The sequence below is a fragment of the Tachypleus tridentatus genome, chromosome 13, assembly GCF_004210375.1.
Source record: "Tachypleus tridentatus isolate NWPU-2018 chromosome 13, ASM421037v1, whole genome shotgun sequence".
NCBI classification, from domain to species: Eukaryota; Metazoa; Arthropoda; class Merostomata; order Xiphosura; family Limulidae; genus Tachypleus; species Tachypleus tridentatus.
This window is the reverse complement of record NC_134837.1, coordinates 256570439-256772929: the sequence shown is the minus strand read 5'-3', so window position 1 is coordinate 256772929 and position 202491 is coordinate 256570439. Positions and strand designations below refer to the sequence as shown.

Sequence of the window (202491 nt, the reverse complement as noted above, 5' to 3'; positions counted from 1 at the left end):
AACAAGGAACACGAATAGAAACAGGGTCAATTAAAGATGGAAGATGTACAATGAGAGAAGCATAAACAATTTGGAAAACATTTAAATACAGAATGTGCAAAGAGAATAAAACGAACAAAAGTAATAACAAATATATCTTACAAACTAAAATAAATAAAAGTAATAACAAATATATCTTACTAACTAAAATAAACAAAAGTAAGAAAAATATATCTTACTAACTAAAATAAATAAAAGTAATAAAAATATATCTTACTAACTAAAATAAACAAAAGTAATAACAATTATATCTTACAAACTAAAATAAATAAAAGTAATCAAAAAACAAAAGTAATAACTTGTTATGACTTTTGTTTGTCTCAGATAGTAAGGTGTATTTTTTATTACTTTTGTTAGTAAGATATATTTTTATTACTTTTGTTTACTTTAGTTAGTAAAGTATATTTTTCTTACTTTGTTTATTTTAGTTTGTAAATATATTTTATTACTTTATTTATTTTAGTTTGTAAGATATATTTGTTATTACTTTTGTTTATTTCAGTTAGTAAGATATATTTTTCTTACTTTTGTTTATTTCAGTTGGTAAGATATATTTTTCTTACTTTTGTTTATTTTAGTTAGTAAGATATATTTCTTATTACTTTTATTTATTTTAATTAGTAAGATATATTTTTCTTACTTTTCTTTACTTTAGTTTGTAAGATATATTTGTTATTATTTTTTTATCTTAGATAGTAAGGTGTATTTTTTATTACTTTTGTTAGTAAGATATATTTTATTACTTAAATATATTAAAGTAAACAAAGTAATAAAAATATATCTTACTAACTAAAATAAATAAAAGTAATAAGAAATATATCCTACTAACTAAAATAAAAAAAGTAAGAAAAATATATCTTACTAACTGAAATAAACAAAAGTAATAACAAATATATCTTACAAACTAAAATAAATAAAAGTAATAAAAATATATTTTACAAACTAAAATAAACAAAAGTAAGAAAAATATACCTTACAAACTAAAGTAAACAAAAGTAATAAAAATATATCTTACTAACAAAAGTAATAAAAATACACCTTACACTCTAGGATAAACAAAAGTAATAACAAATATATCTTACAAATTAAAGTAAACAAAAGTTATAAAAATACACCTTACTATCTAAGACAAACAAAAATAATAACAAATATATCTTACAAACTAAAGTAAATAAAAGTAATAACAAATATATCTTACCAACTAAAGTAATAAAAATACACCTTACTATCTAAGATAAACAAAAGTAATAACAAATATATCTTACTAACTAAAATAAACAAAAGTAAGAAAAATACATCTTACTAACTAAATTAAAAACACAAGTAATAAAAATATATCTTACTAACTAAATTAAAAACACAAGTAATAAAAATATATCTTACTAACTAAATTAAAAACACAAATAATAAAAATATATCTTACTAACTAACATAAATAAAAGAAAAATATACCTTACTAACTAAAATAAATAAAAGTAAGAAAAATATACCTTACTAACTAAAATAAACAAAAGTAATAACAAATTGAAAAATGCAGTTAATATTTTGAAACAAAACCGAAAAACAAGGAAAGTAATGACATTAACCTGATCAAACCATCCATTTGTCAGTTTAAGTTTCTGACATTGATTTGTGAAAACTACATTTCAACTGTACATGGCCCAGCATGGCTAGGTGGTTATAGCGATCAACTCGTATTCAGCGTCACGACAAACATACTCGCCGTTTTAGCCGTGGAGGAGTTATAAAGTGACACTCAATCCCACTAGGGTTGGCAATGGGTAGTGATGATTAGCTGCCTTCTCTCTAATGTTACACTGCTAAATTAGGGGCGGCTATCACAATAAATCTTGAGTAGCTTTACGCGAAATTCAAAATAAACAAACAACTATACATTAAAGTTTTCCACAATTTAATTCGTTAACCAAACGTATAAATTTTATAGTTGCTACCTAAAAGTAAGTACATTTTACTTTAGCAATCCAGAAAGGTTTCTATTGTGAACTAAAATTAAATAACACTATCTGTACGTGTTTTGACACAGAATGGTTAAATATATTTTCCCTGCAAGCGAATTGTTTGTTTCTCAAATATTATGAGAACATCACAAAACGTGTTAATTTTTGAAGTGGTACAATAAATTAAAAACAAAAGAAAAATACATTTGTAGAATTCTTGTAAAACGCCAACAATTCTTTCTTGCAAAAAACAACAACAAACAAACTGAAGAAAATAGAAGAACACTAATGTCAAACGAAAATGAATCCTCATTCGTCCTGATTTTTGCGTGAAATCTACGTCTTTCAGTTTCAAAACTGTGCATTGTGGTTTTTTTTTTCTTTTATGTATTGCGCTATGATGTTTTGTGAAAAATCTGTTCGTGATGGAGAAAAATGGACATCATTTTTGGATTCAGTGTACGGAAATTACTGTAGAACATGTAAACATTTCAAGGCAATGAAACCACCACAGGTCTGAGTAATTAGATTTAGGAGACTGTATAGGTTACTAAGTAAGACAATGAAACAGGATTGAAATAGAAATCGATATTTCATGAATGGGAACAGTGTGTCTATAGATCCTGCTAACATTCGAAGAAGTATTAGATGCTAAATTGACCCAAACCTACAAATAAGACAAATAAAAAAAAAAGACCAAAGCTTTCTTGGAATTACGTCGTATTATATTATAGATATTTTGTGGTAAAAATTGTATTAACATTAACCAAAGAGGGCTGTAAACTCTAGACAGTTATTCCGTTCCTAAAAATGTTCGTTGGCGCTCTAAAATTTAGTTTATTTGAGGAGAGAAGCCCCACGTACCGTGGATATAGAAGCCAGTGAAGGCAGAGTAATGATATATTAAGTGTAAAACAACGTGGAGTTTGTTTTAGCATGTAAGAGCTATATTTTCATTTCTATGAAGCACATATGCTATCGAATAAAATAAAACAACAAAAAACTACTCAGATTAATAGCATTTACTCAGCCTTTTAAACCATTATTTTTTATGACTATGAATTCAACTTTGTGGTAGATCACAAACTGTTAAATTGTTTATGATCTTTAAAGAACTAGAATGAACAATCTCTCATTGTATTACAATGTTGGAAAATTGTAACTGTAGAATAACGACCAGCCGGAAATGTAGACAGGCTTTCTTCTTAGCAAAAGAGCTTGTAGGGTGTCCGGACCTTGAGTATAATGATAGCCTGAAACCTAAAGTCTTGGCCATGATGAAAAACCTGATGACAAATAAAGATTTCATATATGATTGGATATCAAATGTGACAAAAATTTATAAGAACATCTAAATGATCTGGACTTAACTTTGATACTTTGTCACGATAGAGGGAGCACACTATTTCTTAATGATGCCGAAGCGTCTATAACGCTAATGAAATTAAGCGTTTTGTATGTATAAATAAGACAATAATATATATATTACATTTTGTAGACTATTAAGTTAATGAGTTTAGTAGTTCAGTATCCGTTAGTGACGTATACACTTAGAGCTACTGTATCTGTTTTCCTACGATCCAATCAGCCGGTGTGTTTGTTATCAATCCAGCCAGTAACAGAACATGTTACAACACTGGTTTCAAAGGTAAATAAACTTTAATTTTTTCAAGATGATAACACAATCATAACTCGAGATTGAAAGTTTGCTAAAAATACAAAACAGTTTTAAAGAAGTCAAGAACAAAGAGACACAATATACAAAGGCGAAAGAGAAGGGTTTTTAAAATAGATAGACACAACATGAAAAATTGAGAACAGAAATAAATCTGACTGAAAAAAATGTTAGCAAAGTAATTGAAGATATACAGAGGAAGTACAGAAATACATCTCCAAAATACAGAATGGCTGTAATGATAAAATTGACGACGTACGAAAACAAAAATAAATGAGGTGGAAAACAATGCCAATGAGAGTGTAAAACATTTGGGAAATGAATTAGTAAATGCAAGGATTAATTGTGCTACACTTTTTTTTTTCTACATTTTCCAAGAATTCCAAACTAAAACCATTTACTTTATTGTATGGAATTGGAGAAAGTATTTGATATACACTTGTTACCACGACTGCTATGACATATGTGATTGATGGACCTTCCTGGAAACTTAGCTGAAAATGCCATCATCAAATTCTATTCCACAATTTACTGGCTAGTTCAACAACGTTGCCCGATTGAGGAACAAAAGGAAAGGTAACATGAGAGGTTTATTAGGTTCTATTTGAGATAATTTCCGAGTGAACATGTGAAATAATGAATAATATATTCATGCTGCTGCCCATGTTTATAACAACATTAAGCAAACTTCCATATGAGATGATTTGCAGCAGACATATCCAACAGATACAATACAGAAAAAAAAAGTAATTCCTACTATAACAAAACATTTAATGATACAGAAAGAAGGTATTGTACAACTTGAGAAGATCTATTAAGTGTTGTTCGAGCCTTAAGTAAACTTGATTATTATCGATGTGTAAAAAGGTTTATTCTCTATATAGATCATGTGGCATGAAAGTGGCTGTTAAATTTTTACAGTTGGAAAGGTCAGATGAAGCCAGTATAACTTTAACATCCTGCCTTATCTTGGACAGAACCGTGAAAATGTTGGCACATTTTCCCACAACCATGTATTAATGAAGGGCATAAACTTTGTGAAAATATGAAGGCATAAGGTAGTAAAGTAAACCAACATAAAGTACAACAGCATATAGCCAAGATGAGGCACTCACAAATAATGATGGACTAAAGTTGTTCAAAACTTAACAGGCAAAAGATACAAGCTTGATACCAATTACACAATGGATCAAGAACAGTACAAAAAACTCATTGCATACAGATTCTCTATAGATCACTTTCAAAAATTTATTGAAGAAGTAAGAGATTCACAATGCCTACAAGAGGGCTTGTTATATTAGGAATAGGAAGATGTCAGAAGACAAAAACAGGTACCACAGTTGCTACTTCCACAGCCTACATTTCAAAGCACTCCATAAATTCCTCAACCTTCCAATAGCTGGATACTCAGGTGTTAAAAAAGTAATAGAATACTGCTATTCAGTTGGGTACTGGGGATATGTAAAAATGGGTGTAACTCATGAGTATGATGGGAGAAATGGTCTACAAAAGAAAAGAATGAGCAAGTACAACAGAATTTTGTTTGAGCATCATTTGAAAGAGTTGGTATCAAGGTGCATGGTCCTCTGTTACAGAGTAACAGTGGGAATAAATAAGTGATAGTTGTGACAGGTTATATGACCAAATATCAAGAAACTTGTGTTGTTCTGAACCACGAAGCTAAAACTTTAACAAAGAAACTCATCAAAAAATTTATTTCTAGGTTTCAAGTGTCTGTAGAACTTTAATCAAATCAGGGATGGAACTTTGAATCAGCCTTGTTTCAGAAATGTCAGATGCTTGGAATAAAAGTAAGTCCAGGACAACATCCTTTTGTGCATCTTGCACAGAATATAAAGATAATAAGGAAGGAAAATCATACGTGGGTTTATCTAGAAGAAGATTTAAGTTAACTAATTACAAATTAAGCATCACTATGATGACATTGGAGATACAACTGAATTTCACTGAAGTGATATGATATAGCTAAACAATCTTTATGGCAAGAGAGGTCAAACTTCCGTGTCAAGCAGATGTTGAGAAGAACTGAATAGAATCAATGATGTTGTTTATAGAATTCAGAAGGGCAGATATTTCAAGACAAAGGTTACCCACCAAATAAATACAGAACATAGCTCACATGATATGATCAGTGAGGTACTACAGTTTCATGTATTACGAACTTTATCAACATAACTAGGTAAATGAGATAATTTGGTCTGGTTTGTTTTGAATTTCTAGCAAAGCTACATGAGGGCTATCTGTGTTAACTGTCCCTAATTTTGCAGTGCAAGACTAGAGGGAAGGCAGTTAGTCATCAACAACTCTTGGGCTACTCTTTTACCAACAAATAGTGGGATTGACCATCACATTATAATGCTCCCATGGTTGAAAGGGTGAGCATGTTTGGTGTGATGGGGATAGAAACCCATGACCCTTGGATTATGAGTTGAGTGCCTTATCTGCCTGGCCATGCTGGACCAAATGAGATAATATCTGGGTTTTTACTTGTACACCAATATGAAACATTCTTGAAGCTGTTTTCAAGTTTACAATGAACTATAGCACCTTAGTTGGAAGAAAATACAATTTTATGTTAGCTAAAAGTCATAGTGTTACTAAGCAAAAACAACAGTGTTGGCCAGTTGGGGCATGATAGCTATGGTTTAAAACTGAAAAACCAAACGTTACAACCACTCACATGCATAGGGCAAAAAAAGATGTTTTAATGAGTATGATAAGCTGGCATATCATGGGTTTTGCACCTTCTAGGTAACATAGAATTATTTCAAATTATTGATTATTTGATATCCACATTGTCATGGCAGTAATACAAGATTCAGACTTGCTAACGTTACCTTATTTATAGTTGTCACACCCTTTATTCTCTAGTAGGTGACGTTTCTCCTGCTCACAAGGATGTTTCAGTATTGTATATAGAAAGTGGGTTGAATGAGACTGACAGCCAAACAGTGCAATCAGGAAACACAGGTCACAAGGTAATGTCATACACTGGATAAAGAAAGCAAGTTTACATTATTGACTTCAGCACACTTTGTTCAGGTCTACTTTAGTGATGTCGAGAAAACCCACTTGTAGAGAAATATATATGCAAAAACAACTCGTTTGGGTTGAGAAAATATTTTACATAGAAGAGCGAACAAAGGACTCAACTTTGCAATAGCACCTAGGTACATTCCAACCATAGAAATCAAAACATGTTTAGAAGATCTAGCCAGGAGACTTGTGATACTTTCTACAGAAAACAAAACAAAGAAACAACCAAAAACAACCAACAGAAAGAAGACAACTTAGATAATTTTATTGACATCCAACAACCAAACTTCCCAGGTAAAATTACAAATTTATTTTTTCCAGAAACACCTAAAACAACATCTTAAACGATTTTTCAAAGAATTTTTCAAAGAATTAATTCTCACAAAACAGAAAACTAAAAAACAACCTTACAAAAAGAGACATTAATTCCATTAAAAACCTAAAACAAGACAAAAACATAAAAATTCTAAAAGCAGATAAAGGTAATGCTACAGTCATAATGAACACAAATGAATACATCCAAAAAATGAAGAACATCCTATCAGACACGAACAAATTTAAATCAATACACACAAATCCAACAAAGACACACGAGACACAACTGAACAAATTACAACTACAGATGAAAAAAGCCAACACAATTTCACAAACACTTTATTCCTACCTACGTAAAACTGACTCATGCACACCACAAATATACGGCATCCCCAAACCTCATAAACCAGATTGTCCATTACGACCAATAATGTCCACATATGAATCGTTTAATTACAATCTTGGTAAATACATAGCATGGGTATTCTCCAAATATGTAACATCAGCCAGCTCATTCATCAAAGCTCTTTTAATTTCAAGTCTAATCTAAATCAACTTAATCATAAAGCCTTAATGGCCAGTTTCGATATTATATCCCTATTTACAGAAGTTCCAACCACTGAAGCCTGCAAGATAGCCTTAGAACTCTATATCCTAGACCCTAACCCAACTACAGACATTCCCAGTAACCAATTAGCAACCCTCATAGAATTCACCACGATAAAGACAATCTTCATATTCAACAACCAAAACTATATACAAACAAATGGCCTAAGCATGGGCAACCCAGTATTACTAGTTCTAGCCAATATTTTTATGACACAAGTTGAAACACAAGCAATTAACACAGCATTACATCCACCACTATACTGGTACAGATATGTAGATGATACTGTTGCAGGATTCAAATCTACAGAACACATTCTTAATTTTTTCAATGACATTAACTCTATACATCCCAACATTAACTTTACATGTGAACAGGAAGAAAGCAATCAAATATCATTTCTTAACCTCAAAATTACAAGAACCGACACACAATTCAAAACAGAAATTACCGAAAAATCACCCATACTGGACTATACATTCCTTGGGACTCAGCACATGAAACAAAGCAAAAACTCAACATACTAAGAAACCAAATAAACACAGCCATAAAACTATGCTCACCAGATAAAATTAATGATGAATTAGACAAAATAAAACAATACTTCATCAAGATCAATAAGTTTCCTCCACAAACCGTAGAAAACATTATACGCACACACCTAGACAGAAAGCAAAATCAACCAACAAAAGTAAATATATCTCACGAATCAAAAAATCACGAAACCATATACTGCTGCATACCATATATTCCTGACATCAGCAGACAAATAACCAACATTTGGCAAAAACTAGTAACAAAATATGACATTCCAGTTAATACCAAATGTATTCAAAAACCAGGAACAAAACTGAGGTCTATACTATGTAAAAACTACACTGACAAACACCACACCAACATTATTTATAAAATACAATGTGATAACTGCCACGACTTCTATACTGGAGAAACAAGTAGAAAAATGGAAACCAGATTCAAAGAACATAAAAAGTCACCTTCACACGTTTTTGAACATTGCAAGTCAAATAAACACAACATAACCATTGAAAACATTCAAATACTAAATAAAGAAACAAACATAAACAAACACAAAATTAAAGAAGCCTTACTTATACAACTTAAACCCAAAATAAACCAATACAAAGGAACACCTTTATACCTATATTAATGTAATAAAATAAAATTATATATTCAAACATCTAACACCGCCCTCTACGTTCCGACACTCAGTTGCACAACTCCTTTCAAACATGTGGTCAGCTTCCGGTCAGTTACCTCTTTCTTTGTGAACCTGACGATGACCGAAGAAGGTCAAAACATTGTTTGCTCTTCTGTGTAAAATATTTTCTCAACCCAAACGAGCCGTTTTTGCATATATATTTCAAGTCTACTTTGTTTTTGTCATTACTAATTTGGCAGAGATTCACCTTAAGAAATGGAAAGCTAACATGCTATTTATTGTTCTAGTCAAGGCACATGTCTACTTGTTTATGGAGGTATCCACACTGTTTATTTAGATGTGCCCAATCTGTTTATTTATAATGTAATTTATGATTCAGTCAAATTATCAAATACTGAACATCTCCTTGTTTCTCCTTGTTACTGTTTACCTGTCTGGTACTTTTTGGAAAATTAATTTTATTCAAAAATACTATAACAGTTTACCATTGTATGAAATCAAAGATTTAAGATACACAGTACAGAAATTTGGCCACTTTTCATTTGTTTCATCCATACAGTTTACTCATTATGATAAAATATAAAATAAAAATTAATTATTACTTCATTTACATGTTAAATACTGCCATCGTTCCAATATATTAAAACTTTACAATACACTTCAAATGGTTTTTACATATAAGATTATATTAAGCATCTAAACCCATTAATAGGTAATCAAAATGAAAGTTTTTGACTATATGTGGTGAAACATTTTAGACAGTATTTTCTGAATTGCTTAATAAGAAATGCAAAAAAAATAATTAGAAAACAACTAATGAAACTGTCTAACCAATACATTCTCTGTACACAACAGAATTCCTGTGAAATTTCACCAAAACAGTAATTTCTAGAAACCAATTTCCATCTGCACTGTCCAAGTGAAAAGATTTAATGAATATTTGTATATTGGATTTGGTTGTCTGGAGTAGAAAAGAAATAACCGACACAGCATCGTAGTTGGAAAATCTAGGTGGCAAAACCATCTTAGAATAAAATGAGGGTTAGGAACCATTTTAAATTATGATATGAGACATCTGGATACTAATGAATCATAATGGGATAAATCACTAACAACCTTTTAATGGTGAGACTTGTGGGCTTGCATGTAGCTAAATTAATTTAATTTTAAAGCAGTATAGTCTAATAACATTTGATGGAAAAGAACCTTATGTTTTTTGATCTTGTGTAACACTTTAAAAGTTTGGGGGGCCAGAATCATAAATTTTAATATAAAACAACATACATACAGAGAGACACCAAAGAAAACAACAGTGTTTTCAATTTCAAATTTATAAAGTTCAATAACCCTTATGATAAATTCAGAAAAAAAAATTAATTTCCAAAACTATAAAAACATAATAATAAAAAATAAACTTTTTTTTGGCTCAATTCTCAAATGATTTTTCTTGATTATTCTTATAGAACTACTTATTAAAAAAATATTGAGAATCTGCCATAATTGTGAAATTTAGATTATTTTACTCCAGTATAAAAGTGAAGAATACAATACATTTGATAACCTGTACCATGCCACAAACTTTTATTCCACGAATGGATTTTACACTACACAGAATATAATGTATGGGTAGAGTACAAGTAGCCCATTTACTGCTTAAATAACACACAGAATCTATCAAAAATTGGCTCATAGTACTCACATACATACAGACAAGTAACTTTTCATCACACCAGCTAAGTTAGATGTTTATATAAGACTACAAAGAAAACATTTTAACTCAATTGCTACAAAATGCTTGGTCTGCAGAAATGATAATTCTACTCAAATAAGCTCTTTCTGAATTAAAACCTACAATAAATGTGGAAATATTCAGAATATTTGATTCAATGCTAGGGTAAGAAAAGAAAGGAACTTTTGTGATTTATGTAAAAACCTAATTCGTAAAGCAGTTTCCAATTTCAAGTTGACTGCTGTTATAGATTAATCAGGTTTTACAATATTGAAAAATTCCTCACATTTCATTTCGGGTATTGAACACAAAGTTACACAGTGGCTATCTGTGCTAGTTACCCTTATTTAAAAAAAAAAAAAAACTAGATGGAAGTCAGTAACACACATCTCCAGCTCTTGGGCTACTCTAACTGAAGAGTGGGATTTGAAAGTCGTTCTTTTAATATACACAAGGACCCAAAGTGTATAGAGTGATTTTTGTTTAGAACCAGGATATGAACCCTCCAATTTACAATCAGGGATACTGTCCACTAGCATGATTTTACAGGAAACTGATACAGACAATATTAATCTTGAAAAATATTTGGGGAATTACATACTTTAACAACAGGACCTTCTCAAATTCTGGAATGTTCTTTTCAGATAGTACAAGATTTTTACTAACAGCCAAAACCCCATAACTTTTTTTTGCACTTAATTTACAGGAAAGTAGCAAATGACATTGTTAATGCTAAGTGCCACTACGACAACTCAAGTCAGATGATTTAGGTGATATTGCAAGTACTAAATGATTTAGTAAATTATAATTTTATTTCAAAAAAATTCCTCAAGTTTTTTGATGTTGTAACTGAGTAAATCAGTTGTTCTATTTAATCAACTTAAGAAACAAAGTAAAATACATATCAAGATTTTTATAATTGTTTATCCACACAGTTTCTTTAGCCTGAAAACAAACATAAAAACATACTGTACAAAACTGCATGACTAGTTAATATTACAAACTAAAATGCAGATTTGGTATGGTTGTTGTTAAGTAACTAGCTACAGAATGGATTATCTTGGCTTTACCTACCAAACGTATCAAAACCAGATTTGTACTGTTGTAAGCCTGTAGACTTATTGCTGAGCCAGTGGGCAGTTAATAAGGTTTTAACTTCTCTTGCACACTGTAAACAAACCTGTATTTAGTATTTAAAGTAATACACATGACAAAATGTGCTTCAACTAAACCTTCTCTTCCTGTCCAAATGAGATTTTCTTCTCCATTAAAATATTTTTGAGAAAAGAAAAGCACTTCTAATTATTCCAATATTTAATTCACTTTCAGATGACACTGTGAAAAGCTACACATACGTTTTTTGTATCTTTCACATAAGTACAAGATAAAATTGTAACAAATATTCAAACTATACATGAATGTAAAAGCTTAAAATTTTTTAACTATAAAAAGACTATTTCTTACTTTTTAGAGAGTTCAGTGTTTCATACTCCATTGTGGGTATGCACAGTTCTTACATACTAACCTGATAAGATAATAAATCTACTTAAGGATTTACACTGGTAGCAGTACCTTGTTTAGGTACTAACATCACCATTTTAAACAATCATTTAAGCTTTAGATATAATTAAAACAGTCTAAATTTCTACATAAAATTACATCATAATTGTGAGTTAAACAGAAAGTATTTTTTTTTTTTTTGCAATTAATTATTCATTATTAGTTGGATTTTTATGAGTATTTGATAGGTTAATGACCAAATGATTGTATCTACTCAAGAGGATCATGACTAATCAATCAATAAAAGTTAATAAAATTTAAAATACACATTATACATTTTAAATACTCTTTAGAAGATATAATTATATAACTACTTGAAGAAAGTATTGATTTTTTAGGAGAATTTCCTAATGGAAATAACGAAAAAATGCATGAACATCTTAACATTACAAGTAATGACACCAACAACTGCATGTCCATTTCATTAATTAATCAATACAACTTTTGAAATCATAATAATATTAATATTATAATTTGTTTCATGACTTAGAGAAACTGGAGATTTGAAATATTTTAAATTTTAAAAAATGCTCTCATCAAAAGAACTTATCTTAAAACCATTTATCAAAGTGTTTCTGAATGTATGATTAATCAACACTGAATATAATCAAAATATCATATTTTTATTTTAGGAACATAATAACAGGTAGAATATTATAGCTTAAAAACATTAATGTACATTTGTTTCTTTTTTGACAAATAACTATTGTCAAAAAATTATGTAATTAATTAAATATGAATTAATTTTTAAATTTTGAGTTGGTTTTAAGTATTTATATAAGAAAAACTAAGTCACCCTCCATAAAATTAATCTCACCAATTCTTTTATCATTATATTACTATATTAAGATAAAAGATTCATATTTACCAAATAAATGTAGGATAAAAAGTTATTTTGTTTTATAAGTTTCTTTAGAATAAGCAAAAATGCTTTACTGCATGTTACAGTATCACATTAAAAAAGGTTCAACAAACAATTAAATGTACAATATAATCAATATATTAAATCAAAAATCAATTTAAAAGCATGAAATAGAAAAAATCTTTAGAGTCATTAACTCGTATTTTTCAGTTAATTACATAATCTTGAAATGCGAACAAAATACAGAAATGCCAGTCACTAACATCTCTCATCACAAGTTAATAATAAGGCCTTATAATAATAGTGGAATATTTTTGACAGACGAAAATATTATTCATATGAAAAATAACACACACACACATACAAATCCATTCACTTTGACACTGGCAAGCATTATTTGTGTTGACTGTTTAGGTTTTTTCTATTGCATATTTTACAAGAAAAGGAAGGAAAAAAAATTTATATACATATGAAACCACTGGCGACTTTTGCGACCTTTCTTAAAAATCACAGATGCATAAAACAAATATTGAAGCTTAAGACTGGAGAAGAAAAAATATATAATATTAAGTAACTACTGGAATGTGGCAGAGGAAGCAGGAGATCCTGGAGTGCTTCTGCCGCTACTTTGATTACGTTTGATGTACAAATTCAATAGTTTCATCTGAAAATGTAAAACAATGATTAAATTTTAACATATCTGAATATAGTAATCTGGTTCTGCAAAAAAAAGGGGTATTTTTAACTGAACCAAAATTTACAAAATATATGTATCAGTAAAAATTACATTCAGGCACATTACAAATAGCAGCAATAAGTTGTAAAATATGGATCACAAGTATGTTTAACTCTTTCAGAATGGGCTCATAACCATTTGGTAAGCGTACCTTCAAGAAGTTTTACAGTACCAGTACAAATTACAGGGCTTTTGTATGAAAAATATCACTTTTTTTTCTAATTAAGTTTAAGTTGTTTCTCTTTGAGTAACGGGTTACTTATGCCTTTTTTTCTTTTCATATACTGACTATCTATATGCCAAATAATTTTGATTTTAAAATTAAAAATACGTTTATGCATTGGAAACTTTTTATGTTTCACACACACAATCTTTATAACATCCAGATAGTTATCAAACCTTTTTTTTAGAAAAAAATTTATATTTTATCTATTATTTTTACAATCATATCTCTGTATTGGTTTTGTCAATTTGACCACTCCTTTAATTATAAAAAAATATGAAAATAAATATAACTTAGGTTTTTTTTTGTTTTAGAATAGATATAAATTATAACACAAATGTTTAGCCTAAATAGTTAACATTTCCTAAAGTTATACATTTATATATATGTTTATTATATTGATCTTCCAGCCATATCTAACTAACATTACAGAAGTTGCAATGCTGTGGTGTACATGCATTCATGTTATTATACGTGTATTCAAGAATATAAAACTTGTCTTTACAAAGTGACCTGTCTTGTTTATGTTTTAGTGGACTAGTATTTTGTAAAATAGTCATATTTAAGTTATAATACATTATTATTATTTACAAACAAGTTCCTTAACTTACTTTTCTGAAAACATAAAACAGTAAATAAAGAATTATCTCTTCCAGTTACAAACTTTGTACATTTACTTTTTGCCACACATTTCTAAGTTCTATCAAAGTTCATACATGTAGAATGTGAAACAGTTATTTTTTTGAAATAACCAAAAATCATAAATTAGTATATCAATACCAACAAATTCCACTATAATTTATCAAAACTAGTAACTAAGCTGTATTTGGATAAAAAAAAATGAAATTTCAAGATTTAACTTACCAGCTTCAAATCTAATACAAAAAGAATGAAATGAAACCCTAATAATTCTACAATGCCAGTAGGGGGACATTCAAAGCTTTCAAATGGTTATTCAAGTCATTCACAGAAGCAAGTGTACATTAGGAAGTGTTTCTAAAATTGGAAAGAGGTGGGTGGGGCTACTATGTTTGATCATTCAGCAAGCCTAGCAATATCTCAGCAAACAGAAAAAAAAAGTGTTCTTTTTTAATATTATAGCTTGTTAATATTGGCAATTTGAGTTTCTAATTCATACAAAACTATAGACTATATTTGGACATCACAACCACCAAATTCGAGTTAGTGCTGCATTTAAACATACCACAATGACTCACAAAAATCAATATTTATGTGTTTTTTAATATTTACTTTAAAATGAATAAAATAACTAATACCTAATGCTAAAAATCATAAAATGGCCATTAAATAAAATTTTTAATGTAAGTCAATAAACATGATGACATGGCCTTTGACATGTGATGACAAGGTTAATAAAGAATTTGTCTGCATTAACAATTTTACACAGATTAGTTTGTATGTTGTTAAGTACAAAGCTAAATAATGGATTATCTGTGTTCTGTGAACAACAGGTATTAAAACGTTAATTTTACCATTGTATGTCTTTAGATTTTTTGCTGAGACAAGGAAGCTTTACAGCAAGTACTAGAATAATGAAATACCTTGTATATACTGAAATAAAATATCCTTATAAATATTATACCACTGTGTAGGTTAGTGTTCACTTAGAAAATTATATTTATGAATCTAACAACAACAACAAAAATACAATCAAACTGAGAATGATACTTTAAAGTCTCAATCCTAACCAACACTTTATATTTTACTTTACATTGTGTCTGGTGTACTTTGTTTAAAATGTCTCATATAGTGATCTCTTCAAAGAATTTTAAGATTCTATAAAGAAAAGAAATGTTTAAATACTTTTCTAAACTTACATTCCTTATAGTTTATCTTAAAAACATTGGCACAGAGCAACATAACAACTTACCTTACTTCCATTAAGTGATGACAGATATGGCTTCATGGAATCACTCACTACACTGTGTATAGCTACCATACAAAACACAGCTGCCTTTCTCACAGAGCTTTCTGTGTTGTCATATGCCTGAAAATAAGAAACTGAACTCCTGACATAACTTGTTTCTCATCAAACTCAAATCATTGGAAAAATTTAGATTTCTTCATGACAACTGAAATTCATTTTTTAAAGAATCATCTTTTTGGTGTTCTTTTTATCATGCTATAAAGTTTGTTTTGTTTTTATGAACAAAAGTTTTGCATCAAATTCCAATTAAAGCTAAAATGTTAAACTCTTTTAACCCTATTGTAATCAGCTGATGTAGTTTACATGACCCAATATCCAAAATGAAACCATAATGGTATAAATACTATGACTCTGAAAGTAGTTAATGTGACTTCATTAAATTTGTCGAGCTGTCAGTAAAAATCTTTTGTTGACAGTAAATGAACAATTTTAATTAATTATTTGTACTAAAGCTTTGCCCATAATTACAAAGTGTCAGAGTGTTGACTGCTCTGAGTGCAAAATAATTTTTATGTTAAGATTAAAGATACTTTTCTTCATCTAAAACATTTTAAAATTTCATTTCATAGCATCTATAACCTCCTAAATAAATATCAAATTTTTTTTGATAAAAACTTTATTTTTTCAGTTATTTTCTATACTAAATCTGTGTACAGGGTTGGTCAGTTTAACCATACAGAAGATAGAAAATAATCCTGAGTTACCCTTTCTTCTTTTTTGGAATGATTGTAAATTGTAATAGGAAATTACAATAGTTTATCTTAAATGGATTGAACCTTGTAACAGTATACAACTGTTTATACTTCAATTTTATTATTTATTTCCCTTTGAATTGTTTTTAAATAATAATCCTGCCATACAAATTGTAAATCACTTGTTGAATCTTCAAACTCACATTACCACATAGAATTACATAAAGCACAAGCTGCTCACAAGCATACTTTGTGAAAAAGCTTTATCACTATTATTCTTTATTTTTCTTCATCTAACCAACAATATTTCTAATTTTTACATTTTAGTTACTTTGATTATAATAAATACAGAATACACATGAAAAATAATAAATATGGTACTTATCTGATACTTCCTTTTTTTGCCCTTAATGAAACTTAATTCTACTTTAAATAATGCACCAAAAAACACAGAATAATAACACATAAAGTACAGACAATGTTTTATAACTATTACATTTTTCTTTCAAACTATGCCACAAGAGCCAATAAAAATTCAACTAAGCTCATTGGTGTACTTCTTGTGGGTATGAAGTTTGAACTAGAAGTGAAATAAATAATTTTGTATACATAAAACAAGGTAATATAATGCATTATTTGATGCACTAAAACCTTGGCCTACTGGTTATAAACTTGTGAAAGAGAGAGAATATGACAAGTGGGCATGGTAACAGAAAACTGTTTTTCTAGTTTATGGCTCCCTAAATAAGTATGATTGAAGGCTATAAAAATTGTAATTTGCCTGAGTAAGGCAATATAATATTAAGTAATTTTCATTAAAGTTCATACTTCTTAAAGAAGTGGTGAATAAATTAGAAAAGAGGGAAGACCCAGAGAGCAAATGTAATCATCATATTAGGGGAGATTGAGGATTTGAAAAAGTTTTCTCTTATAAAATTAAAACTTAAAAAAATATATATAACATTAAAATCTCATTTATTAGTTATGTTTTGATGCCAACCCTATTTGTATACATTGAAAATTAGGTAGTTTAATTAAATTTTGAATGTAACCCTACAAAAGGTTGCAATGTGCATTGTGACCAATCTAATCCAAAAGGATTAAAATAGCCATACATATTTATTTTTTCAAACTCTTAAAAAGACAAATGATAAAAAGTTTGTCACACAGATGGTGCTACAGAGAACATAACATTAGAGTGTTGAGCAAAACGTTTGCTAACTTATCACTAAAATGAAAGTGACATAATGACTCCCGTGAGGTGTCATGCTAAACTGACATGGCTAGGATTTGAGTTTGTTTAGAAAACTGTTCACTTATATCAACAAAGAATGCAGTCCAGAATTTGTTTTGACTAAAATTTGGTATTTTTTCTATGTCAAGATGCAGCTTTTGGGTACATCACATGGTCTATATAAATAAGTGCATTACCTGTACAAGTGCAGGCATCATATTGGGTAACAGCTGCAATATTATATTCTTCTGCTGTTGCTCAACCAACTATAATAAAAATACATGCATACACAGTGATTACCTTTAGAATAAAAAACATACACTGCATCAGAACAGATCTATAGCTTATGAAATAATCTGTCATAAACATTAAGTATTAACTTAAACTATATGTTGGTCCTCGATTCTCTGAACTGAAAATATAATTCAACCAACCTAGTACACAGTTTCAAAAATCTTGTAAAAAATATGAAAAGTTTAAAATAGTTTTCAATTTCAATATTGATTAAATTTTAAAAAATCTCAAGACATTTGATATAAACAAAGCCTAGTAAAACTGTACTTTTATAATATGCTTACACTTTAAGTTCAGTAAATGTTTATGGTGATATATATTACTACACATATAATAAGAACGTGAGAAAATACAGTAATGACTTGCTAGAAATAACTGGTGGGTTAATTTGTAGTTTAGTTACATTATGGAACTTGCATAATGTGCAAGAAATCAAGTTTGATCAATTTTTAGGCTTAGATTTAAAATTAGATTTAGCCCACATACACGTACAGTATAAAAGTTACTATTTTTAAAAGTATATCGATAAACATAGTTAAATTTTACCATAATAACAAATTTTTATCTTTGTCACATTTTTCTAAACACCATCATTGATTCACAATGTTTTTTGTGGTTACCTTGGTGAGCATCTTGATAGCAGCATGATTTGAAGGATATTCACCATTTTTTATCATTGGACACAGAGTTCGTACACACAACTCTGCTGGTAGGACTGTAGCTGCCACCTCTGAACACATTTCAGCTGTTCTCTGAACCTGAAACATAACATCCACATCACAACCAGTCCTGTTTTTCTAAACACTTACGATGCATAAGACCCCATTATTAATTTTTTACTACCATATCACAAGATAAAGCTATATTAACACCTATTTTTTCTTCTACACTTACAACTAAAGTCTTGAGACTAAAAACAAATTTATTTCCTCCCAATTCAAGTTCATTTTATTTCAAGCTTGGAACATTAGGGTGAGGCTTTTCTATAAAATATAACAAAATGACTTTCTTATTTTCATTACTACTTTATTAGAACACCTCAACAATAGTCATATCACAATAAACATTAGTTTAAATTATTATACTTTAGTGTTTAATGTTACTACGTTTGGTATCAATAAAAACTTGGCACCTTTGTGGTATTGTATCTGTGCCTCTGGTGTAACCTGATTACATTTTTCTTAAGGTTGTTGTTGGAAGTGTTCTTCACTACAGCTGGTATGACTCCAACGATGGAGTCTGGCAAATGCCTGACTTGTTCTATAAAGTTAAGGTCTGAACTTTGTGGTGAACATTCTTTTTCTGATTATCTCCCAAGTTTTATTTTTTTGTCTGAACAAGTTTATTATTTCTTGGCAGTTTGAAAAATGAAAGCCTGCCCAATTAGGTTCTTTCTCAAGGGTACAGCATGATGAAATAATGATGATGTGTATTTGTTACACATTGTGAAGATGGACAACACCCACAACCTCCAAATATTGTGTTCATGTTGAACTGTTGATACTCCTGCACCCTCTTATTGACTATTCAGTAAACAGGTACATGCTTATTAGAACCTGATAGTGCATAGTCTGTTCAAATTACTTTGTGCCATTGTTCTAAAATCTGAGATGTACATTTTTTTTCTAAAAGCCAGGTTCTTTACATGATAAAACCTTTCTCTTCCTCAAAGGCCACATTTCTACATTTTTGAAACTTGATCAGTGTATAAATTCTTAGTATCATCAAGGGTTTTTTTTCATAATTTCCATCAGTTTTATGAGCAACTTATTTTTAGATTTCTAACACCTCTCTAGGTGAGTTTTCTTCCATGTTTCTTTACTTGTCTGGTATAATAGATCTAAGTTTCCTTACATACATCCAACGTGTATTTCACAATACTTGATAAACAGTCAAATTTTTATTGTCATTTTTCTTAAACTCCATTTAGCATCACTCTGACTCTATCAAAGTGATGTTAATTCCATTTGTTCTGTTAACACCACACAGTATCTATATGAAAAGCTTGTAATGTGAAAATCTCCAAATCTTGTATTTAGATATATTGTAAACAAATTTTAAAAACTACTGCACTGAATCATTTATAGTTGTGTGCTACTTTTGGGTTAAAGTTTTAAATTAATTAAATGTGTGGGATAATAAAATAACGAATAAAGTCAGACAACAAATAATTTTTTTCAAAATTGGTTTTCTTACGTAGGCACAACAAACTGAAACTTGGGAAGCAACGGTATATTATAATAGATTTGTGCAGTACTATTAGTCTCTTGGAAAAAACTCTTACAATATTTTACTTTCAAGATATTAACTGAATACTTATAAGAAATACAAGTATAATCTTAAAACCTTCTCTAGATTCCCAAAACATAAAAGATTACTTTCCTGCTATAACTACACTGTCTTCTCTTAATTCAACACAGAGCAAGATGTTCCTCACAGAACTCTGTGTTTTTTCATCCTTCCTAAGATACACACACAAAAAATACTATCACATCCAACTTTCATCATTCTTTCCTATTTTCAAGATACAAATCAAACATTTCATGTTAATAATTTCATCGTTTATTTTTGGCTTCAGGACATGAAACCTCATTTGGAACTTCATCATCCACCTTCAACACAGTATCATTTATAATCGAATGTAGGGAATACTTACCCACTAATGTGTTTTAGAATTGGTTATTTGTTTGAGTGAACAGTATGTGGAGTTGCAGTTTAAAATATTCCAAATGAAACTCTTATGTAACTATTCCTTAAACTAAATTTGAGCTTCCATCTGAAATTAATACTGCATTTAAAAAAAAGGTTAGATCTACTACAAGGGAACAAAAAGGTTCTGACATTTTCATGTGTAAACTAATGTTTAAGTTTCTGAACCAAAGTTTGGCTAAAGGGAACATGTGAAAATACCAAAATTTGTATCTGTAGTAACTTATTATTCCATAATAATAAATCTAAACTTTATATTAGATTAGTTTTATAGAGTATTGTTATTTACCTACTAATACTTTATTCTTATATTAACTTATAAATAAGTTCTGGGGAAGTTTTTAGTAATTTTCTAACTCATAGTATGACAACAAATGTATACAATTTTATGAAAGTTTTTTTCCAAACAAGTTTCCTTTCATCCAAAACATTAAGCCTTGAATAGAGTGCATTAAAAGCTGACAGTGAAGTACATGTATATTTAACAACATATAACAAAAGCACTGATGAACCAATTTCTAAAGTATAAAGGACATACTATTTACAGCAAGGTTTAAAAATGAATGGAACATGTGAGGGGTGATAAAAATCTATCAAGTTTTTTGCTTCTTTTGAAATTCAGACCTAAATAAAACACAGTTATGCCTGCTTAAGAAATCAAAACTGTCATTTGGTTAAAATCCTAATCAGGAAACAACAATAAACATGAAAATGTTTATAAGACTTCATCATACTTCTTTTTCTGGGTCCTTATGAGCATCAAGGATCTTTAGAATTGTTAATTCTCCATAACCATGGAATCTTTGTGCTTGCATTTTCAGAAGTTCACAAAGTGTTTTTAAAGCAAGAGTTCGAACTGAGCCCTATTAAAATAGAAATTTATTAAAACTTTATAAAAACAACAGATTATCAATTAGTTTGCAATTTAATCTGTTTAATGAAAGTATTACAAATATAACAAAAAACCCTAGCAAGCCAAGGTACCCAATAATAGATTTGCAATTATGGATAGAACTATGGTAAACTGTGTATTGTTTTAATAACCCTAAACAATGCATACTATTGCTTCTATTTGATTACATTTTAGTATAACCCAGCATAACCTAAGCTTACAGCTCTTTTTTTTTCCAAAACAGTAGATATGTATAAGTGATTAAATTGTTTTTAATGGAAATGTTGTCTTTTCTTGTATTATTTATTTGTTAAATTTTTATCTTAGTAAAAACACAATTAGTGGATTGTCTTATGTAGTTTTATAATAACAGGCAGATTGTGCACCACAACTTGGTAATTGCCATAAGAATTTAATTAATGACCCATATAGTACTGTTACTTATTTCACTGGGTTTCAAAATTTAAAAAAATATTACAGACTACATTTTTAAATATTCATAATTTATTCTTGGTGTAAAACAGAACAACCTGTATGTAATATTTTGGTATGTACATGTGCATCAATCCTCTATGGTAGAAATATGTTGCTAGCACTGTAAACAAATAACTGTATATATAGAATATTACTTCTGAACAGTCAAGTAAAATCAAATCAAAAGGAATGACTGCATTAAAAACAGAAAATCCAAAACAAGTCCAAAGAAAAATAAAAAATGCTGCATTAATCAAAAGAACCCCCAAAGTACAAGCCATAATGTAGGGTATAAAACTTATCCTGTAAAAGCAAGTCATACATACACTTATATCATAAACTGTACATGTGCCGGTTAGTTGTTTATTTCCACTTCTAATGCCTGAATTAAAATTTTCAGACATCTACACTATTTTAAACATCCAAAAGCTTATAAAAATGAACTGTTATATTTGAAAAACAACAGACAAAATAAGCATCTTTACATCTGCATCTGTCATTGTTGCAATCAAGAGTCGAAGAATGTTTCTGAAGTGGTCTTCCCACCCAGGATGGTCTTCTTTTGCTAAATATATCAGTCTTGTAAGTGCCTGTTTTCTTGGTTCATTTCTGTCTCCCCCCCAGAAAAAAACAAGTAAAAGTTATTAAAAAATTATTTAAAAAAAATGGTTATTTCATTATACTTAAAGCCTTCTCTTGTAACCAAAAACGAAATAAATTTTTGCAGGGTTTAAAAATAATCACTACAGGGTGACTCTTTTTGCAAGCTTCTCTTCTGATGTCAAAATGCACAAAACAAAGAAAATAAAATGAACTTGTTAAAAGTCATGGTGTTTTTTTTATCAAAATATTTATCTTATCAGAATCACCACAACGAAAATATAAGAAGGATGCCTTTCTAAGTAAACGAATATTGCAATCGTTTAATAAACAGTGTTTATAATGTTTATGTATGACATTAAACACATGAGATGTTGAATATAATTACTTGACTGACATACATTCAACAGTTTTTATGTTATATTAAGTCACCTTACAGTTATGTTTTTAAAGATCTAACCTTTTACTGACAAAATATAATATACACATAATCTATTTCAGTGGCTCTACAAGTCAGTAATACAATGCAACTAATGTGCCAGGAAGGTAATACAGTCAACTAATTTATTAAAAATAGAATTCCATAAGCAAACTTATAAATCAAGTAAAAAACTTAAAAAGATATAAAATTTATGGAATCTGTTATAGGACCTATACAATACAACTAAGAAACAATATCAATTACATAATCATATAATTTCATTTCTAACAACACTTTACCTGGTGTTATGATTGTTGAGTTCTGTGACAATGTCACCAAAAACAGAGTCTGAAAATAAGTCTGAAATCACTCTTTTTATCTATGTGTTATACAAAAACAAAATCAGATGTTTATTAGTCAAAACATACAGATAAATGAACTGAATGATCCTATACATATGAAAATTCTGTTAGAAATGGAAAATAAAACTTAAAAATGATAATTGATGTTTAGATTTTAAATAGTTAAAAACTGGAATGATTTATTTTGTATACAGCAATTTTTGAATTAGTACATAAATAAAACTCTTAGACATAATTTAAAAATGCTCAGCATCATGTTCAATACAACAAAAAATGAAACAGTTCCCCTATAACTCCTTACCAAAATTAACACAAGTAATAAAATAACACCATAACAATAAAGATAAAGACAGTTGATGAAACACAAAACATTTTTATCTACAGAAGGTTCAAATACACTTGTATAATCTTCAGTGAAATATAAAAATAATATAACAGTGATATTCATTAACTAATGCTATATCATCACCCATCGTTAATTTACTTAAATATCACTGTTATCTTCAGTAAAATATAAAAATAATATAACAGTGATATTCATTAACTAATGTTATATCATCACCCATCGTTAATTTACTTAAATATCACTGTTATCTTCAGTAAAATATAAAAATAATATAACAGTGATATTCATTAACTAATGCTATATCATCATCCATCATTAATTTACTTAAATATCACTGTTATCTTTTTCAGTAAAATATAAAAATAATATAACAGTGATATTTATTAACTAATGCTATATCATCACCCATCGTTAATTTACTTAAATATCAGTTATCTTTTTCAGTAAAATATAAAAATAATATAACAGTGATATTTATTAACTAATGTTATATTATCACCCATCGTTAATTTACTTAAATATTCAGTAAAGTAGTAAATGGAAGAATAAACAGATTATACAATGCATTACAAATGTATCATGAATTACAAGTTGTATAAGACAATTATAAGTATTTGTAACAAACTGTTTAGTTTTTAATTGTATAAATCTAAAATGATTTTAGGTCTAAAGAGGTTTGTAAGTTGTTAAGAGCAGGCCAGTCTTTAGCTATGAGCAAATTTTCTTTAAAGTACAGTTCAAGGTCTGAAAATTTTGTAGTAACAATAGAGAAATTATCATATGAAATACTGTGACCTGTGGTTTCAACATGTGAATGAATGGTTTAGTGGTTGGGTTTAAGTAATGAATTTTGTTTGATATTTTTAAATGTGTTGTCTAGTTTACACACGATGTTTGGTTTCACCAATGTACATACTTATACATGAGCCATGAATGTAGAAGTGTAAGTATTTGATCTTTATAATGAAATAAGTGTTTTATGTGGAAGCTAGGCCTATATATTAGTCTGAGCACCACAAAACTCAGTATCTCTTCCTTTGTTAAATAACACAGTTCAATACTACAAGTCATGTTACAGGGAAGTTGTTTTCTGGACAAATCATATATAACAAATAAGCATATATAATAAAATTTGCACTGTTATTTGAATGCATTTCAAAATTTTTCCAAAACTACACAAGTGGAACAGTTGTATTCAATAGACTGTCATGATTTTGCTTATTATAAAGGAAAACTTCAAATTAAAAATGAAGGGATATTTTACTATTATGATTGCTCATAATTAAATAATTTAATATAACTTAATATAATTTAATATAATATATTAGCAAAAAAAATTGATAGAGGATATCTCAATAAAAATACCAAAATGTCATTCACATTAAAAAAACAACACTAACTATTATATGAATAGTATGAAACAAAGTTGAGTGATTGTTTATTGTTAAGAACAAAGTGCCATCTGTGTTGTGCCTACATGAGTATCAACACCTGGCATCTGAAGTACTGAGAACAATTTTTAGTACAGAACATGCCAGAATTATTCACTTCTACACACTAAAGTACATGTCTGTGTGAGCATACTTTCATGTATGTGTACGGCTGGGTTTATCAGCATTAGATAAAAATATTTTTGAAACAGAATGATCGATTGAAAAAGTTTCTTGAAGAATCATTCTGACTTGATAAGGTGTTGCCTGCTTTCATGAAAAATAAGTTATTATATCTTTGTACAGCATTAAACTTGTAAAATATGAGATATTGATGTTGTACACATACATTACAGATTAAAGAAAGTTCACGGAAAAAATAAGTTATTCTCCACAGTCTAAAACTAAACAACTTTTCACAGAAATATTAGACTCACCATCTTCAAGTTCCCTCTGATCAAAATAAGGTTCTGGATAAGCATCTCTATCTACACCATCCTCTCTGTCCTAAAATTACACGTTTAATTTTTTTACACAGAAATATAGGAATGTAGTCTGAAACATAAAATAATTTGAAATTCATATTTATTTAATTAAATATAATTACATTATTAATGATATAATAAACAGTAAATACCTTTTATTCTATCTCTTGGGAAACTGAAAGGACAATGAAAACTAACCCTTGTTTTCCATTTAAGTTTTTCATTAGCATGCTTGAAATATTATGAATTTTATCCCCTACATATTGTATGACCTGATGGATAATTTTAAAGTATACTAATCTTTCTATTCACACTAGATACTTTTATGTTTTGCAGCACCATTGCATACACATATTGTAGAAAAAATTCAAACACTTATTAAAGTACTGCAGGATTTAGGTCTTTAGGTTTCCATCAAAGGAGCAGTAGTCAAATTAATAATTAATAAGCAACATTAAATGGACAGTTTTCTGTCAAAAACTCTCTTTGGAATATTGACTTTCAGAATCTGAAAGTGTATTTACCAATTTTGTGTTGTAAGTAATGGTAACATTATTTAGTATCTAATAAAAGTAATTAATTTTGTAGTTGTTATCAAACAGATGAAATTATATATGCAGTAAATAATATTTGTGTTCTAAAATTTTTTTTAAAATGTTTAATTATTGAATCTATTATTATTCATGATATAATATATTACAGTAAGATAAAATGAACAAGTAACCACATATTAAATATCTATGCCCTAAAAACAATAAATCATAATAAATAAGATAACAGATATTTCTAATATTCTTAAAAATAATATCCAATCCCCACCTGTTCTTTATAGTAATTTGAAGAATATTTGGGAGATTGAATTCTGAGGAGCTTCAAGCGTTCATGCACTGAATCTTGCCTACCATCTGGAGATGAAGAGTAGCTATTACCTGAGTCTTGAGGGCCAGAATCTCTTATTACATTATCTTTCAATTTTTGTCTTTCATCTTTCGAATTATATTCCTTCTCATACGTAGTCTCGCTGTATTTCTGAATTTCTGCTGAGGTCATTTTCAGTGAGTTAAAAATCTCTTCAGAATTTAAATTTTCAGTGTCATCGTACTCAAGCGAGTGATCCTGTGGTGTTTCTGAACGACTTTTGGTAAAACAAAATAATATAGTTAAAGTGTACAAGAATAAATTTACTAGCAAAGAAAATAATTTCACCTTAATCGTATACTACATAAATTATTTGTATTTGACATTTTGAACATATATCACTCTTTTACTCAGACTGAATGAAAAAAAAAACAGCTTGGTACAAATACATCGTTCATTGACTCAATATCAAGAAAAAAAAATGTAACACTTAGTTCATCCCTCGCACTGACAAATGTACAATTAACTAAATTTTTAACTGCTTTAGAATCTTCCTGAACATGAAACTGTTCATTTTAAACACACTCAAGTCACCATTAGTGACAAATATTCCATTGGTTAAAGCACATTAATGTTCACCATTATGCATAATGAAAAAAAAAAAAAGTATATCGGAGAGTGAATATCTACAAATCAATTGCACACATTGCACAAGTGTATCATAATTACTGTGTGCAGCTGCAGGCTGTATCAATACAAATACTACACAATACAAACAATAATAAAGTTTTAGTGTGTACAAGTCTGTTATTGGGTGACAAACAATATATGGTACCTAAAAATGCTATAAAAAAAATACTGAGGCATACAGACACCACAATGTACAGTTCTTACAAACAAATATTTGGGCTGTGCCACTATTCAGGTAAACATGAATTTATAAAACATTTTAACTCAACTATTGCAGCAGTGAATTTTATACATTGCTACATGAACAAAAGCCAGTTGTGTTCATAATTATTTATGTAGATATATTACCAACTAATAGTGATTAGTTGAAAAACAAATTTGTACTTTATTGTGCAAGTATTTCCACACCTAGCACCGCACACAAGTAAAAAAAAAAACAACAACAGAATTCTTCCACCTCTCATGACAAGTATCTTTATCTGACACTGTACTTAATCAGTGATGTCGAGAAACCCACTTGTTGAGAAATATATATGCAAAAACGGCTCGTTTAGGTTGAGAAAATATTTTACATAGAAGAGTGAACAACTTTTCGACCTTCTTCGGTCGTCGTATATATATATATGACACTGTACTTGCATTAATGTAACTCTTAACTGTATTGTAACTTTCAGTTAAAAAGTACAGTTTCTTTTCTGGCATACTTCTTGTTACATGGTATATGTCTCTTGGCTGTTGATAGTTTTCTCTCAGTATCCAATCTGAATACTGGCTATTAAGAATCAAATATTAACTCTGGCACGATCAAGTAATATTGTTTAAAACCATAACAAGAAAGTAAACATTGTAACAATTCTTATGAAACTAAAAATATTGATTTAATTATTTTTTATGTCTGTATAAAGCCACACAAGAGTAACCTGCACAAGCTGTCTGTAATTTTCAACTGACAGACTAGAAGGAAGCCAGCTAATTAACCACATTCACTGCTAATTTGAGGGCCACTTTAATCAAATAGTGGGATTTAGCCATCAGTCACTCAAGTGCACCCATGACCCTAACTGCAAAGCATCATCTTATTTTTTGTAGTAACATAGCATGAACGACAATCCCTCATAGCCACAAAAAATAAATGCTATTAAAATACACAGTACTTTAAATTTGATTAATTTTCAAGACAGTCGAGATCCATTACTTAGAAAATAGGTTTTGCAATTCTGTGTTTTGGTTGTAATGTATTTAATTTTGTTATTCTGGTTGCAATGTGTTTTATTGTGTTCAAAACTACTTAAAAACAACAACAAGAAAAGAGAGTCATGACATTTAAATAAAAACATTAGAAACTGTTTTATCTTACATGGCTTTAAATGTAGTTAAATAATGTGCTATTTGTAATATAAAATATAATGTGACAGATTAAAGTGTTAAAAAAACACAGTTGACAGAGTAAGTTGTACAATTTTAACAATACAATCATTATTTAAACATATTTGAATGATAGAAAAAGTGGCAAAACCAGCACATGATTAGCCAATCCATATTAATGTAGTAAAAACAGGCTATCAAGGTGAGTTCCTATGAATAGTGAATTTGATATTTTTGAAGTGTAAGCCACGAAATTTGAGTCTCTGATTTTCCCATGCAGTTAATATGACAAATGCTCTAAAAATGTGATTGTGAAAAGTAAGATAAAATTAATTATTTGGAAAAAAAGACTCGTCAGTCTTTGTTTCCCAAAACACATAATGAGCTGTTTGTTTTTACCAACCTTGATGTTGCACTGGATGAGTGAAGGTTTGATGTTACAGGGCTGGGAGGGTTTCTCACTCCAAGAGAAATATTACTATCTGTACTGCTACGTCTTCTTGAACTAAGAAGCTTAAATGCACTATCCTGATGAAACCACCAATGAAAATAAATTAATCTGAGCATATCAGTGACATAGTTTTAAATATTTTTCACTTTAAAGAGATAAATCTAATTATAAGATGTCACATATTTGGTTAAATGTTTGTATAAATTTGCTAATAAGCTAATTTCAGAGCAAACAAGAATATATTAACTACTTAAAGTCTAATAAAACAATTAAAAACAATTACAAATGTAAAAGTTTTTTTTTGTCTTATTGATACTGTATATTGAAAATTCTATTTCAGTACAGCTGTAACTTTGGAGTTTTGTAATTTTGTTATATTTCACAAGGCTGATGTAACATTGTATTCTTTCATGGCAATAAGAAATTGCTATTATCTGTGGCTATACACATACAAGTTCTTGGAGTGTAAACAGTCAAAACGTACAATAACTAAATTCAGAGTGTAACCACTACTTTTCACATATAGAAATTTCTAAATTGATCCAGCATATGTCATTTAAAATACATATGCATAAACCTTCTGTTATCATAAGATACTACAATACTTTTATGTGGCAATACCCAGAAATATTCTTGAAAGTTTAATTCAAAGATTTTAAGTTTCAGATCTGTAGAAAAACCTGAGTAAAATCATTAACATGTCAGCAAGTACAACCAGAAACAAAAATAGCATAGCTTTACAAACAATGATTACTGATTGTGTTTTTTATCAACAAAAACCTTGTATGCTTCTCTATCAATACTGCTTAATTTTTAAAAGAGTTTGAAGCTAATTATAGTGTTTGTCACTTCTAAGTGGAATCAACAATAAACAATAAAACTTTAAATATAACGACACTCAGCAGTATAAAAGTAATTTATCACTTGCACACAAAAAAAAGCAAAAAAAAAAAAAAACATCTAACAAGATCCTTCATTTATCAAAAGTTTTATAGCTTTTCACATTAGTAGAAGATATGTTACTGGTGATGATTCATCACCACCAGGAGCAAAGGTAATAGGAAAAGTTAATAATTTGTCAATAGTAATAAAAAAACTTGACTGTAACATTCCAGTTAGTAAATGAATACGAAGGTTGCTCATCACATAAAGAAAAGTTGGTAAGACCAAACTAGATTAAATGTTTTGTTTTCCATTTTTATGTATGTATGTATATATATATCAAAATTATTTAACGTTTTTAATAAATTCTATTCTACTGGATACATTTGGTGCTTTAATTCATCTTATATAATGTGATCTGAGTCGATCAACCAAAACTGTATCTGTCTGTTGCAAGCTGTGAGTTCATTTGTATAAAGTGGTGCAAATAAATACTTAACATAATAACAAATCCATTGTTAAAGAAAAACTTTTTAGAAAATATCTTGTAGTTTATAGTGACAAGTTTATAATGAAGTTTCACAAACACATACAGATATATATATATATGTATGTATATATATACATACACACATATGCTTCATGGTTCCAAACTTAAATCCAACAAAACAGCATATGATTTGCACAACTATAAAATTACCACAATATTTAGTTCACTGCATTATAGAGAAAGAGCTAATGAGGCTATGTTCTGTTCATATCAGTTAGAATGATACTTTTACCTATTTCTACCCACTGGCCAGATAATTAGAGAATCACATTTAGGCTTGAATGACAGCTTTGCCAAGTTATATGATTTTGATAAGGTTCTGATAAAAATCTTGTAGTATTTGGATTAACTTGTTCATAAGAAAGAATGGTAGGTGTAGCTGAGTTCTGATTCACTCTTTCACAACCTCTGACAACAACTGAGATCAGAGAATGCCTTGTCTAATGTTGAAAAATTGTATGATACGTCACATTTATAGACTGTGATGATATCAATGGTGTATAGACCTTCAGACATTGAGTCATCACAGCTTATTTGGTTTTATGAAAGTTGTGCCATTCTTAGAACACTTGGAATGCTATTCTGAAAGTCACACAATAAATGTAATTACTGCATTGTAGAATGAACTGAGTAAGAAACACCCACTACTATGTTCCCTGTGAAGATTCTAACACCCACTTGCTTTTCTTTCATTGTTAATGAATAACTACACACACCTTTTACACAACTAATGACAACTTAGTGGACTTGAATTAACATCATATGGCCATATGTATTTGCATATGCTGTTGATGTAATGGTTGGTCATTTTTACTTGTAATTTCTAATTATATGGCTATAGTCAACATATAATATCCATTATAAAGTTAACAAAGTTTCTTATGGCATCCTCACCTGATAACTCTTTGGTAGTTGGTTTAATAACATAGAAAATTCAGGTGTGTTCACATTAAACAGACCCATGATAATATCTTGAGAGAACTGAAACAAACACATACTTTTAATAACATAGAAAATTCAGGTGTGTTCACATTAAACAGACCCATGATAATATCTTGAGAGAACTGAAACAAACACATACTTTTAATAACATAGAAAATTCAGGTGTGTTCACATTAAACAGACCCATGATAATATCTTGAGAGAACTGAAACAAACACATACTTTTAATAACATAGAAAATTCAGGTGTGTTCACATTAAACAGACCCATGATAATATCTTGAGAGAACTGAAACAAACACATACTTTTAATAACATAGAAAATTCAGGTGTGTTCACATTAAACAGACCCATGATAATATCTTGAGAGAACTGAAACAAACACATACTTTTAATAACATAGAAAATTCAGGTGTGTTCACATTAAACAGACCCATGATAATATCTTGAGAGAACTGAAACAAACACATACTTTTATTCTTTAATTTGAACTAGTGTAATAACATAAAATACAAGAAATATGTTTTTGAACTTCTAACAAGATAACACACAGAATCACACCATCTACAAAACACTAGTATAACCAAATATATTACACCATGGTTTGAACAAGTTCTATTTGAATCAAAACTAATAACTCTTCTAGAAAATGTCCACTAACACGTGTTGAGTGTTAAGTTTGATTTAAATTAAACCTCTTTTATTTCACAATAATTATTGACAAGAAAACAGAAGATATATTTCCTAAGTAAAATATAGAGTGTTCGGAAAGTCACTGTGCAGTTTTGTAATCATATTTTATTCAGTCTATTTCAAGCCAGCAACTGATGGCGGTGTTTAAAACAAAATAAGAAGGATCCAGGCCTGTATTGATGCCAATGGGGTTCACTTTCAACATTGTTTATAATTATAATTCATACTTACCTCCTGTATTCTATATTGAAACATGTCTGTTAATAAATATATAAGAGCACAGTGACTTTCCGAACACCTGTATAATTTAACCAATAAAACAATACATTCAAATAACATATTGGTATATTGTATATACAGTTCACATTGTATATATCTGTAATGCTATTTATTTTGTTATTAATTAATTAATTAAGAACATTTGTTATTAATTAATGTTACTGAAATGCAAAAGTTCTTTTCTAATAGTATAAGTAAACATTTTCTTTATTTACTTTCTTATTTCCTTGTGTTCACTAATGAGAAATAGAAAAATACTTAGAACACTCAGATGCCTGTACTTGACAACTTACAACTTTAAAATGTGAAAATTCATTTCGAACAACATGTTAATATTTTAATTCAGAAAATATGAATTTTTGTCTCACACAAAATTATACTTAACATTTATTATAACAATCTGGGTTTGGCAGTACTAAAGTAAGTTGGTTTGGCTACAAATACTTTAGTTTTAAAATAGTTGTACATACCCTTCTTAAGTCACTATTCTTGGTGTCAGTAGTCCAAGAGATTACCTTAGTAACAGCCTGTTTAGTTTCACTGTTGGACCCCAAAAATTCACTTGGGTCCATTACCTTTAGTACTGAATTTAGGTATTGTAACATGGTCAGTTTGGCCTGGAGAAAATTATATGAAAATGTAAAGTTTTTCTATCTGGATTAACCTGAATTTCGTTGTTTTTGTTTCAAATAAAAGAAGGGTTAAAAACCATAAATAAGATATCTGAAAGAGTAATAAGACACTTTATTATATATATATTACAATGTCTACTTTTATGTTTATATGTATGATGCATCAACAGACTTAGTATATGGAGTAATCAACTTGAATTAGTATTGATTTAATTTATTCATAGCAGTTTTTTGAAGTGTATTTGTATGTATGACAATGGATACCTGCTGTCATCCATAATTTTCAACAAATGACCATATAGAAGCCAGCCAATTAAGAGCAATCTATTGTCCACCATTCACACTAAGGTATTCACTGTCATACTTATTATGCAACCACAGATAAATGTTTGGGGACTAAACTGTGGCATTACATGAATCTGGACCATGCTCCCCAGCGATACCAAAAGGTCAGTCCATGACCAAGTATTATTAAGCATTAAGATTGTGTTACTTCATACAAATTATAAACTTAAATATAATTTTAACTGAATAAAAAAAGACATTTCTATCACTGTTACAAACTCATATAATTTTTTAAATCTGTTATTAGCCTCTTTTGCCTTACAACCTGTTTCTAATAGAAGAACTCAGTCACTAGCTGTTTTGAAAATGCTCTACATGGAAGTTATCTGGGAAGCCCATGTATCATCCTTCTCTCTTTCTTGCATTCACTCCCTAACACAGCATAGCCTATTTGATGATTCCTTGATCACTCAAAACTAAATAATCTCAAAACCAGGACTTCTTAAATTCTGTGATGCACATGTTCTATAATTATTTTTTGTTTCTGAAACATATATATATTGCTATTAAAAAAACTGAATGCAGATGAGTATTAAAACAGTAAAACAACTTCACAACATTGGACATTTTAAAATGGATAAAAAAACAACTAACAAGCCACCAAAATACAGAAGAAATAGATCTACTTTGCTCTACCATTAAAACTAAAAAATCTGTCTAAACATATTACAGCTGCTTTGGGTTTGCTAAAGCTTCTACGAACATCAAGTTATGAATGTCCCAAATGAATTAAATCTTACCTTGTTATTGGGTGTTTGGGTAGGATCGTTTAGAAAACGAATGATAACATGGAATAATTTGTCACTTGAAAAACAGTCCCTTTGAATGAAAGAGGAAATATATTAAGTTTTACTCTCTATTACTTCAAGATGCTAGTCAGTTCAACATAATCGTATATGATGTCAAAAATGAAATTTATCTTTATTATTTAATAAATACTATAAAAATTGTCCTTTTTTTAAATGGATTAAAAATTTTATAATTCAACATGAAAAGCTCTTTACAGGTAAGTAATTTTATAATCAAGAAAACGTGATGAAGAAAAACATTAAGTAATTCACATGTTAAAAAAATAATTTCAAGAAAAAAAACTATTACTTTAAGGTCCATTTCTGTAATTCATTTGAGGGTCATAGTGCAAAGAAATGTTTGAATAACAATTTAAGATAATGTTAATAAAATGTTAGTAAGAATTAAAATCTAATATTCTTCCTTTCTTTTAGTTTATAACTACTGTGTACCTGAAGCAAACTTACACATTTAAATCTAGGCTAAAGGCTAACTACTCTGCTGTACTCTAATTCTTTGATCTCATATTTCCTACCTCAGGTTTTTCTCATTTTCACTTTTGTTTTCTTAAATATTTTGTTTATTCACAAAAAACATTCATGATACCATCATACATGTGAATCACTGAAGCAACAACTGTACTTTATTACTATTCAGATTCACTTTTGAAGGTACAATGCGTGTGTGTGTGTATGTGTGGAAATGTTTATCAATGCAATTTTCTATTAATTTTAGTGAATTTTCCTCCTATCATTCATTGTCTATTTACTTTGTTGTATTTTCTATCTGATTCTCAATATTTAATAACTTTGTTGTAATTTCCACCTGAAGCTCACTGTTTAATCACTTTGTTGTATTTTCCATCTGATGCTCATTGTTTAATCACTTTGTTATATTTTCCATCTGATGCTCATTGTTTAATCACTTTGTTGTATTTTCCATCTGATGCTCATTGTTTAATCACTTTGTTATATTTTCCATCTGATGCTCATTATTTACTTGCTTTGTTGTATTTTCCATCTGATGCTCATTGTTTAATCACTTTGTTATATTTTCCATCTGATGCTCATTGTTTAATCACTTTTTGTATTTTCCATCTGATGCTCATTGTTTAATCACTTTGTTGTATTTTCCATCTGATGCTCATTGTTTAATCACTTTTTGTATTTTCCATCTGATGCTCATTATTTACTTGCTTTGTTGTATTTTCCATCTGATGCTCATTATTTACTTGCTTTGTTGTATTTTCCATCTGATGCTCATTGTTTAATCACTTTTTGTATTTTCCATCTGATGCTCATTATTTACTTGCTTTGTTGTATTTTCCATCTGATGCTCATTGTTTAATCACTTTGTTATATTTTCCATCTGATGCTCATTGTTTAATCACTTTGTTATATTTTCCATTTGATGCTCATTGTTTAATCACTTTTTGTATTTTCCATCTGATGCTCATTGTTTAATCACTTTGTTATATTTTCCATCTGATGCTCATTGTTTAATCACTTTGTTATATTTTCCATCTGATGCTCATTATTTACTTGCTTTGTTGTATTTTCCATCTGATGCTCATTGTTTAATCACTTTGTTATATTTTCCATCTGATGCTCATTGTTTAATCACTTTTTGTATTTTCCATCTGATGCTCATTGTTTAATCACTTTGTTGTATTTTCCATCTGATGCTCATTGTTTAATCACTTTTTGTATTTTCCATCTGATGCTCATTGTTTAATCACTTTTTGTATTTTCCATCTGATGCTCATTGTTTAATCACTTTGTTATATTTTCCATCTGATGCTCATTGTTTAATCACTTTTTTGTATTTTCCATCTGATGCTCATTGTTTAATCACTTTGTTATATTTTCCATCTGATGCTCATTGTTTAATCACTTTTTGTATTTTCCATCTGATGCTCATTGTTTAATCACTTTGTTGTATTTTCCATCTGATGCTCATTGTTTAATCACTTTTTGTATTTTCCATCTGATGCTCATTGTTTAATCACTTTGTTGTATTTTCCATCTGATGCTCATTGTTTAATCACTTTTTGTATTTTCCATCTGATGCTCATTGTTTAATCACTTTTTGTATTTTCCATCTGATGCTCATTGTTTAATCACTTTGTTATATTTTCCATCTGATGCTCATTGTTTAATCACTTTGTTATATTTTCCATCTGATGCTCATTATTTACTTGCTTTGTTGTATTTTCCATCTGATGCTCATTGTTTAATCACTTTGTTATATTTTCCATCTGATGCTCATTATTTACTTGCTTTGTTGTATTTTCCATCTGATGCTCATTGTTTAATCACTTTTTGTATTTTCAATCTGATGCTCATTGTTTAATCACTTTGTTGTATTTTCCATCTGATGCTCATTGTTTAATCACTTTGTTATATTTTCCATCTGATGCTCATTATTTAATCACTTTGTTGTATTTTCCATCTGATGCTCATTGTTTAATCACTTTTTGTATTTTCCATCTGATGCTCATTGTTTAATCACTTTGTTGTATTTTCCATCTGATGCTCATTGTTTAATCACTTTGTTGTATTTTCCATCTGATGCTCATTATTTACTTGCTTTGTTGTATTTTCCATCTGATGCTCATTGTTTAATCACTTTGTTGTAATTTCCACCTGAAGCTCACTGTTTAATCACTTTGTTGTATTTTCCACCTGATGCTCATTGTTTAATCACTTTGTTGTATTTTCTATCTGATTCTCATTATTTAATCACTTTGTTGTATTTTCCATCTGATGCTCATTATTTACTTGCTTTGTTGTATTTTCCATCTGATGCTCATTGTTTAATCACTTTGTTGTATTTTCTATCTGATTCTCAATATTTAATCACTTTGTTGTAATTTCCACCTGAAACTCACTGTTTAATCACTTTGTTGTATTTTCCACCTGATGCTCATTGTTTAATCACTTTGTTGTATTTTCCATCTGATGCTCATTATTTACTTGCTTTGTTGTATTTTCCATCTGATGCTCATTGTTTAATCACTTTGTTATATTTTCCATCTGATGCTCATTGTTTAATCACTTTGTTATATTTTCCATCTGATGCTCATTGTTTAATCACTTTGTTGTATTTTCCATCTGATGCTCATTGTTTAATCACTTTTTGTAATTTCTTCTTAATGCTCATTGTTTAATCACTTTGTTGTATTTTTCTTAATGCTCATTGTTTAATCACTTTGTTGTATTTTCTTCTTAATGCTCATTGTTTAATCACTTTGTTGTATTTTCCATCTGATGCTCATTGTTTAATCACATTGTTATATTTTCCATCTGATGCTCATTGTTTAATCACTTTGTTGTATTTTCCATCTGATGCTCATTGTTTATTCACTTTGTTATATTTTCCATTTGATGCTCATTGTTTAATCACTTTGTTGTATTTTTTCTTAATGCTCATTGTTCAATCACTTTGTTGTATTTTCTTCTTAATGCTCATTGTTTAATCACTTTGTTGTATTTTCTTCTTAATGCTCATTGTTTAATCACTTTGTTGTATTTTCCATCTGATGCTCACTGTTTAATCACTTTGTTGTATTTTCTTCTCAATGCTTATTGTTTAATCACTTTGTTGTATTTTCTTCTTAATGCTCATTGTTTAATCACTTTGTTGTATTTTCCATCTGATGCTCACTGTTTAATCACTTTGTTGTATTTTCTTCTCAATGCTTATTGTTTAATCACTTTGTTGTATTTTCTTCTTAATGCTCATTGTTTAATCACTTTGTTGTATTTTCCATCTGATGCTCACTGTTTAATCACTTTGTTGTATTTTCTTCTCAATGCTTATTGTTTAATCACTTTGTTGTATTTTCTTCTTAATGCTCATTGTTTAATCACTTTGTTGTATTTTCCATCTGATGCTCACTGTTTAATCACTTTGTTGTATTTTCTTCTCAATGCTTATTGTTTAATCACTTTGTTGTATTTTCTTCTTAATGCTCATTGTTTAATCACTTTGTTGTATTTTCTTCTTAATGCTCATTGTTTAATCACTTTGTTGTATTTTCCATCTGATGCTCATTGTTTAATCACTTTGTTGTATTTTCTTCTTAATGCTCATTGTTTAATCACTTTGTTGTATTTTCTTCTTAATGCTTATTGTTTAATCACTTTGTTGTATTTTCTTCTTAATGCTCATTGTTTAATCACTTTGTTGTATTTTCTTCTTAATGCTCATTGTTTAATCACTTTGTTGTATTTTCCATCTGATGCTCATTGTTTAATCACTTTGTTGTATTTTCCATCTGATGCTCATTGCATAGGATATTTTCCTTAACCCTCAAATTATCAACTTGTTTTTATCTCTTTCACTACTAATGACTTTTACACATAATTTTGTAATGAGTAATATCATGCTTTGGACTCTTGGCTCATTGTAAAGATTTGGTGAAATACCTCGTTTTCTACATAAAACACCAGGAATCTTAAGAGTAATCTGTGGGATCAAGTGAGACACTAATTATATCATTTTTAACACAGTTTTTGTGTTACTCGCATGTTGTTGTTTGGGGCCCTTTAAACAACAATGCCAAGTACTAACAAGCAAGTTGGTGCAAAAATATGTTTAAAAACCAATCATGTGGACTCCACTGACAATCAAAGATTAAAATAATATTTTGTATATATCCTATGCATAAAAAGATCATTAAAAGTACTAGATATACATATAGTAACATTGTAAAAAACGCCAGAACATGTACAGTTATTGTAGGTCTGGATTAAACAACAAAATACATGCAGGACAATAAAATATAAAAATTCCTTTTTATTAATAAAAATGGTGAACTGTAAGATTAATACACTGCAATAATTACAATACCAGTTATATAACATCCTGTAAGTAAACTGTATCTTTTATACATTTGAACATGTTTAACAGCACTATGTCATTACTTAAATTTGAAAACTTTAGACCTAAAAATAAATCAATTGTTACACATTCTTTACTTCCAAAGTTACATAATTCTCATAATTTTTACAGAATATCATAAAAAAATTAAAACTTATTATTATTATTTTTTTGTTTTCCACTGTTTTAATTATAAATAGTATCAAAGATTGGTTCTATAAGGTTTTTTAATTGGTTAATCTTACCTAACTTTAGTATTAAATTCATAAAATTCGTCTTTTTTGTGCATGTATTTTAATAACAGTAGTTATTTTTCTACATGATTAATAACAATTACATTATGTTCCTTACTACTTTATAACAATTACATTGTGTTCCTTACTACTTGGTACATTTCAATAAATTGCAAACTGTTCAGCTGAAAGATACACATACATTAAACACAATAATTAAGCCTAAGTTTATTGCTTGACTGAAGACCAAGTCCAACTAGTTTCTAGTTTTTAGTGTTGTCTTTAATTTCAAAATATGAAGTACAGATTTCATGATATAAGTTATAGATAAACCGTACAAGTCAATAACACTCAGTGAGTATTATTAGAGAACTAAGGTTTTATAACAGTATATCTATATCATTAAAATATGAGTAAATGAAACATAAAAACATTACCTAATGAAGTAACAATAAACATTACATAATGAAGTAACAATAAACATTACCTAATGAAGTAACAATAAACATTACCTAATGAAGTAACAATAAACATTACCTAATGAAGTAACAATAAACATTACCTAATGAAGTAACAATAAACATTACATAATGAAGTAACAATAAACATTACATAATGAAGTAACAATAAACATTACCTAATGAAGTAACAATAAACATTACATAATGAAGTAACAATAAACATTACCTAATCAAATCCAAAGTTTTTTTAATTTTCGTCTGCACAGAAGTTACAATGTCTGTACCGGACTTGATGAAAAGACGTGTCAAAAGAACGTACAACCAACCATAAAGGTCCACATGGTGAACACGAATCAGTTCATTTAGAGTATCCAGAAATAGAGTAAACACCTAAAGAGGGAACAGAATAAAAGATTTACCATAAGATCTAAGGAAGTTGTATTGAGAAATTTATGAATGCTTGAAGCCCCAGTGTTTTGACCAAAGTTATTCATTACTAGCTAGAGTAGCCTTAGTAATTCTGTTATTTATATATACAGATATATTATAAACTAGATGGAGTACCCATCCACTGGTTGGAAGTTATATAAATTCTTGATTGATGAAAGGTTATCTTAGGATGTGAAAAGTTACTTCCCTTATACGTAATTGTAAAAAAACTCAAAGATGTTCCATAAAAACTACAAAACAAAACAAAAAATGTGAAACCACAATCTTCCCATCAAATTAGATGAAGATCCACCAACAGAATGCAAAGAAGTGGTAAAAATAGCAAAAATGCAAATAAAACCCACAAAATGCAAAACCGAAAATTTGTATGCATCTTTTCATGGACTCAGTGATCCTCCAAATCAAATTTGGTGAAGATCCATTCACAGGATGTGAGGTGGTATTAAAAAACACCCATTAGAACTGCAAAATGTGAAACTGAAAATCTGGGTGTATCTCCCTATGAGCCCAATAAATTTCAACATAAATTTGGTGAAGATTCCAAAACTGAAAATCTGTATGTACCCCCTACATGCATGGACCCAATGAACTTGCATACCAAATTTGATGAAGATCCATCCACATCCTGCAAAGCAGTTACATGGACACACAACAGGCATTACTGTTATATTTATATAGATAAGTAGTCACACAAACATACAACAGACAGTACTGTTATATTTATATAGATATGTAGTCACATGGACATACAACAGACAATACTATTTATATAGATTATTTTAATTTGTATCAAGCAAGTGAAGTTACAAATTTATTCTAATTTTACTGGTCATGTGATGGATATAATGATACTTTCAGTTATTGTAATTGTACTAAACTTTAAAAGGTCAGTCCCCCAAACATTATTATTATTAGTATTATTTTTGCTTGAAAATGAGATAAAAATATTTAAATATTCTGATGGAATATTTCTAAAAATACATGAAGTTTTTAAATTGAATAGGAAACTCGGAACGTCTTTTATAATTACAATAATGACTAGTTCATATACAGTCAAAATAGAACTTCCCGAGTGTTTTAATAACCGAATAATTAAGAAAAATTATTAGATTATTTCTTTAAAAATTTAAGATTTGATTAAATATACAACTTTGGCTGCAACTGCTTTAAATGCACATGGAAGTTTTGGGAACCATGCACGATATACTACCAATTCCTAAACAATTGTCTGAGGCATACCATACCCAATATGATGAATCACCAGTCAGTGGGTTAAATCTGAGATGTAGTTGTAGCAGGTAACAGTTATGTTTATCTTATAAACATGTTTCATTCTTATCCTTAATAATAAAGCTTAATAAATAACATTTAAAAATGGTAGAAACAATAAAATACAACTTTTTTGTTACACTTTAATGATTCTTCTAAAAACTATAGCCATTCTAAATAACAAGACCTCTTATTACAAAGTAAATAAAATATAACAGTAGTGCATTATTTGAAGGTCATTTACTATTTTATTCTTCTACCTTTGTATGTGGATCCATAAACAATTTGGTGAAAGTATCTGTGACACGTTTAAGTTCCCCAGGTGAAAGCATACGTGATGAGCGAAGTAGAGCACACAGTCCCAAAAGTCCCTCCTTTCTCTCGGACCAATGAATGGACCCTAGGTTATGGATTATTTCAGGCACATCCTGTTTAAGAAAAGTGTTTGCTTGATATGCCCATTAAAACCTCAAATAAATAAAACCAAACTGTCTTTTCCAATAAATAATTTTTTTCCTAACATTAAAAATGGAACGTTTATGGCAATGAAGTTTATTATTAAAAAAATGAAATAAAATTATCAACTCATTTTAAATCAGACACACTATATTAAGTTAATACATGAACATGAGCATGCTAAAATTCAGATCTTAAAGCTGCAGATTCAAGCCTATCAAGGATGTTAAATGATTAAGAATATGTACATATATATATAAAAGACTCCCAGTCACCAGAAATTGATGCTTATCAAATAACAAACATCAACCAAAATCTTTAAAACTACATGAGAGTATTTCAAAACATATCTCACAATGCCTTTATTTCTTTAAAGCTTAGTGTAGATTATTCAAGACAAATCAGAAATGGTTGATTATACAATTACCTAATTAAAAATATTTCAAACACAATCTAGTAAAGTGACTCAAGATATATAATGTTATTGTGTTTAAATACACTAATATTTCACCAATCATTGAAATATGGTTCTTCCTCTTATATGTTGTTTATATTAAAAATAAAATGGATTACCATAGGTGAATCAATCTGGTGATTCCATAGAAAATAATTAAAGTAATTTCATGGAACTTAGAAAAAAAACACTAATGAACCCAAATAGTTTTTAGAAGGTCAATAGTTAATTACAAATTAATTCTGGAAGTTAAGTTATAACTTTATCAGTAAATAAAACCAATTTTATTACAACACAGAGAATAAATCAAATTTTCAAAAATTAATACAATTTTGCATATGAACCTTAAACAAATTATATTTCACTGATTTTTAGTTGTAAATGTGGAAGTATTCTAATTTTAAGTATGTCGATAAATATCTCAACATACATCTAAGTGACGTCCTCCATAAGAGCCAAACGATCGGTCTGAAGAAGCACTGGAGGTCTCACTCTCATCTGATTGGTCATCAAAGGCATTAAATCTTCGCCTGGGAGACTTCTGCAGTAGAAGAATATAAATCAATATTAAAATTAACTTTAGCATCCAAAAAAGTAAAGTTAGCAAAAAACACTGTTTCTTTGTACTAAGATTTAATTTTAGGTGTGTCTTATTTTTTACAATTCTACATAAAAATTGTAGACAGAACTTTCAACCATATTTTACTTATGTTTGCAGCATGCAAAAGAAAACTAGATGTACTGAAAACGTTTTTAGAATGACATATATACACTATTGAAAATAAAAGTACCATTATAACACTAGCTAAAAAGTAGGTATACAATTCCATAGATATAGGAGTCATGTTCCTAGATTAAATATTTGATTGATCAAGTTTTTACAGTAAAAGATTACACTACTCTGAAGAAAATTTACATGGTGTGAAATTTAAATAAAAGAATTTGCAAGTTAGAGAACGAACAGAAAAAGACTGACTACTGAGTAATAAGGGACTACCTATTTCACGTGCTTGAATTAGGACAAAAAGAGTGAACTTTTTTTTTAAATGAAAAGAGTAAATAAAGAAAACTGTGTTTAGTAAAAGATAAAATAAAGTGCACTTCATGCAAAATAAACAGGTATCGGAAGAAACAAAACAGTGAGACAGGACTTTACTGGATGTCAAACAGATCTCTGTTTGAAAAGTGTGATAAGTCTTTGTGGCTGACCAATCAGAAAACTGGATCACAAGAATATGGAAGTGCCTCTGCTCTATATGTCAGTCCTAGAGCAGTCCACTCATTTAAAGTATTACCCATAACAGATTCTGCCTCTTTATTCTGCTGAATAATTTTTGTTGTCATGATGCAGCTATCCAGTAAAATAATAAATAACTTCCACAATAAGGTAGTGTTGCAAAATGTATCCTCTAAGTCTGAACTTAGTACATGTTCTTGGCCAAGTTTAGTATGTTTCAGTTCAGACTTTTAAGGGAAAAAATTACACATAGGCATAAAATATGTGCTATAGGAGAATGATATACATAGTATCTGTATGGCACAATTATTTTACATTTCAATGAATGTATTACTTCCTGGAATACTAACCAGTACAAATTCAACTTCTTCCAAGAACATTTAGAAGTTGAATTCTCATGAATAATTTTGAGTATACTTACATTTACTATATATCACAATAATGTAATTGTAGTACAAACTATTTTCATACACAATTCACCCAACTAATAGGAGCTTCAGATACTTTTTGACTGAATAATGGTTATTATCAGTAACTTACTTACTTAACCCTCTCACTATGGGTAGGTCAAAGTGAGTATGTAATAATTTTTTGAAAATTTGCATTCAAAATTTAATTAGACTATTTTATTATTAATGCATACCAGTAAATTTGGTATCAAAATGTAGTTAATAAATCAAATTTTAATATTAAACAAAATTTACGTTCTTAGTTTTATAACAAAATACTAAAACAAATCCTCAATCTCTCCTAGTAGGAGAATTGTAACATTTGTTCTCTAGGTCTTCTAGAGTAGTGTGATTTTTAACATTAATCTCTTATTATTATATAGATATTAGTAATGTCTAATTTTTATACTTTTCAATCTTATTTGTTTAGGGAGTCAAAAACTAGAAAATAAAACACTTGCTATGTCAGTCTTTCACATCCGTTCTTTCTCGAATTGTCCATAGCTCTCTCTGATGTTTTATCCTATATTATTATTTATAAACTTACAGAAAGCCAAGCCAGAGTTTTATTTTATGAAAGAGTGTATTATATTATGTTATTTTCAATATAGAGTATTGTCTATTTCATTCTCAGTTTGAAATTTTCTCTTGTAATGTATCTCGGAATAACTGGTATGGGTATTAACACTTTTATTGGTAAGCAAAGAACGTTTTGACTTTCCTAGGTCATCTTCAGGTTAACAAAGAGAGTTTGCAACTGACCATTGCTGGACATGTCTTAGGGATGACATGTGTCTGGCAATGGTCAGTTGCAAATTTTGTTAGCTTGAAGATGACCTAGGAAGGTTGAAACATTGTTCTTTGCTTACCAATAAAAGTGTTAATACCTATACCAGCCATCCTGAGATACATTTTTATTTCAAGCGGGTTTCTCATCATCAAGAATTTCTCTTGCAATCTTAGGTCAACAAGATGTAAAGGCTGTTATGTCATAATTAGAAAGCCAAATAAATGATGATAGTTATAAGACACTGTTTGTTTTGACCATGCTGTTATTCTGTGTTTTTAGATGCATTATTTAAATATTTAAAAATTAGTATACTGGTATCATCTGTATAAACAAGTAGGCTTAAATTCCCTTAGCAATTGACAGGAAAAAGAACACAAAAGGTCACACGTTAGTTACATATTTCTTGTTTTTTCATCTATATTCTTCATTTATTATTATAAAACTAACTAAACTGTAAAAATTAGAAACTTGTTAGGCTGGATAATGAAATTTAAAAAATTCTTCATGAAGTACAACAGAGAAAAGCTAGTGTGTTATGTCATTCAATACAGTAATGTAAGCTACATGTTCACTGTGTGATTTACAACTTGTGGTGAGATTATTAGTTAGACATGGGTCAGAAAACATTAAGTATAAATATATGTATACTATTACAAGCTATAAACCATTTGGAATAAACAGTTGTGGTTTTCTATTACAATTTGCCATTGTTCTAGGAATAAAAAAGGGTGATTCTGATTTATTTCTTGTGGTTAGAAGATTGGTAAACTTGACAGAATGCATATAACTTAAGGGTAGAAAAATAACACACAAAATATAATGTTTTATTGAAAAGAATGTTTATTTCTATTTAGGAGATTTTAGAGATTATATAAATAAAATTTGATAATTTTCTGATAAAGAAAAGTATTTTTAATTTTAACATGAAAATCACTTTAACTTTGAACATATGGAATGAGAGCGTTGGCTGGTCCGAGACATATCTTCAGTGAAAATAATTAATAATCAATAAAAAAAATCAAGATTTTTTTTGTGTACGAAAGATTCGTAATGTTCATTGAAAACTTGACAGATTTTGTGAAGATACACAAAACATGTAAGGGCACTGGTAGTTATTTTGGAATCACAAGGTTGGTGCCCAAAGTGACAGGGTTAATACGATATGCAGAACAAGATAAAAACCGTGATTCTACTTCTACAGGTTATACAGTACAACTGTTATCCAGCCAAATCCATCACAAATAATCATAATGTAATTATTTTACACACAACAACTACAATAAACATTAGATCTGGCCAATTAAGATTACTGGAACAAATTTATTAATTAGAAACAACTGCTAAATAATAAAGCTGAATAACATATTAAAAATTAATAAAATCTGAACTTCTACTAATTTTCTCAGAGTTGAAAAAAGAACAATCACTAAGTAAATATGAGATGTAAGAAAATTTTTGTTGTTGGATTTAAAGTAAAATGATCATAAAATATGAAATGACTTACAAGGCAAGGGTCAAAGTTGAATCCATCACTCACTAAAGCATCAGCCATTGCAGCTTCTGCTTCTTTACTTTGCTGAAGAATTTTTTCTGCCATAACAGGTGTTGAAGCTATTCAAAAAATTAAAAAAAATATCAGTTTATCAGCATTCCTTTCAATAGATACTAAAGTCATAGCTTTTATTTTATTGATGATTAACAAACATGAACATATAATAAATGAAACACTCAGCATTATAAAGAACATTTAGTCCATTATACCAAAATTCTCTTGGAGCCTCACCTCATCATTACAATTCATGTCACTACATCTGGTCATGTTCTTTCAGATAACCAAGCATCTTGACAACATACATTGTTGTTTTCACTGCAAAAGAACCTGCTGTAAGTATTTTATATCCAATGCACGTTTCTCCTTTCAACACGGTTTTCTTAAACTATCTATTGGATGAAGATGATGGTTTCCCAGAGTCTATTTCAACAATCTGACCCAACAGGTATTCATATGAATACCTGTCTCATACTCAAATGTTTGAGGTATGTAACAGTTGAATGAAAGGTATGGCTAGAAGCCAATATCCTGTTAGTCTTGTTACAAAACAGAGATCCTTCTCCAATATCCTGTTAGTTTTGTTACAAAACAGAGATCCTTCTCCAATACCCTGTTAGTTTTGTTACAAAACAGAGATCCTTCTCCAATATCCTGTTAGTTTTGTTACAAAACAGAGATCCTTCTCCAATACCCTGTTAGTTTTGTTACAAAACAGAGATCCTTCTCCAATATCCTGTTAGTTTTGTTACAAAACAGAATCCTTCTCCAATATCCTGTTAGTCTTGTTACAAAACAGAGATCCTTCTCCAATATCCTGTTAGTCTTGTTACAAAACAGAGATCCTTCTCCAATATCCTGTTAGTCTTGTTACAAAACAGAGATCCTTCTCCAATATCCTGTTAGTTTTGTTACAAAACAGAGATCCTTCTCCAATACCCTGTTAGTTTTGTTACAAAACAGAGATCCTTCTCCAATATCCTGTTAGTTTTGTTACAAAACAGAGATCCTTCTCCAATATCCTGTTAGTCTTGTTACAAAACAGAGATCCTTCTCCAATATCCTGTTAGTCTTGTTACAAAACAGAGATCCTTCTCCAATATCCTGTTAGTCTTGTTACAAAACAGAGATCCTTCTCCAATATCCTGTTAGTTTTGTTACAAAACAGAGATCCTTCTCCAATATCCTGTTAGTCTTGTTACAAAACAGAGATCCTTCTTGATCGTGTTACTTGTTGTGATCTAAAACACATCAACAGGTATTACCATTGATCTTTGGATTTGTAGATTCTCACCTTTTAGAAGATGCTATACTTTGCTTATCACAACTTGGTTAAAACTTGTTGCAGATTGAATGGTTGTGATGCCCCATATTTTGCATATTTCCCCGTTTTGACTTTACATAAAAAGAGCATCTCCATTTTGAAAATTCTATATCTTGATCCAAACAGATATTTATGATCTGAGTGCACAAATGTTGGTGTTAAAGAGAGCTACTACATACCAATTTTTGGTGGCATCACACTATCTATGAAACACCAAACAATGTCAAAATGTAGTTATGATACATTCTCTTCCACCAAGACTATATCAGCTGTGGCTATCATTCAACTTGCACATTTGCAAGCTTAAAATTTTTTTAACATAAAGTACTCAACTCTCTGTAATAAAAAAAACACAGAGTTCTGAATTCACAAGTCTTGATATTTGTATGTTAGGAATGCAAAGTACTCTTTTAACCAGAATATTCACTTTTTTGATGCAAACCATACCTTCCAAATACATTTCTTAGTTGAGTTTGGTGCAAAGATTACATACTATCTGGTGAGTGTGTGTGTATTTTCTTATAGGAAAGCGACATCGGGCTATCTGCTGAGAGTCCTAATTTTTATGAGTTAAAGACATAAGTTTTCAAGCCTTTTTAATATATAATTAACTATATTTCATAAGACATTAGTATTAGGCCTATTATATATTTAACATTACATATTTTATTCAACCCCTTAGGGTTTTCCAAGAACAAGATGAGTGATTAATAGTATTACAAATCCATTCCTAACAATATGATTTCCTCATCAGGCTGACTGGGACATAATAAAGAGAGTAGAAACATCATTTATATAAACTGGTTGTTATAACAACAGTTGTTATGATGCTAATACCCTTACACCAAGATCAGAAATTTTATCTGGATGTTAGAATTTCTTTGGACCTCCACTAGTTTCCTCTGACTTAATCTTATCAAAACATGTTAATTTTCTTTTGGGTTTCAATGTGTACACTCTCTCTTCACCCCACTGACATGATTTGGAAAGGGCATTCACATTATAACATATTTTGATACACAATTTTTCAGAAGTGCATTATATGAGTATAATGGTTTTTCTTAGCAGCTTGCAGGTGAGGTAATGTAGAAAACCTATTTTAAGCTACCAAATAGATATAATATTACAACCAGGACAATGTTTTTGTAAGTTTTCATACAGATGTAACAAAGAAGTAAAACCAGTTTTTAATAGTACACAATAACTATTTAAGTAAGACTGTCATCTGTTTCAAAATACAATAAAAAATTGTTTTACTTAATACTTTTACTGTACAAAAATAAAATAATGTCAGACTGAGAACAGTCTCATACACTACACGTTTCAACATCTTACTGCACCATCATCAGAAGAGTGATACAGGTCCAGAACCCCATATATATGAAGTTCTGAAATTCAAAAAGCTCTGAAAACTGAAGTGTTTTTGTGGAGCATCAGTAAAACAGCTGACCCAACTCCACACCCACTTGACCCACGTCAGTCAGGTGTGATGTGGCCCAGCTGCCCAGCAGTCTGACAGATGCATCAGTTGTGTCTCAGTGCTTCTACTGGTCACACGTGTGTCTGCTGTTCACTGATATTTTTTTCTGCTTTTTATTTTGTGACTTTGTGTTTAATTTCATTATGAAAATGTCAAAAAGAGCTGCAGAGACCCCTATGGGTAACAGTGAGAAAAGGAAGCATCTGATGTTTATCAATAATACAGAAAGTGGGGTTATTGTAAAAGGTTGATCTGAATGTGTCTATGCTACATCTTACTGAAGAAAATGGTGTCGGAACTACCACTGTACATGATTATTAGGTGCTGTCCTGGACCATACTGGGGTGATACATTTCTTCTAAAATCTGAAAAATTCCAAATTAAGAAACACAACTGGCCCCAAGAGTTTTAAAAAAGGGATTGTGGACCTGTATTCTGCATGAGTTTAGACCTATCTATAATTTCAAAATTGACATACAATTTAAAAAATTTCACACCATCTATTAACTACACTTACCTTTGGTCCTTAAATAAGGATGAAGAATCACAGTATTTTATTTTTATACAGTAAAAGTATTAATAAAACAATATTTTATTGTTATTTTCATACTGAGGACACAGTCTCATTTAGATATTTATTATGTACTATTAAAACTTTTACTTATTTAATATTATATTTATATTTTAATTATTAACATTATATTTGTATAATGTTTTTCTTCTCAAAATTATACTCTACCTACTTGTGATTGTTGTAGGATGATATCTCTCTCCTGCACCTATAAATGGACGTGATCGATACGTTCCACTTGGTCTTCTTTCATGACCTGATACATCATAAATTATCAGAAACAGATGTAATACTTTTGGTACAAGTTATAAACTAACTTTTTATAAGTTTTACAAACAAATTTGTGAATGAAAAACAAACTGAGCAGACATAAATAATCTCAGTAAACAAAAATATTAAAGTAGTAATGCAAAACACACTTTAAAAACTTGAATAAACCGTTTCTCCAACAGAAATTACACCAGCATTACAGCTTTACATACTTAATCAACTTGAACAAATTACTTAGTTGAACATAAAATATAGCAGCACTTGTGCTATACTCACTTACAAAATTGAAAACCAGTTTTTCACGTATTTCCACTTGTATTTTTCTTTAACAGAAACGTTCATGCTATTAAACCTATGTAACAATACTAGATCTACAGCTTTATAGGTCATTAAATGTTGCATTTTCATATTTCAAAATAATGTTTTTCACACAAAATAAATGACAAATATTTCTGTATCCTTTTCAAAAACAGCATAACTTGAAAGTGTCCAGCTAAAGCAAAAAAGTGTTAATAAAAGAAAAGCAAAAATATTATAATTTCATTTTTATATTTAAAAAATTAATTACTTCACTTATATTTAATTAATGTAAGTTTTAAGTTGCAACACTTCATCACTGGATCTTCTTACCCAGTATCTTTTAAATGCTGTTTCAAGAAACATATTTAAAACATGCAATTTCTTTGACTGAAATATCTATTTTTAAAAGTAAATTATTATTTATATATATTGATGTTTAATTTTGTTTACAGTAACAAATTCCTTTTCTTTCAATATTAAATACAATCTACATGGTATTTCTATTTTCATTGCTGCATTAAATAGAGAAATGAAAAAATATATAAAATAAAGTATAATAACCAACAGAAAATAAGACAACTAAAGGAATAATACCTCCATGAAGTGATCGAGCAGGACTTGTTTCTCTGCTTGTACCTGTAGTCAGTGGGATTCCAGACTTTCTTCGTACTCGACCAGAAGAACTGATTTCTTGATAAGTGTTGTAACTGAGTCTGGAGGATGGAGACCCTGAACGACTGCTTGCTGGAATGTACAAAGTATGTTAATATGAGGAGTTTAGGTTCAATACTTGATAACGGAAGATAAGGGTATATATGTTTAAAAAATTAAGTACTAAATAATACTGCTTCAAAACTAAGTCTTGAATAAAAAAAATGTCTGGCCAACTGGATACAAGTTAATATGATTATATTTAAAATTATTTAGACATCCATGCATTTTCAAAAGTAATAGTGAATTTGTTTCCATACATTTCTTTACTAAAACTAAAACTCTTAGTTGTATAATTTCATTATATAATAAACACATTCCTCTCGCCTTTAGGCTCATAAACAACTTCTACCTTCTATTAGTTATTAAATGGTTATCAGACCTTTTCATGAAATAAATATTATACAGATTATTACATTAATCTGTAACTAATAACTGTACAAACAGATAACAATATGCATAATATCTAATAACTTAACATGAAATTCAACATTAATTAAATGCCTACCAGTAGCTATCACTTGATACTGTTGATGACTTACTTTTAGTTATATTTTGTCTGTTTGTTAAATTTTGTAAAAAGATATTTGATGGCTATCTGTGCTAACCATTCCAAATTTAGATGTTAGACTAAGGGGATGGCAGACAGTCCACACCAGCTACTGCTAACTTTTGGGTAACTTTTTATCAACAAAAAGTGGGATGGATTGTTACTTTATAATGCTCTCAAGACCACTGATTGTAAGTTGAGAGCAGTTGAGAGCCTTAGTTACCAAGCCCTTTTTTAGTTATAAAATAAGTAAATTTTGAAAGACATCAAAATATTTGTTATTTTTCTTGAGTACCTTACTTAATAGACAATCCTTACTAATATAATTTAATATACTTTTATATCTTTAATTACAGAAAATCAATGATGAAATACTAACTTTCAACAGTTTATACATTATTAGAAAGAGTTTCCTAAAATTTTATCAACATTTTTCTGATGTAAAAATTATTTCAACCTAATGCAAACATTTAAAGATTTTGCAAAATATGTAAAGAGAAAACATGAATGGATAATGGAGGTAACTTACTTTAAGAATCAGATTTATTAAAAACCAATTTAACTTTATCATGAATATTACATCTAACAGTGACTTGAGACAATAACTTACGCTGAGACTGAGAAACTCCTTTTGATTTTGGACGACCTAATCTTTCTGGTGAAGTTAGTGCTACAATGTTGTTATCACCTCCCCGAGAATTGTGCTTTGCTAAAAACAAACAAGCACATTCTTCAAGCACAGATTTCAATTAAATTAGATATTTTAATTAACAAAGTTGGGACATTCCATTTTGTACAATAACTAGTGCAATGTTTTAAAAACATGTTTAAAATTTGTTTTTTTAAACATTCACATCAGGTGCATGCATTTGTAAAGAAAAAGTAGTTTTATCTGTACGTCTTGACAACAAAAATGCATTTTAAAGATGTACATTAGTATGCCTGAGAACTTGTGTAAAAAAATCTAAACAAATTATAAGTATTCTCTATAAACAATGTGGACTCTGCAGATAGTCTGATGTCGCTTTACTATAACAACTCACACATACACAACTATAAACTATATTAAGATGCATTTGAAGGTTAACATGTAAGGAACATTTTTACATATGGATAAATAACATGCATATACACCCTTGAGATAACAATATTATCAGATTTAGTAAAAAGTAACACAAATCTTCATTTGTATTCTTAATTACCTAAAGAAACAGGAAAGTGTGTTTTACTGAAGAGGTCGATGACCTGAAACAATATATACTAAATATTCCTACAGTTGAATTTAATAAAATCTTAAAATATTGAAGACATTAGTTAGAAATGTTGAAACCAATTACTTAAACATTGTTTATGATGTAAATATTTTCTTACATTTCATGTTTTTCTCATTATACAAGTTTAGCTGATATAATATTAGTTGATCAAAGTGCTAAACACTCATATTTAAACATTATTATTTCAGGTTCTGATAAACCTTTTAATATTTTGTATGGAGGGTGTTTCTTTATTTAGGAATATAAGCAAATATTATAAAAGTGAAACTACAAACTTTACATGTAAAGTTCTTTGGTAAGTTAGTACACTATTTAAAACCTGAATTACATATATGTGCAACATCCAATAGTTTATGTTTGAATTTATTTTTTTTAAATAGCAATTTCATAGAAAAAAATAAACACAATATTATCAAAATAAAGACAGAAAAAGACAGATGTATTAAAAATTCACCAAGTCACATATCAACTGAGAAAGGAAACCGTGGAAGTAGTTGAGAAATGGGCACTGCATGCTATCTTCTATTTTGTGGCAAATAAAAGTTAAAAAAGTGATTACTAAAGTAATTTGTTTTAAGAAAGCTACAGAAGACCACATTATATACCAATACATATACTAATTTAGTGAATCAAAATTATAAAAATAAACTTGTATAAAACATATGTGTAATCATATTTTATTACAATTTACAGCATTAACAGTAAGTAAACTTAAAATAAAATTATTAATTCTTTAACCATGTTTTAATTCCCTGGATAAAAGGTACAATTTTTAATATCAGTCAAAACTGAAATGGCCTTACCTAGTGAGGCCGCAGAACCACGAACAGGTTGAGTTATTGTGCCATAGGCTCGAATCTTTGCTCGCTTTGCTGCTGCCACATCAATGGCACTGTTTGAACGGAAAGTGGAAGGAACATAGCCTTTTGGGAAGAAAGATAATCAAATATTCACAAATACAAAAAGAAATAAATTGCTAAGAGATATAAGTAAGTCCTACATGAAGTTAATTTAAAAGTAGAAGATAAAACCAGACCCATCATATTTATTGTGAATTTCTTTTTAAAGTTTCTTCTGAATTATTTTATCAAGTGGGAATATTATTATATCACTGCAATGTAATACTTTGTATTTTGTTTAAGTTTAATGTTTGTTTATAAAACAGAAATTCTTCATTAAAATAATTATTATAAGAAATATAATTAAAATTAATTTTATACAAATTACATCTAGATTGAACGTTTTTTCCCCCCCTCAAGTACTGCAATGAGGCATGTTAAAAAGGAAAAAATCCACCAAGTGTCTTACAAACAGATTACACCATTAGAAAGGTTATAATGCAATATAAATAGGTTTATTAATGAGAATGCATGGTTTATATTTCAAGACTCAAAATTAAATTTTGTGGGAAGTCCCTTTGGAATCAGTATGTACACCTTCAGACAAATTCACTCAACTAGACTAGCATAATTACATAACCATTTTAGAACAGAATGTCTTATTTTCTCAGTCGAAAAAAAAATCATGTATCTTTGCAATGTTTCTAAGGGAAGAGAAACTTCAGAAGAATAGCATAATGTTAACTGTAGAGAAAAATGAACCACTGTTTGAGGTCAATATCAAAATAGCTTCTTTTGGAAGATTGGCAAATTATGGAACCCAAATGAGATACAAAAAAATAAAAGGGTAATTTATTTCAGGCTATCTATGATATTATTTTACTTGTGAAACAATGGATTATGATGATTCATTTAGGTTGTTTTGGAAATAATTAAAAAGAAAAATACAATTCATCTTTGAGAAAATTGAAGAAATTATTAGACATTCTTTATTTTACAAAAGGGATATAAAACTATTTTATTTAACAATTTTGCAGGGAATATCAATAAGACCTAATAAATAATTTCAACTAAATGGTTTGTTTTGTTTTGAATTTCGTACAAAGCTATACGAGAGTTATTTACACTAGCCCTCCCTAAATTAGCAGCATAAAACTAAAGTGAAGGCACATAGTCATTACCACCCACTGCCAACTCTTTTACCAATAAAGAATGGGATTGACCACACCATAAAAATGGTCCCATGGTTGAAAGGGCAAGAATGTTTGATGGAACAAGGATTCAATGAGTGATTTGGAGTTAAGTGCCCCAGCCACTCGTATGTGCCAGGCTATCCAAATAATTGGTCTGTTGACAATGTGTAACATGGGTCAATGAGTTGAGAGGGGTAAGAAAGTGCAATGTGATGCTCACCACAAACTCTTAGATTCACAGTCAGGCACAAATAATTTCTTGTGTGGATTATAATACCACAGAATGTCTAGTTATGATAGAAAGTTTGCATCATGTCCCTAAACTGCCATTTTAAAATTTGTGCTTAGCTGATTTTCTGATTAAAACTATTAGATAAGCATACTTACTTAACATAAGAAAGTGGATAGGAGTTACTGAGGATTAACCTAACTTTCTAAGAACAGTGATTCAGATCCTGTGCAGTTTTAGAAAATACTGTTTCCAATATTGATTATAATCAATCTACTGATCACAATTATTGAGTCCTGACCAATCCCAAAATATCTTCTGTAACAGATTTTTTTTTTTAAAACAGTGATAGGTGAATCTTAGACTTAACATCCAGATAAACTAATATTAGGACTCTCATTAGACATGGACCATATAGTTAGTTAGTTATCACCATTAGATTCCATCTAGGAACATAGGGCCGCAATCACTTGCGGATTCTTCAACAAGTATTTAAGTGAGCAGGTTGTTAGCCCACTGCACCAAGCCGTCCCTAATTTAGCAGTGTAAGACTAGAGGGAAGGCAGCTAGTCACAACCATCCACTGCCAACTCTTGGGCTACTCTTTTACCAACAAATACTGGGATTGACCGTCACATTATAACACCCCCATGGCTGGGAGGGCGAGCAAAAAAAAAAAAAGTTACTCAAATTACTAGTCGCACGCCTTACGTGCTAGGCCATGCCAGACCCATGAACCATATAAGTAGACCAAAAGAACTAGCATTTACTAAAACTATCATAGTGCCAGACAGATATGTTGTTCCAATTACAGTTTACATAGCCATTTTTATCAGGAACACAACCATTAATTTCTAACTTTGGCTGAGAGCTTGTGAGCCCTTGTATTCTTGTTTAGGACTTTTTAATGATACCAGGAAATATGCTTACTCTGTTACAGTAGTTATTGAAGCCAAAGGAATCTCTTTTGCTCCAGCTTCACTTTGCTACAATATCCTGATCTGGATTAACACAGGATATGATTTCAGAGCTTAGTGCTGTTCCAAATGACCTACTGTGCACGTTTTTCCACATTCATAGAAAGCTTTTAGGGCTTTCTTTTTCAAACTGTTGTGTTTTTTTACTTTAAATTTTAACACATTGGCTCCCACACGACCCACTGGTGAGATGTGATAATCCACACAACCCACCAGTGAGTTGTGCTCTATTTTCTTTTCAAAGGGTCACTTATTGGCTGAGACACGATGCCTACATATATACTCTTTGTAAAAAAAAAGTAATTGTAAAATGACTTGTGGGACCCTGGAAAATATCAGCAAAATAGGCTTAGAAGTCAACATATTAAATATCATCATATAATTACTATTTCTTGATAAGAGCTGCAATATGTTTCTTCAGCTATAAAAGGGCCCATTGTGGTATTGTACTGAATGGTTGGGAATTTGCCATGAACAAAATATATGTTTATTACACTTGACACCTTTAGTGCCACAGCATATAGCACAGTGATGTCATTGCATTATTATATGCTAATTATTTTTGTATGGTATAATTAACCCTATTCATATACATGTGTAAAAACAAACTGTCAATTAGAACATCAAGTTCGCATATTGTTGAAAAGTAAATGTTTAATTTATAAATAAATAAAAAAAGGGTTTTAAACTCCCTATTATAAATGGTCAAGGGTTTAATCATTATGTATACATGCATGTGTATTTTAAAAAAAAAAGTTTAATCTGGGACTGTGTAATGTTATTCAACAGTAATGGTCATTCATAATCAGAATATATAATTTTTGTCTCGATGATTTACTTGTATGAAAAAATACAGGTGTAATTACAGTCATTGTATATGTTTAACGATATAAAATCTTGTTATCCATACACTATCAACTCACTTTACTACCTGTGGGATTTGAATACTGCATCATATTGAGTATTTTATATTTTTACTTGTTACAATATCTTCATTAAAATCCACATGCACAAGTGGGTTGGTGGAATCACTCATTTTCTCGATGTAAATACACGGGAGACTCGAGCAGTTATGAAGTGGGATCAACTGCAATGTTGACAATATTCTTTATTCACTTTTTTGTAACTATAAAAGTCCCATACATGTAAGTTGCTACAGAAAACATTTACAGAAATAACGTGTTTAAAAAGCCAATGGAATCCATAAATATGCCACTGAAAGTTCTAGGGGTTAAATCATGGCTGTGATGGAGAAATCTTAAGTTTTTCATACAGACAGATTTTGGTTTGATAATTGCATGCATGTGTTAGCCTTGAAGCATTGAGATCCTGAAATTCTGAATTTTATAAATTTGTCATTCCATAACTTTAACTTTTGTAAGCTCTTTTGACTACATACTGCTCTTCAAAAAAATCTGACAAATGAGCCACAGAGAAGAATTCTTTATCTATGAACTTTACATATGCTTTTTTCCTTACACTTTACTGTTTTTTAACCAGTTATGTAATTGAGCCAGGGCAAGCCTGGGTGTCCTTAGCCATTTTTTTAAAAGCTGGATTTCACCTGGTATTTTTCATCACGAGATACTGAATATATAGAAAACATGGATTGTTTAAATTTATACTAAAAAATGAAACATAGAGAGGACAAAGATGATGCCAGCATATATTTATGGTAGATTAATTCACCTTGTCTCATGACAATTTGATGATATTAATACAGTCCTTAATGTTATAAGCTTTCCAAAACACTGAAGTATATACTTGGGTTGCATGTTGATAGACATTTCTTGTATAGTAAGACTTTAATCTCTTTTTTACTCCTTGTTTCATTGGTTGCAGAATGGATGTGATATTAGGGATTAAAAATATTATCTCCACATTAGAATGGGAGACTACATCTGAGGCCTGATAAGTGAAAGTGATTTACATTACAGTTGCAAATCTCAAACAACTACTCACTTCTAAACATTTTTGTATAACTTTAGTATAAATACATGCTAATCTTGATTAATTTGTTGTTTTATTCAGACCTTATGTAAATGAAAATGTGTAAATTTGCCCATTTTTACATGGAAAATAGGTTAATTTCTAAATTTCATTATCCAGGTCACAAAAGCAAAGTTTGAAGGGAATAATGACCATTTTCTGCACTTTTACAACATAAGCAATTAAGAAATAACACACACTATCCAGGAACAAAATTTGTATAACATAGTGTTATTTACTCACCATAATATTTTTAGCCTTGAATTTTGTTTGGTTACAGAGTTATCATATAAAAAACCAGACCCCTCCACCAACACACACCTGTTACAACCTCTCCTTCAGGATGTATTAATAGTTCGCTAATGTTTCGTTATATATAGTCATTATTTAACAGAAAGTCAATGTTTGTATCTGTAAAATGATGAATATGTTGCATTGTGTTCTGAACAGATAGATATCAGTTTCACTTGTAATACATGCTTTATTCTTGTGGAAATGTTAACAACTAGCTTAGGTGAATTTTTAATAGCTGTGTTGCATGGTTATAAAGCGAGAAAAATTTTGAGAGTTTGGTGAAGCTTCTGCTCTTAGCATGTTATTAGTGTATGTTGTCAAGTCCTTTTGCTTGGAATACACACGAGCCAGAATAAAAAAACATTAAACTTTTAACTCTTCAAAAGTACTATACATAAATTTTCTTGTTTCGTGAGAGATAAACTTTATTATATTTTCACATGTTGAGAACTCAGACTCCCATCCATTTTCTCAGTCCTGTTACAGGCATGCTTTCTTTTGAAATCAATAAGGTAAGTAACACCGTCTTTAATTTCAACTATTAAGGATACTGACTTTGGTTCTCATGCTTCACCTACGTACAAAGACAAAACTTACTTGGATCACACTGTAGGGCATTAGAGATTGGAATACCAGATCTTCTGCTTGAGCCACCTGCTGGCATTTGACTAATTTCAAAAATAAAAAAGAACTTGAAATATTATAAGAATGCTTTAGAATTTTCAGCATTACTACATACAGTATGCTTCATGTCATATTTTCATCAAATACTAAGTTGATGTAATTTTATTTAGATTAAAAACTCGTTTTTAACCAACTGAACTCATAATTACAATTTTATAAAAGTTAACAATGGAAACTATTTTCTTTTTTAAAAATACAAGCTCTTTCATTGTAAGAAATATTTATGAAGGTTTTTAAATTGGTGCAGTAAAAATGTTTTTCCTGTTGCTGAACATCATTTTAAAAAATCATATATACAATGTTAACCAGGGGGAAAAAACATCAAGCACTGTTACCAAACTGGCTAAATCAGTAACATTATTCAAAACTTACAGTTTCTATACTGAACAAAAAGTAGAGTATAAGTCAGATGTTTACATTGATTCTAATCTAACATATTTTCAGTGTAAAAAGCACAATCCCACAGGTAATGGGAATATTATCCTGTTTAACACTCCTACGAAAAGTGGGGCCTAATAGGCCCCAGAGCAACTTGAAAGGTTATTAATATTAGGCTAATAATTTTGTATTTAAATGAAATTGCCATTTAAATCTATTAATGAATGGATTAACGAGATTCCCACTGTTCCTATCTACTATCTAGCAAAACCACAGCCAGGGGAACGGGCTTGGAGAAATTAGGACTAGAAACGTCTTTTCGTAGGAGTGTTAAGACTGGAACATAGGTGATTTAATATGTAGAACTATACACAGACTTTTTATGCTAAATACTTTTATTTTCAAACTTTTGCAATCTTACCAGAGCCTTCACTGAACAAAATGTACATTCATATTTGTCACTGAAATACTGAGGTGGCCTGATGTTTGTAAGTAAGCCAATATTTTTTAAAACATATTACGCAAAGCTGTGTGTTTAGAAATCAGGATAAAACTGTTGAAATATTATATACCACAAAAATTAAACTTACTAGTGGATTCCTGTAAAGGGTACATCACCTTATTAAATTTACAATTTGAATATTTCTTTGCAGGGTTTTTAGTTTTATAGGCACCTTGCTGGAAAAAAAACCAAAAACTGTACCAAAACAAAATTTCCACATAATTAAAAACTTCTGATAACAAAATAACAAATGGGTAATGAAAGGCTTATTAGTTACGTAATAAAAAAAACAAAAACTGAAACCTTTTTTGCCTCCAGTGATTATGTGTAATAACAAAATTAGAAATAATGGAAAATATTTGAGCTATATTACATGTGTATGGTTGTTAACCAATACCAAAACTCCTCTCATATTCATTATTTTATGGAGAGTACATACTGTGTACAAGTTAATTATCTCAATGCTATTGTTTTTTTAGTCCGGTCAGTTTTCTTTACAATATAAAACCTAGACATTGTACTATTAATTAATCATGAGCCTATTAAGTATTTTAACAAAAATTTAGGATAAAACATACAATAACAGCAGACTGTCAAATTTGTTTTTAACATTTGCTTTTATTTCCACTTATTATTTTACTGAAATTTTTTAATCAATAAGTAACTGTCACCAGTACTTAAGTTATCAAATCCTACATTTAGACTATATATGAGCCAGAATAAAACAGCATTAAGTTGTTAACTATTCAAAAGTATTTGTCACAATACATGTGCAGTCAAGTATCTTTAAATGCAGTATTTCTAGAATAATGAAAAAGAATTCTAATTATAGATACCAAAATCTGCAAGTTCACTTGTCTTAGGCCTAACGGTAGTTAAGTCCTGATTAATTAATTTCATATTCAATAAACAAATAAATTAACTCTAACTTGTAACAAGCTTTTAATATGTTGGTGTACAAAATATCTGCAAAAAGTATATTTACATCCACCTATTGTTTACTTATGTTAAAACAAAGTGTGTGCATGCACATTTTGGGAAAGACATATGTTGAGTATTATTATTATTATAACAATAGATAGAGGGTTTGTGTTGTACATGTATTTTGTGAAGCTAATATATCTGAGTTTGTAATTTTGTATTTTTATTCAGTACCAATACTGTCCATATATTATCAGTTGCACATGAAATGTTGCTAGTGTTGATTTGTTTCATAAATATTTTTAACAAAGAGTAAACAATTTAGTGATTTGCTTTCAAAGGAATATTAAAAAGATTTATCTTAAAGAAGTGTGAGAGAAAAGTACAAAACAAAAAAATAAATAAATGAAAAAATAATTTATTTACCAAATAATTGAAAATACACAACAACAAATAAACTAAAATACTACCTTTCAGAAACAACTTTATACAAAAGAAAATTTCAACTTAATAAACAAAACAGTTTCAATGCCAATGAATCAACAAATAAAAAAATGTTTTGAACAGAGTTAGTATATTGTTGCACAAGTAAATGAAACAACTCTGAATTACAAATCAAAATATCTGTTTAACTTATAAAGCCAGATTTTAATATCCCAGCCTTTTATCTATGAAAATCTCTACACATATCAAAGAACAGCAACATGAAGCACAATTATTTGATAGTGACATATCAAATATGTCCACGATATATAGCAAGTCGATGCATTTTCAATCACCCTAGTACCTAAACGTCTCTGGGCATATGGAAAAAGATGCTAGCCAGCTACATTCTGATTTCATTCACTTTGAATGATTATTTCACCATTAATCAATATGTATGTAAACTAACAAAGAAAGAAAATTCTTAACTGCAACTGCGTAATCTCTGCACTTTGTTGACTATCTTAGGATAAGTGTTAGATATATGATTATTTCACCATTAATCAATATGTATGTAAACTAACAAAGAAAGAAAATTCTTAACTGCAACTGCGTAATCTCTGCACTTTGTTGACTATCTTAGGATAAGTGTTAGATATACTCTAAGGATTATTTCACCATTAATCAATATGTATGTAAACTAACTTAACTGCAACTGCGTAATCTCTGCACTTTGTTGACTATCTTAGGATAAGTGTTAGATATACTCTAAGGATTATTTCACCATTAATCAATATGTATGTAAACTAACAAAGAAAGAAAATTCTTAACTGCAACTGCGTAATCTCTGCACTTTGTTGACTATCTTAGGATAAGTGTTAGATATACTCTAAGGATTATTTCAGTCTTATGCATAACAAAGCTAACAAAAGTTCATTAAGAAGGTAACCATCAACCATTTCATCACCTCTTTATTGTAAAGGAAATAGAACTGTCAGTTTGTGTCTACTGAGTAAAATTACAAGACCTGTGGGATGTATATTCTTGTTCAGATTCAACTGAAAGTGAAATTGCTCAACCCAACAACTTTTGCATTTTTGAAAAAAAACAACTGCATCCTGAAGATACAACATTAACAAATACATCAGTTGGAAATTACAAATTACACTATAGGGATATGATATTACAGCATTGAGCTCCTTACAACAATATACAGGAACTGGATCACTAAAATATTACTAGCAAAGTCTTAAGAGAGATGAACAATGATAGTTTTAATTATACAATAATCAGTTTTAATTTATAATAAAAATTATAACATAAAATGCTTATTTTTTTTCCATTGGTTGAATAAAGCTCTTTGAAAATGGATATAAAGTGAACAACTAAAAGCATACGAATGAAAAGAGAAACAACCAGACACAATGCAATCTAAAACAGAAGTATGGAAATTTATAACTTCCAAAGATTTTTTTAATAATCCAATAATGAAGTAAATAGTTTTCTAATAAATTGCTGAGAACACAGCTGATATATAAAATCCAAACATTAAATATTTTAATGGAGATGAATAGTAAAGTTTAGAGACACGACTTACATTACAACAGAAAAGAATTAATGAGACATAATATTAATTCCTTGTAAAATACTAAAAGGAATTTGCAAGTTTACTCTGTACTCACAAGAAAAAGAAATGCAAGCATATGAAATAATACAACAAAATTAAACAAAAATGCTTTGACTGATGTTTGTTCGTGCAATTTCATGAGTTACTTAAGGGTTATCTGCACTAGTCAATACAACACACAGCCAATTATTAAGCTGCTCTTTGAAAACAAATAATGGGATTGACTGATACATCATAATATTCCAACAGCTGAAAGTGTTAGCATGATGGGATTCTGATATAGTAACCTACAGGCCATACCAAACCTCTTACTTCTGCAGAAGTTTTTTTCCCATAAAGAGAGAACTTAAAAAAAATGACAAAACAGATTATATTTGCAAAAGTAAAAAAAACGTCACAAGATGGCGTCCACGAGACAGCGTGGATTTGATTATAATGACATTATGGCAACCAGGAAAGTAAGAATAATTAAAAAATAATCCAGATAAGTCTGCTAAATAAACAAAAAGTACAGACTATTTTATAAGTAGTACTAAAATACCATGTAATTTTAATGCATCTTACAATAAATGTATTCCAGAAATGGAGGTTTATGAATTACTTGCATTTTCCAGTCATTTATGCAACCTTCATTACCCTGAATATTCAAGATTTGACTGTAATATTTTTAATCATGAGATTTTGGTAAAGAACAGCATTGTAAGAATAACAACACATTTGCAAAACAAAACAATCTGCAACCAACATGAAATTTGAACACATAATAAGATTTAAAAAATAATTAACATATGGAACAATGAGTGGATAAAAGTTGAGAAAGTCCATGCAACCTGCTGATAACAGTAACTCAACAAGTTGTTCAGTTCAGTGAGGCATCACATTAGCAAACTTTTAACACGTGCGATTTTCATGGACAACAAAAACAGTTGGATATTCAAATTTTATTGATACAAACAGGCTACTGAAACAACAGACAAATTAAGTTTTTTCTTTGACATAAAACAGTAATTCATTTTCATATCAAACCTGCTGAAAATAATTTTTTTCCTTCTTGGACATATATTTTAAAACCAAATACTTCTTTCATATAACAAGAAAGGCTTACTAATATTTTACAGAAACAAAATAAGCTGGCTTTGAACAAAATTTGTAACTTTATTACAAAGTCACTAACGTGTAAAACTTGTTACGGACACAAAGTGAAAATGAACAAAAATACCTTGTAGCAAAACAAATATAATTAATTTACACAAGTGACAGCTATTTTTTAAAGTAAGCAACAGTTTCTGACGTTTGTTTGTTCATCGCTTTTATTAACCCTTCAACTGCAGTTAGCTTCACATGATGTTAATGTTCGCAACTGTGTTTGGTTTGAGAACACATTTTGCAAGCAATATCTTGAATGTTGCCTGCTGCAAAAATCTGATAATCTTTGTGCACTGGGTCATAGGTAGATGTACGCAAGCCACAAACAAAGGGTTAACTATTAAAAGTGAAGAGCAAACAAACAAAATCAGTTGAATGACATTTAAGTTCTGCTACGATTTCAGGATATCTCAGAGAACAGTTACTTCCCTTAATGAACAGAACAACATTCATAATACCCAATTATTACAGTCATTTAAAAGAATTAAGTTCAAATTTTTAAAAGGACTGGATAATTTCAGATATTTTACAAAATTACTTATAAATATTTTACTTTTTATCAAGATATATATATATAAAATCAATAACTAGCCTAGCTTTTTGTTTTAAGACAACAGAATATAGCTCTTTTACGCATTAAATTATATAAAAAGTAAACAATGTAAGACCATAGGGACAAATTAATTAATAATGACTGTAAAGAAATTTATTTACGATAAGCTGATAAAAAATAGTTTACTAAAGACATTTGGAATAATTTTTTTTTTAAATTTAAAACATAATTCTTTTAAGTATATTTAAACCAGTTGGTCCCAAAATTTTTTCTCTCCACTGAGCAGCAAAATCTTTGTAAAAAGCTTACTGACCATTGTCCAACTACCAACAACTGTGAAGGAAACGTTATCCTGGACAGACAGGCCAGTGGAAATGTTTTTTCTTCTTACTTGGGCTTCTTCAAGAAGCTTTGATATCAGAGTAATAAGGTTGAACTGATACAGAAATAATCCTTTTCACCTATTTCTTATGATATATACAAAATGCAAATTTTAAAATTGTTTCTTTAACATGGTTTTCCATCTTTAATGGATATTTCCACAGATTGGTGGAAAACATCTGTCAACCAGCAGTTAAGAATCACTGTTTTAAACTAACTGGAAGAGCTATGTAACAATCCTAAAGCCTCAAGCATGGGATGAATATAAATATATTTAAGATTTAAGAATATCAAATATTTAAAATAATCGACCCTGTATAAAACAATTAAAATTCTATTTATAAAAAAATGATTAGTGATCATAAAAGATACTCGCCATGTTTCAATACCATTGACATCGTCTTCAGAAGAGAACAAATACTGTGTGACATACGAAAAAAAACTGCTGTGTAACTGCTAGTTTGCATACTTAAAAAAAGTAAAATGTATTTTTTTTATTCACGAGTTGCACACCTTTTGTTTTTCACACTCCTGAGGATGACATTAACAACATTGAAACATGTATTGTCTCTCTTATGGTCACTGACTGGGTTTTTAAATAAAATCTGAACTGTTTTATTATACAACACTGATCATTTGAGAACCTTAAAATTTTAAACATTTACAGAAGTCCCTTGAACTTTTAAATGTAAGCAAGTTTAAACAAAAAATACTTTTTATAACTCATGAAATTTACAGCACTAAATAAAAACCTTTTACCCTGGCAAAATATGTAATATCTTTCTCTTTTATTTTACTGAAATAATGATAAAATACAATTTCATTACCCCTGAACTTCCAACATAGTTTCCAATGTAGTTTTTTATTTTTATTATGGGCATAGAGTCCTGTAAGATTACACAATGCTATATTCTGGTGTTTCCATGGCACAACATTTGGGTGATTCACATTTGTATATTAAGGAGCAGATACTTGGTGATCTTCAAGAATCATATGTTAAAACCAAAGATTCCTCCTCACCTGAGATTCTCTACAGAGCCGGAAGTACTAGGGCTACCAACACGAACATTTCCACCTTTACTGGCACCACTCAAGGAATTGTTACTAGATGAGCAAGTCAAGAATAAACCACCATCTTGAATCATACGTTGTTTGTTACTATCTAAAGAGCTGAGAAGGCTGTCTGCCTGTTCTCTGAAATGGTCTGCAAAACCCCAGAAGGCCCTAGAACCAATCATGGAGTTATTTAATTTTCACTTTGCAATTTATAGATTTTAGAAAAAAATTAATAAATCCTGATTTATTCAAGCCATGAAATTTTTTCCCACTCAAACTTTGAATATGTTTTAAAATACAAAACTGAAAATTCTACAATTAATTTCAATTGAATTATTGCTAACTTAAAAATCCAAGTGTTGAACTAGTGAACCATGAATAATGCTTCCTTCAAACTTTAGAAGGATTAAAATTAAAGACTGAAAAGTGATATAACCTGTTAGAAACCTCAGCAACTTAACCACTGGTGTGAAAATCTTTCATTAGTAATGCAAGCTTTCACACTGACAACATACTGCTTCAATAAAAACACTTATAATGCTTTAGAGAACCCATATAATAAAAGTTTATCAGAACACGTACAAAGAAGACTTCAACTGAAAAATATTGACAAAATTAGATATGTTAAGAAACCTCACCATACCTAAAAGCGTTATATGTACTTACTTCATACAACAGAGAGGTAGTGTTATATGTACTTACTTCATACAACAGAGAGATAGTGTTATATGTACTTACTTCATACAACAGAGAGATAGTGTTATATGTACTTACTTCATACAATAGAGAAGTAGTGTTATATGTACTTACTTCATACAACAGAGATAGTGTTATATATACTTACTTCATACAACAGAGAGATAGTGTTATATGTACTTACTTCATACAACAGAGAAGTAGTGTTATATGTACTTACTTCATACAACAGAGAGGTAGTGTTATATGTACTTACTTCATACAACAGAGAGGTAGTGTTATATGTACTTACTTCATACAACAGAGAGGTAGTGTTATATGTACTTATTTCATACAATAGAGAGATAGTGTTATATGTACTTACTTCATACAACAGAGAGGTAGTGTTATATGTACTTACTTCATACAACAGAGAGGTAGTGTTATATGTACTTATTTCATACAACAGAGAGGTAGTGTTATATGTACTTATTTCATACAATAGAGAGATAGTGTTATATGTACTTACTTCATACAATAGAGAGGTAGTGTTATATGTACTTACTTCATACAATAGAGAGGTAGTGTTATATGTACTTACTTCATACAATAGAGAAGTAGTGTTATATGTACTTACTTCAAACAATAGAGAAGTAGTGTTATATGTACTTACTTCATACAACAGAGAGGTAGTGTTATATGTACTTATTTCATACAATAGAGAGGTAGTGTTATATGTACTTACTTCATACAATAGAGAGAGAGAGTGTTATATGTACTTATTTCATAGAATAGAGAGGTAGTGTTATATGTACTTACTTCATACAATAGAGAGGTAGTGTTATATGTACTTACTTCATACAATAGAGAGATAGTGTTATATGTACTTACTTCATACAACAGAGAGGTAGTGTTATATGTACTTACTTCATACAACAGAGAGGTAGTGTTATATGTACTTATTTCATACAACAGAGAGGTAGTGTTATATGTACTTACTTCATACAATAGAGAGGTAGTGTTATATGTACTTACTTCATACAATAGAGAGATAGTGTTATATGTACTTACTTCATACAATAGAGAGGTAGTGTTATATGTACTTACTTCATACAATAGAGAGGTAGTGTTATATGTACTTACTTCATACAATAGAGAGGTAGTGTTATATGTACTTACTTCATACAATAGAGAGGTAGTGTTATATGTACTTACTTCATACAATAGAGAGGTAGTGTTATATGTACTTACTTCATACAATAGAGAGGTAGTGTTATATGTACTTACTTCATACAATAGAGAGGTAGTGTTATATGTACTTACTTCATACAATAGAGAGGTAGTGTTATATGTACTTACTTCATACAATAGAGAAGTAGTGTTATATGTACTTACTTCATACAATAGAGAGGTAGTGTTATATGTACTTCAAACAATAGAGAAGTGTGTAAAATAGGAACTCACTTTCTTGAACACACCCTTGCCTCAGGGTTAGCATCACTTATTCCTTTCCTGATAGCTTCTTGTAAAATACCAATGTGTTTCTCCAAAGTATGGGTGGGCCAGATGTGAAGTAGCTGGTCTAGAAATTCAACACAAACTCTGTAAAAGCACAAGAATAGTTTAATACTGACCTATGAACAAAATACATAAAATTCAGCAAATAATTATTATACCTTACTGCTATATATGTATATGTAAAGAAAATTTTGTTTTCTTAATTAGTGCAGTTATTTTCAAATTTATGTTCAAAAGAGTAGAAATAAAACAGTGATTTTCTCATCATAACAAAGATAATTATTAAAAAAACTAAAAAAATCGTTTTAAATGTGTTTATTTGTTAACCCATGTTTAGTAACATACATATACAACTTTCCATATAATTATAATGTTGCTTGAATAAACACACAGAAGTCAAAGTTAAAATATTTTTATTATTTGTATAAAAACTGCATCTTTTCTTAATGAACAGAAAGTAGAACATGCACATAATTAATTATATAGTTGTGTGTGTGTGTGTGTGTGTGTGTGTTTTCTTATAGTAAAGCCACATCAGGCTATCTGCTAAATCCACCAAGGAGAATCAAACCCTTGATTTCAGCATTTTAAATCCATAGACTTACCACTGTACTCATGGTAGACAGTTATATAGTGAACCATATTCATGTAGGAATGCTGAGCATGGTTTTATATAATGTTTTGTCCAATTAACATTAATACTCGAAATGCGGGATTATAAACAACATGGAACATTAGATAAGATGCGAGTGTCACAGTTTTTGATTAATTGCTTCTCCTAACAATAAAATATTCAAAATGTAATACTTAAGGCATATACATAAAATGTCCTAACCAAGAAATTAAGTATTCAGTTGGCTTCGAAAGTTTCTAAATAAGCAAGAACAAATTAACACATTGTGTTCTAGCACAAAGCTCATCAAATATGATGGGATAAGTACTATAAACCTCACTTAACAGTACATTTTAATACCACATTTCAGTAGTACCTGAAATAAATATATTTTGTAAAATCAAGCTTAACCAAAAGTACAGATGAAGCAGTCAAACATCAGTAGATTACTTTCTCAGCCAATCAAAATTATGATCATTCACAGAGTAATAATTGGTAAAAGTCAGTTAGATTAACAACTTCTAATATATAAAAAAGCTAGTGCATTTTGATAACAGTACATTCCAACAATGGCTTTTATGTTGTATCACTTTGCAACAAAACAAAACAAAATAAAACTGGAAAAATATTTGTTGATTTCTTAATTTAGTCTCTGTTGATTAAACTGGTTTGTTTTTTATTAAACACTTTGGGATATAACAGAAAATGGCTTAATTTAGAGCCAATTTAAGTTAATGAACCCTGTTTATACTTTCATGCTAAAGATTATGCTCTTGGGTCTAGGGCTAGGTGTTCCCACACTGCATCTTTATTTTAGGCTTATTAACGTCAACACTTACAACAATGTTTCATGGAATACCTCCCCCCTCATGAACCCCTTGCAACCCAATCAATAAAATCATAATGGCCACATAGTAATCAAACTATACTATTTAGATAAATGCATTTGAGTTTTTAGGCCTCTTCGTATTTCAAGAAATCAAGTGTGAGGTGACACACACCGGCTTTCACATACGTTAGATTAACAAACAAAGGATGACAGAACAGAAACTTATTTGAGCTCCTGAGGGATAAAACATATTCAAAGAATAATTTTAAAGAGTTGGCTATCAATTATCAAAGTGTTTCATTTGGAATCTACTAATTTCACTGCTAACACACTGAACATAATTTGTGACTATAAATAACTCAAAGAAATCATTTTAGTCTAATTGGTTTATTACAGAAACCTATGTTAAATTAGGTTAATTACCTTTTTAAATAATTCTGAAGAAATGAAGAATATTATTTGATTTACCTACAAGCTTTAAAAAATGAAGTGGTTATAAAGATGTTAATAATTGTGTAGAAAATGTAATTACTTTCTCCAGCTCTATTTAAATAAAAATACTTCTTATGAACCTTGCAAAGCAGCTGAACTAAACACTGATGAAAAGAAATACGTGCGTTAGCTAAATGGGCAACAGGAAAACTGATTTTTTTTAAACAGGGGTTATATGAACTGATGAACACGCCAACATAATTCTTATGTCATTTAAGGTATGAAAACATTAGGCATATTATTTAAGTCATCCAGTTATATATTCTGTTTTACTTTGCCTATAGAACATCAAATAAATATTACTTACTTCCTGATGTCTTTAGATTTGGAGGATAAATTAGAGACAATTACTGGAATCAGTCTTGAGCAATGGGTATGCTGTAAAGAAAAAAACAAGACTGACAAATTATATTTCTATTATTCAAGCCCTCAAATAATGTTTAAAAGATATAATTGTTTTAAAAAATAGGTTTTAACTGATACAATAAAAACGTTCTAAAGTAAATTTTGATTAGTTTTAGTTATAATTAATTTATACTGTATTTATAAAGAAATTTTTTAACAAAAGTAACACAATTAATAATAAATAGAACTAAGATAATTAAAAAATAGTGACAAAAATGTTGAACAAAATGTGTAGAAACACTTACTGTTGTAAAGTAACACAAGACAAAATTATAATTATCACAATTAAGAAATTGTTGAAAAATGATTTTAAGCATTATAGCTAATATAATTTAGTAAAAATAACTGAGAAAAAATGTATAAATTATTATAAACAAACACAAGGCATTTGTTGTTAGAATTGACACACTTTACCAAAACATAAATAAAAATATAATCATGATGTATATTTGAAAACTGCAATATGATATTTTATATATACATCAAAAAGCCAATAAGATTTCTAGGTTGGATTTGTTTAACTTTTCAATGATTTTGAATAGGTAGATATTTATAATCACTATATGGCTACATTTGTAGCTTGCAAGTTTTCTGACTGATGGAACTAAAAAAAGGTTAATCAAGAGAGCTGAGGTTTAGAAAAGAGAAAGGATGATTGTATAAATAAAAATAGCAAACACTCATAACATTCAAGTGATAAAACCAACAGAGCCTAATGACCATTATAATGGATAACTGAATGTTTAAAAAAGACTGAATGTACTGAAAAACAGTTTTTTTCAACCAACCATTCCCACTATTACTGTCAAGCTACTAATTTAAAAAGGATGTTACATTAATAACAGACATCAATCTCTGAACTAAAGACAACCTGCAAGTGTTTTTATGTAAATAATAGGAAGAAGTTACGGATATGAATTTCCTGTTGTTTTAGTTAATGTTTTATTTTCTCAAGTTAAGGACAATGTTCAGAAGCAACCAACATAACACAATGAATTAATTTCATCTTCACCACAAAAGAAACACCAGCTAATTACAAGGCCTCCATGAACTGATGAAAGCAAACACAATAATGTAGAAACTTTTAGGTTTAACAATTTTCAGAAGCAACCAACATAACACAATGAATCAATTTCATCTTCACCACAAAAGAAACACCAGCCAATTACAAGGCCTCCATGAACTGATGAAAGCAAACACAATAATGTAGAAACTTCTAGGTTTAACAATTTTCAGAAGCAACCAACATAACACAATGAATCAATTTCATCTTCACCACAAAAGAAACACCAGCCAATTACAAGGCCTCCATGAACTGATGAAAGCAAACACAATAAGTAGAAACTTCTAGGTTTAACAATTTTCAGAAGCAACCAACATAACACAATGAATCAATTTCATCTTCACCACAAAAGAAACACCAGCCAATTACAAGGCCTCCATGAACTGATGAAAGCAAACACAATAACGTAGAAACGTCTAGGTTTAACAATGTCCAGAAGCAACCGACGTAACACAATGAATTAATTTCATCTTCACCACAAAAGAAACACCAGCTAATTACAAGGCCTCCGTGAACTGATGAAAGCAAACACAATAACGTAGAAACGTCTAGGTTTAACAATGTTCAGAAGCAACCAACGTAACACAATGAATTAATTTCATCTTCACCACAAAAGAAACACCAGCCAATTACAAGGCCTCCGTGAACTGATGAAAGCAAACACAATAATGTAGAAACTTGCAGACAATTTATTCAAATGTTCATGCTAAGAATCAGTATTTGCAAGTGACATTTATTAGAAAATTGTGTCAAGTTTCAACTATCACTGTCCATCCTTAAGCAATGTGCTATTTCAAATAAGTCATTTTCAGTTCATTTTTAAATTTATTTTTCCTTAAAATAACAAGAACAAAAACTATATACAGATTACTTGTTAAGATTGTTTTTTATGTTTGTTTTTGAATTTCGAGCAAAGCTACACAAGGGCTATCTGCACTAGCCGTCCCTAATTTAGCAGTATAAGACTATAGGGAAGGCAGCTAGTCATCGCCACCCACTGCCAACTCTTGGGCTACTCTTTTACCAATGAATAGTAGGATTGACCATCACATTATAATGCCCCCACAACTGAAAGGGTGAGCATTTTTGGTGCGATGAGAATTCAAACCTGCGACCTTCAGTTTACAAGTTGAATGCCTTAACCCACCTGGCCATGCTGAGACATCTGTTAAGATACTTTTTCCTTATAAAACAAACTATACATAGGTTATTTTTAAGTTAAATTTTCATTAGAAACAACAACAAACTGTATACAGGTTATCAGATGAAAATTAATCACTATGAGGTCTCTAGTAATGTGATAAATCTGTATTCTACAGGTAACAAGCTTAAAATCAAAATGACTACAGTGTTGAAGATGACTTTAATATCACCTGTTAATACACTGTTAATGGATTCTTGCAACTAGACTAATCAGATAGGTTCAAATAATGACTAATCATAAGTAATACATAAAATTAGGTATAATTGTAAGGTTAATTAACAAAAAACTAAGAATATATATACACATATACCACACATATAACAAAAGTGCTAAACACATCAGCATTAAGATAAAAATAATATTACTTTCTGATAACTGATTACCTGTATAATGAAATGAACTGCAACTATACCAGCTGTTGACATGATTTTGGCACTGTTAGGAATAAGATTGATCAAACTTTGCAAAACAGCTTCTGAGAAATGATCAAGTTTACTTCCCAGCTGCTGAGAAAGGAATCTGTAAACATATGAAAAACAAATACAGTCACACTTGTACGGACAAACCAGGTAACAATTATACAAATTGTAATGAAACTCTGGAATTAACTTTCTGTTCACAGTTAAAGCATTTTGATTTTGATATTATTCAAAAAACTTCAATCAACTTCCAAACACAGGAGACACAAACCAATAATAAGACACACAACACATGTATCAAATATTATTTAAAGTAAGATGAAATTCACCAAAAGCATTCCTGTGACAGTTATTAACAGCTCTTAAGATGTATTTACTAGAGCTGCAAGTACATTAGTGACTACAGTAAAGGTCAACAATGTTAGAGAAAATAATTTTATTTTCTTATTTTCCATGCAAGTACAACTAACATGACTGTAATATGTACAGTTAACATTATGCCATTCCACACGAGAAAAAAAACACTGTGCAGAGTAACTGCTTTGTAAAACTGTGTTCACTTTCGGCCATATTTTCATACTGAAATTTAAGATCCTTGATATATCCATATATGTACTCTTTAGAGTGAATAAAGTTACTAATGCTTTCTTATTATTTTCACTCAGTTTCCCACAGATTGATACTTAATTTAAAAGTGTTATTCATAGAAACATTCCCAATTTTTTTAAAAAGATGTACATAATTTTACATTCCCAACCTGGCTTTCAGCTTTTCTTTTAAGGGAAATCTATATTTATTTAATTTAAGAGAATGTGTTATAAGTTATTATGGATCACAAACAAGCTCTCTATTGCTCAAATGAATGAAAATTGTTGGCAGGTTGATAAAAGATGTCTTCTCTTACGTGCAAGTCAACAGTCCTTAGATTTTCTATAAGAGTTATTTTAATTTCAGTATTTAACTGTGTTGTTAGTATTGTTTCTATATCTAAAGAAAAAGTTAAGTGACTGATACAAGAAAGAGTTGTAAGAAGAATATTCACTGATCTGTCAAACTGAAGGATATACACACACAAACACATCAGGATGCAATCAACACCCAGTCCAAACACTTCTGATGCCAAAGGCAAACAAACTGGATATGTCTTTAGTGGTGCTTAGAATGCATAATGCTTACTACAAACGTGTAGGGTTGTCTATTGAATCATTTTACCTACTCTTACTCAACAGTAACTTAAAAATGTGGAGAAACCCATAGAAGATATTTAACCTTACTAAAATTGTTCCAACAATGCACAGTGTTGGAGATACATTAATAGTAAGAAAAATGTTCCTATGATATGAATTGGTTCTCTGGAAAGACAAATAATATTGAGGGTGGACCTGAATGCTGTTCTCCAAGGAAGTCCAACTCAAGAGAGAGAGAGAGAGAGTTGGTTTCCAGCCCTTTTAAGGTTTTCAGTTTTTAATTTTATGCAAAGCCAATGTTTTTAACAACATTTTTGGCTAACAATTTTAAAGGAAGCATGATTCTAGACTCTCTTACCAATATTCATCTCACACCTGTAGACATCAAGTTTTAACTTGAGAACATTCTAGATATTCAACTTCCTCTCCCTAAGTATGTACTCCTACATCTGTGAGTGCAACACTTTCTAAGAACATGGCAGTAATTTTACTATTTCTTTCATCCAGTAAAAATAACCAAATCTTTACCTAACTGAGAAATAATGGGATGAGCTGTAACATGACCTTTACTTCTATTTTCTTCTTTTGATAAAAGTGAATTAATTTTGGTCCATATGCTTGAACAAATGGGCTACTAAAAAACAAGATACACTCAAGCATATTTTAGATATTTCAGTTCTGTTACTATACTTTGCAAAGGACAGAAAATTGGTGAGGATATCTGATTAAACAACTATTTTCTACATGATCTGACATGTAAGCATTTTATATTCTATTGTTTCTTTCATATCAATTTAATTAACTTTATAAGTTAAGTTTAAAACATGAGATGAAATTTATAATGTTATTTGAGAAAATATATTTTATATCTGACATTTATATCAATTCACAGCTCTGAAAATCTGAAAATATTTCATTTTCATAAATGTTTGTAAGAGGTGCTCAGAAGGTTTACCTGTTTGTTTTTTGAATTTCATGCAAAGCTACATGAGGGCTATCTGCGCTAGCTGTCCCTACTTTATCAGTGTAAAACTAGAGGGAAGGCAGCTAGTCATCACCACCCACTGCCAACTCTTGGGCTACTCTTTTACCAAAAAAAATAGTGAGATTGACTGTCACATTATAACACCCCCAAGGCTGAAAGGTCAAGCATGCTTGGTGTGATGGAGATTTAAGCCCGCAGCCCTCAGATTACGAGTCGAACCCCTTAACCCACCTAGCCATGCAGGGCCTAGGTTTACCTATATTGTATATTTAAATGACTGGTTTTACAGTTTCCTACATTCTTTTACGATTTTCTTATAAAGTTTATATTGACTAAAACTATACATTTTAACTTCGTTTTGATCTAAAAAGCACCACCTGCATTGTCCATGTGTTTATGGTTAATGGTGTACAATAAAAATAACATTTTTGCCATAGTAAACTTACACACAAACCTACCTTTTAAAAACTGTTGATTAGAATGTTTCATTTAATGTGTGTGATAACTATTAAATTAATATGCAAGCATTTAAAATTTTCTTTCAGTGATTTTTTCTGCCCATTCAAGAAATTAAAAATTAGACCTTATCAACCTATGAACACAGCCTTACAACAGTGAACTTGTCAATAAAACAAGACTTGATACAGCTGAGTGTAAAATGACCTAACTAAGTCTGATAAGGCCTAATATAATCATAGCCTTACACCAGCAGCCTTGTCAATAAAATAAGACTTGATATGGCCAGGTGCAAAATGACCTAACTAAGCCAACTCGTGTTGTTTCACAAAAATCATTTCTTTCTGTACTATTCAGCATTATAATACATACAAGGTTTAAAATAATAGAGCAAAAAGATTGGAATTGATGTTCCAGAACAACTTCCATCACTGTCTCCTACCACTATTGGCAATATATCACCAAGCTTAGCTTTTATTGTTTTACTGCAGTCTCTACAGTACTAGTGTATATTTAAGTTTAGATCATTATGATAAGACTCATCAAAGCTGAGATACAGAAGATAATTCAGGTTGAGAAACAATGGTTGACTTAAATTGATAAAATTATACTAGTAATGAGAATTGTTCAAGATCAGTGTTATTTTGTTAAAATTATTTACACTTTCTTCCTAGGGGTTACAAGTGTCATATTATGCTCAAAAAAGAGTTTTCACTTTGGATGCATTGAAATCAACTCAAAACCAAAACTTGATAAATATATTTATTTAGAAAATTAAAAAATAACTTTTTTTTTTATAAAACAAAATTTAACTCTGAAGTACATTTCAAAAATGTCTACAAATTATTTTCTACACTATGTTTAATTCAGTGGTGCAATTTTGCCTTTGGGACAAGATGATCACACTCAGATACCAAATAGTTAATTATTGGGTTAATTTATGTAAATAACCTTCTTTGTTCACAAAGTAAGGATAACTATGACAATAGGTTGTTCAACAAAATATTAGGTGGTAAGTGTTATAAAGTTGCCGGTCAGTGTGAGTTGCTTTAGACATTTATTTGTATTTTGTACTTATGGCAAAGTTACAAAGGTTATCTGTCAATGCCCCAAATTTGAACTACTGACCAGAGGGAAAGGGAAGAGAGCCATCTGTCATCTTCACTATGTGAATGACTTACCACCCTTCTAATGTACCCACAGCTTAAAGAGCAGGAAATATTTTGAGGTATCACATGGCCTTAAACTCTTGGTTTCCAGCTCCAAAATCCAGAGCTCTACCACACACCTCTTAGGCATACTTGTGGTTATCATAAAGTAATTAATTATCTGAACATTTTCTTAAAACAATATAACAAGTTCTTAAAATATTCAACAGTTTATTACCATAAGCTGAAGATGATTGACAGACCTCAATAAATGTTCACTTAGCTTGATTACAAGAAAGTTACAATAAACTGTATTTTAAAAAAGAATCTGATTTTCTCAAAATCATTACTGGCTAGCCGACTCAAAATTATTACTGGCTAGCCGACTCAAAATCATTACTGGCTAGCCGACTCAAAATCATTACTGGCTAGCCGACTCAAAATCATTACTGGCTATCCGACTCAAAATCATTACTGGCTAGCCGACTCAAAATCATTACTGGCTAGCCGACTCAAAATCATTACTAGCTAGCCAACTCAAAATCATTACTGGCTACCCAACTAAACTTCAAAATAACTAACTTGTATCATACAAAAATAATTCTCACTTGTTTTATTATCACAGATCACAGTCTAAGTGATATCTTGTACTGAAGTAAATACATGAAATTGTGAAATTTCTAGAACAAAATAACCTATATTTGTGTTATTCAGTTTTTCAAAGGTTTCTTACCAAATCTTATTAGATATTTTTGTTTCTTTTCATTATGTTATAATAATTGCATGATTATAAATGCACTCAAGCTAACAAATTTTTAACTTTCAATCACATTTTTTCTTGTTATAAGGTTAAAGAAGAAAACAGAAAAATTATGCTAAAAAGTACCTACGCTATTGTAATACAGGCTTCGCGAACAACTTGTGAACGAAGGTCTTTCAACGTAGTCTGAAATGGTACTTCTAACTGACGGAGGTTAAGATACAGCTCTTCATATTCTGTTGCACCAGCTATAATAAAACTTCTCAGCCTTTTCATCTTTAAAAATAACAGAATATTTAAATTATGTTTTACTGTGGAAAATATTTTATATAGAAAAACTGATTATACGAAACATTATATTTAATTTTTATTAATAATAATATTTTACCACTGAAAATGAATGCAAAATATTAATGCATTTTTAAATATTTAACTTAAACTTTGAAAATATTTTTTCTTTACAACTTAACAAAAAACACTTTGTTATTAATTATATTTGAAAACTAACAATGAGTTAAGAAAACTCACTGCTTCAATACGTTTCCCCCACTCATTGTTGGGATTAGACAATATTTCTTTTATTTTTCCAAGTTGATTTTCCAATTCTCGTCCCGAGTACAACTGGTGGGAGAAAATTCCTATCTTAATACATGTATGTCAGATGGGAATAAAACTCACTCATATTTATGATATTATCCTATTTAAATCTCATATGTAAATAACATTTGTTAGTTGTTTGCTTCCCATATTCAAATCTCAGTTTAAGCTACAATATTTAAGTATCAATAAATTCAAATAATTATTGTTGCACGTACTTCAGAACTTCAAGTTGAACTATATACATACTACCTGTGTTTGGAAACATGATGCGACTGATACAAGACAAGATCATGTCATACAACCCTGGTATTAAGACATCATTTGAGTCTAACACTGAAACAGTTATGACTTTGGAGGTTAATCTCCACATGCTAAATCTATGGTCTTTCAGAAAGCAGTTGTCAACAATCATTTTTCTTCTGGAGGTTAAAGTATACATACAGTATTCACATATTTGTCCTAAAACTCACCTATGGTGTTTAGTAGCCTTGACTCATCTGACAAATATTTTAAACTAAAGCAAAATCTATATGGATAAAGATGAAATGTGTCTTTGTAGCCTAACTCCTCTGATCCTACTGAGCCAACCTCAACCAACATTTGTATAGCTATATAGATAGAGATAAAATGTATCTTTGTTTGTATCCTAACTTCTCTGATCCTACAGAGCCAACCTCAACCAACATTTGTATAGCTATATAGATAGAGATAAAATGTATCTTTGTTTGTATCCTAACTCCTCTGATCTTATTGAGCCTACCTCAACCAAACTCTGTATGTAAACACTATGAACTATGGGTAATGTCCTATGGGGGTGGGTTTGTGTGTATGTATGACAAACTTGATCTAAATCTTATTTCTACTTTGTAAAGACTGTTGATTAATCATTCTCAATCTATTGAATCAATTGCAAACAATCTTAGCAGGTTGATGCTTTAGAAAATTTTAAATATTTTAAAGGGATTCAATGTCAAGGTATGAAAGTTGCTGAATTGTTTCTCAAACAACCTTGCTTTTCTCACACTGAATGAATGTTGGGAGTTGAAAAGTGGGATTAACTCAATCTTTATTCATTAGTAGATGAAAAGCAAACTGCAACTTTTGTTCCCGAAGAAGCTTTGTAAAATTTAAAATTGTTAAGACTAAGTTTACATTCAAGTTAATACTTTGAAATACATGATTGCTATTAAACTTACTGAACACTGGTTGATGTGTATTTCAGCTTATGTATCATGAAGTTGGGACTGACTAAATTAAGAATCACCCACTATCTACAGATTTATCTTTGTTTTAGACTGTGTATAGATTTTAATATACAACAAGTATTATGCTTTTAGGAAAGATAACCAAACTATAAGCACTGATTCTTAAGGAACAAGTTACGTGGCACTGATTCTTAAGGAACAAGTTATGTGGCACTGATTCTTAAGGAACAAGTTATGTGGCACTGATTCTTAAGGGACAAGTTATGTGGCAGCCTTGTTGATTAACCTACTTTCTTTTAAGTTTCATGTAAACAAACTTTGGCAGAAAATTAGCTAGTAATCGACCTATTGTAGATCAGATTTATTTTATCTACTATGTGCTGATCATTAGATAATTACCCACTGGTATATTTTATTACTTTATTCTATGTTATTAACTAAGTTAATATCAAATATCACTTCCATTCACTATTCTCTAACATAATGAACATCTTAGAAAACAAAGATAAAGAAAGAAAAGATCTTGGTCATAAATATTTGTACATTAAATTAATGTTTTCTTTGAATTTTTATGTAGCAAAATAAATCTACCATCTGTCAATTTCAACAGACATATTTAAAGACACACTGGAAACACCTGTTCCTCTTTCAAGTGTTAAAATCTTGTTTGAAAGCACAATTTTCACTACTAACGAACCAGCAAAAACAACTTATTAAATCAAATTACTGCAGATAGATATTTTTCTACAAATGTTTAATTAGTATTCATTCATAAGTTAAAAAATTCAACAGAATGTGTGGCAACTGCTCATGGAACCTTTTAGACTCAATTATGATCTAATAGTCTTATTATACAGAATATTTCAGTTTATTGTTACAAATAGTTTAATAATAGTCTTATTATACATAAAATTTCAGTTTATTGTTACAAATAGTTTAATAATAGTCTTATTATACAGAATATTTCAGTTTATTGGTACAAATAGTTTAATAATAGCATATGCCATGAACCAATGACTGTTTGAACTAACCAACACTTCTTCCTAGAAGGTAATGTAAATAACTAGATATTACAAAGATACCTGCACCCGAGGAACATCTTCAAATGCTTTCATGAACATCTCTTCATCAGCTGCTCCAGCTGGAACTAATATGTTACATAAAAAACACAATTTTCAAACCAAGCTTTTGCAAACAGTTACAAAATCAAAAAAATAAACACATACATTAAAAAGAAATTATCACTTTAAAGATGTTATAAATAAGAAATATGGACTGTTGAAACTAATTTACTTGAGTCAAAAAATGAAAGAATTGCACTTTAATTGAATATCAGTACTAAAAGTCAGAATAAAAATACCTAGGTAATGATGACAGTCATTAACAAGCCTTATGGGTCCAAAGGAGATAATGAGAAAAAGAGAAAAATAACTCATTTTTTTAATATATGTTTAAAATTTTGTTCTAGACACAAACCCCTCACAAAGTGATCAAATTAAGATACAATATAAACATGAATACTTAATAAAACCATCTTAATTATTATATTCAAAATATTGGAAAAAATATATAAATTTGGTCTTAAAAATTTACGTATGACTCAATTCTTTAACAGCAACAATAATCAAGTTAGATTGGAACTAATATTAGGATTGTGAGAAATGGAAGTATTAGAAACTATTACTTATTACCATAAAAATGTATAAATTAACAACTCCTACTAAGCGCAATCAATAAACCTACCTGCAGCAGAGACTGTTGTTTTTTCCGAGCCGTTCTTTGGGCTGCGCTTCTGCTGCAAGGCTTTTGGGAAGAAGGAAATTGAAAATGACACAAGTTAGACATGGCATAAACAAACACAGCAATGTTAAAACTTTTGAGAAATTTAACACTTAAAAAATCTTTTCAACATTTTTGTTAATTTCCCAAGCTACGTAACAGTTTAATAAACTACTGTATAATTATGGCACCTACTATACTCTTAGAGAATGTTTAAGCACTTGAAATTAAGTTTGTAGCTAAAGACAAACATTGAATCATGATTCAAATTGAAAGTTTAAAATATGAGACGAAAAACTACGTTTCTTAATATACATACAATTTAACCTTACAAGGCTCAAAATTTCATGAAAACATGTGATAGAAATGTGTACATTTACATAATTACTTCTTGTTGAAAATTTTAAACAAAGCTTTTAATAAATATTGTACAAACTATTTAATGTAATTATAAACACAGAAATACATTTGCAGTATATATTCTTAATTTAATATATACATATATACTAACAGTTATAAGAAATGCATGTATTTTCTTATAGCAAAACCACATCCAGCTACCTGCTGAGTCCACCGAGGGGAATCGAACTCCTGATATTAGCATTGTAAATCTGGAGACTTACAACTGTACTAGCAGGGAGCATTATAAGAAGTAAATAAATTATTTATTTGTTATCTAGCAGGATTGGTTGATGACTTATTTAGTGCAATTTCAATTTGAGAATGTGTTAACGTAAATATGAATATTAAAAACAAACAAACTTTACATACTGCTGAATGCATTTTCTATCACTTTAAATACATGTATACATATGTCTACCTTTCTCTATTTCTTTCAGGTTGTTTGAAAAATAATGGTGGATTTTTGTATTAAAAGTTTAGTCATTTATAAGGATAAGAAACCTGTCTCTTTATGGCTTCATATTGAAAAACTAAAGCTTTATTCTATTGATTAGTGTTTTTATTATTTTATAAAACTTTATTTCCAATGTTTCATAACCTTACAATTAATAATGGAGAAAAAAGTTGTTAATTTTTTGTATGAATTCAAACATGGTCAAAATGGATCATGAGCAGCTTGCAAATATCAACCAAGCATGGGGCAAAGAAACCACCTCCTAATATACACAGTACAGTGTTGGTTCCAAACATTTTGCAATGGACATGCGAGTCTTGAAGATAAGGAGGGCAGAGGACATCCTTTTTCTGTTGGAAACGACCAATTCAGAGCATTAATGGAAAAAAACCTGTGACAAATGTTCAAGAAATGACAGAAGAATTTAATTTTGGCATTTCAACAATTTTGATTAAATTGGAAAAATGAAAAAAAAAATTAACTGGTATGTTCCAAATGAACTCAGTGAAAATCACAAAAATCACCATTTTGAACTGTGCTCTGTGCTGATTTTGCACAACAGAAATGAACCATTTCTCTATCAAAATGTCAAATGATAAAAAGTGGATCCTTCACAACAGCAGAAAGTGGTCTGCATAATTGCTCAACTATGACGAAGCTCCAAAACACTTCCCAAAGCCAGTTTTGCACTAACAGACGATTATAGTCACTGTATAGCAGTCTGTGGCTGGTATTATCCACTACAGCCTGCTCAACTAGGGCCAGAATAGCATTGTAGAGGTTTACTGTCAGGAACTGGAAGAAATGCATGGAAAGTTGCAAATAAAACATCAGCATCAGTCAACTGAAGAGGTCCAATCTTACTTCATGATAATGCTTGGCCACACATTACTTAAATGAAATTCCAGAAACTCAACAAATTGGGCTGTGAAACACTGCCTTATCCTCCTTACTTCACAGACCTGTCACCACTTTTTACAGGAAAAAAAGATTCAACAACAGAGAATGGCTTTAAAGAACATTTTAGTTCTAGGACTTATTGCATAAAAAATCTTGTTCCTTGTTGGCATAATTGTATAAATTCACTAGGTTTCTATTTTGATTAATAAAGTTGCTTTTGAATCTTTTTTATTTCTTATAAAAGTTACAATTTAAAATTTACCATTATTTTTTGCACAACATAATGAAACACTATAAGTAAATTCAAGTTGAGGATTATATGCATGAATACACGTATTGATTGCTAGGCCTACTTTTAGGATCATTAAGAGAAATAATAATCAATTACAGAGTCATGAAATGATTGATTCTCTTTGTTACAATTACCTAATGCCATTACAGAGTAAGAAATACTGAATCAATGAAGTTTTACTACACACACTTATAAAAACAAAGTTTCAGCTTATTAGTAATACAAATGTATGTATGAATCATAAACATGCGATACCAAGAACCACATATCAAGGAAGGGTTTTAAAAAAAACCCAATAATAAATGTCACATGATACTGGAAATAAAATAACTACATTCTAGTCCTGTCATCCAACATACAAACTAACAAATTCACCTGATACAATAAAAAAAATAATGAGTTTGTTATTATATTTTATTAATTTGGACAAAAACATTTTTAATTAATCTTATGAGCTTCAAAAATTAGGATGATACAGCACTGTCAGATAGTAGGACTCAGAAAAAATAAACACATTATATTGTTTGTCAAAGCATGATCCAATGATAGCACATCAGCTGGATAAGTACTTACTACACACAATGAAGGCAAGGCACTTCTACCTTGATTTATCATACACACTATAGAAACATAAACATAGAATCATTAAGCATATACATACTGGAAGTGCGTTTTGGGGTTGATAACATTGTCTTTCTTGGAGGTGGGGCACTACTGGCCCGCTTGGCTGATGATTTGGAGGACTGTAAGAATAACAGTTTTAAATTAGATTTGGGATGTCACTATTTTACACACACAATTTTGTATTAATAAGATAAACAACAATAGCTACTGAAAAATAAATAACACTTGGTAAGGTAATTTTATTCATAAGTTGACCTTTCTTGTTTATATAAATGTTTTATTTTTACAAAAATAGTCAAAAAACATTTTGTTTGTTAGTACAAGAATCCAAACTGATAAAATTTCAAAATACTGCACTTTTTTTTTTATCAATTATTTCTAAATACGTAGAGTTGCAAAAACAGAAAGATCTATGACAGCCTTTGCTCATCTGCAATAGATAGAATGTACAAAACTTGTCAATTCTACAAAACTTACACAAGAGAAATGATGACCATCATGAATCATGGGCTACAGTTAATACACCTCACATGATTACCAAAATAATTAACAATCAGTTTCTCCCATCTTGTAGAAGCTGACTGACACCAACTGATATTCATATTAAATCTGAGATGGTGATGAATTGGAAGAGAAAATGAAAACCTGACAGAACTCTTCCGGAACATATTCCTGTTTTTATTTTTACTTGTTCGATATTAAACACTCAAGGTAGATATCCTCAAGAAAGATGAGATAAAGTGCTTAAACTAATTTACTTTAAAAACATAGTTCAAATTAGCACTGAAACTTTGGAAACTTCAGTATATTTAGTTTCTATATATATTAACCTACCACAGATCTAGCAAAACTTTCCTGTAGTACCATCATAACTTCTGTCAGTTATAACTGTTATCATTCATAAAAAGAACCATGAATATACTTCTGTCACTTAAGATAATGACATTATATATTCTGGTAGAATTAGAATTATAAATACTACATAGTGAAAAATGTAATTATGAAGAACAATAAGTAGAATAACCCACCATTCAATATTTAAAATATGATTATGGCAAATACATCTATTACTGTTGAAACAAAAAACCCACAAAATTTTATAAAACAAAAAAATATTTTTTTCGTTAAGTAAATAGTTTCTTTTTTCAGAATCTTTTCGTTTCCTTTTAAAGACCATTAACAAATATTTTGCTGTTATTATTATTTACTTTAAACATTAAGAACTTCCAGCCAATAAGAAGCAGGTAACAAATATCTGAAGTACTTACCGAGTCAACATCACTGCTGTCAGATTGCTAATAGCAAGTAAATTTGAAAATTAATTTAAAATCAGAAAAATGTGTAAAGATTTTTACCATGTATTGTATATGATATTAAAGTAACATAAAGATACATTTTTACTGTTTGTTATTACTGAATTTACTGAAGTAAAAATGATGTCATGTAAGATGTGCATGAATTTAACTGGCACAGAGAACCATATAAAATCATGCAATAATTGAATAACTTTCAGTACACAATAGTCTAACAGTAATTTACCTTAATTAGCTGGAAACTAATATTTTGATGAATTCGTTGATGAGAAACAAATGTTTACACTAGCACCTTACTACTGAAAAAGCCATTAAATTGTTTTATGACTTAGACATTGAGATTTTGTACCTAAAAATGATAATGATTTTTAAATATTGGAAACAAATGGAAGTAGCTAGTTGAAGCTTTTCATACAGTCCACTGAACTTGTAGATTCTACAATGTAGAACTTTTTGTTATTATTGTTTTTAACATACTAAAATAAATATGACATGTAAAAGTGTAGAACTTCATAATTTTATGGGTAAAAATGCAAGGAATAAATATTTATTATATTATTATTACACATATGAAATATAAATCTCAATACATGAATACAAAACCTTGCCATTTTATTTGCAAAAATAAGCATATTGAAATATTAAGCTTGAACTTTCGTACAACATTCACACTTCACAATTCCTTTTTATGACCAAAATCAGTAGAAAACAAATTTGCAACAAAGTTTGTGTGAAAGCACATCTATAGTTTAAAATAGCTTAAGTTCAAGAAAAGAACAACCAATCATGTATCATGAATGAACAAAAACTAAGGAAGTACAAGTGTTTAAAACTATGTTATGCATTCAGAAAGCTCATTACATTTGTGAAATGTACACACACACACCTTACTTTGCCCAAGAATAATATCTTATAATGTATGCATGTGTAATACATACATTTTTAGAACTGTTTTAGTTAATAATAATATAAATATGCTCATTTCAGTGCACAGCTACAGAACAGGCTATCTGTGCTTTCCCCTACCATGAGTGTTGGATCTCATATTTTAACATTGCAAATCTGTAAACTCACTGCTGACCTACTATCAGACAAGATGGAAAAAAGTGGGAAACTTACTTAACTTGACTTTATCAAGGATAATTATTACAAGCCCTTTAACTTTCTTGAACAATTTTCTATTTATTATTAAACATGGTGGGAAAACAACCCCACATGAAATTACTGGATTTCATAGTTTATATATGCTAGTGTTACAAAATTATTACATCACTTTAGGTGATGGATTTGTATATGTGCTACATACACTAGAGTAACAAAAGCAGATTACATAATAACAACAAATTAAATTAATTACGATAAATTATGAAAATCTATGAACTTTTATAAAAATACAAACAACTCATGCAACATATATTACTGACTGGACTAGTCAGTCTCTTAAACCCTAATAAGGAAGCAGCATTTTGTTTTGTTATTCAGTTTCATATTTACATTTCAAATATTGTCACAAATAAACAATTGTGACAAAAATCATCTTAAATTTAACCGAATACTTACACAAGATTATAAATAAGCAATTATAATTACTGCTGTTATTATCTGTTATTATTATCTGTTTTTCACAAAATATGTGACTTGGCAACTAAATTTCAATTAAGAAACGGTAAGTGATTATTATGTACACATATATATAACAATAGTGTGCGTGCGTGTAAAATGCTATGTAGAAGGAAATTGCCAGGAAGGATATTCTACAACGAGGTCAACACTCTAATGTCTTTTGAACACGTGTTCTGCTTTTTCTACCCCAGTTCATACCCTAAGGGTGAGATGTAAGGGAATATCTTGCACATCTGCTTTCACTTTCAAATACCTTGATAGCACCCCACCAGGGGGCAAACAACGGCATCCATGAAATGGTTTCATTACCTAAACCTTCTGGACAGAAACGATCACGAAATATCTACATTCCCATATGCAGGTGTTAAACAGGAGTTTACTCTCCAGCTTTCCTCTTCAATAAAAAAATAATAAAAGTGTCCTGATCGTGTAACAAAGCTACATTTTGAAATAATAAACTTTTAATTTTACTTTTGACACTGAATTTTTATTAGCATGAAGTCTAGTGATACAATAATAACCAACTAATGTTTGCGACGTATACTGTGATACAGTGTTCAAGATAACATATTTAACCCACATTTCATAAACGGCACAACTTGTTTTCTTTTTCGGACACTAGGCGTCCAGAGATTCGCGGAAAATCAATTCTTTACTTGAAAGACAACTTTTATTAACTACTTCAACCTCTTTTTTGTGTGGTTGAAAACGGAATAACATTACAGCCAAAAATTTTATCTTTAAAGAAGTCTAACAATTTTACTGGATTAGAAAGAAACCACGTGATCTTGAATATTAACAGCAGTGGCGACACACCTGAGTGAAAGAGGAACACCCTGAATACCCCAGTTAGGAAAGTGAAATACCTTTCCTCAAAAGTATGGGTTGGTTTGGTTTGAGTGGGCTTCCGATTACCTTATATCATTGTTAATTTTATACTTTTTGTAACAAACTATACGAGGTTGGTTGATTTAGCCTTTTGTGACACAAAGCAACTAGGCTATCTGCGCCAAACATCCGGTAAAAAGTTAAAATTAAAGTAAAATTATTAAAATTCGTAAAACGGAATTAAGGTAAACAAAAAGTTCAATTTTTGAATTAAAAACATAAATAGCGTTAAATCCACATTTTACAACTAGTTTACAGCAATAAGAAAGAAACTACAGTAATACAATTTGTAAAGGACTTTCTGGAGCATAATTGTAATTATCATAACTCGCCAGGATGACATTCAAACATCAGCGTTAGTCACCTGAAGTTAACCTTTCCAGTTATTTAATGTTATGGCCATTTTCTAATTTCATATCGAACTAGATGTACTTTAATTCTTAAGAAGGAATCATATTTTAATAAAAGGTCTATAAAAGGTCTAACTTATAAATTAACTACTTAAATAGATTTAAAACGGTTAATAGCTTAACACAAACTAAACACATTTGTAACGTGGACAGTGTCACCAATATTCTAGTTAAGGCAACTTCCTCTTTCCGATCATTACGGTAACAAGACGGCCAAAGTCCAATAGAGGGTTTTATTTGGAAAAGCTTGTTTTCACGTTGTTCACTCCAAGTAGTTTGCCAAATGGCACGGAGTCGAGTTTTAAATACAGGACCATATCCCACGTATGGAACAGGCACAGCAGTGATAGCGCTAGAACAGAGATTTAGCTGCGGTGTCGGAGAGCTCGTTCCCGCGAATACCGGCGAGGCCTGGTATCCAGAAAAACTGGATAGATGTAGATGTTAAAGAGAAATGGGCCAGTCGGTTTTGAATATCAGCGATAATGAAGTAAAGCGATTCCAGGGCCAGTAGAGAACTAAGCGAGTCAGTATAAATAGTGCAATTTGAGTACTGCTCAGCTTCTATGTGATCCAGGCCAAGAGATATGGCATACAGTTCAGCAGTGAACACAGGAACTGTAGAGGGAATTCTGTGCGCAACCATCGAACCATCTGTATAAATATGAATGGAAGGATGGTTCAAAATATGTTAAAAAAATAAAAGAGGGTACTTTCAATTGGGAGTGTCTGCTTTTCTCAGATTACTTAAAGAAAGGTCACATTTGGGGATTGTAATAAGCCATGGTGAGATGGGCTGACCAGTGGATACAGCAATGTTATCAAAGGACAGACCCAATTCATCCAATTATGTCTGAATATGAAGGTCAAAAGGAGCAATGGCAGATCGTCTGTTCGGAAAAGCGTGGCCCACTGAGGAAGGAAAACACAACCCCAGGTGGGTTGTTGTTGTAAGGACCGAAGTATACAGTAAAGACAGTTGCAAACAGCAGAGGTGTAGAGGTTTATGAGACCCTGTACAAGCTCAAGACTGAGGACGTGCAGAAAACCCTGATGCAGAGCCGAAGTCCCTGATGATGAATGGGGTCCAGCATCTTCAAAGCCAAGGTCCTGACAGAGCCATAGACCAGTGACCCATAGTACAGTTTTGATCGAATAAGAGCACGATATATCTTTAGCATAGAACATCGATCTGCTGCTCAAGTGGTGGAAGTGAGGGCACGGAGGATGTTCAGTGCTCTTGTGGGCTAAAAGTGCAATGTGGCAGGCTGGATTCCACCATGGACAATGATACCGTGGAAAACACGTTGAGGTTTTAGGAATACATTGAACAGCTGCTTGTATAATACAATCACTGTCCCACGCAGTCGTCTATTGATGACTTACAGAGAATGGTTGGATCAAATTAAGGTTATGAAAAATATCGGGTCAAAGGTCGCAGACTATACACCCACATTCATGCCTTGATCAAACGATTTTATACGTCAAGAATTAAAATTGTACATACGAAAATATAAAAAAAATATTTGGGAGTAAATACTTCCACAAACACATGCAGATGTAACACAAAGATGAATTCACCAGAATAGTGTAAACTAAATCATACAGTGGTCAAAGTCACGCAAGGTTGAGACGACATTTTAGAAACATAAGCATGACTACACAGCTTTTCTCTAAACGTATGAACGGTCGCATTTCTGCTCACCTCATTACTTTTCAATTTCAAGTATTAGTTTTATACAATATTAACATAAGTACCGTTACATGGAAAAATGTCAACATGCTAAATGTGTCCCATGAGAAAAATAATTTCAAACCAAATAGCAAAAAGCCTAAACTGAGAGGAAAATGTTGGGACAACCGATTATTTTAAAATTTGATTCGCAAGCTCAGTTTACGATTTCTAAATAACTAAAAATAATGTATTTACTATCAGTGCATTTTATAAACCAGATAAACAATTTGTCTTTTCTTATTCTGTTATTTTTAATTCAATAATAAAAGAGCCCTGATTGTATTTATTTTCAATATATGAGCGAAACAGGAAGGTCAGAGACTTGTATGGCTCAAGTATATCCGCCCCTAATTTAAAATTGTTTACAAAAGGAAAACTAGCCACTCAGTTATATACAGCACCTTTGCATCAACCAAATAGCTGTTATGTTTTCTGAAACACATCACGTCTTGAACCTTGGACACTTTCATACTCAGCCCAGCAAGCTAGCCCACTAGTCATATCTTATTCACAGTTGATGAAAGTTGCACCATTTTTTTTTTGGTATAATTTCCTCCATAAAGATCACATGTACGTTGTTCATAAGCTTATCCACGGTCGGGCATATTTTTTTTTAAACATATTTCATATCTGATTTATATTTGGTTTGTGTTCAATTTCGTACAAAGCTACAAGATGACCATCTGCGTTAGCCGCCGCAAATTCAGCAGTCAAAGACCACAGGGAAAACAGCTAGTCAAAAATCACCCACCGCCAACTTTTGGACAAGTCTTTTACCAACAAATTGTTGAATTAACTGTAACATTATAACGCCCCCAAGGATGAAGATGTTCGGTGACAGGGAATCAAATCTGCGACCGTCAGATTGCAAGTCAAGCGCTTTAACCACCAGGCCATGCCAATCCTTTAATGTACATAGTATACTTAGTAATCATTCGAATAATGTTTCTACTTCCTATTACAGAGTTATACTTTATTAAAATAACTCCATGATTATCGTACGACTTTGTTTTTTTGTCTTAGACTTTGAGTCGTCTATGAAAACTGTCTCTTAGAACTTTAATTAGCTGTTACCATGTTTGAACTGCATTATTAAAAACCTGACCGCCCAAGGTGTGTGTATTACACATGCATGCGCAAACTTGTGTGCTTTCCAATCATACGAATTTTTACTCACTGCTGACGAACTTCGGAATTTGATCTCTATTAGCGTGCTGATTCTTGCAACTAACATGAACAATTAAAAATCAAGTGTTAAGTCACTTAACTAAAAATATTTTACATAACTTCATGTGAAGTATACAAAAAAAAGGAATATTTTATTATGAGAAAAAAAAAATGGTTACACATTTATAAATTGTACCAGCACTTTTGGTAAAGCTAGCAAGACTACATGCTGCAATCACTGGTTTCGAAATACTGACTAGAAAGACAGCAGCATCCAACAACTCAATATCAACGCCAAGGAATCGACTGTCACTCTAATAACGCATGTACAGCTTCGAATGTGAAGAAGAAATCAGTAGTCAGTACTGATTGTAAACCAACTACAAAAATTCATAGGTCTGCCTTGGGGCCAATTCGTCTCTTATTCGTAAGTTATCCCACCGTTACTACAGTGACTAAGAGTTAAACATCATATTATACTAATGTTTTTTATATATATATACATATGTTATACAAAAAATTGGGATTCTTACCTGTGACCGACTATCCGTGTCATCGTCTCCTTTCTGACTTCCTAGAATAACAATAAAAAATTATATTCACAAATGTGCACATACAGTTCCAAACCTCTTACGAAATAAAACTAAATTCTCAATTAAGTTTTGTCTCACGAATTACGGACTTGCAGAGCTAAAATACTGGAGACGCTTCAAAAATTAAAAGGCTACAGACTCTGTTGTGGTTATTTGAAACCGTTTCTGACTTTAAATTAGTGACCAGAGATAATGCAAGCAGATTTTAATTGGCTATCACTCCCCATCTATTTTGTGGTTTCGTAAGTATTCGAGCCAGATCTGAAATTCAGTGGTTTACCATAGGGCTAACAACGCCTCTTTTTTATTTAAATATGTTTGCAAGATTTGTAGACCGTGAAATCATCGTCATACAATAATGAAACTTGCTTATATGATACTGGAAAAAAACCTTTTATTACGCGATGTGAAACTCCCAGCTTCGCGAAATGTTTATCCTGTGTGGATGTAAATGTGCAATAGGGGCCACAATTTTCTCGTTTTGCCTCCGTTTCCCGTCGAGGAGAACTTTATTTTTCTCCATCCTCCGGGTGCAGTTATGGCATCATTAATACGTCACATGCGGATCTAATGCACTGACCCCATGGGTAATCGGCTAGTAAAGATAATGTGTATTTATATGGCTTTTCATCTACAATATAATTAAAACCAGTTTAAAGAACACAACAATTTAGCAATGTAATACTAGTCTTCACCACCCATCGCCAACTCTAAGGCTACTCTTTTACCAATGAATAGTGGGATTGATCGTTACATTATAAACATCCCCACGGCTGAAAGTGCGAGCATGTTTGGTGTGACGGGGATTCGAACCCGCGATCCTCAGATTACGAGTCGAGTGCCTTAATAACCTGGCCATGCAGGGGCAACATGTTCGATGACGGAATAAAAACCTACGAGTCTACTGTCCTAACCATGACCAGGCCTTCAAGACTTAATTACAAATGACAAAATTCATTGAAACAGAATAGCCTACGAAAGTATCGCAATTATAAAACTTATTAGAAGTTACACAGCAATATAACTATCGAATATATGTGAGCTACACCCTTAAAAACAGGATTACAAAAATCTTAACTGATCAAACACACTTCTGATTTAAAATATTTGTTATCCATAACGAATTACAGGTGACACTTATTACACTGTATCAAACAATTACGCACATAAATTTAAGTAATTTCTTCAGTATACAACGTTGCTACATAATAGAACAACAACAACAACAAAGCCAAAAGTAAAACAAATAACAACAGAAAAAAGAAAGAAAAACTGTGTTTAAGATAGGTGATATATTTTTGCCATACATGATATGGGACTAAGCCGTAAGGATTACATTTTCTTATGTCCATCAGGGTCAATTTTGCAAACTCTTAACACTCCTACGAAAAGACGTTTCTAGTCCTGATTTCTCCAAGCCTGTTCCCCTGGCTGTGGTTTCGCTAGATAGTAGATAGGGACAGTGGGAATCTCGTTAATCCATTCATTAATGGATTTAAATGGCAATTTCATTTAAATACAAAATTATTAGCATAATATTAATAACCTTTCAAGTTGCTCTGGAGCCTATTAGGCCCCACTTTTCGTAGTAGTGTTAATATAAGACTCAGTAAGAACATTTGTAATAAGAATTTTTATGCGTATATTTTAGTAGCTTAACAGAATACCTTTTAACTCTGAGGTGTATTTATTTCTTAAGTAAAAAAAAACATCAATAATGGGCTATCTGTGCTGTAGCCACTGCGGGTTATCAAGACTTAATTTTTAACGTCATCAGCCCTCAGACTTGCCCCTGAATCACGGGAAGCACAGCCACTGAATATTATTGTACCAACACATCACGACCTTGACTGGTTGACACTTTACTTCATCGTTAAAAATAAGTAAAACCTTTGTTTGTCGATAAGAGAAAAGATATAAAATGTGCTGCGCCAACTTCGAGTATCTAAACTTTGTTTTTGATGATATAAGCCCCTCGACTAATTGTTGAGCCAATGAGAAGAGGAAAGGGCCTAGCAAACTGTTATTAATATATTCACTTTTTCGTTTAATCTGTGATCCACCTGGCGACAATGATTTTTGATTTCGAGAAAAGAGCATATAGACGGGCAAATTGTAATCGTATTAATTCAGCAAAAGAAAACAGTACAACATTAAAACACTAAGATACGTGACTTTATACCAAAATAACCTAATGCTCTGTCGTTCATTTTATATCATGATTCAAGCATGTCATCATCGCTATTCGAGAATTTCAACTTGAGGTGTTAAAATACATGGCGTATCTTTCATGTATATTCCTTTGACGTAATAAGGCTTCTAAACTTATTCATTATGTCACCACTGCCAAATCTGATTTCTCGTAAAACAATTGGTGCTGTCTCTCTCTCTTCTGAGTAAGTCGTTTGTTGTTTACAGATAAGGAGTCCACATGTGCAGTAGATGGCACATGTCTATTTACGTGGATGATGGTTAAATAACCTGATCTACGTGGCACTTCTCAACTGTGCTTAAAAATGTGTTTATTTGTTGAAATAGCAACTCTAAAGTTTAACCTAACTGATTTACTTGAGTGTTAATATTGATATATGAATAACCAATCAAATCAATATCCCTGAGCTTTTAGATTGTCAGAAAAGAGACCACACATGTAATCAAAGAGATTTGGGGGTTCTCGAAACTTGATTCAAGAATTTACAAATGCCACAGAACGTTCAAACGAAAGTATTTACGTTTAAACATTCGATTCCCAAATGGGTCAGGAAATACCTTCCTTCCCAGGATAGTTCAGATTGTTTGTTGAATTCCGCGCAAAGATACTCCCTAATATAATAGTCAGCAACACGTACCACCAACTCTTAGGCTACTCTTTTACCACCAAATAGTCGCATTACAACGTCCCCACATCTCAAAGGGTGAGTCGACGTGACAGCGATTCTAATCAACGATCCTCAGATTGCGAATCAAGCGCCATAAGCACCAGGCCATATGTTATCGAAGGGCTGTATTAAGTGCAGCCCTTGTTTGTGTCAAAATATCAACAAAAACGAAATCCTATAAGATATAGAGGAATGTTATATCATAGATTATATCAGACAGTTTTAAGCTTTTGGTAAAGTACCAATACCGGAAACTAAACCAATCTCTGTCTCTATTTTTTTTTTTTTTTTGTAGTTAAGTACAAAACTACACCTAGGGCTATCTACGCTCTTCCCACAATGGATATCGAAAGCCGTTCTAGCGTCGTAAGTCCGCAGTAATACAACCACACTCTGAAATTTCTCAATACGAGAACGAAGAAAATCGTCCACAGAGTCATTGGCTAGTTTACTTTCACACGACACAGCGAAAATTGATTTTCTGACTCACAGTGAGCAAAGATAACCCATTCTTTGACTTTGTTATTACTAATAAAACAAATATAATTCAGGTAATAATTCAATTATTATCTTCTTCATTCTACGTCACAAATAAAAGGATTAATTAAGAGAGAGCAAAACTAGGGTTACTGAAAGGTGAACAAATTTTGTTTCGTCGTCTCAGTCGATTAATACTTAACATGTTCACAAAGCTTCTGTACGCTATATTTTAATGCACAGTTAAATGCAAGAGTTGGAACTCCCTTCCTATTGAGTGGACTGTCTTATATAAATTACAACAGATTTCAAGAAACTACTTCCGTGGGTGTTATTACTATTTCAAACAGTGCAAAATCATTGTATTATTCATGCATTATTTAATAATATTTTTCGTTCAGTTCGAAATCAAAGGCGTCGCAACACTGAGACTGCGCACTGACAAACGTGGTGCTACGAGACTCCATAGTTAAAGCGGAAACTTGGCTGAACACGTGATTAAATTAAAATAACTTTCATGCATTATTTAAAACATCTAAGCTCTAGACAAATATTTAAAGCTATTAAAATGCATTGTTTTCTCGGAAAAATTCAATAACAAAAATACTTAAATTAATCGAGTTTAATGGCTTTTTCTCGCGCCTTTTTAAGGCTAACGATAAAAAAATGTGTCTTGTTTAAATTATTTCACCTTTAACATTTATCAGAATAATGATTGGACAAGATGTTTGTTTTTATAGAGCAAAGCCACATTACGCTATCTGCTAAGTCCACCTCTGGGAATCAAACCCTGTATTTCAGCAGTATAATTTCGTAGACAGGAAGAGAGGGGAATCGTAATGTGATTAACAACAAACACAATATACAGGGTGGCCCGTAAGTTCCTACCCATCCATATATCTTATGTATCCAGTGTATCTGTGTGCTGTCTCTCATTCTCGCTGCATAATATTATGCGACGCCATGTTCTGTGAGACATTTTCAAGTGTAAATTGGCTTAAATCGGCCATATTTCTCTGACAAAAGAGAAAAAAAGTATAATACATGCGTAATTGAATATAACATGATAACATATGGATAGGTAGAGACCTACGGGCCACCCTGTAGATTTGATTTGTCATAATTATTGTAATTTCACTGAGGTGACATAGAAGATAGCCAAATGTGGCTTTGCTCTATAAAAATAAACAAATACCCGGTTCAATCATTATTCCGATAAATGTTAAAGGTGAAATAATTTAAACATAAAACTGTATTAACAACACACACTTCAGTGAAATTACAATAATTAAGGCATTTCAAATCTACTTGTGTGTTTTATTCAGAACGAAACAAAGTTTTGAGTACACACGGAATAAATGTAAAAAGGCCCGGCATGGCCAGGTGGGTTAAGGCGCTCGACTCGTAATCCGAGGGTCGCGGGTTCGAATCCCCGTCCCACCAAACATGCTCCCCTTTCAAGCCGTGGGGCCGTTATAAATTTTCGATCAATCCTACTTTTCGTTGGTAAAAGAGTAGCCCAAGAGTTGGCGGTGGATGGTGATGACTAGTTGATTTCCCTCTGGTCTTACACTGCTAAATTAGGGACAGCTGGTGCAGATAACCCTCGTGTAGCTTTGTGCGAAAATAAAAAAAAACAAGCAAACAATGAACGTAAAAAACAAAAATCGACATCGAGAGCTTCAACAACCCCCCTTAACTTTAAAGTTGTCCCAATCCGAAGATAATTATATAATATGTTTAGAAAATTGTCAGCGTCAGCGAAATGTTTCTACAATCTTACAAACTGTTTCCCTCATAAAACACTCGAAGTAAAGTAGTAAATGAAAGTATCCAATAATAAATTCCCAGTTTTACTTCCAACGTACTTCTTGGTTTTATCGTATTTAAAATCACAGTATTACCAGGACAAATAACCTGTTTCATAAATGAGCATGTTTTCTTTGAGTTAATCTTCTAACCCCGCCTGCATAATCAACTTTTGAAAGCAGAACGACAGCACCTACCTAAGAGCATTTTACAGACAGGTTTATATGAAAAGATTTTATGAACGTCACTGCTTTCCTAATACTGCATACTTCTGATTTGGAGATAAGCAATGAAAAGCGACGTCTACTGACAGAAGTAACAAACACTCTCAAGTTAAGAAGGTAGAGAGGTAGGGCGAATAGTCCACCACAACATATAAAAGCACGCGTGGAAACCAAAGATGGCCTCGATACATACATGGCTGTTCTGATAATACTTCAATATTTTCTTTACGGCGTTTGGATAAACAATTTAGTGGTCAACTGGTTATTCGCATGAAGTAACGCCCCAGTTTTCAGAGAGGTATCGAGTTCATTCTACATACGTGTGGATCTGTAACACTCGAAAAAGTATCATGTTTTTTTTTTTTATGGTTTACATATTCAAGTGTGATAAAAGTTGCGTTTACAAACAGGATTAGGAAAGTAGAACTACGAAATTAACTTAAACAGTGTACGAGAGTAACTGAGTTTGTTCCCCCTCATATAAATATGCCGAACTTTCTACACAGATTAAAATGATTTATCTTAGCCCACGTGAAACCTGTAAACTGAAAGTATTCAAAAATTAGTAAAGCAAAACAAAGAGCTTAGCTTATCTCATACTTGTACGCTGCTGAGTTGTAAACAACTTTTTAGAACACTGGAAAGGTCTTTCGACACCCAACACTCTCCCTGCTACGCCCTGCGTTTACGCAGACTAGAAATTCTAAAGGTTTTGAACGGAAAGTTATAACTGTTAAGCGAACAGCAACACAATGGGCTATCTGTGTTGTGCCCACTACGGGTATCGAAACCAGACTTTCAGCACTATAAGCCCAAGGATGGACCGCTTGGAACAACGGGGGGGGGTTAACATTATGAATAATAAATATGTTTGGCTTTAGATAACTGATTTATTAAAATATACTACGTTAGATTAGATTAGTTTGGAATTTCGTGCAAAGCTACACGAGGGCTATCTGCGCTAGCTGTCCCTAATTCTGCAGTGTAAGGGAAGGCTAACCCACCACTACCAACGAATAGTGGGAATGACGGTACATTATAACGCCCTATGGATAAAAGGGAGAGCATGTTTGGTGTGACGGGGATTTGAACACGCGACTCTCGAATTATGGGTCGAGTGCCTTAACCACTTGGCCATGCCGGGCCATACACTTAGTTAAAAAGTATAAGTTACAAAACTACACAGACCTTAAAATGAACACTATAATATTATCATAACGTTAGAATAAATGTTACACTTAGAAATAATTGGTTTGATGATAAGAATAATAAATGGTATTTAATTTAAATTACAAGTTAAAGTAAGAATATGGACTGAAGAAACAACAAAATATTCATTATTTGTAATTTAACTAATTTTGAATTAAAAACTGAGTGAAAATTATTTTTTTTTGTCAACAAATCATTGGTCAGAACGATTTGTGATGCTTTTTTATAATATCAGGAATAATCATATATTATGTTGGTAGTGGTATTATGAACCTCATAATTGCATACATACCGAAATGAGTCATTATTCCTGCGTCTTTAAACGTTTAATTTCATCATACATTTTAAAAAGAAATATCTCATTTCGGTTTCTATTGCTTCGCCAGAATTTGATGTATTTAAATCATTACTTTGAAAGGATTTTACTGTACACATACGCAGGTTTAAGAGAATCACCGTCCATCCCAACTGACGAGTTCTGATATGGACTAAAGGCCTCTTGCGCATTGACTTACGCAAAATAAAGGTTTGAAGTGCTATTTTTACGTCTCTGATCTTGAATCAACAGTGAATGAGGTAAAAGGAACGTGCACAAACTTCTGTAGTTAACATGATTTTTATCACAACTTTTAGGCCTATTAGTTCTTTAATGATTCATAACCCTTAGGCAAATTAGTTCCTTAGTGATTCATAACCCTTAGGCAAATTAGTTCCTTAGTGATTCACAACCCTTAGGCAAATTAGTTCCTTGGTGATTCACAACCCTTAGGCAAATTAGTTCCTTGGTGATTCACAACCCTTAGGCAAATTAGTTCCTTGGTGATTCACAACCCTTAGGCCTATTAGTTCCTTGGTGATTCACAACCCTTAGGCCTATTCGTTCCTTGGTGATTCACAACCCTTAGGCCTATTAGTTCCTTGGTGATTCACAACCCTTAGGCCTATTAGTTCCTTGGTGATTCACAACCCTTAGGCCTATTAGTTCCTTACTGATTCACAACCCTTAGGCCTATTAGTTCCTTACTGTTTCACAACCCTTAGGCCTATTAGTTCCTTAATAATTCAAACCCTTAAGCCTATTAGTTCCTTAATGATTCAAACCTTTAGGCCTATTAGTTCCTTAAATTAAGAAATTACTGTACAAACGCCGAAAGCCATTGAATTATTAGAAACTTAAGTCTTAATGATTCGTAACCCTAAGGCATATTAGTTTTTAACGTTTCGATGGTTTTTGGCGTTTGTACCGTAATTTGCTAATGAAATATACGGTTAGACTTGGAGTAAAGAAAAAACATCCATCCGTCTTTTAATTCAGCATAGTTTGATTTTAAGCAAAATAGTTTTGGGAAAAAGAATTATTACATCCACACACTACAATACGATGGTCGATTAACTCGTTGTTCTTTTACAATAAACATTTTCTTTAAATAACAAATAAAAAGGCGATTCCAGAAGCATTTTGTGTAACACATTTGACATACGAACTTCAAACATATAATGCTGTATAAAACTTATAAAATAATACGCGTTGGTATTTCTCATTACGAATTACATGCACTTCTATATCCACTTCCTAAACTTTTTTTTTTTAAAGATAAAAAGGTCGGTCACTCGTGAACTAAGATTACCCGACCTTGAAGTATAAACCAAACCTTGAAGTGCATACTAAAACTGGTTAGGACTTATCGATGAAACCGGCTCCTTTCGGATTTGTTTTTATCATCATCAAATCTTATTACTGTTGTCAAAGGTATGCGTTTTCTCTGACCACGTGTTGTTAAGACGTGCTTCAATGCATGAATTGCTTTAAAATATACACTGTGTTAAGCAAGTAATCGTGACGAAGATATTACGAGATTTGAGGCTAAAATGAACAGGTGTACAACATTTATAGAATGTTCTCTCTTAACGCTGTCAATTACTTTTGGTTTTTCTGCACCAGGTGATTTTGGATCGTCCAAGGTCAAAGCAAATATAAACTTAAGAACGATTAAAATGATTAGATGATTATAACATATTTTTCTCTCAATGATAGTGTTAAACAGTACAATAATTAACTTATTTTTTTCTTACACGTTACTGTTTATACAGTCGAATAGGTATATATATAACCAACACATGGATGAGAGAAGTTATAACGTTAATTTTGTATGTTTTTATAAAGAAGCTACCAAGGCTGTATCTTCCGCATCCATTACTTTTTAATTACTGACCACAAAGAAAGCAGTTCATTATCACCACCCACGTTAAGGGATTGACAGTCGTTCTTATAACGCACCCACAGCTTAAAATGCAAAATACATTTTGTTAGACGCACGAGTTCGAACTCAACGTGCCAAATACGGAATCCTGAAATCTAGCAAATAGCACATTTACACCATCTATTATCTTACTCTAAGGGTGATCTTGTGTACGTGTGTTAAGTATCCATTGGTGCGATTACAGTAAATGCTGGTGTGGTAAAAAGAAACTGTCCGACGTGGTAAGCAGGATATTTTGTTTTAGGATTTTTGCCCAAGACGGGGAATAAAAACACCATGAAGTGGGATACGTTTCCTCTTTTTATAGATTCCTAACTCGAAATTTAAAAACAAAATAACTTAATCAGTTAAATGAGACTATTTTTATATTCCTTAAAGCACTCGCTATGCAGTTAATATCTGATAAAGTCATTAGAGATTTAACAACAAAAGAGGAGGTATATTGGCCTATATACAATTTTACTTCGTGGGATTGACCGTCACATTATAACGCCCAACGGCTGAAAGGGTGAACATGTTTGGTGTAACAGGGATTCGAACCCATGACCCTCTAATTACGAGTCGAACGCCCTAACCAGTTGGCCATGCCGGGATTTTTAAAATAACAACTGCTGGTTTCTCAGCAGAGCATCTGGAAATGACCGCCAATTTGAACCCCCTTTAAATTTCGACATTCTCAATATCATTTTTAACACTTTGTATGGCAAACTTTTCAGCCGGTGTTTAAGCAACAGGTCAACCAGGTTCTTAATAAAAAACTTCTCTCTTTCTAGGTCTCTCTACATATCTGCTAAGAAATCCTTTTTTTTTATTTTTGACTAAAATAAACTTAAAATTTTTCAATTATACAGATTGAAACCAATCTATGCAGTAAAATAATCTGGAATAATAATTTTATTTTTGTTCCGAGTATAGAATAACATATTTTTTTATTCTTCCAAATTAAAATAATAACAAGTACAAGTTGTGTTTGTGAAACAATTATACCTCACTAACGTTATACAGTACGTTTCAGTCCCTCCTTTTGAATGACCTTAGACTGACTCATGAAATCCAAAATTTAATGAGGTCTAGGATTTGGTATGCAGTATACCTGTTGTACAAGTTTGTTCAATATCCACTAATCCTACATTGAAATATCATGTTCACAAGGTTCGAAAAAATAGTCTACGCATAGGGACCTTTCCACCTTTGACCTTTGAAATGTAACCAGTTTCAGAGTATCGCATGTAGTGCTTGTTATGTTAGTGTGCGTTTTCTTATAGCAAAGTCGCATCGGACTACCTGCCGAGTTCACCGTAGGAAATCGAACCCCTGATTTTAGCGTTGTAAATCCGTATACTTACCACTGTACCAGCGGAAGACGTTATATTAGTTATCGCAGTCGATTCACAATATCTCGTTTTTCTTATATTAAATTCACATCGGGCTATCTGCTGTGTTCACAGAGGGAATCGAAACCCTGATTTCAATATTCACCGCGCTGGTTCGCGAAGTAGGGGTATAAAATAAACACAAAAAACCCGCCTTCCCTCTAGTGAATTAATTCAAAATTAGGAGTGGTAAGTGTAGGTATGCACGAATACACTACTGGTCAAAATCTTAAGGCCAATGAACATAAAGAAAAAATATGCAGTTTGCGTTGTTAGACTCAATCACTTATTTGAATAGTTTCGAAAGATGAAAATAAGAAAAAGGAAAATAAAAAACTTTTTTAGCATTTCATATGAAAAATGTGAACATTATGAAATTAGCCTAAATACTAGCTGGTCAAAAGTTCAAGACCATACCAAAAAGAAGTCCTAAACAGGGTAGGAAAATTCCCAACAAGAGGTCTCAGTAGTGAGTTGCACGGCCGTCATTGCAAATAAATGCCAAGTGATGAAGATGACTTCACAAAGATCATGCACTGTTTGGGATTGACGTCCATTTCTACAGACTTCCCTTGCCATCCACCCCCAAACATTTTCAATGGGTTCAGATCGGGCGAACACGCTGGACGGTCCAAAAGAATCACGTTATTCGCCATGAAAAAGTCCTTTGTCCTGCCAACATTGTGGATTGTAGCGTTGTCCTGCTGAAAGATCCAGTCATTTCCACACAAGCGAGGGCTTTCAGTCAATAAGGATGCTCTCTCCAACATGCCAATGTAGCCAGCTGCTGTTTGATACCCCTGTATGACCTGAAGCTCCATTGTTCCATGGAAGGAGAAAGTACTCCAGATCATGATGAAACCTCCTACACTGTGTCGTGTAGAAAATGTCTCCGGTGGGATATCCTTGTCGTTCCAGTAACGTTGGAAGTCATCTGGACCATCCAGGTTAATATTTTTCATATCAGAGAACGAAACCTTCGTCCACTTTTCTACGTCCTATGTTTGGTGCTTCTCAGCATCGTTTAACCGAGCTGTTTCGTGATGTGGAAGGATGCGTGGCCTTTGAAGACGATTACGGTTTTTAAAGCCTTTCTCTCGTAAATGTCGTATTATTGTTCTTGAGCTGCATTCTGCGTCCGTAATGGCCTTAATCTGGTTTGACCATCGGGTGGGGTCTTGCCGGACAACCCGTCGAATCCTCCTGCTCAACGCCGGCGAAAATTTCTTGGGCCGACCACTTGAAATTTTCGTTCCGTATCCCTCAGGATCTTTTAATGAAATTTGCAACAGCAGTTTTACTACGCCCAATCTCACCAGCGATGGTACATTTAGAGAGACCTTGCTTTTGCAGCTCGACAATTCTGCCACGTTCAAACTCTGTCAACTTTTTAGCTTTTGCCATGTATTTACCCAATGTAACACAGGAGATGTCAGTGGGAGATGTTGACAACGCTAATGCTCGAACACAAATGACTACTTTTCGTTACATGTTTACCGATTAACATTTCGTTTCAGTATGGTCTTAAACTTTTGATCAGCTTGTATTCAGGCTAATTTCATAGTGTTCACATTTTCCCTATTAAATGCTAAAAAAGTTGGTTTTTCCACTTTTCTTATTTTCATCTTTCGAAGCTCTACTCAAATAAGTGGTTGAGTCTAACAACGCAAAATGCATATTTTTTTTTTTTATGTTCATTAGCTTTACCCGGTCGCACCCAAAATGCTCGCCCTTTCAGCCGTGGGGCGTTATAATGTGACGGCGAATCCCACTATTCGGTGGTGAAAGAGTAGCCCAAGAGTTGGTGGTGGGTGGTGATGACTAGTGTCTTCCCTCTAGTCTTACACTGCTAAATTAGGGACAGCTAGCGTAGATAGCCCTCGAGTAGCTTTGCGCGAAATTTAAAACAAATCATTGGCCTTAAGATTTTGGCCAGCAGTGTACCCAAGGCCAATATTCTATTTTTTTTTATTACACGAACTGTTAAAATAACGTTTCATAGACTATAAACTGTAACTAGTCTGAGTAATAACACATGGTAAAAACCTTCGGGGGTTTGTTTGTACTAGATCCACATAGGTCCTGTTTTCGAAACTTAAAATAACTAACGGTGGAAACCAAGATAGACGATATAATAGATAGAAAGAACTTCGTTCACAAAAACTGGAAACTGTCGCAACATTCTCGAAGATAAGTTTAGAATCATTTCTTGAAATCGTATTGCCCATAAACAGCGAAGATTCGTGTATATTATTTATACACTTATCAGTACTGGTACCGACATATACATTATGTGCGTAGATAACGGAAAAAGTAATTCAAAACCTATATTCACTACAATTACACCTTACTTTAAATTTATTATGTTTAACTTTAATAGTATTTCACTTTAGACTTGTTACAAGTTATAACAATTTGGAATCTGAAACTCGGGGAAGGGCGAGATGTAATCAGTAGGGGCGACGCCTTATAAGCCTTCTCTCCTCCCTCAGGGTTTGAGGCTATTCAGTTCTCTCATTAGCTCTAATACTTTCCTTCATTTGTCGTTGCGGTGAACTTTAATGTGAAAGCATGTAAGCACTCTAACAAACAACAAAACCAAAACCCAATCAGCTGGGACCTGTAGTTTGACAAGTTCACTCTCATTATATCCGCACAACTATTGGTCAATAACAATTTATCCCGTAATAGAAATTTATAAATCTGGAATTGGTGTTTGTATATAATCATATGTATACGCCTGTGTGCGAGCCAATTGTGTTTTCCGGATAAATTTAACAGTCGGGGTTCCTTCGTACATTGCCATATACTTCCAACACTTGATATTCTTCAGATAAATCAGTGGTTTCCTGGTGGGGAAGTTTGGTGTGTGTGCAAAAGAAAAACAAACAAACAAAAATCGTAAGGATTTTTTGAAACATTTTCGGGCAGATTTAGTAATGTCTACAGTAAGGTCGGAACTGAAAAATGTTTGGACTCTCCGATATAAACACATATAATGAGACCAGTGAGAGTCGCTATTGTTTGTCGTGTTTGTTCCTGAAAATCGCGTAAAGCTGCACGAGCCATTTCTTATTTCAAACTTACGGAATCCAGGGGCTAGTGTAACTGGAAAATACGATTTGACTGTCTACTTTAAAAAACTCACGATAGAGCACGATTTTCCAGTGACGGGACTCGAGCCCTGGACTCTCGAATTTAAACTACCAGGCTACGGCCGGTCCAATACGATAATCCAAATATTTTTTTAATTATTTAATGTTGCAGTCGTCTCAGAACTTATTTTTTTTATTTCTAGTAACCGATATTCAACTGTATACACACACACACACACTGATAAAGTGTTCACAATCAGACGTTGTAGGTGTAAGCACTTAACTCGCAGCTACTAGATAGGTAAATACCTGCGTTTGTATAATGCCTAGCAGATGAAATCCCAGCACTTTCGTGAGCTATGACCAGAGGGAATTTCCATTATGACTCAATAGTAATAACAAGGGCTGATAATGGGCATTTTTTTGTCTCGCTGCGAGTGTTTTCGCTTTAACCCGCATTAAGTTCATCATTGATATAACACTGATTTGATCTTCTATTTATAACTAATGTAAATTATGGTACCAATGTGCGTGTGTAATGTTAAACTGCGAAATAAATTGCAGCCTCTCATTTTTAAGATAGGAGGAGATGCATTATACACACAGTTACATTTTCTAACGAGTGTTTTGCGTTAATCAACAGACGGTATTATAACTGTCCAAGGTAAAAAAATTAGGCAAAAAATAATTGAATAACTACATCTAAATTTGAGAAAACAAAACAAAAACATGAGCTGAAGTACACGGTATTTCCTGGTAACCTTCTTAAATTCAAAAGTTACCAATTAATTTTAAAATTGAATTACATATTAAATTACTTTCTTTTGGTCAGTTTACAATATTTTTTGTACGACATAAAATATTGGACAAAACAAGGTAGGGAAGTGGAACACTATGTCCATTAACCAACCTTTGCATCCACAAGAACGCCTCTGTGTGCTTGGACTTTGAGTTGTCAGTTTTATCATGTTATCAAACAGCATGATCCAGTCCGCATCTTCTCCCCACTGAATCTTTCCATCATCGGATACCAATTTGGATTTAATAACTGGTTCAGTGGTGCTTGTATCGCTAACACTAGCATTTCTAGAAGATGGAGACGACAGTCTGCCGTTTGTCTCCGACATCACAGTACTTTCTTTGCACAAAGAAACGGTCACCCAGCAACCGTTTGGAAATTTAAAAATGTACCAATCAAAAGTTCGAATATAAAAAAATGTCACCTAGCAACCGTTTGGAATATAAAACAATGTTAACCAACGACTGTCTCGTAGTTTCTTCGATAAGTGCACTTGTTTAAGGCTAACATATTTAAAAAAAAAAAAAAGTCAAACTCACCAACAGCTATTTGCAAACTAGCTGTCTAACAGTATTTTTCAGCACTTCGGTGGCTTGTTGTCACAGTTGTAGTTTTCAATAAAAAACCTAAATTGTTTTCAATTCTGCTACGAATATAAAACCAAGTGATCTACAGAAAATAAGATCCAATCCCTTAGTCTTGATTATATGTATTAAGTAGTATTATAAAAGGCTTCTTACATGAACGAAACTACAGGTCTTGAGCCATCTTTAAGATAATAGGCAAAGACTTTACCTTAATTCCGACAAGTACATTAGATAGGTTTCTCGCATACGTAAACCTATAACAAAGTATTGCAATATTCCACTGAATTACTTAACCCGTTTATCGAATTGACCCATCAATACGATGATGGTTACAAATGGTAAAGATAATGGGCAACTCGGCTCTCCAGGTCGCTGACCACGCACACACAAATAACCCTGAATTAAAATGATTAGAAGGAATGTTAACGCATTTTGGAAGACGGCAGCTTCGTTGTTCAATAACCCAATGAGGTGACGTGTGGGTGATTTAGGAATATCTTATCAGCGATAATTGGTCAAATGCCTGACGAAATACGCCTGATAACAACAATGGAGGGCGTGTTAAAGTTCAGACGGAAGGATACGCTGGCAATAGTCTTTCAGTGACAAGTTTCACTAGCTGAGGTAGGTACATCGCATGTTAAGTAATTCAGAGAGACTTGGAGCACAGTATATCACTGATATTAAATCGCCAATGTATGCATAAGCCACATCACTTACGTGTGGTCGGGATGTTCTACGGTAAAAACACTAATAAGGAAGCAGGGCTTTCACGGACGAACTTCCACTCTCGTGAAGCAATGACGTCAACGTAATGTTGGACGTGTGCTCCCTCTTTACACGCCTTTTATTGAACGAAAATAGGAGTTTTCAACATGAGGGTGAAATGGACTTGTGGACACGCTGACGCGGAGGCCACGTGCGAGGAACGGAACTCCTTTCTTAGCCTTCTGAATAGCGTCTCGGCCGCAGCTGTTAAGTTGTTACTAATGTTATCGTACTAATAGTTGGCTATCTTACCGTATGTAATACACAATACAGACGGTTAAGAAAAGGGTACTGGTATTGATACAGTACTACAGGGACTAAGCCAGTCAGATATCAAAAGGATGTGGTCGAACAGTCTCAGTTAATTGTGAAAAATGTAATAAGCACGGTATTACGCATGCGCGAACCAATAGCTTGCATTTGAAAGAAAGAAAACGGCTTGAACAACTTGGAAATAGTATAGAAATATTTACCACGTTCTATCATCATAGATAAAGTGGTCATTTTAAACATGTAGGCAATATTACTTTCTACATTGCGATTATATTTGATATTACAACACATATGATAGCAGTTTAGGGTAGCGATTGGTTGCTATTAGGTACTGATGACGTCACTGATGAGGAGACAGACATGCTGTCTCCACGTGGTTCTCCAGGCATGTTTAGTCACCACTGCTTATTTTCAGTTTGTGGTCAGAAAACAGTAACAGATACGTTGTCTAACCGGTACAAAATTCAATCAGTTTTATTCCAAACGTTAAATAAATGGGCTTCGAAGGAGCGTCACACTTCACCGAGCCATTTTAAAATAACATATACGTAGGGTGCGCAACTAAAGGCACTTATCAATCTTCCTTCAGAAGTAGTGTCATAAGAGATGATAAACTTTACAAGAACGTGTACATTTCTTCAGGTATCCTCTGGTTAGAAATAAACAAGTCATTCAAATAACATACACTACAAAAAATAAAATTTTATAGGCGGAAGAACACATTTTAATTTTTAGAAGGCATCTAAAATTGCTTTTTTGTTTGTTTTTTAATTTCGCGCAAACCTACACGAGGCCTATCTGCGCTAGACTTCCCTAATTTAGCAGTGTAAGTCTAGAGGGAAGGCAGCTAGTCATCGTCACCCACCGTCAACTCTAGGGCTACTCTTTTACCAACAAATAATGGGATTGACCGTCACATTATAACGCCCCTGCGGCTGAAAGGGCGATCAAGTTTGGGGTGACAGAGATTCGAACCCACCACCCTCATATTACGAGTCGAGTGCCTTAACCATCTGGCCATGCTGGGCCTACATCTAAGCTAAGGGGCACCTTTCTTTGTCATGTTAACAGTGTATTCAAAAGTTGAATTAAAATTTTATGATAATTATAGGTAGGACTGCATTTCCAAGACAGGAAGCACTTTGCTACCGGTTAAAAAATGGGGGAGGAGGCATATTAAGGGGTTAATCCTCTAGCTACAGGCAGAAGGCACTTTTAATACTAAAGGGTTAACCCTTTAGCTGCAGGCAGTAAGGCACTTAACATTAATGGGTTAACCCTCTAGCTACAGGCAGAAGACACTTTTAACATTAAAAGGTTAACCCTCTAGTTACAGGCAGTAGGCATGTTTAACATTAAAAGGTTAACCCTCTAGTTACAGGTAGTAGGGCATTTTTTAACAATCCCAGTTATCACACAAAATTCCCATGAAAATGATTTTAATTAAAACGTATAAAAAAAATTAAGACTTCAGTTCACTTAATCAAAAAAATTGCTTAATAATTTATTATTAATTTGTCTATTAATAACTCTGTTATTAATTATCTAATGCAAAATTAAAACATGAAAAAGGCATCTTGAATATATGGAATCTGCATATTTACCACTAATTAGCTTATAAATATAAAACTAAAAAACACCACATTATCTGTACATTATTGTAATATAAGCTAACAAATCTATCTTTATTGCTTAATACACATAAAAGGGCTTCAGTTATGTTGTTTAGTACTCTTTCTACCAGGTAACAGTCTAAACAAACCATGGAATTATCTTTGTTGGTAACAGAAACAGGTTTACTGAACTGATGCAAGTTCAAGTTTAAAATATTAAACAGTAGTTTCAACAAATGTTATTTATACCTACTATATAGTGTCACAAACAAATTATTATAATTTCCTATACCAGAGTGCTCTTCCCTACAAACTGGTATTTATGATACCAAAAGTAAACAATTCATTATAACATGACTATTTACTTTCTTCACTAATATATGAAGGCCAGTGACGAAAAGATGTTCATTCATTTGCTACTATATATTTAAACCAAACAAAAACACCACCATCATAAAACGTCTGATACTGTGTTAACCCATTCATTGCAGTTAATACACACATGAATTCTTGCTTTTGAAATTCCCACAAGAGTAGCTGGACCATACATTTTTGTGGTAATGTTGTCTATCAACATTCCACAATGCTTACACAGTGAGTTAGTTATTTCTCCCTTCAATTTGTCAACTTCCCTCAATGTCAGAGTGCCCTGTACATAAACATTTCACTGACGTGTTAGCAGTCGCAGCCAAAGCTAGGGAAAATCCACATAATTTTACGGACTTACTAGGCTGCACTGACTCTGATGAATTGATGCTGTGCACATTTACAGCTCACATATGTACGAGCTGCAGTGACTGGTTCAATTGTTTGTTTGTTTTTGTAATTTTGCACATGAAGATTATTTGCACTATCCACCTCTAATTTAACAGCGTAAGACCACAGGGAAGGCAGCTACTCATCACCACCCATTGCAAGATCTTGGGTCACTCTTTGACCAATACATAGTGGGACTGACCTTCACATTATAACACACCCATGGCTGAAAGGGTGAGCATGTTTGGTGTGTCGAGGATTCAAACCCGGGACCCTCAAATTACGAGTCGAGTGCCTCAACCAACTGACCATGCCGGGCCAAACACTCTCTGCAAAATTATTTATATCGGGGGTTTCTTTAATAAAAAGCTCAAGGTCTGTAGATTCAACCGTTATGGTGATGAAGTCATTAACAGATGTTCTATAGCCTCTGTTTTCTTTGTACAATTGAAGTGTAGAGTGACATAGGTTTACTGGGTTAAACCATCACTTTTTTGATGAGCAACCTAACTACTTCAATTAAAACTAAAATTCAGCCTGATAATGAACAAAACTTGGTAAAAATATTTTTTTATGATCTTATAAAGAATAGAATTCACTGGTTTGTATGTGACCTGTGTGTCAGTACTGAGCCATGTTTGAAGTAATATTCATGGGTGGTTTTCATACTGAAAAAGTTTACTTCAGTAACTTGGTCTACAGAAATGTCCGAGTTGAACCCGAGGGTTAAGGTTTTTATTGATACAGAGATCTGTAATTCACCAGTGAGATTTACAAACCCACAAATGGTAGAAAGATAGAGAGAGAAAATCTGGGGATAGGACAAGGCTTGTAACATGGTTGAAAATTTAAAATTTTTAAGAAACAACATACAAGGTTTTTAACACGTTGAAACACCAAAAGCCCAAGCAGAAAAATAAATGTACGTCCACTGTTATATAACAATGGCATTGGTTAGAGGTTAATATAATGATGGGCAAGACAAAACACTTACACAAAAGCTAAATTTCCAAATTTCTGAAGATGAGAACAGTACAAGACTAGGAAAATTTAGAACAAATAAAAAGTGAAACATGACAACACTTTGTTTTTGCAAAGTATCAGCCTGATCTGAGTAATCTATATATGTTCTTCCAAATAAAACTGTTTTAATTTTATAAAAACAACATATCAATCTGTACATTATATAGCCTAAACTGCACTTACTACATAAATCTGTTTGCCTTAATATTCAATTCATGCTGAGGTTAATGTTTTAATTGTATTACTTAATACATATTTGGTATATGGTTATTCTACAGATCATTCACAATAAGTTCTGTTTTCTCAAATATTAATTGAATTGTACATAACTTGTACAGTTAAGTCAATACCTCATATTTTCAAGGCTTTGTTGATGACAAAACAAGTGTATTCTGGTATGCTTAACTCATGGAATCAAAGTGTTTTCAATGTCATGAAAATGACTTAGATATCCAAACTATAAATTTCAATACTACCTTGATCAAGCAAAGCTGATGGAAGGAGATCCCCTGAGGTCTTGATTTCATCGAATTTTGATAAAATTGTTTGGAGCCTATAAATAAATGTGTAATAAAAGTTCATTAGTGAATTGTAAAGTTTCTAACTGAAGACTTAACATTGTTTATTTGTACCATTACCTTCAAAAATAAAGTTTTATTTCATCTATCTCTCTCTATCTATTAAATAAGATACATTTTGGCAAAGATAGCAATGCAGATGTTGTGAACTTAGTTTCTCACACTGTTTTATAATCAAACTTAAGTCACTGTTTTAACCCATCTTACTTTCAAATACTAATAGTGCTCATACAGTCTTTTTTAAACACTTTATATCAATGAATGTAAGTGTAATACAGAGCTGTTTACATTATATTAAAACGACTTTTGAATATCGAAATCAAAAAATAATGTGGCACCTACAGTTGATATAATGTTGAAGTGAAATGTCATTCTGACATTGCTTAGCATTTCAAAGATAGTGTGATGCCATCAGAAACTGATCATGTTTTGGAAAGGTATCTAACATCCCTTTTTAATACAAGACGATCATACATTCATATCTTAAAGATGCATTTAGATTGTAGATTAGAATTTACAAGATGCAGATATCCCTTGTACTTAATTTCTTTGGAAGACAAAGAAGTATGGAATAATGTGAGGCATTAGGAACATCAAGAAATATACATTAAACAAGTCTGAAGTAAGCAAAGCACAACATCTTGTGACAGTTTAGAATCCAAGATCACAAAAGTCAGGGCAAAAGCAATTCATGTGCTCCAGTTAACAATATTCAATATAACCCAGAAGGATCACTACATTTGTAAAAGCAACGCATGTTGTCTGCAAACATGTTGCTTTACACAACACATATCTTCAAACACTGGTCAAGTTGGAAAATGCAGTGCTTATGTATTTCTGAATGATTGTTCTCTTAAAGCAAGTGGTTGAGAGATATCATACACTAAACTAATTATGAATAGCATGCATAGAAAGGTGGTGTGTTTTTCACAGGACAGCATTACTATGGAGTCTTTTATGTAAACTATGCTGCAGGATTTTTGTCAAGATGTATGGTCATAACAAGCTTTACTGGATGTGTTGATTATGGGCCATAATGATATTGTGAGGATCCAATATAATTTAATGTGCTCAACTGATGTAGGGTATATTCTTATGCACAGATCTCATTCTACTAAAAGAAATATCCATAGGTTACCTTCAAATTATACTTTGATATTTTCTTTGGATATATGTGACCTGGATCTCAGAATCTTGTTGAAAAATAAAAAAATATCCAGACTGTTTAATATCACATTTAATCAACTTGAAGATATGAAAAACTATCCATTTTTCATTGTAATTGAATGGAAATTTTATTTAATGTACTATATACTGAACATATCATGGAGGAAGATGTTTGTTCTACAAGACAGAAAAATAATTACGATGGAATGACACAAGAATGTTGTAAGATATCAAAGCTAACCATAACGTGTATATTTCACATTATTTTGGTAAAAGTTCAATGACAGATGCTCTACTGTGCAAAAAGTGTTAAGACAAGAGAATATTCTTTCCATTTCATGGGCTAATTCTTCCAAGCCATTACAGAATGTAGATTTTAACACTATGGTAATGAATGAGCCAGGGGAGAAAATATTTATTCCTTATAACTCCCATGTAGTTGCACTAAGAGTTCTGCTTAAATAAATGTACTTATCAAATTTGGGGTCTGTAATTACTGTCACAGTATCCCATGTAATGTCTTAATTATACAGAAAGCTAGCATATGGTACTGGAATATAATAGAAACAAATCAATTTTCTAGTACTCCACAAATAAATTTTGATAAAAACAGTGCTTAACACTATATATTAAGTTTTGTTGTTATGCCATGGCCCAAAAGCAGAGGGAATTATCAGCAGAGCAGAGTTTGCATAAATGCTTTATATGATGCTGGTTGAACTCACCAGTAAACTGCTGCAGACTTGTAACGGCCCTCGAGGTCATTTTGTACAGCTAGCTGCTTGTAAATAAAGAGTGACATTTCATCAAATGTCCAACTGTCATAACAAAATAAATCACACCGATGGTCACTTTAAGCTGGCAAACACAAGACATTATGATAAAAAGGCTGTCAAGCGCATTTTTAACCAACAGGAAAATTCTTCTTTCGTCCTTGCTGCCCATTTATTCATATTGAGGCACGTATCTATGAAAGCATTACGATTTCGAAAACAAGTACAGACTTAACCCTCGTCCTATTGACTCGTCTTGTAAATTCAGTGGCCTAGGGTTACTGCTTCAGCAAGCTCATTTCTCTTAGTAGTCGGGTTATGCCAGTAACTTCGTTCTTAGGTAAGTGTTGTGGCAAATGTATGTTTCAATATATTTTGTTTGAGCGTTCTTGGACCTGTACAATACTTTTCTCACAGCGTTCTGTGTTTTTCATTTTCAGATCCTGTTTTTTTTTTCACCCATCGTTATGGCTGCCTTTAAAAGATGAAAAGTGGATTCTGAGTGTCGTGCTTTCAATAAAGAATGGGGAGAAAAGTACTTCTTTGTGGAAACAAAAAACCAGAAAGCTACTTGTGTGACATGCACCGAAAGTGTTGCCATTTTGAAAGAATACAATCTTGGCATCACTATCAAACAAAACATCTATCAACATATTTGACATTTTCAGGAAAGTTCCGTTCTGAGAAATTTGAATCCATGAAACGTATTTTTTAATCTCAAAAGAATCTCTTCACGGGAAAGTTTGATGAAAATAAATTTATCACTCGTACAAGTTACAAAATAGTGCATAGTATGGCAGAGCGAGGAAAACCTTTTATTGACGGCAACTTCATCAAAGAGTGTATGATGGAAGCAGCAAATGAGCTGTGTCCTGAAAGAGCCAATTTCTTTGAAATTATCAGCAACTTTGAGCAACTTCAGTTGTATGGAGAGCAGAGAACTTGAAGAGAACATTGCATTACAGATATGCCAAAAAGCTAGAAACTTCCTATAATATTCTCTGGCATTGGACGAGTCTGCTGATCTCTAGAATAGTCACAACTTCTTGTGTTCATTTGTGGAGTTAATTTGGACTTTCAGATCACGGAAGAGTTGGCATCAGTTTGCAGCATGCAGGGAAGAACAACTGAAGAAGACATTTTCATGGATGTACATAAAACTTTGCAAGACTATAACCTTCAGTGAAATCAGCTTAGAGGTGTAAGAATTTATGGAGGAAAAAACATGGCTGGAGTAAAGGGTCTGGTGGGGCTGATCAGGAAACAGTTGGAAGATCTTCAACTCCCAAGTGCTCTGTTCATACACTGCATCATACATCAACAAGCACTCTGTGGAAAAGACTTAGATATTTCTTGCATACTGAAACCAGTCATTTCTGCAGTGAACTTCATGTGGGGTCGTGCACTTAATCATCGCCAGTTCAAGGAGTTTCTTGAAGAAATTGATTCGGATTTCTGTGACTTGCCTTATCACACGGCGGCAAGGTGGCTCAGCTGGGGTAAAGTCTTGTTTCGTTTTTATAAGCTGAGAAGAGAATCAGATATATCTCTTATTGAGAAATGTGGGCCGATCCACTTCTGTCGGATCCAACCTGGTTGTCAAAGTTGTCATTTTTGGTTGACATCACATCCCACATGAATGAATTGAACTTGAAACTTCAGGGGAAGAATAACCTTGTCTGTGATCTCTATAGAATCATTAAAGAATTTCAGAGAAAGCTGTCATTGTTTGAAGTACATTTGGAAGGAGGAAACCTCTCTTATTTTCAGTGTTTCAATAAGTTTCATGCTGGAATCACAGAAGATGTCAACCTGGAGTTTCAGAAAAAAGATTATTGGTGGTTTAAATAAGTATTTTAGAGAGATTTTCGGATTTCGACAGAATCGAAAGTGACATTCTCCTTTTTCAGAATCCTTCTGGTTGTGTCATTGATGACGTGCCAGTGGAACTTCAGCTGGAGGTCATCAATTTGCAAGGAAATGACTTGTTTAAAGCAAACCACAGAGAGGGGCAACTTATTGAATTTTACAGCTGCATACCTGAAGATAATTTTCCAAAGCTGAAGCAGTTTGCATCTGGTATGGCATCAGTGTTCGGAACAACTTATGTCTGTGAACGAGCATTTTAAAAAATAAAGTATGTGAAGTCAGATATGTACTCACTATGTACAATGTGACAATTGTTTTTGCTAATGTCATCTTCTTTGATAATCTTTTGGTAAATAAAAATGTTGGTTGTATTTCTGTTTGTTTTTTATTATGTGTGTATTGCCTCCCACATGGCTAATATGGCATCCTAAACTTAGTGTTAAGTCTTTTACAGAGAGCTTTCATTCTAACTTATGAGTATTGAACATAATGATCATGGGGCCCGCACTTCTCATTCCTCAAGTAATCTGGCCCCCTGTGAAAAATGTTTGGTGACCCCTGCTCTAGATTCTAAACCTGAGACAGGTAAATTTGGAAATGAAAGGGGAAGAGGCAGAACACCTAAACTCAATGACACTGATGTAAGTATCTTTGTTTATGTAGCCTCCAGGACAGAAGGAAATCTGCCACTGATTTCAAGCATTATATAAACGACCACATACCAAATGACACAAAAGTGTCCAGATGTACATTATGAAAGAGACTCAACAAGAATGGAATATTTAGTAGCGTAACAGTTAAAAACCTCTACTTTGGTCTCCAAATAATGTCAAGAGCCTGAAATTTGCTAATAAATACAAAAACTGGACCTTTGATGACTGGAAAAAGGTGTTATGGATGAATGAGTCCAAGCTTAAAATATCTGGTTCAAAATGTAAGAAATTACTTAGTTAAGAAAGAAGCAGCTGGAGTCATTCAGAAGACACAATGGCCCCTAGAGAGCCCTAATCTCAGCATAATTGAGCAGATCTGGGATTTAATAGACCATAAACCTGACACTGTTCATCACAATAGGGTTATATCACACTGTTCTGCATTACAATAGGGTCATATCACACTGTTCTGCATTACAATAGGGTCATATCACACTGTTCTGCATTACAATAGGGTCATATCACACTGTTCTGCATTACAATAGGGTCATATCACACTGTTCTGCATTACAATAGGGTCATATCACACTGTTCTGCATTATTGTAGGGTCATATCACACTGTTCTGCATTATTGTAGGGTCATATCACACTGCTCTGCATTATTGTAGTGTTCAACATTATTATAGGGTTATGTCGTACTGTTCGACATTACAATAAGTTTATATTATACTGTTGTACATTACAACAGGGTTATTTTATACTGTTGGACATTACAACAGGGTTATATTATACTGTTGGACATTACAATACAGTTATATTATACTGTTGTACATTACAATAGGTTTATATTATACTGTTGTACATTACAACAGGGTTATATTATACTGTTGTACATTACAACAGGGTTATATTATACTGTTGTACATTACAATACAGTTATATTATACTGTTGTACATTACAACAGGGTTATATTATACTGTTGTACATTACAACAGGGTTATATTATACTGTTGAACATTACAATAGGTTTATATTATACTGTTGAACATTACAATAGGGTTATATTATACTGTTGTACATTACAACAGGGTTATATTATACTGTTGTACATTACAACAGGTTTATATCATACTGTTGTACATTACAACAGGGTTATATTATACTGTTGTACATTACAACAGGGTTATATTATACTGTTGTACAATACAATAGGTTTATATTATACTGTTGTACATTACAACAGGTTTATATCATACTGTTGTACATTACAACAGGGTTATATTATACTGTTGTACATTACAATAGGTTTATATTATACTGTTGTACATTACAACAGGGTTATATTATACTGTTGTACAATACAATAGGTTTATATTATACTGTTGTACATTACAACAGGTTTATATTATACTGTTGTACATTACAACAAAGTTATATTATACTGTTGTACATTACAATAGGTTTATATTATACTGTTGTACATTACAACAGGGTTATATTATACTGTTGGACATTACAATACAGTTATATTATACTGTTGTACATTACAATAGGTTTATATTATACTGTTGTACATTACAACAGGGTTATATTATACTGTTGGACATTACAATACAGTTATATTATACTGTTGTACATTACAACAGGGTTATATTATACTGTTGTACATTACAACAGGGTTATATTATACTGTTGTACATTACAATAGGTTTATATTATACTGTTGTACATTACAACAGGGTTATATTATACTGTTGTACATTACAACAGGGTTATATTATACTGTTGTACATTACAACAGGGTTATATTATACTGTTGTACATTACAACAGGGTTATATTATACTGTTGTACATTACAACAGGGTTATATTATACTGTTGTACATTACAACAGGGTTATATTATACTGTTGTACATTACAACAGGGTTATATTATACTGTTGTACAATACAACAGGTTTATATTATACTGTTGTACAATAGGTTTATATTATACTGTTGTACAAACAATAGGTTTATATTATACTGTTGTACAATACAATAGGTTTATATTATACTGTTGTACATTACAACAGGTTTATATTATACTGTTGTACATTACAACAGGGTTATATTATACTGTTGTACAATACAATAGGTTTATATTATACTGTTGTACATTACAATAGGTTTATATTATACTGTTGTACATTACAACAGGTTTATATTATACTGTTTACATTACAACAGTTATATTATACTGTTGTACATTACAATAGGTTTATATTATACTGTTGTACATTACAACAGGGTTATATTATACTGTTGTACATTACAACAGGTTTATATTATACTGTTGTACATTACAATAGGTTTATATTATACTGTTGTACATTACAACAGGGTTATATTATACTGTTGGACATTACAATACAGTTATATTATACTGTTGTACATTACAACAGGGTTATATTATACTGTTGTACATTACAACAGGGTTATATTATACTGTTGTACATTACAACAGGGTTATATTATACTGTTGTACAATACAATAGGTTTATATTATACTGTTGTACAATACAATAGGTTTATATTATACTGTTGTACATTACAACAGGTTTATATTATACTGTTGTACATTACAACAGGTTTATATCATACTGTTGTACATTACAATAGGTTTATATTATACTGTTGTACATTACAATAGGGTTATATTATACTGTTGTACATTACAATAGGTTTATATTATACTGTTGTACATTACAACAGGGTTATATTATACTGTTGTACATTACAACAGGGTTATATTATACTGTTGTACAATACAATAGGTTTATATTATACTGTTGTACATTACAATAGGTTTATATTATACTGTTGTACATTACAACAGGTTTATATCATACTGTTGTACATTACAATAGGTTTATATTATACTGTTGTACATTACAATACAGTTATATTATACTGTTGTACATTACAACAGGGTTATATCATACTGTTGTACATTACAACAGGGTTATATCATACTGTTGTACATTACAACAGGGTTATATCATACTGTTGTACATTACAACAGGGTTATATCATACTGTTGTACATTACAACAGGGTTATATCATACTGTTGTACATTACAACAGGGTTATATCATACTGTTGTACATTACAATACAGTTATATCATACTGTTCTACATTATTATAGGGTTATATCATACTGTTGGAATTATTACAGGGTTGCATCACACTGTTCCACATTATTACGGGGTTATATTGTACTGTTCCAACCATATCTACTTAAATAAAAAGAAACTGCCAGATGTGTCAAACAACTATTTTGATAATACGATATTTAACAATGACTGGGAGGATGGTCCAAAGGTATATCACAAGTTCTGAAGAAATACTGTACAATACAAGTAAACCAGCACAGGCTGTACTACACTGGGATGCTTTAGCCACTCTTCAAGCACACAAAGCTGGACACAATAAACAGATTCAGAAACAAATTACATTTATATAAAGATGAAGCTGGGATTATTTTAAATATAACTGGATTACACTGGACATGCATCACCATTCTCTCTGAGCTGCACAACAACAAATCAAGTACTGCTCGCTTCATCATTCATGTCGTATAAATCCCCAATAATAGAAGTTACAAAATATTGATGCCTTTAATGATCTTGTCAGTCAATAGGCCTAAAGTCCAAATAATCAAAGGGTAACATTGCAAAGCATTCTAAAGGTCCAATAGGATTGATGGTCTAAAAATAAACTCCAATCCCCCTAAAAAAAACTGATCATATTTGATCAATGCAGTTTTTACTAATTAGGAAGTGAACTATTGAGAATAATATTCAGTGAAGAAAAAAAAATTCAATGTTATATGGAGAAACAGAAGTTACAAGATGTTAAGTACTGGGAAGTACTGATGCAACCTGTGCTGATCAGTTGATAACTAAACAAAGTTGAAACAAGACACAGAAATTCAGAAAAATGGTGGTTTAAACAGTGATTACTGAAACAATGGAAATTCTCAAACGTTTAAATATTTTATATTATTTATGAAATGTCAATTAAAACGTTTGACGAGCCGTATTTTAGTATTAAAAACTAGTGAACTATATCAATGAAAAATATAAAGCATGTAACAAACTGGTGTTGAAAAAACAGAATGAGTTTAAGTTCACATAGTTTGTTGGAGGTATAAATATGCTTTAACTTAAATGTATCAGGGAAAGAAGGAAACGGTTCAGCCACAACATTTCTCCTACAGAAAGTTTTCTACCATTTGTTTTCTCCTAAACAAACTGTCACTTGGTGATGTTAGATGCAACTATTGTTTTAGCCTTAAGACTAGATCAACAATGATCCTCTTTTTAAATTACCTAGTTACTTTGGCTTCAGCATAGCTTGTTACAGACACATCTGGTGATATCATTTACTGTATGTTTTGTAACTACTATGGTTGATTTTGTTTATAATATACCAGTTGGTTACCTACCAAATGTACACATGAATATTAAGATTGCAAATTATTTCCATCACTTAATAAAATAAATCTGTTGTTCACCTTTTCAATAAGGTTTGTCACTGTGTTGACCATTTAACATCCTAAGATATGTTCTCTTAAGTTGTCATAGTTTAGTATCTCATTAACTTAATAACTTTCTTTCAATAACATTATGTAACACAAATTTTGTTCCTGGATAGTATGTGTTATTTCTCAATTGATTATGTTTTAAAAGTATACAGAATGGCCATTATTCCCTTCAAACTTTGCTTTTGTGACCTGGATAATGAAATTTAGAAATTAACCTATTTTCTATGTAAAAACGGGCAAATTTACACATTTTCATTTAAATAAGGTCTGAATAAAACAACATATGAATCAAGATTTACATGTATTTATACTAAAGTTATACAAAAAATGTTTACAAGTAAGTAGTTTTCGAGATTTGTGACTGTAATGTAAATTACTTTCACTTATCAGCCCCCAAATATAGTCTCCCATCATGTTTTTGTTATACCCTCCTTGGTAGTGGCATTCAAAATCCAGTATATTTTGGTGGAAGTGCTCGCCTTGCTCCTCTGAGTATGCTCCCATGTTCTCCTTGAATTTATCAAGATGAGGGTCAAGGATATGAACTTTCAGGGACATCCTGCAGCCCATTTTGCCCTAGTTCTTCATCAGAGCCTCAATTAGTTTAACATAATTTTCGGCCTTGTGATTGCTCATGAAGCCCCGAACTACTGTGACAAAGCTGCTCCAAGCTTTTTTTTCCTTCCTACTGAGCTTCTTGGAGAATTCTGTGCACCTTTGCCTCAGACAGCTTAGGGAAGAATTTTTGAAGGTACTTGAAGGCTGCAGACTCCTTTTCAAGAGCTGTGACAAATTGTTTCATAAGACCCAATTTTATGTGAACTAGTGGAAACAACACCTTCTGGAGGTCCACTAGTGGCTCACACTTGACATTGTACCTTCCCACAGAGAACTCGGTCCGTTGTGGCCAGTGCTTCCTGTTGTGGTGCGCTGCAGTGTCCTTGCTCTCCCATAGGCAAAGATAACAGGGAAACTTGGTAAAGCCTCCTCGAGGACTTGTCAGGAATGCCACCATTTTGAAGTCTCCAATAACTTCCCAGCCATATTCATCATACTTCAAGGCTTCTAGCAAGGTCTTGATGCTGTTATACTCTTCTTTGAGGTGCACCGAATGAGTCAGGGGAAAAGTTCTACAACATTCTAGAAAATTCATGTAAGTTCGAGAAAATTCTCTATAAGCTACTCAGCACTGAATCTACCTGGAATGTTCTGGAAAATGGGTAAATTTGAAAATTTCATTATCCAAGTCACAAAAGCAAAGTTTGAAGAGAAAAATAGGTCTTTTCCATTTACTTTAGGCATAAGCAATTGGAAAATAACACTTTCTGCACAGGAACAGGTAAAAATTTTGTTACATAGTGTTATTGGTTGTTAAAATTTCCCCTACATTACTGAAATTTATATTACAAATTACCTGGCAGTGTTTGGTATAAAGACAGTAGTTATGGTGCAGGATGAAAATACAAGTCATAACACTTCTTACACTAACCTTTTCAAAGCTGGTTACTGGTTGTCAGGTTATAAGAGCATAAAATAACTTATACTGTTATATTTATATATTTAATGACATTACTACTTAGTTATAAAGTATTATAATATTATAAAACTGTAACTACTGATCAAATGAAGGCTTTGTTATCTAAATAAGAATATTTTCTTTCCTTGTAATCTGGTTGGCTCTCCCCCTTCTGTTTCATTCTAGTAAACACAGTTTATACTTTAAACATTAGCCAAGAAAGTAATTAATTTACTTTTGCCCTGCTACTTATTGTTCTGAGCCATTCATCTAAGTTATTATCTTTGTCTTCCCTTGGAAAAAATTCCTGCAAAGTTGTATATATGATGCTGGCTGTTCAAGCGATATTTCAAGGATATAAACCCCCTTATGTTTCAACAATCGTAAAGAGAGCACACATACCAAGAGAACTATATTGCTGTTTGGTGTACACAATGCTACATTCCTTCAGTCTGGGATAAGTTTAACAAATTAAGGTATTTTAACAACCAATTCTCAAAAGAAACAACAACTTACAAATTGAGAGCTTTCTTTCCAGTAAAGGTGTTATCCTTTGTCCATACTTATATTGTTTTGATTGTGTTTGTGTATAAAATAAAGATTCAATCATCTTGTCTCTTTCATTCTTCAACCTCAAAATCAGAAAAATCAGATTTGCTCAATGGTATGTTTCCTGACTGTACCTCTTATTGTCCTGAAAAACTTATTTTGTCACTCTTGAAGGATAACAGTGCACTTGAGAATACCATGGGAATAGTCCTTAACATTCCAAGGGCAAATTTTATGTTTCATATTAAGAATGGTGTACATTTTAAAAATACAGGAAAATGTCTGGAGTTAATCTTTTCAAACAAATAGCACATCTTTCACAGTCGTGTTTGCCAATTATGGTATAATTATCCTCCTCTAACCTACACTTCCTAACATCAAGATATCAAACAGATATGTACAGCCAATGTGATTTATGTATGCCTTTGTTGATTGTTTTGAGTATAGCTGTGATATAGTTTGGAGACATCTATATTTTATAAAGCATGGGTTCCTCAACATCAAAATTTGAATTCATGTATGCAATATGTTGAAAAAATGACCTGATGATTAATTTTAATTACTTATTTTGCAAGGCACAGGATTAAAATGTACATGTTAGTAACAAATATGTTTGTTTTTTGAATTTCATGCAAAGTTACACAAAGGCTATCTGCACTAGCTGTCCCTAATTTTGCAGTGTAAGACTATAGTGAAGGCAGCTAGTCATCACCACCCACCACCACCTCTGGGCTACTCTTTTACCAACTAATAGTGGGATTGACCATCACATTATAACACTTCCACAGCTGAAAGGGTGAGGATGTTTGTGGTGACGGGTGACTGAACCTATGTTTCTCAGATTACAAGTCAAGTGCCTTAACCACCTGGCTATGCCAGGCCACGAACTAAAGTAAAAGGTGTGGTTACATAATTTATCTATTTTCATAATCAAAGGGTTATGTTCAACTTTTTGACAACTACAGCTATTTAATATCTAAAGATTTTTTTCAGTGAGAGGAAAAACGATTTAGTACAGAATAAAGAGTTATATTTAAAAACATCGACATTTGGGCACCTACTATCAAGAGTGTTGTAGCTTTTACTAAAATTTAAACACAAGTTTTTACAAATATGACATATAGATTACACAGGTCAACAAATTTTTTCGAAATCTCAGTTGCATAAGATTTTTTTACTCATTCTTACCCTTTGTGACCTGCCAAATTCAAATATGAAAACGGTTCAGCTCTACATGCTCTAGTTTTAATGCAATTTTAAGTTTTTTCATTCTAGCCTTTTGTGGTCAAATTAACACGTTTCCTGCGATGCCTATATTGGCAAACCGGCAACTGCTGCGATGCTCTTGTACATCTAACAGCTTCAGTGCTGCATGAGCTATGATAACGTGAGTTTGTCGTTACACTTGTCTCTAGCCTGCAACTTAGTTGAAGGTAAGACAATAGTGGGACACCGGTGGGTCCCATCGCAGGAAACGTGTTAATTACTTACACGTTTATGTTATCAACAGAGATATTAAAATTGTTTAGATTTTGTGGTCAAATTAATTACTTACACGTTTATGTTATCAACAGAGATATTAAAATTGTTTTGATTTTGTGGTCAAATTAATTACTTACACGTTTATGTTATCAACAGAGATATTAAAATTGTTTTGATTTTGTTTCAGTTCTGATCAAGGAGACGTCAATGTGAGAACAAGCCGGACGCTTTCTGTTATATTTGTGGATGCCTCACGCTTATTCGTCAAAGGCGTAATATAACATCGTTTCTGAGGTGTGCTTATAAAGCGTACTTTGGACTTGCTCTTGGTGACCAAGACAAGAAATGGGCCCCACATATTGTGTGTCATAACTGCGAGGAAATGCTGCGTGACTGGACAAAAGGAAAACGTAAGGGTTTATCTATTCTGAATTCCCATGACCTGGCGAGAACCGATGGACCACACAACTGACTGTTATTTTGTCTGGTCAATACAAAAGCATTGGCAAGAAAAACAGACACAAAATCTCATATCCTAGTATCCCCTCAGCAATCCGACTTACTCTGCACTCTGATGAGCTCCCAATCCCAGTTTTTAAAGGATTTCTTCCATCTGAAGATGTGGATAGTGACCAAGAGCAAGAGACTGCTGATGAAACTCAAGAAATACTTTCAGAATCTGGCGATCCTTCTTATGAGACCTCACAGTCATTAACTCCTCAACAGTTTAGCCAGCCAGAGTTGAATGACCTTGTGCGTGATTTGGGTCTCACCAAAATGCAGCTGAAGTGTTAGCTTCCAGGATGCAAGAAAAGAATCAGCTGAGCCATACAACTAAAGTGTCATACTTCCGAAATAGGGAGCAGGCTTTTGTGCCATTTTTTACAGAGGAAAATATGTTTGTTTATTGTCATAATATCTCAGGCCTTCTCCAGGAATTAGGGATGCCAGTATACCATCCAAATGACTGGCGATTATTTCTAGATTGTTCTAAGCAAAGTTAAGTGCGTTCTACTTCATAATGACAATGTCTATGCAGCTGTTCCAATTGGACACTCTGTGTATTTACGAGAGGAATATAATGACATTAAGACTGTGATTGACCTACTAAAATACCACGAGCACAACTGGACAATTTGTGTGGAACTCAAAATGGTTACTTTCCTCCTAGGTCAACAAAGAGGATTTACAAAGTACCCCTGCTATCTTTGCATGTGGGACAGCCGAGGCTCGAGAAAAGCACTGGAACCAGAAGGAGTGGCCCATACGTGAGACTCTGAAGGCAGGTATGCCAAATATTGTCAACGATCCAATTGCCAGTCGAGAAAAGATCATATTTCCTCCTCTCCATATCAAGCTGGGCTTGATGAAACAGTTATGAATGCTTCCAACACATATTTTCTGTGCTCCCTGGTTTGTCCTTCGAGAAGATCAAGGCAGGTGTTTTGATGGACCACAGATTGTGCACTTGTGCGTGATCAAGAATTTGCCAGAAAGATGAACGACAAGAAAAGGACTGCATGGCTTTCATTTGTGGCGGTGATGGCAAACTTTCGGTAATAAAAAAAGCTGACAACTATAAAACCCTTGTAGCGAATATGTTGTCAGCTTTTCGCGATCTTGGATGTAACATGAGTGTCAAACTCCATTACCTGTACAGTCATCTTGATAGATTCCCTGAGAACCCAGGAGCTGTAAGTGACGAGCAAGTCAAGCGGTTCCATTAGGACCTCAAGACCATGGAAGAGCGTCACCAAGGAGATGGGACAAACATATGATGGCAGATTACTCCTGGAGCATTAAACGAGAATGCCCTGAGACAGTCCACAAACGCAAGAGCTACAAGCGGAAATTCATGCTTGAGTAGACTGCAATTGAGCTTTGCCTCCTCATAGTAGCAAATGTCTTATCTACTAATCAGTTTTATATAAATAAATTGAATTATAACTTTATATAAAATTGAATTTATATAAATAACTTGAATACATTTATACTATCTTGCATTTTCTTTTTTATTACCCAGCTATATTAAAGAGTTTTATAACATATTTTATCACATATTTTTCATGATAGACTACGACGTCAATGTGATGATGACGAAATTTTGAGATTTTCAAATACCTTGATTGCAAAAAAAGTAGAGCACTGAGGAAAAAACTAACTTCAGATCTGAAATCTGGGCAAGAAATTATGTAATACCAAGTGTTTGATATAAATGCAACAAAAATTTTGTTGACCAGTGTTATTAATATATGAAAGATACTTTAATAATAATTTAATGTGTATATGTGCACAAAATGTTAAATATCGACAGAACAACACTTACTTTGCTGCTGGAATGTTCTGCCGTTTGGTTAGGTCTTGACGAACTTTTTCACCCACGTGTTTGTAGATTTCAATAATTGTATGACTGGCTGTTTCTCGAACCTAAATGAACATATAAAATACACAGATTAGCAAAGAGAAATTTGACAGCTAGTTAAAGTTCTTCCAAATTTGAAAAAAAAAGAATAATTTTTTAACCACACTTCCTCATATTATCAGCTGTCACACTGACCAGCAGAAGTGTTACCAATGAAGAATTAGTAACAAGAAATCACTGAAATCTCTATAGTACTCACTTTATACTAAACAATATTGATGTAATAATATGAAGAGAAATTCAAATTGTTCTTTTCATTTGGCCAAACTTATCACATTAACCAGCATGGTTTCTAAACTAATAACATGACTTATGTGTTAAGTATGTGGTGTTGGGACTACTTCAAATAGTTCCACTTGATGTATGAACAAGCAAATGCCAATTAACATGTTAAAAAGTCACTTAATGGGTACTATAGAGACATTGTGGCTTTTGGGTATAAATCAAAGGGCTCAGTGTGGCTCTTGGGTTTTAAACTGACATATTCACTGTGACTTTTGGGTTCAATCAATTGTGCTTGCTATAGCTTCTGGGTTCACATGAAGTTTTCAGTGGGGCTCATGGGGTTAAGTAAATTGTTTGTTTGTTTTGAATTTTTGCATAAATCTATACTAGTGCTATGTGTGCTAGCCATCATTAATTTAGCAGCACAAGACCAAAAGGAAGGCAGCTAGTCATCACAACCTATTGCTATTTCTTGGGCTACTCTTTTACCAAAAAATAGTAGGACTGGCAATTACATCATAACACCCCATGACTGAAAGGGGCAAGCAGGTTTGGTGTGACAGGGATTTGAACTTGTGCCCCTCAAGGTTATGAATCAAGCACCCAAACCACCTGGCCATGCCAGGCCACTGGTTTACGTCAACTCTTCATTCTTTCGACTGAGTTGCTTTAATAATGTTCATTGTGAAATCCAAGTTAAAAGAGAAATTTTATGACAAAATAGCAACTGTACATGAAAATATTGCCATTTTACTGGAGTTTACTGATGAAATAATGCTAGTTTTTAAAATCTATCTTTTCATCCCAGTGTTTAGTTTAAAAAAAGTTTCAATGATATTTGGATATCTATAACTAATCTAAGTTTAACAAACATTGTACAGGTCTGGTATCTAGATTATGAATTTACCTCATGTAATCAAGTATTAAACAGACAATATATTTGCTAATTCACTTAAACATCAGCTATACCTTACCTGTAAGTTTGGATCACTTAACAATTTCACTACAGAAGGCATCATTTTTGACAGAGCCAAGGAATGGGAACCATAACTGAATAAAAATAAAACTGAATTAAGTGAAAGAAATCAAATTCTTAGACTTTAAATTTATTTTGCATATTTTAAAGAATTAAATTTTTGAAACACTATATTCTGTAGTTATATTAAGTATGTTATATTAAACTGATTTTGGAGTCTTACTATTCTATTGAATCAGATCACACTCTATCTAATGATTACACATCTAGCCTTACAGCATAGTTTACATTGGAACAGAATCCACTGCAAAGTTGTCACGTCGAAAACTAACATTTCTCCATGCATGCTTCCCATAATAGAATAAATATATGAAAACAATGATTTCCCAGTGTTCAAGTCTAATCATATGGAAATTCATAAGTGCTGTGTCTGATACCTTGATCATCACGTCTTAGTAATGAATAGTATAAATATTTGTTTCATAATACACGTTTGAGGTATGGAACAGTTAAACAAATATGTCCTAGAAGCAAGTTGTGAAAATGTGAGTTACGATGCTCTTTCAGATGGCGATTTGTTTTGATTACATTGTATGTTACTGCCTGAGATGTGTACAGTTTTTGAAAAGATCTTTCTTGATTATATTACATATTACTGCCTGGAACATGTGTACAGTTTTTGACAAGATCCTTTCTGATTATATTCCATATTACTGCCTGGGACATATGTACAGTTTTTGACAAGATCCTTCTTGATTGTGTTCCACATTATTGCCTGGGTCATGTTTACAGTTTTTGACAAGATCCTTCTTGATTGTGTTCCACATTATTGCCTGGGTCATGTTTACAGTTTTTGACAAGATCCTTCTTGATTGTGTTCCACATTATTGCCTGGGTCATGTTTACAGTTTTTGGCAAGATCCTTCTTGATTGTGTTTCATATTACTGCCTGGAAAGTATGTACAGTTGTTGACACTGACTTTTATGCTTGTGGATTCTCACCTGTTAAAAGATACCACATTTTTCTTGCCATTGTTGGGGTAAGACTTGTTGCAGATTTCTTTCTGGATGAACTTTGTATCCCAAATTGGTTTATGTTTTGTTTTCCAATGATGTTGGTCCAGGGATATACTGGTCTTCAAAATTACAAATCCCCAGTCTGAACACATCATCATGACCAGAGTACATGAGTATTTTGTATAAGAAAAGGATATTACATACCCTTCCCCAAAAGCAATCAATTTTCAGTGACATTATATTACCTACAAAATGACAATGTCAAAACATACTTCTGATACACATTCTGCACTGATACTTTACATGACTGTCAAGCGACTTACTAAATTATATATTCAAAATCATTTTCATATGACAAACTCAATGTTTTCTATAAGTTCTTATTAGCTAAACAATATTTCTAATTCTTTTTAATTGTAAACAGTTAGTTCTATTGTAGCTTATCACACATAATGTTAATAAATGCCACAAAACACTTCAGACATATGTTTTATACCACTGCATATGTTTTTTTAAGCACTGCATCTTATACAAACAATTCTGAAAGAATGCCAAGAATAAAGATTAAAAATAATGTCAGTTAGGTAAACTAAGAAAAATTTCAATTTTTAAAAATGTATATAACAGTAAGTAATACATGATTTGTCTCGTGTGTTTCAATCTTAGAATAAACAGTATATGTTTAGATATGTTACATCTATTTTTGTTTCTTTTCAGAATATGTATTAATTTGTTTACATTGTTGCAAGACTACAACTACATAAAAAGATATCAGGCAAACAGAATTAATAATAATATGATTTTTGAATTACAAATGCTTACCTAACCAAGGCATCTTTTAGACAAATCAACATCTCTTCTCGAACTTTCCAGTTCTTATGACTAAAAACAGGCATTAATTTTTCAAACATGTGCTGAAAATAAATGAAATTTTAGTAAGAAATTTGTGCATTAACAAAGTGTAAATGTTTCAGCTCTAAAGTAACTGATGTATAAATTTTAAAAGTTCTGTATTTGGGTTTTAGGTAATTATATACAAAATGTGATGTACCACCTTATGTAGTAATACATGATTTTTTTTTTCAAAACATAAATACATCCATTCCTTGTAGTAAACATGTACTGATTTATCTTTTCATTTGGGTTAGAAGTTAGACATCCAAAAATACTAAATCTTACTGCACAATAGAAAATAAAGCATTTGTTAAAATGTCAAATAAACCTGATAATATACATATAAATGTATGACAAGTATCATATGACTTACAATTAAATTCTGGAGAGACTCAATTTTATAGTCACATCCTTAGACATCACCAAACCAGCAAAGAGAAAGTAAAATAGCTTACTGGGGTGAGAGGGTGGGGGTTAGTAGGTTATCAACATCCCTCTCAAGTATCACAATCACATGAATTTGGATTTTCTTTATACTGAATGTACAAATTAGCCCATTATCTTGTTTTGTTTCAAGGTGACTTGGAACAACCATGCAAGCTCCACGAAACAATTACTACCCTCATTGCAATCTTTCAGCTACAATACCAGACTTAAGGTTATGCTACATTAATATAAACTCATCACTTGGAGGGCTTGTTACGAAATGGCAAACATTATTAAGTAGTTACTAAGCTGAACTGTTTCAGTTTGGTCTATAGAAATTCCTATAAACACAGTTAATTATGCATGAATGTTAAAAGCCAGTATTAACTTCCTAAAAGAAGCAATTATTTCTCAATAAATGTGGATTTGATCCACAATTTGACTTGCAGATTGGTCAATTATATGTCTAGAAGGCAGTTGAAATGATAAATCAATAACTCAGTACTAATTTTTTAACATACAAACATGTAAGAAAAGATCCTGAGGAGTGAACTAAAAAAACAAAATTCAGCACTAAACAAATTCTAGAAATAAGTATCAATCATGTATACAGTTTGTTGAAATATAAAGAGAATCATTTGGAACTAGGTATAACAGGCTGTGAATTATTTTTCTGGAAAGTTGTGATACATGTAGGTAATATACAAGACAAAATATCAAAACCATCATTTTGTAACAACATTATAAATACGTTTTGAAAACAGCTTAAAAGTTAAACATCAATGTTTGAAATAAAAGGAAAAAACAAAACATTTTAATCAAATAACATACCTGAGGTGAAGAAACATCACTCATCAATTTAAGCAAGAACTTCTTTGCCTGTTGTCTTACCTACAAGATATGAGAGTAAGAGTAGTTATGGGACCCGACCAAACAATGATACAAAATTCTGAATGTTAACACTACTGTATATGATAAATGAAATGACACCAAACACATACAGCAGATAGTAGCACTACATGCAGTATAATTTAGAAATATTTACTAATATATTCACATTATCCTTCAAAACCAGAATGTTAAAAAAGCTAAACATATTTTAAATAGTCAAAAGTCAATAATGTAAAATAACTTTACTTCAGAGCTTAAAACATGTGAATGAGTCACTTTCTCTGTCAAACAAATATGAAACAAATATAACAGTAGCTCGTAAGATTATTACAAACTGCACAAAATAACTTACTGTACAAGAAGGTATCTGAAATATAAGAAACTAAAAACATATATTCAGTATTTTGTAGAATCTTCAAGTTAGTTTCTTACAGGGTATCACCATCACCAGTGATCATAAACATTTCTTTTTGTTTCATATAACAATAACTGAATGGTCATAAAAGTCATCCTTACTTGGTCTCTACTATCACCCATACGATCCACAGTTGCCGAGAGGACTGAAAAGATTATATGTAGTTGTCAAAAAAATCGAAAAAGCCAGAATAATAACTAAAAACTGGTAAAAAGATAACAAATTCACCATCACAACATTAAGTAATCCAAGTTCACAAAGTCCTCATACTAATTTCATTAATTCTGTTGGGTTAGGTGTTATTTCAGATAAAAATGTTATTTGGTGGAAAAGGGAAAACACTTCAATCAACTTTTCTATTTTTATTAGTTAGAATGAAGGTAGTAATAAAATGGATCCCAAAAAGGAAGATGTCCCTGTCCCGTGGAAAGGTAGGAAGGCTACAGGACGAGAACAGATGTTTTAAGGGTTTTAAAATAAGTGGGTTATCCAAAATAATAAACTTTCAAGATGGTCAGCAATGTGAGTGAGAAAACAGATTACTGATCACTACACCTTTTTATGCTTCCAGTGCTTGAAGAATAAAGAGTGAGTAATGCAATCAAAGGAAACACAGTTGAAAATAACTTTATGTACAACTTTACACTATACGAGGTATTTGTTAAAGATGGATAGCCCTCTGTTGTGAATGTCATTTCAAACTGAGTGATAACCGTCACTTACACAGGAGAAAGAAGGAAGTCAAAATAGTTATACTTAAGGAGTGAAAATACGTTTATGAAATGTCAGGAACCACTGCATAAATCAGATAAAGCATTTTTTTTTGAACTAATTATTATATTTGATATTAAAATTATGAATTACTCAAAATATTTAAATTTAATTGTTATTTCTACCATTAAAGGAAAACTAAGTCAGTCATTATTAATTAATGTTAAAGCTTTTACTTTCTTATATTTCTATTATTTATTAAATAATACTATTTTATGACTATTTCACAAATCTTATATGCTCTCTTTCTCCATATTTTATGCATCCATCTAAAACTAACAGTAGTTCTTTAACTTTCTAAGCAAACGTTTTGTAATATACTTTGTTTTTCCATGTTGGTTTTACTGATTTATAAATTTGTCTTTTACTATAAACTTAACTGTAACAAAATATACATTTAAACTACACATTTGTAATATAATTTATATGTGAAAGTACATATTTAATGGTGTTTCTTTCTCTAAAATATACAAGTAACTCAAACCACATCATGCTATACCAGCATCTAAGTTTGTATTAACAAACCCTGTCCAGTACAGTAATAAGTTAAATTGTATAACCTGATGAAGTGAGTTAGCTCAAAATGTCATTCTTTTTTAAATAAAAATATAAAAACCAAAAAAACTTGGCAACTGTTCATTCTATTATTTAATTTTAATATTTTTGTTACCTATGCAATTTTAACTATGTTTCTGGACAACTATGGTACAGGTACTACATAGAAAGACTTGATCATGGTGTCTAACTCAGAAAAACAAAACTAATAACAGCTTAAGTTTATTATTACCCAAAATACTTTTAACACACATTGATAATATATTTCTACTACTGTTATTACTCAAATACTAACTCAGATATCAATTTCAATCTGTCGACTTCCTTATTAATGACTCGTATATCAGGTTACCTACCAGTAGAGATATAGGGTCTAAAATCATCCTTCATTCTATCAGCAACAAGCCCAAGTATTGTCAGCCCATTCTGAGACACCTTTTAATCAATAGAAAGCATTAGCCATGATTATTAACTCCTCAAGTTTGTATGCACATAAGTTGGATTGTATAATGAAACAAACTATTCTCTAAATGTACAGAACTAATACATGATTAACTCCTCAAGTTTGTATGCACATAAGTTGGATTGTACAATGAAACAAACTATTCTCTAAATGTACAGAACTAATACATGATTAACTCCTCAAGTTTGTATGCACATAAGTTGGATTGTACAATGAAACAAACTATTCTCTAAATGTACAGAACTAATACATGATTAACTCCTCAAGATTGTATGCACATAAGTTGGATTGTATAATGAAACAAACTATTCTCTAAATGTACAGAACTAATACATGATTAACTCCTCAAGTTTGTATGCACATAAGTTGGATTGTATAATGAAACAAACTATTCTCTAAATGTACAGAACTAATACATGATTAACTCCTCAAGTTTGTATGCACATAAGTTGGATTGTATAATGAAACAAACTATTCTCTAAATGTACAGAACAAATACATGATTAACTCCTCAAGTTTGTATGCACATAAGTTGGATTGTATAATGAAACAAACTATTCTCTAAATGTACAGAACTAATACATGATTAACTCCTCAAGTTTGTATGCACATAAGTTGGATTGTATAATGAAACAAACTATTCTCTAAATATACAGAACTAATACATGATTAACTCCTCAAGTTTGTATGCACATAAGTTGGATTGTACAATGAAACAAACTATTCTCTAAATGTACAGAACTAATACATGATTAACTCCTCAAGTTTGTATGCACATAAGTTGGATTGTACAATGAAACAAGCTATTCTCTAAATGTACAGAACTAATACATGATTAACTCCTCAAGTTTGTATGCACATAAGTTGGATTGTACAATGAAACAAACTATTCTCTAAATGTACAGAACTAATACATGATTAACTCCTCAAGTTTGTATGCACATAAGTTGGATTGTACAATGAAACAAGCTATTCTCTAAATGTACAGAACTAATACATGATTAACTCCTCAAGTTTGTATGCACATAAGTTGGATTGTACAATGAAACAAACTATTCTCTAAATGTACAGAACTAATACATGATTAACTCCTCAAGTTTGTATGCACATAAGTTGGATTGTACAATGAAACAAGCTATTCTCTAAATGTACAGAACTAATACATGATTAACTCCTCAAGTTTGTATGCACATAAGTTGGATTGTACAATGAAACAAACTATTCTCTAAATGTACAGAACTAATACATGATTAACTCCTCAAGTTTGTATGCACATAAGTTGGATTGTACAATGAAACAAACTATTCTCTAAATGTACAGAACTAATACATGATTAACTCCTCAAGTTTGTATGCACATAAGTTGGATTGTACAATGAAACAAACTATTCTCTAAATGTACAGAACTAATACATGATTAACTCCTCAAGTTTGTATGCACATAAGTTGGATTGTACAATGAAACAAACTATTCTCTAAATGTACAGAACTAATACATGTTATACTGGACTCAAAAACTACCAAAATATTTTTTTTTTTACATATTTCAGTAAAAGGCTAAATCAAAATTTGAGTACATAATTAGAATTAACAAAACTTCAATACAAACTTTGACTCTCAACACTAGAATATACCCAACTTCCATTGCCTGTACATTTAAGTATTCCATGAATGTGGGGTCAAAGTGTAAGTATAACAATCTTTTATACAGTACCATTCCACATGGTATTATATATATTTGATGTCAGAGTTATTCACTGATGATTCTTTTCTTCACACAAACATCATCTTCCACTCTAACCTGTCGAAGACTAACATCATCAATCCACAGATTTATCTTGCATACTAACAAACAAATACTGTTGTTATGGTTACAACACATTTCTATATGTTACTAAAAGCTTGCCATGTTTTATATAGATACTTGTAGTGGATTAAGAAGTATACAAAACATTCCTTCTCCAATGTGGATCACTCCATTGGACTGACCCTCTGCTCATTCAGTTATTAAGATGTGGCTGATTTAGAAACTAGTCAAGAAAACAGACTTAAAAATACTAAAAAAATAGCATTCATTATGAAACAATAGATATATCTTTGAAATACTCAGATATGCAACAGAGTAAACATGTCTAAGACAATGTGTGTTGGCAAAATGGATTTTGGTAAGCACAAATATCAGCATAAACAATGTGCTACATTAAACTATTAGAAGGCATAAACTTTGTATTGCAGTAAACAAATATTAGACATATGTAACATATTAATGTAAACATTTAAGAAATAAATGCCATATTACAGTAAATACAAGCATCAGCATAAAAAATATATTACACCAAAAAATTAAAAAGGCACCAAGATTATATTACAATTAATATAATTATACGGTATTAATAACATTACAGTAAACACTTATACAGTATGAACAATATATTATCATATACAATTATTAGGTACAAATAGTATATTGCAGTGAATATAATTATAAGACAAACACCATATTACAGTAAACATAATTGAGGCATAAATAACATATTACAGTAAACAACTATAAATAGTAAAATAGAGCTTTAGTGGCTTTAGGTTTATTGATATGAAAAGTTAATGTTTTACAATAAATAAATAAAAGTATACAAATCTTAACAACAATAAGTGTATAATGGTTTCCATTTTCAATCAGTATTGTAAGTCAATGTTCTCATGATGCTTCTGTTCATTCTTCCCTTGGCTTATATGAAATGCAAACCTTCTGCAAAAGCTACATAAATTAATAACGTTATTTTGCACTTGAAATAATGCAAATTTCATATTGGTGTATAAATAAATAGTCAGGAATATAACACTGTCACTGAAGCAAATCAAACCAGTTATATACTTGATGACCATGAACCAACATGTTTTAGCTTGCAAAGCTTGCTCCTTTATAACTGTTAAAAAGTTTCCTTTCTTTTCATGTTTGCACAGAACAAAAATGTAGTTGTAATGGTTGTTTTGTACATGCAGAATCCATCAAGCAAAATTACATGCAGAAAAAACCCAACAAATTTCACACATTCAAAGCAATCCTTATTCCGTTCATACTGTAGATAGTACAACTTAATGTATTAGAAACACATGAATAACATTGGCAAAGGAAAGTAACACAAGTGTTTGCATAATATAATGTTTTTACTAAAAGAGATATCCACCGATGTAACAGTATATTGTTATGAACTACACAGATGAAGAAAAGTGAAATATAAGTATACCTTCCACTTCTCCACAAAGATACATCTGTTAATACAACAGTATTTTATTAATAAAACAATCTCTTATTTCCAGAACCCACACTCATAACACTAGTGCTGCTTAATATCAGCACACTGCTGAAACACACTGAAATACTCTGCTACTAACACTTACTGAGCATTTAATTTGTATAACAATTAGTATGCCATATTCTATTTATCCAGGAGACAACTGATTTTAGAATGTATAATAATTTCAGGAAAAATGCATCATTTATTCCTGTCTCATGCTTTTATGTAGCTTCATACATTTAAAGCAACAGAGGGTATTTTCCTGTTTTTTGTGTCTTTCTTTTTCAGAAACAAAATTAATTATATTACTTAAGAATAATATTTACTTGCTGTTTGGCACCTTCTACTTTGATGTTTTCTGTAACTTTTACTGCTTAACATAACTAGTAACTTTTCAGACTGTTTTACTTAATCACTATAACACATTTTATATTAACACATAACACATATCAAGGTTTTAAAAAGTACTCTGACAAACTCCTGTTAGACAAGAAGTTTCCTATGTGGACTATAGTTTTAGTTTGAGGTATAACATAAAAACAATCATAGATTATAACAAGTTTCAAACATTTAACATTCTGTGAAAAGAAACGATGAATGAAATATAAATATAGAGCATGTAAACCAAACATTAATTTCAGTGTATAAAAATGAAATAAAAGATGTCAAGTATAAGAACCTTTTAAGTTAAAAGAAAAACTGTGTATGTGTAGAGACATACATATACATAAGGATATAATACTTAAGAAAGGAAGCACAATATGCTAATACATCAAGTTGGCAAATGACAATTTTAACATAATAAAATGAATTTGGAGGTGGGGACATTCATGTTTTGACAGAACACTGGGCTTCTTTCAGTTGAAACATGTAGTATGTTTCCCTCCAAACTAAATCACTATCATGCTTATCAACTGTGATATAAAAATAACATATACTCAGTTTTGAACTACATAAAAAATGACACTATTACAAAATGTAAGTTTTGTACACATTTATGTTTGTTCATGGAGTATAAAGTTACACAAGGAAATGTGAACACACAATTTAATATCCTCACATTAAATACTTTGTATAGTAGAATATTACTAGTCATGTTAGACCTGACTCATGTATGTAAAATGAAGCCTTCCTACATGATAAATAAACCTGATTACTGTAGGTTGGCTATATCTATCCATATAAAGGATGCTAGGAGTGTAGAGGTGGAGCCAGCTTATTGCATAGGTATGTCCTCTAAACCAGTATTCAGACTGTACAGGGGTGGAAGACTAGCCTTATCTGTTTCCCACTTGTACCTGAGTGTGGTGATTCTATAAAACTAACAGGTGATTCATCTTTCAAAGCTAAGAGTGGGTGGTGGTGGTGATATTGGTACTTTACATACATATATGGTTACAGTAGTTAAAAAGGTTATGTTAACTTTATGAAGAAAAAAATTTTTCAGTGCACATGGCTTGCAAATAGACATTCATGAAGGGTATATTATAATAAAAAGATTAATGTGGAGATAACACACATTTAGAATGTGGTTAAACTACATGTACTGGTATACATTATTTGCATTTGTTAGCCAGCAAACCAAATTCACATTTGCATGGTTAGTATGAACATTGCATTCGTATTAAATTTTTTCATTTACTTCACTAACACTATCTATACAGTTGAGGGTCAAAGTGACCACACCCTAACCTTGTAAAGAGTGACATTAATGTCTTATTATGAGGTTGATGTCAAAGCTATCAAATTTATGTTACCCTACCCTGCTGACTTCAAAACAGCTCATATAAGAACAGAGAAAAATACTAGATATACTATACAGGGATACTGAAAAAAACTAAGTCTGTACTTAATGAGCCTGTAGAAGTTTAAGTACCACATTGCACTTTGAACTGCCAGAATCCAAGTCTCAGGCTGACTTTGGCAATTCACAACTACGTCTTTAGTACAAAAACCTTTACTGGAACAACCTGTGATGTTTGTGTTCAATAGAGTTGTACTGTTTACTAAGAACTTGTCACATTTCATATAGATATATGTAGTAAATTCAAAATTATAGTCAACATTACTTCTTCAATAAAGAGTTCATCCAGTGCACTTACTGCCACACACTTTCAGTTACTCCAATTTATGATTTTGTATTTTCAGGACAATTTGGTACAGGTAAGAATATTTATATATTTATATTAAACTGTTAATTAATTTTTGTAATACTGAATTGACAGAATTTTTGCTTTTTCAAAAAACATGTTTAAACTTAAATATGGAATTAACAACACTTCAACTAAGACTGATTATTATAACCTAGCAGACATGAAGCCATCTTGCAGAACAAACTGTTATTTAGATATTATCATGCACCCTCGTTTCATTGGAAACTGTGATGCAGTTTTTAAGCCAATTACAATTTTGGAAAAATATTAAAACCTGTATTTCACTTGTGTTGTTATAAATATACTGAAGAATAATAAAAACCAAAATATATCTGTAAGCAAACAATACATACATTATCTAGAACAAACATAAAGAAATTATATTGTTTTCTAAACATCTCAAAGAAAAAAATGTTTACCAACATTCAGGCCCTTACATTTTCAACCTGAAACTGGGCCCATGACAGTTGGATATTTCAGGCAACTGATCATTTTAGGGACATTAAATGATTTAATAGAAATTCTGATTAACAGTCATTAATCAATACTCAATGGTTATTTATTATATGGATTAACTGCCCAGATACTAACACATTTTTTACATAACAGTTGTACTTGTTCAGTGAAAAACATAAAAACATGTCTAAGAGATAAACATTATTTTGCAAAAACAAGATATTCAACTATTTCTGAAGTGATATAAAAATTATTATTATTGGTAGGTTAATCAATACAGCAACAACCCCTACAGGTGTGCCCATTTATTGGTTTATGAATTTCATGCAAAGCTACACAAGGGCTATCTGTACCAGCCATCTGTAATTTAGCAATGAAAGACTGAAGGCAAAGCAGCTGGTTATCACCACACATCACCATCTCTTGGGTTACTGATTTACCAATGATAGTGGGATTAACCACAACATTATAATGCCTCATGGCTGAAAGGATGAGCATGTTTTGTAAGCAGCTGGTTATCACCACCCATCACCATCTCTTGGGTTACTAATTTACCAATGATAGTGGGATTAACCACCACATTATAATGCCTCATGACTGAAAGGATGAGCATGTTTGGTAAGATGGGGGTTTGAACCCACAACATGCAGATTGCAAATCGAGTGCCAGGCCTGCCAGTTGTTTAAAATACTGCCATGATTGTGGTCTATTAATTAACAGAGGGAAAGCTGATCACTTACTTCACTTTGAAGATTATTTGAATAATATGGTTGAAATTCACAGCTTAACATAATGACAAGTATACATAGTTACAAAATAATGTATACAAGGTTATTCCAATGTCTGGAACAATGACACAAAATATAAAAACTTGGGATTTTATTAAAATAGGTTTTCAGTTGATATACATGAAAATGATACATTTTATACTGTAGTGTACAACTAAGAGTTGTAATGTCACCATTATAATCTAAGCTTTGTGTATTCTTTATATCCACACTAATCATATACAATACTTCACAGCATTAATTATGATACCTTTACTGTTAATTATCAATAAGCCTATACATGTCTGGAAAAAAACAAACCTGTAGGGTGAGCACCTATAAATGCCTGACTGACTTCTATATTTATAGTACAAAAATTAATGTTATATTAGATGCTGGAGATAAATCCATGCACACTGAAACATAAATACAAACTCATGTCCTCGATTTTCAAGTTTTCAATTAAAAATGCAATACAAAAAACAAATCTGAATTAAAAATGAAATTATTTGTCAAGTTATCTTGTTATGCAGAACTCATATTTTTAGTCCTATCTAAGAAAAAAAGTATATATATAAATACATACATACAAAACTAATCATATAAAATCAACTCTAAGATACTTCTGCTCTTTATATCCATACCACTACAGACAACACTTGTGTTTTTAAAAAGTCATCTATAACTATACTTAAAAAAGGTGAGAAACAATAAAAGTTACACATAATTAGACACACATAATTGGAAATAAAATATTTTAAAATTAATATGAACAAAGTGAAGTTAAACTCAATTTGATTTATAACTTAAGCTGTCTCAAAGACGTACTTGCATTTTCAGTATGATACAAATAAATGTATACTTTTAGAAAAAACATGTTACAGTGATCAAGTGTGTAGAATTATTTAATATGCTTGTATTTCTCACCCCTTAGTAATAGTACCATAGAACGAAAATTTTGACTAACATTAGCATATATTTGCACCTATATATCAGACATATATTATTGATTTCAAACAGATGTGGAAATTCCAGTTTGAAATACAAGTGTTTACTCAGCTTGATATCAGAAATAAAAGCCTAAATTTAGAACACCAGATACATGCCAAAATAAAGGTACACATTCAGAGTTCCAGCAGTTCAGCATTCAATTTTAACCTTCTTAAATAAATACTGATGTAATATAACAATTTTTTTATAATAGAGGCACTCGAACATAGAAATTCATTTTGATATTAGATCCTGTCAGACTGTTTTTCTTTCTTTTTAACTGCATAATCAACCATGACGGCTTTGTATCTGTACTAATACTTTCCCGATATAAATATATTTCAACACATTTTGAATAAGTTTCATAAGTCATTTCAGTTAACTTCACTGACCTTAAAGAAGTGTCATGACTTTGAATTTTATTCACACCTTACAAAACAAACAGTTCTTGACTGCTTTCACCTGTGCATCAAGTCGTAAACAGTTTAAAAATTCATCTGTGTGGATTATGTTAATTCCAATGTGTTTTAGATAAGCAAGTAAAAAAAGAAATTGAACAAGAAAGCAGAAAAACAATTAGTTGAAGGTCAGTTTTCAATATGTTTGTCCATGCTATCTCTGGCAACAAATCTCAACACTTTCCTTATAGTGAAAACCCAATTAAAAAGCCTACAAGTCTGGGATTACATCTGGTAACTTTTCGAATACATTCATTCTCAACTGATTTACAATAACTTTTATCGTACTATATTTCTTAAGTTTCTCCGTGCTTTTGTGCATCAGTTTTCTTCATTTAAACTTTTTAAAAACTGTCTACTCTAACCATACTAAACACAGAAATATTTAAAAGAAATGTCAATTGAGTAGTAAAGTTTTTTAACTGTTTAGCCAAGTTAAAAGTGAACCGTATATTTTTAAAACCTTTTTTGTCAATTATTTTCCCTATTAATTCATATAGATTCAAGTTTTTGCTTAAATGCAACATTTGAAAAAATAAGAAAACATCCTTTATATTTAAATATCAAAACTTTCCCACACTTTATTACAAACAGCCTCTTAGTTTTTATCATCACACATTTAGTTATGATAACAATGTACATTAATTACAAAAAGTAGTAAAAACATTGCTGTTTGTCTTCAAATCCATAATTTACCTTCTTTATTTTAGTATGTTTTATAAAATTTATATAACAATTTCCCCCTAATGAAATTATACACCTGCATGAATCCAAATCCTTACATGTGCTAGAAGGCCAGGAAGCCCCAGCAAGAATAGTTTCATTTACTGTCTGCCAGAAAAATAAAGAATTCATAGGAAATGACAACCATGTAATATATTTTGCAGTCTTGTTTTTCATGACATTTTAAATATTTTTGTCAGTTTTCAGGAACATCCATATTGCTAACTTCCCTTGATACATCTAGAACTCTTAGCCCCACATGGAGTTGTTGGAACTTGTAATACCCATAAATCTGAACTTAGCTCATTTTAAATTGCTGACAAAAGTTAATTTCAACCTTCACATAACCCCTTGATCACCATTTGAGATTTCTCAAAAATCTTTTGAAATTTTGTTAACTTGTGTTCTGCAGAAGTTAAGGGGACACACATAAAATTATTTTGATGACAAAATATGTGGAAGGAATTAAAATAAAGTAAACAGGTATATAACTCATGATATGTAATCAAGTTTAATTGCAATCTTAATGATTACTACAGCTACAGCATGGTTTCATTCATTCAGGCCCACATGGTTACTTAGAGACCTCTTTTAAACAAAATGTCATTTCTTACTGCTTATACTGGTAAGCAAAATAAGATTTAGTTTTTTAACAATTGAGAGTTACTGTCATTTTAATGAAGTTAACCACTGCAGTGAAACTTTTGCTCCTTGAATTTTCAGTTATTTATCTACATCTCCAACATAATTAGTATCACAGCTTGTACTTTTAAATAAACATACTTGTACACAAGGTAGGTGAATGATGGTTGGATCTTCTATGTATTTTCTAGGTTACTCAGAGTACTGTTTATACTGAAAATCTGGTTTCTGGTCCATTAATACCATCAACATATTTGTGTACTTATATACTATCCATGTTTAATTTTCATTCACGTTTTGCTAAGGTACATAGGGAAGGGGTGTACTTGTCTCTCTGAGAAATGAGAAACAATTCTTCCTTTATTCATGTATCATATGTATATGAATTTCTTATTCAATTCACAATTTCACATTAGTCTGTTCCTTCATAAAAATATTTAAGCAGATATCCATGATTCATAATACTTGTTTGTGTGTGTGCTTTATTATGGCAAAGCTACATCAGGCTATCTGCTGAGTTCACCGAGGGGAACTGAACTCCTGATTTTAGCATTGTTAAGTCTGTAGTCTTATTGCTGTACTAGAGTGGGACATAACATTTCAATTATCTAGCTGAAAGGGAGGGACTCAAACATTTTACATCTGTAAAGTTTGTCTCAGGAGTTGGATCAAATGCTGTCTTTTCACAATCATTTCTGAGCCACAAACTGATAATTTACACACATTTTTCCTTAGTTTCTAGTAGCAGAACAAACATGACAGTAAACAGTGCATATACATAACAGGCATAACAATGTCCCTACCAAGGATTAATAAATGATTTAGAATTCTTGATGTCTTCAAACATAGTATCCTTAAAATAATAAATCAAATTGTATCTTGTAGAGGAATTATAAATAATTTAAATCTTTGGAAATTAGTATGTATAAATAGGTCTTTTTTTTTACATTTCAACACGTAAAATTTGCTTTTCTTTATTTAATTCCCAATTTAATTTTTTAGAAATTGATTTATATCTTTTCAGACATCAGTACATAAAATAATTAATTATGTGACTATGTTTTTAAATGTCTGACACGACTACAGCTGTCACAGGTAAAACCACAGGATTCATAATAAAGCTCAAATAGTTCTGTCCTACATAAAATATTTGGATAATTTTGTACTTACACAAGAAAAACATTGAATTTTTGGAAAAGATTCAGAGGAAGATTACCAGAAAGATGCCTTGGATGGAAAAGTCAACATTTTTTAAATGGTTTACTCTTGAAAAAAGAGGAAGTGTGATGCATCTGATTGTTAAGGGAATGAATAGTGTAAATGTATCATTCTTTTTTTAATAGTTAATGGTGAGAATGGTAGGACTAAGGGATACAAATATATATTTTACTAGGGTTAGGGTCACCTTCAGATAAGATAGTTTTATTTTCTAAGAGGGAGGTTGGCCTTTGGAACAAGTTGTTTTCAGAGATGATGGATATGGTTAATTTAAGAGAAGACTTGATAAATATTTGGATAAGGGATGGCTTTCATTTCTTGTTTTCTTAATTATTTTAGTGAATGGGACAGTCTGGATGGACCAACAGGTCCCTTGCTGTCTTAAAGTTTTATATCATGTTGCATATTATTTATATTTAAATTTAAATTTAATATATGCCACATGATATAAAATGAAACAGCACCCTCTATTACTATGAAGGGTTGACATATACTAATCTTGAATTTAGCAAAACATCATAAATGTAAATGAAGACTCCACACAGAAAGTTTACACTAAATATGTGGCAATACTTGTATCATGAAGCCATGATACAATTGTACTGATACCTTGTCCAACATAATTTATGTATTTTATGAAATTTGGCAAGTTTTCAGTAAACAGTAAGTCTTTTGTACAGAACAAAATCTGAATTTCTAATAAAGTATTTTTATTAAAAATTAATAATTTAATAAGGGAAGAATGTACTGAGTGTTACATTTTGTGTTCATTTATTCCATCAAAAATATCACATGTAAAGTAATATAACAAATTAACAACAAAGTAGTTACAGATATTTGTTTTACTGTTCTTACCACCTGTCATTTAATTGAACAAACCTGAGAATTTGAGAAAACTGTAAACTATGGAGTACTTAAATAAGACAATGTTAGTAATATAGATGATAAATTACAGACAAGAATGTTGAACTTTGTAATAAACCATTGGTAAAACTTCTGTATCTGAACAGATATCATATTGTAGCATCAATACACGTAAAGTACTGACTAATATTATGATATACGCACCTCTATTTTTCACTTAAGTTCTTGAATCAAATTTGTTCAATTTGATATTTTATAAGTCAAACATGAAACTAAAATTACTATGCAATTATGGAATGTTACCTGTTAAATTTGTACTAATGTACAGTTATGTGGAAGACAGAATGCAGTCAATGTTCTTGATGAAGATACAAAACTCTTCACTAGCTTACATCTATTAATTCTATCTTTGCATGCAACAGAAAAACAAACTCACCTTGAAATTACTGTTATTCACCCAGGAAGCCACAGAATCTATAAAATCACCAAATTCCTCACATTCTATAGTGTTTGAAGGATTTTCTAAATAGCTAATTATATCTTCCCCTAACTGTATTCGTTTCTTGGTATCCTGAACAACCAGCTGTTTTAGAAATTCATCTAAGCTCGCCATTTTCACCTCACAGTTTTCTGACATCAGTTGTTAATATGTTGTCTCTTCCTTATCCTTACTGATGAAAACAAGTGGCTGAAAATAATATAATAAAGTAAATAAGTGTTTTTCTTCTAACAATGTTTGAAACAATACATAAAGAAAAACTGATTACCTTTATACTGGTGATGAAATAAAAGAGAATTTTAAATTTATAGAATATCACTTCATACTATGTCCTTGAATCTGGTGATAAAAACAGATAATTTTAAATTTATAGAATATCACTTCATACTATGTCCTTGAATCTGGTGATAAAAACAGACAATTTAAAATTCACAAAATATCACTCCATACTATGTCTTTGAATCTGGTGATAAAAACAAACAATTTTAAATTCACAGAATATCACTCCATACTATGTCCTTGAATCTGGTGATAAAAACAGATAATTTTAAATTCATAGAATATCACTCCATACTATGTCCTTGAATCTGGTGATAAAAACAGACAATTTTAAATTCACTGAATATCACTCCATACTATGTCCTTGAATCTGGTGATAAAAACAGATAATTTTAAATTCATAGAATATCACTCCATACTATGTCCTTGAATCTGGTGATAAAAACAGACAATTTTAAATTCACTGAATATCACTCCATACTATGTCCTTGAATCTGGTGATAAAAACAGACAATTTTCAGTTCACAGAATATCACTCCATGCTATGTCCTTACCTGCCTAATAACTAAGGTACATATCAATGATTCTGTACTTTAAACATTAAGCTTTTAGTTTGCTTTTTTTTTCACTTAAAATAGAACAAGTAGTAAACCTTCTTTCATTCTCTGCAGAGTGACATACAACTGTAACAGCTATCCCCAGTTTTAAAGTGACACACTAAATGAAGGTAGTCTGTTAATGCTACCAACCATCAAGTTTTGGGCTACTTGTGTTCAGAATGTATAGTGGGATTTCACCATTACTGTAACATTGGTGCAGTGCATGTATGAAATGAGGAGGAACATTTTTCTTGGTAGTAATGATACAAGAACCTCAGATCCTCAGTCTGGAAGACTAACTACTGATATTCAACAAAGATGTGAAATAGGGAATAAATATATCATGGGTTTACAGGATAATATAAATAATGCTGTTAATCATGGGTTTATATCATTGTTTTCCTGATATATTCACTGTACAATTATCATAATTCTCTACACAAGTCTCACAGAATAATGAAGGTTTTACAAGTTTGTAAATATAAACTACCAGATAAATATCATACATGATACATTCATTTGATATTACTTTAAAAGTAAGTTTCAAATAGACAATTAAAAATTGTTGTTCATCAGTATTTAGTTTGTAATATTATATGCAATATGTTCATACAGAAAATACTGAAGTTATACTAAAATTCTGGATATTTTCAGTTTGTGAATACAAATATTTTCTCGTTTTGCTGATAAACAATGTAAGCAAAAACTACAACTGCCGAAAATAAAAACTTAAGGTTTAATATCTGAAGTTATTTACAGAACCTCACAGAATTGAAACAACAATTATGTAAAGCAATAAAACATATGCCACATAAATTACTATCCACACATTCAAGTACATTTTGATAATCCATGAACACATTTAAGATAACTGGTTATACTATAAGGGACTATGACTTGTACCAGTTATAGTAAACACAAGCAGGCCTTATGTTATTTCACTTTCTTACTTAACCGTTAAGATTGTATCAAATTAATGGCTGATATGTACAAAAGTATATAATTTTTAGTAGGTTTGATACATTTAACAGGACATGTTGGTAATGATATGATAAGAAACTGGCATATACACGTATGTTATGAATATTTTATAATTTTTAAAGGTGAAAAATACAAGCAAAACTTGTATTACAGGTTTCCTTAGTCACAAAATGATAATGGTTTCATGACTTAAAAAGTTACATAGATAACAATGATTGCATATAAAAAGGTAGGCCAGTATTTTTAATGTAAAACAGTTACAACATACAATTTTACAAACAGCAACTGTGAATAGTTACATAACATCACATATATCACACAGCAGTGTTCTAACATAATGCCAAATCTAATTAGACTCCACTTATAATTTACAGTGCTCATTCACACAACCATAAACGCAAGTTTAATTTAAAAAAAAAGAAACCCATGTATCAAAGTAAATCATGGATAAATATCGAGCAAAGTATTCTTAACAAAATAATTTTATAATGCATCACGTTTAAAGGAGATTACTGTTTTATTACTAACATTGCCACAAGTAACAAGATTAACACACAGCTTGGGTACTTAACATTGGGCACTTGTAATACATTTCAAGCTTTAGCCTTTTAATTTTTTATTTTTACTGTATTTATTTCAATTTGAAATAAACTTTTGATTTGATGGAAATTATTTATACTTCATAATTTACTATTATTCTCAAATGTTTATCTATAATTTAACTTAAACCATCCTCACCCAGTACGATAAAGCAGATACCAAGTTTCACCGCCTGCTTAACATTGATTAAACACGAACAGATAAGCTTGCGGCACTATATTTGATAACATTTTGAAACACTGATGTTAAAATTTTTAAACTTAATAATAAAAATGTCTACTTACTCATCACTGTAAAAAAATTAAAGTTTAAATGAGTTGTGAAAGTTTTGCTTTGTGGAATATCAATACTGATGAAGATACCGCAAATTAATGGGCATTCCATTTAACAAATTAGACATTTTCCATACAAGTGTCAAGTAAATTACTTCTCTCAACACAACCAACTACCATTTCTGCTACCAACAAATGACGTCATAAGCGGCGCCACAAGGTATTTATTACAAAATTGTCAATAGGAGAAAGAGATTTCGTAGCTACGTTTTACTCGAAAAAATCTAATTTAACAGGAACATGGACTTCAGGAAAAAACATTGTTATATAATTTGTTTTTCTCTAAATTTCGGTAGAACATTAAAATTTTAATTTACAGTGTTTGACACCTTAAACCTCAAATCTTTCAAAGTTCGAGAATTTCTATTGGACACACACACACAAACGCATTAACGTACAATGCGGATCAGAAGAAACAAAATATGTGGTTATTCTGTATTTATCAAATAATATGTATTTATACAGAGAGAAATTTAAAATGCAGTTAAAATGCAGATAAAGTTAAGTTATCACAGTCTACTAACAGAACATTTGTAACAATATTAACAAATACATGACGTAATTCCATTGAATTTTTACCACAAAAATGAGAGATTAGTGGATTTCATGTGCAATGATTTGTGACAGATGGAACAAAAGGGACAAGAAATGGTGTTGAAGTCAAAATAAAACATTTTAATTTCTGATGTGGGAAAAAAAAGTACTGAAGTACATATACACACGTTCACACATACACAAATAGTCGCTTAGTGGAAAGTGTGGGTGTTCTCATATTGAAAAGCCACATCGGACTATCTACTGAGACCACGGTAGTGGAAAGGCTATAAAATTTTAAGGAACGGACAATGAACAAAATTTCATTAACAGTTTACTATAGTAATAAATACATAATGTTTTGATAAGGTTTTGTTATCTTCAAATATAAAAGCCTTGACGAAACGTTGTAAATTTGTTATTATGTTAAACATGTAATAAAGTTTTCTTCATCAATACTTCAAGCTCTTTAAGCTTCATTGTCTCAAAATCAGATATTTCTTTAAACTACTGCAGGCTATTAAAATTACAACCTGAATCACTTAGTTGGAGGCGTAGCGATTTTGAGTGAAACTAATAAATTAAAATTAGAATATATGCATTTGAATAAAATTTGGGGAAGGGATAGTACACCGCCTATGATTCTTTATAAGAAACTAAGATTAAACAGTCAGCAAATCGCTACTGAACTTTTACTCACAATTCAAGTAGGCAACACATTACCTAATGCTTACAATGCCAATAAAATGTATTCATACTTTGTTAGCACTCTGGTGGAGTTTTAGATTTCAGAAGTACCGACCCGAGTTAGAATCTGTGCCATATCTCAAAATATTTTCTGCACTTTAAATTGCAGATGGTTATAAAAGTGACAGTCAATTCCTTAACGTGGATTGTGGGTGATAGAGTGCTACTCAGCAGTTTTTTTTTCTCTTGTCCGGCCTGCCATAGCCAGGTTATTAGAGCGTTTGACTAGCAATCTGAAGGTCGCGGATTTGAATCCCAACCACACCAGACATGCTCTCGTTTTTAGTTGTAGGGACAATATAATATGTCAATCAATTCCACTATTCGATGGTGAAAGAGTAGCTCAATAGTTGACGGGGGGTGGTGATGACTAGCTGCCTTCCCTCCAGTCTCACACTACTAAATTAGAAACAGCTAGCGCAGACAGCCCTCGTGTAGCTTTGCGCGAAATTAAAAAAAAACAAACAAATCTCTCTTGTCAGTAGTTCAAAAGTATGGACAGCGGTAAATAACATTCGTAGCTTTTCCTCGACTATAAATAAAGATTTGATTTTGTGGATATGTTTAAGTTATTCGTGCATTTCTTTAGAGGCAGTTTATGTTCGTTTTGTTGTGCTAGATCAAAGAGGCTTACTATGTCCATACTAGAATCCCTAATATTGGAGATGGAAAAAGCTTCCTTTAGAATGTGCGCCACATGCAAAAACTAGTCGTAATAGTTACAGTGATTTTTAATGGTTTGAAATAGAACCTGTAGAAGTACTTTCTTGAAACATGCTGTATGTTATGGGAGACAAGCCACTGAATAAGGAGGAAATTGTATGCTGCCATTACATTTCACACATCAAAATATAACAAGCAAACGTTGTATGAATGTATTAACTCTTCTGCGTCTGAGGTTTTTGTACTTGAATTTACTGTTAAACTATCATCTAGAAAAATGAAAAGAATTTTAAATAAATATTGAAAAAGTTATAATGGTGAATGTAAAATAGTTCCTCTATTTTCATCTGTGGGTGCATTACATAAAAAACAATCAATTTCATAGCAAGAATGGTGAGTGGTAGGATGTTACTGATTGGCTACTTTACCACTAGTTAGTAATTCATAATTAGGGACGCTGGCAGACAGCCTTAATAGTTTTTTCTGTAGATAAAAGACACAAATATTCTAATACTTGTCTTTCAATATATTCTGTACATTTTGCGCTTTATCCTTCCGATTGCAGTTTTTCTGTTTGCTTTCCAAGCCAGAGGAAACTAAGTGATAAGGTAAAGTCACTTTTTCACCATCTGTAACGAATTTATTGTTGTACGTTTATTTTAATACCTACGTTTGTTTCAGTGTAGTTTTCATTTTTGCATGCAACACATATTCTTGACTGCGTATTGTGCAAGTCCCGCCTGTTCTCGAAATTTGTAGCAGATTCTTGAGAGTAAGAATCAATAATATTTGTTTTACGAAAACGCGCTAGCGTTTTCAAACATTGTTAAAACTTCGAGAAACTTGCGTAATTTATATAAAAACAGTTAGACAAGACACAGAAAATTGTTATTGGTTGGCTAGAGCTAGTGTGCTATTGGCTTTGGAAGCTATAATTGTGATTGACGTCCATTAATCGGAATACTACAGAATTTGACCAGCAATGTTTATAGATTTCGAATATTACAAACCATTTAACTTTAGTGAATTAACTTAGCACGTTAAAAGTTCTACGAGGACATTAGACATTATCGTCAGTGAAAACTTATGGGTGCTTCAAGTTTAGTCCGCCGTCAAGAGAAATGTACAGGTGTATCAACAAAGAATTAATTTGCTTTCCGTGACCGGAGATAAAATATTCAGTTCTAGACCAGATATAAAACTCAGTATTGTTTGTAAGTTTGTAAAACTGTTGCATATAAATCGTCATGTATAATAACTATTAGTAATAACAGTTATTTTAAATGTCATTGCTGTTTTGTTTATTTTTATATTAAAATATATTTGTGTTGAGAAAGATAATTTTGTGTATCAATATTATTGGCAAATAACATAAATTTGATACATATGAACATTTAATTAACTTCTAAATTGAAAATAAAACATCTGGTTATTTGAAATAGTGATGTGCAAAGTTCGAAATATAATAAATCACAGACTTGTCCTAAATAAATTATAATATGTAACACACCCTACTCAGCATGCACGAGAACTCTTCAGTTGTATGTACAGAGTTCATTGATATGCTGTGAGCTTTAATTAGTAGTTTTATTATACAGTTTATTCACCAGTTTATAATATTATCATCAAAGACTTATCAGTGGTTTAAATGTGGACACCGAAACGTACATTTTGTTTAACAAAAACTGTTTAAAAGTGATATGTAATGAGAATATATTGTCACAGGAAAACTGTTTATATTCGCAGAATAAACACGAATGTTTTTTACAGTATCATAACACATAACGGTTAATTTAAATAGACAACTGTAAATCGGAAAATAATGATTTATAAGCACGAAGGAAATTAGTTCACAAGAGAACACACAACATAAAATAATTTTTATTGTGTTCATAAATTGTTGCTGGTTAATTTAATTTTGCATTACGGTAATATTATTCTGTACATAAGTATTTATGTAAGTTTTTTATTTGTTTGCTTCTCAAAGCAAAGCTACACAACTGGTTATTCTTTGTATATATATATATATACCCCAAACTATTTTGAAGAAAAATACAAATATAATATGCGTAAGGAAGCATTATTGCCGCAGCATTACATAAATGAAACACATTAATGACTTGTAGTGACTCGACATCAACAGGTAACTAAGGCGCTCGAGTTGTAATCCGAAGGTTGCGTGTTCGAATCCCCATAGCGCCAAACGTGCTTGCTCTTTCAACCGCGAAGCGTTATAATGTGATAGTCAATTTCATTATTCATTGGTAAACGAGTAACCCACGAGTTGGCAGTGGGTGGTGATGATTAGATTAGGAGCCTTCCCCCCTAGTCTTACAATATTAAGTTAGGGACGGCTACCGTAGATAGCCATTGAAAACACGAGTATGAACTATAGCGCCATCTGTTTCAAAGTAAGAATTTATATTATCTGACGTAGGAACAAAATCTATTCAAAATAAAGTAGAATGTAATTAAATGTAAAGAGGTTCAAGTTCTATTAAAAGAAAAAACGTTTCGGAAGTGTTATTTATTGTCGCAAGCTAATTCTACAAATATCGCTGAACCTTTTATTTTTTCAGATTTAATTACAAACGTTGCAGAAACTCCGATTGCCTATTTTGTCAGCAGTACATATAATTCTTTATATCTTTGTCAGGGTAAATTATTTTATTGTTTCTAGTAAAGTTCATAGAACCTGAGTAATGTAGACAATTTTATAAATTAATTATTTTAGATCAACGAGTATGTTTTTAATTAATAACACCCACATAGTAAGATAAGACAACGTGTTTTATTTATGTATATAAAATATTACTGCCAATTGTCTGTTGTATGTCCGTTATTTATTTCGTGGGATGTGAATGGATCTTTACCAAAATTAGTATGGAGATTCAAATGGTTCGTCGTACTTATAAATTTTCAGTATTGCATTTTGCGTTTATTATGGAGGTTTTTTTACCCTACTTTATTATATTCTTTTGGTAGATCTTTATCAAATTTGATATGGAAGGTTTATTGGGTCCAAGGGCCAGATACATGCAGATTTTGAGTTTGCATTTTGCTGTTTTATGGACGTTTTTACCGCTGCTTTAAAACATTACTCTGTTGATGGATCTTCACCAAATTTGGTATAAAGATTTGCTGGGTCCATGCTAAAATACTTGCAGATTTTTTTTACACATTTTATGTTTTACAATTTTATGTGCTTTTAAGCGGTTTTTTTTTTTTTTTTTTTTTTACAATTAAATGTAAGAGAAGCAACTTTTAATATCTTACGATAACCTTTCATTAATCATTAATTTACATAACTTCTGTCCAGGGCCGAGTACTCCAGCTAGTTATCTAATATGCTTATATCAAACTACCAATACATCATTTAACGAGTCGATAAATGTATTATTCAACTGGTTTAAAAATAAACTAGTAACAACTTAGCTGATAAAAAATTTGTAAATACTGTCAGCCACTTAATTTTAAAAGAGTTTTCTTCCTAATGTGTGTGTTTTCTTATTGCAAAGCCACATCGAGCTATTTGCTGCGCCCACCAAGAGGAATTGAATCCCTGCTTTTGGCGTTGTATATCGGTGGACATACCGCTGTACTAGCGGGGGGCTCTTCGTAATGTCTCTCTATTAATTCCAGCCTGACACCTCATAAAAATCTCGTTAGAATATTTTATTATTCACATATTTTAATCGTTCTAGCATATCCAGAGAAAACATCAACATTTCTCAAACACATGCTTTTATTTCGTTATGACGCTTTTATAGGAATACTAAATTTTTACATCATGGACCTAACGTATTAACGAAGTGATTCACACTGTTTTTCTTGTCTTTACTAATAGATGACGTGATATACATTTGAAGCTAAATTACCAGTTGTTGGTTAGACAGAACATATTATGAAGAGACACAAAGATTTGTAACCCTGATATTTTTTAAGTTGATGGTCTCTAAAAAAATATAGAAATGTTCTCATTTAGCTCGTTTTTCAATAGATTGTATTTTGCATGAAAAAATATTGTTTCCGTGTTCTCTTTCACATCAATGTGTAGTAGTGTGCCATTTCACTAATTTATACTTTTAAATATGACTTATTGTGTAGTAACTGTGCAACTTTAAACGTTGTATGTAGTTTTTACATAATTTTTTATTATTCTTTGCAACTTTGTATGATCGACATGTGACATCACGTGTTGGAAATATCAGTCTATTTATTTAATTTAATTATTAATTATGTTTTAATCTCTAAGACGAGCATAAATATAATCAAAATGTTTTTCTTTAGCAAACCACACTCGCTCAATATAAATATTGGCTTCCATTTGTCGTACGAGATTTAAAATCGACCTCTATCTGATCAGTTGAAACATTGTTATTTGTAGGGTTAGGTTTCACAAGCGAATAAGGATCATAAATAGTCAGTTGTTAAGTTTCAAATTTAGACAGAATTGACAAGAAAAGCCAAAGTAAGACCAGATATAATTAAATAGAAATGATACTAAATATCATGGGTCGAAAAGCACTGATCTCTTTTACATAGTAAATTATTGTGTAAAGTCATGAATTAACTTCATTTGAGTAATAATATTCAGATATGTAGCAAGATTGCAAAGCGGCCTCACTGGAATCGAATTTTTGTTTTATTATTTTAATAAACTGTTTTATTTTATATAATATAATATGTATTCAAGTGTTATTTCCCAAGGTTCCATAAGTGATGCCCCTCCGTGTCAGTCCTGTTAGTTGAAAAAGTCATATAAGCTCTTGGGGCAAAAGGTGGTGCAAATTCTCTAGTAAGTAGCTTAAAATCAAGGACAGCTATGCTTGAATTGGCCCTTTAATATTCCATGAAAACATAACGTACAGTTTTCTTGTTGAAAATTCTAATTTCCAATTCCAACAGCTTGTATCAAGAAAATTTTATTGACAAAAAAGAAAGAGAGAGAAAAAGTTGCTTATAACAGCAAACGACATATTTGGTGTCAGGAAAATTTAAAAATCTTCCGTACGTGCAAGTGACATCTAAATATGAAGGTCTCTATTATTGTCGTCACGGAACAAAATATTCTCTGTTGTTGTGGGGTTGCCATGGATACCTACTCAATGTACGGCTATAAGTATTATTGAGCAAAACTAAGTAGGTTTGAAGATATTTTTTCCGTTATTATTGCATGGAATGACATGCGCATTGGGATATATAGAAATTTTATTTTCTCATGTACAGGTGCTTTGAGGTATATCTTTTATTTCATTATATGTTTTATAAATTAAAATAACATTGCAAAGGTATTTGGTTTGCTGACTTACCACGTTAACAGAATAAAACACAACACGCTGATATTATGACACACACATATACACACAAAAAGATGAATCATTTCTCTTACCGTATTTGCGACAATTGATTGTTTCGAATGTTTTATCTTTCACTTTTACTCAATTGTGGTTGATGTGTAACTTATGTTTTAACATCGAACTTTCGCATTTAGTATTGATCTTAATTGGTTAAAAATGTTGGGTGCTCTGCAGAAATAAGCTATTTTGGTCCGTTATCGTATGTCAAGAAATACCACAAATGTTTTTTGGTTTTATTTGACAATAAGAGCTTGCAATAGACGGGCTTTGAATAACTTCATTCCACTCTAACCTTTCTGGTGCAGGTAAAAAGCTGCTCTCATACAGACGTCTCTCTTATTGTTTAATTAACTGAAATGAAAATCGACTGTTTTAACAGTTTAGTTTAAGGCTAGTTCAGTTACTTGAGAAAATAACTCAAATTCTTAAAGGGTGAAATTTTTAAAAGAAAATAGCATCAATATTTGGATGTTTTAATAAATCAAACATTCTATATTAATTTACTTTGTAACATTTGGAAGAGAATTGTTTAAATACAAATATATACAAAAACCGTATAGAACTGTTATAAGAAATAAAACAACTTAGTTTTCAGTTTGTAAAGCATACTCTTAAGCCTAACATCTGTGTATTTTCTGACATGTTCACTAGGGTGTGGCAGCAACAAATGCTGGTGACGTCAGTGTGAAAGTAATTGTATATTAACCTTTTTTTATATGCAAAAACGGCTCGCTTGGGCTGAGAAAACACTTTACATAGAAATTTCTCGACAAGTGGGTTTCTCGTCATCACTGATGTATATTAACCTGAATAATATAAAACGGTACTGTGCTTTTTTTAATACACAGGAGAAAATATAGGTTACGAAAAAGGAGAGAATGTAGATTATGAAAAACGAAACAACGAACACATTTTAAATACAATAATTAAAAAAAACAACAACTCTGAGATGTTATTGGCTGCTACCTTTCTATACTATGTCTTTGTCTTCATTCTTGACCATTACATTATATAATTTGTTAGTTATGAACCTTGAAACGAAGTGGAAATTTGTGTTAAATACATTAGACATAAATATTTGTTTACCAGTGTAATTTATTAATACATGATATCAGTTAATCGTCCTATTTTCTGCAAACTTGTGACATTATACTATATATATATATAATACTATACTTCCACTATGCTTAAACAAATTAAAATATACATAATTAGTTCCCCAATATCACAACGGTATGTTTGTGGACCTATAATGCTAGAAACCGGCTGTCACTACCCGTGGTGGGCAGAGCAGAGATAGCCCATTAAGCAGTTTCGTGTTTAATTACAACTAACTAAATAAAAATTATATAATTTGGCAATCACTTTTCCTTTTCAATAAACGTGCGGCATTACTAAAAAATTCCTCAACTGTACGAAAATAAAATGGAATGAACCTCATTCATTTTTATCTGTTCAAACAGCCACATCTGTGTTTCTCTCATTGTAACTGGGTTGGAGTGGCCTATCGAGGTTAAGTTGTTAACTGATTCTTTGTTTTTTGAACTTCGAGCAAAACTACATAAGGACTATCTGCGCTAGCCGTCACTAATTTACCAGTGAAAGACTATATAGAGTAGCTAGTCAACACCACCTTCCGCCAACTCTTGGGCTACTCTTTCACCAAAGAATAGAGAGGTTGATTGTAACGTTATAAAGTCCCTGTTGCTAAAAGGACAAGCATGTTTGGTTGGGAAGGGGATTCGAACCCGCGACCCTCCGATTGCGAGTGGAGATCCTTGACCAGTTAACGTGTTAATTTGTGGATAAAATAGCTCGAAGCTCGAGATACGATGTTGCTGAACACACTTAGCACTTTCAGCTGTAGGAAAATTATAAAAGTGTCAGTCAAGCTTGTTTTTCGGGTTTTGGCGACAGGTATTGCTCCATGGCCGACTTCCCTCTGGTGAGCGATAGAAAGTTAACAACAGCTATACATGTTTTAACGTAGAAAGAATGAATGTGTATAAAACGTACAAATACTAGGAATAACTAAGTAAATTTTACAAATAATAATAACAGAGACGAAGGATGATAAAACAAAGTAATTATACAGTCTATTTTTAAAACTATCACTGTTTATTAAATATTTTTATCGAAAGTATCATATCATGTTGATTTGTTTGTTTTGAATTTCGCGAGAGCTATCTGAGCTAGCCGATCCTAATTTAGCATTGTAAGAAAGGAAGATAGTCATCACCACTCACCGCAAACTCTTGGGTTACTCTTTCACTAACGAATTGCGGGATTCACCGTTACATTATAATGCCTCCACGGCTAAAAGGGCGAGCATGTTTGGTTTGACAGAGATCCGAACGTTAAAAGTGCAATAAAAAAACATATAGGTACCACTAGTGAAAAGAAACACATAATGTTTGCAAAAGAATTCTAGCAATATGTAATTCTATACTGCAATGTCAAGAGCCCGACATGGCCAGGTGAGTTAAGGCGTTCGACTCGTCATTTGAGGGTCGCGGGTTCGAATCCCCGTCGCACCAAACATACTCGCCTTTTCATCCGTGGGAGCGTTATAATGTGACAGTCAATCCCACTATTCGTTAGTGAAAGAGTAGCCCAAGAGTTGATGATGGGTGGTGATGACTAGCTGCCTTCTCTTTCGTCTTACACTGCTAAATTAAGGACGGCTCGCACAGGTAGCCCTCGTGTAGCTTTGCGCGAAATTCAAAAACAACCAAAACTAACAAGCAGTGTCAAGTTTGGCGCTGATTGATCAAGAAATGTAAAAATGTATTAGAAACAGATATAAAATGGTAGATATATGATCATATATATTTTTTTCCCCGGACATACACTTTGTTTTATATATATATATATATATATATATATAAGTAGGCTAGAAGGGGGGCGAAAATTCATTTTTAATCATATCATCCATTATATCAGTAAAAATAATTAACCATGTACATGATTTAACAGAATCTATGTATAAGCCAACTTTCTGTGTACAAATCCCGTTATACATCCCAAATACGAGGTCTGTTCAAAAATACGCGGACTGACGTCATAAAACAAAATGTACTTTATTTAGAAGTTACAGGTCTGGGACCCCTTCAAAGTACTCTCCTCCCCAACGCACACACTTATCCCAACGGTGTTTCCACTTGTTGAAACAGTCCTGGTACGCTTCTTTTGTAATGTCCTCCAGCTCCTTCGTCGCATTGGCCTTAATCTCGGGAATCGTCTCAAATCTTCTTCCTTGCAAGGGTCTTTTGAGTTTGGGGAACAAGAAAAAATTGCAAGGAGCAAGGTCAGGTGAGTAGGGGGTGGGTGGGGAAGAACAGTGATCGAGTGTGTGGCCAAAAACTCACGAGTTCTGAGGGCTGAATTTCGCAGCAACGCGGTGCATCTTCAATTTTCGGTCAAAATCTCGTAACAAGATCCAACTGATATCCTACACTTTTCAGCAAGCTCCCTGGCAGTCAGACGTCGATTTGCCCGCACCAGGATGTTGATTTTGTCGACGTGTGGGTCGTCAGTTGACGTGGAAGGACGTCCAGGACGCTCATCATCTTCAATGGACTGTCAACCATCCTTAAAACGTTCATGCCACTTGAAACATGCCGTACGCTTCATAGCAACATCACCGTAAGCCGTGTTAAGCATAGCAAAAGTTTCAGTCGCAGATTTTCCAAGTTTAACACAAAATTTCACAGCAAGTCGTTGCTCCTTCAGGTCATTCATTCTGAAATCCGCTAAACGAAAAAAATCGCACTTCACTTAAAACCGCGTAGCTGATACACAAATGAAGATATCTGCAATCGGGAAATGGCGTGGTAATCAGCTGATCTGTGCAAACCTAGCGACACCAAGCTGATTCCCCTGGAACCAACTGGAGCCGCGCAATTCAAACAGTCCGCGTATTTTTTGAACAGCCCTCGTAATGTGTTCAACTATAGTAAACGTAGATTTTGAAGTATAATTAAATGACTTAACACTTTAAGATGTACTACTATTAACAATAATTCTTCTCTGTATGAAAATAGAAATTTTACAAAATCACTTCTTAAATAAATATTGATGGTGTACCACAGAATATTCTTCAGTGCATTTTGAATTCTATATATCTGTACACCAATATTTCCACTGCTAAACATTTTTTTAAATTGTGATTTTTAAGTATGTTAGTATAAACTTTTATGGATAGGTCCCTAATAAGTAATTCCTTATAGGTGGCAGCACGAAAAAAAAAGACGAACTTTTTTTTTTTTTAAATAGACAGCGACAAACTGTTATAGTTTCAGTAGGTATGTTACAGACATTTTACTTTTTCACCAAAGGTAAAATTAAAATTTTTTGTGTGATGAACACATAATTAAACAGTTAATCTGCTTTATAATATTGAATAATGAATTAGGCCTAATGGCATAAAAATATTCACAGACCTAAATTAATTTAGGTTACTTTATGATGATCTAAAAACCTCCTAAACATTTTATAAACAGCTCTATTTGTTAAGATCAAGCTCAAATTTATAAAACCTTTTCAATATGTTTGACAATGAAAATTGTGTTAGCTGTTTAGAGTGCAAACAATTTATTATAGAAGCTAAACCTGTATATGTTTATTACAACAACAAAAACATTCTTTTGAAGGCCCACTTTAAATAAGCATTTTTTTGTGTGTATGCTGAAATAGCTCATACTTTAGGAATAATAATAAAAACGTGGGGAAAATTTTTTTTAAACTCATAATTCAAAGTAATTTATCATCCAAACGAATACCTTACTCTTTAAGTGCTCACTAGAATGAAAAGGTAAGGTTTCCATGGCAATTTATAATACGTAAAGGTCAAATCACTAATCTTGATCTAATATAGATTCATATATTCTACAGGCATACAAAGAGGTTACGACTTCTTTATGAACATTTTTTTGTATGATTCACTAAATGCAATAACAATAGCTATTTCGATCATGTTGCGAAACTCTAGCTTAGATATGCGCCGTTGACATTTTAATACATACTGATTAGGTTTCTTACATGTATCAGGCGTACTGTGTTACCTTGCTTTTTTTTTACACAGGCCACTGACATTGAATTAAACATTGAGTGAAAATTTAAGCACACAAATAAATATTATAAAGTTAATAAGATACATACGTACATAACTTTGTTTTTTGAATTTCGCGCAAAGTTAAACGAAGGCTATCTGCACTAGCCGTCCCTAATTTAGCAGTGTAAGACTAGAGGGAAGGCAGCTAGTCATCACCACCCACCGCCAACTCTTAGACTACTCTTTAACCAACGAATAGTGGGATTGGCCGTCACATTATAATGCATCTCCGGCTGAAAGGGCGAGCATGTTTGGTGTGACGGGGACTCGAACCTGCGACCCTCAGATTACAAGTCGAGTACCTTAACCACCTGGCCATGCCGAACCATCTAAATCAGAGGAAAACTCCTAATGGTACAGCGGTATGTCTGCGGACTTACAATGCTAGAAACCGGGTTTCGATACCCGTGGTGCACACAACACAAATAGTTCATTGTGTAGCTTTGTGCTTAACTACATATAATGAGAGGAGAACCTGTTGACTCCCAAGCATTCGTGACCCCTGTTGGTTCAGCGGTGAGGACGTAAAGCCAGGTTTCGACACCTGCAGTGAGAAGAGTGTAGCTTAATAACGAAGTACAAACCCAGCACATGTTCATTACTTATTTTACAACGCATCAAAGACTGCCTTATCACATGAATATATAGTAAGCCCTAAATGCTGTTTATAGTTCTGTGAAAATAGCTATATTAAAAAAAACGAATTTCTTTCTTTTCCCCGTTTTGTTTGTACGCTGCATAGTGGGCTATCTGCGCTGCAGTCCCAAATTTTAGCGTTGTAAATTCTGTTGATTACCGCTAAGGCACGAAGAATTACATGGTCTTCTTAAAATACCAAACGAACGAATCTTTGATCAATATATTAAAAAAGAAACCATAATCCCAGCATTACTGTTTCAGAGCCGCTTGTTTAAGAAACATGTAACGTGACTCATGTAAAAATACATTGTTTCTCATGCCTCAGGACTGCTTCACGACTCGTGACTACAGTATTTTACTTTAAGTGAGTTTCTCGTCATTACGACGATGAAGAAATTATTGAGTTGTAAAAGTTTCATCTGAAAGATTGTAAGTTAGTTTATCCGTGGTGTTTGTAAGCACAAAGCTGCACAATGGGTTATTTGCGCTGTGCGAATTGCAGGTATTTAACCTTGAATTATAGCCTTCAAGATTACTCCTGAACTAGCCAAAGAAAGTTTACACAGATCACGTTAATCTATGTGATTTCTTGGTAATAAAAGGGCTCGTAACAAAACTTCGGAGATATGAAATTCATGGAAGCATTGACTTCTTGATGACGAGAAACCCGCTTGAAATGAAATGTAAAGTCAAATAAACACAACATAACCATAGAAAACACCCAGATATTAAGTAGGGAAACAAATATAAAAAACGCAAATTCAAAGAATCCCTACATATACAGCAACTAAAACAAAAATTAAACCAATATAAAGGAACAGTTTTATACCTATGCTAATTGCCTGGCATGGCCAGGTGGATAAGGCACGCGACTCGTAATCCGAGGGTCGCGAGTTCGAATTCCTGTCATACCAAACATGCTCGTCCTTTCAGCCGTGAGAGCGTTATAATGTGACGATCAATCCCACTATTCGTTGGTAAAAGAGTAGCCCAAGAGTTGGCGATGGGTGGTGATGACTAACTGCCTTCCCTGTAGTCTATACTAGGGATAGCTAACGCAGATAGCCCTCGTGTAGCTTTGCATGAAATTCAAAACAAACCAAACCTATAGTAATTAATAACCTAACATCCACCTGCAACGCCCCCTACAATCCCGTATCATTTTATACTCTCATTCCTAAGACATGTGTCCATCAACTGTTACATTCAAACTCTTTCTTAACCTGAAGATGACCTAGGAAGGTGAAACGTTGTTCTCTCCTTATCAATGGAAGCATCGACAATTTATGACACAAAATAACATTTTATTATATTTTAATTTCATAAAAAATGGACTTTCTGTTAAAGCTTTAAATATCATATACTTTTATTTATAAACTATAAGAAAAGAAAACTTACTGACTGTTATTTGTATTTCCTATCATTTTAAGCAATTTTTGTCACAAACTGTCATGAATACCGAGTGAACGAAAGTCGTATTTATTTACTCACGTTTATTCTCTGAAATAATTGTTACTACTTGTCTTGAGTCTATTTAACTTTTGGTAGCGCGAGCCATTGCACGCGAAAATCCACGTGCTACAGCCAACCAATCACAATATGTAAAACCTCATCAAACACGCACACGTACGCACGAACATTCGCCGTTCCTCACGCTGCTGATTTGACGAAGATAGCTGTGTAATTACTTAGGATGTGGTGGGTTGGTATTTAAACAGGTAGATAGATTTAACTACCAGTAGAAAATATTGTGGTCAGGTTGACAAGAATGGTCGAACAGACGGAACCTGCTTCAGCGTCACCAACACCTTCAAGTGAGTCGTTACGTCTTTAACTTTAGTATGGGTTGAGGGGAAGGATGAATGTTAATGATTATAACTGAAGAATAATATATTCAAAACCTTTCATAACGGGATATTTCTGAGCCCTAGTCTAGGGATACAGCCTCAATAGCCCCTGCTTTAATCCACGCCTGAGTATACTCCCAGGGGTCGCAGGAGGCACTAATTTTTTCATAAGTGTGATTTGCTCAAGATAATATATGTTATGATTAGTTGTTTTTAAATAAAGAGATATAACTATGTAGTACACACTGTTCCGTAGTATTCGTTTTGTATATGACGTAGTTTTGCTGTGATTTAACTAAAAGTTTATTTATCAGTGTTTCTACAATAATTAAAAAAAATTGTAACTTGTTATATATTTTGAAAGCTATTACATTTAAGTTATTTTATCATTCTCTCTTTCCACAGTATAAATACAGGACTGTAGTTAACCCTAAACGTTATTATAGATATACCTTTTAAATATGAAATATAGATTAGATGTATCAAAGTTTATTACAAATTAAGAAATATAGAACCACATCATTCATAGTCTATTTATGAGAGACGAGTTATATTTTTCTTTGCCGACTATATCTCTTTTTTTTGTTTGCCCAACATTTTAATAAGAATAAAATGATCATATAACTTACCCAAACTAGTTACCACATTGAACGATTCATTCAAAAGAAAATTGGTTACTGTAGCGACAGCGTAGTGTAGATATGGGCCCGGCACGGCCAAGTGTGTTAGGACGTTCGACTCGTAATTCGAGGGTCGCGGGTTCGAATCTCGGTCGCACCAAACATGCTCGCCCTCCCATCCGTGGGGACGTTATAATGTGACGGTCAATTCCACTATTCGTTGGTAAAAGAGTAGTCCAAGAGTTGGCGGTGGGTGGTGATGACTAGCTGCCTTCCCTCTAGTCTTACACTGCTAAATTAGGGACACCATCCCTGATAAATAATGACCTCTCCCGTAGTTCAAGAAATGTTTAACACGAATCATTACGATTTTTGTTTATTGCGTTGCTATGGGAAATCAATGCCACTATTGTCAAGGGCCAGGCATAGTTCAGTAATTATCGTGCTTAGAATGTGAATTAGAGGGTTCGTGGTTAGAATCCCTTTGTTACGAAAACGCTCTCCGCACTTTGGGGTCATTATTGCGCTAGAAAAGTAATAGCGGATTCTCAATATTCAGTCAGGCAGTAGGTAAACTCTGAGTTGGCGGTGGGTGCTCTTAACTAGATGCTTTTCCTTTAGTTTAAGTATGATTATGTACAATACAGCAGAAGTTTAAAAACCAACAATCTACAGTCTACTAGCTGGAGTACCCGTCCTCTGTTATGAAAGGTTATCTTAGGGCATGAAAAGTAGCTTCCCTTAAATGTAACTATAAAAAAACACGCACAAACACGCACACATAAAAACTGCAAAATACAAAATGTGAAATCGCAAGTACAACATGTACCCAACAAACCACACCAAATTTGGTAAAGATCCATCTACAACCCCATCACACCAAACGTGCTCGCCCTTTCAGTCGTGGGGGCGTTATAATGTGACGGTCAATCTCACTATTCGTTGGTAAAAGAGTAGCCCAAGAGTTGGCGGTGGGTGGTGATGATTAGCTGCCCACCCTCTGGTCTTACGCTGCTAACTTAAGGATGGCCAGCGTAGATAGCCCTCGTGAAGCTTTTCGTGAAATTCAAACCAAACCTTTCCCATTTTTATTTCACTTAACTGCTTAAGTATTCATTTTTTCCGCACAGATATCCTATTGGGTAACTTTATGTTTAACTTCATACAAACAAATTAAACTGTGCAGAGTTCGCGTTTCATTTGTAGTCAGTGCACACAGATTCAGGAAATCGATCTCACTAGCACATGCGCAAAGCTTTGCTTTAGCTTTATGGGAGATAAACACTTAACTTATACGTGAAAGAAATGTACAACGGCAGTGTAGATTTATCGTCTGTATGTCACAGAAATTCTAACACACCTAAAATCAATAACAGCATGTTTGATTAAAGTTGCTAAAACCAGTCATATTATATTATATATATACGTTAAGCCAATAACAAATACGCACACACACATATTTATATACTTATCTTACCACAATGACGTACAAGCTCAGAATACAATCGTAACTTAGCTGTTCACTGAATAATATATAAATTATTTGTTTCTGTTTTCTTGTGAACGACCTTAAACTTGTTTTCAGTTATTTCTACATAAGACCTTTAACTTTTCCGGTAACTTACATGTAGTTCTGGTACACGAAACGGAGATTGTTATATGTGTGTGAGTTTGAAGTCCACCTCTTATCGAAGCATATTTCAAAAACCAGAGAGAAAGTACCTTGATATGGAATGGCTTTGCAACTATCTGTTGTGAGCGTGTGTACTTCTTATGTGTCATCTTACTTCTTATGTGTCATCTTACATGCTTGAATGCTGTTGCGATACAGTTTCTAAAGTTGGACATCATGTCATATAATAAACCACTTGTATTGTAGTTTCTAAAGTTGGACATCATGTCATATAATAAACCACTTGTAATGTAGTTTCTAAAGTTGGACATCATGTCATATAATAAACCTCTTGTATTGTAGTTTCTAAAGTTGGACATCATGTCATATAATAAACCACTTGTAATGTAGTTTCTAAAGTTGGACATCATGTCATATAATAAACCTCTTGTATTGTAGTTTCTAAAGTTGGACATCATGTCATATAATAAACCACTTGTAATGTAGTTTCTAAAGTTGGACATCATGTCATATAATAAACCACTTGTAATGTTGTTTCTAAAGTTGGACATCATGTCATATAATAAACCACTTGTAATGTAGTTTCTAAAGTTGGACATCATGTCATATAATAAACCTCTTGTATTGTAGTTTCTAAAGCTGGAGATCACAGCATAGAAGAAAGCACTTGTATTGTAGTTTCTAAAGCTGGAGATCATAGCATAGAAGAAACCACTTGTAATGTAGTTTCTCAAACTGGTGATCATGGCATAGAAGAAACCACTTGTAATGTAGTTTCTAAAGTTGGACATCATGGCATAGAAGAAACCACTTCTAATGTAGTTTCTAAAGTTGGACATCATGTCATATAATAAACCACTTGTAATGTAGTTTCTAAAGTTGGACATCATGTCATATAATAAACCTCTTGTATTGTAGTTTCTAAAGTTGGACATCATGTCATATAATAAACCACTTGTAATGTAGTTTCTAAAGTTGGACATCATGTCATGTAATAAACCTCTTGTATTGTAGTTTCTAAAGTTGGACATCATGTCATATAATAAACCACTTGTAATGTAGTTTCTAAAGTTGGACATCATGTCATATAATAAACCTCTTGTATTGTAGTTTCTAAAGTTGGACATCATGTCATATAATAAACCACTTGTAATGTAGTTTCTAAAGTTAGACATCATGTCATATAATAAACCACTTGTAATGTAGTTTCTAAAGTTGGACATCATGTCATATAATAAACCACTTGTAATGTAGTTTCTAAAGTTGGACATCATGTCATATAATAAACCTCTTGTATTGTAGTTTCTAAAGCTGGAGATCATAGCATAGAAGAAAGCACTTGTATTGTAGTTTCTAAAGCTGGAGATCATAGCATAGAAGAAACCACTTGTAATGTAGTTTCTCAAGCTGGTGATCATGGCATAGAAGAAACCACTTGTATTGTAGTTTCTAAAGTTGGAGATCATGGCATAGAAGAAACCACTTCTAATGTAGTTTCTAAAGTTGGACATCATGTCATATAATAAACCTCTTGTATTGTAGTTTCTAAAGCTGGAGATCATAGCATAGAAGAAACCACTTGTAATGTAGTTTCTAAAGCTGGAGATCATGACATAGAAGAAACCACTTCTAATGTAGTTTATAAACTTGGACTTAATGGCATAGAAGAAACCTCTTGTATTGTAGTTTATAAAGTTGGCCATCATGGTAGAGAAGAAACCACTTCTAATGTAGTTTCTAAAGTTGGACATCATGTCATATAATAAACCACTTGTATTGTAGTTTCTAAAGCTGGAGATCATAGCATAGAAGAAACCACTTGTAATGTAGTTTCTAAAGCTGGAGATCATGACATAGAAGAAACCACTTGTAATGTAGTTTATAAACTTGGACTTAATGGCATAGAAGAAACCACTTGTTATGTAGTTTATCAAGTTGGACATCATGCCATAGAAGAAACCACTTGTAATGTAGTTTTTCTAGCTGAAGATCATGGCATAGAAGAAACCACTTGTGTTGTAGTTTATCAAGTTGGACATCATGGCATAGAAGAAACCACTTGTAATGTAGTTTTTCAAGCTGGAGATCATGGCACAGAAGAAACCACTTGTAATGTAGTTTCTCAAGCTGAAGATCATGGCATAGAAGAAACCACTTGTATTGTAGTTCCTAAAGTTGGACATGATGACATAGAAAAGAGAAATATCTTGTAGTAAAATTACAAAAGTGTGGCATCATGATGCAGAAAAATGTATTTTAGAAAAATCTCTTTAAGACACCGAAAACGTTTTTGCTTCTGAAATTATCGATTTTTTAAAATACTACTCATAGTGGGTAAGTCCACGTATTGTGTCATATAAATTAATATTACTTTGGGAGCAGGCTGAAAGAGGATTCTTTATGTATGAACTGAAGATAGTCATTGTATATAATGTAAAAATATTGCAAACGTTTTTATTGCAGAGGGACTTATTGTTAAATATACACGTTAAAAGTTAATACGATAATTATAATTTATATATTTTAAAGTGCGAGTGTTAAATTTAGTATTTTTAGAAGCGATAATTTATCGCAGGTTTTCTCGCGTAACTGTTTACGAATTCTTTGTTGTATCGTTCAGTCGTTGTGAATTGACGTCGTGTTACTCAAATCTTTTAAAATTTACCTATTGCTTTACGTGAAAATTTTTACATCACAACGTCTCTTTTATGTAAATATAGGTGACCAAGTTCAGTAAAAGAAGAAAGTTAGTGAAAGTGAAAGTAAAAGTGAAAAAGGAAAGCTTGACGTGATTGTGAGTTTAATCGTAATGGGCGATTTGTAAAGTGAATGTATCACATCTTGTATTGTAATAACAGAGATAAAAAGTAATTGTTTTCTCAAAGGGTGCACTTAAAGAATTTACCCGCTTGTGTGAACTTTGACGAAAAATAAACAATTATTTAAAGCTCTGGATTCAACTATGATACGTAATAGTGTAATAACGTTTACTAGTGTTTGAACGTATTATTTTAAAAGAAGTGGGTAGTGTACTGTTCGTTTATTGTTGAAATTTATCGCCAGTAAGTTACAGGCACCTGCTGTAAATAATCCAACTCTAAAAATAGCTGATAATTAATTGTTTGCTTATTCACGAAGTGACCAGAATTGGGTTGAATCATTCATCTCAATGCAACATACGCACATAGGGAACCCAAAAGTATTTTGTTTTACATTTTATTTTCTGCTATTAGGGACACTGTAACTAGAAAAGTCGTTGACCAACAAACAATGTGTTGAATACTTTTTAGAAAAACTGTTTAAAAATATCTTTTTATTTTAGGATTCTTTACTTACATGAAAAATTCAATCTATTTTACATTACGTTGAACTCTATAGTTAAACTTTCTCTGTAAGTATATGCCGCGTCTTTTCATTTGTGCCTCAGCACATAACGTTATAACTTTTATGAATGAAACTTTGTAGAATGGACGGCAACTGTCTGTTGCGGAGGCACAAGTGTAGAGGACGACGTTTCGAAAGTCTTCTGCCTTTCGTTTTCAAGACTCGTGTCTCCACAACAGGCAGTTGTCGTCCATTCTACAAAGTTTCATTATGAATGCTCTGCATAAACAACTTATCAAAGTTATGGCATTTTTTGATAAAAACCGTTTTGCGTTGAATTCAGGATACTGAGGTACTTTCTGTATCTTGTAACAGTTGTTCATTTAAATCTGTACGTTGCTTTTGATATGTAATCGTTTGTTTGGATATCTGCTGTGTCCACCGAAGGGATTCGAGCCCCTGATTTTAGTATCGTTAATCCGAAGACTTACCGCTGTCCCAGCGGGGGACATATCTTAGCGTAAAGACTCCTTTACAATGAGAGAATTTCTTCCACAAACACAAAATTTTGTTGCATGATTTTTGTATGAATCACATTCATTTATTTTCTTTTAGAGTAGATTATGACAACTTAAGTTTCGCCTTTCATGTTGATTGGGGTGGGTGACAAAACAAGGACTGTAAATACCCACTAGAAGCGTCAGAATGACCAGAATGACCCAGTGACTGGTCTACCATATGACCAGACAGTGTGTATACGTAAGATGGAGTCCTTACTTATTCAACTTGAGTCATAAAACGTCACATGGTAGACCAGTCACTGGGTGTTAACTCTATTGGGCGTGTGTGTGTGGTGTATCCTTGCTTTTCACCTGCCAAAGCACTTCGAACACCCAACATATAGAGACATCCTAATCCGAGTTCTTTGCTGGAAGTTTCTAGACTCTGATTGTAGATCTTGGAAATATGATGTTAAGTGAACTTTTACCTTAAGTACCGGGCAGATTCTTTAAGCATAAAGTGGTAATTACCGTTTCGTGGTATCGGGCAGATTCTTTAAACATAAAGTGGTAATTACCGTTTCGTGTTTTTTGTTGTTTAGTTAATAAAACGCTGTTCTTTCTTTATTTGGTGACTATTTTTTGTTGTCTGTGAATTTTCGTAAATACTGTAAATGTGTCTAATTTATAAAATGGATTTTTTATTCATTTTCCACTAGATGGCAGCGTCGAGACGATAGAGCTAAAGAAATGTAACGGGGAACCGAGAGTATTCGTACATCAGTTGAACTTAAGGTAAGCTTCTCACTAGATGTCGCGGTTGTTTTAATTGAATGTTTGAGTATCTCGAAATGAAATATTTCTCAAACCTAGTACCTCGACCTACCTTTTGAACTCTACCGTATGTGTATATCCAGTTACGATAACTAAAGAGCAGGGTATAAACGAATAAATAGAATACCAATAAAAGAAACTAGTAAGTTACTTTAACAAGGACTAAAAAATAGTTCGAAATAACTGAGGTCATGAATGAAATCATTGTTGGGAAAAATAGAAATGGCTGTAAATACAGATAGTAGTTCATAATAGAGATCACAAGGAATGGTACAAAAGCCTAATAGAAAGTTCCAGCAAAAAACACCATAAGCAATACAGATTCAATCCAAACAATACTTTAAAATTTTAACTTTTGATTACTAAGACTGTAGACATATAGAAATAAATATTTTATTAAATTTACAAGCGAGAGAAAATTGTTTATAATTCTTGTTATTATTATCTTGCCAGCCTACAATAAAAACTAAAATAAAAACTGGAAAAATCGTACTGGTATTGAAATGCAATTTCTTTCTGATGTATTTTACGTAAGCATCATAATTAGAGTATAAACGTTGTTATCATTTACCTTGAAGTTTTCCCGTTACACTAAACACGCTCGCAATTTCAGCCGCGGGGGCGTTACAAGTGACGATCAATCCCACTATTCGTTGGTAAAACAGTAGCCCCAGAGTTGGTGGTGGGTGGTGATGTGTACTGAAAGAACAAAATTAAATGCATAGACAACAAAACTGGAAAAAAATGTTTGTTGATTTATTCGAGTCTCTGTTGAATAAAGAAGTTTGTTCCTCTTAAAAATGTTGGTGACGTAACAGTAAATAGCTTTATTCAGAAACGAATGATTCATATTTTTTACTTTCATGATAAATGTTATGTACTTGGCTTTCGGCTGGGTGATCCCAATGCACACTACACTTATAAGGTTTCAGTGTCACCATCCACTTCGGTCACTAAAATGGGCAAACAATAAGCGAACTGTTCTATCTGGATAAATGCATTTTGGTTTTAATGGGTTCTCAATTGGAAAAATCACGTGATGCGACGTAACACACAACGGCTTTTAAAAAGGTTAAAAGAAAATGTTTTAGGTCAAACCACCAAGAAGTTATCTATTGCCGACACAACGTTTTCGGCAATGTCCTTCTTCATGTATCACTGACTGAACAGTAAATCCGTAAATGGGTCACTATTTGTTATATACTTTGCTATTTATAAATAATAATGTCTCTCAGTGGTTCGGCGGTATGTCTGCGGACTTACAACGCTAAATAGAGGGTTATGATACCCGTGATGGGCAGAGCACAGATAGCCCATTGTGTAGCCTTGTGCTTAATTCAAAACAACAGCAACAACAACAAATAATCTGATGCTCTTTACTTCATGTGTGACTTTCTATTTTCCCATCATCAGTAGCCACTTGGTTACAATCATTTAATGGACTTCTTTTACTTTCAACAAACTGTTTTTAAATGCCGAAGTACTACGCTTCTATGTATTATTCCAGTTTGTACTTACGCTACTAAAAATAGGTCCATAGTGGAGGTCTTTGTGAGGGATAATTGGGGTTGAAGAAGAGCGAAACATTAAATCTGATCGGCTTTGAATAATTTCATAAACATATTCAACAATTCTGTAGAAAGACTGCCTGTTTTCAAATAGTATGAAAGTTGATTTTATACTCAAAATGGAAATTATATAAAATAATGAAAACTGACAAACAAAATAAATTACACGCATGAATTTCTGTTATCGTGAGCAACATGTTCAACCCTTAACTAAATTACGATATAAAGACAAAAAAAAAAACGGTAATGCACTTCGTAGAGCAGACGAATTAAACTTGTACTAAAATAACCGTCCAGACGTGTTCTTCCACGAAGAAATGACATTGAACTCTACAGGTTTGGGTTCGTTGTCATGGAGACAGCCAGATGCAGTCATTGAAAGTCTGTTTTATGTTCTTGCAACATTTTATTAACGGTAGATATCTTAACGACGTAAGATATTGTGTATGCTCAGCTTTAAGCCAACATGACACTTCAAAGTTCGTGATGTTTATGTTTCTCACAGACGTTAATTAATTTAAAAGTAAATTAACATCAACATGCATTATGTTACTAATTCTATTAATCCGTTTTATACATGTAAAAAATAGTTCAGAAATTTCTACTTATGGAATTTAGATGAATCGATGTACAAACAGATTAAATACGTGAAAACATAACATTTATTCAGTAAAAGTTTTCTTATTAAGTTACACGTATAATTGCAGAACATGATTTAAAACAGGTTTTGTGTTTTACTTGGTCACATAAATCTACACAGGCCCGACACGGCCATGTAGTTAGAGTGCGTGACTCGTAATCTGAGTGTCGCAGGTTCGAATCCCCGTCACACCAAACATGCTTGCTCTTTTAGTCGTGGAGACACTATAATGAGACGATGAACTCCACAATTCGTTGGCAAAAGAGTAGCCCAAAAGTTGGTGATGGGTGGTGATGACTGGCTGCCTTCCCTCTGGTCTTACACTGTTAAATTATGAATGGTAAGCGTAGATAGCTTTTGTGTAGCTACGAGCGAAATTAAACCAAAACAAAACAAATAAATGTCATGTCTGTTGTGTGTGTGTGTGTTTTCTTACATGAAAGCCACATCGAGCTGTCTGCTGAGTCAACCGAGAGGAATCGAACCCTTGATTTTAAAGCTGTAAATCAGTAGACTTACCGATATACCAGCGGGGTACGTGTTTGTTGCATGCCCATTTAAATGCTTTGCAAGATGTTGATGGATATTTGTTAGGTCCATGGGGTGTACATACAAACTTTTAGTTCTGCGGACTTATGTGATTCATACGTTTTTACCCATGTAGACGAATCTTCAACAAATTTGGTATGAAGGTTCGTTGTGTGCAGGGAGAGATATGTAAAACTTTCAGATTTGCGTTTTGTAAGCCCCCCCCCCAGTGGTTGAGTGTTATGTCTGCGGACGTACAATGCTAAAATCCGGGTTTCGATACCCGTGGTGGGCAGAGCACAGATAGCCCATTGCGTAGCTTTGTGCCTAATCCAAAACAACAACGTTTTGTAGTTTTTATGGGATTTTTATTTTGTTCTTTTAGAATTACATATAAAGGAAACAACTTTTCATGTCCTAAGATAACCTGTCATTAACCATTAATTTACATAACTTTCATCCAAGGGATGGGTACTCCAGCTGGTATTTATGCGACGTCTTTATGTAATAACATTAATTCACGCATTTGAAATAAAATAACTATGACTGTGATTGAAAGTATTATTTTGGATGTTACTTTCACTTGAACACGTTCGTTTCAGCTCGGCAGATGTTCTTCGCCGCCAGAGGGACCGCGAAATGGTCGCGCAGGAAATGTCAAGACTGAAATTGGTTAAAAAAGACCATCAACGTCAGCAAGAAGAGGAAAAGCGTCAGGTCGTAAATTTTATATATTGTTAAGGCCGTCGATAAGAGGGGTAACGGGGGAATTCCCCCCCGGGCCTGGAATAATGAGAGGGCCCGTACAAAAGCTTGCCAAATTGATGTTTCAGAGTGCATTAAAAACCTCGCCATGAAAAAAAAAAAAAGACTATGAAAGTTGTATCTTATAGTAAATATCTTATAGATGATATTATAGGGGTCCATATGCACATGATTACCCCTGGACCCGAATAGTTTTCGGGACTTTGGGTCTTATTGTTTACAAAAATCATCCTAACCTTTAAAATCTCATTATATTTAAAAGTAAAAAAAATGAAGGCTCATTCTTGGAACGCTTAAATTCTAAGAGTTATTTATCTTAAAACCAGAATTGCCCGTCAGTGGCACTGCGGTATGTCTGCGGACTCACACCGCTAGAAACCGGGTTTCGATACCCGTGGTGGGCAGAGCATAGATAGCCCATTGTACAGCTTTTTGCTTAATTCAAAACAACAAACAACTCTTTCCAAATTGTTTGAGTCTGTACCTGAAGATGCCTTTATAGGTTAAACCCTAACAGTGATAAAGGATGTATTCGTGAAACGTATAGTTGTTTCTGTTTTTTTTTTCAATTCTGCAATTAGGAGGTTTCTCCAAGTACTGACGACTCTACGTACTAATGATATATTTGTTTGTTTGTGTTTTTCGTATAGCAAAGCCACAAAGGGCTATCTGCTCAGCCCACGGAGGGAATCGAACCCCTGATTTTAGCGATGTAAATCCGGAGACATACCGCTGTACTAGCAGGGGCACTAATGATATTTAATATTTAAACTTTGATATGCTTGACCAATAACATAAGCGTACGTGTAGTTGTTTCAAAGAATAATTTTGCTTTGGAGCATTGTTGTCACCTCCTTTGTGATATTTTACAGAACATGGAAATGTTGGTACGGTATAACCCTTGGAATAAGCCGGGGGCTGGAGCACCAATGGTAAGTTGTTTTTTCAATTAGAAATAAATGATTTATTGTAAGTTTGAATGTAATTTCTCTACTTTATGTATACTTGTGCCTACCATTAAGCCTATAAAATGTTTTGAAATTGAAGCTGTTAGTTCCTGGTGAGGTTGGTTTCATTATATTACATTATTTTGTCTGAAAGAAGACTAATAAATTAATAAGAAAAGCTTGAAGGGGTTTCTTCAAAATGAATGCCATTGTTTTTCTTAGTTATTAAGAAGCAGATTTCATTAATAAAACTCAAGTGTTTGTTTTTATTTACTTTAATATACATCATTGTCTTGATGATAACCAAAAATGAATTTAGATACATTAACTAGATGGCAGCACAATCCGAAAAACCTTTTTCTATTTTTGTTCGTTATTGAACTGAACAGCTTTAATAAATTTTGCACAGAAGAATATATTGTGTTACATTTCAAAAATTTGCAATAAAAACGTATGAAGCATACATTGTCGATGTAGGTCGAAACGTTGTTCGCTCCTCTACATTAAATTTTCTCAATCCAAACGAGCCGTTTTTCACATATATTTTTCTCTACAAGTGGGTTTTCTCAACATCACTGATCACACATTGTCTTGATGATAACCCAAAATGAATTTAGATACACAACTAGATGGCAGCACAATTTGAAAACCATGTTCCATTTTTGTTCGTTATTGAGCTGAACAGCTTTAATAAATTTTGCACAGAAGAATATATTGTGTTACACGTCAGAAAATTTGAAATAAAATCATATGAAGCACACTTTCACGAATACGTTTTATTTATTCAGAAAAAATCATTTTTGCGCCATCTGTTAAAATGTTTTCAAGGTATGAGAGAATGAGAAAGTTTTTTTACTTCGATGTGAGAACTGACGCATTTGATGAATGTTGTGATAAATTACAGGAAAATTCAAAGAGGACTAAATTCACAGAGGAACAACTGGACAAGAATGATCAGTCAGACAACAACGTTTTAGGGGTAAGAATTAATGTGAAGCATTCTTTAATTTGATTTAAAGTTTATTTCAAGTATAACCCTAATTTAAATTAATTTGTACGAATTAATAAAAATTGAAATACTTGATAAAGTTTTCATTATTAACAAAGAAAGGTAAATGACTTCAACTTATGCATTTTTCATTAATAATCAAATGATTTTAATGGAACAAGTTCACAATGTCGAGTGATACTTGAAAAGTCTGTATTTATTAAAACCTGTTTCACTGACGCCATTTCTTCAGAACACGTTGACTGGATTTGGTAAGCCTGGTGCTGGCGCTCCCCAACGTACAAAATCTGGTCGTATGAAAACTCAGCTTTCTGGAGATCCAGAAATTCGATTTCAAGACGCCCAAAAGGTCCGCCTCAGTATTGAAAATCAACTTCGCTACAAGAATCCCGATAAAGATAATCCCATAAATTCCCAAGGTAAGAAAAGGAAGTACAATATTTACAATTCAATCATGTTGAATGATCGAAGAAAAACATTAACAGCATCAAACACAGCCCTCTGTGACTCAGCATTTTACCACTTCTGTTGCTAGGCGTGGCCAGGTAGTAAAAGCGTTCGATTCGTAATATGAGAGTCCCAGGTTCGAGTCCCTGTCGCGCCAAACATGATCGTCCTTTCAGCCGCAGGGGCGTTATAATATGACGGTCAGTCCCACTATTCGTTGGTAAAAGAGTAGCTTAAGAGTTGGCGGTGGGTGATGATAACTAGCTGCCTTCCCTTTCGTCTTACACTGTAAATTAGGAACGGCTGGCGCAGATAAGTCTCGTTTAGCTAACAATCCACTTCTGTTATTACAGTTGTTGAATTTCGCGTGGGCTTGTTTAATCGTATAGTGGGATTTGAATACCGTTTTTCTAATCGTCCTACGGTCTCAAAGTGATTTATTTTCGGTGGTAACGGGGAGCAAACCACGGATCCAAAGACCACAACGCGAATCGCTGTGCTACCTTTGGCCTTCTTAATTATTTTGTTAAGTGAAATGCAACATAAGGAGAAATTTGTGCTGTGCCCACCAGATCTTTAGCGTCCAAAGCCACCAGATTTATCGTCAAGTCACCAGGTTATCTTCTAAGAACATAATTAGAAATTACCTAAGTTTTATACTAAATAAATTTGTAGAGAAACAACTAGGCAACAACGATCAGTTAGACAACAATGGTTTAGGGGTAAGAATTTATAAAACAATATTATCTTACGAATTATCTAGCCCTTTAATTATTCTAATTCACAACTCGACAAGCTGTGCGTGTGTGTGTGTTTTTCTTATAGCAAAGCCACATCGGGCTATCTGCCGAACCCTCCGAGGGTCATCGAACCCCTGATTTTAGCTTGTAAATTCGTAGACTTACTGCTGTACTAGCGGGGGTCCTCGACAAGCCAACCACTAGGCTGCAAACGTCCCTTTGTGGGTTTTGGATAATGTTTGGTTACTCTAATTTATCACTAAATGACATCACAACTAACAATGAATGTCATATTTGTTTATCTGTAGTCAAGCACAAAGTTACATAATGGGCTATCTGTGCTTTGGTCACCACGAATATCGAAAACACATTTATAATATACATATATATATATTGTAAATTAATACTTAAACAGTCAAGCAAAATAAAGCCAAAAAGCTTGTTTGAATTTCGCGCAAAGCTACATGACACTTATCATCTGCACTAGCCGTCCCTATTTTAGTAGTGTAGGGACTCGAGGGAAAACAACTAGTCATCACCACCTATCGTCAACTCTTTTATCAACGAATAATGGGATTGACTGTCACATAACAACACCCGCACAGCTGAAAGGGTGAGTATGTTTGGTGAGACGGCGATTCGAACTCAGAATCTTCAGATTGCGAGTTAAGCACCATAACTATCTGGCCAAATATCAGAAGAAAGGACTTCGTTAAAATCAGCAAATCCAAACTTGTGATAAACGACATCCAAAAAAAGAAAAACAATCCCAAACCACAACAACTAATTAAATTAAGAATGATGCATAAATTGAAAGGATCCCCAGGATACGGGCTATAATGTGGGATATAAAATGTTCCCTGGGTTTTGGAAGTGACTGCGGAAGTAGAAACCGCATTAATATGGGGATACACTATCTATTAGTCTTAACCTCTGTCCATATATGCAGCGTCTTTAATTTAATTTTGTTTATATATATATACTTTTGATACCTTTTATAAAGAGTATCTAACAGTAATAAATACTGTTGACGTAAAACGATGAAATCGTTGTAATCTTTAATTAACACATCACATTAAATAATTTTAATGTTAGATAAACTTTGACCTGAAAGGTCAATAAGAAGATTATTTGCTATAATCTCTGATGACAAATGACGTAAAAGAATCAAAGATATTTAAAGTTTCTTAAGGAAGTTTGCGATAAGTAATATGGTAGTGACGTGACATCTGTTGGACTAATATGTAATTACCAGATCTTTCTCATTCTCCTTGAAGAAATAAAAAATTACTGATTTTTTTTAACGTATCGAAAAATTGAAACAATAACTTTTGAAGAGATTAGGTATTTTTCTTTAAGCAGTTAGTTAACGTTTGTGTCAGAAAAAAAAGAAAATTGTATTCGTTGCTGAACGTTCACAGTTTGTGAACGTTGAAATAGGTGTCAATATTTACCAAGATTTACTCACATAATATATTAATATGACTTTTCCGTAACGATCATACTCCCAACTAGTTTGGGGATCGGATGGTAATTTTATAAACTAAGAATTTTCACACTCGAGAGGCCGAGAACAAACATATTTAGTGACGCGGATTCGAAACTGAGACCTTCAGCTCGACAGTCGAACGCTCTAACCACCAAGTTTACCCAGGTTCCGTCTTACACAAATGATCAAGACTATCTTTTACAGTTTATTAAGACTGTTTTGTTTAGTTCACTAAAACTCTGTCTTTTACAGTTTATTAAGACTGTTTTGTTCAGTTCACTAAAACTCTGTCTTTTACAGTTTATTAAGACTGTTTTGTTCAGTTCACTAATACTCTGTCTTTTACAGTTTATTAAGACTGTTTTGTTTAGTTCACTAAAACTCTGTCTTTTACAGTTTATTAAGACTGTTTTGTTCAGTTCACTAAAACTCTGTCTTTTACAGTTTATTAAGACTGTTTTGTTTAGTTCACTAAAACTCTGTCTTTTACAGTTTATTAAGACTGTTTTGTTTAGTTCACTAATACTCTGTCTTTTACATTTTATTAAGACTGTTTTGTTCCATTCACTAAAACTCTGTCTTTTACAGTTTATTAAGACTGTTTTGTTTAGTTCACTTATACTCTGTCTTTTACAGTTTATTAAGACTGTTTTGTTTAGTTCACTTATACTCTGTCTTTTACAGTTTATTAAGACTGTTTTGTTTAGTTCACTTATACTCTGTCTTTTACAGTTTATTAAGACTGTTTTGTTCAGTTCACTAATACTCTGTCTTTTACAGTTTATTAAGACTGTTTTGTTTAGTTCACTAAAACTCTGTCTTTTACAGTTTATTAAGACTGTTTTGTTTAGTTCACTAAAACTCTGTCTTTTACAGTTTATTAAGACTGTTTTGTTTAGTTCACTAATACTCTGTCTTTTACAGTTCATTAAGACTGTTTTGTTTAGTTAACTAATACTCTGTCTTTTACAGTTTATTAAGACTGTTTTGTTTAGTTCACTTATACTCTGTCTTTTACAGTTTATTAAGACTGTTTTGTTCAGTTCACTAATACTCTGTTTTTTACAGTTTATTAAGACTGTTTTGTTTAGTTCACTTATACTCTGTCTTTTACAGTTTATTAAGACTGTTTTGTTTAGTTCACTTATACTCTATCTTTTACAGTTTATTAAGACTGTTTTGTTTAGTTCACTAAAACTCTGTCTTTTACAGTTTATTAAGACTGTTTTGTTTAGTTCACTAAAACTCTGTCTTTTACAGTTTATTAAGACTGTTTTGTTCAGTTCACTAATACTCTGTCTTTTACAGTTTATTAAGACTGTTTTGTTTAGTTCACTAATACTCTGTCTTTTACAGTTTATTAAGACTGTTTTGTTTAGTTCACTAAAACTCTGTCTTTTACAGTTTATTAAGACTGTTTTGTTTAGTTCACTAATACTCTGTCTTTTACAGTTTATTAAGACTGTCTTCTTAAGTTTACTGAGACTCTGTCTTTTCTAGTTTGCTAAAACAATGTTTTTCAGTTTATTAAGAATATCTTCTTAAGTTTACCGAGATTCTGTCTTTTCTAGTTTGCTAAGACATTGTTTTTCAGTTTATTAAGACTGTCTTCTTAAGTTTACTGAGACTCTGTCTTTTCCAGTTTGCTAAGACATTGTTTTCAGTTTATTAAGACTGTCTTCTTTAGTTTACTGAGACTCTGTCTTTTCTAGTTTGCTAAAACAATGTTTTTCAGTTTATTAAGAATATCTTCTTAAGTTTACTGAGACTCTGTCTTTTCCAGTTTGCTAAGACATTGTTTTTCAGTTTATTAAGACTGTCTTCTTAAGTTTACTGAGACTCTGTCTTTTCCAGTTTGCTAAGACATTGTTTTCAGTTTATTAAGACTGTCTTCTTTAGTTTACTGAGACTCTGTCTTTTCTAGTTTGCTAAAACAATGTTTTTCAGTTTATTAAGAATATCTTCTTAAATTTACCGAGACTCTGTCTTTTTTAGTTTGCTAAAACAATGTTTTTCAGTTTATTAAGAATATCTTCTTAAGTTTACTGAGACTCTGTCTTTTTTAGTTTGCTAAGACATTGTTTTTCAGTTTATTAAGACTGTCTTCTTAAGTTTACTGAGACTCTGTCTTTTCCAGTTTGCTAAGACATTGTTTTCAGTTTATTAAGACTGTCTTCTTTTGTTTACTGAGACTCTGTCTTTTCTAGTTTGCTAAAACAATGTTTTTCAGTTTATTAAGAATATCTTCTTAAGTTTACTGAGACTCTGTCTTTTCTAGTTTGCTAAAACAATGTTTTTCAGTTTATTAAGACTGTCTTCTTAAGTTTACTGAGACTCTGTCTTTTCTAGTTTGCTAAAACAATGTTTTTCAGTTTATTAAGGCTCACTTGTTTCCTGCCCTACCCGGTGGCAATGCAGTATGCTTGAGGAGTTGAAACGCGAAAATTGGGTTTCGATACCCGTGGTGGGCGGTGCACAGACAACCCATTGTGTTGTTTGTGCTTAATTACAAATAAATACTCTTTTTAAAACGTTATTACACTTAGCTGTGTTATGTATTATAAATATCTTAACGATATGAAATACATGGTAATAGTATAAAATAACTTAATTTTGGTTTGTATTGTCAGTTAATATGTAATCTACACATTACACAACAAAGATGTCTTTTCAGACACACTTGCGAATAATAATTAACAAGTGTTATTAACACTAGGCACCAGAACGTATTACACTCTACTATATTAGTCTGTACTGCAGTTGATAGGGATTTGTGTGTATTACGTAAGTATTTCCAGATGTATGAATTAAACTTCCAAATTTTAATGAACGTTATCTGGTGAAATTTACGTTAAAAATCTCAAGTGATATATTTTAAGTTTGGTGTGTATAAAACATATTTAAATTCAACAAACCAACGCCAAGAATTTGTTAAAGTTACATCTAACTAAAGTGTGTATGCAAACATGTGCAGCAGATGGCGCTACTCTCGTATTACAGTTTCTTAATCTTCAACATGTTTGGAATTTTACTGAGTACGATTGTTTTTTTCTTCCAGAGAGTAGAAAACAGAGGCAACTGGCCAAAAAGAAACGACAAATGCAGCTAGAAGATACGGTAGGTTGTTTCAAAGGAAAAGCTATAATTTATTCACAGTTGTGGTTCCCAGGCTTTTCATTTCATAGATCTTTGTAAAAACGTTATAAAAAGTTAAAATAATATAATCCTATGCTACAGTGTATGATATGTATACCCACAAAGTATACAGAACGTAAATAGTTATTTATATACATAATAAAGATCACAAGTGTCTAAGAAGTCCCACTTTGCCAAAAAGTGTAATCAGCGCAGCGCCCCAAGCGGCAGGTTTTCTTTGGAACTAAGCACAAAGCTACACAACGGACTGTTCTGTGCCCGACACGAGTGTCGAAATCTGGTTTTAGCAGTGTGAGTCCGCAGACATACTGTTGCGCCACTAGGGGGCAATTTGATAGAAAGTAGCTATGTTGCTGAAGGTATAAAGTTACATGTGTGAAGAGCCCCTGTATGAAGACACACGTAATTTTGCTTGTTGTAATAGCGACATCATTTCAGTTTTTTATTTTGTTTGATAAATATACTAATTATTGTTTACAACACGTTTTCTCGTTTGAATTCACGAGATTCACCTTGTTGCTCCACAATATATGTTACATCTTCCAAGTTTTCATACGCACAATACTTTACTTTATCACTTCAGTGAAATTATTATTTGTTTTTTACCAAGAGAGAACACAATAATTGGCCCAGCATGGCAAGATGGTTAGGGGTGCTTGACTCATAAGCGTAAGGTCGTTGGTTCGAATCTCCGTCTCGCCAAACATGCCATAAGGGGCTTTATTATGTAACGGTCAATCCCTCTATTCGTTGGTAAAATAGTTGCCCAAGAGTCGACGGTGCCTGGCGATGACTAGCTACTTTTCACTCAAGTTTTAAACTACTAAATTGGGGAAAGCTAGCGCAGATAGTCCTCGTGTAGTTTTGTTTGAATGTCAAACCAAACCATACACAATGCTTCAGTATGTTCCCCACGCTAGTTTTTACTTTGTAATTTAATTATGTTCATAGTATAAGGTCTGTACTTGAAAACGTGATATTTAGTAGTTGCACGAGGATTTGACGTGTTTCGCCTGTTATTGATTTTTACGTATCAAGTAATTAAAAGCACTTGAATCACCAGGAACTTTGAAAATAACCAATCTTTTTACGTGACGAGTTAAATTGATGTGACAGAAAATCCTGTATTTTATCGCAAATGTTCCATTTTATTTCTGGATATTTATAATACTTAATATTATTATTTAAAATTCAAAAACAAACAAACAAAGTGCACATTAATTAAATTTTAACGTAATAACACATGTCTTATCAACATGTACTGGGAATATAACGCCCTCTGTTGTTGCATACTGAAACAGTATCCTGGGAACGAGGAATGTACAAAAAAACAAAAAAACCAAGAAAACCAAACGTAGAGCACAACAATTTCTAAAATATTTTGTCATCCCAGCCAACTTTCTACATTAGGGTCAGGCCTTAAAAAGTTTAATTTTTTTTCTATTCTGGTAAGAAATAAAATCATAGTATATCGAATTTAAAGTATTTATAGAGTGTTAAATACGCATTAATTAACAGATTTGCATTCTAATGATTTACTGATTCTATGGATCAGGACTTCATAGAATCATTTGTCTCTGTTCGTAATTTTTGCCACCGATGGCACAGCGGTATGTCTGCAGATTTATACTGCTAGAAATCGTGTTTCGATACCCGCGGTGGACAAAACACAGATAGCCCATTGTGTGGCTTTGTGGTTAGTAGCGAAACAACAATAAGAAATCGTAAGTTTTACATTATGTTTGATTCATTGACAAACGTGCTGATAAGTGTGTCTGATGTATAGATTTCAGTAAAGAATATTCAATCTCATTTGAAACAACACTTCACTTGTGTTTACTACAAACAGTTTCAAATGCCTGTATATAACGCCTCTTCTTGTAGTTTCTTAACGGTTTCCAGTGTCTGGACATAACACCTCTTCCTGTATTATCAGAACGGTTTCAAGTGCCTGTATATAACGCCTCTTCTTGTAGTTTCTTAACGGTTTCCAGTGCTTAGACATAACACCTCTTCCTGTATTATCAGAACGGTTTCAAGTGCCTGTATATAACGCCTCTTCTTGTAGTTTCTTAACGGTTTCCAATGCTTAGACATAACACCTCTTCCTGTATTATCAGAACGGTTTCAAGTGCCTGTATATAACGCCTCTTCTTGTAGTTTCTTAACGGTTTCCAGTGCTTAGACATAACACCTCTTCCTGTATTATCAGAACGGTTTCAAGTGTCTGGACATAACACCTCTTCCTGTATTATCAGAACGGTTTCAAGTGTCTGGACATAACACCTCTTCCTGTATTATCAGAACGGTTTCATGTGCCTGTATATAACGCCTCTTCTTGTAGTTTCTTAACGGTTTCCAGTGTCTGGACATAACACCTCTTCCTGTATTATCAGAACGGTTTCAAGTGTCTGGACATAACACCTCTTCCTGTATTATCAGAACGGTTTCATGTGCCTGTATATAACGCCTCTTCTTGTAGTTTCTTAACGGTTTCCAGTGTCTGGACATAACACCTCTTCCTGTATTATCAGAACGGTTTCATGTGCCTGTATATAACGCCTCTTCTTGTAGTTTCTTAACGGTTTCCAGTGTCTGGACATAACACCTCTTCCTGTATTATCAGAACGGTTTCAAGTGCCTGTGTATAACGCCTCTTCTTGTAGTTTCTTAACGGTTTCCAGTGCTTAGACATAACACCTCTTCCTGTATTATCAGAACGGTTTCAAGTGTCTGGACATAACACCTCTTCCTGTATTATCAGAACGGTTTCAAGTGTCTGGACATAACACCTCTTCCTGTATTATCAGAACGGTTTCATGTGCCTGTATATAACGCCTCTTCTTGTAGTTTCTTAACGGTTTCCAGTGTCTGGACATAACACCTCTTCCTGTATTATCAGAACGGTTTCATGTGCCTGTATATAACGCCTCTTCTTGTAGTTTCTTAACGGTTTCCAGTGTCTGGACATAACACCTCTTCCTGTATTATCAGAACGGTTTCAAGTGCCTGTGTATAACGCCTCTTCTTGTAGTTTCTTAACGGTTTCCAGTGCTTAGACATAACACCTCTTCCTGTATTATCAGAACGGTTTCAAGTGCCTGTATATAACGCCTCTTCTTGTAGTTTCTTAACGGTTTCAAGTGCTTAGACATAACACCTCTTCCTGTATTATCAGAACGGTTTCAAGTGCCTGTATATAACGCCTCTTCTTGTAGTTTCTTAACGGTTTCCAGTGTCTGGACATAACACCTCTTCCTGTATTATCAGAACGGTTTCAAGTGCCTGTGTATAACGCCCCTTCTTGTAGTTTCTTAACGGTTTCAAGTGACTGTGTATAACGCCTCTTCCTGTATTATGTTCAGTTATCGTTCCACAGATTTTGGTATTGAGAATCACCATTGAGTCACTGGAGGAACTTACAGGAAGTAGACTGTCTCAGTTTTAGTTATACAAAGTGAGAATATGTTAGGCTGGATTCTACAAACAAGAGTTTTTTTTTTATCCTAATTTATCTTCTTGAAGTAAAGTTATGATTTCACTTATAATGACCTTTTTAAGGAAATCTTATTTTTACCCCATTCTCAACACATTATAAGTTTCACGAAAATCAAATCTTTCATATTATTTCATTATCTTGTTTTCCATTTTTTACTGGATGTTTTATTTGTTTGTTGTTAATCACAAAGTTACACAAAGGGTTAATAAATACGTAGAAATATGTGAAGGTGATATAATGAAGAAATTAGGCTTTCAGATAAGAATCACATTTAGAATTATGTTAGCAGTTTCTTTACTTGGTAATATTACGACCAAACTCTATTTTTCACGGTAGATTGTCAGTTAATGATACAATGGGTTATCTGTGTTGTGTCCACCACGAGTATCGAAACCTAGGTTTTAACGTTATAAGCCTTCACACTTACCGCTGAGCCACGTGGGGACTATAGTGGATGTTTCTATGGGCCGGTAAAATTTAAACTGAATCCTAGACAAACAGGATCTGTTGACAGCAGTGGGAACCACTTCCTTAAATGAAGCAAGTCAAAGAGTTACATAGAAAAGAAAGTGTGTATATACTTTTAGCCGTAATCTAAATTAAAATTATTTCTGTTTTAAAAGATGAATTTATCTAATCAATTAGGTCCGGTATGGCCAGGTGGGTTAAGGTATTCGACTCGTAATTCCAGGATCGCGAGTTCGAATCCCCGTCACACCAAACATGCTCGCCCTTTCAGTCGTGGAGGCGTTATAATGTGACGGCCAATCCTACTATTCGTTGGTAAAAGAGTAGCCCAAGAGTTGGCGGTGGGTGGTGATGACTAGTTGTCTTCCCTCTAGTATTACACTACTAAATTAGGGACGGCTAGTGCAGATAGCCCTCGTGTAGCTTTGCGCAAAATTCAAAACAAAGAAACTAACAAACCAGTCCATTTACAAGATGCGAAGTGGTGATAAGTTAGGTGTAACTTGATTCTGTAACAAAAGAAACTTCTAACATGTATTTTTGTTTGTGCGTTAGTATTTCGTAGCTCTAGAATTTAAAATTATGCATTTTTTAGTTTATTCTATAGTTTTTATGTGTAAATCGTTCTGTGGTAAAAGTAGACATCGAATATCACTGTTCCAGTGGAATATTTATCTGGCCAATGTAAACATATTACTGTACAATGTAAACATGTTACTGTACAATGTAAACATATTACTGTACAATGTAAACATGTTACTGTACAATGTAAACATATTACTGTACAATGTAAACATATTACTGCACAATGTAAACATATTACTGTACAATGTAAACATATTACTGGCCAATGTAAACATATTACTGTACAATGTAAACATATTACTGGCCAATGTAAACATATTACTGCACAATGTAAACATATTACTGGCCAATGTAAACATATTACTGCACAATGTAAACATATTACTGGCCAATGTAAACATATTACTGTACAATGTAAACATATTACTGGCCAATGTAAACATATTACTGCACAATGTAAACATATTACTGGACAATGTAAACATATTACTGGCCAATGTAAACATATTACTGTACAATGTAAACATATTACTGCACAATGTAAACATATTACTGTACAATGTAAACATGTTACTGCACAATGTAAACATATTACTGTACAATGTAAACATATTACTGGCCAATGTAAACATATTACTGCACAATGTAAACATATTACTGTACAATGTAAACATATTACTGGCCAATGTAAACATATTACTGCACAATGTAAACATATTACTGTACAATGCAAACATATTACTGTACAATGTAAACATATTACTGCACAATGTAAACATATTACTGTACAATGTAAACATATTACTGGCCAATGTAAACATATTACTGTACAATGTAAACATATTACTGCACAATGTAAACATATTACTGCACAATGTAAACATATTACTGTACAATGTAAACATATTACTGGCCAATGTAAACATATTACTGTACAATGTAAACATATTACTGGCCAATGTAAACATATTACTGCACAATGTAAACACATTACTGTACAATGTAAACATATTACTGTACAATGTTAACATATTACTGCACAATGTAAACATATTACTGCACAATGTAAACATATTACTGTACAATGTAAATATATTACTGTACAATGTAAACATATTACTGTACAATGACTGTAAATCCCACTATTCGATGGTAAAACAGGAACCCAAGAGTTGGCGGTGGGTGGTGATGACTAGCTGCTTTTCCTCTAGTCTTACATTGCTAAATTAGGGACGGCTAGAGCAGTTAGCCCTCGTGTAGCTTTTCGTGGAATTCAAACCAAACCAATCCAATATAATCAATGTTTTTAATTAGAATCACATAAATGTAGAATATTTAAATATTACATCAACACAGCGTTTTGTTAGTGATGTTTTTGACTGTCTTCTCTTACACCCTGTTAGTGAAATTAAAAGAAAATCATTAAAATGTTTGTTGATCGTATTGGTAATCATAATTATCACGCAGTTGATTGACAGATTAGTTGATATGTTTCTTCATACCATGTAAAGAATGATATGGCTTCATCTACGAACTCAAACTTTCAAAATATATCTTCTTTTTTTTTTTTTGGTGTTTGCGCTGAAATTCAGTGTTTAGTTTACGTTACAAAACGTAAAACAGTTTTATATTGATCTTTCGAGTAGGAATTCCAGCCATGGGGCAAAGGATTTGGAAATCCTGAAAGAGACGAAAAAGGAAACGTTCGTAGACATAAGTTTTCAAATTCCGTCCAGCATGGGGTTATGGAGTCTCGTCCTCCATCTCAGGAACTAGTAGGAACATTTTCAGTTTGACTTATTCCCCAGAATTCTTGATGACGAGAAACCTAATTGAAGTAAAACTGTATCTCAGAAGAGAGAGTTTGGGCAACGGTCAGTTACAAACTTCCTCTTTTGTTGACCTAAAGATGACCCACGAAGGTCGAAACGTTGTTCTCTGCTCATAAATAAGTGTTAATGCCCATACCAGTCGTTCTGAGATACATTTTTATTATCCAAAATATAATTTTCAGTTCACCCGAAGTGATGAAATTAGTTGTTATGTGATTTGAACATACAGGGTTTGTATCAAAATTAAATTATATGTTAATTATAGAGAATTCACTTCTGTGATCGGGATTGAACAATACGACAGAAACACAGTGTTAAACTGTCTAGGTTACGTCTTAAATAGGCAGTAAAATCATATTCTGGAGTGCATAAATTGAACTACTTCGAGAAAATGCGGAATCTTACACCGTAATGATGGGTTGTGGTTAGGTTTAGTTTATATTATGTTCCTCATGTTTTTACTGAACTGTATTGATGTCATAATATTTTTATTGTTTTCAGTTCTGTAAAAATGAAACGATGCCAATAAATAGAAGTAAAAAAATCGATATGAAGATAAAACAAATAAAACAATAAATAAAAAACATTCAAAGTGTGTAAATAAAACAATTTTAGATTAACGAATAAAAATGATAATAAATTATGTAACAAGAAGGTAAATAACCTAAAACATATCATCGTGTTTGTGTTCACCAAAGGGCGTGGCTTTGCCTCTTAGTAACCGTGGTGGAAATGGTGCTCCTCAGGTGACCCTTAGCGGAAACCCGAAAACCCGACTGCGAAGTACCTTAGAAGTAGTAGGAACTTCTGGTGAGTTCTATTATCCCAAACTCTTCCGTCCTCTCCCTCAATTTCGTTTTTGTACTAGAAATTTGTAATCGAAGTTTTTTTAAGTATTTCGTTTTTCACGCACAAGTGTTTTGTGTAAAAACGAAACCCGTGGGTTTGTTTTCATTAACAAATTAATTATTATTTATTTGTTTTTAGGCCACTTTGTTGGAGATGATGGTTCGACAACCTGTGATGAAAAAGAGAATTACAATCCATGGGGAAAGCCTGGAGCTGGTGCACCTCTGAAAGATAGTAGATGGACCGGGAAGGACTTCATGGAAAAAATGGTATTAAAGTTTGCATTTCCATTTAAGTTGCTCCCCAGTGGCTCAGTGATAACCTTTACAGTGAGATTTTTAACTTCGTCCATCGTGAGAATCGAACTATGAATTTGTAAACTTACCGTTGACTCGCAGGAAAACAGGTTTCACTTAATATATAGCTTTCAAGGAGGGCAAAACATACAAACAGTTCACAAGGATTTCTACTAGCTTTTTCATATTATGAATTTTCTTATTTAAAATCTCCTCTATAAATGTTATTTATAGACTTGTAATTAATTGAATAATTAACATTCACCATTCTTATGTGGGCACTTCAAGCAAACGATTTGTTTGCTACACGTTGGGCTATCGGTGTTGTACCCACCACGGGTGTCGAAACCCGGTTTGTACCATCATAAGTCCACGGACATACCATGAGGAGGTCAAGTGGACAGAAGATTTGTTCTTTGAAGATAAGAACAAAGCTACACGATGGGCTATCTGTGCTCTGCCCACCACTTGTTTCGAAACCCAGATTTTTGCGTTGTAGGTGTACCCCGCTAGTACAGCGGTAATTATAAGGATTTACAACGCTAAAATCAGGGGTTCGATTCCCCTCGGTGCACTCAGCAGATACCCCGATGTGGCTTTACTATAAGAAAACACACACACGCGCGCGTTGTAAGTCTGCAGATATACAGCTTTGTCACTGGGGTAGGAGAGAGGGGGCAAGTAAACAAAAGAAAGAATTGTTTATTACATAAAACAAAACATGCTCGATTCTTACAGGGTTGGTCGATGTCTGGGAACCCAAAGAAAAGAAGCCAGGAATCGAAACGGAATTATCTAAAAGTTTTACGTAAGTATTTATGTTAAATAAATAAATACATTTTTTTTTATCTTTCCAATAAATTGTCTCGATTAATTTATTAATACGAAAACGCCAACAAGAATCAGATGCTATTATTTAGAGGTGTAACTATTATTGTTATTTAGAGACACTAACTCAATAACTAGTTTTGTTTGTCTCCTAAAAAATATCCATTTTATTCTTCCATCAGTTAATTTCATTAACGTTATTGGATAGATGCTTGACGTACAGGGGTGGACAAAAAGTGTCCTCCCCTTGAAAATGTTGTTATTTGTTATATCTTTTATTATATAACAGACAAATAGGTAAAACTATACGTTTTTAGAATCCGCACGACAAGATCTGTTCAGATATGATCTCAAGCCCTGAATTTAACTCTAGCTTTTGTATATGTCTGAACTTTTCATGATTTTTGTTACATTTTATCATAAAAAGTGTTGTACACCTGCTGAAGTTTATTAGAACTTTTTATTACAAGTAACTTATAAAATGATAAACAAGTTTATCTACAATAACTGAACATAAAAATGAAATTTAAAATAATGCAAACAAGTTTCACAAGTTAATATTTAGTCAACATTCTCTTAGATTTCAATACTGCTTCACATCAACGTGACATGCTTTCAATAAGTTTGTACAGATATTCCTGAGTGATTGTCTGTCATCCTTCTTTGAGTACATCAAAAAGTTCATCTTCCATGTTTGGCTTGTGATATTTCGTTTAACTCAGCCCATAACGTTTCAATCGGAGCATTCCATCACACCAATTATCTTATTTCTATGATATCTTTTAACGACTCTACAATTACAGAGAAACTTGTTTGAAGATTTTGTATGTTAATTGGAATAAAAAGATCTAAGAAGCTACAGCAGGTACACAACACTTTTTATGATAAAATGTAACTGAAATCACAAAAAGGTCTGGTGTTTACAAAAGCCAGTGTTAAAATTAGGATTTAAGATCACAGATAAACAGATCTTGTCGAGTGTGTTCTAAAAACATATGGTTTTACATATTTCTCTGTGATCGAATAAAAGATATAACAAATTAATAACATTTTCAAGGGAAACACGTTTTTGTCCACCTCTGTATATATTTGAAAAATGTATTTTTACTGTTCATTTGTTATGTATGTATTTTACTCTAACGATTACTTTGTTCTGTTAGCTTTGGATTCAAGACAAACCTAATTATCCTAAGATATCAGAACCTTTTGACACACTATACAATGTAGCTCTCACACCTGCTGTCTTACACATCCAATATTGTAACCTCCGTAAATAATGTCTAACACACTATACAATGTACCTTCCACAGCTGCTGTCTAATATCCTATATTGTAACATCGACAACTGCTGTCTAATACACTATACAATGTAGCTTCTACAACTGCTGTCTAAAATACTGTATTGTAACCTCCGTAACTAGTGTCTAACACTATATACTGTAGCTTCCACACCTGCTGTGTAACATACTGTACAAGGTAGATCCCATATCTGCTGTCTAAGACACTGTACAATGCAGCTTCCACACCTGCTGTGTAACACACTGTACAAGGTAGATCTCATATCTGCTGTCTAACACACTGTATAATGCAGCTTCCACACCTGCTGTGTAACATACTGTACAAGGTAGATCCCATATCTGCTGTCTAAGACACTGTACAATGCAGCTTCCACACCTGCTGTCTAACATACTGTACAAGGTAGATCCTATATCTGCTGTCTAAGACACTGTACAATGCAGCTTCCACACCTTCTAACGTTAAATATCACTTTAACTCTTGCTTGATTTACTTTAAACGTAGTTTAAGTTACAACAAACGTTTAAGGCAGCGTTGTATTTTACGATTTTATTTTCAGCTTAAAATACACGTGCTGCTCGTGTTAGTTTCGCAGTGCAGTGTGTATGTGTTCTTCACACCTTTCTTGTATAGGTTGAATATTATACCATTGTTGGTATTTAGCACTGGTAATGTAGTAACTGTGGAAGTTCTACGTGGAATGATACTCCAAGATAATACAGATTATCTCTTTTTGTGTATAAATATACACATAAAGTACAGTCTGTGCATGTGTACTTATTTCTTTAATAACGGTTGTTTTGTATATTCATGTCTTGTACTTTGAAATCTAACTTTTGTTTAGCTTACGTAACTGGAAAACGTTCATGGGTGTGGATTGGGTTCCAGGACTACGATATTTACGTTCTGTAATAGGTTTGGAAAACAGTAAAATGGAGAAAACGACGTACGTTTTGTTCCTGCCTAGAGGCTTTATAATAATGTTATCATATACTACCCTACAAAAACGATTTGAATAGTTCGAATATATATCTGTTTACAAATATACTTGTAGAAATACAAGAATATTTTACCAGTTTGTAAGTAATAACCAACAGTAAGAACATTATCTTCATATTTACTTTTATTTTATTTTAATTTAGTTCAAGAAACTGAAGAGAAGAAGAACCGGGACAGGATGGAAAAAAGCAACTAAGCGACAGTGTAAGGGCTACCAATCTAATGACAGTGTTAGGGTTATCAATCAAATGACAGTGTTAGGGTTACCAATCTAATGACAGTGTTAGGGTTACCAATCTAATGACAGTGTAAGGGTTACCAATCTAACGGCAGTGTAAGGGTTACCAATCTAATGACAGTGTTAGGGTTACCAATCCAATGACAGTGTTAGGGTTACCAATCTAACGACAGTGTAAGAGTTACCAATCTAACGACAGTGTTAGGGTTATCAATCAAATGACAGTGTTAGGGTTACCAATCCAATGACAGTGTTAGGGTTACCAATCTAACGACAATGTAAGGGTTACCAATCTAATGACAGTGTTAGGGTTATCAATCAAATGACAGTGTTAGGGTTACCAATCTAATGACAGTGTTAGGGTTACCAATCTAATGACAGTGTAAGGGTTACCAATCTAACGGCAGTGTAAGGGTTACCAATCTAATGACAGTGTTAGGGTTACCAATCTAATGACAGTGTAAGAGTTACCAATCTAACGACAGTGTTAGGGTTATCAATCAAATGACAGTGTTAGGGTTACCAATCCAATGACAGTGTTAGGGTTACCAATCTAACGACAATGTAAGGGTTACCAATCTAATGACAGTGTTAGGGTTATCAATCAAATGACAGTGTTAGGGTTACCAATCTAATGACAGTGTTAGGGTTACCAATCTAATGACAGTGTAAGGGTTACCAATCTAACGGCAGTGTAAGGGTTACCAATCTAATGACAGTGTTAGGGTTACCAATCTAATGACAGTGTTAGGGTTACCAATCTAACGACAGTGTAAGGGTTACCAATCTAATGACAGTGTTAGGGTTATCAATCAAATGACAGTGTTAGGGTTACCAATTTAATGACAGTGTTAGAGTTACCAATCTAATGACATTGTAAGGGTTACCAATCTAACGGCAGTGTAAGGGTTACCAATCTAATGACAGTGTTAGGGTTACCAATCCAATGACAGTGTTAGGGTTACCAATCTAACGACAGTGTAAGGGTTACCAATCTAATGACAGTGTTAAGGTTATCAATCAAATGACAGTGTTAGGGTTACCAATCTAATGACAGTGTAAGGGTTACCAATCTAACGGCAGTGTAAGGGTTACCAATCTAATGACAGTGTTAGGGTTACCAATCTAATGACAGTGTTAGGGTTGCCAATCTAACGACAGTGTAAGGGTTACCAATCTAACGACAGTGTAAGGGTTACCAATCTGTATGTTAGTCTTAACTGTTGTCTTATTTTATATGTTTTCTTACTTTGAATATTGTTATAATTCTTTTCTAAGTTTCAATGTTTACTAAGAGCTCTGAGACGAAGAGATCCTTCGAATTCTGTTCGTATTAATCAAGCTTTATGTAATTATTACTGTTTATTATTGTAGAAAAGTAGTATCTCTGGTACATTTGATTAACGATGTATCAGCTTTATTTTCAGCGTCCCATACATTTTTTAACCAACTTTTCCGTTTTATCTAGTGAAGCTATTTGCCAGTAGATAAAAGCTAGCTAAATTTATGGGTGCCTTTCATAACCGTCTGAAAGCAGCTCAAAGCTAATCTTCGTGGGTACCTCTTGTAATCGTCTGAAAGCAGCTTAAAGCCAGCAATCATCGAGGGTGCCTTTCCTAACCGTCTGAATGTAGTAGAAGTCTTGTTCGAATAAAGAATAATTCAGTTGTTATATTTTTGTGATATCTTTATAATTTACAACGTGGAAGCCACGTGAGGGTTAGAGTAACTGTACTTTGACCGTTTGTATCGTTCACTTCAGAATAGGTTGAATGAAATTGAAAAAATCAACAATTCATATTTTGATTCGTTAAGATATTAATTAATAATTAATATTCATTAGTTTAAAAAAGAATTGGGTGTTTGTTCAACAATTTATAGTACATCTGCTTCAGTTCTATTTTTGTGTGTAACCCCTTTACTGTTTTATACTATATGATAAAGCTAGGTCAATAACACCACTAATATTTGGATAGAAATGTCTTACTTTTATTGTATAGCTTTTTTAATACTATATAATTCTTTCCTTAGAGGATTGTACCGTATCTGGAAACTTTATTACAACCTTACAGAATTAGACTTAGCTCGACCCTGCAGATGCAAATTAGGCCGATTGCTTGATTATGTCGAGCAAATTTGCATTCATCCTAATAGAAAAGGGGAAAAGCAAAGACATTGAAGTGTTTAAAAGAGTCTTTATAGTGGGTGCATGTCTAGCTGGTGCTACAGCGGCCATGACATTTACAAGACGTATTTTGCTCCAAGATATCAGTCATTCAAGTTTATTAAAGCTACAAACGTGTAATGACAGAAAGAGAAGAAAGACGGTTAAGACACGATGGTAACTAAAGTCCAACCGTCATCAGACGACAAACCAGTAGACATGAGCTTATTGTATTACAACTCACACCCATTTTCAGCCGTACCTTCGGAAGGTCGTTGTAACAATGAACTATTACACTAGACGGAAATTTCATAAGTCACTGGACTTAGTTATCAACATTGGACTAATTAGGGGTAGTGAAAGTTGGTGTGTCCAATGAATCACATTTTATCCTGTTTTTTTCTCAATTAGGAGAATATAGATATGGGGGGACCCCATATAAATAACCCACTCCTCTCGTGCAGTCGCAACTGTCCAGGTTTCTAGTGGCAAAGACATGTTTTTTGACATACTCAAGGCCTCTTGGTGCCTTTAGAAGACAGAGTGAGCGTTAAAGTTTACCTTAGCCCGAGTGCATCCAGTGATACTTGATTTGTACCCTGATGAGGAAAGCCACTCACCACAAAACGACAATGCTAGCATCTTCCTTGTCAAACTCGTGCATGCATGACATTGGAACAAGAAGGGGACTACCACAATCCCCGAATCTCAATCCACTCGAGCATCTGTGGGATGAACATGAAATACATTTTCGCCATCTAGATCCTCTGCTTACCTCTTTCCACGAATTGAGTACAGTATTAATGAGCGAACAGGGAAAAACACTCAGAAAACCTACCAACGCCTTCTGGATTCTGTGCTACGTCGTATCATGGCTATTATTATGGAAAAATATGGTAGTCCTATCAGGTGGATCAATGAGTGTTTAGGTATAGTCCATAAAAAAGTGGTCACCCCCTGTAATTTATCATATTTTTCTTGCGATTTAATAGACGGTTAACTGTAATCTTCTCTCAACCTAGGGTATGGAACTGGTGTCGTGGATTCGAGCAAAAGTTGTTGGTCGTCCTAGAAAAGACCCCGTAACTGGAGAATTACTCAGTCACCCTAGGGGCGTCTCAGACATTACTGCCGCAGTAAGTGTTTTAGGTTGTTGCTAAGGCACATCTCTGTTAAAGGTAGGAAAGAAAGAAGATGGGTTTAGCAATTAAATATGATTGTTAGGGCAACTGAAACTAATCTTTTGTGGTTAAAAAAGTGTCCCGAATAGCTTTTATTGTTGCATATAAAAGAAAAACTGTTGCGAAAAATAGAAACAAAGCTTGTTTTTGGTGTTGTTTTTTTTTTAAATTTCGTACAAAGCTACACGAGGGCTATCTGTGCTAGCCGTCCCTAATTTAGCAGTGTAAAACTAGAGGGAAGGCAGCTAGTCATCACCACCCACCACCATCTCTTGGGCTACTCTTTTACAAAGGAATAGTGGAATTGACCGTCACATTATAACGCCCCCACGGATGAAAGGGCGAGCATGTTTGACGCGACGGGGATGCGAACCCACGACCCTCAGATTACGAGTCACACGCCCTAACACACTTGGCCATGCCGGGCCTAGAAACAAAGCAAAACAGACGTTTGTCCGCTGTACGTAATACGATTATCGTTTAAGTTAAATATAATACTAAACCAGAAAGTTAGATTGTTTTACTTAAAAATAATACTAAACCAGAAAGTTAGATTGTTTTACTTAAAAATAATACTAAACCAGAAAGTTAGATTGTTTTACTTAAAAATAATACTATATCATAAAGTTTCATTGTTTTACTTACAATGATACTAAATCATAACGTTTGATTGTTTTATTTACAATGATACTAAATGATAAAGTTAGATTGTTTTACTTTAAAATAATACTAAATCATAAAGTTTGATTGTTTTACTTACAATGATACTAAATGATAAAGTTAGAATGTTTTACTTAAAAATAATACTAAACCAGAAAGTTTGATTGTTTAACTTACAATAATACTAAATCATAAAGTTAGATTGTTTTACTTAAAAATAATACTAAACCAGAAAGTTTGATTGTTTAACTTACAATAATACTAAATCATAAAGTTAGATTGTTTTACTTAAAATAATACTAAACCAGAAAGTTAGATTGTTTTACTTACAATAATACTAAATCATAAAGTTAGATTGTTTTACTTAAAAATAATACTAAATCATAAAGTTAGATTGTTTTACTTAAAAATAATGCTAAACCAGAAAGTTAGATTGTTTTACTTAAAAATAATACTAAACCAGAAAGTTAGATTGTTTTACTTAAAACTAATAGTGAATCATAAAGTTAGAAAGTTTTACTTAAAAATATTACTTAATCATAAAGTTTGATTGTTTCACTTACAATACTAAATCATAAAGTTAGATTGTTTTACTTTCAATAATACTAAACCAGAAAGTTAGATTGTTTTACTTACAATAATACTAAATCATAAAGTTAGATTGTTTTACTTAAAAATAATACTAAATCATAAAGTTAGATTGTTTTACTTAAAAATAATGCTAAACCAGAAAGTTAGATTGTTTTACTTAAAAATAATACTGAATCATAAAGTTAGAATGTTTTACTTAAAAATAATAGTGAATCATAAAGTTAGAATGTTTTACTTAAAAATATTACTTAATCATAAAGTTTGATTGTTTCACTTACAATACTAAATCATAAAGTTAGAATGTTTTACTTAAATATAATACTAAACCAGAAAGTTAGATTGTTTTACTTAAAAATAATACTAAACCAGAAAGTTAGATTGTTATATTTAAAAATAATAGTAAATCATAAAGTTAGAATGTTTTACTTAAAAATATTACTAAATCATAAAGTTTGATTGTTTCACTTACAATAATACTAAATCATAAAGTTAGATTGTTTTACTTAAAAATAATATCAAGCCAGAAATGTTGGCTGTTCGTAAAATATTTTAGACATACATACATACAAGCAAACGGAGTACTTACATATGAAACTTCCTGCTATATGAAAATAGGTGGCAGAACTTTAACAAAAGGGAACCCTCCAGGGGGAACCTTCTGAATTTTAACTGGTTTGTGAAAAAACAACTAAACTAACTCGTGCCATTTTAACCTTTTAGACTGTACATGTTGTTTTACATATTTTGTTATATTATTAATGTTATAGTTTTAATTTTTGAAGCACTTTATTTATTTGTATACACAAAACGTGGGGACAAGTGTCCCCAGACTGCAGTGCTCCCTCAAGTTTCACCGTCTAAATGTTAAGCTTTTAATTTTTTGAACAGAAATTAGACATTAGGCGACCCAGATCTGAAGAAACTGCGGAATATCACAATTATTTAACTCGTCAGGCAGAAGCCCGCCGACGTCAGCGACAACAGAAGAAGGAACAAGAAATACGGGAACACCAACAGGTTTGTTGTGAAACTCCTGAATCTGTATTTGTTTGTTTTTATCGTGTTAAAACCAGTTATTATTGAAATAAAATTGAAAACGTGGTTGAGCCGCCCCTAATTTAGTAGCAGTGCAATACTATAGGAAAGGCAGCTAGTCTTCACCACCCACCGCCAATTCTTGGGCTACTCTTTCGCCAACGAATAGTGGTATCAACCATCATGTTATAACGCTCTCACGGCTGAAAGGACGAGCATGTTTGGTGCGACGGAGATTCGAACACGCGAATCTCAGAATACGAGTCAAGTACTTTAACCACCTGGCCATGCCGGGTCACTTACAAAGTCAAAATCTGTTATTCGAACAGAGCGCAAATAGTCCATAGTGCTGCTCTGTACTAAAATAAACATAAAAACAAACATTCATTTAGATTTAATTTTACGCGCGCTTGACTCGTGCAGTTATTTACAATGTGGTAGTTACACCTTGAAGTTTGAGCGACTTTGAAATGTTAACGATTTATGCGTTCCCATAGCAACAGTGCGTGTTCTCTCAGACTTGGTAGCTCCTGTGATATTAGAATAAGGCGCATAAACAGCAAAGGTGTCTCTATGGAAACAGCATAGCGGATGAAAGATGTTATAACAGACTAGTTTTTTTATTATTTAGCTTTGAAGTAATCGATGTAATGATGTAGAACAGCATTCTTGGTTATACTTTCGGTGTTACGATGTAGTCTTATAAAGTGTAACAAAAATCTCGTCTGATAAATTTTTACAGGCCTCTAATACTGGTGGTCGTGTTATAATTTATTAATGGCGCTCTTAGCTAGCACAACGTTCTTTTGTTGCGTCAGTGATAAGTTGATAATTTTATTTTATTACCTTATTTATCTTTACAGCATCTAGAAACCTGGAATTCTTTGTGGGGTAAAGGGGGTAGCGGAGCTCCAATTGACCCTCACAATCATCATAAGCCTAATCTTGAATCGATGTTGAATTATTCCTGTCCTGGGGTAAGGGAGTTACTTCCAAAACTTTTGTGATGTTTTTTTCTCTATTTACCGTTTAGAGATGTTTAACCCAATAATATATTTAGTAAATTTGTGAAGCTTATCAAACTTGCTATAAAAATTCCGTAAGTATTATAAAACGTGTTGTGTTTGAGATTTTATTTTTTTCTTACGGCAGTAAGTTTTATTATTTAGTATTTAAAAAAAATGAAAATTAGAATGGATATCATTTCAAAATTTATCATTTAAGTTTTGAGGTTAAACTTTCCTTAAATCCAGGAGTCATAACCTTTTTATTGTGTCAGCTTCAGATATGAATGTTAATACTTTTCGGTAGAGTAAGCAAAGTACAGTTCTTTACCACAGGAAATTATTAACAAAAATATTTTGTAATTGGAAATAGACACAGTGAATAGGATTTTGAAAGGTGACACTAGATGGCTCTATCACGGGATATTGATAAAAATATTTTATAATTGAAAATAGAAACAACGTATATCATTTTAAAATATGACATTAGATGGCTCTACAACGGATAATTAACAAAAATATTTTATAATTGGAAACAGATACAGTGTGTATTATTTTGAAATGTGACACTAGGTGGCTTTACGACGGGAAATGATTAATAAATATATTCTATAATGAGAAATAAACACAGTATATACGAATTCTACATGCGATACGAATATTTAATGTTCTTAATCATTATAAGTTGTTGAATATAGATTTAATTAGCATTTGTTGATTTTAAAATTAAACTTTAGGTTGAAATTAATAAGGGATGATTGTTATCAATTAGCTTTTACAAGACGATACCAGAAATAAAAGTATGGACTTAGGGAAGTGGCTCGTTTTGTGGTTATATCTGTTGCCTTCATAAATACAAGTAATAAGAAATAATACATAAGCTTAATTATCACTTTTTCAGTTTTTTATTTTTTTAGACATCATTAACACAAGACTGCTTTGGTTCTTTTTATGTAAAAATACACCACAAATATACAGAGGGTTGTGTACGCTATTTTGTATAGATAAATTAGCATGTCATGTGACACAGTTGTTAAAAATTTTCAGTGGAACGGAATATATCAGAATTAAAATTTGAGATTGTTTGATATTTAGTGAACAGTGTGATGTCATTGAAAATTAATTGTTTTTGTGAAAGCTATATAACAGCTCTTTTCGACTCAAAATACATATACATATAGGACATAAAGGTGTATTCAAATTGAGGAATAAGAATTTCCAAAAGGAAAATATCTTTGCAATTATTTGTATTGGTAAACAAAGGAATAGGGATCAACTTTGGACACCAGGATCAATCTGAAAGAGACCTACAACAAGTCGCACCTCAGTTGTGGTAAGAAAAGTCCAGCAAAATGAGAACCCATGAATTCAAAGATAATCGACAAAAGTTATTCACGTATTCCAAAGAACAGAACGCACTATAATCAAGAAGGATCTCTGTCTGGAAACAAGACCAACAAGGTATGGGTCTACAAATATAAGACTTCCAATCATACCTCCCGTTCTTGTGATGGAACTACGCTGCAGGACTATTTTCAAGTTACACAGTCGTCAGATAGAGCAAGAATGGACATAATAACATTTAATGTTTTAGTATAACTTACTCAGCCTCTGTATTTGTATCAAAATTACTAATTTTGTTACTAGAAAGTGCTTGTTTTTGCGTTTTAAATAAATCATCAAACTCTGTAAAAATACATACGTAGCACAAAGAAATTATATTCCAAAAATATAATGTTTTTGCATGTGACCACAAAAACATGCTAAAAACTAAACTAAATTCTACGATTTAGTAAACTGCTATACACACCCTCTGGTGATTCATGTTCTTTGAACAATAATGCTTCTACAAAAGTCAAAATGTCGAGGCTCGTAAATAAGAATGATGTTGGCTTTTTGACAGATACATCTGAAAAAGATGTCAACACCAACAAAGTGATATAAAAAATTGAGCGTTTATTGGGGTGGACGACTGGACTTCCTGGAGTTGCTGATGATATTGTCAGAAGACAATCTTTCTAGAGTTCCAGAATCATTAGGCCCTAAGAATACCAAATGCTTTGTTTCTTGAATGCGCCCAAAGATACACGAGGGACTCTTTTGGGCTAACCGTCCATAATTTGAAGTGATAGATTAGATTACTGGGGCCTGCACCCCTTCAAAGAAGAAGATCTGGTTTTTGTTGGTGTCTAAGGCCAATACATTTTGAGGGCCCAATTATGCCTTGACGATCTAACACTGAAAAAAGGGTTCCCCGGTGTTACTACGCCGAGTCTTTGAATTTACAACGCTAAAATCAGAGGGTTCGATTCCTCTCATTGGACACATTCCCTTCGATAGACACAGTAGAGAGTCCAATAGCCACAGAAATATCCTTAATTAACCCTGGGCTAGGGAGCCCGGTAGGGCTAGGTAAGTTCAGGCTTTCGACTCGTAATCTGAGGGTCGCGGGCTCGAATCCTCGCTGCACCAAACATGCTCGCCTTTTCAGCCGTGGGGGCGTATAATGTGACGGTCAATCCCACTATTCGTTGGTAAAAGAGTAGCCCAAGAGTTGGCGGTGGGTGGTGATGACTAGTTGCTTTCCCTCTAGTCTTACATTGCTAAATTATGGATGGCTAGCGCAGTAAGCCCTCGTGTAGCTTTGCACAAAATTAAAAAACAAACAAACAATCCTGGTCTAGAAGACGGTAGCTAGTCAACACCACCCATTGTCATACTGTTGAACAATCTTGTCAGACCGAGAAATTAGGTTTCTTTGTCACTCTTACAATGTACCCACGTTCTCAAAGTGTGGATCACGCGATTTGTTTTGGCAGTAATGAGATGCAAACTAGGAAACTTCAGTTCCACAGACCACCATTCTAACCACTGGACTGCATCTAGCCTCACAGTGAATATAAAATATGTAAATTAAATTAAAAAATGTAAATATGAATAACCAGAGTCTGTTCCATCACTACACTTTCTTATGGCAGTTTGTCGTATCACTGCTCTGTGGTTGTTGTATCACTGCTCTGTGGTCGTTGTATTACTGCTCTGTGGGATTTGCTTTACGAAACACACACTTAGATTTTATCACTTTCTAGGAAATTACATCTTAAACGTTTTTTGCTAAGTCAATATTTGTCAACAAGATCTAATGAAGAAGGAACTTAAAAAATACCAGTCAGAATTTAACTAAACATTTTACAAGAACTATTTTAATTATTTTAACTGGCTCTTTCTCTTTCCCTACAGGTAGCTGAACCTTATGTTAAGCGTTACACCCAAGAGATAGCTCCAAGCAAGCATTACAATCGTTACGAGTTAGAAACCGATCCATTTAAAGTTATAACTGTAAGTTATTTTGTTACAATTGTTTTATTACCAGAATACATCTACATTGTTCTGTCATGCTTAATGTATATCTCATTATAGCAGAGCTCGGATGTATACGAGGGCTGTTCAAAAAATACGCGGACTGACGTCATAAAACAAAATGTACTTTATTTAGAAGTTACAGGCCTGGGATCCCTTCAAAGTACTCTCTTCCCCAACGCACACACTTATCCCAACGGTGTTTCCACTTGTTGAAACAGTCCTGGTACGCTTCTTTTGTAATGTCCTCCAGCTCCTTCGTCGCATTGCCTTAATATCGAGAATCGTCTCAAATCTTCTTCCTTTCAAGGGTCTTTTGA

General features: G+C 32.1%; 2 protein-coding genes across 9 annotated transcripts; one reads left to right on the top strand and one right to left on the bottom strand.

Annotated features, from left to right (window-relative positions):
• Positions 1-3119: 3119 nt before the first annotated feature.
• LOC143240158 (CLIP-associating protein 1-B-like) lies at positions 3120-148317 on the bottom strand. 7 transcript variants are annotated; one of them, XR_013021596.1, is made up of 44 exons: positions 148136-148317; positions 145330-145581; positions 133218-133296; positions 131637-131680; positions 131061-131120; positions 129732-129823; positions 127891-127966; positions 126596-126696; positions 111569-111645; positions 91887-91927; positions 85486-85512; positions 84255-84336; positions 81510-81569; positions 80849-80913; positions 78490-78582; positions 78092-78237; positions 73390-73525; positions 70642-70712; positions 68347-68484; positions 66172-66375; positions 59134-59204; positions 53819-53938; positions 52352-52450; positions 51075-51224; positions 50083-50166; positions 46491-46597; positions 42941-43051; positions 41861-42028; positions 40108-40271; positions 34255-34333; positions 33008-33154; positions 31519-31605; positions 29145-29269; positions 26648-26963; positions 25781-25850; positions 23505-23553; positions 22670-22793; positions 21553-21681; positions 18730-18867; positions 18013-18081; positions 15833-15949; positions 11635-13646; positions 6531-6684; positions 3120-3283 (listed from the first exon to the last, which is right to left on the bottom strand). XR_013021596.1 is itself a non-coding variant. In XM_076482129.1 (42 exons), exons 2-42 carry the CDS (start codon positions 145528-145530, stop codon positions 13557-13559), a joined length of 4407 nt encoding a protein of 1468 aa, XP_076338244.1. In that variant the 5' UTR covers positions 145531-145581; positions 148136-148317; the 3' UTR covers positions 10912-13556. The 7 variants fall into 7 exon arrangements, 6 of the variants coding, with proteins under 6 accessions (XP_076338244.1, XP_076338245.1, XP_076338246.1 ...); XM_076482129.1 differs by lacking the exons at positions 3120-3283; positions 6531-6684 and having other exon boundaries at positions 10912-13646; XM_076482130.1 differs by lacking the exons at positions 3120-3283; positions 6531-6684; positions 148136-148317 and adding an exon at positions 147990-148111 and having other exon boundaries at positions 10912-13646.
• Positions 148318-162859: 14542 nt separating this feature from the next.
• LOC143238021 (uncharacterized) lies at positions 162860-197687 on the top strand. Of its 2 annotated transcripts, XM_076477902.1 has the most exons (14): positions 162860-163053; positions 169883-169958; positions 173336-173450; positions 174371-174430; positions 175350-175424; positions 175687-175873; positions 181189-181247; positions 187485-187613; positions 188369-188480; positions 188658-188788; positions 189554-189623; positions 192082-192142; positions 195363-195476; positions 197661-197687. In XM_076477902.1, the coding sequence occupies exons 1-12, from the start codon at positions 163008-163010 to the stop codon at positions 192132-192134; spliced, it is 1113 nt and encodes a 370-aa protein (XP_076334017.1). In that variant the 5' UTR covers positions 162860-163007; the 3' UTR covers positions 192135-192142; positions 195363-195476; positions 197661-197687. The 2 variants fall into 2 exon arrangements, with proteins under 2 accessions (XP_076334017.1, XP_076334018.1); XM_076477903.1 differs by lacking the exon at positions 187485-187613.
• Positions 197688-202491: the final 4804 nt, after the last annotated feature.

Excerpts from the sequence above, each read along its gene's own strand:
- LOC143240158 (XM_076482129.1), bottom strand. The coding sequence starts at position 145,530 with ATGTCAGAAAACTGTGAGGTGAAAATGGCGAGCTTAGATGAATTTCTA. Across the intron at positions 81,570-84,254 it reads AACCCCAAAACGCACTTCCA|CCTTGCAGCAGAAGCGCAGC; the intron begins GTATGTATATGC and ends TCTTCCCAAAAG. Across the intron at positions 26,964-29,144 it reads TCATCCAGTGCAACATCAAG|TCGTTCAGAAACACCACAGG; the intron begins GTTGGTAAAAAC and ends TTTTACCAAAAG.
- LOC143238021 (XM_076477902.1), top strand. The coding sequence starts at position 163,008 with ATGGTCGAACAGACGGAACCTGCTTCAGCGTCACCAACACCTTCAA. Across the intron at positions 173,451-174,370 it reads AAGAAGAGGAAAAGCGTCAG|AACATGGAAATGTTGGTACG; the intron begins GTCGTAAATTTT and ends GATATTTTACAG. Across the intron at positions 175,874-181,188 it reads TAATCCCATAAATTCCCAAG|AGAGTAGAAAACAGAGGCAA; the intron begins GTAAGAAAAGGA and ends TTTTTCTTCCAG.